The sequence below is a fragment of the Zosterops lateralis genome, assembly GCF_965231275.1.
Source record: "Zosterops lateralis genome assembly, chromosome: 4".
Classification (NCBI taxonomy): domain Eukaryota; kingdom Metazoa; phylum Chordata; class Aves; order Passeriformes; family Zosteropidae; genus Zosterops; species Zosterops lateralis.
In genome coordinates this window covers 65738667-66027024 of record NC_139765.1, presented here as the reverse complement: position 1 = coordinate 66027024, position 288358 = coordinate 65738667, and the positions used below count along the sequence as shown (strand labels likewise).

Sequence of the window (288358 nt, the reverse complement as noted above, 5' to 3'; positions counted from 1 at the left end):
AAGCAGCTTTTAGAAAGCTGACTATAAGCATGATGGATCCTTTTTTACGTGACACAGGCTGTTCTGGGGACAACTAGTACTTAGACACCACACTGATTGGCACTGTCAAATGAAAATATGGGGAACAAGTCCAGCATGCCTAAAACCCTTGCCTTCTGGTTGTCAGCTGTGACATTTTAAAGTGCCAGCATTGTAAGTGCACTAGGGAGGGCCGTGGGAACCCTGAAATTTCTGGCTGCAGCATCGGTTGAGTGATCCATCGATAATTTGCCATTATTAAGGTTCATTTAACTTTCCATCTCAGATCTGCCCAGGCCCGCACAGCACTCAGAGGTCCTTGGTTCAGCTGAGCAGCAGGATCACAGGGTGAGCCCACAGCTCTGTGAGGGCTGACCACAAGCATTGAGGGCTCTGTGCCCACTCGTGGTGGCTACATGAGAGGGGAGTGTGGCAGTCTGAGGGGCCAGATGTGCCTACAGCCCTGAGGGATCCCAGACAGGGACGGAAGGAAGGGGACCCACCATGATCCACAAAACCAGGCAGTGACCTCATCGTGTTTATAGTGGAAAGCAAATGAGAAAGGAGAAAAACAAGGCAGCAGCCTTTTTATGAATACAGTTTTTAGTGTTGCACATGGAGAGGAACTCCATGTGGAGGTGGTGAGGGACTCTCTGCTGGCATTTTGTGGAAAGGTTTGGTGGTGTCTCAGTGTCTCTCTCTGCATCTCTTAGAACACAAATAAAAATGTTGATTCTCCTTCTTCTTCTCCTCTAAAGAATCTCTATAAGATCAGCCTTCAGTGAAGCACTGTGTACATGAGAATGGCCAGGGATGGCCAGGGCTGGTGGAGTTCAGAAAATAGTGGGCAGCAGAGAGAAAATGCCTGATTTCAGAGCCTTTGGAGAAGTAAGCCAAAAACTAGATGGAACCATACCAGAGCAAATCTGCCCATTGTCACCACCTGCAACTAATTTAAATTCTGAAGGCCTGCTGGGAACTCAAGGCAACCCATCAGATATAGATAACTATTATAGCATCAGATATAGATAGCTATACTTGACCAAGGCACAGAAAATATGTGCCATTTGTTGTACATGCTTTTCACTTTGTTAAGCTAAAGGGAGCCTCCAGAGAGGCATCGGTCTGAATCTGTGGACTGCAAAGCAGCCTGGACCAGAGATCTCACAGAGGTCCCTACAAATGCAGCTGGATTTCCTTATGACTGGACCAGAGCCTGAAGATATCTATAAGCTGATGGTTAAATATGTACACAGGAGACAGATACCTGAGTTTTGTTCTCATTCAAGGTAAAATGTCCTGAGCACCCTGATTACTGCACTATTGCACTCACCTACAAGAGGATAAAATCTTTCCCCCTTCCTTAAGTTTCTGAATTTTCTTTTTGTGTCTGGCACTTAATGAAGTACTTGCTTTCAGCATCTCCAAATTTATTACTATTTCTTGAATGAACAAAGTCCAATTTACAAACTGCATTAGTTCCCCAAACCCACATACTGAGTGAGTAAATTATTTTTATTATGAGAGAGAGCAGAGCTGCTGTGCTTTCAAACAAATTCTGGTGACACAGTCAATTCTCCTCGAAGCCACCTAATGCACTGGTTTGTGGATAATCTGTGGATCAGACAAATGTTTTCTACAGTTACTCAGAATTTAGGTTGTGAGAGTACAGTAGTTGCTGCTTTACTTTTTTCTTGTTGCTATTTTATTGATGCAAGATCCTTTTTCTTTTCAGTTGTCTATTGTTATATTTAGATAGTCAATGCTCCTGAACTTTCACTCAGAGAGTACTTGGCATATTGGGCTCTTATTTCCAATATACAGATATTTCCTAATACAATGAGATCCTCAGCACAGCTGACAAATGCTATTTTCATATTAGTAGTAATCAAAAAAGTCTAATTATGATGAAAATAAAACAACCAAGACTTTCCCAAATGAAAAGACAGTAAGTTTGCTTCTGTGCATAGATGCTTTCCCAGCTGCAGATGGAAGACTGGAATCACTGTCAAAGCTCAGTGGCAGCATTGCTCTGTGTATGCAGTTTGCTGTGCAGGAGAATCACAGAATTATTTAGGTTGGAACAGACCTCTAAGGTCATCAGGTCCAACCATTAACCCAGAACTGCCAAGTCCACCTCTAAACCATGTCCCCAAGTGCCGTAACTACACATCTTTTAAATAACTCCAGGGATGATGACTCAACCACTGCCCTGGGCTGCCTGTTCCAGTGTTTGACAACCCCTTCAGTGAAGAATTTTTTCCTAATATCCAATCAAAACCTCTATAAGTACTTTATGACTGTGGTAGTGGCTACTATAGGAAAAAAAAATCTAGCTGAGAGATGGGTAATATGATCGATGTGAGCTGTTTTTCTTACTCACACATTCTCCATACTCTGAGAAAGAACAGTACAATATTAGGAGCTCTGCTTGGACTGGTACTGGGCTGCATTTTTTGTTTATGGTCTGCTTTCTGAGATTTACAGCATGCTCTGGGCCGGAGCTTGGCAAGCTATAAACACCAGAGTTAAGGCAGGGAATGAATTTTTATTTCTGAGTCACCAGGACAGGGTGGGTGACCACAAAGCCCTGTGTCCACCCAGCCATAACGCTGAGTCAGGAGTCAGCTCGTGGCACAGGCTTTACACACCCCCAGAGTGCTGAGTCTCAGCAAAAAGCTGAAGGAAGGGGACCCAAGAGAAACCACAGGAGGAGGCTCCCCCAGCCACCACAAACCCTCTGTGTGACACAAACGAGGAGGGCAGAAATCACCGGCAGGATTAGAGATGCATTACTTTACTTCAAGCACTTACTGTGGGGGAAATGCATGCCAGGGGAGTAATAAGCACAAACACACAGAACGTGCTCCAGTTTGCTTTGTAAAATTAATCTCTGAGCACAAACATACCAGAGTTATTACAAATTGTAGACCCTGTAGTGTGCAGGGCTTTTCCAGCCTGTTTACAGTCTTCCTTTTTTTTTGGCAAGTGCAGAGAGATGTGAAAATCCAGAGTTTAAATCATGAAATGAGCCACACAAAGGCAGAGACTGGCTGGTGTAGCTTTCAGCTTCATGGAGAGCAGTCTGTGAGCATGACAGCAGTGGTTTAATGGGTATTGAACAAATACTGCTTCTTTCCTCTTTCCTCCTTCCCAGTTCATGATTTGCTGCCAGTCTTCTGATATACCTTTACTTGTTGTCTCTGAATAATAAATAAATTAATAAGTAAATATCCTGCTCTTAACCTGGCTGTGTTCCTTCCTCTCATGCATAATCCATCCACTCAAGTAGAGGCATGAGAAGATGAGTGGGTGAAGCATGGGCAGACACAAGCAGTGCCAGGAAAAGGGGAGCAGGTACTGAAGTCATGGGGTTAGCAGAGGAAAACTGTAATAGAAGAGCAGTCTAGATGGCCGAGTCTTTCAGTCACTCCAAAGGCTGTTCATTGCATTGGTAAGAGGTACTGGGACTCCTGGTAAGAGGCCAGTGTGCCTTTGTGTTAACTGCTGCACAAACTTACAGTGAAAACTGGTTCATGCCCCGATCAGGTCAGAGCTGCAGACTATAATCAGTCCTGCCTTTTTGGATGCTGCAATGGTAGTTTAGGATACCACTGCCTCTTTCTGTTTTTTATGAACTCTTTCATCAAGCTGGCTATCCTTCCCACATCAGTAAATGCCACACAAACATCACTTACACTGCTTATTACAACCCTCAAAGCCACTCGGCCCATTTTGTTCCCACCTGATCTTTTACCACATCTCAGTTAGAGAACGATGAACACTGGGTCATGGGCAGTCACAGGCAGCTCAAGGTATTTGCTAGACAGCTTCAGTGTATTTGCTAGATCTACCAAAGGATACCTGAATATGTCTCAAAATCAGAACAAAATTGCAGGACCTTTTTGGCCTAGATGAAAAATATAGTCTAAACACTGGGCTAGAGAGACGTTCATATCCACACCATAAATCCAAGAGATCATAAAAATTTTTAGCCATGTTTTTAGAAGTGATGTTTTACACTTGGAAATCATGAAGACAGTGCAAAATTGGTGTTATAGTACATCATTACCTTCATTCCTGTGAATGTGTGGTGTTCATCTAATGTAGGTGTGGATCATGAAGAGAAGAAACTTCAGGAAACAGGTCCCACTCGCTGACCATGATACTTAATTTTGATGTCTGACTGTAGGTTTTGGACACTTCCCTCTCACCACTAGTGACCTAGTACACATTGACCAAAGAGCCCTGCATTTCTCCATAAAGTGCACACCTTTTCTGTCACCTGGTGAGCTCTATTGGCATCACTAAGCAATTAGGATTGGTCAACTGAAAGCGGATGTCATCTGTGGTGCCTGTTCACTTACTGTCCCTTCAAGAGATTTCCAGGTGTCCCTTACAGGCCCATGTCTTTTCTGGTCCTGTCTTGAACAACATCTAGATCCTCATGTGATAAAACACACACAGACTTAGGCAGCTGGATCACATCCCAAGTATCTGTTTAATTCTAAAAGGGGTCAGAGAATGAGTCAAGCAAATCAGTGGGGTGAAACGGCCCCATGTAAAACTCCAGTGAATTCTAGGGATTGCACATAAATGCTCATGGGCAATCTGTTGTAGGTGTGGAGACCACAAACAGCACACAGATCGTGCCTTTAGGAGTTCACAACCCAGCACTGTCATGTATAAATCCAATAAATGCTTCTGCCTGTATGTTGCAAGAGCAGGAGGAACTGTGAGTAGAGAGCCAGACCTGCTTGTGGTTAACAGAATTCTTACAGTAACTCTGGGAAGCTTACATTGGAGCATACATTGATGCCTAGCTGAATGTTTCCAAATAAGAGCCAAGAGGAGCTGCCTCTTTGCTGCCAACACCAGGATCAAGTCCACATTAATTTTTATGTATTTTGTGTGTACATTGGCTCGAGGCCACAGTTATACCTGAGGTGTAGATAAAAATCACTGGCTACATCTGTTCTGGAGGTGCAAAAGCCCTCAGAGTTAGCTGAATACTCTGCTAACATGATGTGGAATTAAGGGTGACCCTGTATGACACATGCAGGCAGAGTGTATTATAAGATGTGATGTACAGTGCAAACATGTGGTAAAGGTGGAACCTGTGTCAATAATTTTTTTTTCCCTAGAAAAAGTTGGGAGATAACAGCTACATAAGCAATTCTATGGGAAAGATCACAGAGCAAAGAAAATGAAGTCAGTCATTTCTGTACATACTTGGAACCACAAGTCTCCTTTCACCTGAAAGTTTTGCACACATCTGCAGCTTTATTTTCACATGTGTTTAGGGGAGTCTGATTTTCTTGTAAAATATGTGGTTGAATTCTTAGCTTTAATGAGACTTCTGGGTTCAGTTTTCTGCCCAGTCTCCAGGGATTCACAGCAATACCTGTTACTTTGCTAGTGCATCTTACACAGATGACACTTAAAATCTTACCTGGGGAGTCTGTGACACTGTTCATAAAGAAGATAAAAATTTTTGCATTGAAAAAGGAACATCTGTTCATAGCTTGGTTAAGATATTTGGAAGAGAAATGGGAGTCCTTTAGCTAGTCCATAGCTTAGTCCATAGCTATAAATCCTGTCTGCATGATTTATTTGTACACCTTGAGTAATTAGGTATAAAAAAAATCCATGGAAAAACCTTGAACTAATGATTCAACTTTCACCCTTCAAGTTTTTAGAAGGTTTTGGGTAACTCCAGCCCAAATCTTTTGCTCAGCCTTTCTGGACAGGCCAGATGTCCAGAAACATATTCTGGATGCAAGAAAAGGCTATAGGCTGCCATCCTTCCTTAGTCTATCTATGTGCCATATAATCAGTTTGTGTATGCAGTAGGTCTTATTTCTCTCAAGCAAACTGGGTTTGCTGCATACTTTGCATGGCTACTGGAAATGGTTAATGGTTAATTTATCTGTCATTTTCAAAAGTACACTTACAACACCAAAGATCTCTCCCAGATGTTTTATTTCTCACCAGCAGTTCTGGGACTCTCTAGTACTGTCCTACCAAGGCTGGAGCATGATCATATGTGGGCCAATTTCCCTCTGCGACTTGGTCCTTTTATCTCCCAAAATGTAAAGGAGGAAGAATATGTTTGCCATGTAACTACCCAGTGAGGAAGAAATCAGCCACCAGTATCTGTAAGCCACTCAGAAACAGCTTTCTAAACAGCTATGACAGATGTTTTGCTTTTGCTAACATGGACCAGCACACCTTTATTCTGGGCCACCAAACCTTTCCAAATCTCAACCAGAGATCAACATAGCCCAGGCTGAAGTCTTTAAAAATGTGACCTGGAGACATGGCCCAGCTCATTTTTATGATAAATACATAGTATGGACAAAGACACAGAGTTATGAAACTAAAAAAAATTGAACTGCTCTCATTTACACACATGTTCAACTAAAACATAATTTAAAATACATTGTTTTCCAAGGTCTCTGTGCTTTCTTGAAGAGTAGGCATGTCATCTAGTAATTTAATGAGCCAAGCTCTTTACATGCATGCAAACAATTTATGAAGAAGCTGTGAGATTATATCAGAGCCTGTCCATAGCTAATATTAAGCTGAATTAATAAACACCCTCAGGCAGCATTTATTTGAATATTAGGTTTGTGTTAAGACCATTTAAGAACTTATTACTTGGAAACTAAATCCTTAATGCTGCTAAACTGCAAGTCTTTTGCAACCTTTTTCTGTACAGAAGCACAAAGAAAAATATTGGATTTGTGTTTCCTCTGCATATTGTAGCAAAACCCAACCCGATGTTACTATAGCAATAATAAAAAGATTTTATTCCAGAACCCACATGATTGCATCTCTTTAACATCCCAGAAGAGAATCATAGTTGAAATGCAAGGCAGTTTGAGTAACTCAGTCCTGTTGTTCCAGCTCATTTCAGTATTTTAATACAATGGTCTCTAAAACAGTGGGGAAAATACGTGTTTCACAGTGCACCTGCTGGGACGATGTGTGACTCACTGGCTGAGCAGGCTCTGGAAGTCAGCTATCATACTGCTGCAATACTAACAGCAGATCCTATTACTGTCATCCCCCATCAAGAACATGAGTAATGTGGAAAGAGACACACAAAGAGAATAAATACACACTTTTCTTCACTTACAGTAAAAGTTACCATTTTGAGCAGCAGCAGCCAGAGTATCTCCAAACTAATTCATCCCTTTTGTGAGGCACCCTCTGTAACACCAATAACTGGAATTTATTTACCTTATAAAAATTACCTCAGTGCTATAGAAGCATCATTCATGCTGCTACGCTTAAGGTTATGACAGTGTTTCCAGTAAAAACTTCACTTTTCAAACATACAGGATTCAGCTGTGCAAATCTAGGAGTTGAAATGAAAGTACACACACGGAACAGCCGCTACAGTGGGACCTCATATGGAGAAATGTACACAGAACTTGTGTGGGGCTGGTAGCCTTTACATGGCAGAAATTATCAACATGGGCAAAAAGGCAGAGGGAGAGATATTACTTCCACCCTACTGGCTCTGCCCAACGTGGGAGGCACACGGAGGGAATGGGAGCCAACGCTCTCCTCCTTTCCTCAGATCCCAAAAGCCTTTCAAGGTATATCCCACCGTCTTACCTGCCAGCCTGGAAGCATTCTAGTTCACGTGTAAATGGGAGCAAGCAGGGGAGAGTATTTTTGCCTGTGGGTTTCCCAAGCCCCATCACACTGCCCTGGGAGCAGGGGGCACCCTGGCAGAGGGACTGCTCAATTTACAGAGCAGAAGATTAAGGCAAACCAAAACTGATGACATTTTATTTTAAAATACTCCCTCGGAAAGACTGCTCTCCTTTTTCCATCAGCAGCTGACTTGTGGGATGTTTTGCCACAGAAACTGTACTGTGCAGCCCCATGACTCCTCTAACTCCATCTTCATTAGTGTTTTAATTCACATCAGAGGTGTGAATTTGAAGCTAGACAACTATTGTCCCTAAATATAATGCTTTTGGTTTGCTTAGAGAAGCAGCCCCAAGGCACACAAACTGTTTCTTTTCACTAAGCCACAACTGTTTTCCTAAAGCAGAAGATAAGGCCTGGGAATGCTCTGTTACCAAAGGGTTTCCCGGCAGATTACAACTACTTTGAAGTTTTATCCCACAGATCTCCCCCATCCAGGGCTGGATTTCAGGTAAGGACTGTTGTTATAGATGGGTACTGCAACGGTTGGCTCTCAAAATGAAGTCATGAATATTATGTATATGTTAAGAGAAGTTTTATTGATGTTTATAGTTTGTTATTGTGATTTGTTGTTTAGGCGTCCTCTGTTCTCACCACAGTCCTGTCTCCCCCTGTATGATTGCCAAGGGACAGCCTTGGCACTCAGGACACATGGCAGGAGAGCTATACCTGTGCCCCTGCCATGGGGCAGGCGGGAATAGGGAAGGCTTGTTACTAGGGGGCGTGGCCTGGCAGCACCTGACCTCCAATCAAGTTGCAAGACAGCAGTCTCCACCAATAGATACTGAAGAAGAGTTGATTAGCAGACAGTGGGAGGGGCCAGGGTTGGCTGATGAGCGCCAGGGGTATAAAAGGTGGAGCAGCCATTTTGTAGATGAGCCCTCAGGTCACCAACTCACAATACACTGTCATTTTTCCTTATTCAGTCCTTTGTTGTCTTTTGTTGAGGCTTTTAATAAACTTTTGAAAATTTTAAAAGAGAGTGTCATTTCTCATAGTGTTGATACTTGAAGGTTACATCTTCAATTTCCTGGAGGACTTTGTTTTGCTGGATTTCTTTTTTTCTTCTTTTTTCCTCTTTTTTTTTTTTTTTTCTGCTAAAGAAAAAATGCCATCATTCCATGAAAATCTAAACTTTTCATCTGACAAAAGACAGAAAGACACAGAAGAGATACATTTTGATTGACAGTGCTGAAAAACATCATGTTGAATTTTACTAAATACGTGTCAAACACTAGCTTTTTAAATTTTCTTCTCTTGAAAGGAGCTGTTTCTGTTTGCTTTAGCAGACAATCAATGCTTTAGCTGCCTGGGAGGAAAAAAAATTGTACTTTTTCTATACTTTCTATACCGTTTCCCTAAACCAGGGAAAAATCTCTTCTGCCATGGCTTAGGTTACCATAGCAGGAGTATTATCTTTTGATATTTCTTAGCATATGTTCATGTTAAATTCAACACATACTGATATAGTTTCTCTTAGAGTCAGTAGCTGGTGAAAGGATAAACCTACCGGAGAGCTCTGCAGGTGTCCAAAGAGGCAAATATGGTTCCCTTAGGGAACTGAGCAGCAGTTTGAGAATTGCTGTGCCTGCTGATATAAATATGGAAACCATCAGAGCGTTAGGGATACATCAAAGGTCTGACAAAACTTTATTTGACTAAAGAGAAGTATAATCAAACCCTGACAATCTGCACTTATGTGGTTGTTGTTGGCCATTTAATGACATGTTAACTAAGCACAGCTGACTAAAACGTCACTAATTGGTCTAACATATATAGCCTGCTTCTCATACAGTATAATATAACATCTAAGGGTCCATGTGTTTCATATCTATCTTCAGAAGCTGTGTGTGAAGTTTGCAGCACTGTAAAGCCCTTAAGTTAAGTGAAGGTGTCGCATAAGTGAATAAAGTATGATACAGTCCTGTTATGTGAAATTTTCAAATAGAATTTACTTTTTACTCATTATGCATGCTCAAAATCAATTTTAAAAGTTTCAGGTTTGACCTCTGTGATGTACACTGCCACAATTTGGCCATACAGGCTAGCTAGCTCTGCAAGGGATTACAAGCAGCAGATAAAGTCTTTTGAAATTGGGAAAATGAGACAATTACAGTCTCCAGCCAACAGAGACAAAAATTACTAAAAGGATTGTGCTACCTAATACAAGATACACGTGAGATTGCTCAAGCCTTTTCAAGACCAGGGTGGGTTGCAGCCCTGGGGCTCAGGGAAGATTTCAGCCAAATGCAGATCCTTCCCTCCATAAATGGGAGACTCCAGACTGCACTATGTGTTGAGCCAAATAACAGCATTTTACAGGTAAGAAAATGAAGCCCAAAGTAATTCCCTGTTCTTCTGGTGCTGAATCTGACACACAGGAAAGACAGGAGGGCAATGCTCTCATCTCCAGTCAGGTCTTTTTGTTTAAGCCCCCTAAGATATTGGAAATTACTTTCTTAATGAAACCACCACTGAGGTGAAAATCAACACGATTGTAGTAGCTGCTGTGAGCTTGCATACATCTTCGTATCTGCTGCCTTAGAATAAATAAATTTGATAATTAATAGTAATATCCTATAGGACAGCAATGCCAAAACTGATTAAACATAACAAACCCAGTAAGCCTCTGACATCCTTCTCAGCATTTTGCCAAATGGGTCAAATAATAGCCATTGTCTCCAATGAAAGCAGTAGCTTTTAATTTTTAAGGTTTTTTGTTTGTTTTTTTCATGAGGATGAAAAGCAATGGGGACACCAAAAAGACAGAGTTTCTTGTGGTGCTTGTCCTTGCCACATATTTGCTAGAACAAACCTTCACACTTGGCTCCCTTCCTGTAAGGCTGGGTGGAGCATGTGGGAGTGAAGGTGTGTTTGACATTTAGTGTTGCCAAGAAGGGCCCGTGGAGTAGCCTTTCACTAACTGGGGGAGAAAATGTGTTTTTTGGAGTTAGCTCACCCACTGTTACCATATGTAGAAGGGAAATGATGGGGTGCTGACTAACACCGTGGGGAAGCTTGGAAAATCCTCTGAAAACTGAAATAGGAGACTATCTTCGGCATTTCCTTCACCTCTGTCTTTTAGGTGCTTTCTCTTCCCATCTGCTCAGCCTACAATTGCTTCTGTGTTCTTTCTGCCTTCTACATTGCTTATTTTGGGCTTCTGCTGGAAACTGCCTTAAAACTAGAAAGGTGTTTGTTTTAAACTAGACAAAACATTGGAAATATATGACTCTAGAGTGACAGGAAAAGACATAACTATTTCAATTCAGAGTTTTCCTATTTCTAGCTTCCATTCTTTTCCATAAGTTAAAAGTGCATTTAGAAACATTTAGAGACATTTTTAAAGTGTACAGTTTTATCCCTTTCTTCTCATAGAAACCAAAGAGAAATCACACCTGACATTAATGGACAAATATAGAAACACTATTATCTTATGCAAGGACGTTTTAAATTTCCACTTTTTGGCACAGAGAGAGAAAGAAAATAGAAATGACCACAAACACATTATTGTTACTATGATTATAGTTGTAAGTTATAAATTATAATTGCCAGGCATACTTCTTCATTTCTATACTTCTGGTTGTCTTTTAGATAACCTACCAGTGTGTTACCAGGACAACCTCTGAGGGAACAGATCTTGTGCAAAAACAATGAAATGGAGAGATTACGCCTCAGAGAAAGGGAGGAATGACAAAAGACAGAAGCCTTTCATAAAAAATCACAATAAAATGGATATTAGCATCCCCTTGGCCAGTTCTATGTCCTTTAACCTTATTTTTCCCCAACATGCTTTCTTCTGCCTCCTCCCATGGCTACTTTGTAACAGCAGATAAATAATTCCTTTCTTCTTCAGGGTAAAAATGTCATTTATACTGTGTAGAGGAAACTGCTCCTCCTCACAGCTGAAATTTCAGTGACATTTTTAATCTGTAAAGCATTGGTACCTCATGTTTACATTGATGATGTGCCATGGGCAATTTTGTAACTTATTTACTGTTCTTCTGAGCTAAATGTATGAGGCTTTTAGATGTGTAATGAACAACATACAAGATGCCAGTTTGTTTCAAAGAACTGCATTTATCCTAATTACATGCTGAAGTACAAAGAGTTTAGCAGTGCTCCCCACACTGCTTGGCAGGATGTCTGTGAGGACCCCAACATTCATCTTCTACAAAAGCAACATCTGTTTCCCCGTTCTGAGACATTTTCACTTAGGTTGGATGGAGAGGATTTGTTCATTTTAGAAAGAGAACGATGCCAAAGCCCCCAGAGCTGGGTCCAGAGGCAGATTCAGCAGGTCTGTGTTAGCTCAGCCTTGCTGATCTCAGCCCTGCTGAGCATCAGAGCTGCTTGGATAGGATGGTAAAGTACCAGTGCTGCTGTGCCAGGCTGGTGTACACAGTGCCATACCATGGGTGTAGGTGAATACATTTTCTTGGGAGGATGTCCAGCATGCAACCCTTAATTCTTGCCAGATTTTACCAGTTTGGTCCGACCATAAACACCTTGGAATCATTGTTTAAAAGCCCAATGAGATCTCATGACTTGTCTTTTGCTCTACTGTTTTGAACACACTGATGGGATATATTATTAATTAGCTGATCACATGGAAATAAATACTTGTTTTATGCTCCTGGATGTTCAGGAAAATTATCTTAACTGTTTGTCTAAAATTTGATTTCTCATTTGTTTGCACAGCTTCTAGCACAACAATGTAATCACAACATTGATTGTAAAAGTAAATCTAACAGAAGACAAAAGCTGTGAATACTTGGAAATACAGGGACATATTAAATAATATACCATTTTATAGGTGAAAGTACTCACTTTAGAAAGGTGAATTCTTTTCTCCTTTGTTTTTCACTTTCTGGAAAGCTGCTTTGTCCATAAGCACACTGTGTCTTTCTCAAACATCTGGCAAATGTCTTTTAGGGATGGCCTAAAATTGTAGAACAGAGAAAATACAAATAGCATAATTATGGCTTTATTTTGGTCAGCTCATGAAATTGAAGGATTAGCTGAACAGGCCAGCTGTTAGTCAGGGAGGTGGCTCAAGGTCAGAAGGTTATTCTCTTGACTCCAAAGAAGATTCCTGTACTAGAGAGAAGAAAGCCTCAGACAGTAGCAAATTGATGTTTTAGCTTAATCTCTTAAGAAAAGAGAGTTTATGAGATCACTCATGTATACCTACACATTTTGTTTTGTCCCTTTCCTCACAATACCTTTTGAATCCATTTGTCAAAATCAGTGTATTTTGACAGAGATCTGAAGGTCTCAAAGATATTTTGTCCCTTCATGTGTTGAAGCAGCTGACTACAGGGGGAGACAGTATTTGTTTTCCACTGAGTGAAAGACTTGATTGGAGGCTTAGATTCACCAGATAGGGTGAAACATAATGAAGATGCCCATTAAAGGGAGATTTTCTGTCAAAGCTCACCCTAGAGACCCCAGCTGTAAAAGATCCATCAATAAGAGAACAGGTTTATTTAGTTATAAATTTTACTGTAGAGGAGATGCAGTAGTACAGATAAGAAGTTTATGTGAAATATGCAGTAGTGTGTACACAGAGATGGGTGTAGTTTACTGTGATCTGGCTCATCCTGTCCTTTGAGCTGCCAGAGGCAGCCCCAGAGCAAAAGTGTGCTAACCATGTTAATGAAGAGATTTGTTTGAGCTGATGTCTGCCTTCCAGCAAGGTCTTTATTATCTCAAACACAGAATGATATCCTTATGTTTGATCTACATGGGAAGAGAAGGTGAATGCTCAGAAAACATTTCTAACAGACACTGTGATCAGAGCTCTCTCCATTTCAGTTCAGTGGGGTGCTTTAACCACAGCTTGCTTAGTGGCTTACATTGAGCAGAGGTTTTATCCTGCAGTAGGGAAAGGCTGATGCTTAAATCAAGAATGATGTGAAAATGGGCATTTGGGGTTTTTTCCTCAGTTGAAAATTCTGGTGTCCAACAGGGGGAGAGTTTTAACTGAAAAACTGCTTGCTGTGCTTTTTTACTTCTCTCTCTTCTGAAGTGTCCCCATAATTAATTAATTAATTAATTAATTAACTTAAGCAAAGTTTATTACTTTGCTTTCTCACCTTTCCCTTCCCCTCCTTTCTCCAATGCTCAGATCTTCTGGAACTAACTTTCCTGAGAGGCAACTGCAGTCAACAACTAACTTAGCTCATTTCTTCTTTTCTGTTTCTTCTGGAGACATTCCCATTTACCATCACATTCTGCTTCTTGAGTCTGAAGTGGCCTCGTGGGACATTCTCACCAGGCAAGCCCTGCACATCTGTTCCATTCTGCTTTTGCAGGGGTGGGTCTGCTCCAGGACCTGCAGGGACACAAGGACAAGGCAAGACTCAGAGTAACCCCAGAACTGCATGACCTCACATACTGTGGTGATGTGTGCTGGGAGCAGGGAGTGAGATCAGGAGGAGGCAGGAAACTCCCTTTCCCTCCGGGAATCGAGTTGAAGGAGCAGCAGGAGCCACCAGATTTGGCTCGAAACCAGAACTGAGAGTCCTTGATCACTTCCTGCCTCACCAGCAGCCAAAGTTTTACTCTGATCAATTTTCTCAATACGAACATGTTTTTACCTGTCTCACCAAGGCAGCTTTGATCTATAGTACACATAAATTGTATAATAGCATAAAACAGTCTTAAAAATAATTTAACTAGAGCTGTCAAATTCAAAAACTTTGATCTTTGAACAAGGCACTCAAAGTCAGATGCCAGAAGTTAAGCATCTAAAATAAATATGTGGCTAGCTCATTAGAAGTGCAGAGGACCCTTCACTGCTGTTGAAATCTGAAAATTTAACACAAAACCCAACCAAAACCAGTGCTTGTCACTCTGCCAGAAAAAGAAAAAAAAAAACCAAAAAAAAACCAACCAAACAACCAATAATTCACCACCTATTATAAACAAATAATCAGCCTTAAAAATATATTTACATTTATCACTGCAATCAAAAATAAGGAAGGCCATTAAAGTTGTAAAATAGCAAACTCAAGAAATAGTATATAGGTTCACAGAAGAATGGCATTCATTTACACCTGCTGATCTTGTTACCTGTGATTGTGAAGGGGATAACAGATTTTAAACTTTGCCTTACTTACCAGGCATGCAGAAAAGTCCAGGTGTTAATGGAAGAAAATGTGGAAGTTTGTGAATTCTTTCATCTGCTCTCCAGAGCCTTGAGGCAGTTTTTACTTTAAAAACCCCTCCCTAAATCCCCCTTTAGCCCAGGAAAGGGGATTGCTTGAGACTGTCCCTGAGGGGGTATTTCTATCTGAATGACAGATTCCTGGACAATGTGGTGCAGGAATATCCACACTCCCTCTATCCAAGAGAATAAAAAGGTAGGAGAGATGAGAGAATACAGCAGGACCTTTTTCATGGGATTATCTCAAAGTTTGCAATCAAAACTATCTTCTTTTCTTTTGAGGGTTTAAAGTGAGGGTTTTGCTGTTGCTCCTTTTCATTATGCATGGGATTAAGAAGATTTTCTGTCAGTGTCAAAAAAGAATAGATTTGCAGAGACTCTGAAACCCAACAAATCTGAAGGTGCCACACATAAAGAGAGGCAGAGTTTCCTAAGTCCAGGTTGATATGCTTGGATCAGGATTCTTCAACTGAATTGAATAGCATTCCTGCAAGACAAATGTCTGTCCCTGTGTTTTCAAGGGCACACAGAGAAAAATAAAAATTCTTAACATGGCTCTCAAAGGATTGAAAGAACAGAAATAGAAGTAGGAAATCATGTCCTCTGTGTGGAGGTGAGACATCTCACCCCATTTCAGATATCTAAGGGCTTGGCATCAACTTTTAAGCCAGCCATGCCAGTACTGTGTAGATTATGAAGAGGCAGGCACCTACAAAGGACAATTCATCTTCTCCAAGGACAGATGTATATGAAGGATGAAGAGGAAGTCTGTCTTTCATCAGAGACTACCGGAGGAGCCCAGATGATGAGCTAAGGCCAGATGCCTAACCTTTAGACAGCTGATGATAAAGGAGATGAATCTGTGACTTTATCAGAAGATGAGAGGTGATTGTACTGCTGTGTGACCTGACAAACAAACTGGTTTCTCAAGAATATGTGCTATCGTTTGTTTTTAAAAAAGCTGTATTCTCTCCTGATAAGAAAAACACATCAATATTTGATAGTTAATTCACTGGACAGCCTTTGCAGGAGTTTCTCCATTAGTTTTGGACAATTGCTTTTCTCATGGCAGAACTGAAACATGTCTAGCCAAAATTCTTTACAAAGGACAAGAGAAGAGAAGATCATGAAAAGAGAAAATCTTTCTATTAAAGTACATTACATTCAATAACTGCTACTTTAAGGATGAAGATGTTAAGCTGCTGCTCTGATATGTCAGCTTTTTAAAATATAGCAGGAATGGTAAGAAAAGAATTATAGGATATGCTAAGTTGGAAGGGACCCATCAGCATCATTGAATCCAACTCCTGGCCCTGCATGGGACATCCCAGGAATCCCACAGTGTGCCTGAGAGAGTTGTCCAAATGCTTCTTGGACTCTGTCAGGCTCAGTGCTGTGACCACTTCCCTGGGGAGCCTGTTCCAGTGCTCAAACACCCTCTGGGTGAAGAACCTTTACCTGATATCCAATCTAAACCTCCCATGACTCAGCTTCAGGCCATTCCCTTGGGTCCTGTCACTGGTCATGAGAGTGAAGAGAATGAGGTTTGCCAGCACTTCATGCAGTCGTGGGAATGGATAATTGGGATCGAGGCTCTTGCTGACCTCAGAATAACAATACTGATGGCAGAAAACAACATACCAAGCACTAGGGGGCTTTCTTCCATAACCTTTGTACTGTTTCAAAGCTAGACCTAAGAATTGTAGAATTATCGAATCAATGACTTGGGTTGGAAGAGACCATAAAAATCATCTAATCCAACCCCCCTGCTTGTGGGCAGGGACACATTTCACTCGGCCACGTTGCTCAAAGCCCCACAGCCAGGGATGGGGAAACAACAGCTTTTTTGGACAACCTGTTCCAGTGCCTCATCACTCTCACAATAAGGAATTTCTTTCCAGTATTTAATCTAAACATACACTGTTCCAGTTTGGAGCCATTCCCCCTTGTTCTGTCACTACAGACTCTTGTAAATAGTTTCTCCCCATCTTTCTTGCAGGCTGCCTTCAGGTACTGGAAGGCTGCAATAGGGTCACCTTCTCTTTTTCAGGCAGAACAATCCCAATTGTTCTAGCTTTTCCTCAAAAGAGATGTGGTCCATCCCTCAACTCATTTTGGTGTCTCCCTCTGGGTTTGCTTCCAACAGGTCAATGGTGTTCCTGTGCTGGCCATTCCAGTACCAAATGCTTAAGAAGAACGACACAGGCACCTTGAACTACCTAAAACCCCATTTTCTTGCTCATAGAGTCTAAAGATTCTCATAAGCAGGCCATTCACACCCTAAACCACCCAAACTTCCCTCCTCAGTGCTTTTTCCCTATACAGAACATCATCTTGCAGCCCTGCAAAACTCAGCTGAAAGGCTGATATCTCAAAGAGGATTTAACACACAGAGGCAAAACTCATTCCATCACTCAGGACAGATGCACTAGCCCTGATAACCATAACACCTCCTGTTGGCTTCTTACATTAACAGAGACCCTCTGAGTCGTGAGCCATTCACACGAGGTATCCAGGATGTGTTTGCAACAACTTACCAGCCACAGGGCTCCCTGATAATGACAGTACTGCTGGATAACGTTAAAATAAAGGAGCAAATGGACTGGGTACTGTTCTTCGCATTATTCTCATTAAATCATTCTTGACACCCTTCAGCTTAGCACATATTAGGATTGTGGAACCTACAGGACTTTTCTTCTCAGAATTATTCTCTTCCTATCAGCTTTTTCAAATTTGTCTTTCATGTTCAAAGCTAACTAGTTTGCTGGATAGGCAAAATTGCAGCCATGCTCAGTTTCTCAAGCTGGCACGGCAGACCCTGTTCTCAGGAGAAGGTCCTGAGCTTTGGACCAGCAAGAAGCAGAAGATTAAGGTACTTGCAGCCTTTAGGCTTCTCTGGATACAGCCCTATGCTCCTATGCTCTATCAGGTAGTTGTAAATGACCTGCCTGTCACACAACAGTTTTTAATGTACTTCTTTCTCCCCAAATTTTCTATTGGAAAACTGATTTCTGCTGTACTAAGACACTTCTGATTTCCATTCCAGGGGATCAGGAAGCACTTTTGCATTTAACTTGCAGACAATGAAGCCTTTCACTGGGTCTACCTCTTTCTCTATAAATCTTGTCAGCAAAGGAGAGGAACTCACTTGTCAGTATCTAAGCCATCTACAGCTACTTATGGGTAAATCCGGACAGGTGTGGTGCAGTTTTGGGTTTCCTCCTGTAAGCCTGCAGCCATATTATTCTTTGGAGGAGACAGACAGAAAATTTATAGCTATGCAATTATTGAATAAGCTGCAATGACTCCTGGGGAAGCCTGTATGTAAAGGAATCCCTGCAGAAAGAGATCATTTCATCTTGTTTTTATGCGAATCTTCTGCATTGATAATCAAAGCAATTATATCTACAGAAACATCCTGGCTATTAATTTACTTGGGAGTGTTTTCACTTTCCTGCCTTCAGTGGAGAACATCAAAACTGTATTAAATCTGTTGATTCTCATTTATCTGCTTGACAAAGTACAGTTTCTACAGAATATTTCCCATCAAACTTAATTAGCCCCCTTGTAAATAAATGAAACAGCTACAATCAGTTGTCATAATTAACATATTTAACTCTATTCTTTCTCCACCTGGGGCAGCAAAAGCTGTTCAGTTCAAAGGACCAGGGCTGTGACTTCATGACACAATAAATCTATTTATAACACTTTAATACACGATCAAAAATTTTGCAATCATATGCAGTAAAGCACTGTCATAATCTGTGTTTCAGGTTTACTCATTGTGCTGGTCACTTTGCTAATTTAAGCATGTTCCAAAAAGTGTGACTGGCTAACTTAGTTCCAGGAGTTCAGCTTTTAGCTCTGCTCCTGCTGCTGGCATCCAAATGGAATTAACTGGTATATGACTGTATGTGCCTACCTGACCTCATTCATCCTGAAAATCCTCGTGTCACCTATCTGGACTGGACCAGAGGAGTCAGTCAGAGCCAGGACATCACTGCGGCAGCTCCCTGCACAGAGGGACAGTGAATCTCATCAGACTTTTAATGAACCCTTTTGGCCTTTTCTTTTAGATGCAGAATTCACAAAGGGAAAATGTTTGTTGGCTTGAGGTTTTTTCTCATGAATGTGTATTTCAGGAAATGTCTCTCAGAAATTTTTCTTTTAGCATTCTGTAACTGAGGAAAAAAAAGGCTTTTATAGAATAAATAACTTCTGGACTAGAATTTCATCTAGTAAAACAGATGGTGAAAAATTAGTATTGTAATCACATTACACACTTCTGATATTTTCAGAACATTTCCACTTTCGCAATTTGCATTTGTTTACTGGTATTAAAAGCTGGAGATTTGCTCTTTTCATCCTGATCTGTGAAAGGGGCTCCTTGATTTGTTTGTTTATCTTTCTTGAAAAGTCTAAATCTTACAGTTTGAGAAAAACAGCTTCTCCCTCAGCATAACACTCCCTATCCCTTGAAAAGCCTGTCAAACATCTTTCTGTAGATCTGATTTATTGAAGCCATGCCAAAGGTGGACGGCACAACTCTGTGCTTACTTGACCAATTCCGAGGGGGTGTTTATGGGTAGACCCTGTGGCCTAGAGGATGTTATCTCTTTCCCACCCCCTGCCAGGATGGAATCTGACACTTCTCACTTCGTTGATGTTTTCTTCTCCCTTGCCCCTGGCTGTGGCTAAGTGATTGTTTATGACAGATACTTTAAATCATTATCACCTCCTGGGCCTTTGAGCACAGCTACATAATCTGCTGTTGCATCAAGGAAACTCTTCTTTCAGTACAAAACAAGGCCAAATGTTTATCTGGTGAGATGACAGTCAAAGTGTCTCCTCTAATATTTAAAAACAAACAGCAGTGTCACTGCTCTGTCGCAATGAGCATCTGTTGGCTGAAGCTGAGCAGGATTCCTGACACTCTGCAGTGTGTGACAAAGGACACTGAATGTTTGTTTTTAAAACATTAATAAATACCCAGAAAACTTGGGAGATGGTAGAATATATGAATAAACCCCAAAGCATGGTTTGTTTATGTCACTGCCTTAGCACTTAGAAGCCTGGTTTGCAGTGTGGCGGTGCTGTCACCCCAAGGAGAGATGCTGTATCCAGCAGTGACTGCAGCAGGCAGCTGGGCAGGGCAGAAGGACGTGCTGGGAGCACCGGGAAGGCCATGACCTCTCTGCCCGACTCGGGAAACCAAAGCTTGTTGTTGCTCCCCAGGGGAAGAGAGGAGTACGAGGGCTGTGGTTAGTGATTATCAGCCAACCATATCCTGGGCTGCTTTGAACGATATTATTCTCTCCCTCTGCTCTGTTCTTGTGAGATCTCACCTGGAACACCGTGTCCCCAGTGCAAGGATTGCTGGTGTGAGTCCAAAGAAGACCACAAAGATGCTCTGGGGACTGGAGCAGCTCTCCTGGGAAGACAGGCTGAGAGAGTTGAGGTTGCTCAGCCTGGAGAAGGGAAGGAAGTTACAGCATTTTGCAGTGCCTAAAGGGGCTACAAGAGAGCTGGAGAAGGACTTTTTACTGGGGCATGTAGTTATAGGACAAGAGGTAATGACTTTAAACTGAAAGAGGGTAGGTTTAGATAAGATATAATGCAGAAAATCATCACTGTAGGGGTGTTAAGACACTGGCACAGGTTGCCCAAAGTGACTGCCTCACCTCTGGAAGTGTTCAAAGCCAGGCTGGATGGGGCTTTGAGCACCCTGGTCTAGTGGAAGGTGTTCCTGCCTATGGCAGAGGGGTTGGAAAGACATGGTCTGTTAGATCCCTTTCCAACCCAAATGATTCTGTGAGTGATTTTATTAAAACAGCCTCTCCCTGAACCCCACTGACTAGAGTTACGACCCTCCCAGTAACTGGGAAAAAGTGCTCTTTCAGCGTGGCTTCCACAAACATACCCTGGCTCTTGCCTCCTTGATTGTGCCTCTCATCCTCTTAGTCCTTCTCCTCCTCAAGGCAGCAATATTCAGCTTTTTAAGGGGTTAAAAGACCTTCAGGAGGCTCAGTCAACTGCCACAGGAAACCTCACAGCCCACTAAGGGTTTCTAGTAGTTTTCAAGTAGTTTGTTGGCAGAGGGGAGTTCAAAGGAAGCAATGGAAGGATCCCAGTCAGTCGGCTGGTAATAACTACAGAGCTCCTCTTACACACTGAGGCCAGGGGTATTTTCTGGGAAGCTTCTATCTGAAAAGTACTTTGAAAACAAAAGTCTCACCTATTGAAAGGGCTCAAGTGGGTGTTGAATATTTTCAGAATGGAAATTGGCCCAAATTTCCAAGTCTTAGGAATCTTAGATCACTTGTTACTAAGTGAATGAGAAAAACACTGTCAAATATTACTATACAAAACCCGAAAATGAGAGTTTGCTTTAGAATCCACATGGAATTTTGTATTGGAATTGGAGTTTAATGATTTACTTGATAAGGAGCTGGTGTTGGAGCAGGAGTTGATGTATAGGCTTAAATTCTGGTTGAAATGAAGTTCCTCAGGGCTTTGGCACTGTCCAGAGCTTTTTGGAGCCCGTTTTTAAGGAAGTGGATGGAGAAAGAGGGGAAGAATAGGGGACAGTGATTAGGAAAGAAATAAGCAGGTTTCATGGATATTCCCATTCTTCAAAGGGAAGCTTGCTGTCCAAAAACATTAACATCAACAGAAATGTACATTTTTGGTTAACCATACAACACAGCTGTTACCTTACTTCACTGTTCAATATATTGCAGGTTTAGTGCATGAAATCACTCTGACATCCAAACTAATCCTAAACACGGTAGCAGGAATAAACACAACTAAATAAAGAAGTCCTGGATGTGCCTTTGAAAGATTCCTACTGTTGCACTGCATTTAAAATGTCCACAGTTGTCAGCACAGTCAAGGCTGACTCTCAGCATGGGTGCCTAGGAAATATTTTAAACAGCTAAAGGAGCTGCAGTTACAGTTCAAGCCAGAGACACAGTAGTTGTTTTGTCCTTTCTATTATATTACTCCTTCCACAGTAATTGCCTGACAAAGGCAGCAGTGGGGAACAGCATAGGAGCATTTTTGTTGACTTTGCCCCTGTGAGCATGAATTAAAGGAAAATCTCTCTGTGCATAGGAGCAGTTAAAAGGTAGCATTGTTTTCTAGCTTGGGATATCAAGGACCAGACATGGATATAATGACCTAATGAGATTTACATTTTCAACATTGAAAGAGAGCTTGAGTCTGGCCCTTTCCTTATTCTTTTGGCTTTGCATTTAATAAGCATATTGAATATGTTACCTTTGTACTCATGTCTTTCAGTCAAAGTATTCCTGCTGTTGTAGTTACATCTCCAAAACTCAACCCAGCAAGTTAAGCCTGAAAGGACATTTAATCACCCAGACCCAAAACTTTGTAAATTGGACCTGAACAATCACATTTTCTCTCTTTCAGCTGACTGATTTATTTCTGGATAGATTTCATTCTCCTTGCTGTGCCTAAAATTCCTAAGCATTGCTCTACATATTTATTTCTCATGCTTTATAAATAAACTATTCTTTGCCTTGTTGGAATCTCTGACACAGCCTCACATCAACCTTCTTCTTGCCCTATTTTTACCTCTATTTTTTTCTTTCTGTCTAATCTAATCATTATTTACCCAGCTTTGCCTTCTCCTTCCACTGCCTCAAAATCTTATATAGTCCATTCCGTTTTGTCTTGCTTTGCTTACCTCTCCCTTTAATGACCTCAGGATATGAATGACTCCCTTAAAGTGGATAATTCAGACTTTTTTACCTCAGCAATTTTAGATTGGATAGTCAGTATGGAGTTATTTGTCTAATATCACCCTTTTGAAGTTCTAATGCCAGTTTGAACTTCAATGTGACTAAGGGGATAGGAGTACTAATCCCTCCTGGTATCTCTTCTGCTCACTTTTCTCCACTGTTGTTGGAAGCTTCACTTCATCATGTTCACATTCTTGAAGTAATTTGAGTTTGTTTTCTCCTTGTCTCCCATGCTTTCGGTCTTCCAGTAATTTTTATCATCTTCTCGTCCAATATTGTCAAAATTCTCTCTCTTCCAACTTCTATTATGGCTTATGTTAATAAGCCACACACCTGTGCTATTTCTTGCTTCAGTTAATGTGGGCTTTAGCTTTTCAGATTTTTTATGAAGGTGTAGATACTGTGTTTGCCCATACCTTGCTAACAATATCTTCTGGGGATCCAAACATTTTTTTCACAGTAAGTGTGTCAGTCACTGTCAGGTTCTTGTCCAATTTATTTTTTAATTCCAGTGTCTGAAAAAAAAATGCTTAAAGAATGACAAAAAAGTTTTAAAGAATGACCCAATAGTAATTTTTAAGGGTTTTCTTATCCCTATGTTTTCCCTCTGGGTATTAAAAGTATATGAAAGAGGCTGATTCCACACTGAGGAGAGGTGATGTTACAACATGTTCTTTGATGTATAAGCTAGTGTTATGTGGGACTTGAAACATCCTGAGTCAAATATTAAATTCTTGAAACAGAGCAAGAGATTTAGAACATTATTTTTTACCACCAACTCCAGTTGGAGAATTTTCTTCCTTAAACACTTAATTCCTTAATATTGATACTCCTGTGAAAACTAGTCTACTCTTCAAAATGCAGTGCTCAAATGGCAAGAAATTAAGGTATCTGGAAATCCAAACCATTAGATTACAGAGTTATTTCTTTTCCTCAGTTCAATACTCCTCAGTATGACAGAAAGAATTTTCTCTGTAAACTATATTTCAGATTACCCTGACCATTGAATTATAGGGAGCCATGTGCTGTAGGGATGTCAAAATTAATTAACTAAAACAGGATTATGATTTTAATAACAGGTTTTTTTTCTAAACTTGGACATATTTTTAAGTGACCAGAACACAATGTTTGTTGTGATTGATTTGCAAAACTCACACAGTTAATTTCATCTAATGTGACTGAGAAACAACCTGATTTTGGTGGCACTTTTTTTTGTAGCAACATAGCCTGATCTGTGTAAATCTAAAAGAACCAGGGGAAGAATATTGAGGCTTTTTTATCCTGCTGTTGGAGATCTAGAAGAGATTGTTTATACATTTACTTTGGTTTATTTCCCCTCTTAAGTAGCATTATTTAATAAAAGGAAAAGAGAGTGTGGAGAACAAATAGAGGAAAAAAAGAAACACACATTTGTAGATTACAAACACGAAGATATTATGAATATAAATTCTGCTTCCAGCATGACAAAAACTATGCACAAACCCTGCAACCCTTTAATTACAGGAATGTGTCCTCATTGGAACTTGGACTCTAATATGGCCAATAGTTGAGAGTTTTAATTGCATTAAGGAGGGAGTTCTGCTGTACTCAAATTCTTTTTTCAAATATTAATTGTTGTGAGTAGAAGGAAAGGGTTATCCTTTCAATTCTACCTTCTAGCTTGTTGAGTATTTCTTTTCATACTGACTGTAGTCACAGCAACTTGTTAGAAGACTTTAATACACAGTTCAATTGAAAGGAACATCAGTGAGGCATCTCTGGGGAACACCGTTCATACTGTCTTAGATCATAACCCAAAATGAGCTGTTGATCTCACCAGTTCCCATTTGTTTGCAGTATAAAACCACTACATGGTTTGGCACAAAAAGAATTCCCTGTCCAGAGAAAGCTGTGGCTTTTGAAGGGTGTAGCAGGTTTAGTATATAGTTGAACCCAAGGAAGACACGAATGGCAGTGTTGTTTAATCACTGAACTAATTTGCACATGGAAGAAATATGTTATTTGTGTTTTCTACCACCAGATACCTTCCTGTCTTGATTATTTTTTCCTTCTCTTTAAATTCTGTGATCCTTTCTAATGAAGGGTTTCTTGTTTCCTACCTGTATTGTGGAAACATTCCAGTCAGAGTATCTATGAGTTCATTGTCTAGATGTTTGCATCATTTAGTAATAAACACAGCTGACACTGTTTTAGCTGATCAAGTCAAATTAAGCCTTCATTTCTCAGCAAACAAACCTGACCTGAAAGACAATAACACCTTGGTCTATTGCATGGCCTCTCATTATTTTCTGAAATTAATGTTAAGTGAATAGGATGTTGAAAAAGGTTGTTTTGGCTTTTGTGCACATGAAACTTGATTCTGCCCTGAACTGTTGCATGCTAATTAACTCTTCACTATTGGAAGTCAACATAGAATTACATCTTCTGTGTCAGTGGTCAAATTTTGAGGAGGAAGTATTCAATTAGCATTGTCAAATGAAAATGTAGACATTTGCTATAGAGAAGGAACCTTTTGTTGATTTAGAGTCAAGCGGTGTCAAAGGCACAGCAGGAAATTGCCATTAGCCAATCTGGACTTTCTCAACATGCAGCTCTACATCCCATAATCATCAGCTTCTGAAGGAGAGCAATTTAGGTACTCAGTCAATCACATCTGTAACTTTGGCCAACCCATCTGTGGCATGTATCCACAGATGGGATGAAGATTGCTTACACATTCCAGCTCCTGGACCTACTGCTTGACTCTTTTCTTTATCAGATGTGCCAAACACCATTGGGAGACAGTTGTTATTTTGGAGACAAGAGATTACTGGCTTATCTTTAAAGTTAAACCAGCTGTTTCATTTTATACAGCCTATATTGCAAATATTCAAGGTTACATTTGGTAATTGATATTTATTGCCATGTTCAGGAGATGGAATTGTTGAAAATTTGGATTAATATTCAAATGGAAGACAGAGTCATATGGAATGTTTTTAAGCAAATTTAGAAAGATGTGCTGAGTATGAGTCCACAATTCATTTCCAAAAACAGCCAGTATTGGAGCCATGTGTCTTGTTTATCCCATTTTTCCACCCCACAACTGATGCTCTGAGCTGTGGTTGCACGCAACGATTGTGAAGTTGTAAGCTCTGACTGACATTGTGCAGCAGCTGTACCATGGGGGAGGAATGGACTCCCAAATGTCCTGCTCACTCAGCTGTATGGAAATTTAGCTCACAGATGTCTGCTTCATAGAAAAACCTTACAGAACTTAATGGAATGAAAATTTTAGATGATTGTGATGAGGGTAGACTGTGCCCTTGTTTATTAGAAATTGCAGTTATTTTAGTATTAACTAAAAAATTACTAGGCTCAATATTGAAAGGTGGAATAAAGATTCATCTGGTTTCTCTCGGAGATTCAGGTTAGTTGCAAACTTGAAGATTAGAATTAAGGAAATGAATTAGTTAAACACAGACAGGCTGATATAAAGTATCTTCCTATTTTTACTTTTTCTTTCATTTTCCTTTGTGTGTATGTGAAATGATTCAGCTCAGATATCATTTCTATAACTTTTAAATTGAATTGAATGATTGGTGAAAATAGTACAAGTAGTAAATACTTTGTTTAAAAATGTACCTTATCTGGAGGGGGAACTTTGCTGAAAATGAGTAGATAAGTATGGGTAGCAATAAATATCATGAGGTAAATGTTAGCTTCGAACAGCAACCTTTGTGTATTTATTGCCTTAAAAAGGCACATCAAGAGATAAAGCTAAATATTCCTTTAAGCTGTAGATAAAGAGTACCATAAAAGATTGAGTATGCTCCTTGCAATCAAATGCCTTAGAGGGGTTCAGCAAGGCTGCCAAATAAATTCCCTGATCTTAACCTGACATGCTATTTTTTTCACATGAATTTGCCTTTACATTGGTTTGAATAACTGCTGAATCCAAAGCCAGGCTAATTTTGGCAAGAAATTCCAGAAATGCTGAAACGACTAATATATAGGGTGATAGAATCATAACTCAGCTGACAGATGGAACCAATTCTGTTATGCTGGTCTGTACTTGTCCATTACAAAATCATCCCTGGCTCAAGAAAGTAATTCCAATCATGGAGTACTTTTCAATTGGCACATAACACAAGACCATGTGTTCTTACCTTGAATAGGCATGAAAATTGAGTTTAAAGGTTTGGAAGTTTCTGTTGAGTTATAAGTTAGGTTCAGCCTACTCCTGGTGATGCAGTTGCAAATCCATGATGACAGAATAACTGATGGTATGTCACACCACTGATGAGATAATGTCATTACTGATCTACATTTTAATAACACAGCAAACACTATGATTGCTTCTCTACTGGTGACCTAATCTCCCACTTCTGAAAGAGTAATAAATATTTTGCCTTAGAGGATAAAGCACACACAAAAGTAAACCATTTTAAAGGAAGTTGAAGCCACAATCTCCAAGTTTTATGTTACGCAACCTTTTGTCATGGTATGAACAGTCATCAGTTTTCCTAATTGGTAGAAATATAGCTATGTTTGCAGTACAGCAGAAAACTGGTTATTTGATTCTTGTAACTTTAAAATAAGATTTTACTAGATATTAAGTGGGTGTAACCTCCTTTGCACATGAGATCAGAATACTAATAAAGATGTATTAGTACACTTACAAAGACCCAAAATCAAAAAGTCTGTTCTGTGGGAAAATCCAATACTTCAGGAGATATCTTATTCTAAATCTGAACAAAAACCAGAAAGTCAGAAGTTTCTCCTGAAAAAACAAAATTCCTAAAAATTTGACCAAAGATTCCAGTACTGGAGGTTGAGCTGCTACCCTGACTCAGGAAGACCCTGATAGTGCTGAAGGATGTAACCATTCTGGGGAAGAAAGATTTCCCTGAACCTGGATAAGAAGTCCAGAAGACTAAGACAGCCAGAGGGCTCTCCCACAATCATAGACCTGTGATAGACCTGGAAGGTTTTCCATCTGTCTGCACAGCAAGATAGTTGCAGAATATAAGGTCCTATGAACTCAAGAAATGCCTGAGCAAGTAGTCTTAGGACCAGGAAAATATTCTACTGGTAAATTATCAGGCAAGTGGGATACACCTGTGATCAGGTTTTAAGTCATCTATCCTTCTGATCCAAGTCCCCTTTTGACCAAAGGAAAAAATATAGAGAGATGGATAGATTCATGTTACATAAAAAAAGATTAATAGAAATCGGTATAATCTTCTGGAAAGAAAAAATGTCTGCAGGAATCCAAATGGAAAAGTTCTACTGCAAGTTTTCTTTTGCAGACCTTTCTCTTCTTTTGTTCCTTGATTTTTCCTAGCTGAGAACAAACCTTTAGAACTGAAGTTATGAACTTTTAATTTTTCTCTCTGCTGATGAAAATAAATAAAATTTGTTGACTTTCGTATCACATGGAATGTACAAAAGCAGGCAGGACAAAAATAATTCAAAGGCTTCTTACTTGCTCAGGTGCTATTAAGTGGGGCTCGAGAATTAGAATGTGGTAGTGCTTTTCATGCTGATTTTTACAATGTGTTTGTGTAAAGGATGATAAATGTTTTTCTGGCTATTTGCAGTACTGAGTTGGAGATCTCTACATCTGATAAAGTTCACCTCTCCATCCTGTGAATTAGTAGTACCATAAATCTATTTTTTTTCCAATTTATAAAATTTAGAATTTTATATTTATGTGCATTTAATTCCTGGGTTTTTTTTCATCAGGGACGAGTAAGTATCCAGAGAGTACAATTATCACTACAACTGGCTGAATACTTTATCTATATTGGTTTTGCATCAGGAAACTGAATTAACTATTGGCTCTTTCTGATCCAGTCTGGATTTTCTTCTCCTCCTGGAGAAAAGCAAACTTTTTTTTTCTGAAAACCCCTGTACAACCAAAAATATTTTCCAGGTCACTTTAGAGCTTTGTCCAATTATTAAAAAGACTATGAAGAAAAGGCAATACATATAGGATAAGGAGCCAAAGTTAGAAGACCAGAGGAAAAGCTTTGGTAGAGATGGTAACAGATCTGTCATTCTTGGCTCTGCTGGGTGATTTCATTACTGAGAAATTAACACCCTCCTGAAGTTTAGCCTGAAAATACATGTCAAAAAGAAAACCTAAATATACTGTGGCCTCACTGTAACTTTTGGCATTATGAATTCTGTTATTGAATTACTTTTTTTAAAATAATTTATTTTATTTTTTATTAGGTCTTCAGAATTTGAGACCATGTGGCATTCCACTCAAACCAATGGAAAATATGTCACCAGCTGGCTCTTTGTCTTTGTTATGCCCCAGTTAAAAATGCCTTTCCCTTCACTGACACAATGCCATGAGGCATGAAATGAGTTTCCTTCCCCAGATTCTTGGTGCAGCCCACAAGAATGTAATTAGATCTTGGTCATGTAAGCTCAAAGATGCAAAATTCTGTGTTCAGAGGTTCATTGTTTTTAAGAGAGGTACAAGTCATGAAGTGTGTCCTTCAGCACTTTAAAATTGTCTGGAAAATGGTTAAGAATACCAGTCAAACCTCCTAGTTGTTCAAATGTCTGTATTTGTCCCCTTATTACCCTGTTTGTATGATTCTCCTTATAGGCTTGTTAAAATTTATTAAGGTGAAGACTGCTTCCAAAAGCTGCCTGAATCTGATCACTCCAAAATTGCTTAAGAAGAATTAGCAGTCAGGAATAACACGTGTAATTTTTTTGCTGGCATTATGCAAGATGAGTGCAAGTTATTTTTTGGGGTGAGTCAGGAAAGGTTGAGTGACAGGGTGGGAACAAAAAAAAAAAACCTTTCATGAAGCTTCCCTGTAAGGTTAAAATACAGAATATTCGTTGTACTAGGCTATTAGCAAAGTTCATAGTATATTTTTACTGATCCCTTAGCAAAAGCTTATTACCATCACTCTTTAATAGAGATTCCAGTGATGAATGAAAAAGTTAATGATGGAAAAAAAAGATACAATTCTTCTGCTTTTATGTGATATGTGAACTTAGTGTTTTGTCACATTGGTTGTTGGAGATGATGGTTTAGATGATAGAAGTTATAGTTCTGATTCATATTTTCAGAAGCAATTAAAGGTGAGATTTGGTGCATCGAAAACACTTCAGCCTAGATTCACAAAAGGCTGGATGTGACCTTATCATGAAGAATAATTTCAATAGGATTCAGTTTCATAACCTGTGTTACCCTCTTTTCCCTCCAAGGCTGAGTCCTCCCACCCTCTCATCAAGTCAGTGGATTTGCAGGTGCAGTAAAATTCTTAAGAGTGGGACCATGTTCAGTTTTATTTCAAATTAAGGAGTGGCAATTGTGAACCTGAAAAATAATCTCTCCATACCAATAAGATTCCATGACATTTCACATTTCCATAATAAACCTGAAGACACCAGCAGGTTGTCCTGCTGCTTTTTCTCATCGTCTCTGGTAGCAGCTTTATGGAGCACAACACAATTTTAAATTCTGACTCAGCTTGTGCTTCACTGATGAAGGAAGCAGGAAGAAAGAGAAAGGACTTGGCTTCACATTTGGAGCAAATGTGAATTTTCTTGTGGACTTCAGTGTCCAACCTGTAAGGGATTTTCTCCAGTAAATCCTCGGGACAGTTGCCTACAGAAACCCTGATCTGACTCAAGAGCTTTTCTGACACCACTGGTACGCACTGGCAGAATGTGATTCATTTTACTGAAACCTGCTTTCTCCAAATGTGCATTTGACACCAGGACTTGCTGCATTCAGCCTTTGCTAAAGACATTAAAATTGTTAAATTCTGTTCCCTCTGGGAAGGGCCCAGCTGCAGGTGGGGGTGGGTGAGGGTTGGTTGAGAGTCAGTTGAATGTCGGTTGAGTGGCGGTTGGTAGCGAGGCAGTGATTGGTTGGGGAGATGTGAGGGCCATGTGAACAGAGAGCTGATTGGATAAAGGGACACATGAGCAACCCCACCGCAGCTGCAGCCGCCAATGAGTGCTTTTCTTGTTTAGGTTTCAGTTAAATTCTGTTAAGTTCTGTTGAGTTTAAAGACCTTTCTTTGCTACAGTAAAACCATCTTCTTCAGATGTGTGAAGAGGTCTGTGTGTCTTTGCTCGCCTTTGCTATGCTTGCTCCATTCAGTCTGCAGCAGTTCCACAGGAAAGATGTTGTTAAATTGATCACACATCTTTACAATGTTTCCACTTTAACATTTTTATCACTGTGTTCAAATGAATTTGTCATCTTCCTAAGGAGTGCAATGTCCATGACAAAGGGGACAAGACTTTAATGCAAAAAATGAGAGTCCTTGAACTGCAGTGGCATAAACATCTCTGGTGCAAAACCAGTGTCAGGTGGCCTGGGCCTGACACAGTAGTTCCAATACTAACAGGCTTAGGAGACACACAGAGCAGGGTGAGGTACTCCCAAAGAAGGAGAACTGACAGTACAAAGGAGAGTTAATACCAATCAGGTGGCCTTGCTCAGTTACTTCAGTGCTGCCTCCTGTTTCCAAGCCTAAAAGAACACCTCAGCAACAGAAAAACATCCAGATCACTTGCCTATGCTTGCTCTTAACTGAACATTACTCTCTGTTTCCATCCTAGTGTTACCGCATACTCCTCAGCAGTTAAAATCAGCACCTGAGTTACACAATAGTGTTTCAGTGGCAACACTGAAGAGCTGTATGTTCCAGCCTTCCACTCCCTCAGCCTGCCCTTCACACACACAGCACGCTTGCACTTGCAGCAAAACTCACAGCCAGACCCACAGTTTAACCACCTACAATAATTCTGGCCCTGGCAAATCTAGGCCTGGATGGATCGTGCAGCAAGAAGCATGGAGGCCACGCTTCTCCCCAACTCCAAGCATTGCTGCAGAGGACACACAAGCTGTGTGGTCGGACTTAATGTCACACAGAGATCAAGTCCTCCTTGTAGAAGGGGCTGATGAGCCCTGGGGGCGGGGCAAGGGAAAGGGGAGGTCTCTGCACCGAGGGGCAGAGGGGAGGGGGACAGAGTGGGTGTGTGTGTTTGGGAGGAGGGGAGCAGGGAGGGCGTTCTCCTCCTCCCACAAGCAGGGCCAAAGGGGCTGTGGCGGGGACAGTTCCTGCCAGCAAAGGAGGCAAAAGGCAGGGACCCCAGTGAACACAGTTCCCTCTCAGTGGAACAGCAAGTTCTGCTGTGGGCAGCGATCCTCCTTTGCGAGGTTCTCACTTACTCTCCCCACAGGGAACAGCTTGTTCCTGTCCCCACAGGGAGCTGCTTATTCCTGTCCCATAGCTTTCTTCTCTGACATGGACCACAGCAGCTTTCTTTCCCATGCTCTGAATGAGGAAGGGGCACCTTTATAATGACAGTGAGAGGATAGATTAATTAATATTTTAGCTGTTTTGACCAATGTGACTTCTGGTTGAATTCATGAGGCAGAATTATTAGCCCTGCTTAAAAGTCCTACACAAATGACTGCTGGACACAATCACCATTTGAGCAACTTCATCATTTTCCAGATAGCTGCACTGGATGAACATTCCTTAAGAAATGCTGGGTTAAATAAAAGGAAGGACACATTTCAGGCAATCTGAGAAACTTTTCTCCTTTTATTATTTTTTCACACATATATATGTCGATATTACTGAAGGGCAGCTATACAAGGGTAGCTCAATTGTCTAAGCTAATGATAATTGGAAAATAATTTTACAGCAAAAATCCTAAAGGACCTTTTGAGACAATGATAATGAACACAATTTCTACTATGAACACTTGGACTACCTATTTGACTTTAATAAAGTGAGTTAAAACAATTACCTACACTTTCATCTACTGAGATGAACTACATCTTTACAAAACCATTAAAAGTACAGGTTAATGAATAAGAACAATAAATCCCTAACAGGCTAGGTTTTCAGTTTTTGAGGTGAGCCAAACAACCCCCGTCAGGTTCAGTCTTCCATGAGGATGTGTAGGTGGAGCCAGTTTCTCCCTTGTAGACACAGGCAACATGGCAACAGCACTGCTGTAACGGGAAGCTGAAGGGCAAGGCAACTAACTCTCTGATGCATCTGCACAAGGAATCCACACATCCCTGTGCTGCAGCATCTTCCTTCCTTCTTTGCTCAGGAGCAGGAAAGCAGCTTCAGGCTTGCCAGTGACCAAAGCACCAATGACGCAGTGTTGGCGTGGCTGCCATAGGCTGTGAGTCCCCCCAGCACAGCTCTGTGCAGGGAACTCCCTCCTCTCACTGCCCAGAGAGCAGCACTCAGAGGCGAAAGTGCAGCTGACCATAGGCCTGCATGGCCTCTCTGTGGGCAGCTGCATCTCGGGCCAGGTGCTCAAAGAGGTTGGGGGGCTCAACCATTGGCATTTCCGGGGGCAAGCTGATCTCTGCAGGAAGCCTGTCGTTGCCCAGCACAAAGTGCTCCAGGCACTTCAGCTGCAGGCAGCGGCCCAGGTAGGCCAGGATGCCCCACAGCCGCTGTGCAAATTCCTCCCTGCGCCAGTGGGACAGCGGTACCCTGGTCAGCACGTGCATGACCACAGTTTTCCGGACAGAGCTGGAAAAGCCCGTGCCCCTCAGGATGCAGGTGAAGACCTGCAGGCATTTCAGGTGCAGGCTCTCACAGGGCACCTGCCTGGCCACGTGCTGGAAGAATTTGGCCTCAGCCACAGCGTAGGACTCAGGCCACACTGTGCTTGCCATGGTGTTGGCCCTGGCGGACGGGCCACTCCCAAAGCTGCTGGAGCCACCTCTCTGGGCCTCTGAGGGCTGGCTGATCACAAAGATGTTGGAGTCCCCTTGACGCACCCCAAGAAGCAGCTCCACCCTCAGGCTCTCCTTGCCATCGCTCAGCCGGAATTGGCAGGACCGGCGGCAGGGCTGAAACACCAAGTGCCATGAGGATGACTGAGGCACCTGCAGCCACAAGGATCTCACACACTTAGAGGACCAGTGGGAGGTTTTCTCCACGTCCAGGTAGGAGCCAGCGCACAGTGTCTTCAGGAGGCTGCGCTGATGCTTCCGTCTCAGCTCCTTCCACGAGTGGTGCAGGAAACACAGCGGCTCCTGGTCCGGCTGCTCGCTCTGGCACGTGCACACCAGCTCCACACGCACCCTGAAGCTCCTGGCTGCCATCTGCCCTGCGCCGTTGGGCTCCAGGCGGAAGGCGTGCCCTGGCGGGGGACTCAGCGGCACCAGCAGGCGGTACACCCCGTCCCACTTGCGGGGACTCCAACCCTCGAAGGCGCTGCCCACCCCGATGGCTTCTTGAGGCACTGGGTAGAAGCTGTAGCTGAGGCTGTCTGCAAAGACGCGCCTCAAGCTCTCCATGAGCTCAGCTGTCACTGAGCAACCTCTCTCCAGCTCCTCCACAGGCCACTGGACACGATCCTCTGAAAGGATGCCTGGCCTACTCCCAACATCTGGCCTGTCTCTGCCTTCAATTCTGCCAGTGCCCCTTCCTTCCTTGCCACCATCACTGCCTTCTTTTTCACTGGCAGCCACGTTACCTTCTTTGTGTTCTTTTCTAGCCTCAGTCTTCTTTCCCTCCACATTTATACCACCCTGTTCTTCACTCTCCTTTCTATCACTGTCATCTTCTTTGATCATTTTCTTCTTTTCTTCCACACTTGCAGCAAAACCACTAGAGTCTAATTCACTCTCACGACCACTGCTCTCTTCCTGCCCAGTCCAACCACTGCTTATCGGCTCACTGGCATGACTGCTTTTCTGCGCCTTCCCATCAGCACCACCTTCAATGGCACCGTAGCCGTCTTCCTCATTTGCAGCCACACGACTGCCCTGTCTGCCATTTCCAGTGCTGCTGTCCTCTGCCTCCATAGTCACAGCCATGCTTGCTCCACCTTCCTCTGAACCATTGCTCTCTTCTTCCTGTTCTTTTCCTCTCTCATCTCCCAAGGTCTTGCAGGAGCTCAGGTCCTTGCTGCTGGTGCTGGCTTCACGGCTCCTCCTCGTGTGGCTAAACCACAGTCCCAAGAGGAGCAGGACTCCAGCAAGCAGCCAGAAGGGCCAGCAGTGCTGCAGAGCGCCAAAGAGCGAGGCTCCCCAGGCCTGGTCCTGCTGCTCCGGGGGCCCCTGCTCCAGCTCCTGCAGCAGCCGAGCCGTCTGGCGCTCCAGCAGCTCCTGACGCACCCGCACGTGCCGGTGCCTGGCCTCATCCAGCCCGTCGCCAGCTGGCCGCGGGTACTGGATCAGGCTTTGCACGAGCCCAAAGAGCACAGACAAGAACTCCATGGTCTGCAGGAGGACACACGGAAGGGCTTCAGTGGGGCCGGAATGGAGACAGACGGTGGGGGGCAGGAAGGAGAGGGCCCCCGGCCGCTGGCGGGCGGCAAGGCCCGCACCGCTGCCCCCGCAAGCGCCGGGGCCTGAGCAAGGCGCTCCCGCCAGGGGCCGGGCCCTGGGTGCGGGGGCAGAACACGGGCCCTGGCTGCCGGCGCTCCTGCCCCAGCCCTCCTCCGGCCCCGTCCCCTCACCGCGTGTGCACTCACCGCTTGCCCGAGCTCGACTGGGGCAGCAACACCCGCTGGGGCCTTTCCCAGCTGCCCCCATTGTGAGGCGGCCCCCGCGCTGTCACAGGAGCCAGAGCGCATCACGGGCCGGCCCCGCCCGCCCTGCCCGGCCCAGCTCGGGGAACCCATCGTGGCCCCCTGGGCAGCCAGAGCCCCAAGGGACACCGAGTGCACACCCATCCCTGGGCCACCGGGCAACCCCAGAGCTTCCCTTGACAAAGCAGGCACATGCACCCTCCCGCACAAGCCTTGTCAAATCTGATCCCTGGATGTTCTCCAGATACCGGTGTACACTTTTATTTATTTATCGAGGTGGAACTTTTTTATTATTAATACTGATATCTATTACTGTGGTGCATCTCCCCTTTCCTGCTCCATTCCAGTCTGCAGTGTGATCTGTGAAATACTTGTTAGGCCTTGTTCTTGAAACACCACCTCTGATCAGCTTTTTCTTTCTTTTTTGGGGTGATCTCAAGCACAGCCATTCGTGGCAGTTACTTTCGGGGTCATCATGTGATATCTGCTAATATTTCGTGATTTAGTGAGAAATAAAGAAATCCACACTGTGTGAATGATGCACAGGCAATTGTGACATCATCCAGTCTTAAGGCCTGCCCTTCTTTTACCCCAGCATTTTCCTGCCTCACAGATCTTCTGTGAAAACAAAGATATCAGGGTTTCTCTCCTCATTTAGGAACACTTCCAAGGATCTGTTTATTGACTGATAAAAGATCACACCTGACCAACTTATGGTTTGCACAGCAGCTTAAAATGCTCAGGTCCATACAAACTACTTCTTACAGTAGATGCGGCTGATCCGTTGCATGCCTGAAGAATGGGCAAGCTACTGTAATCAAGAAACGCAAATTTTCAAATGGAAAAAGAAAAGTCCTTGAAACAAAGAACTTCTGAAGCTTAGCTCATTCCACTGTAATATCCTGTCCCCTAACAACACATAAAGATGTTCTCCTCCTGGCCCTTGCTGCAGCTTTCTACTCTGTAGCATTTTGAGAGAAACTGTTTTTTTGCATGGGATGTAGACATGTCTGCATTTAGATGCCATCCTTGGTACAAACGCCCTCCCTTGCTTTTTTTCTGATTGAAGATCCTAGCTACTGGATATGATGGAGTTGTTCACTGGGAAGAATTTCTCTGATGCTGATCACAGCACATGAGGTTTTTGCTCCCTTGGTCTTCTTGGAGTTTTTTGGGATGATCTCTTTATCAGCTAAGTGTTATAAATGCAATGGCAAATATCGGGTTAATAAATGACAATTTATTAACAACAGAATATTGAACACCAGAAAAATGAGAAAACCACAAAAATAGGAAAATGTCAGTGCCGTGCTGGGTGGATAGGGGTCCACACCGATGTACAAGACGCCCAAATCCACGCCGGTGCAGCTTTCAGTCCACCGTTTTATAGGATTTTTCTGCCCTTAGGCAGTCCAGGTGTCCAGGGTGGGCTGAATAGTCCGAATTTCTTTTCAATGGCCTTCCCGGATCTTGTCAAGTCCCGTTGTTTCATTCCGGGAAAGCTCTTTTCTTATGTCAATTTCACGGGTCAGTCTTATGCTGATTTCAATTTGCTTGTTGCACCAGAGAGTTGATGAGATCGGCATCGTCGTCAAGAAGGAATTTCTCCTTGCATTGGCGAGGAAGTGATTCTTATCAAGGTTGGCCAGTGTCTTTGTGTAGTCTGATGATTCTCGTCCTGTCTTTGCAACTGAGATTGGCAGGCTGGGGGGGGAACGATTAGTCTCCTACTGGATTTCACATTTTTTATTAACATTATTCTCATTACACATCGGATTATTATTTCATACGCAAAATTTTACCCTAAATTTATCACATAAGGGCCGACGGAGCACAGAATGTCTGAGTAACTGCTTTTCTCCACCATGACACGAGAGCTGGCTGCACTCCAAAACCAGTTTTCTGAACCCTCCTATATAATAACAATCAATGCCTTAAAAATCAGCTGTCTAGATGAGGTTGCTATAGAACAGCTTCATGTCCCAAGTGGTACCTAGCAGGAAGGGAAGCAGAGGAAGACAGGATCACAACAGCCAGTTTTCAGTCATTCACAGGCATCACCAGGAAGAAATAGGCCATGAATTTCACAGGCTACTGTGTTTCAGCAACCCATATCACCCTGCTCCTTTTCAATCTCTTCTGATACAAGTTTCCAGTCCCATCACAGTGCTCACTTGAGGCACATGAGTAACTAAGATGAAGAATAGGAGGGAAATTTTTTTCTGATCTACAGTCACTTGAGCATGCAGCAAACAAAAGAAAACCTCCTCCCTACTCTAAGGGAGATGGTTTATAGACTCCTTTACAGCTAAAGCTATTCTGAAAGCCCATATTACTAGATCCAGAATGATAAAGTCTGTGAATTTGCTGAACCTGGGAAAAAGGCAGCTTTCAATGAACTCTGCTACTTCTACTCTCTCTCCTTAGAACTCCAGGCTGAGATGCCTAGGACCAACTAATGAAAAAAGTAATTTAATTTGTGCCCTGGTCAACCATTTCTCAGCCTCTTGTCCTTCCCAATGCACCAGCCAGTCAAAGGCAGAAAAAGCAAGAGACACATGCTAGGCTTCCAGTGGAAATACTGGCAAAATCCTGTTGGATTGCATTATTTGAAGGACTGGAGGTCAACTCACTGACTGTGAAGTGAAATCACTTTTACTGCTTCACTTCGCCTACCACGTCAGCTCAGCTGACAGCCCATGACCTGCAATCAGAAAGGCATGAGTCTTATGAAAGAAACAGACATGGGGAGCAAAGTGTGGAGATTGGTCCATGAGAAACAGGCAACCAAACACTCTGGCAAGGACTTGAGTCTAGAACTGTGTACCTACAAAACCACCTCAGAGGTTTGGGACTTGTGCTGATTTGCACAAAGGAACCCGCTCCACCCTGCAGCAGTGAGCTTCTTTCCAGCCTGGATGGTGACGTGTCCTGCATTTTGCAAGCGTGTCGAGGTGTTCAGAATGGAACATGCTGATCATATTTAGCACCTTAAGGCACGCAGCTCTTCCCTTCTCAAAGTATGTTTTGTGAAATTATAGACAGTGCTATCCCTCTCTTTGCAAGCCAATTACTCACATTATATTGCACTTGCCTTCAAAACACTGCCACTCCTACGTTTCAGACTTTGCTTCCCTCAGAAGGATGCACAGATGGTTAGAGTAGTTGCAAGCACCGGCATGTGCAATTTTCAACAAACTGCATCTTCAGAAAGGCTTCTGACAACGGGCCATTCTCTGGACATAAACATGGCATGCTGACAGATGACTTTGCTACATCTTACAGCCAAGATCTCTGTGGCCCGAGACGCAGCTCTTTAGATAAAATGAAAAAAATATTCAGGGAATGTATTCTTACCAAGTGAAAATGAGTTAAATCTATTGTTCCCTCTCATTTTGTTTAAGAGCAGAGTTGCATATACCTGAAAAACAGGTTTGTAAAGGAAAGGTTTCCAGACACTACTTTGTAAGAATGATAACAGGCACCTCTGTGTTGAAGGCACAGATTACAGCCTTATTAAGGATGGTTTTCTTTCATTTTAGTCGCATGAAATTTAAAACCAGCTCCTTACTTGCTTTCTTTGTTCAGATTCATTGTCATTTTTTCCTTCTAGGAAAATGTAAATCATTGTTTAACATTTATGTTTCTCAGGAATTTGCAGTTACTTTGTAATCATTGTTACTCTCAAATTAGATTCCTTAACCATTGAAAAGATGAAGAACAGCATAGCCTTGTCTGAAGAGAGTGTTGTCATAAATCAAAAAGCATGGATTGTTTTTACTGTCCACATATATTAGTATTTTGGCAAATGATTTTTTTTGTGATTTGACAATTACCTATACATTTTATTGGTCAGCATATTAATATTTTTTCTTTAGTTCTGCCAAGAAACCCACTCACTCTAATTCTTAATCACAACATCTTTCATCTTTATTTATGTCTTGTAAGTTATAAGCAGAAAACAAATTATCAATGAAAAATCTTATCTTACTATTTTCTCTTTTCCCCTTTCTTCCTTCCTCAGAACAACAGAAACAGTTTATTTAGTTCAGTAGGCCCGGAAACAAAAATAAAAATTGTCTTAACAATTCTGATAGCCATCAGTTGTTCAGCAGACATTACAAGACTGCCTTATCTCCTATTACTCAGGAAAGCACAAGTTGCACTTTCAGGGCTTTCCTGAAATGCAGTGAATTTCTGTTTTAGGTGTACATGCATCTTTTGCTTCTAGAGAAGCAAGAAGATGGTCAAAAATGTTCCATGGATACCACTATGCAGCTTCCTGACCAACAGGTTTTGAAGCCTTGATCCTGAAATCTTACTTCATTGAGGGTAAATACAAACAGCTACAGAGCTGCAATGAAGCCACTGAAGGTCTCCTTGAGTCTGTGCAGTCAGAGATGATGGTAATGGGAGAGCTAAAATAAAATGCTTGTAAATCCACAGTATAAAATCAGCATATGAAAGGAAAAGACCTGAATGATTTAAGAGTCTGTAGGAACAAAACCTGATGGGAACTTTGTTTCATCACTCTCAAAACCTATAGTAAAATTTTAAAAATTGTTCTCATGGGGTAATATGAAGGTGAAGGTTTAGATGTGTGAAAAGAAAGGAGGAGGTGTTAGGGATGGTATGAGTTTGCTGGATTAAGCGATTTGGCTCCTAGGAAGCTGTGTTGAGTGATGAGGAAGGGAGAATGAAAAATGGGGAATTCCATTCTAGCCAATAAAACATTAGGGAGAAGCATTACATGAACAGCTCGTTCTCTTGCAGCTTGATTCCTCCCTGCTGAATGTAAGGGCAATAAATATTTCAGGGTTTTCAAGAGAGAATGCACTGAAAATTTTTGTTCCAGGAACTGTTCCCTTCTTTTATCCGTGATGTTGTGTGCTGCACATAAACAGTTGCCAGGAAGGGTAAAGTGATAAGAAAAGGTTTCATTTACCAATGAAAAAATTATACAGTTAAGGCTTAAAGAAATTAAAGTCTGAGACATTATTTTGAACTAACGTCAGCATGTTTCCTTCTTCACAGTCAGAGAAGATCCACCTTGTTGCTGTGCTCACATATTTCAGCTTTTGGGATAGAAACCTGCTCTTTTAGAAAGGATCTAAAACAGTCTCTACTAAACCTGAATATGGTAGGGCTTTGATCTGCTATTTCTGAACAGCCTGTTCTTATGAGGAAAAGTTCTTCTCTGAAAGGAGATCTAGGGAACTTCCAGGCCATACTGGAGATGGGAATGAAACAAGGCTGAAGTACAGTAGGGAAAAATAATGTATTTGCTGTATTCTTTATGCTCAAATCTTTCTGAACAAATATCTGTGAATCTAGAAGCAGCCAAATCAACTATTTGGTCTTGACTTCTTCCTTCCTCCTTACTTGGATAAAATGTACAACAATGAGCACGAGGGAGGCCAGGAAATGGCAGATGTAGTAGTGAGTTGCTGTCATGCTTCCTATCCCTTTCAAAAGTGTGGCATAATAGTATCTGAAGGCCTCATTGTTGAGATCTTCAACGTGGCTATCTTGCCCTTATGACATTCAATGTTATGGAGGATGGGTATACACATTGTCACAACGTCCCTTTCTCAGATTCTTCCTGCAGAGGAGTGTGTCTCAGCCAGCCTGAACATTTTTATCTGCATTTCCACCCATGAAACACAAAGACAATGGAGCAAATGCAGCCTTTATCTGTCTGTCTTTGTGAGATTTGACCTGGGATTCATAAGAGATGATCCTCACTTTCCAGTCTGCCCATCTTCCTGAAGGCTTCCTGCTCAGATTTGATTGATCACTGAATGCATTTTCCAGATATGCTTTTTTGCTTTTATTTCCCCTCTCCCGTTTCCTTCCTCATTTCTGAAATGAAGCAATGAGGGGGAAGAAATGAACTGTAAAAGAAGCACAAAAGCAGAGATTTGCTGAATGACTACAGCAAACTCAAGGATCCTTCAGGTAAGAATGGAGTAATTGGACAACAAAATATCATATGATTTCAGGACATGATATGACAAGCATTCATATGACCTTGAATTATACATGTTCAAATATTCTGTCTTCAGCCACTGTTCTTCTGGGATCTCTCTACATCATTCAGCTCACAATGAAAGATGTTTTGTTCCTTTAGGCACACAAGGGTTTCTCAGATATCCTTCAGGCTGTGTTTAGAAGGAGGGGAGGACACATGTTTGCAGCCTGTCCTGGCAAGTGTGGCAGGTCTGTGACTGCCCTCATGGCTGCTCAATTTCTTCCTCTCATGTGGTTTTTATACCTCTCCATCCAGTTCAGCTTTCTTCAGCTCACCAGTCTTCCTGAGCACATGCCCCATTGGCTCCTTGACTTCCAGTGCATTCCAGTAAATGGCTTTTAGTTTTAGAGTTGCTCAAGGTGAGCATTTATCTTCTTGCAAAAGTTTTAGGGTACCACAGTACTTCTCTGAAAATACAGACAAGGGAGGGGATTGGGAATGAGGCCTAAAGAATACAAGACCAATGTGGTGCCTGAGATATTTCCTGTATGTTGTATATTTCTTAACCAAGAGACATAGAATCTTTTCCTCTTTCTGAATCCTCTGTTTAGGCTGAAGGAAATCTGTGTGCAACACAGGATTGCACACAGTATGAGAGTCTCAAAACTCTGTGACTAATGAAGATGCAGAGGATGGGAATTCCTTTCTAATCACAACTTGAAAATCCACAGCAGCTTTAAAAAAAATAAATTCTTTGAGCTAGGCTGATTAGGCCTGCTCTGTTGTTCAGAAATGTCTGAGAAGCAGACTGTGTCTAGAATATTTTAAAATGTGTTAGTCTTTTAAACTGTATGTAGTATCCAAAATGTGTTTTGTGTATGTGTAATTACAAATAATACCAAATATGAGATGCATCATGTGAGTGTCTCTATACTGGATTAGTCACATGGGGCATTAATTTTCTTATTGTTTCTTTTTTGCTAAAGAAGATTTTATTTTACATACCTTTATAGAACCTGTATTAGATATAATATTTATTCTTTTAAAAATTAGATTTACAGAAATCTCCTGACATACATCCATCATGTCACATAAATCAATTTTGAATACACATCTTAAGACAAGTTTTGTCCAGATGTAGCTAATGGGGAGTAATGACAATTCTTCTGTGTCTTCAGGAAGGAAAAGACCCCACCATTTATTCAAAACTATGGAAATTTATTCTTTTTTCTGAGCAGCATATGTCATTCGTAAACTTAAAATATGCATTTAGAAGTGCCTACCTCAGGGCTGTGTTGCTGAGTCCCTCTCCTATCCCTGAACATTGAAAGTGAGCTGGAGTCCTTTTAAGGTTTATACAGAGACAAACTACAGCTGTAAAGACTTTAAATCAGTGAAGTTTGCAGCCTCTTGAGCAAGCTGAGTCTCTTGTTTCAGTGGAAGAGGAAAGAAGGTTGAATGTTGTCTTGATTAGAAGAACATAAATAAGGAAGATCTGTGGAAAGTCACTAGTGACTGTTGTCTCCTTTCCTGTGACTTAAATACCGTAAAAAGAGGTTTATTTTTATCTGATAAAATACAGACTGTTACAGTCCTGCAGCAAAGGAGAGAAAACATCCTGGGAGCAGCACTTCTGCACCAACAGCCATGTATTGTTTGAACCTTTGGCACAGGGAGGCTCCTCTCCCACCCAGGGAAGGTGGAAAAAGCATAACCTAGAATTTTTCATGCACACAGAAAACAAGAAGGTCTCTCCTTCCTTTGGGTATCTTTTCCAAGCCTTCTGTTGCATCACCTTTTCCTATTGCAGAATCCTCATAGTGGAGTTGTGTGCAGTATGGAATTCAGTCTGCCTCATGTGCCAGCCATTGTACTAGCCTTTTTTTTAACTTATTTGTTTCATACTCATCTTTCTGTGGCTTTGACTCTGACATAAATATTTTTCGGCTTTTGGATTTCTTTTCACTGTAAGTGATTGTTTTTAATCAGTATAAGCTCCTGGGAAGTTATTGGTCCAGAAACCAAAATGTACTTTTCCCTATGTATGATAGCAGAAGAGGAACTTAGGAATCTGTTCCCACTTCTCAGCTTGGAGTCATTTCCTTTGCTCTCTGTACTAATGCTTCTCAGACTGAGGCCAAGAAAGCTGTGTAGATTTTTTATCTGCACTGTTGACCCCCGTAAGATAAGTGAATATAGACAAAAATGTTCTATGTTTTATCCTAGTGAACAAGGAATAGAGAGGAAACTGTTGACTATTTTCAGAGTAGCTACACTTTAAAATCACAGAATTGTAGAATGGTTGGGGCTGGAAGAGACGTTACAGATCACCTAGTTTCAATCCTCCTGCCACACACAGGGACACTTTCCACTAGATCAGGTTGCTCAAAACCCCATCCAACCTGCCCTTGAACATGTCAGGAATAGGGCTTCTTTCTGGGCAACCTATGCCAGTGCCAAACCACGCTCACAGAAAATACTTCCTTCCTTATATCTATCTAAGTCTACCCTCTTTCAGTTTAAAGCCATCCCACCTTGTTCTATGGAAAAAGTCCCTCTCCAGCTTTCTTGTTAACCCCTTTATGCTCTGGAAGGCCACTATAGGAACACTTTGAAGCCTTATTTTCTCTAGAGTAAACAATCCCCTCAGCCACTTGTCATAGGAGAGGTGTTCCACAAATCATCTTTGTGGCCTCTGGACTCCAATAGAGGTTTTGTCCTTCCAGTGCAGAACCCCATCATCATCATGTTGGTTCACTGCTGAGCAAGAGAATGTAGCCTCTATATGCCATCCATTATCTTTTAAACCAAACGTTTCCAAGTCCCAGGTGCCACCTCCATGCTCCATACCCACACTGTGGTTAGACTGTGCTGCCCCAGGTGTGGCTGTCCCATCACTGATCTGCTGGTAGCAGCATTTTGTTATTACTCTGTTCACAGTACCAACCACAGACATTTACAGACAGAGATACAAATACTGGATTCTCATTTTCACCCCAGAGTCTTCTAGTGGAAGGTGGGAGGAGGGTATGTTGTGGGGAGTCGTTGCTTGTGGGAAAAAGGTGATAGTATGGGAATGGAGAACCAGAGGTCATACACGTGCTGCTGAGGCCTGTCACAGGGCCAGTACTCTGGGCTTTTCTGAAAGGAACTTGTGGACAGTACTGCGGTGGTCAGCTGCCAAGGGTGTGGCTCCGGCCAGCCCTGCCGCCACCACAACCCGGGGGCCTTTTAGCCAGAGGACCGAGCCAACCTAGCAAGCGTTGCGGAAAGAGCGGTGAACAGAAAGGCGGGACTCTCAGATCAGCGAACCAAGGGGTGCGTGGTTCCCAAGGCTGCGTCCCAGAGAGACAACAGCTTGGGGGGGCCACGGCTTTTTATTGACTCAGAATAGGGGTGGGATCAAGGGTGGTCTCTCGAGGAACGAATCAACAACTTGGAACAAACTTGAATAGTGGGGTGATCAAAACTTTTAACCAATGGGGAAGGGGTGGTTATGTAACAGGGGGTGGAGGGATTATATAACTCGGAGATTGACAGTTAACAGAAATGGGGTAAACAACTATTCTGGGATGGAGGTTGGCATGACAACTGGGGAAAGGCGGGAAAACCTGAGGGAAGGGGAGGCCATCTTTGACAATAGGAATAAATGTGATTGCAAAAGATAATTTCATAACTGAGATAAAAACATCAAAGTCCAGTCGAAACCGCTTCGCCACACCACCACACAGTACTAGCACAGCAAATTAAATCTGGGATCCTTTCCCTAAAACTTTTCATCCCTCAGATGCATCCTCTTCCAACACATTCTTCATTACCTCTGTAATATTCCAAGAGAGATAGGATTCATATTGATCACAGCTGTCTCTTTCTCCAAGCTTCCAGAAGACACACGTTCATCTCCAAAACAACACATCTGCCATGACATTATCATGGGAATTTTCAGGGTATTTATACTGATCTGGCTGAGGATGATAAGCCCTTTGCAGTGTTGTCTTCCTGCATGAAGGCCCTAAGTTTCTAGTGATGTTTTTGCAGCTTGGATACTCAATAGCCACTGTGATGGCAGATCTTGAGAATCTCAGAGATCTGATCTAAAAGGCAGATCTGAGTTTTGTCAAATGCATGAGTATCCCCACTGCACTGACTGAACTGTTTAGGCATTTGCAGAAATATCCCTATGACAAGACTGCACCTCCTGTGTTGTCTAAAGCATTTCAGTGCACATGGGTAAATAGCTGTTTGAACTCATCTTTACTCATATCTCTTGCTGCAGTTACCTCCATAGGTCATTTAATCTTTTAATTTACAAAAGGAAAGTATTTTAATGTTTCAAACACTGGTTTGTGGTGCTTTCTCTCCATCTCTCTGAGATGCGTGGTCATTTTGCTGTAGATAATGTGAATGGTGCACTACAGTAAATGTTAATTTGTCAAACTGTGTAACTCCACCTGACCTAGATCACAGAATCTTTCCCCCTGCATGTGCAAGTGCTCCTCATGCTAATGAGGAAAGCATGCTCCTTGGAGAGGAAATACACACATCATGCTTCACATCTTAAAATACTCAAGATGTTTTTTTGACATGCCAGAGATAAGTAGCACGAGGCACAAATACATCCAATACTTGATGAGGTACCATACTACTTGATGAGATACCATAATATACACAAATCCATTATCACTCAGCTGTCTTCCACTACACATGCTGAGACTATCAATAATCACACTTGGTTTGGATTTCTGGGTAATATCCTGAGTTGAATTCAGATACAAGTATAACTGGCACAGAAATTTTTTTTTCCTTCATTACAGGAAAAGCAGAGCTAATTCAAAAATATGCTTGATTCATTGAGAATTTTGAAGTGTGTATCTGCAATTACTTGCTGCAACTGGATTTTTTTTTAAGTTTTACACCCTTTTTCTTCTCTATTTTTCCAGCTTTGACTTAGGAAAGTACAGAGTAAGAAGATAATAATTCGGCTTTCTTGTATTTATGAGAAAACTAAAAAAAAAAAAGCCCAACCTAGCAGAAATTGAATATTAGTTTGTTTTGTTTTTTTTAAGACGTCTGGCCTTGGTCAACTGCCTTTGAAAAACAAACCAACAGAAGCTTGATTAGACTCAAAGGTCATGCTGGATCAAGAATAATAGTTAAAGAATAAATGTAACCAGCCAAAAATATTATAAGCATTTTAATGAAGTCATAGAATTCAAAAGAAAATAAATTATTGACTGGCAGACTGAGCACTTGGAAACTTGCAGCTGGCAAAGAAAAGAAGCAAACATGCTCTTTGCAGTATTTTAAATTCATAGATTACTCCAGTAGTTTAGAAATAGGGCCTGTAATAGGACCTGTAATCTTTAGCCAGTGCCTAAGCTGGTTATGTTTTCCACATTGCCAATGAATTAGAAAGCAAACACCTCAACAGCATTGCAAATTCCTGTGGGATTTTCACTCATGTTATTATTTTTGCAAGGTCTGACTCCTGATCTACCTGTGTGTAGAAAACTCTTATTCATGCCAACGAACACAGATGTAAGAAGAGTGCTGTATTTTACCTAATTTCTGTATTGAGTAAAAAAGAACAAATTTTGGTTGTAAGTGATATGAAATAATCACTATAAGAAATCATCTCCATCTGGACGTATATACTACATTCAAAGAACTACTCATAATTACCTGGAAATGAACATTATTTGCAAGAAAAATGGATAATACTGCAAAACTCTTGCATGGGCGGAGAGCAAAAATAATAAACCAACCTAAGTACTAAACTGCTCTGGGTTGTAGGCATGACCAGAGAGAGTAAAAGTATGAAATAACACAGTCTATCCCAGGTCCCTGTTTTGATGTGTCAACAAGACTCAGAATCAGATCATTACATGCCCCCTTGCACAAGAGTATTGCAATCCTGTTTTATTATGTGAGCCTCTCTTTCCCTCAGTATGGCTGCATCCAGCAGAGCACAGGATGAGCAGTATTCCATGAGTGAGACTGATGAGATTCCTTTCCATTTGTTACCCTTCAGTAGAACACTATGCCTCATTTACTCCACACTATCTGAAGTTTCCACAGAGGAATCTTGTTTGTTGTGGCCTCTTTGATTCTTACTGCAACAGTATTTGTGCACATCTTCAACAAGAGCAAACTCCTACTTAGTTCCCAGTTTGGGGCAAAAAAGTGTTATACACATTTGGCAGAGAAAAAAGAGATTATGCCACTTTCTTTGTATGATATAAAAAGCAAACTCCAAGGGCTCAAAAAATACTCAGCTCTCTCAGATTGCACTCTAGTGCCCTAACTCAATTAACCTTTTCTGTTCTTGGTGGTTTAAACCCAAATTCCTTGTGGTCTCTGCAATGAATGTAAGAGTACCAAGACTAGCAAACATCATTGCAGGACAGTGCTAAGTTTGGCACTCCCTACTCAGCAAGGAGCTGCCTGAGGAACTCAGTGGGTTTGTATAGCAAAAGCCCAACAGCAGGGCTAAGAATCACTTTGAGGTTTAATGGCTCTTTCACAGTGTCACTGGGACAGACTCTGAGCAGTTATGTTGAATTGTGCAGCTGTAGAGGAAAGAAGAAATTCTACTTTGTAGCTCTATTTTCTGGGCAAATATTGAACAGCAGTTTGGAGAAAGGACAGCAGTGAAATGATAGAATTGATTCTATGATTCAACACTAAGACAGTGACAAAATAGGTGAAAGTGACTTGTGGTGCCAGATACTGCCTTTCACAGCCAAAGGACTCTGCTTCCATTAATAAGTCCTACATAAAAAGAAGATGTTTGGAAAAAAGGGTTTTACCACTTCTGGTATTTGCTGATTCCTAGCACTGGGATGGAGCAGCTGCCCCAGCCTTTTCCCCTAATGCTGCACCATCCTTGCAGTGCTCTAATTGCTCCATTTCCACTACAACTTTCATTCACAGGGAAGAATGGGGAGGCTTTTTCTTCTTGCAAGTAATGCAAATTTTCTATAGGGAAATACATTAACTTTCCTGTAGTGTTGTTAGAAGAGAAAAGAGAGAAGGGAGAGAAAGGAGAGAAGGGAGAACTCTGCAATGTCTGACATCCTCCAGTATTGCTATCTTTTGGTCTTGACAGGCTTGAGAAGTGGGCTGATGTGAAGTATGTGAAGTTTGCACTTGTTTGCCAATAAGTCTCTGACCTGCCTATTACATTTGAAGTGTCTGCCATGCAAATCCTTCAGTCATGATGTGCTTGAGATTCAGTGGCAAGCCTTCCTAATAATGCAAAATGTCATCCCTTATTTTTGAAGACTGGATTTTCTACGGAAAAAAAAAATCATTTTGGACTAACTTGGACTGAGAAGAAACAAGCTATTCCAGATGGAAAAATTAAAACAGAGAGGTAAATGGAACTGAAAGAGATCTCAGAGAAATCTTTGTGTAGCTTTAGAGGTAGGGATTGCATTAAACTCTGACTCTAACAAGTATGCATTTCATTGCAGCTTCAACTCCAGCTGGGAGCCCAGCTGTGCATGTTGTAAAGCAGTACAGGGTGAAAGGATAGTTATATGGTAAAAACAAAGCATCAGGATAGACTAGGCACTGAAATAAGCTTTTTTGTCTGTTTCTCTCTCCCTTTGAATAACTACTTGGAAAATTGCTGTAGTACTTGCACACATCTTGGAGGTGCTGGATAGATAAACCAATTTAATGGAGGGCTATTTTAGGTGGAGTACAAGGTGCTGAAACATTGTTTGAGGCACTGAAAAGAGTATTCCCTGTCTGCCTTTAGCATAATTCTCAATCATTTAGCTAAAAATGTTTCAGATGGTGACAAGTTTTAGTATAATCAATATAATCAAAAGTGTTTAAATGTACTGTTTTGACCATGGATAGGCTTTTGGGTTTGGTTTTTTACGGTTATTAATTTATTAGGTTGGTTTTGTAAGTATCCAAATTTAAAAAAATCTAAATATAACTTATTAACTTAAATATAACTTATTAACCCAGAGAAGATTATCTTTCTCCAAACAGCAATTCTGAATCTCTAAATTAGATTTTCCTTTGAAATTTGTTTTCAAAAGAGTATTTGCTGATGATTCAGTGAGTAGAGGATAATTAAATATTGGGTGCAGCTCACCAGGTTTCAGTGCCTGATAGGTAAATCTTCACCTGAACTAGTCATTTAGGCTCAGTGGGGAGAAATACTTCCGAGTATAAAATACACATTTCTCACAAAAGACTCACATTTGTCCAGGCAGCCATAAACAGAATTTATAGAGTGGCTATTAAGTAAATCTTTCCATTGAAGTAGTCTCAAGTTATATTCCTAATATTTAAATGCCTTTTTATTCCCTGTCCTCTACCTGTCCTGATATGAAACAGATGTCCTGATTATCCTTAGCATTTAAATGATAAAACCTTGATTTTCCCCAAGCTTGAAATAAAGATTATTATCCCCAAAACATAAGTATATAATTTGGTCTGTCTCTTACTCTGAAGTGACAAAACTTTTGTTGAACTAACTTCTCAGTTAAATTACATTAAGAATTTAATTTTTAGGTAGAAATGCCAAATCCAAAAAGGCCAGAACTAGGGGAAATCTGCCCAATTCAGAAGAGGAACATGAGGCTTGGCTCTTTTCATGCCAGATGCAAAGCTTATCCTCCACACTGTTGGCAGTTCTACTCTAGACCTCTCTTTTTCCTCTATCTTCCACACTCCTTGTCTCCCTTCCTTCACCTCTGGAGAAGCTTTGCCAGGTCTGATTTCCCTTCCTTCACCATCAGAAGAGAAATACTGCTTACAATTTAAAATCTGTGAAAAAACAGAAGTATTTTTTTCAGGTCAATCTGCTTATAAGTATTCTTAGCAGCAGCAAAGCAATATAATAGTTTTGTTTAAGTGGCCAGAAGCCTCTGTTTAAGAAGGGGAAAATATGCATTGCGGCAAGCATTAAATGAAAAAACCTCAAACCCCCAGAAATACTCAGGAAATGGAAATTAAGCTAGTCTTTCAAAACAACTTTAAAAAAAAGTTTCATTTCATTTTCTGGCTTCATTTAGTTTTCTGTTTCTATGTGTTCCAGTTGTTGGGGTTTTTTTTAAGAGATGTATTATTGAATTCTTTTTGCTGTAGATACTGCTTTGTGGTAAACAGAATTTGATCCCTCTTTTTCCAATACTTTTGTCAGGCTCAAGAAAAATATTGTAATGCTTTCTGATTTTTGTTTAAGAAGTTCAGTCACATCTTCCAATTTCCCTTCTTTCAAAACATCAAATAATGAAAAAATTCTCCTCTGAATGTTGTTTCCACTTTAATTTTTACTCCTTTTAAATAGTACTTTCTCTCCTCTATTAAAAGAGTAGCACTATCTTGGCTTATGGACTGCAAGACTGTCACAGGAAAAATGACTCCTACACAGATGATTTTGCTGACCAAGGACTACAAAAGTGTTTTTTATGACACTCTAGTTGATAACAGAAAAAGGACTTGAGTGCAGTCCTGTTGTGACTATCCTAAAGTGGAAAAGCACATCTTTATTTATTATGTGCATGTTCAGAGCTGCTTACTGGCCAGCTCACTCACCCATTCCACATTCAGGGGTACAGCTTTGTACCTTTGAGGTTTGTAGGGTCTGAACCTCAAGCAGAAGTGTGACAAATGGTGTTGAAGAAAGGAGGACTCTCACGTGGGCAGCAACCAGGGTTTATTCCACCCAGAGAGCCCACTTGAAAGTGAGGTTTTGACCCTCGGGTTTCAGCTTAAGGGGGCGTAGACAGAGCGGGGAAGAATGTAGAACCAATCCAGGGAAGGGGGGGCGTGACCCAGAACAGAGACAATTAGCAGAACAACCTATGAATAAAAGGGGGATGGGGAACTTGAGAACTTGACAAATCACCCTGAAGCCTCACTAGAACCTTCCAGGCTTTAGGGTGGGATGGCAGGGTGATTGACAGCACCCACCACCAGGGAAAAACCAAAGGGGTTTGTCCCTATACCATGGGAGTATAGGGACAAACCATTACAAATAACAAAAACATACAGAATTTTGGGAAATCCAAAATGCACACTGCAACAATTTATCATGAAGGTTTTCTCCGTGTGCTTGGCCATTCTTCATCTTCAGTCTTGCTGCTCATCGGCTGTTCCATGACCTTCTTATCACCTTTTCTCCTTCAGATTTCTTGACCTTCAGAAGAAAGGTATTTCCAGAGCCTGTGTTAGAGTTAGGTAGATCAGTTGCTTGCTTGCTCCAGGTCACCTTTACAGGCACCTGAACACTAATGGTAGTACAGAGAGCAAAACTTAGAATCATAATCCTAGAGTCATTAGGGTTGGAAAAGACCTCTGTGATTGAGTACAACCCTTAACCCAGCACCACCCTGCTCACCACTAAACAGTGTCCCCAAGTGCCACAACCCTGTGATTTTTTTGAACATTTTCAGGGATGGCACTTCCACCACTGCCCTGGGCAGCCTATTCCAACACCTGACCACCCTCTCAGTGAAGAGTTTTTTCCTAATGTGTAATCTAAACCTTCCTGCCTACCAGGCTCTCAAAACAGAGGAAATTTTCAGAGAAATGACCTCTGCTCTGTTCCTTGCACTAGAGCCTGTGATAGATATGTTGTGTCATTGTCTGTACAACACACAGCAGCTAGTTCAGGATGTTTCTGCTTTTTCTTATTCTTTTCTGGATGTTGATTATGCGCCCAGTCTTGTATAATGCTTAAGAACATATTGTTCTCTTGCAGAAGGTCATTGCATACATATTGGATATACAATGGAATTCTAGACCTCAAAAGAGCTCTTTCAAAGCGATTTTCTTTCACTTGCTAGTAAAAAAGGTCAAAAAAACGCTGCATTTTTCACGCTGAAGTAAATCAAAAGCAGAGTTGGATGCTCAGGAATTTGTTCTGCCAGAGATGATGTTATGCTTAGAGCACAGGGGTCATTAAACATACCAGTATTCTCTTACAATAATAAGGCACGAAGGCTTCACCATTAGTGCCACATACTAAGGGTGAGGCATACTTGAATCAGAATACTCCCATGATTTTTTAGGCCCATCTAATACATCCAGGAACCTCAAGTTTCATGATCAATTTTTCAATTTCTAACTGTTGTCAACTACATTTTAAAAATTAGTTAAATGCCTCCTGTGTGAAACATTTTTTGTCAATAAGGGAGAGTGGAGATGGGGAAGGGCCTGGAGAGGAAACCATACAAGGAGAAGCTGAGGTCACTTGGCCTGTTCAGCCTGGAGGAGACTGAGGGGAGACCTCATGATGGTCTGTAACTTCCTCATGAGGGGAAGCAGAGAGGCAGGCACTGATCTCTTTTCTCTGGTGACCACTGACAGGACCTGAGGGAAGGGACAGAAGTTGTGTCATGGGAGGTTTAGGCTGGATATCAGGAAAAGTTTCTTCACCCGGAGGGTGACTGTGCACTGGACCAGGCTCCCCAGGGCAGTGATCACAGCACCAAACCTGTCTGAGTTCAAGAAGTGTTTGGACAATGCTCTCAGACAGAGGGTGTGATTGGTGTGCAGTGCCAGGAGTTGGACTTGATGATCCTTTTGGGTCCCTTCTAACTCAGGATATTCTATGATTTTATGGCTCCTCAGGAATGTCTGTTTTCTCCATCACCTTTCGAGTGACTTTGAGGTGGCCTTCATGTCCTGACACTGGTTTGATGAAATCTTTTCTCACTATCCAACTGCGCTTTTACAATCAGCCTACATTTTCCAATTGCAATTGTACTTCCATTTCAGCATTTGAATCCAGCTCCAAGGCTTCCCTGACAAATCCCAGAGTGGTTTAGCATCTGTACAAATGACATATTGCAGACACAGTATGCTGAAATATGTCGTAAAAACTCAGGTTTTATGTGGTAGTCTAAGATATTTGACTGAAAGCACAAACTGTGCTATCCAAGAGCAGATGTTAATTAATAAGTCTTGTATCATATGTGTTCTTTGCTATTTATTATGCTGTTTCAGAAGTGTATTTCCAGACTAGCTCAGTTATCTCCAAGACAGTTTGAGTCTTCTATTGTCTCATCAGTCTAAGAAGACAGTCAAATTCTTACCTTTTGGAGAAGATATTTTGTCTGAGCAGTTCCATGTGTGCTAAAGCATATCCATCTGGCATCCGTGAAGGGAACTCAGTGTGATAAATATTACTACAAATTAGCATAGTTTGAGACCTTGGCTCCAAAAGGATTTAATTAACTGTATTTACTGAATGGTCTTGGGATGTGTTTTAAGACTACTCCCTGCAGAGAGATGAAGGTAAACACAGACTTTGACACTGCATGCTTTTGTTTGTGTGTGTGGATGTCTCCTCTGAAACTTTCTCTCGTCCAAAATACAGGTTTTGTTTTCTTGTTCCAAATGGAATATCCAACAACTTAGTCATTGGCAGTAAAACTTTTGGGTGCCTGAACTCTTCAAAATAAAATGTCAATAGCTGGGGTTTTTTGTAACATATGACTCAGGGTAAAAGCTCTATTGCCAAGGTTTATCAGTCGTTAAACTTTCACTCAGTGCAGATACAATCTCTGTGCCTGGGAGTTGAAACAAGAAAAAACACGTATTCTGAGGCATAAACAAAGATCTCATCTGATTATAGTGCTGACCTATTTTTGGTTAAAATACCTTCCAGAACAGCTGTGGCTCACTAGGCACATTCTTATGGACAGGTATTTCATTGCAGATTGATGGAAGTTCTCCTTTTGGCAGTAGCAAGTATTAGGTGTAGGATGTAGAGAAGCAGCCAGTTTTGTGAGGAAGCGTAAAAGCAGCAGCAGCAGATTAGGAAGGGCAACTGGAACCACTTCTAGATGGCTAGACAGAGGGAAATTAATTCAGACACTTTGGAAAGTAAGTTAAATTACAACTCAAGTCTGTGCAAAAATTAAGAGACTGATTAAAAAAACATTAGGAAAAGTTAAAAAATAAATTAAAAAGTGATTTAGCAACTGCTCAGTTTTGTTTTGTGTTAGGTGAAATAAAACTCCAGATGGACCAACATCAAGATATGTAAATATGGTGAGGCTACTTTAGATTCATATCTTGTAACTGGTGTGGTAGACTAGTAGACTGATCCACCTACAAAGTATCACACATTCATAGTAATGATTTCTGGAAGACAGAAAGAATATTACCTCACAGAATGAGAGTAGGTCAGGTCCTCAGCTGATGAAAATTGCCATAGTTACTTTGATTTCAGTGGAATTATGCCAGTTAATTCTGGGCTAAATCTTCAACTAAAGATTTTACTCGTAAAAGTTTCAAATGTTTCATTTAATACCTTCTGTGCTAGAGAAATTCTCTCTTCCATGTTTCCTCTGTACTGATTTTTTTTTCTATAAATTACTCAGCCTATTTTTTTTTAGCAATTCAGGCCTCTTTCTGAATTTATTAAATTAGAACAAATATTTTCCAGGAAGACATAATAGGAATGTATCACTTGGATTCATTTGCAAGGCAGAGAAATCCTAGTCAAAGTGATGTTCCAGTTATTCGTTTTTGGAATCTACAGTTACATTGGTATTTGTCTTTTATTTGTTGGAATCTGGAATTGAGTTTCAACATAATTTTGGGGTTTTATAAGTCTCTTGCCTCAGTATATGTGAGATTTGGTGTCAGTGTAGTATTCTTATATGTGTATATATATATGGTCAGTTTTCTTTTAGGTTTATGTAAACAAAAGAAGTTATAGATAATTTTAATACATAACATGTTTGTAAGATATAATACATCATAAGATTAGGAATGATAGGGCAAACCCCAAAATATTGCCCTAGGTGTTAAGAAACATGCAGTTCCTAATTCTGAGATTTCCTGTATTATCTTTGAAAACTGCTCTCTCTCTCTGTTAGTTCCCCTTTACTTGTGGTTTAACCTCAGCTGCAGCCAAATCCCACACAGCCACTCACTTCCTCCCCCACCAGCAGGATCAGAGAGAGAATTGGAAGGGTATAAAAGCCAGAAAACTCATGCGTTGAGACACAGACACTTTAATAAAGGACACAAAAGCTTCACATGCAAGCAAAATAAGGAATTAAGCCCCCTCTCCCCATGGTCAGGCAGGTGTTCAGCCATCTCCAGGGAGAGCAGGGCCCATCATGAATAATGGTGAGCTGGGAAGACAAATCACCCCAAATATGTCCCTCCATTCTTCCTTCTTCCCCTCACCTTATATGCTGCTCACAACATCATATGGTCTGGAAAATTCCTTTGGTCAGTTGGTGTCACCTGTCCCAGCTGTGTCCCCCAGCCTCCCATGCATCCCCAGCCCCCTTGCCAGTGTGGCTGTAGGAAAACCAGGAAAGGCTTTGGCTCTGTGTAAGTCCTGCTCAACAATAACAAAAACATCTCTGTATCATCAACCCTGTGTCCAAGACAAATCTGAAACACAGCCCTGTACCAGCCACAGTGAAGAAAATTAACTCAACCCCAGCCAAAACCTGCACATACTTCTGTTCAATGAGACATAGTCTCTTTCCTTATCAATAGGTGGTGAGGATAAAACTGCTGGTACCTCATGTGCTGCCTTGACATGGTCGGGTGGAATCAGATTCATCCCACCCAGCCTTGTCTTTGGTGCTGTAATCTTTTGTCTACCTTCATAGACAAAGGAAGAAAGACTGCCTCCAGAAGATGCTTGTTCTTATCCATCTTATATTCCTCTCTTTTTACAACGTGAATCCATCCCTGAGATGTCCATTTTGTTTTCTTCAGGTTGGAAGGAGCTCAGATTTCTAATCTTGAAATTGCTGAAATTAGAGGACTTAATCACACATTGTTAATTGATTATTAATTACATATACAGCCAAATAAACTGTCTTAAGAAGATTGAATTTTATAAATTGTGATATACCTAAACCTACTCTATAATCTATAAATCTATAATCACTGATATTTTTTTGCAGGCTGGGATTTTCCCAACAATTCATAGCAGAAGTATCTGAAGGAGGAATGTGAGGGGGGAACAGATGATTGCAATATAATCAGGTCAATCTTTAGGGAATATTTTGCAAAAGATCAGTCATCAACTATCTCTTTATTGTAACTTCCCAGATATTGGACAAGCCATGTGTTAATGCTTCTGAATTTCAAAAGGGGGAAAAAATTCGTCACTGGAAGCAAATCTATGTATGTGTTGATAGGCATCAAGCAGATATAAAATTAAATTTAGCCTGGTTTATGCTGATTATAGAACCATTACAAATCTATGTGAAGGCTTAAAATATGTGTCAACCTTAAGATCTATAAAATTGCCTGTTCCGTGGGCAACCCATTAAAGTGATCTCTTATGCCTAGAGGGGTTTATGGGTTTTTTTTAGCTTTTTCAATGCTTTGGTTTTTGGGCAGGCCATAAACTCAAGACCTGTGCCTGGAAGGCTGAGGTTCTCTGACCTGTGATTGCTCTGTTTATGCCAAGCAGATTGCAGGAACAACATACAAATAATAACATACAAATAATTAGACTTCTGTCAGTAGGACATATTTGCTTCACCTCAACTTCCTTTACTATTTCTGGAGCTTGTAATTAATATATAATTATTTATATATTATTTATATATAAGCCAAGACTACCTTTAACAAACACCATAACTAAACTGAATTTCCTGCTTCACACTGAAAATCAGACTCCTCTTTGAGGCTCTGTTTTTGTCACCTATGTTTTCTCCCACAGTTTTCCCCTGCCTTTAGAGAGGATATATTTGGTGGGCAGTTCTTCACGCAAGGCAATGATCACTGACCATGTCCTAAAACTGGGGAACAAGTTATGTTAATAAATTTGAAAATTTGAGTATAAAATACACTTTATGAATACTATAATGAATAATTTAAATTTATTTTCTTTATACCATATGCCACAATCCTTAGTGAATTGTTAGGTTTTATTAACTTTCCATGAAATCTCTTAGGTGTTTTCACAGGCCAAATTCAGAATATTCTGAAAAAAATATGTTAAATTAAATACACTGCAATATGTTACATTATAACCTCTCTCTACACACACAAACTACATTAACAGAGCTGTGTAATGCCCTTTTGACTGAAACTGACAGCAACTCCAGACAAGAAACCTGTGCATTAACTTTACTCTTTCATACAATTTCTTCTACTTGGTTCTAACTCATTACTGACTAATCAGCTCTCTGGCAGGGTCTAGTGTATAAAAAGCACCAAAGTAACTTAAAGCCACTTTTGTTCTCCCATCACTTATGTGAGGAGGTACGAAACACACAATTCAACTCATTGTGCTTTATACCACTTCATAACCAGCCCTCATCTAGTTTTCCTCTCACTAATGGCAGTAAAAGGGTTCTGACTAACTTGGGAAAAGTATGGCCTCAAATAATTATGGTTTCCTGAACACAGCTTCGATGGTAGATACACTCAACCTTTGTATTTCCTGGGATATTGGCCTAACCAACCAACAAAAAAAAAAGGGCACAAAAACTTCATTCACAGCTCTTTTTTTAGTAGCAGAAAGGGATATTATGTAACTCTGGAAATTCGATAAAGATGCAGCTTCAGAGATGGGCGAGTTAATGGAAGCATTCTGGTTTCCTCAAAAGAACTATGTCTCTTTGCAACAATCATGGCTGAAGAGTTCCCCAGGGCTTGGAGTCCTCTTCTGTACTGCTGAAAGGATAATATTTAGAACAGAGACAACCAGCTATTCATCCCCTGCCCTGATTTATGCTGTACACTTTGGATAACACTCATGCAGTAGTGGAAATTGTCAAAGTTTTGCCTATCTTTTAAGCCCTGGGCAAGGAAGGAAGGGGAATAAGAAGCTTGAATGAAGCACTGAATATAATACATTCTGCTGCCGTGCATAGTAGTTATAGACACATTAATATGCTTCTCTGGAAATACTTTTGACCTCTAGGTGTTCAGAGCCTCAGTTTAGTCCTGCTTTTGCCATGAATAAGAGCTTTTTGTCTACAGAATCTGTTCTCTGAGGCACCACAGAGAGTGACTACTACAGCTTATTTACAGTGTGACATGAGGCTTAAAGAAATGCCCAGAAATACACAGCTGGAAGAGGAGGGAATTTCAGAAGACAAGGAAGAGTGGATGTGTCACAGGTGAATAAGGAAATACTCAGCTTAGAAGAAAGCCATGAGGTTAGGACATACCAAGACACAGAACTGGTAATGGTGACAAGGAGGGAATTTTTGTTTGATGTTATAGTTCTTGCTGGGATAAGAATGGTGACTGGTAGGTGAGGTAACTTATTCACATAATGTTTAATAGTTTTGGCATAACTCAAAGAAAATATAGTCCTCTTCTGTAGGCTTTTAGTAATTTATTAGGTTCTGGGCCACCCAGTTTCACCACCAGATAAGTTCCCTAAGAGTAGCAGCAGGGGGTACTGGAAGGATTATTCTTTAGGCAGCAATAGCACAAATTTTTTTCCAGATAGGTCAGTGATTCTCAAACTAATTTTCCTTTGCTTCTCAATGGGGGGGCCTTGGGATAGGACACAGTAATAATTATTTGGCTCTATGGCTAACAGGAACTATAGACCCAGTTTTCTGCTTCTGCGTGTGGGGTCCATCTGTGCCCCTAATCAAAATTACTTCTAGGACAGATAGAAACTTCTTGACTCTCATCTGTCACTGCTTCTTGTGGGAGTCTGCCTGGCAATATGCCTGGTCTTCTTTTCCATTCTCTTTGTCTCTAGTTTGAGAACTCTGATCCTAAGACAGGTTTTGCTTATTTAAATATATTTTTAATAAAAAATTTAAAGTTTAAATTTAAATTAATTGGTGTCCTGAAGCTTTCAACTTCCTTGAGGACTTTGAGGTTGATCTGGTGAATCATTTTGGCCTTTTTGCTTTCCTAGTTTATTTCCTAGTTTGCTTTCCTTTTTTTATTTCCCTCCTCTCCTTTTTTCTTTTAAATTCTCATCTTGATTATATCACAGCTTGAGTGGGTGAACAAGGAAAGGAATAATCCCTTTTTATTCTCTTATTTCCCTGTGTTGCCTCTACTACTCTTGTTTTAACACTAAGAGAAAGCATAGCAATGTTGTCATACTTTTTCACTGGCACAGATTCAGTGTTCTGAAAAGTAACCTCATGCTCTGAATGGCATCTCTATTTGCTAGGAAATCACTTATTTACTCATGGATGGCTACACCCCTTGCTGAAACTGTCAGGTGTTCTAAACACACATGGAACTCTTTTGGGATATGGAGGTTTTGGCTTAGCTGGCATCTTAACTAAGAGGCAGTACACAGCATCAAAGTGGAAAAGATCTTCTTGAATTAAACAGAAATGTTTACAAAAAAGTTTAAAACAAGAGCTTAAAGAAAAAGGGGAGATATTTACCAAAGATAATTTCTTCCTTACACTGTCCTTAAAAAGAATTCTCAGTAAGTTAAACCAGGCACTCATAGGGAGCCCGGCCTATGACTGTTTTGAACTCAGAAAAATTATTTTCTTAAATTAATCCTCCACTTAATCAAGTGTTGCTTGCTCTACATAGTTAACAGTGTGGTGGCTTAGTGCCATCCTAGTCAGACTCAGTACAGAGAGCAATTGAACAAGTCCATCACCAAATAATAACATTTTAAGCATTTCTAGTAAGTGATCAAATATTGTCAAGAAGTATAAGCAACTGAAAAATGCATCAGGATAAATATAGTAAAAAGTTTAGGGAAATAAATATGACTCTGTGTTTATGGGATCTGCAAGTGCTTTCAAGAACTTCCCTGACATCCTTCCTGACAAAAGTAATGCTCTTATAGACATTGGCTTGCCTCCTGCAGTGCCTGGCCAGAAAGCCTTCACATACAGAGAAGGGTGAAAAGCAGGAATTCTGCAGAAGAGGAAAGTTCTCTGGGATTAATTACCTGACTGGCTGCAATAAATGGTATGGGCCAAGCAAGCTTATTCAGAGTGAAGATGGTTTTCTGTTGTCTTTGCCCTGGCAGAGATTGGAATTAGCTGAAACAGAAGATAACATTTGAATGCTCATGTTCATATTCTGAAATTAAGATAACATCACCTGGCTTCTTAAATTATTTCTTGGTTCCAGGTGATTTTTGTTTTTAAGGTAGAATTATCATCTTATGAAAAGGATATTCAATTAAAATTTATATGCTGAACAAACACATTCCCTGAAATTAAGTATTAGCAAGTGCAGTACAACTGAAGACCTGATATAATTAAATAGTAATGATAACCAAAAAGCATATTGGTATTTTTAGATCTTTTTAAACTCTTAAAACTGTGGAAAACCAGTGAATCTTTCATCCATTTAATGTGAGCAGATGAAGAAAAAATGCTCTACTAGGCAAATTCATACCTTTATCTGCAAAATCTCATATCTTTAACATAAAATTTATATGCTGACCTGTCAAGAAGAAACCACTGGAAGATACTGGAGATGAATAAACTTCATTGTGAATGCTGTAATGCTGAGACACATTCATATACTTTGCTATAAAAATGCTCTTTTTGGATGATAATTTTGACCAGTTATAAAAATCAGCAAGCCTCAACTCCACCTTCTGTATCTAACACTGCACAATTGTAGTGTCAGTCATTACACACAATACTGAGATTCTGACATTTTCAATGTGACTGAAAGTGCTTATATGACTAAATTAAGCTCATTAAAATACTGCCAATGTGAAATCTTCATGGACAGAAGGAGGAAATGTCTAATACAGATGCACTTAACCCAGTTTAACCTTCATTTTGCTTGTGAGAATAAATCTTTGCGTTTTATCACTGTAAAGAATAAATTTCTGTGTGTGTCATTGCTTTGAATAGGTTGGGTAAAAAAAACCCCACTCAAACCAATCCAGCACTCCCAACACTGACCACACTTTAATCACACTCACAAGCAAGGGCAAGAGAGGCCCTTAAATTTTCAGAGCACGTCCCAGTGGAAACATTAAAGATCTTGCTAGTGAAAATGGGCTATCTAATACCACAATAAACATAAATCTGCCTGGAAAGGTCATGATTATCCTGGAAGTCTAACAAATTGAGATGCTTGGTTTGGTTAGGAGAAAGCTTTCAGGTTCTGCAAGTGTTATCTGCCCAACATTCATTTCATCTCATGCAACACTTCTAGATTTATGTTAAACTGAGGTTTAACAACAAGCCCTTCTGTTGTTTATTTTGTTTTTAGCTAAACAAAATGTCTTAGAGTTCCTGTGGCTGAGGGTGGATGAATGAAAATGCAAGCTTTGGTGGGATATGTAATTAGTAGATCATGTTTGGTCAAAAAGAAGGAAATAAAAATAATAGTTAAACTGTTACGGTCCTTCAGTTTTATATTGCTGCTATCAGGTGTAGAAAAATGACAATGGACCATGCTAAATATGTGCTTTAAATTTGGGCAGTGTCTAATATAATGTATTACTTCAAATACATGTTTTGAGTGAATCTTATCTGCAAGAAGACATTTGCAAAAGTCTTAGGTTCATATAAATATGCATCTCAGATCTTATAATTTCACTTGTGCAAAAAACAAATAAATCATTGTTTGAGGGTAGAATATGGGAAATTTTTATCCAAACCATTCATTTCTTCCTATTAGAGTAGACAATAAAGTTCTGAAATAATCTTCCACATGTCAGATGAAAACGGACTTGTAGGAAAGAAATGTTTTCTTCTTTGATGAAATAAAAGAAGACTGTGTTTATTAGATGTTATTTGGGGATCTAAAACAATGGATCTTCTGAAGAAATTCAGGAAATACTGTTCTGGTTGTAAAACCACCAAATTCCTAGTATTTGTTGGATCATTGGATCATTCTGAGACTTTTTGTTCAAACTCTGGATCTTACACTGGATTGACACCACCAGTTACATTCATTTGTATTATCAATATTAGTGTGTTCTTAGTAACTTCTAATGCTTTGATCTCTTCTGGATACAGCTTAATATCATAGTTTCCTTTGTGTTGCCTTTATATGCATGAAGGATTCAAATTATTCATGCAGAGTGCAAGTAAGTGTATGCTGTATTATATAGTGTATGCTAACTGACAAAATCTCAACATCAAAACCTGTGGCTGGTCACCTGAGACTCTCTTTGCACACAGCAGAGCTAGTTAGCAGAGATATATTTCATCACATCTTAAAATACATGTCAAAAATAGGTCAAGTGTATCACACCCTGGAAGTCCTTATTTCTGTCCATTGACATTTGCAAACTCAGCTCTTGATGTCTTCGGCAGAAATCCGAGCACAAGTGTTTATACTTCCATTGTCAGATATGATTAGGAACTTTCAAATAGCACTGAAGTGAGCAGAGAAACATTCCTGAGGCCTCTACTCCAAATCTGCCCAGCTATTGAAGAGATGTATTTATTCCACAGTGAGAATTTAAAAAAATAAAATCAGTTTGGAGTTATGAAGTTTTATTTTCTCTGACTTTGGGATTCCAGTGGCACACGCAGGGGGCACAGATTTACTGTACTGATTGCAAAATTCATGAGAAGGCAAAGAAGCCTGGCATGACAGCTGATGAGCTCCAAATTCAAATTTTGTCAGTAGTACAGGCTGGACTCAGCAATGAAAGAAGTATTACATGATAACAAGTATTCTGCATGACATGAAAAGTCAAGAAGAAAAGAAGAAAAAGAAAAGAAAAGAAAAGAAAAGAAAAGAAAAGAAAAGAAAAGAAAAGAAAAGAAAAGAAAAGAAAAGAAAAGAAAAGAAAAGAAAAAAGAAAGAGTAGGGCTCAAAAAGGATGGAACTCCTTAAAGTACTAAAAAAACCTCCTGATATTTAGAGCAGTTAGGCTGAAGACAAAGAGTTTTGATCAGAAGGGTAAAGAAACTAATTGTTGCAGGAGAGAGCACAACAGGATGACAGAAGATAAATCACAAGCAAAGAAAGACCAAGTAGTTCTTTCTCTGTCTTTTGGGGCTGCTGATAATTGACAGTTCTTGGATTCAAACCAAAAGTCTTGCTATATTTGATATAAAGATAACCCCAATACCTTGGAGAGAGTTTCATGTGTATCTTATCTCACTTCATGAAAACGGTATGTATTTTTAACTGATAACAAGTTCATTTCTGTATGTAGAGTAGGAAAGAAAGGTGTGGAAAAATGACTGATGTCCAAATCCGATAAGAAAATAAGGTAGTGTTTAGTTTAGAAGGTGTGTCTGACAGCAAGCTTTAATTTATAAGCCCAAAAGCCTTGGAAAATCTGGGGTGGGGGAAATAAACCTCAACAAAAATAGAACAGCCATCATTCAGAGATATAATTTACCTGCATTAAGGAGGCAATACCTATCGTGCCTTGTTTTGAGCAAAGTCTCTGGATGTGTGGAGATTAGATCCAGCAGCAATTAAACCATTGCCTCTGGAACATTGCACATTTTCAGTGTGCAGCACAGGGTGAGGAAAAAAATTGGATTTCTTCAACTACATGAGAAGAAAAGGAAAAGGAAAAGGAAAAGGAAAAGGAAAAGGAAAAGGAAAAGGAAAAGGAAAAGGAAAAGGAAAAGGAAAAGGAAAAGGAAAAGGAAAAGGAAAAGGAAAAGGAAAGGAAAGGAAAGGAAAGGAAAGGAAAGGAAAGGAAAGGAAAGGAAAGGAAAGGAAAGGAAGAAAGGAAGAAAGGAAGAAAGGAAGAAAGAAAGAAAGAAAGAAAGAAAGAAAGAAAGAAAGAAAGAGAAAGAAAGACATGTATGTTGTTTATCCAATATTCAAAATCATGGTCTCAGTATGTGGAATACAAAACTCAATTATCATCATTTAACTCATTACTGTCGGTCACGGTTTTCTGGAAATAATGGATATTTTTACTCCACCGTCAGTTGTGAGGTTATAAATTATTTGTGAGATTTTTAAACTGATTTGCATTGCCTCACACCTGAAACAGGATGAGCGCAAATATGGAAACATATGACCTCAAATATGAATGTGCACTAACTTTGCTAAACCTAATTCAATTGTGTACTCAAGTCCCTGAGCCACTGGATCTACAGTCAGTCACTTAGGAGCATGCCGTACTTCTTTCATGTCTATAGAAAAAATAACCTTGATTTCAGCCAGAAAAAAATTTGTAAACTGTTTAGGTCAACTTTCCCATTCCAAATCAACATGGTTTTTGAAGATGACAGCAAAGGAAATCTGCATTCATAAAGGCAGACAGGCCAGTTTCTGAGGAGTTATATTTTGCCTCAGAAAAGGATTTAATCAGGTCAAAATCACAGAATTACAAAGTATCACATGGATCAGAACTTTGCAGTGTTCATTTCTGGTTTTTTTTTTTTTTTTTTTTTTTTTTTTTTTTTTTTTTTTTTTTTTTTTGTTTGGTTTTGGTATTTTTTTCTCCTTATTTACAAAATGTGATGTACAGGGAAACAGGTCTTGAAGTTTCATTAAAACTAATTCTGGTGCACCTCTCTTCAAGAAAGACTCTCCCTGAAGACAACAAAACCATAAAAGATCATAAAAACTGATTAAATGCAGACTGTTCTGGAAAACTGAGGTTCAGGGTCACTGGACTCCTCACTGTAATCCTAAAAGTTTAGTCCCAGCTAAAGCTCTGGGACTTCATTGAATCAGGAATTACAGTCTACCAGATGAATCACCCTTCGAGGGGAGACCATGGAAGTTGTGGCTTAACTGTTTTTCTACAGGGAAGGAGAGCTTAGGGAAAAATCCACTTAACCCTTTCTTGAAGTTAGCAAAATGGTCATTGAACTGGAAATGTTTCAAAACAATCTGAGTTCAATAAACCACTCCTGAATTAATGCTGTTAATTAAATTTTCCAACAAGTTTTAAAGAAAAACAATAATATTTCAGTTTCTAGGTCTTTCAAATTATAGTAACTGAAAGGAAAATGCATTTATAAATTTCTTTCCAATGTAAATTAACCAGGTTTAGTGTACACACAAGGGTCCATTTAGAAAGAGAAATGAGAAGGAGTTTTGATTGTTCAACAGCCAACAGACTTATCTGCTCCCAGCAGAGTCTCCTTGGTGTTGAAACACTGCTCTTGTGTCTAAATGGAAAGCAAAAAGTGATCTGTTTAAAGAAAATTCTGGTGTTGCTGTTGGGTTCTCATGAAAGGTGTGATTTTTTTAAGGAAACATGCTAACTTCCTATATGCAATTACCAGCATGCAATGTTTTTTCCTTTAAATCTACAGTTCAACAGGAGCCTGCTTGGCTGCCTATAGAAGAATCATTAAAAGATGCAATCTGTTCCAGTTACAGTAACCTGCAGTGAATATTTCATAATTGAGAACTGTGGAGGCGTTGAATCCGTACCTGAAACATTAATATCCTTAAAGCACATAAACAACTTCAGTGTCAGGCTCTCTTCCCACAAAGTTTCATTATGCTATTAAAATTCACACCTGAGGCTGCAGGGTAGGGTTGTTAACAGCTGACTTGGAATCAAGTGTACACCAGATAGGGTTTATTTTATTAAACTGATTTGTCAGAAATAGTTTCATTTTGTATTTGTTCCACAGAGCTTGATGTATGAAATGAATATCTTTAACACAGTAAATCAAACTTGATAATTTGTGTTTTAAACATAGATCACAAATAATTGATGGTATGGCTGTATTTTTCATGATGCAATGACATTTTGCATAGTTACCAGCCACTAATGAGGTTTTAAGAAGCTGCATTTTTAAAAGTCAGACGATGTGTGCTCATGGAATATATCTGGCAGCCTCAGAGAAATCCTGTCACACTAAACAAGTTATTTTTCTGTGAGTTATCTGATAAGTGGCCTGTATCCGTGCAGAGCTCTAATGTAAATCTTTAAAAAATGTAAGAAAGCCTCAATATGATCACAATATGGTCCTGGGTGTTTTGTAAAGCCAACAACTCTTCCAGCCAACTTAATATTCCAGCCCTGGGAGGGACTCCTCCCTGTGTTTTGGGAGCTCTACAAGTTGTTTCTGAAATTCCAATATAATTACTAGCTTTATACCAGAAATCCCATGGAAGAGGCCTGATTGGAATGTATGCATTTTCAGAAACTGTATGATTTTTTTAAATGCTTCTTTTTGTAGCTCTGTTTAATGGAACTGACTCCAACCTCAGCTTTACAAGAACAGAAATAGTTTCCAACATGTCAAAATATGGTCACTTGCTCAGCTTCAGAAAGACTATATTCATGTTCCTTTCCATGCTGCTTCTCATGTCACATCCACAGGGCTGCTTCTCATGTCACATCCCTTTAACATTCCTTGAGATTGTTCCCTGGGCTGCTTACAAATAAGCAAGCTAACATCAAGATAAGACCTTTGACTACTATTAAGGATCACCAGATAGACCTGCGTTATTTAATCTTCTTAAAAGCTCTTGGCTGCCTCTGCATAACAGTTTCACCTCCACATTTATTTTTCAGCCTTTGATAATATAGGTTCAAGGTCCAGTAGGCCTCCTCTCTTCATACAATGTAGATACTGTGTCATTTTATAAAAACAGACTTGCCATGGCATTTAGATCAAGATTAACAGACCTACAAGAAAGACATTTTCATGTGCTGTATTTAATATCCTTTCTTATTTATTAACAATATAGCCCACATCATCAATAGGATTTGAGGCTGTACAATTCACTTTTAAAGAGACAAATTTAGCTCAGTATCTCAGATTTAGGTATCTAAAGCCATTTGGGATGCTTGAGAGTATCATGTATAGACAGAACTGACAGATCTGACATGCTACCAATGATCTTCTGAAGCAATACTTCGGGTCATTTCAAATTACACTGCAAGGCTAAATTGCATCCTTAGTCTGAATCCATATTTTTCATGTAGAAGGTGATATAGATTATGTAAATTTATTCTGTCATTAAGAAGGACAGCCAAAGTATTTGTGGCGAAAAAAAAAAAAAATAAAAAATAAAAAAAAAAAAATTAATTTTTCTGAGTACTGAGCTACCTGAAGCCCATTAAAAATATCAAATGTATATCCAAAATTCTTTTTTTCTGTAGAGACCTTCTTGGGGTTGTACATTTGTTCATTTGGTCTTCCCCAGTCTGGCAAATTCTGTTTCTAAACCCATGCAATTCCTGTGTTTAATGCCTGATGCCAAGACCAAAGGAAAAACCCTTCTCAGAACTATTTCCCTCTAAAGAACACAGTCTATGGTGCACATAAAAGGTACCAGCTGGACAAAGTACTTGTATCTTTCCTTCCAGAAGAGAACACATTCTGAAAGTCCAGTAAAGAAGACTTATTCTGATCTAGCTGGTGGTTGAACTGCTTCTGATCTAGTAATTGCTCTTTTAAAATACACTTTCTACAGGACTGTAGCCTAAATTTAGCATAGTGAATGTTTTTGTTCAAAGGCCATGCTAGTCAACAATTTCCAGTGCTGGAAAATATTATAAAAATTACTGGGAACAGCAGGCTGTCTGTTTTTTCCAAAAGCATTAGAAATTACCAGCTCTGAAATGAGACACAGGCTCCCGGCTAGCCTGGAAATGGAATAAGAACCACCTATTTCTCCAATACAGTTCTCAAATTAATTCTGGCTTCTGGTTGGAAACATAATTCATTTTCCTTTCATTTTTCTGTTCTTGAAAGTTTTGGTTTTTTTTTTAATTAAAACTGGGAGGTGATATGACAAGAGAATGCCAACTTTGTGCTGCTCGTTTCTTGAGAAAAAGAAAACCAGTTCCCTGATGGAGACCTCATGGAAAACTTCTATAAGTCTGATGGGCTGAGGGAGAGAGGGAGATGGGAGAACAGGAAGAGAAAAAGGGAGATTAGTGAAAGAGGAAGCTGAAAACAGAAAGCTGGAAAGGGGAAACTGAAAAAAATTTTGGGTTGCTGCTTCCAGGATTTTGTCCTGAAAAGGGGGACTTGCTCATTTTTTGGGAGGAGTAAGTTTGGGAAAGCAAATAGAGGCAGAAATGATTTCTGGCCTAACCTTTCACAGCAGCTTAGCTGAGTTGTAGACAATTTTACAGTGAAGATGAGACAAGTTTGGAGACAGGTTTGAGCATGGAACAGGGGTGAACTCCAAAAGCCCCAGGTTTTTAAAGAAAAACAAGAGGTTGTGTAAGGCTTCAAAGAGCATCTGAATTAGAGACCTTGGCTATGCTATTATGATTTGTAGATTTACAGCTGTTTTGCCTTCACTGGGTGATACTAATTGGAGTGCCTTTGCTTTGAGTTGATAATCAGTGTTTTTCAGATGAAGGTGAGACTATTTCAGTGAAAGATTATCACATTAATTTCTGTACAAATAGCAACTGTTATCTATCTCAGAGGGTTTAAGTTAATATTTGAATAATTGCAGACAAACATATTTAATGAATAGGAAACTTCGACGTATTCTGAAAAAGCTTCTTCAAAGAAAACCAGCCCCAAACTCAAAAAAAACAGCAGAAAAAAAATCACTAAAATCCTGTAAGGGAAGCATTTCATTTGAGTTTATTCCATCGTTGATTAGTTTAAAGGAAAATATTTTATTATAGAAACATGATTTAAGAATAAATCTCTGTTCCAGTCAGCTCTGGAGTAGTTACTTAATTTCCATTGGCACCTGTGGGACCTAAGCACATGATTCATATTAGACAGATGCTTAAGTGCTTCCCTGAATAAGACTGTGGCACAATGACCCAGCCCCAAAAGTGTATTAATGTATTATGTGCTGTCTCTATAATATGCCAGTAAACCAGAAATAAAATGGCTGCTTGTGCCAAAAACATCTCATGATGTGTGGCTTACAGAATGGTACATTGTAGGTTTACTACTGTAACTCATTTTTATCACTGCAGCTCAGCTGATTTCCTGACGGAAAACGTAAACAGGACAGAAGAATCGGCACTCCATGACTCCTCTGTACCTAAAGAGATTTATTCTCAAATAAGCTTAGGAACATTCCTTCTGCATTCTGATAGACAGCAAACAGATTGAAGAAAGGCCATGCTGTTCCAGGGGCTCTCAAACAGTAAGAAATTTAAGGATTCCTAAGACATAGATTGTAACTTTGTCAGAACTCAGCAGAAAATCCTCAAATGTAACTGAAAAGCAGAAACACAGTGGAAGAATAAATTCATTTAGCAACTCCTCAGTTCACTAGTTTAGAAATACTCTCCCATATGACAGCTAGGATGAGACACATTTTAAGGTTTTTTTCTTATTTTTATCAATTTATTTTGTAGGTGCTCCCAGTTTTGTAAATAAGTATCTTACTCTTTTGCATAGCTGGAATTCATCTTCCTAATAGGTCCAGAATTCAAAGTGATTAGATAAATCTGGGTGAGTACATAGCACATGTTCAAGCAAAAAACCCCACATAAATGAGTACTGCAAGTAAGTTCATTGCAGGGTCTATATTTTGAGAGGAATTAGGGAATGGAAAGCAATGGTGTGCTCTTGCTAAATTCCAGCCCTTGGATCAAGGTCTGAAGGAAACAGGAATGTCCATGAGGTCTAATGTTAAATCTAATTTAAGGTTGTTTATTATAATGTGGGATTGAAGATGCTTTACATAAAGAAAAAGGCAAATCACACCCTTTGTCTCAGTGTATTTACTTGCAAATGCAGATCTGCCCAGCAAGGTAGGGTCCCAGACACATTACCTGTGTCTGAAAGTAGGACCAAATGTGGGAAGTTTGCTCCTTTCTTACTTCATTTGGTCTTGCTTTGTCTTTCTTCATAAGCCAGACTAAATATCAAGTGTATAAAAAACACTTGGAAGTGGAAAAAAAGACTCAAAATACCACAATGCATTTCTGGACTAGGCTGCTTCTCCCAAAGCAGAACTCTTTTGGAATATGGTGTTGGCACTCCAAGCCTGTATTCAGGCAGGGACTGTGAGCTGGATGATAAGGCACTTCCTCCAACCCAGACGTTTTCTCTTCCAATCTGTCAGATGTTATTTGTCTATTTCCCTGCATCATTGAGCCTTAATCACTGAGGACAATGCTCATATAATCATCAGTGGAGAAAGGTTAAGGGTCTTAATGTGCCCCGAGCACTATGAAAGACTCAGAGAAGAGGTTCAGTGACTGAACAATATTATCTTAAAGGCTAAAGATGCTTTTGTTCTCCTTAATATATACAACTAGATGTGCTTTTACTGTAATGAGCAGAAGTGACTATAAAGGTCACTGATAATATTCTGTATTTATAGAACCATTTAGAAATATTTCTATCTCTTCCCATCATTGTGGAGGAGTTTTACAATCCCTTCCTTTCATCAGGTTGGCCAATGACACAATTTCTTCTACAAAGCTTTTGGAACATGGGTTGAACTTGGAACAATAGTCAGGAATTTGAATGTACATGTTTAGGCTGTTACATATTCTTCAGAATAATTAAAACCTTTATTTACTCAAGGACTTTAGTGAGACTTTCACAGTTCCCTATATAGAAATTAACTGATTTAGATAAAAGATCTCTGAGATTGAGCATCTTCAAGAATTTACTGTCTTCTGCCCAATTATCAAAGGAACCATCACCTACCTAGCTGATATTTCAGGTTCTAGGTTGTGCAACATTGACCTCTCACACTGTCTTTGTGTCCCTGTTTTAATACAATGAAAATCAGATGGCCCACTACTGTTTGAACAGACATTTTAAAGGGTCACGGAACCTTTTTCTCTGAAGTGCCAATTTCAGTACAACAACACACACCCTAAATTAAATAGTTCCAATTAAAGGATCAGTGCAGCCAACTTGGCTTCAAATTGACATAAGTTGGCCTAGCACACTGCGGAAATCCTCAGGAGGATGGTGTTAAGATGCCAGAAATACTCTACCATTGACATCGAAAGTACTTGCAGTAAGCAGTCATACATTTCTCTTTCACCATAGGCACATCTGAGGTACAGAAGGGCTCAAGTCTGAGTCATTTGGTTGTGGAGGCCTGTGAAGCTTTTGTATACATTGTGTATAAAAGGGATATTTCAGGCTCTGGGATGTCCATTTGGCACTTCTTCAAGAATGTGAAAAGCAGGCTTAAATGAAAAGATCAATGTTCTGAAATAGTTGATTTTTCCAAATAATAAGAGACAAAAAACTTCATTGAAAGCAAAACTTTTTCCAATAAAATAATTCTAAAAGAAACAAAATCTTTTTTTCCTTTTTTTTTTTTTTCTTTTTTTTTTTTTTTTTTTTCTTTTTTATTCTTTTCTTTTTCCCAGACGATGTGATCAAGTACATTTGTCATGGATAATTTGTAAAGTGCATACTTTTAACACTGTGTTGGTCACAAGATTTGTACATTGCAAAGGCCCAGTAAGACCTCAGAAAAAGCTTGGAAAACAGATCCTTGCTCATTGTAACTAGAGCATGGAACAGACTGATATCTGAGCAGTGAGCTAACAAATGACCCATTGCAGAGGTTATTTAAATGTTTGGAATAAAAATGGTAATGCCTCTTTAGGTACTTCCAATGGTAACTCAGGAGTTCGAATTCTTTGTTGTAACAACAAAATGCTACACAATTTAATGAGAAGAGCTTGAACTATTAAACCCTACAAAGGTCACATTAATTGAAATCTATGTGTAAGCCATTTAACTGGAACTTGGTTTTCCTTTATCTGGAAGTTGATTTTTCCTCTTCTGTGGTTAGTCTATCATTATCTAAATATTTACACAATAGCATTGATATAGTTCCTCATTTTTCAAGGAATGTATAACCTAATTTTTGCATATTGTGATGGCTGTCACAGTTTTGTATTTTTGTTTACCTTTAGCTTAGTACTTTTAAATTTTAAGCACTGGTAACATAGTCACTATCAGTAGAACATTGCCTCATATACAATCCTAAGGATATGGACCTGCACCACAAATTCACCCCAAATAAAGTAAAATCAGTAGTTCAATATTCTGTGCTTTATTTATTTAATTTTTTTAATACCGGTTTTAGGGAGTAGCAAATGTGAAGGGCTTTCTTTAGAGCTGAGAGACCCTGAATTCCAGCCTGGAGAAGTTTTACCTTGTTCACCTCACATACAAAGTGGGATTTTATAGGTCCTATAGTCCAGACTCCCTCAGTGCAGTGACAGGTCTAGAAGATGACTGAAGTCACTCATTACAGTATCATCCACTGAGTACAGTCTGTCACATATAAAGGGATTTTAGGCTGACTCTTCCTAATATAGGTGTCAGACTACAGCTAGTAGTGTGTATGTTTATAGGGCTGCTCATAAACATTCCTGTAAACTGAATAATGCTAGAAGTGTCTTTAAAACATAAAGGAAGACAATTTTTAATGATGGTTCTCGGAGTGTGGAGGCTCTGGAAAACTTCAATTAATTTACTTTGTTATGAAATATTTTCTATTCACAGAGAAATGTGTAGGGTTAATGAATACTGACACCTGAAAGTCCTGGAGATCTAAGTGTTGGAAACATCATCTTACTGTACATCCCTAGAGTCAACCAATGCCCCTTATCAGTCATGGGATAAGCAGTCTCACTGTCTAGGACTTGTTTTCCTTAAATTAAGATTGTTTCATATAGTCCTCAGAAATCTAGCACAGCAAGCCAAGCTAATAGCTTTATGCTTCATTTGCCTGAAACAATTATTCTGGTCTTTTCACTTGGAGAATTTTTTTTCACTCAATGATGATGACTAGAGTTTGGCTGACTTTTTTCTGTCTGGTCACTCTAAAGTTTTGTTATCTTGTACATGGATAAAACTCCATACAAACCAATCTAAGGTAAACAAAACAAAATGAAACTTCAGAAAAATGGAAACAAACAAATGGGAATTGGATAAGCATGCATGGGAGGTACAGCATCTGCAGGCTTGCTATGCTGAACATTTCAGATAAAGAGCTGAGAACTTCAGCCAATTTCTTTTCCTCTCATCTGTAGTTTCATGTTCATTTTTGTATCATGGACATAAATGCATCTGCTGCAAGAACATATAGAAAATTATTTCTATAAAACTGAAATTGTTGTGGTAAACAACACTTTTACTTCATGCAAGTAGAAAAACTCAGAGCAGTTTTACAATACCGTAACTAGAAAAAGTTATTTAGCAGAAAACTACTTTGTAACTAGAATATATAAGGGAATAAGTGATGGAGCTTCAGCAATGCAAAGAATATTCATAGCAAACATCTGGCTGTACAGTAGGCTTATAGCTAATATTAGAGTAATTTAAACTTAAGTCACATTCTGTCTTGTAATTAGATAAAGTGATTTCAGACCACTCTGGCTTGTAGCCATTAAGACAACTAAATCCTGAGTTCATGTTTTTAGATCTCTCTTTCCACTGGTGATGACCTTTTCAGGGAAACTATTAAACCAGTGTTCTTCATCACATTAGAGACAAGAAGCACAATATTTGCTTTCATTCCTTTCCAGGTCTTGTTCTTCTCTTAGGCTTAATTCATGGCCCTGGGTATGAGGCCCACCACCTATCAATGATCACAATGTTTGCCATTTTTTATGGGCAATCTGTCAGCTGTCATCTGCCACATTTTACCATCATTAATTTTTAATAAGAATATTGAATGATTATCTTGATATTATCCTTTTACTTTAGCATCTCAAAAATCATTGTATTACTTATATTGAGCTGAAAAACTAGAGAAGAAAATATATACCAGAACAAGAAGTAATTATTTTGAAAGGGACTAATTGATAGATTTTCTGAATAAAAATCACAAAGGTTTCCTTACTGTTACTTCCATGACCTAAACCAGGATAGTGTTGTGCCATACAACCTCAAATTAACCTCAGTATTTTTCTTTGAATTTAAAAAATTGGGAATAAAGAAAAACTGTTAACAACTAGGCAGTTAGTAATTTGAAGGGCTCGAGTCTAAATCTAGACCCTTAAATATAGGAGACTATGATGTAAATATCTTCAGGTGAAAGACAGACCTTGTTCTCTCTCTCGTAGAAGTCAGAGGAGACCTAGCACAGGATTTAGCATTTGGTGACATTTCAGGTTTCTTTGGCCGCTGCTTGGCCTTGCCCTGCCAATTGAGAAGGATGTGGTTCTCCTGTAAATCTTTTGTTGTATCTCCCAGTTCTGTGAAAGTCTCAATTCCCTACAGCATTTCAAGTGGTGTCAGATGCCTACATTTACATAAATTAACTGAATACAGAAAAAACTAGAGATCACAGCTGGCCAAAAGCCAGGTTGTCTAATCTAATCTAATCTAATCTAATCTAATCTAATCTAATCTAATCTAATCCCATTTGAAATATTTCATAGAATTTCAGCCAGGCTTCAGTTGTCACTGTCATACATCTCCCCACTCTTCAGTATCATCAGATAAGCAGCACGTCCTGTGTGGCACGAGATGCAAATACATAATGCAAATGAGTCATGCCATAGATGTCTGCTCTCAGAGGAGCTGAAAGGCTTTTCCACATGCTGTCAATGGAATTATATCAAAATCTCTGTTGATAATTATGAGGTCTTAGACACCTACTGAAAACATAAAAGTCTGCATATATATTCCTAAATTTAGACACATTTTATACAAAAAAAATCTGCACTACATTAAATTTTATTTATGCCAGTCTTTTGATAGTTCTAAATAGCCCTGCAGGGGGACAGGCTTTCCACCTATCCCTATTCAAGTACACAGATCCAGGAGAACAGCTGGGAGTGCATCCATGTAAGTCAGCAGAGGACAGCAGTAGCTGGTAGCACTCCACACTAACACCCTCAGGACCAGCTGACCCGTGGTTTTGGCTTTGTGCTCCACAGTCTAAAAACATCCCTGCAGGTGCTCAGTCCAAAAGTGCTGTATTTTGCTGCCTAAATGCTTGGTTAGACAGCAGTTCCAAATGGAATGCCGTCCAGGCCATGATGGGAGGCTGGTCTTAGTCTGATGGAAGTAATAGCAGGTGTGGAGAGATCCCTTTGGAAACAAAATGGGCCAGCACAATTTTTGTGTCAATGAAATATGTGTTCTTAGTTGCATGAAACCTTTTCTGTTCATATGCATTTATGCAATTGAAGAGAAAAGCTAACATTATATAAAAGAACAGAATGCGACTTTTGGAAAGCAAAGTGTGTATTTGGGAGACAATTGTTCACATCAAGGCCCAGTTGGATTTTTTTAAAATACCAAGACAACTCAGTAAAACCAATGAACACTCTTGTTGTAACTGCACAAGATTTATCCCTTGCTGTCTCAATTTTACAGCTGCATGGAGTGCTTATACGGGTCAGGATCCTGTCCTTTTTTTTTCACCCCATTCCCCAAAATCTCAGCTTTCAATCACCAAGGTCACAGAATCCTTAGGGGGCAAAAATACAGAAATTGGCCAAGAATTTGCTCTTGCTCCTCTGTTTTTTTTTTTATATTTAGGAATGACAAGCTTTTCTTTGAGCAGCATGAGCACAGTGTGTTTACTTTCTGACACTGAGGGGATTTTGGAAATGCTTGATGTGATTTGAGTTTACTCTGTGCCTCTTTCTCTCTGCCTTGAAATGCTGCTTGATATTTCCAATACCTCTGGTGTTTGAAAACTGAATGGTAATAAAAACAAACAAAAAGCCAAAAAACCCCCACCACAAGCCAACAGTAGAGCATATTCAGAGAGCAGGAAAACAAAGCATTGAGGAATTCTCTGTTGAAATCTAATGGTGAAGATGGGAACTGCATTAACGACTCCAAGGAGAAACCTTGAATCTTGTTCAATTTGGATTTTTCTTGGGAATGTTTGGGAAAGTTTCTGTTTAAGTTAGCTTGTTGTAACCTGGAAGAAATTACAGATGTAATAATATTCATCTGTGAAAATCTCAACAAACTAATTATGTTTAGGCATGCCTGGGCTAAGGTGTTACCCTAATTTAAGGCAACATTTTGTGGCTTAGCAGTGCAATAGTCACAAACCATAAGGAAACATAGAAGAGACTATTAAGTCTCCTCCTAGCAGGAAGAACTGTGTGTGGTCCTTCCTCCTACATGTACTCCCAGTAAAATGCAAAAATCACTGGAAAATAAAGACAATTAATGGAGCAAGAGAATTCAGCACAATGAATGGCAGCTCACATTTCTGGATCAGCTGGAACTTAGATGTGTCCTTACTAAATTTCATGACTTGTCAAAGCCTTGGAAATTGTAAATTGTGAATGGAGCATTAACACAGAGTGTCTGGGAAGCAGCCAGTTGCCCATGCAGTTGCTTCCCAAGAAATTAAAGAAGACTTAAAATGTTTTCGGAAGTACTTTGGGCAAAGAATAACTTCTGATTGTATATAATGCTATTTTTTATTGCTGTGCATTTCTAAGTCCACATTCAAAAAATGGTGTATTTGTCTCCTTGATTGCAGAAGCACCTGGACAGTTCACTATAATTTTACCAAGATACTCATTGGGAGATAAAATTTGTTTTTATTAGTGATCCTAGAAACCTAACCTGGCCTATAAAACTGTCTAGCTGAAGGATTACACATATATAACTTTATTTACTCTTTTCAACTCTACCTGGCAAACATTTCACAACTGCTCACTGTGTTTCAGTGGAAAGCAATCATTGTTCTGCCAATGGCTTAGAAGACGGTCTCCATCCTCAGCTGTAAATTTACCAATCTTCAGTGAGCAGCAGTGATTAATCCCAGATGAGTGTGTGATTCTCCAAAGCTGTGGTCATAGCGTTGCAGATCTGGGATGGAAAACCAGGGGTCACATTTCTGTTTGGAGTGGCACATTCACATCTCCGGTTGTCTTGTGCTTTGCATACCTTCAAATCAACAACTGAATGAAGGAATACCTAACCTGGAAGGAATAAAGTAAAACCAAACAATATCCCCACAAAATGCTCTTGTGAAACGAGGAAGATTAGAAACATGCCAGTATGGCCTTTCTATCTGTCATATCTTGCTGACTATTTTGCATTCCTAAGATATTGCAGCAATTTCTAAGTATGAAACTTCCTTTTCAGTGGCGTGTGTGGTGGGAAGTTATAAATTAGACCTATAGACAAATACAAATCTGAGTCAGAATGTTAGTGTGGATTATTCACAGCAAAAGAAGGAGCTGTCTTTACCAGAGCTGTCAGTGACTCTGCTATCCCACCCAAAATACACGATAATGATCTGTAGGAAAGAAATCTGTGCTGGCAACCAGCAGAAGTAGCATTAATAAGTCTTTTTTTATTTTCATATTCAAAAAAAAATCTTTCAACACAAGCATGGTTTAGTGGGTATCTGGGGACCTAACTGAAATATGGCCATTTCACTGACATTGTGATAAAAACATGTACATCTGAGCATGATCTTTTTCCAACTTGTAGAAGGAAAGTGGCTTAAGAAGCAAAATTTGGCTTTAAGGAGTTAAACTTCTGATCACATACTTTGTTCCCACTCTGTGTGACACTTTAAGCTGCCTTTTCAGTTTTCCTCTCATTTGAAAAGTCTCCTGCAATTGAGGAGATGGTGCTCTGGTGATTAAACACAGATTTTAGTGGCTTGCTTTATTAACAATGTCTCTGTTTCTGCCAAATGTTGTTGTTGCTTCAGGATTCCTTGGTGTGTACCAAGAGCTGGCACTTCTTCCTGCATTTGTTCTGGCACTTTTCAGTCCCCACAGTGCAGCAGCACAGGCACTAGAGGAGTAATCCAGCAAAACGCCCCAGGGACAGAAATGCCAACCAACCAAAGCCTGACTTGAGTAATGCAGCCAGCACACTTGAACTGTCCTGGAAAATAGGAACTGGAGTAATGGAATTGAGTTTTACAAAAGATACTATTAAAGAAAAGAAAAAAGAAAAAAAATAAATTAAAAAAGGGAAAAAAAAAGGTTTTAATTATCTCACTTTTAAAGCCAATGTGAGGCTGAGCAGGGAGCAGTGCATAGCTGCTCCCAGGGCAGGGCAGGAATCAAACTGGTCCACATTTTCCCTGAGAGCATGAAAATGATTGATGCCTTTTTTCTTACAGGCATTGACTGCTTAGTTCTGGCTAGTAGAGATGAGAGCTGCCTGCCATCCGTTCCCAGCCACATGGAGATGAGGGAGGCAGATTTTGACCCGTCATCATAAAGCCTGAACATCTTCCAGAAATGAAACTGTCCCCATGAGGGACACTGACCCGTGTCCTCCTGCAGAACAGCAGGAGTGGTCTGTGCCCATCAAATGTGAGGCAGGAGCATATGGAGGCTTGGGGATACAAACTCAAGTGTAAAGCTGGAAATACAACAGCTTCATGACCAAGAACTCAAATTTGCACAGAACACTGCAGAGCATCTGTGTGGGAAGGCACATGGAGCACCAGGGTGTGATTTGAAGCCATAGTTTTCCATGTGGAGCCTGAAGTCTGTGCTGTGATCTGCAGTGTAATGGGAAATCTCCAACCTGCAAGGCACCTCAACCCAGAGATGTCCCTGTCACAGGACACAGACACCCCAGGGTACTGAAAGCAGCTTTGTTAAACCAGCTGGCCTCATTCTCTTGGAGAGACCAAACATGTTCCAGCTCTGCTTCCAGCCTAATCCTGGACTTGAAGAGAAGTTGCAATGAGGTCAATTTACCCTACCTGCAATATGGGAATTATGGTTCTTGTATAAAGTGCCCTGAATCTGCAGCTAACTGTGAACTATTGATTTCTTTACTCCCTGCTCAAAAGAGCTCTTGCTTCCATTTAAGAAAAAAACGTTTTTTCTCAGAACAATATTTTTTTTGCTCTATCCCAAATCAAAAATTTAAAATATTATTTTATTAATTTTCATTTATTCAAATATGTGAGTCATCTTATTAAATCTTTTACAATGCTTTTCCAAAAGCTTTTAAAAGAGATATAATTTATCTGAAGAGTCACTTTTTAACACAGGATTTCTATAAAAAGTAATTTATTTCTTTAGATAGGGACAGGTAATATTTTCTTTCTGACATCCCATTGACATTTTGACACTCTTCTGCTTCCCTCTGTTCTTGGATAACAGAAAACACCACTTAAGAAATTACAGGGGATTTATTTACAGTGAGACATTCATCAGTGAGGTGGCAATAGGCACTCTGGTACTCACTGCAATCATATGAGCTTAAATAAATTCCCAAACAGCTGTGATGCCTACTCTCTCCAGCTGTGCTGCCCATGACTATTTTAAAGATCATTAACAATACTCATGTAACAGCAGACTGTTACAATCTCCATGCAATGTAAGAGTTCCCTGACTAAACTAGCAATTTTCCATTACAATTCAAAATTGTTATTAATGGCAGGGATTTGCATACTTTAAAATATCATTTTATGCTTAATTTGATTTCTAATGGCTCCAAATATGCAGTGCTTCGGTAATGACCCTTTGGACTGTGTTCTGCTTTCTTTCTGAATTAATCCTGACAGCTTTCTTACTGTAAGAAATCATTGATTTCATAGTAGTATTGCATAGATTTCAATCACAGTCTTGGATCTGCATTTAGTTGTCATGACTGCAGCTGAGCACTCTTCAAATGTTTAAGCCCTTCTGCTACCTCAACACCTTTTTAGAAAAGCCACCTCCTAGTGCCCACCAGGAATTAACCATCAAAGCAAAGGCAGTTACCATGGTCTGGGGAATCACTGAAGCATCAATCAGGAAGTCTTTTTTCTCCTTTATTTGCTTGTTACCTAGGAAGAAACCCCACTGTTTTTATGTTATTGATTCTTCCTTGATTGTTATCTCGATAAGTAGATTAAACATTAGCACTCTGTAGGGTCAGGCCACTCCTGCTGCTCATAATTTCCAGTTGTGTTACAAAGATACTGTCAGTTTGCCTCAAACTCACAAACACATGTGTTTCACTTTAAAACTGAAATCATCTCACACAGATGCAAATCGCCTTGTTGCCTCCCCAGGGACTGTGTGAATTGGCATCCCCCACCATAACCTCTCCAGCTTGTGTGTTCCCTTAGAGAAGCCACTTAAATTCCACCTTACACCTGCAATATTGTTCCCTTTAGAAAGAACTACTTTCAGTCCACGGGGATATGTCAGAATATAGATGGTAGAAGCCAAAGGAGTCTTCGAAAAAAGACTTATTATATTTGGATTTGAATAATAAAGGCTTCTCTGCAAGACTGCAGACTACCAAAAGTCCACTTATACCAAAATCTCTTTAGCATGCAAATAATCATTTAGACAGGAACTCAGCCACCTAAAGAAACTCCTTTCCACTTCATCATCATTCTGGGAATCAAGCCCTGAGAGTTTTCCAGCAGTCTACTGGTATAAGACTGGTAAGAGGAAAATCAGACTCAGAATTTTCAATTTTTCCAGCTATTAAGTGCCTTTCAGTTAATTTCCTTTTTTTGCTATTAATAACGAAAAATGTCACTTCCTCGACCTTTTTCATTCCCCCTTTTTCCATTTGGTTAATGAAAATAGAAGGGTAAGACTCATGGCAGCATTACAGCAATGAAACCGTATTATCACTGCCTTCAGTTTCCCCTTCCTGAGCACCATGCTTCCCTACTGAGTCTGTATATAGATATTTTTTCTGAACATGGAACTTTTTTTTCCCCCCTATTTTTAAACAAAGCAATAGCAGGCCTTTGCTTTCTAAATTACTCACTGGATAGATCGCATATTCATCAGAGCTCTTTAGCAGTTTAACTGATTGCCAGTAAAATTAAGGAAGGATGATTCAAGATTGGGTCATACCTAAACTTACTACAGTTTAGTTTACTTTCAGCATATTATTTTAAAGACTTTTTTAAAGTGCATTTTTACATCATACCTTTGCTGTTGATGATATGCTTTGGGAGCAGCACAGGTGTTTGACTTCTGCTTCATCGACACCCAAGAACCATTTGCCACCTTCTCAGGCCAATTATCTCATGCACTTTCCATTTCAAAACCTACCAATTGAATTCATTTGCAAGGAAATAATCCTACATTAAAGGAGGTCCCATGAGTTACTCTGTATAAAGCAATGAAAAATCACAGTCCTTAAATTATGCTGTTGGCATTTCAGCTCTTTAGTTTCAGACTCCCAAGAGCTGTTTCCACCTTTTTGAGGTGGAAATAGTAATTTCTATTAAGATGTGACAGCCTCTTCCCATAGACAGTGTATCTCAGGGAATCTTTGAGAAATCTGTGCCAAACCTCTTATTTGGTTCAGTTGGTATTGGGAGACTCTCTGATGGTCAGTTCTCATGGTTGCTTGGAATCCTCTGTGATAGTTTTTTTTCCCTTCTTATTGCAAGTCCATCCTGATGGATTTTGCAGTGTATACTACCCACAATTCTTGTGCCACTTTAAAATTCTCTGCTGCCATGTGAACAGAATAAACTGTAGCAATGGTATGCAGACAAATGTGGCCCTTTGTTTATTGCAATCACATAAATCTGTGTGTATTGATACTGGTGCAAAGGTCTCTGATGATCCTGAAAGAGAGAATTTGGGCAGGATATCAATCTCTTATGATCCCAAAATAATGCCATGAGATCTTTAACTTCCACTTGAACAAGCACTAAAGGCAGAGAGGTGGAAACTTGGATTAACTTCTTAGCCAAGTGACACCTCTCGCAATGTTTTTGACCCTTACTTTAAAGCTGTCACCGGTTGCCTTGATTTATGGAAACACTATCCTTTTAAATCCTCCTCCCTCTTATCTCTGCAGGCAGTTTCCTGATTTGCTTTTCTTTCTCTTAGATCATCCATATTATTTCTTGACAGGGGCTGTGTGGACAGCCACACTTTCGATGGTACTCAGAAAGAAAAATGATTCTCTGTTTTCCAGCTGAACAGAAAATATTACAGATGGTTTTAGTAGTTTCACTCAGAAGACTTCAAGACTTTTTGTTTCAGGTTACAGAAAGAAAAACAATAATTTTTAAAAATGCAGAAAAAGATCACTGCAAAGTCGTTTTCATCTTACTCTAATTTCACAAGCTAAGTTTCCCAGGAAAATCTGAAGTGTACTATAGTAACAGGATACCTTTTCCATCATTCCAAAGAGCTTTCGTCAGTAATAAAGAACCTGTTGGGCTAACACAGATTCACCAACAAAAATAAAAGCTGGCCCCAGCCCCAGAGATTATGTCTATACGCTAGTAGTGTACAAAACCAGGGAACAGGTCAGAGCATGAGCACACCAATATCTCTGTTATTTAACAGTTTTCATCATCCCTGCTTTGCCTTGTGCCATTTAGTGTTATCCAGACAATACCTGAGTGCAGTTCAAGAGGCTGCACATGCCTGTTCCCCATGGGCAGTTTGGGTATTTCCATCCTGGTGTTCTTTGGAGAGAAGCAGGACTCAGTGTGAGAAGTCAGGCCATGCCATATCATCGAGGTCAGGGGCAGAGAATGGTCCTTGTCCATTTTTACAACTCAGACACAGCCAGAGAGTCTGCAGCTGAAGCACGAGGAAAGTGGCAACAGAGGAAGACAGTGGAGAATCAGCCCAGGGGAAGGAAATTTTGTGAGGCATCAGCTGGAGAAACATTGTCTCTACTGGCAAAACCTCAACTGTATTTAAAAGGAGCTTTTCTACAATCTGTTGGCAAAGATGAAAGAAATAATGAAGCCTGGCTCAAATGCTAAAAATAGATAATAGGGTAGGATTGTTAAGTTTTGCTTTTTAGGCAGAAATACACATTAGTTTTAAAAATTATAAAGAAACTGCCATTGGCCAAACTGTTATTATCCCCTGCCCATAGTGATGGCTTTCACAATTTCCTTTGGAGAGAGGACACTCAAGCTAATTCTGCTGTCATCCAAAAAAAAAAGAAAAGAGTGATGAGGTGGGACACAAATGAAGCAGAGCACATTTCTCCTACTCCAGTGGTGGCTGATCTGCCTTGTGGAAGCCTGACCTTTCCCAGACACTCATTCAAACACACCCCATAAAATGTTCAATACTCTCTATTATGTTCATTTTGCTGCCATGGGTTAGGAAAATCTAAAAAAAAAAAAAAAAAAAAAAAAAATCCTGAAAGGTAGTTTTGCAAAGAAGACTACTGTTAAATGGGTTACCATATAACAGCCTTACAGTTGAGACTGACATCTCCTTTGGTATGTGAGGAACTGTAGAAATAGACTTATAAGAGTTTTAAAATATGGACAAGCAAGTCATACTTGATGTCCTTCTGGAAAGTCTTCCACAAAAGCCTTTCCACAAAGGCTTCCATAAAACCAGAAAAAAAAAGAATACAAAATAGTAAGTCAAATATGTCACTTGAATTTGGACCAGTGGTCTCAACAGAGTAATAACTTGAATGAGAAAACCATTAAGAAGGGGGATCAGATCTCCTCAATGTGAAACTAAATGTGAAATAAATCTACCTTCAGCAAAGTCACTTTCCTTGTGATATTAGTATTGTTCTTCTGGAAAGAGATTGAAACTGTCCCACCTTAATTATTTTACATGCAAAACAAACTGGGGACTTGTGACCCAAAATTCATTCAGTTTTTCATCTTTTTCTTTCTCTCTTTTTTTTTTTTTTTTTTTTTTTTTTTTTTATTTCAACATGGACCTAGAGTAAATTTCCTTTCCTTTTTCTTTCTTTTTTTTTTAAGTTACTTTAGTGAAGAAGTGAACTGTGACATGGATGCCAGAACTGTCTGCAGCACCATCTCCTGCTGCTCCAAACCAGCAATAGGGGTAAGATCACAAACAAACAGCACAGTCCCAGTAGGCTCCAAATATCCTGAACTTCCACTCATTAAAGCTGGGCCTTAAAACAATACAATATGGCTTCCCCTAGAGATATTTCTTTTTCTGAGAAAAAAGAATAATACACTGAATCTTTAAATGCTTTTTGCCGTGTCTTGAGACTTTTGTAATGAAGCAGGAAAGTGCAGCATGATTTCATTATGTCTTGTCTATCTATATACATTGTGAATATTGACGTTTTTGTCAATTAAAATGTAAAAAATAACTTGAAGATTCCACATAGCTTTAATACATGATCAGCACAGTTACTCACACTGTGGATATTTTAAGAACATGCCCAGATTACAGATATCAGGAGATAATTTTACTCAATAAAACTATTGCGGCTTTCTTATATGACTTAAAATGTGCAAAGTTGAAGTTCTCTTTTTCCCACAAAGCTATGGGAGAAAAGCATTTTGTTTTCCACATGAAACCCAAGTTCTTAAGCTCTGTTCACACAGCTGGGCATGCAGAATCAGCAAAGCTCTTAAAAATTCCCCAGGGAATTAATGTGACTTAATGGCAGTGTAACAATGGGACAGGGCTTGTCACAGTCTTCCCAGTGATTTCCAAATAAAATAAAATGTAAAAAATAAATAAAATTAAAAAATAACCATTCAGTCTTCTCTGACAGAGATAGTTGCAATGGTATTAACCAGCAAATTTGTTCAGACCAAGTCTGTGACCCTCACTGTGTTTATTGCAATGAGACCAGTTCCACAGTCATTGCAAGTGTAGTATGTGAAAATTCTTCATTGTTTCTGCGCTAGTTTGTTCTGCTACAGTAGCTGAGGCAATTTAAAGGCCAAGTCGTGGGAATTACTGCAGCATATATGTTAAATGTGAACATTATGTTAATATCACAACCCAGTCTAATTTAGCAGCTCTTTAAAGGATAGTACATGATGGTCCCTTGTCTTCTTTGAACTGAAGATCTGTCTTTTCTTACTGTGGGGACGATTTTAAACTGATCACTGAGAGACATTTTGGCTGAGCATTTTACATAATTTTATAGTTCTTATAATCTTGATTCTTTTTTAATAGAGAAAAAACTGGCTGGCCTTCTCATGTGAATCATTCTGGTGTTGGGAAAGGGAAAACAGCCTGTAAATGTTACATAAAAACAGGAGGGGAATTGAGTTACAGATGCATCCCAAAGCATCCAAACCAGTAAAACATACCACATATTATTCTTGAACAGTGCAGCCTCTTCAGAGGTACTGGATTGCTTCTCCAAAGTCCTGTTTAATACATGATTGGCAAGAAAATGACACCTCCTGTCCTGAGGTTGATGTGACTGGCGTCAGTGGAGGGGTGTCCCTTCATCCCACCGAGCCTGAGCACTGATAGGTCATCCTGTGCCTGTTATCTCTTTCCTGCTGTCAAAGCATCAGCTGTATCTCTGCACACTTTGGGTTTCTGCTGCCTGTCACTCCAATCCTGAGTGACACAACCCAGGGTATCCTCTGTGCCCCCCTTGTGTGTTGATGGACACAGCTAGTCTTTGTCTTCTCCTTCTTCCAGACTTTCCTGCGGTTGTCTCAAGTGTGAGGCCCACAAAAGGCTTGACAGCAATTACTAAACTGACATAGATTTTGAGGAGGCTGTGAAAAAGGTAGATCTGTAAAACTGTTTATTTTAGCTACACAAGTGAATAAAAAAAGAGAGAGGGAGAAAAATAAGGTTGGGTTTGATGAATGTGCAAGAGGTAAATCTGTTCAGGTCTGGAAAGGTTAAAAATTGAAAACCTGTTCCTTTGTCCAGCAACCCAACATAAAAGAGATTCCTGAAAAAAGCAGGTCCTGAAAACAGCCTCATGCCATTCTGACTCAATATCCTCTCAGTATAAGCTATCAAACCCTGTGCAGGATTCAAGGCTTTTAGGACTGTACAGGATTTTAGGGTGAGGCTCAATGCATCACTCTCCTGAGGACATTTGAATCTACCTCATCCCACCTAGAAGAATGCCATAAGTGCAGCATTATGGTTCAGCTCTTTCACTTTTCATAGATTAGGATTCAAAAAATTGGAGCATAACTACCACTTCCCAAGTGAACACCTCAAAAAAAAAGTGTGTGGGATAACCAGTGCTGATATTTTTATATGGAAAGATGTATATTTAAATCAAAGTTCTCAAAGGAGAGACTGGAGGAACCTCCACCATTTCTGACATAAGATTGCCATACTCACTTGAAATCATACTTTGTTTTATTGAACTGAGATTGAGAGTGATGAGAGGATTGATGTGGAAGGAGAAAGACTTAAATTACTTTTTTTTTGTTTGAAGCAAAATTTGATCCTGTGTTTTCCAAATTCTGCGTGAATTCTATTATTACTAAGTAAAAGTGAAGACATTGTTTCTGTTTCTCTTTAAGGCAGAGTAAATCTTATTCTTAGATTTAATCTAACCTAACCTAATGCAAGCTTCTCAATTTTCTCAGATGCACCACACAGTTCGGGGTCTTATTACTGTGTTCACACATCAGTATTTTTCCATTTGTTTATTCTGAAAATTCTCTTCAGCTTCTAATTCTTATTGTAGTTATTGATGCATGGGCTTCCTGATACAGTGAGACAATAATTCTTGATGGAAGGCACACAAGGATTTTTTGGGGTTGCAAGAAGGGAGAAATCTGAAGAAGTCCAATCAGAGAGTAACAAAGTGTATATTGGGTAGAATATATTTTTTTACTGCCTGGTGACATCACAGTCATACTGTGTTCTGCACTGCATCTGCTGTGATATACCTTATTTGAAGAAATACAACTCCCATGGCACCTATTTCCTAAAGCCAAAATTGAATATACATGTAGAATCCACTTAGAGAGAAGCTGAACAAAAAAACTGACCTACAATAAGTAGGTGCTCCTAGATTAAATACTTGAACTGCTTATTTTGGAGATCACTTCTCAAAGTAACATAGATGCAGGTCTGCAGGTCATATTTTCCAAAGAGTAACAGTCTTGACCTCTGTTGGCTGGGTCATAAAATTGTTGTGGGAGGCTATTGTGCAGCACTTTCTTTAGGTGAGTGTGTTTCAGTGTAGTTCACTGGACTCTGAGATAAAACCTTTCCTTTGGCAGTTCATAAAGGTTTGGGCTCTTCAGAAAGTCTGTGCAAGCCCCTTCATGCCAAAAAACCCCCAACAACCTGGGGAAAGGCATTGGCCATCGATTAAGAATCTCTTTTCCAACCAATTATTTTATGAGGGATAGAAAGGAAGGCTGGAGGCAGAGAGAGAGGGAAGTTTACTTTGGAGGAAGGGAGGCAACAGTGCTAAATGATGACTTATGAATAATAATTTCTTTTGTTGTCATGACATTTTATTGGATTTGGCACCAAATGGCTGTGTTGTTATAGGAATTTATGTTCATGCCTCATTCAGATGGAAAAAAAGAAATTAACAGTTTGTTTCTAAAATAAAAAGAACATGCAGGAGCATCTGTAAGGGAAATGACCTCTTTCATTTAGTCCAGCTTTAATAATGTATAAAAGTAAGAACCAACGGTCCAGCTGGTTTAGTCAAATTCTGTTTGGTTGCTCTTGGGCTTTATAGTTAGTCGAGCAGAGGAAGAAATCTGCTAGCCATGTTCAAAACTGAAAAAACATGGGTAAGATTTTAAAAGGTTGGAGTGCTTCCAGAGACTGTCACTCAAGTTTTTGGTTCTGGCTCTCAAATTAATTACAACAATTATCCATCCCTATCAGAATTTATCTAAGCAATCCCTGAGACTTGAACACTGGGTAGGCTGTGTTAGGTTAGATACACAGACATGAAGAGCTCATCAAGTGAAATCAGTGTCTGTGGAGCCTGGGGTGAGAAAACAAGACATCCCACCTCTGTCTAAACTGCATGTTGTGTTTGCCTCTTTCCTGTCTCATCTCAGAGGTGGACCCATCCAGTGCCTCCACATATTTCCTCTGAAGCTCCTATGTTGCTTTCAGGGCTGAGTGACAGCAACACTTCCACTAAAGGGAGTTGGAGTTGGGGTTTGCTGAACCAAAGCTCAGTGTCTGTGGGTGTTCTCCCAGTTAGACACTGGTGTGCCCATGGCAGCTGACTTCTCGTGATGTCCACTGAGTGATGTTGTTCTTGGATGGCTGAAATGGAGAATGCTTTTACAGCTCTTTGCTTCGCTTGACTGAGGATGGAATGGTTCCAGTTGTGTAAACAGCTCCTGGTGCTCTTCCAGTTTTTCTCTTCACTAACCCCATGGAGATGTGTTTGCTAAAGCAGGGCTTAGTAGAAGAAGGAGCTCTGCTGGATTCCTCCTCACAAACCTGCCAGCACATCTCAGGCCTGACCTACAGCATCTCTGTCAGTACAGCCTGTGACCTCTCCTTGAACAAAAAGAACCAGTTTTACCATTTAAGTCATGGTTTTGTCTAATAGCAAATTAAGAGGGATAACTTAACCCATGTGACTCTTGCTAGGACTTGGGCCTCCAGAGACAATCAGTGAATATCCCAACCAAGCACACAATTTTCTATCCTTATATGAATCCCATGAGATAACAGTTGCACAAAAAGGAGTATTATCTAATTAACACATGCAGTTGGAATTTGATCTTCCGTTTTCCTTTGGAATATCCCAGCTGAAACTGCACTCACATCACTGCAGGATTTATGAGGATTACACAAAGTGCTTTTTCCCATACACGTGGTGAGTATGAGTTTCATCCATCAATGCAAGCTTGCATAAGCCCTGTGAATTAAGGGTTAGACATGACTTTGAAATCCTATCTCAAGTGGCAGAAAAAATGGAAAGTGCACAGAATATAACATATAATGTGTGGATATGAATTTTTTTTCCCATGGATAGTTGTAATCGGTAGTTTGTGAACGTTAAATTCAGGCTGGAAGGTATAACAACTTGCATAACACAGTTTTCCTTTGTTTGCTAGATAACTAAACAGCATGGGATGATGCTTGACTTCTGGTCTGATATAAATTCCTGAAGTTACATTTGTTCCTGGAGTTACGTTGTTGATATCTGCTGAAGATATGACACACTGTTAAAAATGGATTTAACAAAAAAAATGAAAGTATTCACTGCTGACTCGCAAGAATTACTCTCTTTTTCCAGAGGTACTGGCGTTGTACAGAGTTGAATCTGAACAATCCAACCAGACAAAATGTCCATCAACCTTTCCTACCCAGGGACTATTATCTGAAATACATAAACCCCCCCCTCTCCCCCCCCCCCCCCAAAAAAAAAAAAAAAAAAAGAAAAAAAGAGAGAAACAGTACAAAAATTGAGTGGTTTTTGTGCTTTCATGGCCTTTTAGCTTTGCCAAGGTCTCTTTCAGACCTTTGAAAGAAGTGGAAAATACTCAAAGTATTACAGTAGAGACCATCTTTCCTTTTTCTTTCTTTCTCAGCATTAACTTTCTTCTCAAGCCCTTCAATATCCTTAAACCTTCTTCCTCCAGGAAGTAGCATTAGGAACAGAGAAAGTCCAGACAGAAAAGAAGTGTATTCCTGGGGCCACAGAGACAGGATAGGCAGTAGAAGAATAACAAATAGAAGACTGTTCATGAAGAGCTGATCTTTGGCATCTTCTGGCACGTCCATAGAGGTGGAAATCATGCCAATTCTTGGGTTCTTTCCAGTACAGTGCAAAAGAAAGGCCAGCAACATCCTCACTATCTTTAGAAGAGCTATCCTAGTGCAGAGAAAGCTGCTAAAATCAAGATCACAAGAGAAGGAGGTTTTCAGTCCAATTTGTGTAATTTTAATGGAGACATAATTTGAAGGAGTGGTGGGCACTGACCTGGAAAATCAGTTTCTAACTGAGATATCTAAGAGGTAGAACTAAAAAAACTCAGTTAGTTTTAGCAGTTGAGCCTACAAAATGCAAATTCAATTGCTCAGAGAATTCCTAATGGTTAAAAAATATATCATTTTGTAGGCTAGATACTGATCAGGATGCTTTACTTAAATAATTTCTGAAAAGCAAGACCTATAAAACATAATATATTTGCTGGTAAAGAGATATTAATTGCATTTGTACCTCATTCTGTCCAGCTGGATTAAGTTCTTGCTGAGCACATCAGACAGTTTTTATTTGCTTCTTGTCATGCTAAGTAAGAAGGCATTTAATGCTAGAAAATAGCTTTAAAACTATATAAATCTTTGCAGCCACAAAAGGACCCACTCAGACTGAAAATCTCTGCTTTTTAAAACAAACTCACTTTGTTAACATATTTTCAATCCAAATATCCAAAGTAATGTTTAACCCTTGTTGTCTTTTCTTCTCTCTTACATGATACCCTTGTTTACTTACTGCAGTACACTTGATTTAGATACAGCTCTTCACTTTTTGCTCAATACACTGTACTTTAAACATGGTAGAGTCTCATTAAAGCAAATAAATGTAAACTTCAGGTCACTCTCCTAGTAAACTTTACATGGTAAGAGAACCGATGCATGTCTTTCACTAGGGAGTGATGTATAATAATAAAAATCCTGGGAAAGTTAAATGGACAAGCCTGGATCAGATATTCCCTCAAAAATGTCATCATTCCATTAACCTGAGAAGCTCAACAGGACACTTAGCATGCCAAAAATTTAATCTTTTAAAAGTAAGAGCACAGCCTAGATTTAGCCAAGTCCAGGCTTTAGAATTTAGCAACATACTACATGGCTTATAACAAGATATCTGACAGATATGGATTTTTATCTGTTCATATTTGCCATTTACAGATGTAGACTTGATACTTTATTTTCATAATTAAGTTTTCATAATGAAAATGTTTCTGGATCATATGAGTCACCTAGTTCAAATATCCTGTTAAAGAAATGTAACTCCTCAATTTCGAAAATGTAAAATATTTTGTGTCTAAAAAGCTCATTAGTGAAAGAAATTTTTTAGGCTATCCGCAAATTGAATTACTGACTATATTTTGAAGGAAAAAAAATCATTAATTGTGGTGGAAAAGGATTGATTTAGCAATTCACTCATAGATACTAAATGAAAAAAACAAGAGTGTGCTGCACCTGGAAACCACGTGTGTCAGAAAAGGATGCTCATTCCAACACTGGCCTCTGGCTCGGGCCTCTCTGTTTAGCTCTGTTCATCCTTCAGGTGTAACAGGTATAAGCTTCACTATTAACTCTAAATTCAGACATTACCAGGATTCATATAATCTGTGGGCAAATTCTATTACCAAATGAGTTGGTTGCTCCACTCTTAGAAAAGATTGGATTATCCGAGTCCTTGCATGCAGTGATTTCCCATTCTCTGTGTTAGCAGAGGTCCATGACAGCAGATTTCAGGTTGGTTATCAGCCATCAGCCAATTTTTCTCTCTGAAGTCACAAATTATTTTTTTCTGGCTGATATTATCTGGGACATAGCTTTTAAGTAGGAGCCATGATAATATGACCACGTTCATTTTTGAATGTGAATTTAAGAGACTATTTGAAAGAACTTCACTAAAACAAATAAAGAAAAAATATCATAAGCACCTGTATGCAGACTGAAAATTAATTACTCTGCCAGCTTTTTGCTGGATTGGCCTAAATATTCCTGTATCACCAATTGCTTTTAATATGAATATTTGGATTTCATTGACATTGCAATGTCATCTGCAGTCTTCATTTAATGTGTGCTTTGCTCAGTCAAGGCCTAGAAACAAAGAAGAATTCTTTAAAAATGAACAGGAATGAATTCCAAGGATGAGAAGATATCCCTCAGGAGTTTCAAAGGAACATATATTGAGTAATATTATCAGGAATTCAATAGATAACATTAATTGTTACCATTCCCAAACACTTGAAAAATCAATCATTGGCTTACATGAGACTCAAAATCTATAGTATTTCCAAGCACGATTTTCAGATATCTTCTATTCACTTTTTATTGCTGAAGTTGCTATGGTTTGAATTTCCTAGCTTTTCTCTGCCACAGCCTGTGAGCTGATGTTTTATCTCTGTTTAATGGAAACTGATCTTATGTGAATATACAGCTTGGAGCTGAATTTTCAGAAACCTGTCAACTATTTCTTAAATTCCAAGAATTAAAATTAAATTTCTGAGTCTTAAAATAATATGATGAGACAAGGAGTTACAGAGGCAGGTAAGAAACCACCCTATGGCATTTTGCTTCTGTGATTTGGAGACCCCTTGAGAAGTTCCCTTCCCAAAAGACCCAAATATGTTGCTGTAAAACCTAAGACCTGTTCCATGAAAGTCTTTCTCCAAAGAGGGAGCCATACCAGTTTGTCAGGGCCCATGAACTCATCCCGTGGCATCTTTTCATCACATCTGTGCACTTCTTCATTGTGTGGCACAGTGTAGCTGACAGACAGCTCCACTTGCTGTAAAAGAAAAAATAAACCCTAGAATGTGTGAGGGACCAGAGCACAGTACTGTAAGACTGATGCTTAAAAAGCTCATTATCTATGAAATTCATTGAATTTCCTTCATTAGATTGTAAGAATTGTGAATCTAAATAAATTGTGTATTGTCTTCCTTACAACAGTCTTTTTGTATTTATATTCTCAACAATTTCCAGGGAATTGGTATTAGACTTTCCTATAAACTGGGAGACAGGACACAGAGATAGATTACCTTGGGCAAGTCTTCAAAAGAGTTGAACCTGGGCCACCACCAGACCACACACTTGTTCCTAACCCAAACAGGTGGAATTCACTCTTTGCTTCCCTTTCACAAAAATAGATCTCCTTATGATTACATTTGGAGTTTCAATTGCACTGTTACTTCCTCCCAAAGAAGACAGTAGGTTGTAGAAGATTAATCTGCCTTTTACTTCAATCAGGCAAGTAGCTTGACATTTTATCTAACCTGCTGTGATTTCTGAGTGGAGGAAAAACACAAAAGGTTTTTGATTAAAACCAAAATACTTACCTTTTTTGAAACACCCTACTTGGTGTTTGCTTTCCACATGCAAAACCTGTTTTTCTTTCATCCCTCCAAAACATTTTGATGAAATGGATCCTCAAGCCTTACTATTCAAAAATTGGGGTTTTAAAAACAAATTTTGGATTACATGAGTTTTTATAGCACATTTATATATTTATTTCTCAGATTAGTGTATTTAAGGGGCTTTGAGGAGCTGAGGGGACTTACTGCTTTTTCTAAACCACATGGGGTTCTTTTGGCATTAGAGAGGAAGCTGTTCTATGCCAGATAACTGAGGCTTATGAAACAAAGCTACTTGATTTAAAAGTTCATGCACAGGTTACAGAAACACCGGTGGTTGTGAGCAGGTTTTCTTCCCCTCACCTCCTTTAGACCCTTAAACACCTCTTTTCCCACCAACAGCTAACTCCAGCTAAGGGGCTTAAACATGCCTGAAGAAAGCAAAATGTCTGTGCTTCTGCTCCTCCAGCAAACCTGGACACAGGTCCTGTGGCAAGCCCCCATTTACTGCCTAATTCTTTTTACAGGCAGCAGGTATTAAACGAGCTTCTTGCAGCAGCTGTTCTGGGAAACCCTGGCATGGCTGTAATCCCCTGGCTGAAATGCTCCCGGGTATTTACTGACTCTGCTCAGCTGAAGAGCCTCCAAGGCACTGGAGCCAGACTAACTCCAGGCTCCTGGTGTCAGTAGCCAAACGTAGAAACAAATCAAAATATATGTCCAGGATCTGAATTTCAGGATAAGTAGGAAAAGTGCCCAGATCAAAAAACCTCCACAGTGGGGTACCCAGGAAGGTTCTGTCTAGCTATTGAGTCCTTTTCAAAACATGATTTTCTTTAAGTTTAATTCAACTTTTGAAATGTAGAATATGATTTCAAACTGGAGTTAGAAACATATTTGCTTATGACTCAAATAGATAAATTGATGGGTTTTTTCCCCTCCAGTTTCTTGTTTAAGTTGAAACTATTTTTCCAATTTTTTTCCTAATTTGGTAACTCTGAAGTTTGGGAATTTTAAAATTTTATTTATTTTAAAGAAATTTTAGAAATAAAGTATTTACTCATCATCTTTAATCATCATCCAGCACTGGAAAATCTCTTTAGAAGGAAATATAATGAAAAATGTTCTCAAAGAAAACACTCAAAAGGAACCAGAAAACAACCTACTGCAAGATGTACAGGAATATGGAAAAAAAAATAGACTTCATTAGACAGATCAATTCCTCATACAAGCCTAATCTAATAATCAGGCTGACTAAGGGCTTTGTGTCCTTTAGTGAAAAGAAGGATGTAAGAAATGCTGGAGTCCTGGTTCACTGCCATCTCTCAGACACTTAAGTTTTATATTACAGGCTCTGCTGTATTTTTTTTTTATTATTATTATTATTTTTAATACTAGGCTGCTTTAACTTCCTTATCCAGGGACTAGAGTTTTATGGATTGAGCAGACACTGTACCAGCAGCTGAAGTTAAAATTATTCACTTCTTAGAGTATAGAAAAAACAGGTCATTTGGAATGGAAAGCTTTTATAGTCCTTATAACTAAAATGGGGAAGGTGGTTCTCAACATTTTCCATCCACAGGATAACTAAGATACTTGAATTTGTCTGTCTGGCTAGGGAATGAACTAGAAGGATTTCTAATAGGAGCAGAGAGATGGTTGAGCTTTCAGGCAATACTGGAATGTACTGCTACTACATTAATTTACTCAATTTTATGGAGTCAGATCATAACAGAGCATGATGCTGTGTATAGAAAACACACAGACACACAATAAGCTTATGAAGTAGCTTGTACAGAAAATCTCCCAGTGAAAGCTATTCAAACACTAACATTATTTTTTTCAGCCTCCCCTGCTTATCTTTCAGCACAATGTGGTATCTTTGAAGAAATGTTAATGGTCAGGCTTTCTGTGCTATGGGAAATACTCTCACCTGGTCATGGCTCTGCAGAGGCAGCAAGGCTAAACCACAGGACTTAGACACAAGTCTGACTTATAGCCCTGCCATAGACAGTCACAATACAGAACAAACCATATTTGTCTCTGTCCATGTCAGGGGGCTTGGAGCTAGATGATCTTTAAGAAAAACCTTCCAATCCAAACCTTTCTAAAATTCTATTATTCTATAACTAGTACTTACAAGTATTCAGATTACTTCCATATTATGGTGCTGCCTGGCATTTCTCCCCATTTTAATCCCTCTTTCTACTGTCTGAGTATCAGAACGCAGGCACTGCACCAGATGAAGTCTAGGCCATGACCTTGCACTCAGGCTTTTTTTTCCTCATTCTCTATGGATCCCATATGTCTCCACCCAGCTCTGCAACACCAGCAGCTCACAGTCATGCTGTGAGTTTCTACTCTGCAGTTTGCTTCTCTTCCTTGATGCTTTCAAACCCTCAGCATCCAACCCCTCCAGTAGAAAGTTTTATTACTGCCTAAATGAGACTTCTTGCTTTTCATGGCATAGAATTTTCTTCCATTTCTATCTCTCTAACAAAAGGCTTTCCTGGTCTTTCTTTATGGCCTTCCCATCTTTCACTACAGTGACAATGACTTCAGATGCTGTGTTGTCATGTTTTATTAGCTCACTTCTGGGTTTCTGTGCCAAAGGCATAATGAAAACATTACATTAAGTTAGTCCAGGTTTGATCCTCGAGAAATCCCACTGCAATGTCCATGTGATCCAAGGTTTATCATTTAGGTACAGCTTGTCATCTTCCATCTAAACAATTCTTTAGCCAAGTTCTAGTTCTTGTATTAGTTGTCTCCAGCCCAAGAAATTTCCTGTGACCCAGTCCCAAATACTTCACTGAAGTCCAGATATTTACTGCATTTTTCCTCATGAGAAATTGAAGTGTTTTATCAAAGGGAGATTGAGTATCTTTAACAGAAACATCTGGGGCGATCTGTGGTTTTGTCATATTTTCATTTGACTTTCTTTTTCCTTAATTGATTTTGTTTTGAATTTATTACTCCTTTTCTTCAAAATTTTCTTCAAGCCTTAAGCGATGCCATTAAGAGTATAACGGCCTTTTCTTCTCTCTCTCTCTCTCTCTTTTTTTTTTTTTTTTTTTTTTTTTTTTTTTTTTTTTTTTTTTTTGTAACAGCAGAGAATAACAGGATTCCCAGACTAGTTTGTCCTAAGAAGGAATCAAATAACAAATCTTTATGTGAAAGCCTGGTGGAAAACAAACTCTGTTTGTGACTCAGAGTCCATTAGCCTTGGTGTATATCTGTTATAGGGCACTCCTAAATTTCCAATCTACATCTGGTAGAAGTAAGACTAAAATGACATTATGCATTGACAAAAACCAAAAGATTACAGTTAGTGAATTTGAAGATGAAGGATTCTCGTCCTATGAAACTGGAAATTGTGTAGTTAGCTATATGACAGAAGAGGTCTTTAGATCACTTTCAACAGTGATGCTGGCATAAATTAGCTGTGGGCTTTGGTGAAAATGCAAGATCAGCATAGATATTCTCTTTTACAATACACTGTATAAAGCCCACTTTTACTTTTGTTTACACAGATGGACCTCTGATGATTTGACCACTTTGACCATCTGATGATTTGACTATAGAATTACTTCTGACCATCACCTCTGATGGATGCTCTAACCATGACAGGCTACATTCTTCTAATCAGATACTTTACTCTCCTTACAAATACATTACTGAAAATGATACATGTTCACAAGTATTCAGTATCAAAGTAGAGCCATTTCTTTTTCCTCAAAATATCCTAAATTATTTTCTTAGAAAATTTCTGACTAAAGTCTTTGAGCCCACTCAAAACCTTGAGGAAAGATATAGATAAAACAACAGACCAGGGAGGCACCATCCAAGCCATCACAATAGTAACTTTGATTTATTCAGTCTGCTTTTCTCCTGATGATGGTTCATCTCCTAATCTGCTCTAGGGAGCAGAGGACATGTCTTCTTGCACTGAGAAATCAGGAGCTGCAGCAAACTCCTGTCCATTTTAAATCCTGTTAAGTTTGGATCGCAGAACCAGGTTAGACAAGTATCATCCTTCATTTCTGATTCTAAACGTTACTGTTCATATGGAATAAGATTTGTTATAGAAGTCCATTTTAGTAAAAGACAGAAAGGATTTAAGGATATCGCCCACCTTCACTGCCCTTGAAATGTGTGTGATGCCAGGTATGAGGTCACCTGGGTGGAATACATAGATACTTGGTTTCACCGGAGCCATATATAGGAATTAAAAACTGAACAAAACCAGTGCTGCAGTGAAAATGAAATAATTATATTAATCTGCTTTAGGGCAACTGGTGCTAGATTAGAGCTAATCAATTAGCCACGCTGAATATATAATAGCCACCATAATAGGACATCACACAGAGGCAGCAGATGGATTTTTGAAGAGTAACAAAGAGACTTAGACACCAGATACATTGACTTTCATTATCTCTTCACACTTTTTATAACCACAGAGCAACTCCCTTGGCTGGCATACACTCAATTGGGTCAGTTGAGCTGAGTGGAACTAAAGAGATTTACAAGAGCTTACAGTCAATTCCTTACACCTCTTTTTCCCCCTCGTTCTGCTTGCACAACTTAGCTTTACTCCCAATTTCCCTCTTTTTCAGGCAGCCTCTATAACTTCGAAGAGGAAATTCTATGCAGAAGTAATTTACTAAAAATAAATCATTCCATTATAAAGGTTTTCTTGGTTGAACATTTCCTACCTCCCTTGCACCTACACTTGGAGATCTATGAATTTCTTCACATCTGACTATGTTGGGGAAGGGGCATTATTATTTTTGCATTTTCTCTTCACATCAAAATATATAATTTTTAAAACATTTTTTCTGAACGCTTGCACATATGAGTAGTTCCTCTGACTCTGTTATTATGTGGAAGCAAAAAATGCTGCAGAGAACCAGTCCTCTGTGAATAGTCAAAAATGCTTAAAAGTACATTATAGCCCCTTGACATTAGACTCAAAGTTCTGAATGAGCCAGCTTGAAATCCAGTGTGAGCTCCCAAATTTCTGCATCTAACTTTGATAATTTTAGCTGACATTCCTATAATGACAGCTTGACATTCAAATACTTTTTACAGCCCACAAAGTTGTTTTTTCATGCTTTTTATCAAATCAAGCAAAGACAAAGTAAAAGGATTTAAAATTATTGATCTATTTAATATTTCCCAGAAGTCCTTTGCTATTTCTTTCTATTTCAATCCATCACTAGAAATAGTGAGAAAAGTTAAAAAAATTGAAGCTGATGAAACTCTTCACGGTAATGTACATATCAGTTTTTATGAAGCTGTCAAAAAAGTACTGACATGCAAAATTTCAGTATTAATATAACAGCCTAAATAATTTTGTTATTTTTATTTTAACTCAAACACATTCTGGATTTACATACTACCAAAAGAAAGGGAATCTCTAATATGCATTATAAGCAACAATACATAGTTGAATACCTTTTTAAAAGAAGAAGGCATCTCATCCTCCAGCGTTTGAGGCTAGTAACAAAACTGTTGGACAGTGAAGGATTAATTCTGATGAGGACTGAATTCTTTGAACATTAAAGCTGCCACTGGTTTGTACAAAGTGGTTTGTTTTAATCATTCTTAGCAAGTATGTCTGGATTGCTAAACATGACTTTAATTTATGATGGTATTAACACAGCAGTTTGTTGCATTGTCACTTTTGGGAAGCATGAAATGAGACATGAGAGTTACCGGATTTGCTTGTAGGCACATGGAAAAGTTTCATCACAAAAATCATTCTTTTGGGACTGAACAATTCATACTTGGATTTTTTAAATAAAACAGGACAGAAACTAAATATTTCAGTAAAATTCTGCTTTGTATTGGAGCTTCTGTTGGAAGAAGAGCCTAGAGAGGATGAATTTGAATTTAAGTTTTATGTTTGTCGTTTGTGTTGCTACAGAAAATCCCAAGTGTGCACTGGCAGCCCACTGACAAACCCACATCCTCATAGCAATCATTCTGTTTGTGAAGTACTCTGACTTATTTCTCCACCTGTGTGAATGGACTGGATAAATCAGGGAATTGCTCTTACTAAATCATGAGTGTTGTGTGAAACTACAAATCTGTCTCCAGCATTTCCTGCAGCAGAGGGATGCACACCACAGATGGGTCTGGCCTCATGTTCCTGTTGCACAACTCCCTGTGGGGATGATGACAATGTCCTCACACTCACACTGCTGGTGTGCAAGGTGGGTGTAGAACTGCTCCATGACCATCTGGGCAGCCTTTCTCACCTCCTTTGGGTGCATCTCATGCCATCAGTGGAAAGGGAGCAAAGCTGAGGAAAGGCTGAGGGAGCTGGGCTTGTTCAGCCTGGAGAAGAGATGACTGAGACACAACCTCATCAATGTCTGTACCTGAAGGGATGAAGAGGAGGGAGTCAGGCTCTCCTTAGTGGGTCCAAACAAAAGGACAAGAAGCAACAGGCAGAAACTGGAATGCAGAAAGTTCCACCTGAACATGACAAAGAACTTATTTACTATGCTATCACTTTTCTGTGATAGAGACATTCTAATGTAAACCTGATTTTTATGATTTTTTTTTCCCATTTATTTAATTCCTGTAGGATTTTGACATCCATCACAGCATGCCACAGTCTACACCACAGTTTAACTCAGCACTATGTGAGCAGATGTTTTTCTGGGACCTGACCTGGTAATATTTTTGATACTTAATTGTTTCTTGTATCACAGGAAAAAACAAACAGCCATTCCCAACGTGATGTGATCAGGAGTAGCAGATATAAACTGTATGAAGTGCAGACATGATAAAGAACCTAAAGGACAACCACTACCACAAAAGTAACTAACAAAGAAGATAGGCTACCTCAATGCTTTCCTTTATGTCAGCAACCTCTCCCAGAAATAGTTTGTTCAAACTATTTGGGGTCCTATGACTTTATTCATGACCTCCACTTCCAGTTGCTCTGTGAGTACTTTTACTTGTCAGGAGAAGTCTGTTCTTTAGCATCATCACTCTGAAATTGCATCACAGTAGCCAAAAGAGCTGGAATCTTGGATCTTCTTTAGGCTGAGAAGGAAAGTTCTGTAAAACACGTGGAATGATTTTGAAGTGTGTGACAGAGAAAAGACAGGTGGATGTTTTGGCAGTACCACCTGGATGGTGTCAGGGAGAGGGCTTGGGTATTCCACTCACAAAACCCCATTCCAGCTGGGTCAGCATATCAGGCAGAGCACTCCTTTCCATGGGTGTACACTCAGAATTGTTTCCAGATTGTCCAGCCTGGCAAAGTGATGCTGAGTAGCATTCAGTCACAGCAAACATCTTCCTGCCATTTTCATTCCTGAGAGTTTGGCATGCCTGGCAACAGCGCTGCTGTTCCTCAGGTGAGTATGTCACACGGGTTTCCTGTGACAAATCTGCACACATGCTGCAATATGTACACAGCAGCATTGGCTTTCTTTGGAAAGGTTCAATATGCATCTGTGAATAGGATCAAATTTTCTTCACACGTTTTCCAATCTGTTTATTAATACACTGCTCAGGCTACTTTGGCAACAGTAGTGTTCTTGCTAGCAAAACACCCTGTCATTGTGAAACTTATAGAGATGCCAGTTTGCCATGAGAATGGTTACAAAATGTTTTAGTTTGGCATTCTAGCCAAGAGCTAAACTATTATATAAGCTGCTTGTTTCCCATTCCATGTTCTTGTTGAGTGCTGTGAACTTCAGTATTCTTTCCACTACAAATAAAACTCTCTCCTTCTGTAGCAGACAATTCAGTGGCAATTCTCCATGACAAATAAAGGATGTGGCCACTTATTGATCCTTATGTGCATTTAAACTGTTGGGATGCTTATCCAATTTCCTTACTTCATGTCCTACACTTCAGGATGTAGGATAATTGGGTAGTTATGTTTATAAACTGGCAAACTTTGGATAAAATGTAGGCAAAACTAATTACTTTGTATTTTAGAATGAGATTCAGGTCATGGAGTAAACCCAAATTTGCACATTTATAGATATATCCCTACTCATGAAACTGTGTGTTGAGGCTGCCATTGTAGTGGCATCACACGCAGATGTGTCTTAGAGCACCTCAGATAACACTAAATTTCTACATTTAAGCTACTGCTTTGAGTCCAGAATACTTAAAAAAAAAAAAATCCCAGAAGAGAAGCCTATATTTAATTTTAGAAGACAAATAAGCATGAAACTTGTCAGTTTAAATGAGAAAGATTAATATGGTTAGCAGGAAGCATGAAAAAGCCCCAATTATAGCTTGTTTACAGGATAGCAACACAGTTTAAAAGAACATTTTAGGAAATAAGCATTGTTTCCCATTATTTTCATACTTCCTTTAGCATCTGAAAATGCAGGTGTGCCAACACAGTGGTGCACTGGGACATAGCAACTCTTGGAGCATTTTAAGAACATTAAATTAAAACCACTGGGTTGAATAAGTAAAAACATGCCCTCCAATCTGTTTTGATAGTTTATTTTATAGCACTGCCAGACAACACTATATATGGATGTCAAACTTTTTGAGTGAAAAAAGTTAGCAAAGGTGTGTTTGGACTATTTCATAGAATAGTCCAGTTCCCTTTGCACACCAAGGTATGCTCTCTGTTGATGTGTGACACTGGAAGGGCAGTGGGTTTAGACACATATAATCCTCTCCATGAAGACTTTCAGGCTGTAGTAATCATCCTCACTGAATTAGATAACCCTCCCATGCTGCAGCATGACTTCTGCATTTCACAGCTTTATCTGCATTCCCCCTTTATCTGATAGAAACAGACATTTTTTACATAACAAAGCTGTTAATTAGTTCTTGAAAAGATTGATAGGGACTTATTTTGTAATAATTAGAGCTAATGCCATTGCTCCTGAGGCTAAGGCTGTGCTGGAACAGAGATTGACAAGCTTTGTAGTTAAACAGGGATTCAAAGGCACTCTATAAACAAACCTGTTTTATGAAGGCTTAATAGACTTATGCATGCAAAAACTGTGTGTACAAAGTGTGTTTTGCAAGAACACATTACGTGAAGAAAAAACAAATTTTTAGATGATGTAATGGAATATAATATAGTAGAGTAATTGTATTTCTTACAGGCATCTGAATTTGTAGACTAAATTATCTCTTTAGACTTTTGCATATCCAGTGCTTGAAATAAAACAATTTAGCTTTCCTGAGGAACTCCTAAAATAAACACTTTTCTAAGGTAAAACTCTGCCTTCAAGCCCCTGGGTAAAACTCTCATTTGCTTCACATTTGCTGTCATTTAGGTTATTTGGATGACAAGCACATAACAGGAGGTATCAATAGGTAAGTCAGAAAGAGGAGTAACTTCAAAACATAAAAATAATCTTTTAGACCCTTCCAATTACTTTTGTCAAGAATAAATGCGAGGCAGGTTTTTATTTAGCACTTCTCTGAACCATTGCCTCTTCACTGGAAAAAACCAGGAATTTCAGAATCACAGAATGGTTTGTTTGGAAGTGACCTTAAAGATCATCTCATCCCAACCCCCCTGCCATGGGCAGGTACACTTTTAACTAGACCAGGTTGATCCTGGCCTTGAACACTTCCAGGATGGTGCATCCACAACTTCTCTGGGCATCCTGTCACCACCCTCTCAGGAGATAATTACTTCTTAATATCTAGTCTATATCTACCCTCTTTGATCTTAAAGCCATTTCCCTTTATCCTGTCACCACAGACCTGCACTAAGGTCTTCCTCAAGCCTCTTCTGGACAGCCTCAGCCTTTCTTCCCAGGAGAGGTGCTCCATCCCTCTCACCATTTTCATGGCTCTCCTCCGGACAATTCCAGCAAGACCATGTATTTCGTGTTCTGAGAGCCCCAGAGCTGGATGCAGCACTCCAGGTGGGGCATCACAAGAGCATCATAATTGTGAATTAAATACAGAGAAATCATGACTTCAGTATACACTTGCTAGATTAAATTTATATGACTTAAAAATAGATACGGAGAGTAAAAACCGCTGTCTGAGCTTTAATCTGATAAAAATGTGTTCTCAAAATTCTACACCAGAAGAATATATAATTAGGAATCTGGCCCAAGCTTTACTGACTTAAGAGAAATAAGCATCACTGAAAGGTTTTACTGACAAGACAATTTAATGCATTTCTCTACTATGAAGGAAATATATTTTTTTAATATTTAAAAGTATCTCTGTCTTAAATCCATTTGCAAAGTGCACATTCTGCACATTCTAGATCCATTTGTAAACCTACCCCATCTGAAAAAAAAAGTCTAGTTTTTTAAGTTTCTTTTCCATGATCTCTGCTTACTTGCTCACAGTCTCTGATGTATTGTCTGCTTGAAAATGGCTGCAAGAATGCTTTATATCTGTAAGGTGTAATAAATACCATAAACCCAAAATTTTTCTTTTGGTGATACATACCTGCTGCTCATACATTTACTTAAAAACTGCAGAAAACCTCCAAAATATAAGTAGTGTGAGAAAAGGAGAACAGGGAGTGACTGCTGGCAAGTTTTCATGATACATGAGCCTCATGGTACATGGGCATCAAATATTATGCAAGATGAGTGCTCCAGCAACCAAAAGAAGGTATCTATTAACATCTAACTAAACAATGGAACTCGTGAAATGTTGTGGACAATCAGATCAAAAGGCACAACCAACCAATGTATTAAAGGAAAGAACTGTGGGAAGTTTTCTCATAAGAAGACACCTCCTCAAACTTGAGGATGCCAGTTTAGCTTCCAATGAAGTCTTTGGCAGGGTTTGTTCAGGTGTGTTCCAGCATAAAAATGCCACTTGCTTGCCTTTATTTTGCTGTGATCAGCACTGTCGGAGACCAGATACTGATACAGATGGACCCTTGGGCTCTTTCAAGACTGTTTGATATGAGATCCTGTAAAGTTGGGGGGTTTTTTTATTATTTATTTGGACATAGTGTTCAATGTCTTAAATCAGAAGGTGCCTTCCTGTTCAGATAAGGTATGAAAGATGGAACTTAGAGCAGGGAAAAATGCAAAAGCAGACTTCAAATCCTGACTCCCTGGGAGTTTATAGGGTAGTTTAAAGCAGCCTGTGAATTAAGCAGAACAAAGCCTGGGTGTGGGCTCTTTGGGCAGACGTGTCCTTGGGAGCCAGACTGGACAGATGGCCACTGCATTGATGCCAGTGGAGGAAGCTGCTCATTTAGAAAAGTTCCCTCCTCTCCTTCCCAAACTTGCTAGCATGTGTCAAAGGGAGTAGGCCTTCTGAATTCCCATTTTTGCATCTCTGGAACAACTGGCTTGCTCTGACCACTGAACTATAATAGCCTATGGGTCCAGTGCTCCAGGACCAGCCACCTCATCTGGTGTTTGAGTCTCGATGCTATAACTGTGCTTTCAGCTTTGAAGGCAAGAACAAAAAGAAAGTGTCTAGAGAGTGTGGAGCTATGAAGTAACCACATGTAACATTTCTGAAGCTAAGCACATTTGTAAAGCTACAAGATCTCTTGCTAAAAACAGATTGCATTCTTGTACAAGCAGTATTCCCTTCTCCCTAAACTTGAGTTACAGCTGCCCCAGTCTTGACCTAATCCAGCTGTATAGAAAGTTTCTGTGTGATGAATATGACTTAACTTCAGATGTTAATAATTTCTCCTCTATTTTTTTCCAAGTCTTATTTCTAATCAAATATATGAACCATTCAAGCTTCAAAACTTTATACCAAAATTCTAAGAGCAGGTCATTTTATCATTAAATGAAAGCACATACTCAGCTGGAAAAACTGTGCCAGGAAAGTGCCTATGCTACTTGAAACAGGAAGAGTTTGCTTTAAATTAGCATTCACAACTACAAAGAAATGCCATGGATCTGCATTAGGGATCCCAAGCCATCTTTTAGGTGCCACTGACTTTCATCAAAATGCCACCAAACCCTGTAGGTAATTTAAGTGCCTAGATTAACAGATTAAGGTGTCAGTGACAAAACAACAGCATCACACTGCTTTTTGTCTTATTAATGGGCAGAAAATAACTCCTACAGGCTGAGCCCAAGTGGCTGCATCAGGTTTTTGCTCTGAAATGCCCTTCAGAGCAAATAATTTTTCTCAGCAGGGAATAAAAAGATGGACATTAGTCTCCCACATGTTATCCTTTGTGATTATTCCACATAACTGCCCATGTGACATCTAAACTGAGAAACTCCAGAGAAGGTTCCTGAACCGAATGTAAATCTTAGCCTGTCCTAACTCCACGTGAGAGTGGGATTCAAGCACCCCCCAGACATCTCCCAAATCTTGTTTACTGGGGAAAGATAACTGAGGCCCAGGCTGACTGTCATCTATGGTGAACTGGCCAGGGGTCTTTGCTTTGAAACACTGCAGTGTCTTCTGTGGTGCAGAGCTGCAGGTCAGCTTAGGAGCAGTCCAAGAATTTGCAATTCTGTGTCAGGAAATGTCTACTTTGAGGATTTCCAGGGGCAAGGTGCTGAACTCATGCCTTCACCCTCCAGTGTGAGTTCATCCTCTTGCTTTGCCCACCTCACCTGCATGGTCTGACCCACGAGAGCTGCTTACAGCTTGTCTAACTCCATAAGAGAACAATAAGTGCAATACTGGTGCCTTCCCACACACTCCATATTTTCTAGGTTGCAAATTCCCTTCTTCTGAGATTAAAACTGATTTTGCATGAAATTGCACTATTCATTTGAGCAGCAAGTGGAATGTAATTTTCTGTACAACCTGTTCGTGTTTTTGTTATAATTATCTATAAGGTTAATTAAATCATGGGGAGATGAATGTTTGAAACTTTTCTAAAAGAAAAACTGTTATCTTTCTAAATCAAACTGAAAGATTTCTTTTCAAAACTTCCTGCCAATTGGAAACATGGAGAAAGTTTTTCTAAAATTATTTTTAGCAAAAGCTAGGGTCTTTTTAATGATTTTTTTTTTTTATTATTATTATTATTATTTTTTTTTTTTTTTTTTTTTTTTTTTTTTTTTTGCAAGAGAGAGAAAGTTCCCTGAAATTCTGAAACTACACTGAAAAATTAGAAGGGGCAAAACTAGCAGCCAGCTCTCTCCTTTCCCTCACACTTTCCAGATGCCAGAGCTATTCCCACTGCCCTCAAACCTCTCCCAAACACAGAAATTCTCCAATCCTAAACCTGTTACTTCATCCAGAGACAACTCAGCTCCTGCTGTTACCAAGTGCAAACCTGATAAGAAAAGAACTGAGCAACACCACAAACATTGCTAGATCTGAAAAGGAAAAAGAATTACTTACCTATTCAACAAACAGAACAAGCAAAATCAATCCAAGAAATCACTTTGCAAAACATTGCACAGGGCAATTCATTCTCCTTGACAAGAGAAAATGAAGATGATTTACATATGAGAGCTATTCATCATGTATAGAAATGGTTATAAAAAATGTTGTCAGCACTTTTTCATCTGAAAAAGGCTGTTTTAGCAAAGTGATATATTTAAATACAATGTTACACTGCTTCCAGCAGGAGATTCTTGGATCTAAAGAAACGAACATTTCACTTCTCAATGCATTAAAGAATGTCCTCTGTAAGCTGCAATGATTTTTCATCTTGCATGTTAGTTTTGGCTTAGCATTTCACAGAATTTTGTAACTAGCACATATGTAATCACATAAACGTAATAATAAAAATGCAAAGAATCTGGAAACTGAATTCAGGGCTGCTCAAAGTTCTCTTCAGGTCCAGCAACACCCTTTAACATATTTAGTGCACATTTACCCTCATAAATATACCTATATACAGGTATATATAAAGCTAATCTTGTAATGGCAGCCAAGGCTTCTACCATGGATTTTTCACCTTTCAGTTATTGCTTGAACCTTCACCTTAAAAAATTGAATTCATTTCTATCAGGTTTAAGTCCTAAAAACAAACTTCCTGAAGAAGTTTATTCCACAGGGCATCAACTCCTGTAATTATAGTGATTTAAACTATATCTTTTATGGTTTTGTATATACAAAACTTCCTGCCTGATTTGCTCAGTTTCCCAAAGGTTGAAGAGCTTGCCTTGTCTCTTAGCCCATGATTTTCCTATGGTTTATTTTAATTTAGTCAATATACTCAACAACTCATGCCCTAGAGTAAAATCCTTTCGCAGATTCCTTTTCATATGGAGGAATTACATGTTTTTTTATGTGCATACATTTAAGATATTCAAAAATCATCTTACAGGCTTACACTGAGAAATAGTAGTCTTTTCTTTTTCCCTTTCAAGGTAAAATATAAACTTATCTTTTATTAGCAGTGAGCCAAGAACTTGTCCTGTTCTCATTGTGCTCACACATAATGAATATTTAAGGTTTTCAATAATAATCTTAATGAACAAGTCAGGGAATTAGTTGGCTGCATAAATGACTAGGATCAGGTCACTTTAAGGGTAAGACAATCTTAAAATTAGTGAGGCACTAGGGAGAGCTATTTATAATATTTCAAAATGTATATGTTGAGATATTCAAGAAACCTTTTTAACTCCATCTTTTGCTATAAAGAAAAGATCCCCCACTGGCTGAAAAATGACAAACCATCCATATGTAATTTAATTTGTTTTGTATAATTTTACACATTATTTTATTTGGAATGAAAGACACGAGTTTGCAAGGCTTCTCAGCAAGTCTCTACTTGAATTTCTGCATTTTGGTAGTGCACAGCAGGATAAATGTATGCAGTGTTTCTTTCACCCTTTAAGTAATGGAGACAGACAGTGGAATGGAAACATATATATATATATATATATATATATATATATATATTTATGAAAAGTGCTTGGTGCAATTCCTTTGGTCAGGCAGGTCAGCAGCTGATAACATCTGGCTGTGATGACCATAAGGTGCATGGTGTGTTGTGTCTCTCTTTCTCCCTTACAGTTGCTGACTCCACTCAGGATTATCAATTAGGACACTGGTTTAAATGTCATAAAATATTTTAGAAAACTTTTGTATGTTACATAGAATTTTATTTTCATCAATTATGTCTTTTTATGTGACAATGTACAGGAGAAATACTGAGTTTTACACACATGTGAGTGTTTGATTGCAGAAAAATGAAATGACAAAAGGCAAAACTGAGGTGATGGTGTAGGTTTGTCTGACAAACAGAAGGAAAGCTAAGATAGGATCAAACTGGTATGGAACAAAAAAACATTATGCCTGTGAACACTTCAGAAATGCTTTTATAGGAAGAAGTAGTATGTTGTAAACACTGCTGATATTTCACAATTGATTGTCTCTGCTCAAAGCTTCATGAGGGTCTGTGTAGAATTCCAATTCAATAATGAGAATGAAAAGCCAAAGGCAAAAAAAAAACATCCTGGGGAAATTAATGTTTGTCAAGGTAAAAATGCTTTTGAAGTTCATGTTTTAATTTACTCTGAAAACACACCCCAAATGAACCCCAGCCAAAACCCCTCTCACTGTAAAATGTTGACACTTTTAAAGGATTTTACTGCCTTCACTTGACATGTCAAGTGGGGTCTGCCCACACCAAGCACAAATTAGCCGTTCTGTATTGAAACCAAGTTTCTGAAGTTATGGCTGCTCTACATAGAAGACCAACATGTTTAATATACTTCAGCTCTAACCCACTCCTCCAAGGGAAAATGAGTAATTTATAATTTTATTTTAATAAACTATTTCACCACTTGTTCTTTTTTGAGAAAACAGACTGTATTACTTGGCGTAAGTGGAAGGATATTGTGCAATTCACAACAGAGTTCATATTTTCAGCCCATTGCAGAGTTTCAGCACAGCTTCACCGAGGTCAGTGCTGCTGCATCAGCCAAGGATCTGCTATCAAACTGAGCTGCAAATTTAGTGTGTAGCACATAGAGGCAGGAAAAAAAAAGCCCTATTCATAAAGAAAAAGCAGGAACAAAGGCTTGAGTCCTTAGTCAAAAAACCTCCTGTAATCAAAAAATTTTACAGTTATTGTTAATTTCAATGGCTCACAATTCACACTTCACTAAGCCACACCAGTATTTGTTTTGGAGTATTTTGGTACACCAGATATAGAAAACAGCACAGTTTAAAAGTCATGGACAGGGCAAAGTGACATAATGAAACACAGACATAGAGAAATCAACAGAGCTACCTGGGATACCAAAAATACAACAAAAAATCCTCCCTGAGAAGTCTATTGTTTATGTCAGCAGAAAGACTTGAGATGAAAAAAGAGCGACAAATATTTGCTTTTATTTTTAATGAAAAAGTATATTTGCTTTAATCAAATATGAGAATCTAAAGCACCCACTTAAAATCCCTTTCTGGTTCCAGAAATGAAAAAAGAGCACAACCATTCAAAGCAAAAACAAATCTTTTCTTTTCCTCATCCTTGCTCCAGCAAACGCCACATTTTTTTAAGTATCAGAGGAAGGTGTAAAGATTCCTCTAAAGGACACATTCAAAATAACATCTCCTAGAAGGGAAGAGCTGCCTAGAAAAATATTTCCCCTCTTTTGAATGGTGCTGTCCCTTGAAAAATGGTAGAACTGAACTTTAAGTCTGCTTTTGCACATTATCTTTCAATATATTTATATAATGTTTTAATATACATGTATGTATACCTCTCATATATATCATGTTCTGAAAAATGTTAGTGTCATTGTGGGGTATCAGTTCAGAAAAATACAGGAGGTTTTTGTACGACAGTTTCCTTCACAAATTGGTGAGTTTATGTCCGCCAGAAGATTATCTGTTCTTTGGAGAACATATGTGCTGTGACAGTTGTAAATTCTATCACATTTTTCTTCTTGAGTGTTCATGGACAGGATGCTGCACTTTAAAGGAATTCTGTGAGACTAAAAATTTGAGGTCAGTGGGTCTAGATGACTGTAACTGAGTAGATATTCTATATTTAAGTGGCTGATCCTGAGAAAAGAATCTGCTGTTTCTCCAAACCTGAAGATGTGACTACTCAAAACTTGAGGAGTCATTCCCCAAAGTTGAGATTAGCAGTTGAAGAACCCATCCTGTGACTCATGGGATCTGAGAATCACAAGTCTTAAACCTCCCTTGTTTTGCAGGGGAGTAGTGAAATTTGGCTGGCTCTGGGAATTTTCCCTGGTGGTTTCTATCTTTCTTTAATTGCTTTGCAGACTTCTAACTTGCCTGTGTTCCCCTTTGGACTGCATAGGAATAAAAGTGACATTCTGGGGCTGCGGCATTTCCTGCTTAAAAAAAATAAAATCTTGAGGCCCTTTGGTGAGTGACTGCCACGTAGAGGCTTCGACACAGACAAAGAGGGGCTCATGGTGACTGCAGGCAGAAATTCCCACCTTCATCCCTGTCCAGCTGCTCCGTCCCACAGCTGGGCTCTTCAGCAAGTCCTTCTAAATTTGGCTGAGGTGTTTGTGCATCCCCAGCTCACCTCTTCACAGTTTGCTCTCCCACACATCCTCCTTCCTCACCTTCACTGCTATTTGTCACTTCTCCCATTGCAGCCTCTGCTGTAGCACAGATCTTTCAGAAATGGAGTTAAGAAAAAACAAACTCCATGACTCCATGCTCTAGACTGAAAAACTACAGAGTGCTAAAGTCTGTATCTCTGTAATTGTTCTGGTTTTCTGGTGGTTTTTCCTGTGGATTAGGATGAAAATTTGGATCTCCTGATTGTCTCCAGATGAAAGTAAAACACAAAATTCTGTTCCCAGAGGGATCTTCCTTTGTTATTTTTGTGCATCTTTGGTTTTGCACTGAAATATTATTATAATAACTCTTGCTACTTTTTTTTTGTGTATGTGTTTGTGTGTAGGGTTTGCAGAACCTCTCATTGTTCTATCCCAGAAATAAGTCTGACGTGCATGAGCTGCTTCTTTTGATGCACAGGACTCAGTTCTGATGGCCACATATGAAAGGAGCAGAACTAATGGGCATTGTCCATTACAAAAATACCATTTTGATTCATGGGTTGTATTTTGCCTTGTCAGTGGTGTGGTATCTCAAAACGAGGCTTAGATATTCTTCAGTGAATTCCAAGCCAACTGTTTTGGAATATGAAGAATGTATTTCTGCTTAGGCATCCAAAGATATGCCATAAAGCCATGAGCACAAGAACCCATTTCTGCCACAGGAACCACAAAAACCGGGAGTCAGTTGCTTCAGATGACTCCAAAAACCACCCAGATCCCTGCCAAGTCTGTTTGCCTTTATAGTTTAATTCTAGAGTCAATAAACACAAAGAAAAGGCCATCAAATGAACAGTATGCATGTAATTTGCAATTAGAGCATGCAACTGGTATATCGTAAAAATATGGATACAGTTTTGTCTGAGCTGAATGGAAAGTACCACAAGTTTTGACAACTTGCACCTGCAATATAAATTTGCTGGATTTTCAGAAAAGTAAAATACTGCATTACATGTACACAAAGTACATATTCCTCAGCTATGGTCCTCTTTTGAAACCGAGATCCTGAACAATGTTGCCAAAAGAAACAGCTTTTGTGCTTTCAGACAGCCAACATCTTATAAAACCAGGCAGATGAATGATGTTATGTGTAAGGGATGAATAAAAATATCAAAGACTGAAGTTCCAAACAGGCTTTACAGGCCAAGAAAACTGTATTAAAATTCATTCCATAGAAAAATAAAAGCAAATAACATTGGGACCAACCTGGGCATTTAGTTCTGCTCCAGAAGCTTATGAATATTCCCGAGGCAGATTGATCCCTTTTTTTGCTGTGAAACTTCCTAAGCTTTTACACACATCACTACTCTGGGTTTGTTCACTGATAATAAAAGTCAAACCTATAGTTTATGCAAGTTTTTTGGTAAGTGGGGTATCCTTATTGCTCTTTGTTGATAGTATTCAGGGTCATGCTCTTGTATTCTGGTTTCTGAATTTGGGATGAACTTTATGCCATCAATGTCAGAAGACCAGATTTCATTCTACTGAAACCAGAAGAAAGATTTCAAAAAGTCAGACTGTCAGCCTTCACAATTTAAATTACAGAATTGCATCAAAAATCCCCCCCACTTATGCTTGAGATAGCACCTAATATGAGACAGCATGGATGTAATTCCTCAGTGATCTCCAAAGTTATATATCAGTGTACAATTTAAATTAAAAAAAAAAAAATCCCTAATTTATGTTAAGGAAAGAATTAAACCCAACATTAATTAACAAAGGCACACACTGCTTTTAAACTTTCTCATGCCAGTAAAATACGCAGGTGAAAATTTCCTCTCTGTTCTTCAAAGCAATTGCCAGTTCAATCTGCTTTCAGTTATTTATATGTAAAACATGAATATTGGTACCATAACTAAAAACTTCAGAAAGAATTGGATCTATTTATCAGATGGTATTACACAAATGCACAGAAAAATCCATTCTTTTCCAGATTTTAATCAAAAACTAGCAACTGACCATCAAAGATGGGAAGAAGAATGGCACTATACAGACAAACATCCCCTGTGGGTTAGTTATGGCTGAGAGTCACCTCACCTGACTTGACATATCTGCAGATTAAAGTTCAGACAATGAACCAGTCACCATGCTCTGCCTTTGAGGGGCTTCTCCAAGGGAGAAGTCATCTGACCTTTCTAGAGCAGGATCACGTATTCTTTGGAGGTGCCTGTTTCCCTTCTTGGACTAATTGGGAGTCTCAGGTGACTGGATCATAATTAATGTCTTACTTTTGGCTTGTACTTGCATGGTTGATCTTTCTGCATGACCAAGATGTATCCCAAAGAGAGGAACAGAAGAGGTCACAAGCTGAAAAATAGGAAGAGAGGAAACAAAAGTGTACTTTCACCAGTATTTTTTAAATGCCTTATTTAATGAGAATATTCCTCCTTTATCTTATTTTTGGTCTTCTCTAGAAGAGGGCTGCTGTAATACAGCGGGATTCTGGCAGCAATCCTTAGTGTTACAAGATACATCTTGGAAGAATCTAGGAAGCTGGATCAGCCTCTGTCCCTTGGTCACATAAGTTACAGCTCAGTTATATATTTGAATTTTTATGGCCTTGCAGATGCTTCTATAGTGACCAGTCACTTCATTTGTCTCCCTCATTCTAATTTATTTGTGTTGTATTATTTTATATTGAAATACATTTTTAATCATGGTTTTGTTTTTTTATTATTTCTCAACCAAAAGCTTCACAAATAGAACAGTGTGATTCTTTGATCCCTTATGACATCCAAATATAGAATAGATGTAAGTACCCCCATGTAATTACTCCCAGGTAAACTCTAAAGTTATCAGGTATTTTTAGCCTGTTTAGACATAACCCAGAAACCCCCAACATACATCTGGATCTGCTCTGCTTTTCAGTTCTGCCGACAATACATTTATGTCTGGTAAATAGTTCTTCTGGGTCTCATGTATTCAGAGACCTTCACGTGCCAAAATAATTTGCTGTTGTACCTTTGCCTTCCAAAAATCGGGATGATGAAATGTACTGCTACAATGGGACTTGCTCTAACACTACCTAAAAATCAGCTATCTTGATAATGATCACGGTTGTTAGCTATGGGAATGATTCCTCCAGAGATTTATCTTCTTTCTAGTTATCTTGTTTCTAGTTGGCTATTCCTCTTCCCCCCAGTTACACAGCTCAGGACTGGTACTTTTTCTTATGTATCTGTTCTAGCTCAGCCTGAGGTTGAAGGTTGAACTCGGGGATCATCCATTGAAATTCCTGAGTCAAGTCAGAGATAAATGATCAAATCAAAATTTTGGCTTTAAAATACTTCTCTACATAAATGAAGTCTTCTCATCTAACTGACATTAATGTGTAGCTGCCAAGTAGCTGAGACTGAAACAATTAATAAATAATAATATATTATGGAATTTTGTCTAGTGATATAAATCAAATAATATATAAATTATTAGCTTAACTCACTTTTTTCTGCTTCCCATATAATTATTTAACTAGGAAAAAATTAGTCTGATAATATTTTTTTGTGCTGAACAAAACTGTTGAAAAGTACCCAGTTTGTAGAAATTGCAGTCTTCCTTTTAATACAAAGCTCTGGTTTATTTAAGTTTGTCAGAGACCTGAAAGCACCTGGAGCTTTGCATTGACTTGGTAGATGCAGCATCTTTTCCCATGTAAATACCCTTGGTGTAAATGCCTGTTTTCAAAAGCATTTTGTGAGCACAGCAACTGTAGTGCTGCTTTTTTTCTACAGCCTCAGGTTCTGTTCTCATTGCAATCAATGTCCCAAGCCTTTGTTTTCTGAAAGAAGAAAATTTGAAAGAGAAAATGTTAAAATCCAGTAAACTAAAGCAATCTATATTCCACATTGAAGTTCCATGTCTGCAGTTTGCTAAGACAGAAGTTATCTCTCCAAACCAAAGTATCAAATGCTGGCTCTTGAATGCACTGGGATCCTTCCCATTTCGAGTCAAGTTACAATCTTCTCAGCTGATAGAGCCACTGAATATATCAGCATTTTATATAGATGCACATGGTTTCAATGATGCTAAAGTTTTTAGATTTTTTGTAGTTGTTATTTTTTTTATTTTTTAAGCCCTAAAGACTGAATGGCAGCCAGGCATAGCCACATCTAGGAATGTTGCTGATGTAAACTGAATAAAATTCAGTATAAAGCTGAATAAATGATTTATACTGAAAGTAGAAATATACAAAATCAATTAACAATCTGTTAGTTTAGTTTGAATAAAATAACTTTCCGTCAGACTCTGACGGTAATTTTGTTCAACAAGGAACACCAACATGTGGCAGCTCTGTTTCCAGGTTGTAATGCTGAGATGAATAGCACCTTTCATAACAGAGTCCTCAATAACCTCTGGACTTGATCCTGAAAACACTTTGTATGTAATTATGTTGGCTTCAGCTGTACTACTTCAGGGTGGGTTTCACTCATTTAACATTAGACATTTAGAAGCAGACATGGAGGCTCCCTCTGCAGTCAAGGGAGAGATATGGAAAACACCAAGGAACAAGTTGTGTTCCTAGTCTGAAATATTTTTAATTATATTTTTTTATGATGGAGTACCTCATCAGAGAGGGAGACTGGCACTGATCTCTGCTGACTGCACAAGGAGCAGCTACAATCCAAAACCTCGTTTTTATGCAATAATCTTATTTGAAAATTTGAGTGCATTTGTTTTTGTTGAGCAAAGTCTGGGGTCCTTACAGCAGTCACTTGAGCTACTTTTGGAGAGACCAAATCAGTGCAACATTCATCACTTTGGTGCAAAGCACGGATTGGTAATGACTGATGTCTCTTGTGACAGGAATGTGGTACTCTACAGGCCATAGATGCTGCAGGACAATCAGACCTGGATGCAGTTTTGATGCAAATGGGAATAGTGTGCAAGTAGAAAATATTTCATCAAATGGACCAGACCTATGGTTGATGGGATGATGGGCTCATCTCCTATAAAGCTACATCTGGCCATGTGGGAAGAATGAGTTGTGCTTCTGTAAAAAGTTCTGTTGAATTGTAAACAAATTAAAAATAAAACAGAAAAAAATACTACTGGTGTTTTCCCACCAGCTCCCCACAAAATACTTTTCTAATTCATAATGTAGTTTGGTGTGGATGGTTGAGATACTCAAAATACGATGACGCAGGGATTTTGCTAAGCTTCTGGGATTTGGCTTCCATGCACTGGGATTCAGATGCCTTACTAACGTCTTTTGGCTAGGCTACATCTCTTGTACACAAAACCCCAAACTTAAACCTTTAAAGTTCTCTTCTAGCGCTCTCAAAATCCACAACTTCTATAAATATATGCCTGCCTACATTAGAAGGGGTGATCTTCAAGTTAAGAGCGCCTTTCCTTCAAACTTGTTGCAGATATTTCATGAAAAGATTTAAACAGAATACCAACAAAGAACAGAGAAAGCATGTAAACAAACCTGCTATACCAACTTACTGTTTTCATCCTTCTGACAGTGCTGAAAATTCTCATCTTTCAGACAAATTTCATATTGACTTGGCCAGTAGCACACTGTCTTAAGCTCCTGACAACAATCTGTTCTCACTGAGGAGGCTATAACAAATTTAATGTGTAAGAGTTTAAGAGAGGAGATCTTATAATACAATCAAAATAGTTATTTATTGAGGACAGTGAACATGAGCCCACATAATGTATGCTGTAAATCACTAAGGCATGTGGTTCCATTTAACACTATTTTGCTTGAAAAGCGATCACTTAGAGGTAAGGTTTGCCTTAAGTTGGGTAGGAAACAAAAATATGCAAGAATAAGTAATAAATAGGGTGTGTTTTGGACAAAGCTATCTTTTAGAGCCATTTGGGGGAAAGAACATTTCTATCTATAGAACCATTGCTTGGATATTTGTCTTCTGTTAACCACAAGTGCATATTTTCACTGGAAAAATGTGACTTTCAGGCATTCACAAAGATTTGTTCATGCTAAGGATAAACAGAACTAGATATCCTGTGTTCTGAGATAAGAAAATACACGGTACCATTTCATGTAATAGCATTCATGTTTTATTAAAATGAGGTGGTTTTTATTCCTATTTCTACAGCCACCACTGAGGGGAAGTGGAGTTCTCTGGACAGAACTCAGAGCTGATTTTATTCTTATCCTCCCCTGCTTGGTGCTGAAGCCCATAAATCAATACAGCAGCCATTGCCATTTAGGGAGACCAGGATAATGCCTTAAAGTAATTAGTTCAACAGCTGTTTTCATCAGAAATAGACATATAGAAGTTTAATTTATACAAAGGAGGAAAATGGGCTTCAGTTAATTTTTCATGGAAATTAACTTCTACTCTGACTCATAAAATACATAGAACTGTGGGCTCTCAGAAGCTGATTTTCTTTCTTATCCTGGACATAAGTGAAAATGCAACAAGCTTTTTTCTTGACATACCATTTATTTTAAAGACACTGAATTAATATCCCAGACATGATCTGTAGACAAAATTTTTATTCTTCTCACCATATTTGGGCCAGATCCGACATGTACTATACGCCCATCAAGGTCCTGGCCAGGACAGAGTTAATTTCTGCAGCAGTTAGGAGGGACATGGCCAGGACCCTGAGATTATTGATACCATCTCACAGCCATGCTGAGAGATAAGGTGGGGTGTTTTCCAGTTTTGTTTTTTTTCCAGAGATATAAAATCAGCATGCATCACTGTGCAGGTGTTGCATTATCATTGCCAACACTGGAGCAAAGCAGATTCTCCTCTTCCCAAAGTGGTGGGACAGGGAGAGAGTAGAGTCCTTTGTCTTTCTTTGGAGACCCCCAAGGGTCAGCCTAACTGCATCAGCACAGGGAAATGGACAAACTCTGGCTATTCCCATGCAGAAAGAGTGCAGAAAAAATCCTTTATCTCCCGATGGACTGCGAGGTGGAGATTCAATTACTAGTACTATTCTTTTTCTTATTCATCCTCTTTAAAACACCTGCCTTCTAGTAACTCTCTGGTATGTGTGTCTGCATGTGTGTATATATATATATATATACATATATATATATATATATATATATATACACACAGAGTCTTCTCTATACAGCCCTTTAATTGCCATTACTGGAAGTGGAAATACAACTTATGTCTTCAGAGAATATTGATCCAGATTCTTGGACAGCATTTGATCTGAATTTGACTTTATTGCAAGCGTGGAACTCAGTCTGCCAATGTGCCTGCACAGTAACTGTAGGAATTTAGTGACCCAAGCCTCCCCAGGGAAGCAAATTTGGTGGCTGAGTCACAGACACAGGCACTCGAGGCTGACTGGATGAGGTGATTTCTGTGCCCAGCTGGTTGCTCCCTCTTCATCCTTACAAAGGCTTCCCCACTTCTGGATCCTTCACTGCTCATCTGGCTTTCCAGTAGATGAAGGTAAATCAGTTCTAGTCTTTAGTAGCTTTATTTATCATGTTTAACATTTTCTTGTTTTGCTGGAAGCAAATGCAGGGATTCATGCCTGGGAACAAGCAGTGTAAATCCACACCTTATTTCTTCGGCTTGTAAAGAGTGGGAGGTTCCTTTGAAAATTTTTAGAGTTGGACATGAGTTAAGGGACCTTCTCATGAAGGACCTCAGAGTCACCAAATGCATAGTGGTGCAACTTGAAATTATTCACTAGGCACAACTTAGTCCAACATTTGGAAAACAATCCCTCTCCTTATGAGATTTAAGCAACACCATTGCATTGCATCATGCTGCAGGCATTCCTGTCACTGCTTAAAGGAATAAAAGTGCTCAGTATAAAGATAAACACTTACAGTGTGGCAGCAGGCTGCTGTCTCATGTTTCTCCCATAGTCTTTACTTAAGGACCATCTATTTTACCATGACAATTAATTTCACATGAAAATAGTTTTGCCTGAAACATGCCAGTTTGGCATTACAGTGTCTGGACATTGTTCAGATTAATGATCAAGCACAAAATTAAGCAAATGGCAAGTAACAAAAAATAGCTGACATCTCTTCTTCATTTTTGTTATTTATGAAAGATCTGCTTGGTCATTTGATTCATGCTTGTGTTATTGCCTGATGAGAAAACAAAAATGCAGGTATCTGATGTTCAACTTCTGCTATTTCATGAGTCACTCAACTTTACAAGAAATTTGGACAGTTGCTCTGGGCACTGGGTGTGGAATTTGGTCTTAGGGAAGCCCCAAATTAACTACTAAAGGGAAAAAAAAAAAAAAAAAAAAAAAAAAAAAAAAAAAAAAAAAAAAAAAGAGAGAGAGAGAGAAAACCCTTAGTTTTGAAATTTGTGTCTAAAAGGACCTGTTGAATGTTTCTTCCATCCAATAGTCAGTGTCCTTTCTGCACAAAAAATAATGGCATCATCCTCACCATCATTATAAATCATCGCATCTTCAAAACACGGGACGGAACCTTTCTCTTCCTATGGAAACTTTAGACCATTTCTGTAAATTTGGCAGAAATTCCTGTTTCAGGGGGCATTTCCAACACCCTGTTAAGAGCAAACACGGTCCTGACCAAAAAGGTCACTCAAAGAGGTGGCACTAACACGGATGCTGAGAAAGGTAAAATTCCTACTCAGTCTCCCAGTAAAGCTGTACTTATCTGCTCTGGGAATTTCTGAGCAGTGGCTTAAAATACAATGCCAAGGAATGCATCGAGTGATCATTTACAATGATGCTGTGCAGATGGCGAATGCCTGCTCAGCCTGTGTCCATGGCATGACCTCGTGTAACCTTGTCTGAGCGCCTTCCCAGCGAGGCACACAAAAGCCAGTTCGTTCCCTGCTGTCTGCACAGAAATGTCACTTTGTCAGCTTTCCTTTAGCCAGCAGCCACAAGAGGGCGGATTTTTTCCTGCTTTCCTCTGCTTCATTCAGAGCTTCAATTTCACAAATTCGGTTTTATAACTCTTGAAAGATAAATCTTCTGCTATTTATTCCAACCCCATCCCCTAGGCTGCTAAAAGAAAACTGTTTCCAAAACATTTGTTTCCCCCTTCTACATTTCTCAGTCTGTAGACTTATTCCACAAATGAGAAAATGAGACATTCATGATGATTTCTTTTTCACAGGAGCCTGAAACATCTCCAGAACATGAAGCAAATAGAACTTTGCAGCACCTTTTCTTTTTATCAGGATTCATGTTCTCAGAGTACCTCAAACTGCTATTCCATAGTTCTAATAAATGCTTGAAAAAAACCCCAAAAGTCCCACAAGGATTTTTCCTCCACCAACCTGCTCCTCATTTTCTGTTTGCTGAGCTTCTTCAGCTGCAGAAAGGGGGTTATCAGCAGAGTGCCTGTGATCTTCAGGGAGTGGGAACAAGGTAAAGTGCAAGAATTATTCCGCAGAAATTCAAAACACAAACTGGGCTTAAATATGCATAACAGTGATCCCAATTATAGTTGTATTAAGCAGTGCCATGTGGGCATTAAAGCAATGGAAAGTTTTATCAGTGATAATGATAGAAATGTGGAAATTCATTATAAAATCTCTTTTTTTTTTTTTAAGGCCTTAAACAGCAGAAGTCAACAGTGAACCTATGTTCAAATTCCTCCGTTTGTCTTTTGGGAATATAAAACACATGTAGATAAGTACAGTCTGTATTTGCGTGTGTAGAATTTATAAAAAACAATGTCAGTTTGGTACTGTAGTAACAAACTGTTTAAAAAAAACGTAGGCAAAAGGTGTAAAGTTGACTTTTGGTGAACCTAAAAAACTCCTCTTATTTATCTCCTGCCCTCTATATCCAGACCACCCATCTGACTTCTGTGTGAATGGTGGGTGAGGATGAAGTTCTGCTGAGGTGAGTTACACGGTGGAAACTCCAATATATTTTTCTGGATTTCTTTGGTTCTGCTGTTATTTCACGGGAGCAACAGTCGGGATCTGTTCCACGGCTGAGCTGCCAGCTGAAGGCTTTCAATCTGAGCCCTTCACTGAGGGAAACACGGCTCTTGAAAGGAGCCCAGTGTGTCTGGTCTGGAAGTGTCTGATGCTGCCTGTGCCATGTGTGCAGTGGCTCTCAGCCTGTGGGCAGGAAGGCTCTTCCTCGGGCAGCCGCAGGAGGAAATGTCTTGGAGAGAATGGTTTGCTGTGGGAGTGGGCTGGTCCAGCAGAGAAATTCTCCCTTAGGAAGTGGTCTGCAGCCTGCGAAAGCCGGGGAACCACCAGTGTGGCACATTCCAGGGGCAAAACAAATAAATGCCAAGGCAGATAGATGTGTCCCTGCCAGCTACAGTTCTGCACACAGACAAACTCTTATATGTGCACCAGCCCTGAGCTCCGGGCCACTTATCAGTGACTGTGGCCAGCTGGCTTTTTACTCGGTCAGTCCCCAGGCCAGTGTCCTGCAGAGGGAACGTGCCATGGGAACACCGTGAGCGGACACGAGGCTGCGGGTGAGGAGCAGCACCGCGCACGGCGGTCCCAGGGATAGGTGGGGATGCTCCTGTGCATCCGGGCAGGTGTGTGAGATCCGGCACTGCCGGACAGGGCTGTGGGGCAGGGGAGGCTCACGGGCACAGTGTCCCGGCTGGGCACACCGCTCTCAGGTCAGGGCGGGTGTTGCCGTGCCCAGGCGGGCACTGCTCGGTCCGGCGGGCCGGGTGTGGGTGCAGAGCGGGGGAGGGTGTTGCCTGCAGCGCTGACAGACACACGGACACACAGGCGCACTCTCAGGCGGCAGCCCATTTGCTGGAGGGGTGTGCATGTGCGTGCGAGGGAGTGGAAAGGGGTGGCGGGATGGATGGAGGGAGGGCGGCCGAGGGAAAGTCTGACACTCGGCGCACAAGGAGCGAGACCCTCCGCTGCCGCTGCCGCCGCCGCCGGGGAGGAGCCCCGCGCCCGGAACGCCCCCGACACCCCGCGCCGGGCCGGGCCCGCTGCGCTCCGGCCGCTCTCGGCCCCGGCAGGTACCGCCGGCTCCCCGGCCGCTGGGGAGCTTTCTGCCGCCGCGGAGAAGGGCTGGAGGGCGGTGTGGGGAGGTGCCTGGGTCCCCTCTGCCCGTCCCCTCTGCCTGTCCTCTGCCCGTCCCCTCTGCCCGTCCCGGAGCCTCCTCTCGGCGCTCCCCGGCAGGAGCGGAGCGGTGCCGGCACCTGGCGGCCCCCGGGCCACCTGCCTCGCTCTCAGCGGGGAGATGGGGCTGCCTCAGGGAACGGCTGGGCTCTGCCGGGGCTGGGCTCGGGGCTGGAGGGGGAGAAGGAGTTAGTTTTGGGGCGTGGAGGCTGCGAGATGGGAGAGGAGTTGGTGCGCTCAGCCCGGCGCCCCCGAGCCTGCTCCTGCTCCTGCTCCTGCTCCGCAGAGGGGGCTCCGGGCTCTGGGAGGGCAGCAGGGCACGATCAGCCCGTGCTGCTCGGCAGAACTGTTGCTTGCCGGAGCGGCGGCGGAATTCCTTCCTTTGAGCAATAAGTCTTTTTGCACAGCCCTGAGCATCGCTCCGTGGCCGGGAGCGCAGAGCACCTGGTGCCCGCGGGGCTCCTCAATGGTCCTGCTCGTCCTCCTGATCTCCTGCTCGCAGGGACCACCTCCACTTCACTTTCTGGAGGAACTCCCAGGGTGGGAAAGCTCCCTGTTTTTGCGGCGAATATTGCAAAATGAAAGTTGTTGGTTGTGGAGGGGAGACATTCCTGAGCGCGTGAGGTAATGGGTGAGTGCGCTGCAGGAGCACAAAGCGGCCACCTATGTCTGCTCAGAAAGAGATTCGCTTTGGTTTGGATTGGGGCAGCTTGTCCAAGAGTAATAGAGATGGATGGGACCCGAAGCTGAGAAAGCAGCAGTTCACACCGTGTCTATGTCTCTTACAGTGATGCAGGCAAGAACTTGAATAATTGTAGCAAGTCACTTTCTCTCTTACTTGCAGATCTGGGGGATGAGAAGAGAGACTTGATTTCGCTGTTTACCATTTAGAGGTGGTTAATGCTAATGGTACAACACTTTTATACTGTTTTTCAAGTCCTCGTTAGTATAATTGATGTGGTTTTTCATCTTTGCCTTTTAATTAGTTTATTTAGGTTATTGTGGGCTTGATCCAGAAAAGCACATCATCTCCTGCAAAGTGTAAGGGCCAAGGTCTTCTGTGAAAGTTGGGTGTTTAAATAGTTTTCTAAAGAGGAATTGGGGTGTTTTAATCCATAATTGTAAACCTACTGTCAAACAGAGATATCCAAATTCTGCAGGTGCCACACCTCTTTTTCGTAAAATTTCCAAGACAAGTCCTGCTCTGAGATGTCTCATAAATTGAAGCATTTTCGCCTTGATCAGGCTGAGCAGCTTGGCTTCACTTTTAGTTGAACTTTATTTTGGCTTAGACATCCAGACTAGCCTGAGATCCAGGAACTAAATTTGCTTTCCCTCTTCTTCTGCCTGGATGGGTCCAGCAGGGATTCTCAGGGTGTGGGCAGGAGAACAGGCTCCCTTTAGGTGCAGTGCTGGAGCACTGAGAGTTGTGCTCTAGACCAGGCAGAAGTGTTGTGAATGCTCCAGTCAGTGTGTGGGCTCTGCCCATTGGGTGCTTTAGCCAGAAATGGAAATAGCAGCTTCATCAGTCTCTGCTGTGTCTGAAAATACAAGAATGACTTCTATTACAAAAGCTGGTAGGTGCTTTCAGGACAATAATCCCAAGAAGGGAGAAGTGCCTTTCAGTAGTACTGAGTGAGGTGACTAATATGAGAAAGATTTAATTTGGAGTTGTATTCCTGCCCTCAGCTTTGTCTTGGTGAGTAGCTGTGGTCAGATCCCCAGAAGACTGATGCCTCTTTTTGACCCCACTCCTAGGTACTGGCTCTGCCTGCTTCTTTCTGAGCTGCAGGTTGTGCCATCAACCAACCTTCCAAAACATTGTAATTGCTCTGCTCTTACTCTGCCTCCCAATTTTTTTTTTTTTTTTTTTTTTTTTTTTTTTTTTTTTTTTTTTTTTTTTGTGCTTTTCTGAGAGGTGATGTTTTCACTGTAGATACCACAGTGTTCATTATGCAAATTGTGCTGAAGCCTGGACATTCTACTGGGATTTGGCAATTGAATTACATGAAAAAAGGCCCTGGGGGAGGGGGCAAAGTTTTAATTAAGCTAGAGTGTTGAATGGAAATAGATGTTGTTCATTGGGAAAGAGCCCTTTAAAGTGTTTGAGGATACTGCACCTTTATTACTCAGAGATTAGGTAATGATAATTAAACAGCCAACCATGTAAACAGCAAGGTATTGAAAAGCAAAGGCAAAGGATGAAACACTCCCAACAGCACCTGTCCTTATTTTGATCCTAGCAGAGGGGTTGTATATGTTCAGCCTCTCTTACATGTCACAAAACAAGCAGAGGAGTGAATGTCCCACACAGTCAGGATCTTTACAGCTTAATGGGCAGAAAGCCATAATCATTGGAGTCACCCTGTGAGCCTGCTGTTAGCTCAGGGTGGCCAAAATAATGATGTCTTTCTGGATTCTTTTTCTAATCCCTGTTTTGCTTTTCCACTCGTTCTTTTTGCTGTTAAAAGTCCATCAGCTGTAATCTCAGATGTCACTTTACTGTGTGTCCCTGTGGTGTAGACACGCCTGTAGTCACCTGTGGATCCAGAGAGGCTGATTCATCAGCCGGGAATCAGCTGAATTCCCAGCACATGCCAGGATTTCTTTGGCTAAAACCCCTGGTGCTGGAATTGGCCACTGAGCCACCTCTGTGCTCTTTGAGGTTTCCTCCACGAGGGAATCCTCTGGGGCTGGTTAAGGAGGCTTTCCCACCACGCTCCCTTGGCAGGGCAGCCTGTGGGATTGCCGGGCTTGTCTTTGGCCCTTTGTCTTTTTAACTAACCCCTGCAAAGAGCCAAAGGTGTGTGTGCTGAATGCCATGAAATCAGACAGACGCAGGGAACGTGCCCTGTGTTTGTTTTCCTTGCTTTCTGGATTTTCTCCAGCTGCAAACAAGCAACAGAGGAGCTCACAGTGAAGCCGTGTGCATGAGACGTGAAGTGTAGTGGCTGTATTTATGTGTGAAGGAAATTTTGCTCCATGGGTGTGCTATTTTTAACTTTTTTTATAGTGCTGCACCTCTGTCGCACTTCTCAGCACAGTTTCCCCCTGCCCCAACATTTCTGTCTGGGTTTTATATATTTTATAAACTTAGCAATGGCAGTGAGTCATTATTTAAATAATCCCTGTACAAATCTTTAGCCCCTTTTATCTTCTCCTTTCTATCCTTGTGTATTTAGGAAGGCCCCTCTCTGGTATTGTTGGTTTTCTTCCATGTTTTTTTCACATGCTGCAAGAACATGCACGTGTTATCTGACAGTGGGTGATAGAAAAAAAGCAAAAAAGGCAAAAAGAAAAAAAAAGCACAGTCCTTCTATTCTGCTCTCTCCAGCTTAAATGGATCCAACGTCACATGGAGGGGATCCAGGATGAGTCAGGAAGCAGAGCTGTGGTCCAAAATTCCACTTTGCATAACAGCTGGGAGGCAGCATTTAGCATCATGTGGATTTATTTTCTTTTAACGGGAACTGCAAAATAATTTATGGAAGTCACATAACCTAATGGGCAGAATAGATAACAGTAAACCCAGAAGAACCTGGATTCCCATCTGGGTTGAATTGTTCACTCAATTCACTCTCAGTGTGATGGGTGTGGTAGTTTAAGCCTGGGACATTACACTGGCCTTAACTAAGTCATTGCATTTCCCCACAACGTAGCTGGAAAATGTGATTAATGTTCAGAGCTCTGTTGGTACCTGAGAGTTCCCCCTGATAGTTGGGAACAGACTCAGCACAGGACATTAAAGACATTAATTTTCCAACTTAATTTTCAGGGCAAATCCTAAATGGCTCAGAACATGTATGGCTAAAGACAAATTCATGCTTTAGAGCTTATATGTGCATGGAGACATGTAACTGGTGAGGGCTTTCTGCACTGCATGAATTTCACACTGTGTGTATTACTCAGCTTTCAGTAACACTTATCCTTTTCTGTAGTTCCTTGCATATTTTTCTTCCTGTGCTGCTATAAACAGAAGAGTTGTGTTAGCTTTTTCTTATAATGTGGTCAGTTTAAAAGCAAAATAAATAACCATAATTAAACTGTTTCCAATTTAGTTGGTCAGAGAATCAGGGGACTTGCAGGAAGCAGATGTCATGCAGCAGAAGGGAGGCTAAAACCTCTGTAACATCTAAACATACTCCAATGACGTGCTGGGTTGTTGTTGCTTTCTTTTTTTATTTTTTTTCTCCAAGGGAATGGACAGAAGAGAAGTTACCCATTTTCCTGGAACATCCTCTTCCAAAATTCCTGAAGACAGTGTAGTACCAAGTCTGATCTCATCTTGTGTCAGCACAACTGACGACTAAATGCACTGAGAACAGAAAACCCAGGATTAACTAAAATTATACAAAACTGTGGCTGTCATAAAATAAAAGACTTGGGCCTGTTCTCAGTCTGTCTGTACTTAGTGACTTCAAGAGACTTAAGCACATGTTTAAAGATAGGCTCCTGTGTAAAATGCTCTCTTGAAAGAGTTGCTTTCCTCAAGTCTAAGCCTAGAGTGAGATTGAGCCTTTTAAAAGTTAAATGCAGCCTCGAGGGCTGGTGTGGTCAAATAGTCCAACTTAATCTTGGCTAGAATTTAAGATTTTGAACAGCTAGATCTAATGGTATGTGCCTACCTAGCTTGTTATATTCCCCTGGAATTTATCAATGACACACTCCATATAATTGTGGTTATTTTTTGTCTGTCTAAAAATCCTTTTTTGGTTTTGCAAGGGGGAGACTGCATAGAGGGAGTATGTAAAAAATTCTTTCTTAACCAAAAGCAAAAAGTTGATTTTTTCCCCTTCCACAATGAAGAATTAAAACAATGTCTGTTGCTCTCATGCTTAATGTCAGAATCTCTGCTAAAAAATAGTAAGAAGAAATATGATGAATTTTTCATATGGAACTTATTCCCTGTAATTTTATAATGCATATGTGTGAGGTTTCATGAAGGCTTATACTAAAAGGCTTTAGAATAGTTTAATAAAGGAAAAGTGCTCATAACATCTTTGGGTATTCAGAGAGCTCCACTCTGAGAGATGGAAATAAAATAAAGGGCAATGACAGGTAGTAATAGGCTCTTGCAAGTGCAGTTCATTTTCTCCAAGATTTACAGTAAGACCCAGTCTAACTGTAAAGTTCTCTGCACTGTCATAATCTGTGGCTTTGCAAAATGTAGCATTCTCATATCCATTATCTTATCTTGTGAAAAAGGGTCCCACCTGCACATAAATTACCTTTAAATAAATCCTTTACTTAATTTCATGTGGTATTTCCTTTTATTAAGCAGGTGCTTGAAAACCTTTATGAAAAACATAAATAAATCTTCAAAGCTGCTATTATATTATGTCCTACTAATAGAGCAATTGTATGTTATATCTCTCTGTAGTTCCATTTTTGTTTGATAGAAATCAGAGAAGACACAGGAACAAATTTGTCACTTGTGTTCTTATATAGTCATTAGTTAGAAGCAGTGAGCCTTTTCTCATTCAGAGAAGCTTTTATGATTTATTAGCTATGTACAAGTAGTGTTCGGAGGGGCCCATCAGACATCATAGAATCATAAAATGGTTGGGTTGGAAGGGACCTTGAAGATCATCAATTTCCAAGCCCCTGCCATGGGACTCATTTGGCATCCTCAGCAATGAGCTCTCAAAGCAGACAGACATGAGCAGGGTCAGTCCTTTACTTCTGATACTTAAAATAAAAACTAAATTGTAGAAGAAATCTGTAGCACATATTTCAGTGGCTCAGTGCTGAGGTGAGCTGGAAGGGGAGTTTCCCGGGTGTGGGTCAGAGCAGTGGTGTTGCTGGTGTTCAGGAGTGTGGCTTTCTCAGCCATCCCTGTTCCACATTTCTGTGAATGCACCATTGTCAGGCCCAACAGAAAGAGCCTGGCTTTGCACAAGTGCTGCACCATCTTCCAGGGATAAGACTTCTTTTACTGAATCTGCCCCAATTAACATTTTGGTATCAGTGCTGATATTTCCTACTTGGTACTGAGCTACACCATTGAATTAATCATTCAATTAATCAAGAAGACCATTCCTGTCTATTCCCAAAGGAGCACACTGACCCTGGAGCTGCTGATAAAAGGTGTTGGGAGAGGTGGATCTTCTCCTTTCAGTCTATGGGAGAGCTGGGCACACTTGGAGCCCATCCCAGCCCTGCAGGTGAGGTGGGCAGAGCACCACAGGCACGGAGCAGTCACAGCTCTGTTGTGTGTGCACCCTGTGGGCAGGGGTGGATACATGTAAAGCCTGCAAACAGAAAAAGGCAGTTCTATCCTGGTCTTTAAGGCTGAACTTGGCTGCCTGAAGGGTCAGTTAATATCATAAATCTCTTGCTATTAATCTGATTTTTTTCCTAAAACTGCTTTAATAGGCAAGGATGCTTTACATAACTACAGTCTGAATCATTGTGGTCAGTTGATCTGATGCCTTATACAATCTGTAATCTTGTCAGAAGTGAGGTTTTCTCAGACCTCATGAAATCCAAGGTGTTTATTTTAAAAGACTCAATTTATTATTTTGCAAATTGAACTCAAAGCTTTAAGGAAAAGCTGACTTGATGTAATTTTTGGAATGTCACCTCCACATAACTTAGGAAAAAGTAAAAGAATTGATGCATCTAAGGAAGTTACTAACATTGTTCAGTCCAGGGGTCTTTTAAGTGCTCTTTCTAGAAAAGCCAGGTGCATTTAGCTGTGCTCCTCTGTGCTGTCTGTCTTTTTAAGATGAATGTCCTGGGTAATACCGTTTGCAGTGAACAGGTTTGTTTTGGAGTTACAATTTGTGTTTAGAGTCCTCTAGTGACATCTACAAAAAAGCAGATATATTTCATCTCATAAAGCTGCCTCAACTTGAAAAAAACAGTAAAATGGATTTATGGCAAAAAATACTTTCCCCAGTATAATATCCCAACCTGTGCAACTTTCAGTGAAGTTAAAGGAGTTTTCACATGGAAAGATTTTCTGTCCTTAGATAAAGTAATTGTAAACTGCTTAGGCTGATTTATTAAAGTCACATAATAAAATTTATTTGAAGGGGGAAATGGGCTGATTTTCTTAAGGTATCTGTCTACAAATTCACATATCTGTGATTTGGTTTTTAGGTGTGGTTTTTTTTTTTTTTTTTTTTTTTTTTTTTTTCCCCTAAAGAGTTTTACACTTCCAAGTACAGATAAATTGCTGTGCTGTCCTCAGGAGACTGAAGCTCCTGTGTCCTTTGCTTCCTGTGACTTTGCTACAGCTCATTACTCTCCTAAATGGCAACACGAGCACCATTATGAAACTCGTAACACAGACAGTTATCTCCTCAATGGTACTTAAAATCAAATCTTCCCTGCCTGGTGAAAGATGAGTTACTGTGCTTTGACTCCTTAAGTGAGGGAATGATGGAAGGATTGGTTTTCTTCTCTGTTTGTTGCTGTTGTACACTGATGTGTAAGGATGAAGAATGAATACTGAGGCACAATACACACCACTGAAAGCTCCAGTGCCAATTTCTCTGGCTTTTCACAGCCTGACAAAAAAGCAGAAGGTTTGTACAGCAAACAGTGCAGGAAGTTTGTCTCAATCCCAAACATCTGCTTTCAAAGCAAGAGAAAAAAAGAAAAAAGCAGAATGCAATTATTGTCTTCCTTTTAAAAGCCAAGGTGTGATTCTGTGTGGTTTATCTTTTTTTTTTTTTTCCACTGTGCCGGGTCTGTGCGAGTGCCAGCATGTCCTGTGGCATATGGTCTTTCCTAACAGGAATTGACCATCCTCACCTTTGAGCAGTAGCAGTTCTCCAGGTGGTTTCAAGTCACAGGACAATCTGCTCCTGCTCCCAAACTCCCCTCTGAAATTTCATCTCCTTCCTACAGTTAAACTCTCTCTTGTGCTTTTGTAAAAGCTTCAGGCATAGTTTCCCTGTATCCTGTCAATTCCCAGAAATGGTCCTGACATGATGAAAATCTCTCCCTCCCCAGGGGTGCTCTGCTGTAGTAATCTGACATGTGGGGTGTTAAACTGTTAAAAGGAGAGAATTCAGACAGGTTTCGGGTCCTGTGCCAGGTTTTCACGACAATGGTAGAAATTCCTTTGTGATAACATTGATATCACAGGCACAGCTGCTCTGCAGTTGGTCAGTGATGAAATATAGATAGTCATTTTCTTAGTGAAGACAGGCTTAATTTCTATTTTTATCCTTGGTTACCACCATTATTTATGGGTAATAAAATCTGTTCTAGTAAATGGTGTTTAAAAAAAAAAATTACTTTCCATCCTTTCTGTGCTTTCCTTCCTTCCTTTCCCTACAAACAAGGTAAATGCCACAGAAGTGATGTGAGAAAAGCATTTTGGAACGTGTGTGTGGATTTGTCATGTTTTATTTTCCATCCAGGAATTCAACATGACACAATGGAAAGTGGGATTTGACATCTTCGAGATAAAGTATTAGACAATCTGTGAAGTGCTGCACTCATCTTTATAAGAGAAATAGTGTGTAAGGCCAGAATAACTGGGACACAGTGGCTTTGATAAGAAGCAGCATTGTTATCTTCAGTGCAAGCATCAGCAGAGATTACAGTGGTCTGTTGTGGTGGCCCTGGGGAAATCTCACAAGGCCTTGCAGTAGGCAGTGAACAATTTGTTTTCATTCTTTTCTCAGCAAAATACTGGTTGGATGCTTGGAAAGCATGACCTTGTTTAAATTGTGCTGATTCTCTTCATTCTGGTTTGAGCCACATGGGAGAAGAGATGTGAACACAAGCAGTTAGAAAGGTTGAAAAGGTGCTGATGGAGGATGGGGAAATTAGTGATTGACAGTGAGCAAAAAGTTTGTTCTGAAGAGACACCAAGACTCTGTGGGCCTTGTGCTCAGGATTCAGGATCCTCAGTCAGTGTCTCCAGTATTCTCTCACAGAAGATCAGTAGCTTTTTTCCAGCTTGTTTTACTAGATCTCACTGATGGGTCTGAGCTGCTATTATATTATATTATATTATATTATATTATATTATATTATATTATATTAATTGTCCCAGACTTAGCCTGTGTGCGCCACTGCTCAGAAGGAAAACCCAGCTATGCTGTGAGGGCTGCAGCAATTGCTCAGAGCTCTTTTTGGACATCTCAAGTTGAAGATGTGACCTCAGTCCCATGGGTGTCTTTTCTTGTGTAGCAGTCATTTCCACCTCCTGCTTTTCTGTTAGGCTGGGAGAAAGTCCCAAAATAGGCATTTGAGCTTTTGGCAGTGTTTGCTGCCTCAGCACTTACTCTTCATTCCCCTACAGAGATGTGGTGCTGTGTGGGATTCTCTGGTGTGTGTAAAACTCTGGAGTAATTTGTTCCTCTGGTGATTTGCAAGACAGGTTGGAAACCCTGACACAGAACAAATATGTTTCATTGTTCTGAAGCTGGGTGATTGGGCAGAACTTTCTTATATTGCTGTAGGAGATTTACCTTTTTCTGTTTCATAAGATGGACAAGGCAGTTCAATGGAAAGGATGTTGCAGAATCTTGTTTCCTTGATATCCCCCAGAAACTCAATCTAATTTGGACAATAAGACGTAGTTCACAAACAAGCTACTGAATTCAATATAAAGGTAACTGTGTAAGGTTTTGAGGGTCTAGTTAATACAAGAGATGATCAAATATGCCTCTCGTAATCAGAAGTTGGATAACCCTTTCATAATTATTTCAATATCTTACTTGAAAGATGCATGGTACTTTACCTGTGTGTTTCCCACAAGCTGTCCATACTCTGCTCATGGGTTCTGAAAACAGAACATGGTTAGACTCTGATAATTCAAGGTTGATACAGGATTGTTTTGATTAGTTAGGGATCAAGGCAGCAGTCCTAGAAGGGGAGAACTGCATTTGTTTAGTATCAAAAACAGTTTTTTTATCTTGTCATTTGCTTGAATAATCTGGGGCTGACACCTCCTTCTCTCCAGAAACTGGATTTTCTGTTTCGCTTTAATGAGATAATTGCCAAAAAGAAGATCTTACCAGATGAAAAGAATAGAGTCTGTTTTATAAACTGACCCATATTACAACCCAGGTGCAAGTTCCAGGCAAGTCACAGGACATGCTCAGCATTCAGCAGTTCTCCCCAAGGTTGTTCTAAGCAGCTCGTATCACCCAGTGCTGAAGCCTGCTCTGGACTGATAAAGTTTGGGAGTCAGCTACTGTTCAACTGGAATAACTGTGCGGAGTGGTATCTTCCTCACACTGGCTCTGCAGGGCCTGTCACAGGGTGTCTGCCCTAATTGCTCAAATTGTCTCCCTGTTGCTCAAATTAAGTATGTTGCTTCCAAATTAAGTTGCTCCCTTCTAATACACTCTTCTGTGTGATGTGATTGCAGAGCAGCCACTGTGCTGCTAATTCACATCTTACTGTGTCTGGACTCTCGTGTTGACATGCCCCAAGTATTTAAATTTAAGGTCTTGGTCAATTACTTCTCTAAGTGCAAGAGACATGGGGTCAATGCACTGTGCTGCGATGCTGGGTGCTCAGAAGCTGCATACCAGAGTTCAGCTCTGAAGTAAATGTAGTGTTCTCACTGATTTTAGTGTAAGATCCAACTCTGTGCTGGTATTCCTGTGTTTAGTTGTATCACAGTAACACCTAAAAATCCTGGAATTTTGGCCCCACTATGCTCTTACTGCTGAGTTAAGATCTAAGGATAGCTTAGGGAAGACCTATAAAAGTGAGAAGGGAGGCTTGGAGTCAGGTTTGATTTATGAGGATGAATGAAAGGCTTTGAGTGTGCACAGCTTGTTAGTTTGACAGAGAAGAAGACATGACTGTAAATACTTCAAAAGTTTTATTCAAAAAACAGCAGAGGATTTGCTTGATGTTAAGGACATTCCAAAGGTTAGGACAGCAGCTCAGGAGACCTGGAGGTTAATTCCATGACATATGTCCTTAAGGCAAGTCAGTTCTGCTTAGATCCTGGCAAATTCCTAAGGGCACCCAACTGCCACTGCTTTGTCTACATCACTGAGTATTTCTCAGCTGATTGAAAAACACCTAATTTAGACAATTAACTTTCTAAATACCTCTGCAAGTCTAAAACTTGGCCTCTATCTACCTGCCTCAGCTGTGTGTGTGTGTAAATGAGTGAAAATGACCATTTATCACAGAAAGAGTGTGAGGATTACAGGTTTGGAAAGCAGGGATGTTCAGATGTTGTAATGATGCAAGTACAGTGGGTGGAAAAGCTAATTAAGATGAGATTTATTTCACTTATCTGAAGTATGAGATGGTCCTCTAATCTTCCTCTGGTTTCTGTGCAGGATGAGGTGCTCCCAGGGGCAGTGCAGTATCTGAGCCAGGGGATGAATTAACTTGGCCATGCCTGTCTCCAACCTCTCTGACATGGAGCCAGGATAATGCCTGAATTTTAGATGGCTGAAATTAGGCAAGATGAATGTTATCTTAAGAATATAAGGATCAAATAAAATCAACTCAGCTTGATTTTAAAGGGGGAAAAATCTTTATTGGATGTGTTTGCTGAAATGTTCTTTTAAAACAATTACAGAAACCACCTCAAAGAACTTGTGTTCTCTTCTTTTTATTTCTTGTAAAACATTCAGGAAGTCTTTTATTAATATCTAACTACACAATAGAGCTCCCATTTTTTGTCTTTCATTGAATCAGTCCTTACACAGACTAGCAATATCCCAAGAAATGCTACTGTGCTATATATTACTAAAAATGTTGTATCATGTACAGCCTACATGTCCCATGTTACCTAACACTGCACTTGAAAATCCAGACCTTAGTAACTAAATGGGAGCTAAGCTCTTTTGGCAACTTACTCCTGATGGCTCTTGCTTTCATACAACAGCCTGAGTAGTTGGAAATACTGTGTTAGCTCGAGGTGGTTGCTGTCTCTGAAAAGAACTGATCCTCAGAGGAAATGCAGTTATGGGCATTGTGAATTTAAAGAAAAAAAATGTGGGAAAATTAAAGTTGCTAAGAGAAGAGTTACAAAAATTTTGAGAGCTTCTAAAGGGGCTGCTAGAGGTCCATGTGTAAAGCAGCTGTAGGATGCCTGGGATCTGAGGGAAAGTTAGGCAATGCTGATTCATGAGGAAGACCAGGATGACCTGTCTGAGGTCTCTGTTGAGCCATGCAGTGGCACAAGTTCTCACTTCAAAGAAAGAGGAGCTTAATTAGTTTATCCTGTTGTTGGTGTGGCTCAGTGTCACAGTCCTTCCCTCCTTATACTGTCAAATTCATTACCCTGCAGTGACTTTGTGAGTAGTTCACTCTTTTTGATTTGCACTTTTGAAAGGAGATGGCTGCTTCCAGGCTTTGTCCCTCTCGTTTTATAGCTCCCACCTCCAGCCTCTCCAGAGCTCACCTTCACACAGCTGGAATCTGACTTCCCTCACAACTGCTTGTTGCTTCCCTACTTGCCTGGCTCTGCAGGGAATGGGAGGGTCCCTTCACTGTTCAGCCCTTCTTTCTGGCTCATCTAGTGATGAAGAGACAGGGATGTGTGAGCAATCAGTCGCTTCAGGGACAGGGACCTGGTGTCAGAGAGCCTCTGGATTTCCACTGTGATACTGGACTAGATGTGTATCCTTGGGAACGTCTACAATGTGCTCAATTCGGAAGTGTTTTCAGGAATTTATGTTTATTGTTTTTACTTGACCTTGCAGACCCGACACTATTGCTTTGGAAATCAGAGCTGAACAGTCCTAAGAACTTAGAGGGACATTTAGGATTTGCACAGAGCACCCAAACACAGTGGAGATTTTATCTGTAAAGCAGTCCTGACTCTGATCAAGAGGTAGAATAACTAATTTAAGAAATCTATTTGAGTCACAAGGCTATGAGCTTAAAAGCCCATCTTCAACCAAAGTGAGACTTGGTGAGGGTGGGAGGTGCACCCCTTGCTGGTTCCCTGGACAGCCTGTGTTCCAATTAAGGCTTGTGCTCCTGGACACCATAAAGACTCATGGCTGTTCCTGCTGCAGGCAATGTGTAAGGGAATAAAGACAGATTATGTGAACTGCACTGAGATCAGCTGCCTTCTGGGCTCCCTTGACACCCCAAAGTCATAATCCTCCCATGGGTCACTCTAAACCTGTTATTTCACATCACCCACTCTGTGCCCTAAATCGGTGGGCAGCAAAAGATGTTTCAAGTGCCCAGAGCTTCAGACATGCAGAGAACCACTCTGTGTATGAGTGTTTGTCCATAAGTCACTGCAGGTTGCAAAAACACATGATACCAAGGACAGGGATAAAACAGACGACAATGGTTGGAGCTGCACATTGCCTGTACATTGCCCAGTAGCTGTTGTGCTCTGCCTGTCACTCTTACTAACAACTGTCTCACTTTTTCCTCCAACTGTTTCCTCCATCTGGTCTCATTCAGTATGTATTTAGACTACAGGCTGTAGGGAGGAGAGGCCCTTGCATCCTACTTGATAGTATGTGCAGCACTTTGGGGTCCTGCCCTGGCCTCCAGGCACTGTCCCAGTGTAAATAATGCATAAAAATAGATCAGCTGTGTAACATCGTTCAAGAAAAACCATACAGAGACCTAACAGTGTTTTAGCATTGAATTGCTCTACTGTCTACCATAGGGTTCCTGCACTAAGTTGCTGTAATTTTCTGAATTAAATGACACATCATACAAAGCCTTGTATGCATGGGCAGTGTGCAGGGAGCTGTAATTGCTCGAATCAGGAAGTGGGCCAAAGATGATGTACAAGTGTGTGGAAGAAGGCATCTTTTGTGATGTTCAGGATTTTATCATTTTTATTTTGAAGGCTTTCCAAGATTTAATAGCAAAAGAGCAGTCAAAAAATTGGAAGTGAAGCAAAGCAATCAGACCAAATTTCAGTTGCAGCAGTAACTGCGATAGTCCAGGCATTTGCAGAAGTTTTTTCCCTTGTGAAACAGCACCAACTGCTCATGTCGCACCAGGTAGGATTACATTAAGCAAAACAGCTTAACAAATGATGCAGGCAGCTTTTGAGGCGTGCAAGTGCAATGCACAACAAAAGTAGGGTATTATTGCCTTCACTGCTAAAGTTCATCTGCATACAGAGCCTCACGAGACTATTTGCTATGTAGAAAAAACATGAGTGGAAACTGATGAAAGAAATTAGGAAGTATGTTAGAGACCTCAGAAATGAGGTAGGAATATTTTCATTCATCTTGGAATCATGAAGGTGGCAGTGGTTTGCTCTTGCACAGTTAGAGGTAATTAACAGTTCCTTGCAATCAGTTTGATGGGTTTGCACAGTGGAGGTTGGAAGGGGAAATGGACAAGTCCATGGCCACTGAGGAAATGTTTCTCGTGAAAGCAGAGCATTGGATCTGTAGCACCAGTTCTCAGATGCTTTTCAAGAGAAATTGAGTGAATTTTCAAACCGTTGATCCATCTAAATTTGAAATATCGTTTTGTATAAGTCTTTTTCTATTTAAAGCATCCCTGGAGGTGCAAGTGCCAAGAACTGTATGAGTGACACTCCTTTTTGTATCAGACAAACTGGTGGCTCTCAGTTTCAGTTTCTTTGTACTAAACAAAGTCCTTCTGTTCTGCAGAAGTCTTTATAAATACATGTAGGGAGGCTGAGTCTTTGGTTTCTACAGATCCAAATAAACCCATGAAAACGTTTCTGCCATTGCTTTCTGGAAGAGTTAGGCAAATAGCAAGCAGCAGGAGAAGAGGTAAGCAGTTGTGTAGTCTCCTGTCATATCATTCCCACTCACACATTGGGAAAAGAATTCCCAGCTTGTGACTGGCCTCAAAATTAGAAGAGAAACATTCCCAAGGCTTCTGGAATAGTAAAAAGAAAAGAAGCTGCTCAGCTCTCAAAAATTGTTAAAAAACCCTCAACAGCTGGTTGGCAGAAGGGCTGTTCTTTGACATAGAATACTTCTTGAAATTCTTTCTTCCAAGATCCATGCTGATTATTTTTTTTGTTTTAGTTTTTCTTTCATATGAATTAATTTTAAAAAAATAGGCATCTCATATGAATATGACAAGACATGCTGGCAATAATTTTTTTAGTTTCTTAACTGATCAGTTCTTAATCCCTCCTTCTGAGCTTGTGGAAGAGAACAAGAGACTCATGACATACCTTTCTGTGTCTGTAACCTTGCCATCTGAAAAGGTTATTTCCCATTTCTACTCTCATTTCATCATAAACCTTCTGTCCTCAGTCCTGCAGATCCATTTCCAGCAGGCACAGCAGCACTGAATGTCAGGTGTTTATAATAAATAAGCCAGTGCTGACTGCAGCTGAGATGGGCTCCATGGATGGGTCCTCTGGCAAAGGGAAGAGGTGGTGACATGTGGCATGAGGACTGTGACAAGCACTGGAGATCGGTAATGTCCCCCTGTCACAGTCCTGTCTGCATGGCTTTTATCCCCTCTCTTTTGAGGTTGCTGTCTCATGGGGGGTGAACTAAGCACATCTGTGAAGAAGTCAGTGAACTTCTGCTCTAAAACCAGCAGCACCTCCTAGGAGGACACTTGTGTGCACTCTAGCGGATATCAGCTCCCTGCTGTTTCTTTCCAGTTTTGTCAAAGCTATTCTGAAAATGGCTTCAGTGATCACGAAAAAGCAGCTGATATTTTAGTCTAACATTACCTTAAAAAAAAAAAAGAAAAGAAAAAAAGTGTTAAATTTCCAAAGAGTTCACCTGTAACTTATCTGTCCACATGCTAACAAAACCTAGAACCCCCTTCCTTTTCTGATTTCTACCTGATGGCTGTGTTAGCCACATTCTGATGTGTATTCACGCTGTTGAAATATTTTGCAAGGTTTTGCCACGTCTTGTATTTTCCACAGGAATTACACAATGAAAGGCAGTATTTTTTAAGTGCCAAAACTTGATGGGATGTTTTTCTGGCTCTGTCACTGGCTGATGGCTTTAGTGGCACATTTCCCTTGTGAGCGCAGGGACTCTGAAGCTGATCACGGGGGAGACAGATGAGTCTCATCTGTATTTGTAAGTTAACCAAGGCCAGAGGACTGTGTTGGCCTGCACTGGCCTGTGATATTTGTTAGAGTGTTCACTGGGCTGGTTTTTGCTCTTGTCAAGGAGCATATTTCCAAACTGCCTGATTGTAACTGGGGGGATGCAAGGGCTCCCAGGAGACAATACGGATGAGACCACTTGGCTTTGAAGGGGATGAATGCTTAGTTGTATAGGCAGAAGCTGTGCCAGGCTGCTTTGTCTCACAGTCTGCAAATAGTGTCTGGCACATTTTATTTATTGCTCCAAAAGACTTGGGGTCTGGAAGCTCAAGTCTAAGCAGCTCTAGGGCTGACTGTACTATATTTCTGTGATTACACAGACTTTTCTTCCACCCATCTTCTGTTTGTTTTATCTTCCTAGATGTAAGCTCATCAGGGAAGGTATTGATACTTACTCTTTATTTGTAGAGTATTTAGTACCATGTGGTCCTGACCTGCCTGGATTTCAGTTCAAATAAAGGCAGTTGAATCTGCTCTTGCCTGTTTGCTTTCAGCTTGGAAAGTTTTCCCTGGCTATAATGTACTCTTCAGGAAGGAACAAAGGGTAGCCTCTTAAGAACTGTAAAACCTGCCTCACTTTACTCCTGGCTATTTAATTTTGTAGGCTTATGTCAGACCCATAAGGTTAAAAATGTTTCTTTTCTTGTCTTGGCTTGAACAGCAAATGGAATGTTTCAAAGGAAAAAAAAAAAAAAGAGTCCATATGAGACAGGCCAAAGTGATGCAGCCTTGCCTGTTTTTCTTGATCTCAAACACTGTATTAGCTGGAGCACAAAATGGTCTGGCCACCTCAGTTTCCATCCCACTTTTGGATGGAAAGTTGCTCACAAAACAAGAGCAGAAACAATCGTTTACTTCTGAAAGGGAGGATTTTTGTCCATTTTCTTTGCAGTGTAACGTTTTCTTGGTTAGACTTTTCTTCATCTCTTCCTTCTCCATGAACACCCCCAAAGCAGCAGAATAAATAATTCTGGCTTACAATGGACAAGTCTCTGAGATGATAATGAGAAGTGGTGAATAAACTTTCCCTGTCTTACATGGGGCAGACTTGAACTCTGCTGAAGGGGCCACATGCAGCAAGGTCAGGAGTGTGATGAAGTATAAGTTTGGAAGGGGAATCTGCTGGAAAGATAGAATAACCCACTGAGTGATAAGTGCTGACAGACTGGCACCCTGGTGTTTGAAGTGCTTTTCCTTGCGGGACAAGTATGTCTCTGATCCTGTTGTGTTATGGCCAGGCTCAGTCTGTTTTGAAAGCCTACACTTTCTTCACATGGAGACTCAGAAAGGTTCAGGCTGAATGTGTTTAACAGAACCCTGAATTTTGGGCCATGGTTAAACCCAAATCTTATAAATTCAATCTGGCTTTCCTTAAAGGTATTTATAACAATAATCATAAGCATATGCCAGTACATTTACATTATTTTTATATGTTTACAATAATGTTTTTCTAATACTTCACCATTAAGTAACTGTGTTTAGTGCACTACTTCACAGAGAATAAAAGTATTAAGTTATGATTTCAAAGGAATGATAAAACAATAACACTGGGGAAGTTCAGTCATCTTAACAAATTGGGAGCATTATTCAATCTGTCCAGGCAGGCTCTTGCAGGGTTCCTGTTCTTCTCTTTTTCTTTCCTGTGGGTTTAGCTTGAGAATGCTCCCAGTATGGCCACACAGGGAGACAAACTGAAATATGTGAGTGAGACCCAGGGTGGGAGGCAGAAGATTAAGTGAAATGTCCTGGGACCTTCCAGGAGAAAGCTGCTCTGCTCTTTACCCAAACCACAGTGACAGAAGTAATATCACAAGTTAGTTGGATGGTTTGACTAATATGAGCTTTAAAAAAAACAGTAGTGATGTGTTTTCAGTTCCCTGAATCAGTTTATTTCAGTTACATTTGCAAATGTATGTATATAAAAAGAACAGAATTTGAAATTTTGTAAATGAAAAATGATTGGGAGAAAGAAAAAGTGAGATTTTTTTTTTTTTTTTTTTTTTATCTCCAGTCTCTAATTTAAGACTGAGGCATGTTCCCCATCCAGTTTCCTGTTTATGCAGGACAGCAATATTCTGCCACTTTTTCAGAAGACTTCTGGTACCTGATACAGCAATTCTTTTGTCTGGTCTGATTCTTTGATAACCACTGCTCACAACACTTTGATGCTGTGGAAGACAAGAGTAGGAAGGGGTGGAACCCTCAGTAGTATACAGGACTAATCAAGCTCTTTTAACTAATTGAACACAGAGAGTGTATCTATATAGATAATTGAATAAAAGTGTTATTATTTTCAACAGTAATTATAAATCAGTAGACATGTAGGTCTATCAGGTTTCACTGATTTGTGGCCATTCCCTCCGCTGGAAACAATGAGATATGATTTACAAGTGCTTTCATTTTCAGCATCCCAAAAGATCACTGTCTGCACTTCCATCCCTTCACACTCTGTAATGTATATGCAGCAGGCTGCACTTCTGGATCATGCAATCATGCAAATGAGAAATCCTGTGTTCCTCAGGACTCCTGAGTCATTCCTGCAGGGAGTGGACACTGATTGAGAAAGACACCAAGGAAGAAGAAGCAGCATTTTCTTGTTATTATTAAATGATCTGAGTTAAACATTGCCTTTATTTTTTCTCTGCTTTGCAGTTTTACTGTAAGAGGTAGGGTCATGTTGTTTTCCATCACATTCATTCCAGCTGTAATTTTTGCAGCTTTTCAGTTCTTGGCCATATAACCTTCTCAATTCATTTGTGATGAAATCCCTGTTGTGCAAACTGACATTTTTGTTCATTTCCTCTCAAGTGAGAATGCCACTACAGGACGGACATGTACACCTAACATCACTGACATACTTTTCTGACTTAGTGGCAGGAGGATAAGAACCCATTACACAAATATTGGAGAGATTCTTCACCTCCCACAGCAGAGTACCATACTCAGATATGTCTGGGGTGTTTGTGATTGTTCAGCAAAAGGCATTGTGTAGTAATGCAGTAACTGAATATAGATTTGGAACTGGAGAAACAATAGAATTTTTTTCTAGTAATGTTTTTGTTGACTTTGGAAGCATTTATTTGGTCTGGGTATAGTGAAATACATAAACAAGTGTCAGCGTAGACCTACATTTTCCTGCTGTGTAGAATCTGAACCTTAAATAGAGTAATGAGAAGGCACTGCACAGCTCAGGTTGGCAGTTTCACTTTCCAGTTGTTACTGTTCCTCTCTGTTGGTTGTGTGTAGCTTCAAGTCATCAGGCTGTCACCTATTTTTCAGGTACCTGAATTGAATGGAAGTGAGTCTGAGCCTTCGTGTTATTATCAAATATTTTTACACTAAAGTAATTAAAGACAGACTCTACTTTGATTCAAATTATCTGAATGATTGTTCTGTCAAAAGAACTTACAGCTGGAACTCAGACAAGAAATTGAGTGTTTGTGTACTAGTGACCACAAATGTCACCAGTATTAAAGGGTCATGATGATCGTGATCCTTTTCTACCTAATTTGGTGCAACTTCAGTGAAATCAGTGAACAAGCACCAACACACACATTATTGATTCCTCTCTGCATTACTCTGATACAGCTCCATAGTGGAGACTTTGTTATGAATATTTACTGTAAATCACTTCTACTTTCATTAAAAATGTGAAGATATTCACAAAGTTAATTGCTGGGAAAAGAAGAAGGAAAATGAGAATGAGTAATTAGATAATTGCTGTTTGCAAAACTGTAAGCTTTTCTAAAGTATTGAACACTGTTATTGAGGCAAAATGATTTCATTTTATATTTAGAAATTGCATGATCTCAAGAGGCTTGACAACCTTCAAAGATATTGAACATAGGCACTATTATTACCATGGATAATAGTATTCATACCAGTTTATATATATGTGATCTAAATAGGCATCTCTTGGAGAAGATAAATTAGTCTTCATTTTTAATGTCATGTGTGGGTCTTCAGAATTTATTTATCTAAATTAGATTCAGTACAAAGCTTTTATGCTTACTTCTGTAAATCATTTGCTCAGGAGAATCAGTTTACCTGGTGGACACCTCTCGTGTGATGCCGCAGCTCTGTACCTTTGCAGAGATCCAGCTCATATTTGTGAAAACAGAGTGAGGCTGTCAGTGTGCAGTTGTTTAAAATAACCTTCCCACTTCACCAATGTGGTGGGTAAGATCACAGTTTACAGATCAACACAGGATTTTAGAAGGAATTCATAGGGATTCCTGTGGGGCTTGACCTTGGTGACAGTGTTATTGACATAACTAATTTTCTTCTCTGTTGCACAACGGAAATGTAAAATGCACCTTATTAAATAGTCTCTAATGAGCCTAAATAGTTGTTGTTGAGTTGTACAACAGTTACTACTGCTTTCAAACTTTTTTAAAATTGAAATATCATTAACAAAATTCCTATTAGGGTATTTTTTTGTGCAAAGAAATGAGACAACTGTCATAATAGGCAATTAAGAAATATTTCTAACAGGAGATTATGGAATAAATTCTGTACTTTTGCTTGATGAGGAGTGTGAAAAGGGAAAAAGTAATATGGGGATAATTCTGTTTTTCATTCAGATACTTCTGCTTTCACAATTGATACAAAATTATAAAAAGCTCTATAGAGACTGGAAACTACAATGTGGTTTTGCAGTGTGACTCTTTATACTTCATATTTTCTCAGTATTACACAGCACAAATTTACGCACTGTTTAAACAACAAATAGATTGCTAGTTAGTGACACTGCTTTTGTTTCTCTATTCTTGTGATTCTGAAAAATCACTAACTGTATTATGAACATTATTTTGCAACAAACTTTTCAGGTCTCTAATTGATCACTATTTTGCTGACTTCTTCCTTTTACACCAAAAAAGAACCATGGACTTGCATTATAAAAAGAAAAAAAAATTGCATATCAGATTATATTGGCTTAGTGTATTGAATGTATTCCCAGAGATATGTCTGAGAATCTGTCTTGTACAGTGATAGTTTATAATTAAACTTCTCGTTCCCTGGAGGGCCTTAGTTTTGGCTTCCAAAGAGTGAAAATGCAACGTGATAGATGTGTCACTTTTTTTTTACTTCAGATGAATGGAACAAATGTCCAGATTTGCCTGAGTTACTGCCCACATGTAATCTTTAAAAATTAAAAAAAAAAAAAACCTCCAAAACAAACCAAAAAAATGTAGCAGTTTGTTTATTTGAAGGAATTCTGCCAGTATTTGGAAGCAACATAAATGCAAGAACAAATGGTTATTTAATTATTTTAAAGCACTACTATTGTATTTATTGGCCTGTTGTTTATGCTAAATTCAGCTGTTTTCACGATGTTTAGTCTTCTTAATACAAAACATAAACACACAATTAATATCCTGAGGATTTTTAAAATAGATGTTGCCTTGTCAGAGGTCTTTCAGAACTGACTTTGTTGTGACAGTTTTGTCAGACTGTCTTTTGTTTTGGGTCTTGTTCCTTAGTCAGTTAACACAGGGTAATCACCTCAGCTATTTCCAACTCTATTAAACCTGTTTTACCAAGCACAAAGTCTTCCTCCGCTCCCCTCCTTTTGCAGGTGTTTCTCACAAGGATGCTCTGCAAAGTCCAGCCCAGCAGGGCTGAACAGGGCTGTCAGGTGGGTAAATCAAGATCCACAGCTTGTCTGATGGGGTCACTTGTTGTTGTTGTTGATGTGTTAGCTCACAGTACCTCAGTCAAGCCTGAGTTCCCAGCCTTGGCTGTGGCTGATGGCACGTCTCTGTCAGAAAGGCAGCACTGACTTTTGGTCCCCCTCAGAAAGCTCTGCTTTTATTTTGAATGCTCTAATTAGTGGAATTAGTGCAAAAGCATTTTACAGGCAACATCCTGCCTGGAACCATATGTGCTGGACAATGCTGAGCCAGGAGATACACTCTGGGTCGGGGTTAGTCTGACACACAGGAAAGAAGAGAAGGGTTGTTGCAGAGTTTCGAAATTTTCTGTTCTCCAACTTGGAGATGAGGCTGGGCCAGATCCCAGTGAATGTACCCTTCAGTTCATTACTTGCTTCTAGAATAGGGTCTTTGAGAGTTCAGTTGATTTTTTGGTTGTTCTTTTGCTTTTTGGTTTTTTTTCCTCTCTCTTTGGGTATACTAGGGAGTCATACCTAGCTACCTAGCTTTCTAAATTCAACTTCACTTTAGAATAAGGTGCTTAACATGAGCACAGAGGTTTTGGGTCTTCTGTGACTGAGTTTGATAGTGTCCTTGGATAAGGCAGTCTGCCAGCTGCAGGTATAGCTATTCCCATTCAAATTTGGCTGTTTAGGTACTGAATAATTCCAATTTAATCCAAGTGTTCCTCCAGGTTTGAGGAAGACCCATCCCAGTCTCCATAGTCTTGCACCAGCCCAGCTGGACACAGCCGAACACAGATGCAGTGATGGTTTGGGGCATCTCTTGCAGGAAACCAGGGCTGGCCTCGTTTCCTTAGGAGCCATCATCCTTCCTTGGTGTCCCCTACCCTTCATGTCCCTGTTCTCAGCCCCAGCCATCCCCCAGGCCAGGGCTCAGCCTGGCAGAGGCTCATGGCAGCTTCCAGAGCAGCATCACCCCATCCCTGTCCTTGCTGCCTTCCTGCCCTGTTGGGGGTGCTCGTGACAGATGACAGCATTGTTTCCTGGCCTGCTTTCTGGGATTTCTGGCCGTGCCTCCTGCCCCAGAGTTTGGCACTTGCCCTTGCACAGCGTGCTGAACTCTCCGTGACCAGCCCCAGGGGTTTCTCAGCTGCGGTGTCCTCTGGCAGGGCACAGGAATCTGCCTCCAATTAGCTCGGGAGGGAGCACAGCTCCAGACACATGTGCTTGGTTCAGCAAATGCTGTTTGTTTGCTGGGTGATGATGTTTTTCTAAGCTTATGCTTTATTCATAGCGTGAGTGACATTTCTGTAAGAGGTGGTGATGTGTCTGTGTGTCTTAGTTCTTTTTTGGTTTTGGAAATACACTTCAAACAGCTGTAGCAGTGCACATTAGATAACCCACGTATGAGTAAAATTACAGTGATAACCAGGGGTTTATGAATTAAATTGAATCAATATAGACACTAGGTTTTGAAAACAATAGGGCTTTACTGTGATGAAAGGAGTAATTTCAATGCAGGAATGGAATAGATCTTGTTTTTAAGTTTAATTATATGTTACAGTTTTGTGATTTTCGTTGTTGGATTACTCAGGGGATTAAAATGCGCACCTTTTAAAATGAAAGGTAGAAATACAGGCTTTTAAACATTGCATTTCAAGATCATTAGGTGCATTATTACCTCAGCTACGAGACAATTTCATATTTGCTCTGATCCTCTTTGATCTCTGACAGATAGGAAACAGCCTTCAGTAGTCTCTCTTCATAATGTTTCTTTTTCAGTATTCCCATGTCTTGGACTAAATTGCTTCTATTGAAGATCTGCAATGGCCCAAATTACCATATTTGAGCTCTGAATTTTTTGTATCTCTCTTCCTGTTTTTTCTTTTGGCCTGTTTTCAGATTAATAATGTGAGACTAGATAAGCTTCAGGGGAGAAAAACAAGTCTATTTCATCATGTTAACCCAATAATACTATTAGGCAGCATCAAACAAAAAAAGCTGTGTGTTTCTCCAGAGCCCTGAGACAAATACCTTTTCTGAAACCTGGAGATTTATATTCCTGTGGGAACGTAAGTGATATCAAGGACAGCAGATTTTAAGCGCAGCTGTAGTTATCATTACCAGAGATAAGTATTTGGAGGAATTTTGGTATTTCAGCCATGGTTTATTATCAAGGGTCTCTTGTGTGAAATACGCCAAGCAGAACATAGATGACCATTGATTGCTACTTTTGGCTTCATTAAAAAGGAAAAAACAACTCCCTCCCACAAAACAAAAAACAAAAAACAAAACAAAACAAAAACCAAACAAAAGACCAAACCCAAGCTTTTAAAATGCCTTATGTTTTTAATATTTAAGAAACAAGTAACCTGGAAACTCATACTCAGGTGCTGTGAATCACAAAATTTCTTGTGGAGCAAAGCACAACTGTCTCTACTGTGTATGTCTGTATCTGAGTGTGCATGGGTTCTTTTTCTGTGAATTGTGCATCTTTTGCATCTTTAGTTTATTACGAATAGAAGAACGTTAAAACCACTTTAACCTTCCTTTTACAATGACAGCCAGAATTTTTGATCAAATACATGTAAAGAAATGCAGAAGTGTGAGCATTTCTGAGATTCCAGAGTTTCCATATTACCAAGAAGTAAAGGTTATAACCTCTGTATTTTAACTTTCCTTATCCAGTAATATGGAATAGAAAATAAGATTTTTATATAGGGTCTAAAAGCTTAGAAAATTAATAGTTTGAAGCCTTCAGCTTTCACAAATTTCACGGAGAAGTGAAGAGTCATGACACTAAAGGGGGTGTTCAATGGCTGTATGTGATTGACCAAAGCACTTTCATGAGATTTTCTTTTGCGTCCTCTTTTTCTTCTAAATAATTTAAGCTGTGATTTTGCCAAATACCATTCTCAGAACTTTGCACCCTACTCTCTGACAAGAGGCAGCAGTATAAAAGTGGTGGGAAGAGAGGCTTTAGCAACATATTTTCTCCTTTTGCCATTCTCCCAAGGCAAAACTTGGAGTCTCTCTGAAGCCATTTGCCAGCATTTACTATTAATCTCCAGCCTATGTCTACATATTAAATTCTTTTTGAATTGTATTCCGTGGTTCATGTAAATAAGTCTGCTGCCCAGCCATTATTCATGTAAGACCCAATACAACCAAATTGTATTGTGATTTTCCTATTGCAAAATCTTGTCTTTTTTTTTTAAATTTACTAATATTTTATTTTTCTGGAGGCAGAGTGGATGCAGACAATGTACCTGCCAAAGTCAGAAAGACTGCAGACAGAGGTTCCAGTTTTTAAGTTTCCAGGGCTTTGTGTATTCAGAGTCAGGCATTCTAACTTTGAACATGCGGCTATCTTATAGTTGTTTAATCTTGCAAAGACAAAACTTGTATTGGCGAGGAAGAAAATATAGAAATGCACTTTATAAGGCCATGAAAGAATGTCACTGCATTACAGCAGCTTAACAAGTTATCATACACCAGCTGAAGCATTGTAATTGTCTGTCTATGCACTTGAGCTTGCCCAGAGTGAGGTAAACATCCTTATGCTCCAGGGATTACTCATTAAATGAAGCATTATGTTTTAGTACCGAGAAATCTCTGCTGTCCTTCCATTATTTTCTATTTAAATGACAAATTTCTTCTGCATAAGAGTAGTTTTAATTATGTGATTTGCTGTGTGTGTATGTTGGATGTTTTTCAATTGCTCATGCAGACTGTAGACAAACACATACATGTGTGCACACACAACATTTCCCCTGCTATAATTTGGTATTTCTGGCACTTTGGAATAGTTGAGTCAAAGCCAAACTGTAGCTACCTCTGGAAAATCTTAGAAGTAGGTGTAATTGAAAAAGACAGTGTAACTTTTCTCCTTTAAAAACTAATGAAAATGGGCTTTTTTCAGAAAGTGTAATGCTTTTCATCATTGTTTCAGTGTTAGTTTTTGATAACGTCATGAAACTTTTGAATGTGTGTATTTTTTGAGACAATTCTGAAACTCATTAGGCAGTAACAGAAATGCCTTTACATTATCATGATCTACTGCAGATACGAACTTAATTTGAAATTTAACTTTTGATAGCTATAGTAAAAAGAATGAAATTATTCTGAATTCTAAGTAAGTAAATATAACTAATTTGATCCTCCAGAATTACAGTTTATAAAGCTGAATTGAAAAGTTTGTTGTTATTCTAAAATGAAAGGAATTTTTTAATAGGGCTTAGAGTTGTAGTTCTGTGAGACGTAACCCTTTTGGATTTTTCCTACCCCCTCATGATTCACTCTGTTGCTAAAGAAGTTGTGTCCTGACAGGCCTTTAAATAAATGTCTATGCCCATATGAGGCACAAGTATGGAGTACATAAAGTGCAATTGTTTTAAGTATTTATATTTGTCTACTGATGCCCTAGAATCTCACAAACTTAAAGGAGGAATCCCTTTCACGAGCTGTAAATTTCAAGTTCTGACCTATTGACTTCATGAGAGGGAAAGTTCTCCAGTGGGAGTAAGATGTTCATCATGTCTTAACATAAAGTCCAGGAGTCAGGGAAACTCCTGGCTGGAATAAACAAGCAGCTCATCCAGTCTGCCATTCTGGCACCAAGAGTGGGTAATACCAGATGTTTCAACGGAAGGCATAAATCTTCACAATTTTACTGTTCTGTATGGTGTTTCTTACATCACTCACACCTTAAAGTGTGAAGATTAATAGAGCTAATAACTCCATTTCCTCAAAGTCAATTTGTAGCATAAATCTTAAAGCACATTTCTTAAATTACTCAGTAATTTTGAAAGGAGAAGGTTTTAAAGATACATTAACAACTGATGCAAAAGTAAAACCCTTCAGCCCCAAGCCACCTTTATTAGAGTAAAAGTTACGGATATGAGAAAAACTGGCCATTTCAGTAAACTAAAAGTGAATTTTACTGCAGTGTGAGAGAGGCAAAGGGCTTTGTCAAGGAGGGATGTGACAGATCTCCCCAACTCCTGGGTGCTGGAATGCCTTTTCCATCCTACCTGCCTGCAGGTATTCACCAGTTCATGTGTAGGAACCCTTCTGCTTCCAGTGTTCAGCCACTGCTGGCTGTGAAACCGGAAGGGTTTGTCTTTCACTGATCCCAGCTCTGCCTTTACCCCACCCATGTATTTGCTAACCTTGGCAAATACTTATTTTGTTGAATTGAACTTACTTTGTTCAAAGCTGGTCCTGGATTCTCACCAAAGATTTAGTTGTGAAATATTATATCTCATCTTGTGCAGTGACCATAGAGAGATATTTTTCTTTGGCAGCAAACACTCATTAGAACTGATGACTACCATCACCTTCTTAACTTTCTCTTGACCAATTTTCACTTAATTCCCCACTCAGTCCATGAGACAATTATACAAAATAAAATAATGAGATAGCATGTATAATGCAGTGAATATTGAAACAGTTGGATGATCATTGCAACTAAATCAGAATTTCCTTTTTTTTTTATTGCCCAGTGGGATCTACTTTATGGCTAATATTAAGAAGGGGCTGGTGTATGAGGGGAAATTAATGCATTATCACATTGCATTGCTGGTATTGGAAGTGGTTCTTCACACGTTGGGTAGCAGACATATAAACTTGTTTGCCAGATGGTGTTGCAGATGCAAGAATTCTACAAGGGCTCAGAGGGATGCTGGACAAGTACTTGAAAGTGATATCTACTCAGGGGTTGCAAAATAGACAGGCCACAATAGGCTCAGGAAATCTCCTGAGCTGAAAATAGATGGAGAGGAGGGGGAGCACTAAGGGTGGGGAAATATAATATAAATGTTCTATAATTATTCTTCATACTGTTGAGAAGAGACTTCTAGACTGGATGAGCCTTCAGTCTTGCCATTACAAACATTTTTATATTCTTATTTAAGTAATGAGTTGTTGTATGAGAGGATTTTTCTGGAACAGGAAATAAATGTTGAAGGTGGAGAAAACCCAGAACTGCTTAAATTTAGAAAATTAGTGATATGTTTTGTGATCCGCATTGCTAAGGCAAAAAAAAAAAATTGAGAGACAAGTTTAATGCTGAAAGAAGATAAAATGTCCTTAATTTGTCAGTTAATGACTGCATAGGTTTGCAGTCTTGCCTTTCTAGCTTTTATATTTCACCTGACATTACCATGAGGAATAGATATTGTTTTTTTAGTGATTTCTACTGGTAGTTCTCCAAGTACATATAGAAGGCATTTTCTATGGCTGCATATCTCCTACCTCCTACATGCTTCTTTCTGAATCTCTTGCAGAACTTAAGTTCCATAACTGGCACAACAGTACAATATATCAACATACACATAACTTGCACAACAGCACAGTATATCAATATATCAATATACTATTGATAAAGAAAAAAACCCAGCTGTACCACTATGTCTGCTAAAGATATTCTTTTTCAGAAAGAGGATCCTTATGTGGAACAATTAAAAGAGGCACAGTCAAGTTATAGTGCATGAGTCAGTTTAGTGACTCATGATACTGAAATTTATTATCCACGTAAGGCACTTATTTTAATCTTGTTTTTTCATTTGTCTTATCCTTTGTTGGGGTTGGCCTTGCATGCTGGATTCTTATCTTTTTAATGTTTTGTGTTTTTTAATGTTTACACAAGCACTTCTGAGAAACAAAAGTGTGGCTGAGGTGCCTCTAAAGAAACAGAGATGCCAGGGCTTGAGTGGGGTTTTGAATTCACTCACTCTGCATTTCCTGACTACCAGAGCTGGGTTATAACTTGTAAAAGTCCCTAGAAACAGCTGAATTTCTTATCATCATAAAATTTAACCTTGCATCTGGCAAAATTTTTGTTGCCAAAAAAGTTTAGGAAAAAAATTACAGTTATTGTTGTTATTGTTGTTCTTAATATTATTAGGATTAATGATGATGGTGAAAATTATAACTGTCCTTACTCCCATAATTGCTCTGCTTGATATCAAGAAGACCAAAACTCTGCTGCAGTGTTTTTCTTCGCATATTTTAATATTTTGACAGATTATAACCAGCGACAGATTTTTATCAGCTGTCTGAAGTTACTGCTTGCTGATCATTAGCTTGACTACAACCCATGAGCTTACAGATACTCTAAAACCATTCGAGAATAAATTCTGTGAGAAGGTATTTTTCCAGAAAGTCCATCTTCAAGAAAAACTGCTTTTTGCATCCTCCCAGTTTATTAGTAGTGTGAGACAATATCAATTTAACAATCAAATTCTTGGTACAAATTCTTAGTCATCTTTGTTCTTTTGAGGTGATTTTTTTTTTTTTTTTTTTTTTTTTTTGCCTTAATGGCATTTCTGTCACCATCTGGCTTAGTCAATTACAGATCTCCAGAACAGCAAAACTCACAGTTTTCATGTATGTCTCTGTGTTGTTCTTGGGGTGCGGAGAAATGTGACTATTCTGTGTTTCCTAGAAAGGGAGTTGTGAGACCTCAGCCTGCATTACCCATTACACAGAAAGAATCTGTAATGAGCTCTTTCTGTGCCTCGGGAGGAGCACAAAGCAGCTGGACTGGGACTAAGGGTCTAGACAGCTGAGCTCGGTGGGGATGGAGGATGGTCAGCACTACAGAGAAAATGTTTGATAGCTTGTCAATTCATGACCCTGAGGTCTGAGAGGCTTCCATTCCCTCAGACAAATGCTGATCCCCATTAATATGAATGGTTGAACTTCATTTGACATCAGTCAGTCCAGGGTCTGAGTGCAAGTACATTATTCCCCCTGCCATTAATGCGAGTCACATACCCCAGCAGAGCAGACAAGGGAAACAGAATTTTCAGTAGTCATTGTTGTTTTGCTTTGCACTACTGTGTGAAGGTGGTCAATAGGTTTATTCCTCATGCTTGATTATCTTTAAGATATTTGTTGAATTCTACAAAGCTCATCTGCAAACTTGTGCTTGCTTCTTAAAACTGGTATGTGGTGTCATGTAGCCCATTTGACTGGGTAGAAAGAAGCATGTCATGTTTAAGATAGTGACACTGATAATTAGCTGTTAGTATCTAATTCCACTCTTTTTTTTTTCACTTCAATTCCTCCTAGAATGCCTACTGAGTACATTTAGCATCAGCTTCCCCAGCTGAAATAGTAGGGACGCATATCCTTTGCATTGACTCAATGATGTTTGTACTAGTTGCTGTATATTTTGAGTGTATGAAAGGTATTATATAAGTTTTGAAAACTGTCTTAGTAATGTTTTATTCTTCTCTAGGCACGGGAATTTTGATTTTATATTGTGATTTAAATAGACTATAACTAAAAATCAAGGCTTAAGTTGCTTAATTGGTTGTCACATACCTCATTTTAGGGGTGGTTACCATTTAGTTTGCTGAAGGACCCAAAGACTCACATTCCTTTTAAACAGCCAAACTCTAGTTTTTCTGATGATTTATTCATAGCAGTTTGGTTTTTGCCATTCCTTGTGAGGAAATTGCCCTTCATAGGATCTGTCTATGTAAGGTTGTTGTATAATGCATGCTCATTTGCTTAGTTATATTTGTAAGCTCCAGCTGTGCCCATCACTTGCTAAATCTGTCATTGAAGGATTTTGTTTTAAATTCTGCCTGGCTTTGTTTTCAGATGTCTCTGAATTCCTTCCTGTGTTGAGTCACAGCTGTGAAAAGAGAAATCTCCTTCTTTAATTCAAGGGGTCAGTGGTTTAAAAGCACTAAAGCCTGGTGGGGAATGGCTTAAGGAAGGTAGTTAATCATGGTGATCCCAAAGCTTCATAAACTTACACAAGGCTCATCTGACAGGAAGAGTCCTGGATATCTTCAAGCCCTGGTTTCTTTGAGGAGTAGCTGTTTTGCCAGGGAGTGGAATCCTCTATGGAACAAGCACCTGTGGTGGGTCTTTGCCACCTGCTTGTGGCTATGGAAACACAACTTAATCTTCTCCACCAGATCTCTTTTTCTAGCTAAGCAAGTGTGGAGCCAAAATCCTTTCTAGTAGGGTTGGGTTTTTTTCCCCCAACATTGAGAAATATTTAATGTGGTTACTACAATGGCTTCCACTTCTTGTTGCCACTGGGAGATAACAGACTGGCAGGAAGGAGTTGCTGATCTGGATAGAGAAGAGAGGTCAGCCTGGAACATGCAGAGGGTCTTGTGTGCTGAAGTCTTTGGTGTGGTTTCGGTGTCAGCAGTTCATCCAGAGGCATTTCTCACCCAGCTTCTTCCAACTCCAGTGGGGGAGTCCTGGAATAAATGCTCTCCTTGTCTCATCAGTGCAGTCAAAAGCCTTGTTTCACATACCTTGTTAATAATTTTGACAGTCTATGCTTAGTTTTCTTAGTTCTATGCTTAGTTTTCATGGAATGGGAAAACCAGGACCATGTGGGTGAACTGTACCTGAAAGCTGTGAGATACTGAATTAAGTTATGCAGCTAATGCAGTGCCTGCACCTGTGCTGTGTGTACTCCACTGGATACAGGGGTTTGTTATCTTCCCGCTGCTCTTGGACAGTTTCATAAAAGAAAAGTGATCCTATTTTCAGTCAGATTTTAATAGTAAAATAGTTAATTTGTAAGCAGATTGAGTAGACATTGCCCTTATCAGAAGAGTCTTTAGGAAGATAAGATCACTAGAGAGTAGAAGAAGTCATTGGATGGCTGTCAGACATCTAAATTTAAGTGGAAGGGTGTTGGATGTTGAGCAAGACCTTCAGTGTGTGATTCAGTTCAGTTATTCATTTGTCCATTAACTGCTAAAGGAAGTGTTAGGAAAATTAGGGTTGAAGGAGACATGAGGAAGTCATATGGTTTTGTTTGTAATTTCAAAGGATGGATAACTTCAGCTTTGGATCAGATTGCTTAGTTATGTCCAGTCAAGCTTCAAATGTCTGCAAAGATGGAGAATCCACGACTTCTCTGAGCTCCTCTTCTAATGTTGACGATCCTTGTACAATCCTTGTAGGGAATTGAACTTCAGCACTTCCTCAAGACTGAGATTGCCTCATCATTTTAGGGGCCAAATGACTACTGGGGAAAAGGAAATCAGAAGTGGTGTTTTACATCTTACCTTTTTAATATTAATCTTCTTTATGGAAACTTAACTGGTTAAGCATCTAAAAATCTTTCCTTTTTTTTTTTAGTGAAATACTGATTCATCCTTGCACACTGTGTCCTCATTTTGTCCTCACGAGACAAAGGAAAGTTACTGTGGTTTTAAACTAAAGTGGAAGTATTTCTGTGCTGAATGGAGGAGGTGATGCCTGAATTCTTGGTTTCTTTTTCAGTATGGCTGTTTCAGATTTCAGGAACTGTCATGATAGCACCCTTCACAAAGCAGCTTAAAAATAGACCAGCGAAACAACTATTGCACCAATTATAAATTGATTTCTACTGTGACACAAACACAGAGTTCTTTGAGGGTCTGATAGCAGCATGTTGTAACCCTCGGAAGTGGTAAAATTGATGCTCAGAGGACACAGGACTGTTAAAGCTTTGATAACCTGCTGTCTGAACTCACACAGGCAGCGTGTTATTCCTTACTCAGCTCTGTTAAGTTCCTTATAGAAAATGAAACTGTGATTGCTTGTAAGTTTCTGCAGTTTGCAGAAGCACTTAAATCACGAATAAAACACTGGAAGAAGTGATATGTGAGTCGTGGATCTCTCTGCAGGAGTTGCAAGTCTGTTGTCCCTGTGGAGAAGGTTGGCAGTGTGACTAGGGGGATGTGGGTTCTGACTGTTAGTGTGACCTTATCCAAGGCATGTCGTGCTCTGTGGTAGCATTAAAAGAAATCCAATTAACTCATAATGACAAGGATAGAGGGTAGAGAATAGAGGCATTAAAGCTTTTAAACTGCTTGGATACTGTGATGATGAATACCTGAGGGAAACCCATCAAGAGGAATAGGTCTGCATTGAGTCAGTGACTTGTGTAAACTCACAAGTGGGATTTATAATAGAGGCTCTGCTGATTCCCTGTCACGCATACTACAAATTTAAATGAAATCAAATGTTTAAAGAACCAGGAAGAAAGCAAATGTGTTCAGCCTAACAATAAAATAACTGGGTTAATGGGCCAACAGAGATCACTGCTCTGCAGTGTACATGTTCATATATGTATCACTTTACAGTTTGGCTGCACAAAATGGTGATTCCAAATTAGTTGGACAATGGATTAAAAAAAAAAACCCTTCTCCAATAGACTTCAAGCATATAGTCATGAATTATTAAATCAATTTGTTGGAAGTGTAAATTAAAATCCTTCCGGCATGTCTTTCCCTATAGTGTAGTTTATACATTAAATCCTGCAGACTGTGCTGTACAGAGTTCACTGACAGTGCATCAAATAATGAGATTGATGAAAGGAATTTTCATATGTTGATGAAAGGAATTTTAGGAAAATATGCCATTGGATATACAGCAAACATATTTGATCAAAGCCCAGCTGCCATATGAAGTACACATTTTTTAACCATTGCTAAACCATATTAGCCTGAATTCTTTTGAAAACTATGATTTGACTTTTAAACAGATGACAATAAACTAAATAATACTGGCAGTTAAGGAAACATCCTATCAGAGTTTGTAGAATAGAAATAATAATAAAAAAATTAATTATATTAAGATGCCAACTACAACACACAGTTGCCTCTACTTAACATTTGTAACATTCTATATTTATCCGAGAGTCTCATAGACTTTGGATACAGCTGGAGAATATGTGAGTGCCTGTAAGCATTTGAACAAAATTACAAACTATTTAGCAATACATTAATGCTTACATGACATAATCTAGCAACAAATTTTAGCACAATAAAGCATTGGCTGTGAAATGAAATTAACATTTTAAATATTTATGTAAATGTAAATCTTTGTTCCTTTATTTCTTTCTGCTTTGGGGAGGGTTTGTTTTGGTTGAGTTTTTGATTTAGTAGGGTCTGCTGGGTTGTGATTGTGTGCATGATCTGCAGGTTGTGCCTGCACACAGAGTTGGCTGGCTGGCGGTGCCTCAGATGTGTGCATGGCTGAAATGTGTAATATGTTGCTGTATAATGTGCAATTAGTGGAGCCATACAGCATTGGGAGCTGACTGAGGTCTGGATTGCTTGGATCAAGGACACAAGAGCCCCACCTACTTGGATCTATAGCTGTATCCATGCAGACACTCGCTGGCTTTACCCTTTCAGAATAGACACTGATCCACCTTGCTGTTGTATTGTGCAGAGAAAAGTCTGGATTTAATATATCACAGATTTCACCAGAGTGCTGCACTACATCCCCATCAAGCTGGGTTTTTCACAGACATGCAAAAGTCATGGCAGGGCAAGTTCAAGTAATTAATCTATGGAATGCCCCATTGCCACTTGTTACTGGTAACACCCAAAAATATCAGCCAGTTCAGACTCCTGGTCCCTGCTTAGAGGACTGATGCTTCATTCCTGCAAATGTTGGAAGGTCTCCTATGAAAGGAAATAACAGAGAACGGTTTTTCCATAGCAAAACACTGGCAAGAATTCCTGGAGGTGAAAAAAAGACTGTAATCCTTCCTTTGTGTTGGCCAATGTAGGTTTATGTTTCTTCCAGCAGAAGAATGGTGGTTGCAGGGTCAGTGGTTTAGGTGGCTTGACTGTGCTGCCTGGGGTTAATTCAGGCTGCAGCAGGACACATGGAGTCTGCTAGAGTTTAAATGCTCAGGCAGGTCTCCCCAAAATGAGCATTTATTTTCTCTGTTGGCCATCATGACATTTTTCTGGCTTTCCAGTATTTTCTCAAGAGCAGGCCAAGGCTGTTCCACAGGCAAAGCTTCCTGCAAGTGTTGTCTCCCTGTCTCCTTTGCTCAGAGCTGAGCCAAACCACCCCAAGTGCTGCAGGTGGTGACAGACATTTCAGAGGAAAATTCTCTGTCTCTCTTTGAAACCCTTCAGACGTCACAGTACTTGGCAGAAAGTGGTTTCCATCTAGTCTACCTTTTCATTAATGTCTCTAGGAATTTTCATGCTTACTGCCTTTTTCTTTTCTTGGATACCAAAGTTACAAAACTCATCTTAGAATCACTTTTCATAGAGTTAGTGGTTTTCTTGGTCTGCTGGGGAAACATGCTGTGCTTAAAATAATGTAACACTGAGGTTTGGCTTAGGGCTCCTTTTGATTCTTATGTGTTGCTAAATCGTGCCTTACACTGCTTTCTTCTTTGGCTTGTGTTTGGGTTTTGTTTTGGTTTTTTGTTGTTTTTTTTTTTTTTTTTTTTTTTTTTTGGTGATCAGACTTGTAGGGCATTCTCATGTCCTTCTAAAGAAAGAGGCTAAGGAAAGCTGTTATTATGGACGTAATACCTGAAGTCATCGTTCCTTCCCCAAAAGAAGACAAGAAGAAACAAGAGGAAAAAGAATCCATAAGAGACACATATGCATCTAACTTTAGAGTGAAAGGCATGTTGATATTTCTGTTCAAAGATCCCAGCTGCACATCTGACGGGTGGGACATTTTATTTATGTGCTTACCTCCTCTTGGCAATATCATTATCAGATGACAAGCTGCTTTCTATCCCATCCTTTTTCTTGAACAATCGATACTGTTTTTGAGAAACAGTATAGAATTTAAAAAGCAAGAAGTCTTTCTTTTTTTTTTTTTTTTGGTTGACTTTGTTGGTTTTTTGTTTTGTTTTGTTGGGTTTTTTGGGTTTGTTTTTTTTTGCTTGTTTTTTTGAGGAGACACAATATACAAATAATTAGGGTTAGAGAATAGCATTTGTTTTATCATCAGCCTTGGATTTATGTGCTACATGTCCAAAAGATACAATGGCACAGATAAAATTTCTCAGAATCACCGTTTGTAATGATACATGAAGTCTGTGCAAGGCTGTCTATCTGTCACTTCCTGAAAAGATTACTTCAGTGTCTGTGTGAAATCTTTAGGTGTTATCCTGACCTCACTGATATTGACCTGAAAAATATCCTGATATCTTTGGAGGATAAAGTGCTCATTTCCTATGTGTATAATTTTAGGAGCCCAGCAGTAAATTTCATGGTTAGATAAGCTCTTGAGAGCAATGTGACACAGACCATCCTGTAAAGATTCTACCATTTCTACCAGTGTTTATCCCCAAACAGACTACATGCCTGTTAGAAGTGCTTCCACCAGGAGATTCCATTCAGAAAGATGCTGAAAAGTAGGAAAAAGTAAACAAAATATGAGAGTTTCTTCCTTCTTCTTCTCTCATGTTTCAGTTCTTTAGTCAACATTTTTACTTGAGCTTGAGTTCAACTCAATAAAAAAATCCAGTGTAATCCTCAAACGTATTTTCTCTTTCTATTGGAGAGCTTTATTTATTATTAGATGGCTCTCTGCAATAAAACCAGATTTTTTGCTGACTCTTTGTTCCTTCAGTTGCATCTTCATTGTCTCTCAGACCCTTAATTTTTCTTTGCTCTATTTGGTTCTTCTCAAGTGGGAATCACAGCAGTGATTTTTCTTGCCAAGTTATTGGTGTTGAATGGATAGTGCGTAAATCCTGTGAGGAGCTCAGTAAAAGTTAAAGCCTTTAAAGTTTTGTAAAACTCACTGTAAGCTGGGTTATGCTTCTTATGAGTCTTTGCTAATTGTTTGGGTATTTAACAATAGCGAAGACTGCTCTATGGCAAAACCTCATCTAAACCAGGTACACTAAACCCAGTGATTTAAGCAAAACAAATGAAAAAAAAATCACTTACTGTAGGCTCACATAATGTTTTTTTCATTGTGCCATTTTCTTCTTATTCATTTATTTCTCCTGGTTGGGAAGTGAGGTAATGCTGATCTGGGGTTTGTGTAAAAAGCAGTATTTTTCTGAATCCTGAAAGAGAACATTTTCTGGACTATAAACAGCACAAAACCTGCTTAATAAGTAGGAGAACAGTGATGAATAATACTGTTTACCAGTTCTTGGATGGAGTTAGCTTTAACTGAGATTTCACAATGAAGAGAAAAGCATCTTCTGCCAAATAATAAACAGACCATCTATCTAAGGAGTACAAGAACATAGTTTCATTGTGATAAATGTCATCTTTGTTATTTCAGAACTAAGTTAAGAATGCTAAGTGAGTCTAAAGACGTAATTTTATTTTTAGTCTATTTGATTTTCTACATTACTAATCTGAGTCATGTATACTTAGAGTTTTCCCTCTTATTAGCAAAGACAAGTTGATATCCAGTTCATGATTACAGTACAGTTTTGAACCACACAGTAGACAACCACAGTAATTTTTTTCTACAATAATTTCAAAGTGAGACATCTACATACTGTGTTGGACACATATCTGTATACTTGTAACATGGTTTAAATTTGTGTGCATATAGATAAAGTACATATACTTTAATATAGGGATGGTAAAGAGATACTGTGCCTTTCAGTAAATTTGAATCATAGGTGTGGTAATTTTTGTTTCTTCTTGTAGCTGGTTAGTTTTAAATGTTTTAAAGCAGTATGTTTGTCTGACACGCCACTCATGCTGTTTTGTAGATGTCTGGAAGGGACATCTTTTGCTCTCTCTGACTCCATAGACCAAAATAAAATAAAACGCCAAGATCTCAAACAAGGTTAGATGAGAAGAAAGAAAAACTCTTGCGTCAATGATAGAAAATTACATATTGAAGCTACATGGCCTAGACAACTTACTCATTAGATTTATAATGAATTTATAAGCTTATAGTGACTAGGTTGCTCGAGATTTTCAGTTGTCACAATTTGCGACGTTGCTATTAGATTCACTAAAACCGTAACACTTTATCGGAATGTAAAATTCTGAATTTTAAAATGGTTGTGGAAAACTGGTTCTGGAGACTGATTTTAAATTATCTTCCAATTTCATAAAGGTTTTTTTAACAGAATTAACTGAGAGCTTCATGAATACAGTTTAAAAAGTGTGTGTTTGCAGATAGGTCACAGTCATTTCTGCTCTGGACTTCATGACGCCAGGAGAAGTCAGAAACTACACAGTATTTGTGAATGCAAGATTCTGCATTTAGATAGGTTTGAGTTGAATGATCTGAAAAAGCTTCCATAAGCACAGAGCTCCTCACTGTCTGTGTGTTTGGGAAGGCCGAAGAGCTCTGTTTATTGCCACAAAGGGCCTGGAATAAATTATGTTTAGTAAATTGGCTCCAGGTTTTCTTGTTTCAGACAGTAGCTCTGGAGCAATCTGTTTTACAGGCTCCACTAAATGTGACCCATTGCGGGGAGGTGACACCTCGTTTCAGGGACGTGACATCACACATGTGCCAGGCAGTCCAGCCCCTCTCTCCATCAGGATGGCAGGGCACCAGCAGTTCCACTTTCTGTCTTCTGGCATTTAACCCACAGCTTGTTCCGAATTTATGGGCCCCTCTGGGAGGTCCGAGCAGGATGGAGCCAGGCTGCTCAGCCCCTTCTCAACCTTGTGCCTCCCGCCCCTACGTGGGGCAAATAAAAGCTCCTTTATTCCACTGGAAATGCCCCTGTTTCAGCGAGGTGTATGTATGGCTTCCTTCCCTGGTCGGTCCTGCAGGTGATAATTAACACAGTGCAGTGCTATTTCCTAGCTGAAGCCAAGGTGGGAAAGCAGCTTTAGCCTCAGTATTTTTCTTTTCAGACTCTTTTTCCTCATTTATTTTGGATCTGTTCATGGTGAGGAAGTTTTAGAATGTGTTGGTCCATAGCTGAAGTATCAAAGAACTAAACAAACCAGTAATTTTTCCTTCTCTGACCAAATTCTTCTTAGTTTTGAGGGGAGGAAAGAATGGGGGAGTCAAATTTTCTTTTAGGTTTTATGTTTTATTTCTGCTCATGGAACTCTTTGCTTCTGGTCTGTGTGACTGTGGGTCTTTTCAGCACAGGACACTGATTGACATTACATGTGTTACAGAGAGGAAGGATATTCCCTAAAGATTAATGGCAAGTTAGTTGGCCTGAAGTTCATTAACCTGAGCTAGACTGTTGGAAGGACTCTGTGTGGAAGCTGGAATTGTATTAGAGGATCATCATAAACTAAAAATATATGTGACAATCTGGCCAGATTGCAATGAATCTAAAGACAGGACAGGGTTGGCTTGAGCTCACAGAGCAGCTGCCTCCAGTGTAAACTAACCGCCTTGTGAAAGCAAATGGTTTTTCACAGACATTATTCAAATAAAAGGGAAAAGGAAAAAAAAAAAAACCCAACCCAAAAAGAAAAAAAAAGGAAGGTTCCCATTAGTAAAAAAAGTCTAAATGAAAAAGTGAGGTTGTGAGCTGTGGCCAAAGCCCCAAGTTTGGTGCTGATTCTCAATCAATTCAGCAAATGACAGTGCATTGACACAACTGGTTTTTTAGTCAAATTTAGTCTTGATTCTTCACAGTAATTTGCCTCAAGAAAATGAGCCCCAAATCCTTTGTTGAATTCCCTGTTGGCTGTGGCCCAGACCTTCAGGCCATGACTTCTCAACATACTCGCAGTGGGACAGGCTCCCTCTTAATTGCTTTTTTTGAAGTATGGTTTGTCACTATCATCCTGCTGAAGATGAACAGGGCTGGTGTCTCATCTTCATATACTCTTCCCCCTCCTCCCCTCCCCTTTTTCCCCCCTTCTTCCCCCTAAGTAAATTTTTTAAAGGCAATTTAACCCTGGGATAGTCTAATCCACATCAGTCCACCTTTAAATAGATGTGTTGGCATGGAAGAAGTGAGGGTTTTCTCTTAGGATCTCATACTGTATCAAAGGGAAGGGAAAGATGAAACAGGCATTTCTTATTTGTGTGTTTTCCCTCTGTGACATCTCATGAACATGTACTCACACTTGGCCAAAGAGTAGTGCATTCAGACACTGAATTTGAGTGTTGAAGAGGGGAGTGAGAAGAAAGAAGCTCAGTGTTCTGCAGTAGGAGCAATGCTTTGGGCATTGTACAAATTGTTTCCTTCTTTTGCCATTGTGCTCTTCTTGCACACTTTGTTTTCTTTTACTCTTGACAGAAGGTCTGGAGGCTCAGAAAGCCCAAGTTTCATGTGAGAGAGATTTCCTCTATCAGAGAGAACTGTTTCCATCCTTTAATGCAGGAAAGGATGAATTGCCTGCATCAGGAGGTGCAGAATTGGTTCTGGGTGCTGCTGTCGCTCACAGAGTTGCCTGACCCAGTGCTGCAAGAGCTTGAATGCCAGACCAGGGGCCACAGGCTGTGCTGCATCTCTCATGGGCTTGTAAGGAACCTCTTCTTTGATGTCTGCAAGTGCTGGCTGATGTGGGCACTAGGATTGCTCTTTTAATCAGGCAGTTTCAGTACCTTTCAGAAAAGAATTTTCATGGCAAGTCATGAGCCATTAATCTCTCGACAAACCATAACATTTCCTTACTCCTTGGTTTTACTGCATTACTCAAACACTGATATTTGTCATTTCACCAGCCATCTCCCTTGACCTCTAGCATCATGCACTTGCAAGGAGGAAGGATCTGGTCTTACAAATATTTTCATACTCTGATCTCTGTGATTTATTAACCATCAAGCTTTGCCTTCAGAGCTCAAGATGCCATTCCAAATAATTTTGTGTGCAAAAATGGAGTTATTGGACAAAAGGGATCCTTAATAGCTGGATACAAAGGACACCAGGATTGCTGTTGCTGTTTTCTTTTCAACTACTGTGCTGTGTGACCTTGAGGAAATATATTCGCTGCAGCTTTATGGTTCTGTTTTTGCATAGGGAAAATAAGGACAGTGATAATTGCTTTCATTTGTAAAACACTTCAAGATTTATGGAATATGAATGACACTTATTAAGTGAAAAGTGCTGCAAAGCTGGCTTAGTTGCACACTGTGCTAACAAAATCTCATATCAGCCTATTGACCCCAGCCTAAAACACTCATTAAAGTTTATAGGACATTTTGGTGGATGAATTGAGGCAGTTATTTCTGCTGGAAATATCATACTGAAAGCGTTTTTAAATCCATCATCCGCATTGACTTTTTTTTCTTAATAAAACTAAACACAACTGCTTGTTCTATCCAATTTTCTTAGTTTATTTATGAAAGTTTTGATGGGTATGTAGTCATCATTAACTCTGCTTGTACCCCCATGGCATCTGAGACATTACTGTCCGTTCTAGTCATAGCATAAACACACAATAGCTGTTGTACTGAGATAAAAAGAGTTATAAAACATTAAGATGTCCAGTGGACTCATATGAACTAACAAGTTGCGTGGTCACTTTTGAGTGGCAAATGTTCTTTTTGTGGATACTGCATTAATTTAATTTGTGCTTAAACTTTAGCTGTGCTCGACACTGGTGTTTGAAAAGTTTGCATATTTTTCCAATGTCAAAATGTGCAAATTTAGTATTAAAGAAACAAAACATTTTTACTTGTACTAGAGGAAAACATATTTTGTAGTCAAGAAATTAAATGAGCTGCTCTTTAAAGATAGGTCTGGCATGCTTACAGAATTATTACTTATGCAGTAATGCAGGTCTACAGATGTTTTCCTTTTTTTCTTCCAGATAAAACTTGGGTTGTTTGAAAAGTGAGGAGATATTTCACCATAGTGCAAAAGAAGACACAGAAGAAGAGAGCAGAATGAGAGCTTTGCAAATGCCACGTGCCTGCAGCCTGCTGTCTTTAGTGATGCTGTTCCTTCCAGTCACTGGAATGTCAAAACAAAATATCCCAAGACTGAAGCTTTCCTATAAAGGTAAACTTTTCAGTATTTTTTCTGATTCTGCCACTTTTGTTTTGATGTGACGTTGCCAGCAGTTCATTTGTATTACTTACCCAGAAAGCAAAACACTCTCCCAGAAAAACAAAATAGAAGCCTTAAGGATGGAATAATTCTGCCTAGGGATGGTATTAAATTCTGGGGTTTTTTTTGTTGTGTAGGGGCACATGTTCCTGAAATATAACTGTCTTTTTAAACTATTATTTCTATTTTCTCTAAGAGGATGTTCACAGAGTACATAAATTAGAGGGTGTGGTGCTTGAAACACTCTGAGGCCCATTGGGGACATTTTCATGTGGCTGCTGGGGATGATGTGAGACATGGAGGGTATTAACACCTTACTAGAACGTCAGAGAAAGTCAAGAGAGCTGCCTCAAGTGTTTCAAGGTGACTGACATTTATTTTTGTAATTATTTTTCTATCACTAAGTTGGTATGTTAAACTCTTCACGTGTTTTTCTTTCTTCTTGCCTCTTTGGATCAAAAAAAGAGTGTTTCTCTGTGGAATTCCTTAGTCTTGTGTGTAATTTTTGTTGAGAATGGTACTGTCTGAGGGGTTGCAAGACAGATATATTTATGTATTAATGGACAATTTTTTAAAGAAGGTGTATTTCATGTTGCTTTGAATGTACAGTACACCTCCACAGGCATAGACATGTGTCACCAATGCTGTCTTCTTTAGCTAAAACAAATGTTCTCCAGTTAGTTATGTTTCAGCTATGTCAGCACCCTGCCCTTATGGGAGCTATTTCTGCTCTGTTTTTCAAACTTATGTCTTCCTATACATTGCAGAATTGCACTCAGGATGGTGTGATGAGACAGGCTGTAAAGCTTTCATCAGGGCTTATGATATGTTTATCATGAGTTTAACACCCAGAGGAATTTATTGAGTAAGCAGAATGACATGCTATTTATTTACAAGCTTCTCTTTTGCTAGATTTGCATGCCACTGGGCATGCTATTCCACTGTGTATAGATGTGTTTGGATGTGTTTGTGCGAGAGAGATGGAGGAAGCAAGATCAAGGGATCTTGACAACATTTTTATAAATTCAGGAAACAGTTGCACTCACTGAAGCCAATGAATACAGAAACTGAAAGACCTGACATGAGTTATGAAAGTTAGCAGTAAAACCCTCCTAACATACAGCAGCCTTCTCACAGCTAGGCTTTTTGAGATAATTCCCAAAAGCAGCATATACCATATAGCAGTGGCATTTATTGTGGATTTGACACTCACAATTAGTGAATTCCTCTCAACTTCAAAAGCAGATAGCCTTTGGCAAAATACTGATGGATGCATTTGGCAGGTAAAGAGGGGGAGAAAGAAAAATTATTGAGGTCAACACGGGGAAAAAAGAAATGGCAGAAATCTTAGTTTAAAATAGTGGCAGAGACCTGCTGGGAGCAGTTGGGAAAATGCCTGAGCTCGTTTAAAAAGACAATGAGCAGATGATTGATATTTAGGCCCTGACCCAAACTTTTATTAGCAACTTTATAAACCTTTCAGTTTGGCTTGAGGGATACCGTTTCCTGTCCAAACTTATCCACCTATATCCCTGTTGGGTGGGAAATCAGCAAGAGATACAGATGCAAAATAGCACATAAATCTTAATTTGGAGAGCTGTGATGGAACTGAAAAGCCAGAAAAAAGAGAATTCTGAGAATTTATTGTGCCTTGTCTAACTTTTTTTGGGGGTTGAAGATGTGTATTTTTCCACATGGGACAAGAAAAAAATTACTGCTGTTTTTTCACACTTATGTATTATGAACTATTCCAGTATGGCTTATCATAATTAAACCATATTTTTTTGATGATAACAGGATGTCAGATGTATTGAATATTTAATAAAGTTGTCAGAATTAAGTTTACTTTCCTTCCCCCAAGTGTTTCAGACAAAATAACTCCAAGGTTTCTGCGAGTAAGATGTAAGAGAAATGAACTCTCTTGCCAGGTCTCATAAAATTGTTAGTCATGTCACTGACAAGTCCTGGCATCTCTGTTCTTTGGAATTAAGACTTGAAATATCATGAGGAGAAGAATAGAGGGTTCTTTCCCTTCTTTATGGGAAACAGACGAAAACTGGGCATATCAGGCAGTTTTAAAAACCTGGTCACACACATGTCTTTGAAGGGAAGGTTTAATTCCTTTCAAGGTAGAATGTGTTTATTAAGTAGGTCCCTCTTCCCAGAAGAGCTGAACATTTGCTGGGGCAAGAGAGCTGAAAGTAAGCAGGATTTGCTCTGCAGTTACTCAGTCTCTCAGGTGCATCAGTGGGTGGAGGATGGGGGAAGAGGGAGAGGGTGGGCTAGTTAAAGATGTGTCTATAACTGCAGGAGTGCTTCAATAAACCACAGCATGTCACAGCTCCTTTGTGGTCAGACAGCAATGAAAATTTTAAACCTTCTCTTAAAGGCATTTATAGATTTTTGTCTTCTCTGGGTTTTCATCTTAAGGAGTGGGAATCTGTTCTGGAAATGTTAAGATATTCCAGTGAGTGATGTGGGGATCAATGCAATATCATACGATGGATTTCCTTTATTGTTTGCCCCACTCTAAAAATGTGTTCTAAAAAATTGTGCATGTATAAAACTAAAACTATACACAATTCAATTGAAATACATTGTAATACTGAATGAAAGTAATGTGTCAATATAATACACTGTGGTCTTTAACCACATATCTCATCCTTTATTCCCATACCCATACTTTCCCTGATCCATTAGTTGCAAAATTCTCTTCTTCACTTAGACTTAACTTCTAGGCACTGTTTTATGTCATTACTATCCCAGAAATTTTCACTGCTCTTGTGATGTTTTTAGGGAGCTCTCACTGCACAGACCTTACTTAATCTGTATATCTTAGATACTTCTACAAGTTTCAGGTGCTTTTATTTTTATGTTATAGCTTTAATATATGGAGGAGGTAATAAAATGTCTTCTAATAGAAGATTGCCATCTTTAGAAAACCAGGGGATGATTTTTGAGCAATATTCTGTATTTTAATACTCTTCGTATAGCACTGCTTTCAGTCCAAGAGAAACTGTGTATTTATCACTCATTTTCATGCAGCTGGAGATAACCTGTGATCTTCATCCAAGCTACAGAATTCCTCAAGCACAGAAGTGGTGTTCAGCTTCCCTAGACAGCACATCTTCATTGTCTTCTGCCTCATGTAACATCCTCATTCCAACCTCTAGAGCAGATGCAGAAGGTTTTCGTATACCAGTCTCATTCACTACTGTCATTTTTGGGACAGCATCAATTTTGTTACTAAAGAATGGAAGGGCCTGTGTCCTAATTCATACATGTTTCATTCATACAGTGTAGACAGTCTTATTTCTGTCTTTCTTCTGAATAATCTTTTTTAATTCATCGAGAGGTACTTCCATACATATTTTATGAGTGTTTCTCTAGGTTCTACTTTATAGGGAAAAGTAGAGAATAGCCAAACCAGAAGGTTGTTTGCCTTCTAAGAGAAAGAAAAAAATATTAAACTTTTTTCAATTTGTGGCTGTCCTAAAATTTCCCTGCAGAAATGTAGATTCCTAATTGCAGATTTAACCCTATTGATTTGATTTACTTTGCTGCTTTTCATGGACATCTTAGTAAGTGTTCAGTGAATGCATTTATTTTACAGAAATGTGCGCCCTGGTTTATTGGCTGAGGGGGATGCCCCAGCCCAGATTGTCACCAGTGACATCCACAAACATATATCATTCTCATGTAGGAATGTGACTATGTCTCAAAACAGGCCATGTGGTCTTGGTTGGAGAACCAGGAATCCTGCATTGACACAGTACATAGGAAAAAGCCCAACTGAAGGCAACCTTTGGCTTTTAAAACAGGATTTACTTAGCACTGTTAAAAAAACCCTGTGGCAGTAATTTAAATCTAATAAACAAAAGCATTATTCTCAGCTGATTTGTTTTGCTTCACTTTGAATGAACTAAGATGCAGTCTCCCACTGAAGTCATGGCAGGAGTTTGCCCACAGAAGTAAATTGAAGTAAGATCAAATTCACACTCCTCACTTTTTTCTTCTTACATAAGTAAACTAAAGACAGGCAGCTCTTTTTCCTCTGCAGAAGGATGACAGTGCTAAATCATCAGCTCCACATGGAAATTCGCCATGTTTAAGGATTGTTTAGTTTCATGCAGTGTTTTGCACACAGGATTTTCTTCCCCCTAAGAGTGATCCATTCTTTAAACATGGCAAAAAAGTAAACAGAGAACATTTTGGTGCCAGGAATTCTTTTGAAAATTAGACTGGATGAGTAAAATTGCTTAGTGTTCAAAAATGGTCCTTTGAACATGCTACTTTACAATGTCAGACCTTCTGCTCTCTACATTGTCTTTGCTTTAAACCTGTTTTGTTTTATAACTGATGAGATGCTTAACTTGCATCAGAGCAGTTAGTTTGTTAAGTTTCAGTACAGCTGGCTTATTTCCATGTAATGCATCATTTAATTATACATATAAAACATAGTTAAAATTGTCCTTGAGCCTCATTTAAACTGTCTGTGACACTGCAATAATCCCAGTACCCTGATGGGGTGTTGCACAGCTATGACTGGTTGGAATGTGGTAAACTGGTGGTGTGTAAGAGAGCCTAGAAATGAGTTTGTGTTTTGCAGCTGTGCTTGCTCTGCTGGAAGAGGAAGTAAAACCAGAAAAAAACCTGCTCTTGTGGTAGTATCTGTCAGCTCTAGTATCAGCTCAAAATCTGAATGCTTATGAAAATCAAAGAAAATGTCCTGAGTGAGGAAGTGGTCCCCTTGTTGTTACTAATTAATTTTTGATGGTTTTGATGGTTTGTTATTTCTCAGAAAAATCTGTCTCGGATTCCTTTGTGCAAAAACATGAAGTGTTTATGTGAGAGTGAAGATCCTAGTACTGGATGATTGTATAGTTATGCAAAAGACGTTGCCTGTTTTGTCTCAAAAATGCTTTCTGGAGGCAGTGATCATTGAGACTTAAAATACACCCTAGCTTGAAGATGAATGGGCACTGCTGTCAATGTGAGGAAAGTCTCTTATATATGCAGTAAACTAAATATAAATTTGAAGGCATTTAGTAATGGGAAAACCATCAAATTCCTTACAGAGTTTTTTTTTTTCCTTTTTAAGCTAGTGAACTTGAAGGTCAGATCCAACTATATGTTGCATTTTCTGTCATATAATTATCATATATATAATGTCCTGGAGAGCAGCCTCCAACCACTGACATCAACAGTTTACATAGCAGTTGAACTAAGAATAACCTTGGAGAACTGACCCATATCAACCTTTTACCAGTGTAAACTGTAGCTCACAAAAATTTTTTTTTTCATGGTCACAGAAGGGCCTCAATTGGATAAACAGAAAAATTGCGTTCAAAAAATACAAAACTATTCTTCTGAATGTTCACTTCATTAAATCTTGGAAGATGAGAGGAAGCAAAACTGAAAGAGTGATACCTGGCAAGGAATTCTTGCTCCCTTGTAAAAAGAAGGATAGACAACAAACAACTTCCCGAGAAGAATGCGGGGAAGATACGTAAGTGGCAAGAGCTCATAAGGGGCTTCAAAACCCTTCCTTTGACTACTTTTATTAATGACATCTGTTAAGCAAATCCAATTCAGAGCAGTTTCAGAAATCCCAACATTCTCCTTCTGTGCACAAATGGGAGGGCATGATCTACCTGACATCAGTGTCTGTCTAGAAGTGGACATCTGTGGTCACCATGCAGGTACTTGAGTCACATCTTGTTTCCCTTTCCTCCCTCCCCTGAAGTTCCATTCATAGATGAGTTCCCCAAAGAACGACTGAATATAATCTTTCCTGTACTCAAAGTCCGTTAGAAATAAATAAACAAAGAGATATCAGAAAGACACAGAACTTCCTTTATCAGTCAGAGAGATTGGCTAACTCTGTTTAAGGGAGACAGTTCTGAAGACGCTAGGAGTGATAGAGGTAGATCTTTGCAAAAATTAAAAAAAAAGATATTCCACTTTCTGAAAAAAATCCTGGATATACCAGAGATTTGCGGTGTTGAAGCGTAGTGTGAGAGCTAAGAGGTTATTGGAGACACTGAAATTTAGTAATTAACTTAACTGCCCTTTTTAGAATGATATTAAATGTTCGTGTTCATCATCCAAGCAACCTGCATTTCTTTCAGAAATATTTCTCAATAATCTATAAAAAGAATGTCCCCCTCCAGTATTTCATCAAAGCTTAGACCAAGAATATCCATGGGTCATGTCACCCGAATTTAGAGTTGACAAGGCTTGTGCGGGAGGGTGCATGTGCCTGCTCTGTCAAGGGAAGCTCTGGGGTTGCCCGGTGGCCCAGGGATGGGTGTGCACTCGGTGTCCCTTGGGGCTCTGGGCCGGCCCATGATGCGCTCTGGCTCCTGTGACAGCGCGGGGGCCGCCTCACAATGGGGGCAGCTGGGAAAGGCCCCAGCGGGTGCCGCTGCCCCAGTCGAGCTCGGGCAAGTGGTGAGTGCACACGCGGTGAGGGGACAGGGCCGGAGGAGGGCTGGGGCAGGAGCGCCGGCAGCCGGGGCCCGTGTTCTGCCCCCGCACCCAGGGCCCGGCCCCTGGCGGGAGTGCCTTGCTCAGGCCCCGGCGCTTGCGGGGGCAGCGGTGCGGGCCTTGCCGCCCGCCAGCGGCCGGGGGCCCTCTCCTTCCTGCCCCCCACCGTCTGTCTCCATTCCGGCCCCACTGAAGCCCTTCTGTGTGTCCTCCTGCAGACCATGGAGTTCTTGTCCGTGCTCTTCGGGCTCGTGCAAAGCCTGATCCAGTACCCGTGGCCAGCTGGCGACGGGCTGGATGAGGCCAGGCACCGGCGCGTGCGGGTGCGTCAGGAGCTGCTGGAGCGCCAGACGGCTCGGCTGCTGCAGGAGCTGGAGCAGGGGCCCCCGGAGCAGCAGGACCAGGCCTGGGGAGCCTCGCTCTTTGGCGCTCTGCAGCACTGCTGGCCCTTCTGGCTGCTTGCTGGAGTCCTGCTCCTCTTGGGACTGTGGTTTAGCCACACGAGGAGGAGCCGTGAAGCCAGCACCAGCAGCAAGGACCTGAGCTCCTGCAAGACCTTAGGAGATGAGAGAGGAAAAGAACAGGAGGAAGAGAGGGTTGGTTCAGAGGAAGGTGGAGCTAGCATTGCTGTGACTGTGGAGGCAGAGAACAGCAGCACTGGAAATGGCAGACAGGGCAGTCGTGTGGCTGCAAATGAGGAAGACGGCTACGGTGCCATTGAAGGTGATGCTGATGGGAAGGCGCAGGAAAGCAGTGATGGCAATGAGCAGATAAGCAGTGGTTGGACTGGGCAGGAAGAGAGCGGTGGTCGTGAGAGTGTGGTAGACCCTTGCGGTTTTGCTGCAAGTGAGGAAGAAAAGAAGGAAATGATCCAAGAAGGTGACAATGTTAGAAAGAAGGATGAAGAACAGTCTGGTGTAAATGTGGATGGAAACAAGCCTGAGGCTAGAAAAGAAGACAAAGAAGGTAACGTGGCTGCCAGTGAAAAAGAAGGCAGTGATGGTGGCAAGGAAGGAAGGGGCAGTGATGGAATTGAAGGCAGAGACAGGCCACATGTTGGATTCAGGCGAGGCATCCTTTCAGAGGATCGTGTCCCGTGGCCTGTGGAGGAGCTGGAGAGAAGATTGCTCAGTGACAGCTGAGCTGACAGAGAACTTGAGGCGCGTCTTTGCGGACAGCCTCAGCCACAGCTTTTACCCCGTGCCTCAAGAAGCCATCGGGGTGGGCAGCGCCTTCGAGAGTTGGAGTCCTCGCGAGTGGGACGGGGTGTACCGCCTGCTGGTGCCGCTGAGTCCCCCGCCAGGGCACGCCTTCCTCCTGGAGCCCAACGGCGCAGGGCAGATGGCAGCCAGGAGCTTCAGGGTGCGTGTGGAGCTGGTGTGCACGTGCCAGAGCGAGCAGCCGGACCAGGAGCCGCTGTGTTTCCTGCACCGCTCACGGAAGGAGCTACGGCAGAAGCGTCAGCGCAGCCTCCTGAAGACACTGTGCGCTGGCTCCTACCTGGACGTGGAGAAAACCTCCCACTGGTTCTCCAAGTGTGTGAGAACCTCATGGCTGCAGGTGCCTCAGTCGGCCTCATGGCACTTGGTGTTTCAGCCCTGCCGCCGGTCCTGCCAATTCCGGCTGAGCGATGGCAAGGAGAGCCTGAGGGTGGAGCTGCTCCTTGGGGTGCGCCAAGGCGACTCCAACATCTTTGTGGTCAGCCAGCCCTCAGAGGCCCAGAGAGGTGGCTCCAGCACCTTTGGGAGTGGCCAGCCTGCCAGGGCCAACACCATGGCAAGCACGGCGTGGCCTGAGTCCTACGCCGTGGCCGAGGCCAAATTCTTCCAGCACGTGGCCAGGCAGGTGCCCTGTGAGAGCTTGCACCTGAAATGCCTGCAGGTCTTCACCTGCATCCTGAGGGGCACGGGCTTTTCCAGCTCTGTCTGGAAAACTGTGGTCATGCACGTGCTGACCAGGGTACTGCTGTCCCACTGGTGCAGGGAGGAATTTGCACGGCGGCTGTGGGGCATCCTGGCCTACCTGGGCTGCTGCCTGCAGCTGAAGTGCCTGGAGCACTTTGTGCTGGGAAACCAGAGGCTTCCTGCAGAGATCAGCTTGCCCCCGGAAATGCCAATGGTTGAGCCCCCCAACCTCTTTGAGCACCTGGCCCGAGATGCAGCTGCCCACAGAGAGGCCATGCAGGCCTATGGTCAGCTGCGCTTTCGCCTCTGGGTGCTGCTCTCCGGGCAGTGAGAGGAGGGAGTTCCCTGCAGAGAGCTGTGCTGGGGGGACTCACAGCCTATGACAGCCAGGCCAACACCACATCATTGTTGCCTTTGTCACTGGCAAGCCTGAAGCTGCTTTCCTGCTCCTGCCAAGGAAGGAGGGAAGGAGGGAAGGAGGGAAGGAAGGAAGATGCTGTGGCACGTGGATACATGGATTCCTTGTGCAGATGCATCAGAGAGCTGCCTTGCCTCCCAGTAATATTGCCTCCCAGTTAAAAAAATGTTTTTGCCTGAGTGGATGTGACAGCTATTGGCTCCACCTGCACATCCTCACAGAACACAGTGAATCTCGTAGAGGTTGCATGGAACACCTGGACGACAGAAACCTCACCTGTTAGGGACTTAATGTAGTTATTTAGTTAGGTGTAGCTTTAATAGTTCTGTAAGGCTGTAGTTGATAGTAGATAGAGTTTACTATACGAGAATAGGTAGTCGAGGTTTTCATAGTTGGACTAGTTTACTGGTTTTCCTTGCAGAGGCCTTTTAGTGCTCTCAATTTGTTGGGGATGTGTCGTCCCTGAGTTTCTTGGTTTCAAATGTTTGAGTCTTTGCAGCAGCTTCTCACGCTGCTTCATGCAAACAATATTGTATTATTAGAATTTATCTGTATGTTTTGCATTCTTGTTCTCTGAGAGAGAACTTGACTGATGGTCATATTGACCAATGGAGTCAGGAGGTTGTAACCTCCTTGGGCCAATCTTGGCCCTCTGTACAAAATGTATATAAGCCTATTGAAGTCAGATAATAAAGAGCTTTTCCATGATTCACCAAGCTGCTGCCTGCTGTTTCTGTCAAGGTCCACTCCCACGTCACAATGTGTTGCCCCTCTAAAGGCTGGGGTAACAGGGATGAGTTAAGTTTAACGAGCCAGTTGTGGGTTGTTGTTCAGGGGGGTTGTTTGGGCTGAGGTTGTGTTCACAGTTTGGGTTTTCACTTGGTGGTGAGGGACCACCGGGGCGGAGCTGAGAGGGGACAGCAGGAGGCAGCTTGGGCGGGAGGAGGGACGTCCTGGAGAACTGGTCTGGGGCGGCGCAGCAGCCGATCGCTGGCTGGAGTTGCAAAAGGATTGGACAGAGATGCACCATGGGGTTGGACCAAGCAGGACCCCCAGACGCGAGGCAGTGAGAATAGAGATGATTTGGATCCAGCTGGAGGCTGTAAAAGGACTCCCCCAGGGAGGGGTGGGGTTCTCCGGTGGTGCTCAAGGCCAAAGGAGTGCCCAGCACGTGTGCTGTCTCTGTTATGTTTTTTTTAAATGCAAGTCTTCTTTGTCGCTGGGAACCTTGGGTTTATCCCAGGTCCCTGTTTCCAGTTGTTGTTTTCGTCAATAAAAAAGCACGTAACCTAGTCAAGGAGACCAGCTTCTTTTTTTTTCAGTGTATAACTGTTTTGCAAAGTTACCCTTAGTTTAGGGAATTGAACTACCCTACTGGAGTTGCTTGTTTGGTTTTCAGTAATATTTGGCTATCTATGTTTGAAATACGAATAGAAGGAGACAAGTTTCTCAAATTGCCTGAAATGTGTCATTCTTTGTATTTAACCCTCTGTATCTTGGGGAATGTCTTTTCTATGCCCCTTCTAGAAATAATGATTTTTTGCAAATTGAGAAATTGGATATTTTAACTCTTCTGTCTCTTGAACATTCCCATAGAAATGATTGAAGCTTGAAGTCGAAATGCCCTTAAATACCTAAAATTTTTCTGCAGAATACTCCTGAGGTTTTTTGGAATCTTTGGAAAAGTGTTCTTTGCGCAGTTACTTTTATATGCTCTTGAGGTATAATTCAGTCCTAGAAATTGAACAGTGAAGTCCCTGAGTGCAATATCTTTGTTTTAATACTTAGTTGTTTTTTTGACTTTTCATAACCAAGATTTTGACACAAAATTGTTACTAGAAAAAGTAATGTTTTCTCTATTTCCGGTTGTCTGTATCCCTTTGGGGAGGCCTTGCTGTGCTATGACTATTACCTCTTCCACCAGGCCTAATAGACCTAATAGCAATGAGAACCACTCAGCATGTACAGCTTTGTTCATCACGAGATGCTGCTAAACAAAATAAATTTTACTTCTTGCAATACATAGTAGAAATTAGTAGTCGTTTCGAAGCATTTATTCTCTTCGTCTTTGTATCAATACATCCGGAGTTAACTTGTCAATTTAAACTCACAATACCTTAGGAATTGGATAAATTGTTGTAGTCATGCCATGAATACTTTTCTTTATCTCAGAAGTTTTGTTGAGAATTTCTACAATGCCCACGTAAATCTTCATGTGTATTTTCCAACGTGAGAAAGGACTTGCTCCTACCTAAAGGAAAGTGATGAGATCTTTGTTCTTTGCTGTATATGAAAATTATACAGCTTTTAGTTTCAGAGTCCTTCAAAGGTGTCATTAGGTGTAACTGTTTTGAAAGAGGTTGAGCTGTTCCCTTTCTGCTAATTAGGTGTGACTTGTCATTAAATAAAGTCTGTAACTGGTCACAGAGGGAATTCTGAGTCTCAACCAAGGTGATTCCACATTGCTGTGTTCTTACACCGTGCTGGAGTTGAGGAATGGTAGCCTGGTCACCACACACGTGACTTGATGCTAAGAAGTCTAAATATGTTTTTTTAATGCAAATATGTATTATCAGAACAGAATGACATTTTTACTTTTGAAGGCTTTTTGCTGTGGCTCTGCTGCTGGGGATTTTTTAAGTAAGCAATGATCATGCTGTAGTAAGCCAAGTCCACTGAGATGCTGTGCTAAACGAATAAAACCTAGTCACTATTCCAGCTTCTACCACTCAGCAGTGAAATATTAACCCAGGAGGGGAGTTCACTGCATGCTTATTTAATCACCAGGCTGGGAAAAAGCTGTTTAATTTTGAGGAAAACAGCATATACAGACTATAACACTGAGTGCTGAACATGTACTCAGGAAAGACCATCCCTGTAACTAACTTTGTTACTGTGCCTTGTGAGAATCCTGGTTCTGTGTTAGCCAGCTTACAGGGATGCAGTGATTCAAATTGACAGCTTGCTCTAAGCTTGAAAATCATTGGGAAATGTGCTTTTCACAGTAAATTTTTCCAGTGTAATATCCTTGGTGATAGTAAATATGTCTCTCTGTGAAGGGAAATTTCAATGCATAAGATTGGATTGTGTTGTTTTATGGAGTGAGAAGAATGATTAATTTGGCTGCAATTTAATCAGCCCTCTGTTAATGTTTATTGTGAAATTTTATTAGGTCATGTTACAGTTATAATCCTACCAAGTAGTCATGCTCAGAGTCCTATTTCCAAGCTGTTTTCAATAGTAAATAACTGACCAAACCTGATTCTTCACCACTTTGCAGCTTGTGTTGTCATCTGCGTCAGTAAGAAGGGAGTGTGCAGTGTTGTCATTTCAATCTGGAATATTCTACAGATGTTTTCCTTATGATGTGGTGAAATAAATTATTTTACAAGGTATCAGACAGGGCTCATTCCCACTTGGGCATTCCAGTCATGAGGCAGCATCTTCCCTCACTATTGTAGCTCTTCTAGGTGGGGTTTTTTACTGAAATATTCTAGAACTGTTGAATAACAGATGACCAATGTCCATTTGGAATGGTCTCTTCAGAGATAATTTCTTTCAAATGAGAAGGAAATGGGAAGTAGACAGCAGTCTCAGTCATCATCCTTCATGTATGTGGAGAATCAAATCCACATTTTTTTGCAACTGACACTCTTGTAAAGGCCCATAGTTTTCATGGCTCTAAGTAGGGAAAGTGCTTTGGAGTATTTGCATAAGCATATCATTTATCCTTCCTTAGATCAAATTCCTGTGGCCGCAGATGGGAAGGAATTTTTTTCTCTCATACTCTATATGTTAGTTATCTGTGTCCTGCAGATGAGGACTATTGTTTTTATAGTACCATGTTACCCATAAGCTGCTCCTAAATGATCTTGCTGGCAATTAATAAACAGATCTTTTAAAGTGTTACTCGTTTGGAAAACAAACCCTGACATCTTTGTCTTCACAAAAAGTATGTGAGAAAGGACAGTGCTGGTGTACAGCAATGTAGTGCCCAGCATTGGATGTAGTTTTTCAATGTGAAGCAGGAATTTTTTTTCCAAAGTTCTGCCAAATAAATCTCACCTAGGGGAATAGGAGTGGCAATGCATGACAATTTGTTTTCAGATTGTACCTTAACAACACCCTGCACTGAACCAGACAAATGCACACAAGTTTAAATAGAAGTGACTGAGCCAAAAAATAATTGTCATAATTATATTCCAGTTAGATTAATAATGATAAAATATTTTTCCTCCCAGAGTGCTATTTATTAACCAGCAACAGAACCTAATCTTTTCTTGCCATGGTTTTTGAGAGTATTTGGAGAAAAATGTTTGGGTGGGATTTTTTCCCTTTATTTCATTCAATACTTTTTCTCCAAAACACTGGCCCTAATTTTTATCATGATCAGGATGTGCAAATAACTTTTGCAGTAAGTCTCTAGCAGGAATGCTACATTGTCCATCCAGTGCCAGGAAGGTGGAAATACCCTTAATTTTATATTCAGTTAAATATAGGATTTGCCTTTCTGTCTGATGGTTTCCAAATAGTTCAGCTTGGAGAGTTGGCTTGTGGAAGAGCTGATTCACATGTTTATTTTCTTTTCCCCAAAGTAATGACTACCCAACAAGACTTAACTATCCTTGTGCTCTTTTCTATATGTTGTTTGTGTCCTCATCCAGAATTACATCCACAGAGTATTTATTAGGCAGAATGTTACAGAATTTTTATTTACAGCCCTTTAGCTTTTTTGCAGCATTATAGATTCTTTCATTAGTTTCCCAGAGCATCATTTTTTCCCCTTAATTACCTTTTAAAAGAGATTTGAAGCTACTGTTAATTCACAGTAAAACTCTAGTGTCAAATTTTGGATTTTAATAGGGATCTTAGAGGTGTTGCTACTGGATGTTCCCCTTACTATACCATCCTTATTGAGTTGGAATAAATTATCTTTGAAGATCCCTTGATTGGCTGGAGAAAGAGGCCCATGTAAACCATGTGAAATTCAAAAAGACTGAGTGTAAGATTCCACACCTGGGTCAGGGCAGTCTTTCATATCAACACAGACTGGATGATGAATAGATTCTGCGAAGAATAGGTTGAGTGCAGCCCTGCAGACAAGGACTTGGGGATACTGATGAATGAAAGAATGGATCAATGTGCCAGCAATGTGTGCTGTACCCTGAGCTGTACCACAAGAAGTGTGTTCAGCAGGTAGAGGGAGGGGTTCTGCCTCTACAGTCTGCTCTGGTGGGACGCCACCTGCAGTCCTACATTCAGTTCTGGGGCACCAGTTCAAGAAAGACATGGACCTTGAAAGGAATCATGAGAAGAGCCCTGATTATGGTCAGAGGGTTGTAACACCTTCCACACGAGGACAGGCTGAGAAGTTTGGAGTTGTTCCACCAGGAGAAAAGAAGGCTCTGAGGGAGACCTTATTGCAGCTTTTCAATATATAAAGGGGGCTTGTAAAAAAGAGGAGCAAGAGCTTTTTACCCAAGCCTTCAGTGACAGGACAAGGGGCAGTAGTTTTAAACTGGAAGAGAGTAGAAAGAAACTGGATATAAGAAAGGCATTTTCTGTTATGAGAGTGGTGAGAAACTGGCTTAGAGAAGCTGTGGATACCTCATCCCTGGACATATTCAAGGCTGTGTTAGGTGGGGCTTTGACCAAGCTGATCCTCCTCATACTGAGGGAGTTGAACTGGGTGATTTTCAAATGCCTCTACCCACTATTTTCCTGATCCTAATTATTCTTGGCTGGCATTGACCTTCTTTGCTGCTTTATATTTGGAACACCAAATATGGTGAGGTATTGATCCTTAAGCATGTATATCCATGAGTATGATAATATAAACATAATTCATTTTTTTAGAATGAAGGAAAGATATAGCACGCGTTTTGCAAAGATCTGTCTTCTGTGGTTTCTAATTTATGTTGAATTTCTGATTATTTTATGCCATACAGATAATATATTAAAAAAATTATATAGAAAAATATTTTATGAAAGAAATATTACCCAATTTGGATGTAAAGACAACCCCAGAGAACCCCAAAGTTAACAGGACTGTGTTATGACTCTGGAAAGACATGCTCCAAGACTGCACTTATCTCACTGGTATACTCCATGCATATATTTATAAAAGACACTGATGAGTCATATATAAACATTTTGATTATAAAGATTTCCTTCGTTTTCCCACAGACTTGCTGCTTTCCAACAGCTGCATCCCATTCCTGGGCTCAGCAGAGGGGCTTGATTTTCGAACCCTGCTGCTAGATGAGGAGAGGGGCCGACTGCTAGTCGGGGCAAAGGACCACATCTTCCAGCTCAACTTGGTTGATGTAAACAAAAATGTGAAAAAGGTCAGTGCACGTTCCGCAGATTTTATCTCCTAAGTTAAATTTTGTTAGATTCTTCTGTTTATATTGTGTTTTTATTTTTTTTTATTTCTTCACTGGGTAACTGCAGATTTTGTTGTGCAATGCAATTTGCCAAGATTTGATAATCTCACCTCCGATAGTTATACATATTGCCTTTAATCAATTTAATTTCTCATGATATAATCTCCTGTGTGACTAATGACCTGCAAGAGATCAGCTGTGTGGAAGTGCATGAAAATAGCATCAAAATGTCAGAAAACAGGAAAAATGTAGCTCAGAGTGTTCACTCCTCAGCTCCTCTAGTCATGGTTACCCTCCTCATTGAAAAGCATTTGGAAGGAAACGACTGAAGACAGTTCTTTCACTGCTTCCTGGCATCACTGGGATTGCTTTACTGTAATACTGAACAGAGCAGAGGCAATTTGGATGGTTTAAATTATAGTAAAATGTAAGTGGCAATTTTAGCATTTTTGTTAATATCTAGAATTACTAGTGATAGGAAAAGCTTCCACTGGGATCTGCTGTAGTCCCTTGCCTGTACCCAGTGACAATGTGTTAACTTGAGATAATAAGATGACAATTTAGCCTTCAATATTTCTAGCAGACATGATGAACTGGAGCTTTTGTAAGCACAGTTGACTGCTATGAGTGAAAACCAGATGCTTGCACAGGAACAAATGAAAACTGGTTTCCTGCTTCTTCCAGATATGAAGAAAATTAGAATTCTCAGCTGTGTTTGGTATTTTCTTTAGGCACCAGAAGGGGGTTTTAAATTACTGTGTTCTGCTGCCAGCTCTGAAGAGGTAACTGACCCTGAATTAATGTGATTGCAGGCAGGGGCTGAACAGGTGGAACAAGAGACTGTTTTGCCCACATGTGTGAGACCAACACTTGCTATCATTATGTATAGAAGAGATACAGTACCAGGTGGAATATCTTGTTCCTCATCTTGACTTCGGCAATGCTGCACATGCAGCACAGGTTTTGTAAAGCTCAGATTCTGAGTATTTCAGGAAATTTCTTCCTGGGATGCTTTATCAAGCACTTACCTTGGCTTCTGTCATCTCAGTAATTGACTCAAAATCCACCACCCCCTCAGGACATTGCATTAATTACAGCACTGCTAATTATAATTGCAAATATTCAGACTACAAATTGATTTTTGGTGTAAGCTTTCTGTAGAAAACAAGATTTGTTTGTGTGGAAAGCAGACTTCTGTTTCTGTGGGATGCTGCTTGCCTCCTGAGAGATGCTGAGTGCTGTCACCTCCCATTATGTTCAGTGGGGCTTTATGAGCCCAGACCCTGCTGGGGGTGGTGGCCCCCTGGGTGAGCCACCCCTCAGTCCAAGCTGGTGATGTTTTCCCTTTGGCCAAACCACCACTGATCATTATGGACCTTGTGCTTTCCAAGAGGAGCAAAACACAGACGCAGCCAGGAGAGCTAATCTGCAATCAGACAGTAGTATAGATGTTACAGAAAAAAAGACTCATTTTGTATTGGAAGGAAAATTTGCTTTTCCTAAGATGAATAGAGAATGTATTGCTTACATATCTGTGGGAAAGGAGGGAATAAAATTCCTAACCACTTGCATATCTAGACTAAATATGTGTGCAGGTTCAAATACTTCTACTTCTTTTGGTAGTAAACTAATAGTTTAACTATTCAGATAATATTTAACTTTTCAGAAAAAAATACACATGATGCAAAATATATTTAACTGGGAAGAACTGACTGAGAAGCCTTGCAGGGGATCCTGGTGTGACGATTTCCATGGCCTCCATGGGCATAAAACAACTTTATAAATGTATCTCCTTGTGTAAATGCCCAGGTAACACAAGGCAATGTCACACCAGGGTTTCTCTTTAATCCCACTGTGCTTGGCTGGTTGAATCTTGTCAGGGGAGGGAAGGGATGAGGCGAAGGAAGTTGCCTGAGGAGCTGTGTATAAATCTCAGCCACTGAGGAGGATGCTGAAGGATACTCTACAGTAGCAGTGAAGTGTCACAAAGTAGCATTTGCCGGTGCTGTGTTTAGACTGACCCTAGTTTGGGTTGGCACCGGGCCAGGCGGCTCCCTTCCAGGCTTTCCCAGTGTGAGGAAACCACACATGTTGGGACTACAAGGGTCTGAAGTGTGTCCTTTGTACTCCTCTGGAGTACGAGTCGTCTGGAAAAAACAATCTGCTTACACACAGCCTCTAAAATGAGTAGAAATTGATTAGAATATTAAGTTTCTGCCTATAAATGGTGTGTTTAGTAATGACTTTGAGGAGGGAGTGTTAAAAGCAAGCTGAGGGGGTGAGAGAGGTGGAACAACTCTGAGACTAGAATGCAAGATTGTGCATAGTTTAGGGTTTCCTTTCTTTAAAACAAATCTGAACGTGAACTTTAGAATGCTCTTTGCTGGGTAGATTCATCTTATTTTAATAAAGCTCTCAATTTCAGATATTTGTTTTGTTAGGAGCTACTGATACGTCCAAAAGCCAAGTCAGAATCCCCAATAATTTGTTCTCATATGTGGATATAATTACTTGGCAAGATTGTTTTTTAGCTCTATATTAAGACATTTCTGGAATAGTATTCAAAGAAGCATCCAAAGCATTGTATCCTGCTCCCTTCTCTAATGTATACATATATATAATTTAATAACTTCCTTTTTAAAGCCTATTTATTTACCTAAATTAGTTAATTTGACTTACATATATTAAGTTATGGCTTTATTTCCTGGTGTATTTTTCCTTATAAAATAAATCAATAGTTCTGCTGGAGTCCCAGTTTCTTAAATCATTGTAGTTTTTATTCAATTTATTGTGTAATAGGTTGAAAACTTCCTTAGCTGGCAGCTTGAAAAAAATCTGTCCGGTTTCCAGTGCTTGCAAACCTCATTATAAAACAACAGTAAGTACCACAGTGTAATAGGCAAGTCTTCCAGAATGACAGGCAAATGCAGAAAGCTAAAGTGATTATAGTCAATAAATATATAAAGTTTAGCAAAGGATAATCATCTTTCTGTAGCAGGGATATATTTTCTCTGAAGTTTTCCTGTACAGAAGCCATTAGCTCCCGTTGCTGGAGTGGCATTATCGAGTGCCACAGCCTTTTTCTGAAAGATCCTCACATGCCTGACAAATTCTTCTGCAAGCTATTTGCAAACTGGAAGAATTGTAATTTCTTCCTATGAGTAAAAGAAAGACGGTCAGCTAAAGAAAGCAGTTCTACTAAAGGCCTCTGTGCTGTTACCAGCAGAAGTGCCATGTAAAACAAAAGGATGTTTAATAGCATGAGAGGCTGGAAAGATGGAGAAGGAATTCTGTAGGAACACCAGGCTCTGGGATCCTGCTGGAAACAGCACTTTAGCACATCAGATTTTTTTTTGTGAGTGTGCTTAAAGCCTTTTCTATTTTACTCCTTAAGCTAAATAAATACGGAGCACAACATGTTGTCAGCTGGGTAAACAGTGGGTAAATATCTGCAGAAGAGCAGTGGTGCCCCTTTCTGTGGCTGTGCCTGCAGTGCACACGGGGTTACGTGTCAGCCCCATTATCACGGTGTGATCCACAGCCTGACCCGCCCAGCTCCGCAGGAATAGGAATGCTATCAAGGCCTGACAAGCTTTTGAAAAGCTGCCAACCTGCAGGAGCTGTCAGTGCTAGAAGACACGGCCCCATGTGGGCCAAATAGATAAACATGTCAGATCCCCAATAGCAGCTTTTGAAACAAGTTGTTTTCATCTGTCCCAGTGTGCACTGGCTCTGGGTCACAAATTATCATTGCTTGGAGCATCCTTGGTTTGTAGTTGCTACTATTTTTCTGGCATGTGCAGCTGTCTTGTGACATCCTTGAATGCCCTCTTGTATGGACTATTATCTGCATTTTACAGGGAAAATATACATATGCATAAATATATATTTATCTGCTGGGGAAGTGCTTGTGAAATAGCTGCACATAGTTTTTTTTTTCTCTAACTCAATGCTTGCCAACAGTTCAAGTGGGCTTGTATTTGCAGTGTGACCCACCCATCTCTGCAGGAAGGGGAACATATATGCAAATGCATATGCATATTTATGTAAAATAGTACCCTCGAGATACAGGAGCAGAATTTCACATTCATTGCTCTGAGAAACTTTCTGTCAGTCTATATAAGTGTGGTCTCAATTAGAAATGAGCCCAGTGGGAGTTTAGCCAGTACTGAAAGGAAGCTTTGGTTCTTCCCATCAGGGCTGAGCCTCAGGAATACACAGAGTCTGAGGTGTTTATTGCAGGCTTGAAACATAGTAATACCGAGATTGCTCCTTCTTAAAAAATATATACTGCTTATTCTGTTGCTCAAAGGAAGTTAGCTTCCTGCCTGTCAGCAAAACTGCAGACAGTCTGAGAGTGAAGCTTTCTTGACCTGTCAGAAAAAAAGGTTTGCCAGGAAACATAATTGAAGGCCAAAGAGTCATGTGGAAACCACTGGAGATACTTAAAATTACAAAAGTGGGACATCAGGAATGAGATAATCTAGGATAAAGCCAGTGAAACTTCAGGTTAGGGGCTTCCAGAGGCAGAAGTGATATCTTTGTGCTTGCCAGCCGTTGGAGGGGTCTTACTGCTGAGCTATTTACTCTATAAAGTTGTTTGACTTAAATTTAGGTTTAAATTTAGGCACCTGTGTAGACAAAGTGAAAGCTTTTGAAAAGTGTTTACAGACACAAAACAACAGGTGGAGCAAGACGTGAAGAAAGCAGTATGAGTCCAGAATGACAGCAGTCCTAGGTGGAAGAGAGTGTCTCTGTTATTTCCTTTTGCATTGTTGCCATGAATTATGTTTCCATAAACATCCGCTGTCATTTTTGTATTTTGCCCATGTGTTTAGCTATGAAGAATGGCCAGTATCCTGCTCTCTGAAAACATTTGCTTATATTGGTCATTGGCTTTTTCAAAGGTAGGATTTGTTTTTAGTCTGAAGTGATAAACATGTCAGGAGCAATGCCATTTACCCTAAAAATCCTGGTGTATGGTTTCCTTTTGGGAGAAACAGACAGTAGTCAGAAGTCTGCTGTGGTTACACTGTGGAAAATGAAGTATAGAAGCACTGAAGCCTTTCAAGATTTAATCCAGTGTAAATGAAATCAACATCTGGTCTATTTTCTTTAAGCTTTTGCGTGTGCTCATAACATACACATGAAAATGCACTTTTCAGAAAACCCTTGAGGCTGGAAGTATTGGCTGCTACTTAAGTTGTGCTGGAAATCACAGTTTAAGAGGAGAACTGGGGCATGTGGAGATGTCACTTTGTCCCAGACAGATGAAATATTGAAGCCCATTTGGTTCTAATATGAAGATTCACTCTAACAGCCACATCCCAAATTTAAGCTACTAAAATCTTATGAATGTGTCTTCCAAATACACAACTTCTATTTTCTCTGAGCTCCAGTGTGACAGCACCATGGAAATAAAGAATGCCATACACTAACACTATCTTTCCTGCTGTGTTTTAAATCACTTTGAAACAAGCCTCATATTCTCTCTTTCCCCCTTCCTGTTACATCAGATTGTATCTATCAGAGATTCAATTTTATGTTATTATGAAATAATTGGAGATGGAAATTCTGGTCAGTTTATTTCCTAGATGTGTGTTCCAGGTTTGGGAAATAGTACCACAGGCAAAGGTCTGCAGCAGATGTAAACAAGATTAAGGATAAATTCTTGGCTTTTAAGGATCTCTTAAGTATTCTAAACCTTGATGAAACTGCTATAAAGAAAGCCAGATGAAAAAATTCTAAGGACAGCCTGGTTAGTTTTCAAATACAGGGAGAAATTTAGATGAGGAACTTCGATGTATCAAACTCCTTTGTTTGCTGATGACTTCAAAATACTGAATTCCACAGTACAGCAATCACAGTGGGAATCAGTTACAAGACCTGCTTGGGGTAACTTTCCTGTTAGGATTTGTATGTGAGAACAATCTATCTAGTTCCTCAAGCTGTAGACTTCCATACTGCCCACATCAATGCAGCAGATGTGAGATATTTAGAGAACAACTGGTATACGAATATGATGTGCTAAAACCAGATCATTTTCCCATTAATTAGTGCAGTTGGTTAGAACATGGTGCTAATAATGTCAAGGTCACTGGCTCAGTCCCTGTTCAGGCCTTTCATTTAAGAGTTGAACTCAATGATCCTTGTGGGTCCCTTCCAACTCAGAAGATTCTGTGATTCTGTGATAATTGTAACACTCTTTGTTTTCCACGAAATAATACAGAGAATGCATTAAATTCTTTCCAGTGTTTTCTGGGAAATTCAGTAAATTTTTAGTGTTTGCAGTAATTTTCAGTGAAGTGACCTGGGGTCAGTATACAGCAGTGACAAATGTTCTAGTTCTCAGGATGCAATCCATGAACACCCACTCTTATTGCATTGGGGCATGACATTTGTGATATTGTCTTATGCAGCAGGGTGACATTCTTATTGGATCATCATTGTATGTTTTCTCAGTGCTCCTTGATCTTACTGTTTTTCTTCGCTTTTGATTTTTGAGCTATGAATTACAAAGTTCTTCAGAAAATCAAGAAAAAAAATTAAAAAAAGAAAGACACGTTATTGTCATTTTACTGGTGGGAAAATTGAGACCTGACTGTCACATAGAGTAAGGCAATAACAAAACTAGGATTAGACTGTCTCCTGGTTTCCTTCAGTCTGTTTGGCTCATGTTGCTCTCTTTACTGTACTCATTTTATGGTCCCATTGAACTAAGCCATGAATCTTTTTTTTTTTTTTTTTTTTTTTTTTTTTTTTTTTTTTTTTTTTTCACACATGAGGGTAGTTTTTCATGGAGAAGAGTTTCTCAGGGGGAGTATATTGCATGTGCCAACATGACAAAGGGTTTACAACTCAATCTGGCTTTGTTCTTTGGAAACTGCAGTTGGGACTGTCATATGGGGAATTTACCCATACCAGTGAGCCTAAGCTTCTGAGTTATAGTGTACATGATTCACAAAGCCTTAATAAGACATTTTGATGCCTAGAAAGCTGGTATTTTATTGCATACCTTCCCTCAAGCATCAATATGATGAATACCTAGTACATAGAATGGAACAAGGGAAGAAAGCTGGCCTCATTGCATCATGCAGCTGTTTAGAATCTGTATTTTCATCTAAATGCTTTTGTCACCTCTTATTCCTTTAAAACAGGAAGGGAGGCAATCCCTTTCTTCACAGGCCCCAGAATCAGTGCGTGAGTGTTTTGAGACGTGCCATTCAGCTGGTGTCCTTCCCTCCTGGTAGGGACACACCCTGCTGGTGCTCCCTGCAGCACTGACAGAGCACTTTGGGCTGTCTGGTACCAGAGGCTGCACTGATAGAGAAGTGTGGAGCACGTGCACAGCATCAGGCACGGGAGAGGCTCCAGTGAATGCCCCAGGGCTGCTCAAAGCTGACAGCCTCAATGGGACACTCAAGTGCTTGTTGCTGGCATGAGCATGGCTCTCTTGAGGACCTGAAACTGGAAGGAGTCACGTTGGTCAGTTGGTGTCACTCCCCGCTCTCAGCACCACCTACCTCATGGAGCAGTTATTCCTTTAATAATCCAGTCCAAAGCTGCTGTAAGTGGCCCTTTGGGATACTTCATGCAACTTCTTTAGGAATATTGTTGCTGTGGAACAGATCCTTGTTACTCTGATGACTCAGCTTTAATTTTTGTTAAAATCGAAAATCTATGATCTGTATTTATTTATGAGCAGCTTATACCCGTTTCCTCTGGCTGTACAAAATTCTGGTCTTCAGAGCCCTTTGATTCTTCCTGCATAATTTAACCCCATTTGTATTAGTGATGCTTCCCAGCTTTCTGTCACCTGCATGGGCTGCAGCAGAGTTCTGGGATTTTACCAAGGCTGCTGAAGGGTACATGAAAAAGGATGAGCTCCGTTTCTTGAGGAACTTTATGTAAGGAACTTCATTCTTGAGTAACTTTCTACCTCAAGTTCTTTGCTTATCAGACCATTTTTTTGCTTGTAGTAATGACCTGTTTTTTGCAGCTGAGCTAAATCAGTTTCCATGGGACAATTTAGTGAATACTTAAATGGAGCCATGAGGAAGAGCAGCTCTCACACCTTAACATGATTCCGCTGGGTTAATAAAGTACAATATTAGAGAGGACTAATGTCTGTTTACCAAGTTATAGTGTCTTCTCTGCCACCCTCCATTTTCATTGGAAACTTGTGTTATTTCTTCCCTAACTAAAAACTTGTTTTGAAACCTTATAAACAGATATAGTAAGACCACTGGGTTTTTTAATTGTTTAGGTAGCTTACAATCTTCCTCTTCTGTATTGTGACAGTGTATAGCATTTTCCCCTCATTTTATGAAGCCCTGCACCATTCTAGATTTAGAAGCCTAATTAGAAGTGATTCTTTAAAAAGCTGTACTTTCACACAACAGTTTTTTTGTAATTAGACTTCACTATTTTATTTTTTGAGCATCCCATCTCCTAAGGATTTATAGTCTGAAGTGTTAGCTTAGGAACAAAATCTGATAGAGAAGGTCAGAAACTGAAAAATGAGTAAAATTACCAGCATTACTAATTCATTACAGATGGCAGCTGAAATCAAACTCTTAGAGATGGATCCAGTTATTATTTATATATATATATATATGTATATATATACCATCCACGTACCAATTAATATATATAAAACGCATTTTTAAAAATTTTTGCTTTCTATTACATTCCTTTCTTATAGTAAAAATGCATAGAGGACAGGAAAATGTTACTTTTAGAAATCTACTTCTCCTGATCTGGAAAAGTCCTTTGTGGTTTTAAATATTTGGTTTTAATCAGAAATCAATTTCCAGCTACCCTTTAAAGTGATACCTTATCTATCCTACGTTTATGTACTGCTTAATTTCGTACTCCTGGGAGGTTTTCTTTCTCTCTGATAGAAAAGAGCTTATTAACTTTCATTTATTAGGAGAATTTAATTTCTTTCCTGTTGCTAAATTTAAGAAAATATTTGAAGAATGATTCAAAAGGAGTGGTAAGGTTGTTTTCTTTTTTTTTTTTTTTTAATTGGGCAATAGAAGATAAAATCTGGAAATGATGACAGTAGCCGACCTTTGGAATTTTGATACGGTTATTTTAAAAGGAAAATAAACTGAAGATTAAGAAAAGAAAAGAATCCTATTTAAGTATATAGTTCACATATTCCAACTAGTTGCATTCTTGCCTTAAATTTAGTAACTCCACTAAGCTATTCTAAGATTTCTCCAGACATTTCAGATGCAGATGCAACTATAAAATATATTAAATATATAATTTTTACTGTTTGTTACACAAAATTATTATAATTTAAGTCAGTGTGGTTGCCACCTTTAATATATACTGCCTGGCTATCTATTTTTTTCTTCCTCTTCCTATAGGTTTTTACTTATTGAGGAATTTGGGAAAAAATAATTTGTTAATAAGCCATTACCACTGTGAACAAAGCATGTAAATAGAAAAAAAAATTGAAAAAAATTACCAATTTCAAAGCTTCAAACCATTTAAAAGCTCAAAACCATTTAAATCTAAAAGAAACTACAGGAGCACGCAGTCTTACTTTTTTGGTATATTTTAAAACTAAGTAACTAATCAGAATAAAATATAATAGTAAAACTTAATTTCACCCCCTACAGAAAAGTCAATACAAATGTGTAACATTCCTTGTGTCAGTGTTTGAGGGAACCAGACCTGTGGTACTGTTACACAGCATGTCCTGTAATAAAAAATGAAGTTAATGCTTTCTTGCTCAGCACATTGACTCATTATTTATGATGCAATTTTCTTGATCTATTACAATTTATAACTGACAGTTTCTGGGAACCTCTCATTTCTCATATGGAAAGCAAATAAGTATCACTTTTACTCCCCCATATATAATTGCAAATTGATTTTCAAGTTGGATCACTTAGCTTCACTTTTCATTGTCTAATGTGGCCTTATATAATGCTAAATACTGAAGCTGTTGAGTAACTAGAGAGTAAAACAATTGATTTTTTAATATAATTGTCTGTGGTCAATTATCATAGAAGTGGGGGTGTGTGTATTTCAGCCTTGTTGGACAAACACTAATTCCCATGAAGGAATCTGTAGAAGAATTGAGGGTAAGTCAAGTCCATTAACACTTCTGATGCCTTGAAGCAGATGTCTCTGTTTTTAACTCCTCCAGTTCTTCTGCGTAGTTGGCAAAAGAGAGATGGGAATTTTCAAAAGCCTACAAAGAGGCATCTTGTCTGCCTAACTGGATAACTGAACTTTGGCTAAAAATCTCCCAAGCCCCTTGAAGACCCATAGGCTTCCCTGTAGATGATTCAGAGATCTTGGGCAAAATTTGGCATAAAGTTTCTGTAGGAGAGAACTGACAGCTCAGACAAATCTCCTTGGCCAGCTGTGTTTGGAAATTCATGATCTTACATTCCTGTCTGTTCCTTCTCATCAGTTTTTCTTCACTGCTTTTTATCAACTTTTCTTCTTAAACTTAAACCTGTGTTGCTGTTGAGACTCATCCCACTTTGCCCAGGCAGGGACCAGACTGGACCTACCTACAGCTCCTCATGATATTCCCAGTACTTTGCTCTGTGTTTCCTGGCACTGTGCACTGTGCCACCCACACACCCTGACAGGGCTGATTTCAGTTTCCATTTTCACACCTGGGTGCTATGACCACATCATTCTGAGAAAATGCTCTGGGAAAGCAAATTTGTGCTCCAGTGCTGTTACACACTGTCTTATCTCTGACTCCATGTAAATATTGTTGTAGAGGGTTAAATTTTAAGTGACTTAAACTACATTATCTCTACCAAGAGGTTTTTATCAGAAAGGTAACTAAATTCACTTGAGTGGAAATTAATTTCCTTGCCAAAATCTAATACATCCATTTTCACTTGGAAGGAAAGAGGAAGAAGTAAAACCAAAAGTGTTTCCAGATAGAAAGAAACAGTGACTGTAGGTTTTGGGAAGTGATAAAGGCAGTTGACACAGGACACTGGCTTTTTCCTTTCCTTACCTGTGTGGGACTGAGCCTGTGTATGTCAAGCCACATCCTACAAGGTGCCAGCAGCTGGGTGAAAGGGAATATGACAGCAGTCAACTCCTCTTGTGTGCCACTGAGTTGTGCATCCTTCCTTGATGATGTTCTTATTTCTAAAGCATATCATATTAATTCTTCATTCTGATATGTGTGCTATTTAAGATTTTTTAAAGTGTGATTGGAGACTACTCTAAAGCACTTGTAACTACTAATGATCTGCTGACTGGTGCCTGGAACTTGAAGCAATGTACTAATCAAGATTTGCTTAAAAATTAGTGTGATTTGTGGATTTTTTTATTATTAGTTATGAGAAATAACAATAGTTTTGTCATATCATATCAAAATTAGAAGTACAAATATCCATTTTTATCAGAGTGGTTGTAGAAGAATTTGTATTTAGCTTCTATTTTAAATTTAATAGTATCTAACATGTACTCAATCACATCCAGTTTTGACTGCTTAATTTAAATCAGTGACATAGAACTTGAACTGTTGCTCATTGATATTTCTTCACTGACATAATTTGGATTACAGTAACTGATAGTATTTTGTCATCTGGATTCATCTATGTCAAAACCTATTTTATAGAATTATTCAGGGCAGATTAAAAAAGAAAGAGAAACAGTATCAATATTTAATGTCAGTTATCTATGGTCCAAAATTCTACTCTAAACTTCTGTTTAATTTTCTCAATAAACTCAGTTTATGTTGATGGGTGACATTTTTAAACCATGCACTGTTGATTTCTGTCAAATATACTTTTTGGTCTACAAATTTCCCTTGAGCTATCCTTAGTTTTTTGAACCTAATTCTTTTCATTCGAAAATTGGCAGAAAGAGCTAAGTATTTTTTTTATAACAGTCATGCCAAGTCCACTGGCCCAAATTCTTCACAAATGTAATTTGCCTGGCTTTGCAATCAGTTTAGTTTCCAGATGATTTGGCTCATCATAACTTTGAGGGAAACACATAATGGTGACAAGGTGCCCTGGGCAGATTAACTGAATGCTTTTTTTAAAAGTACATGTAGCCAATGAAGAAATAAACAAAGATCAGGGGGTTGATTTAAAACCTCTTAACTTTTTGTAATGGAATCTTATATTTGAAGTCATGTTCATTTCAATTTACAGGCAAGGTCCATCAACGTGCATAAATCTATTTTAAGTGTTTATTCATGGGATAATTAATCTACAGTCACAGGACAGTTCATAATCTTCATAATCTTTGCCTTATTTTAACTGTGTTACAGATTTACTGGCCTGCAGCAAAAGAAAAGGTAGAATTATGCAAATTAGCTGGGAAAGATGCCCATGTAAGTATGATGTATATCTTTTTATTATTGCTGAGAATTATGAATGTCTGTGCATTTGTTACTAAATACACAAAAGGCATTAGTAAGCTCTTGTTACATTTCTTCTGAACTAATGGCCTAAGTTTTTTTCTTAATTATAAAAATTTACATTTCTGTTGTTTTTAAAATACTAATACTTAAAAAAACCCCAATATTGCGGGTAGCAATCATGCTAGATTGTTCTTTTATGTAATAAATGCAGCTGAGAGATGATTGGACTTTCCTCAGAAGTGTGTATCAGTCAAAACATCCATGATATCCTCTTTTTTCGTATTAAAATCCTTCTTTTTTCTTGGGAATGTCCTGAATGTAACTTCATTATAATTCATTAAAGAAACAGTAGTAGAACAGTGTCCAAATCAACTTAACTTGCAGACAGCTTCAGTTAGGGTTAAATGAAAATCTCAGACTCAATGGCTTTTCCCTGAGACCACAAATTTTCTTTAGGAAGTATATTTAAGGTACATACGTGTATACAATACAACTTTTATATGTTTTGCATACCACAGATTACATCATGTGTCTAGACCCCACTATAAATATAAACATTTCCTGGCTGTAAAATAAATTTCTTCCTTTTCTCTCAAAAAAAAATCTCCTAATTTCTATCCAACATGTTGATTATAAAGGTAGATTGCAGCTCAAAACTCTCTCAGCTCTCTGCCTGAAGAATTTCAACTTCTTATTCTAACTTGTTGCTACCATTATCTTTACAGCAGTCAAAACCTAAACAACACCTTTTCTGAGCACTGGGAATATTCTTATACTGATGTATATGGAAGATTTGTACTATTCTAGTTCTATATTCAGAGAAGGAAAGGATCCTGGGAGGGAAATATTTGTTTTGGACTCTCAGTTAGGTGTAAGGTGATGTCTTGAAACATATAATCAGGTCTTGTGTATTCCTTCTGAAGTACTTTTTTTTGTGTTTCTGTATTAATTAAAGCTAGAGCAAGCCTTTTCCTCCAGCCCATGGATCATCCTTGGAGCATGTAGCAGCTGCCTGTGCTTATAAGCAAGGATCAAGCCCAGCTAGACAATGGGCCAGGGCAGCCCACTGCGCTCAGTAATGACCAAATAAAAGTCACCAGTAAGATGGGGTTGGTGCAGTGACAAAGCATACCCATTGAAACCTTTCAGCCCACCATAGTTACTTTAATTGTGTAATCTTTGGTGTTAAAGCATGTGCAGCACCCTGAGGTGGGAGGCAAAGGCAGGAGGACTGGTAGCCAGACAAACCCAGTGGCTCTGTGACCTCTGTCCAGTTGTTGGCAGGTGTTGTTTGCTACAACACAGGCAGAACAGATACACTCCAAACTGTGCTGTAAGCACACAGCTTCTTGTGGCTGTAAGCATTAGAGCAGAATTAGGTTTACAAGTCTGATTGATGAACTGCCTCGTCGATAGCCACTGTCAAGTGTAGTTGTCACAGCTCTGAACTACTTTATAAACAGTCTCTGCTACAGTAGTTTTGAGTTTAAGCACACCAGTGCTGTGGCTTTAACCTAGTAGAATGTTTAACGTGAAAAAGAAGAATAAACATGAAAAGTAACCCTTATCTTTCTTTTCCCAACAGACTGAATGTGCCAATTTTATCCGTGTTCTTCAGCCCTACAACCGGACACATGTTTATGTCTGTGGCACAGGAGCGTTTCACCCTCTCTGTGGATACATTGAACTTGGAACTCACAAAGAGGTAATTTAACTTTCTCACTAGTCTGACATGTCAAGGAATAGCCCTCATCTTGTTTAGCATTCATCATAGATTGGAAAATACTATGTGAGTGTGTAAAAAATGACCTGACAGCAGCTTGCATAAATAACGGGGTAAATGGTGGATTCTGCGGGTCAGACGGGAACTCTGGTTCTCACATTTGGTATGTGCATATCACTTTTGAACAAAGCACTTTCCTCAGGCTTAATACACAAAGTTCTTTGGAATGACACTTCCATGTGATTAACTAAGTGAAGAGAACATCTAACCCAGATGTCTTCCTTTCTAGTAAGTCATTTCTGCACATGCTTTCCTTACACACATGCCTTCAGAGTTCAAGATGAAACTTGTAGTTCTTTCCTTTAATGTACATGTACCCTTGGTCCACAGAGGGATTCCTATGCCTTGTGCATGAGAAGAATAAACACTTTGAAAAGGATTTCTGAGCCTGAGTGCAGGGACAGTGTCTCAGGACTTTGCAATGTGTTGCAGTCTGGTCACTAAGGAGGTGTTGGGTGTCCTCCATCACTAGTGGCATATTGCTGAGCTGAAGTTAGCAGCTGATTGGTCTTCATTTGCTGGTGACAAAGAAATCTCTATTCTAAGTGGTAAATGTTTGAGACCTAACCCCCACAACAGAAGAATTTTGGTGTTGTGTCAAGCAGCCACTTAGTACACAAGTCTCTTTTTAACTCCTATATGTATCACACCTTTGCTATATTTATCCCACTGGCACTGTTCTCAGACAGTGTTGAGATGTGACCTGTCTGGCTGCTTGCCTGTGGTGCAGGCTTCCTGTGCTGCTGTAGAAATAGCCTTCTCTTTTCTTCAAGGCTGGGTAAAATTCTAGGATGTAAGAAATGACATCTAAAGTTACTAAATAGAATAACCTAAAACAGAATAAGAATCATAGAATGGTTTGGGTGAAAAAGGCGCTTGAAAATCACACAGTTCCAACCCCCCAGCTGTGGGCAGGGATGCCTTCCACTAGACCAGGTTGCTCAAAGCCCCACCTGGCCTGGCCTTGCACACTTCCAGGGATGGAGCATCCACAGTTTCTTTGGGTAACCTGTGCTAGTGCCTCACCACCCTCACAGGGAATAATTTCTTTCCAATATCTAATCTAAACCTACCCTATTTCATTTAAAGTTATTCCATCTTGTTCTATCACTGATACATGGAATCAAGGAAGATCCTTGTGAAGGAAAAAGGGGATTAATGCTTGCTCAGACTGAGATCCATCATTATGTACCCCACAGTCTGTAGGCTGGATGACCAACCCAGAGGGCTGCCTGTGCAACAGAAAACTGAAACTGTGAGAAATCTACACAGTGGTGTTCTTTGCCTAATAAACCATTAATGCTCCTGGCGTTGTCTGGTATATGGTGTATAATTTGGCTTACAACTAAATAATTCTGTAGACTTCTTTGCTTTGCTACTTTAAATATTCCAGTTGAAGGAACTGAAATTTTAGATCCCTTGTATCATGCTGATTTCTTAGCTGAATGATCAAATACACAGCTGAATGGAACAGAACAGCTCTCAGCAAGAGAATAAGTAAGGCTTTGGTTTACCTCTGGGTCATTAGCAAGATTCCTTATTCAGTCTACCATTGCCCTACTTAATTTCATCTACTTCATTTGTGAAGGTTGTTTTCACCAGACCTTATGAAATTATGGATTTGGTCTGACTGTTCAGTCCGGCAGCCAGTCTAGACAAGGGGTCTGTCTCAGTTAGACATGACCAATTACCTTGTGAGAGGAAATGGAAGAAGAATCCTGGTATTGTATTTCCTAATCCCCTCACTGTCCCCCAGTCCTGCCTCTCCCACATTCCTCCTGGTTGCTCAGCTGCAGTGGTAGGTTGGACAGTGTTCAGCTTTTCTCCAGCCTCTTCTGGCAGGGCAGCTCTTCTACAGCCTCCTACTGAGTTATCAGCCTTGACTGGCACCAGGCATATTTTCCCTTTCCTTCTTGGAGGCCCAAACATCCTTCAGCCACCATCCTTCCACCACCTCTCCAGATAAATGTGACAAGGCAGGAGGGTGCTGAGGATAGGCCCAGTGATATGAGTTTGACAGGCAGTTGAAAATGTCTCCTTGTAGGAACTGAAACCAGGAAATCCATTCTCTTAGAATTTTTTATTTTTTCCCTCCCTCATCTTTTTCTAATTTTTCTTTTTTAAATTTAAATCTCTGGGTTATAATAACAGATAATGAGTGTCTGGTAATTAGCAACTTCTCCCAGAGTATGTAGGATGCTTGGGAGAGCCAAGCCCTGAGATAGCCTCGTGGAGGCTGTGGAGCTGGGCAGTGCTCTGCTGACCTTTGAGGGTTGCTGGTGGATCTGCACAGAGCTCTCCTGGCCAGTGCCAGTGCTGTGAAAACAGAGGGGAAAACAGTGTGGATCAGGTGACTCAAAACCACAGCAGACACTGCTTTTGAAGCAGTACAAATCCCCAACGGGATCACACAATTAAAGGGGATTAAAGTCCTCGTCTTGTTATTGCTCTAGTCGCTGCCAAAACTCCTCTTGGCTGGTGAAGAAGAGGCTTGGCCGGGTTGGTGCTGTTAGCCACAGCTCTCCAAGGGATGCTCTTTCCTTTGAAAGCTTTGCCCGAAGTGAAAGCAGGAGGTTAATTCTGTGTGAATGCCTGGTAGTGTCCATTAGTTTGTCTGGGGGAAGTCTGAAATATTTGATGCTGCTCTATAACTCCCTTGGTCCCCTGAGTACTGCTAGGCTTGCAGACAGCCTCTTCACATGTGAGGAGGCAAGGGTTCTGTGAGCAGCTCAGGGTTGCACATCCTAGAACAAAGGACAATGGGACAGCAGCATTGTCAGAAAAAAGACAAGCCTTGTTTTTAGTTTAGTTTTGTCCTTGCTGTGCTCACTTCAGTAGCCTGAGAATTTAGTTTGCCTGATAGTCCACAGGTTTGGGAAGGTAACGAGTTTTTTGCTGATTAAATTCCATTTCGTACGAGCTAGGATTGCTGGAGGAAATTGAATTTATGTTCCCAGATTGGAATTGATTTTTCTTTTCTCTTAAGGAGCTTAATTATTCAATATCCTGGGCTTTTGTCTTCTGAGCCTAGAGAGTTTAGGAGGCATCTCAATAACATAGAAAGCTTTGGTCATTTATAATCTGATGTGCATTAAGGATGAATTGAATTAATGTGTTGTGAAATCTAATCCTATGTGGCCATCTTTGGACATGCTTGTCATTTGTACTCTTCTGGCCTCTTGCAAGGCAGAGATATGGAATAATTGAAATAATTAAAATCACTTCACCCATTCACCCATTTTTAGTAGTTTAAACCATGGAGATGTTTTGATTTTTTTTTAAACTAGCTTCTAAATTTTTGTCTCTATAATACATTGATTAGATTTCTAAGTACTAGTGGGATTTTAAATATCACTGTAGTTAGGAAAGCATGTTAAAGAAAAATACGTAAAAGCACTTCTGTAGACAATCTCCCCTCTCTTAATGGCAGCACAATTCTGAAGATGAAGTCTCCATACCTGCAGAGAGTTCACTTTACTCCTCTGAGCTATCAATTTGCCTTCAGCAGGAGTCACTATGGATTTCAGGTTAACTGTACTTTCAGGAAACCATTGAAAGGGGCAAGCAAAAGCATTCTTGTTGGCAATTCAAAGCCATAATGGATGCCTACAAGAATCAAGTTGTTGATTGCCCACTGAAAACATTGCCAATAATTTTTAAATAACTTATTTTCTTTATCTTCCTTTATGCCCTTGTTCTGTGGCCCAGGAATTAATCATACTGTATTTGGAAACTACAAGGAAGAAACTATTCTGATATCTCTTGTATCTTTAGCCTTGTTAAAAATAATAAGAGAGAGCATATGCTACTTTCATTTTAAAGGGTCTGAACTGTGTCTGTTGTGAACATTATTCAGCAGTCCCTGGAGAAATTTCAGAGTCTGCCAGAATCCTTTCAGGGTCTCCTGTTGCAACACAGTCTATCAGCACTTTCCCAAATAGAGGCCAGTGCCTTTTAAGTACAATCCAGCTTTTAATTGGAGTAGAAATGAACAATGCCTCTCTTTTTTTCTGAAAATAATTGTATTTTTTTTAAAGATTTGTGCTTCACTATAGAGTGACCAGGATACAGTAAAACACTGAGTGAAAAAATCCAGATAGAAAACAGACACAGAGTGTAAAAAGCAATGCTGAGATGACAGCAGCATGAGCTAACACACCTTCACTTTGTACATTAGCAGGACAGGCTAAAGTGAGTTTTTCTCTGTATCCACACCAGGATAATGAGTTTGTGTTCATTCTCAGGAGATGGCATTCCGTTTGGACACCCAGAACCTGGAGTCTGGCAGGTTGAAATGCCCGTTCGATCCCCAGCAGCCGTTTGCTTCAGTGATGGCAGGTAAGGAGCCACCAGAGCCAGGGGCTGCCCTTGGGCCTGTGAGGGCTCTGTCACTGCTGCAGCTCCTCTGGCACTGCTCCTGTTCCCAGTGCTAGTTTGTGCTCCCAGAGCTGGGGAAGCCTTCAGGCTGCAGACACCAGAGAGCTGGAAGGGCAGCAGTGCAAACAGCGGCATAAGAGTGGCTGTGAAGCCTCTGTCAGCCGGGCAGGAAGGCGGTTTCACCCTCACTCAGTCATTGCTCCTTTAAGAGGACAACAGAAAAACCCACATGGACAGAGAGTGTTTGAAGCCCTTGTGGGCCTCTTTCTGCAATTATCAATATGTTCTGCCCTTTGAAGTCTGCTGACATGCGCTATTTCCATAAATACGTTTCTGAGGTTTCTATTTACTCGAGTAGCCACTTCTGAAGGCGGGAGCCGAGGAACAAGATAGTGCACTCTGCCTGCTGCGTGCATCTCAGCGCTGTGTGGTCTGACATTTGGGGCTGAGGAATGTCAGCTTGACCTCCGGATTTCAAATCACTATAAGAGCTACTTTTGTCATGGTTTGGTTCATAGCTTTGGACAATTTTCATTTAACTTGTCCGTCGAGCATATGAATACAAGATAAGAGTGAAGCACCATGACGTTTTCATTTGCAGCCAAAGAGCAGTGGTGACAATGCTTTGAAGTGTCGGTCACTCTGTGTTATAAAAAGAATATGACTAATGTTCAGTCTTTATTCTCAGATAATAAGATAGATGATTTGTGATTCTGACCCTACAGATGGGGCAGGACTTCCTTTATTAAAAACAATAGATTAAAGCCTGTGCTTATTCTTCTCAGAGACCCCTAGTACTCTTTAATGACCATGAAGTCTATTTTTAAAATGGGGTTCCAGAAACTTTAACTTTTTTCTTTTACTTTTTTTTTTTTTTAATGCAAGCAGTAGAACTCTGTGATTTATTAGAGCATTGCCTAATTTCAGTAGCACTCTCATGCTTTGACTGTTCTATTAAATCTTGTGAAATGAAGAAGCTGCTGCTGTCTTTCAGCTGCCTAAAAGCTACATGAACTTTGCTACATAACAATTTTTGAGCTAGATAAAATTAATGGTCAGGGTATTCTAGTATCCCTTTTTTGACTGTGGCTGGTGTCAAGTGCTTCACAATAGTGTACAAGGAACATTGTAAAGAGTTACTGGCCTGACCAGGGAATGTGGTTTTGCTCTGTCTTTGGATGCCTACCTTATTCCCAAGTGAACTAGGAGAGCAGTATAGTTCATGCATAAGATGCTGCCCTGGAGCTCAGGTGAGATCATTTCCCATCTCTGTCACTAATGAGCAGAGTAACCTTGGCATGTCACTTCTCTCTATCTATTTTTATTTATGTGCCAAATGGCAATAAAGATTACTAATAACCTTCAAAAACTTTATTAATTCACTTTTTATTCAGTTATACATTTATGAGCTAAGCAAAATCTGACTATATTTTCACTCATATATGTAAGTTAATGCAACAGAGTAATTTTCATTCTTTGTAGAAATAAGTCATCTGAGTACAACGTGACTTACCACTTCAAGTAAATCCCGTATATCAATTTGAAAAACTAGGTTTTTTGACTGAAAAATCACCTGCCCATCATCCATCCTCTATTACAAATTACCACTCACCAAAACTGTTCGGGATGTAACAGAAACTTGGAATGAGAGATACCAAATGCCAAGAGAAGTGTTGAAAATGCCTTGTCAGCAGAGCCCAGAGCAAGGACGGAGAATTTCTGTTGGTCCTTCAGATGTATCGATCACTGAGTGCCTGTCAGTTAGCAAACACCAATTACCCTGCCCATTCCTCATTATGACAAATACCTTTCAGAATGCACTATTGTTTCTTTACAAAGGCAACATGCTGTCTGAAAGATGTGCTTTCCACAACTGTCATGGAAATAATGCAGAAGTAACAATAAGAATGAGGTAAAAAGAAAGATGATAGATCTTTTCTGGACAAATAAAGTGCTTGTGGATCATGGGTTGTGGGTTGGTTTGTTGATTTTTTTTTCCCCTTGATCTTATTTTTTTAAGTGCATTTACATCTTTCGCAAATGAAAGCACAAACATCAGTGTTGAATGGTATTTATTCTGCATTCACTCTCAACAAAGGCTTCTCTCTGAAAGATCTTGTGAAATGTTTCAACCCAGGAATACCAGAAAACATGGATAAGGAACTTTTAGAAGGGGATTTTTATGTATCATACACCTTTTTATAAGATTATAATTTATGAACATGAACTTTTTTTGTTTTTATGGATTTTAGGGATTTATTTCTGCAAGTTATTAAACGAACATAAAAGAGCAACCCCTCTTCCAACCAATAAAGCTTGTTATTTACAGAAAAAAAAAGAGAGTATTTAAAATGCACTATATGGTTTAAAAAAAAAAAAAAAGGTTCACAGTAATACTGTTTCTTTGCTTCTTTTTGAAAAATACTGAGATCTGAAGGGAAACAGAAAATATTGTGAATTCCTTAGCATTTTCATTGCCCACAAAATGGGCAGAAGAGCAGATAGTGACTGCAATTGCAGTAAGCTCACAGCATGATGTAGTGTCCTTGTGAGGCAAATTTTGGCTGCCTTATTCAAGCAAGATGTGTCATTTATTTTACTGAAACCTCTCTGTGTTAAAATGATGATGATTTGTGTCTGTAGTCATATTCCTGCCATTAACACAAATTCCCTGAATTTGTGCCTGAATTCCTCTTTGTGAATTAAGTGTTGGATGGAGGTTCTTGCTGTGGGAATGGGCCACACTGCAGCATTCCAGTGGGGAAGCATCCATCCTGTTTTCCTAGCTCAGGAGCAGCAAAACCATGGCAGTCCTGAGACACAGGAGGTGGCAGGAATGGACAGGTGCCATGCCCTCACCATGGCTCCCTGTGCATGGGACAGGGTGTTCACATTAAATTGTCCTTTATACCTTTAAGAGCCAAGTACCCATTAAAGCCTGGGAAATTTACTTTTCTGAGTGCCTGAAAGATCTGAAAATTAGGCTTTGACTAATTACTTCTACTACTTCTAGTAACTGAAATGTTACTTCTCAGACATGTAATTGCAACTATCATTCTCATTTAAATGTAAGTAAATTCACAGAACCGAAAAACCTATTAAAATATGACCCAATAATATTTTTAAGCATTAGTTTATAGACCAATTAAACGCAGGTGTTGTTCACCCAACAAAATGTAAATAGTCTTAAATTTTTTTGTGCCACAGCTGTAGGAACCCTATTTCTTTTTCATTTGCAGATGAGTATCTTTATGCTGGAACAGCTTCTGATTTCCTTGGCAAAGACACTGCTCTGACACGGTCTCTGGGCCCTTCTCACGACCACCATTACATCAGAACTGACATTTCTGAACACTACTGGCTTACTGGTAAGATCCCAAACATATGCTGCTGTCATTTGCATTGTCCCTGCTTCTCTGCAGTTAATAGCTCCTTCCTTACATAAATATATGTCCAGCAACTATAAATATAGATATTGTATCATGGAGCCTTTGGATTACGTAGGCTTTTTTAGAAAAGCTCAGTGGAACAGAAGTGCACTTGAGAAAAGTCACAGAGGTGAAAATGCTAATTAAGGGAAGAGTGGGAGCATAAGACCTAATCATAGTTTCTGTCTTTGATCTATATATCTGTGTATAATCCTACAACTGAAATAATATCATGACTTACATGCTATATCCAGGTTTTTTTTGGGATAATTTTTTTAACTGTTTTTTCCAATCACTTGTTAGAAGCTTTTCTGTATAGCTTCTTGAAACAACAGACTAGAAATCCCTCATTTTTTGGTAGGAGGTCTTTTTTTTTTCCTTTTCTTTTTTTTTAGGGGGAAAAATACCCTTTGTTGCTGTGAGGATCATTTTAAAACCACTAAGGGCACACTAAAATAGCTTCCCAAGCAAAACACTGCTTTTTCTTGCCCATTAAAAAACATTGTGAGCTAGTAAACCCTCTAAAAAACTGACTGCATTTGCACCCAGCCAGTCTCAAACCACACACAGAGTAACATGGAAAACTTCAGTCACAAGCTAACCCTGCTCAATTAAAGCATCCTCCTTTTAGCTGTCAACTCTCTTTAAAGATGTGGCAACACTGGCCCTGGCTCAGGATGCCAGTGTAACTATTATGGGTGCAGTGTAAAACCAGGGCCTGCTGACCACAGGGTTAAGTTGTCTTCCCAGCAGACAACTTCTAAAAAGAATAATTTTGCCTCTTAACTCTTTGAGACCTCAACAAGAGGAAATATCCTTTTTTCCCCCTTAATTTTTCCCTACCCCTTCTCTGCCTTCTTCTGTATTGTTGCCTTAAATTTCTATCTAGATGTAACTCCATAACCCCAAGATTTCTGCTGTGAGATAAGGAGAGAAAGAAAAAGCCACTTTAAAGTCACCTTTGAAGTTTACCTTTCCAAATAGGAGATAGAGGAGTCTCGCATCTGATTCTGCTGACCTATCCCACTTTCATTTCCTGTGCTGAAAATCTTTCTTGTCCCACCTCTCCTAGCTCATCTCTCTTGTTTCCACACACCCCTTGTGCAGTGCAGAGCAGAAATGGACTGTAATATGGACCAGGATGGGTCCTTCCAGCAGTCAGTTCTCTAATTCTAATTAGCCATGCAACTGCATATCCAGTTTTATCACTGATAGCCTGCAGATGCTCAGCGTGGAAAGGTGGCTGGGTAGCTGCTTTCCTAAGGGATGCAATAATAAGCTAAAAACACAGATTTACTGTGGTTTGGCCCTGAGGAGCATCTGGTGTTATCATTAGAACAGATCCACACTGATGAGCATTACAGGGTTCAGTTCCCAGTCCAAAAGAACTTGTACCTCAAAAATACAGTTCCAAGCATTCCTTTCTATTGTTATTGTTTCTTCGTAAGCAGTTTGAGGCAAGGGAACAGTCCAAGAAAACAGAATAAACTGTAGGTTTGAGAAGTATTTAGATGTTTTAGTGGTGGGGGGGGTGTCTATGTAAGTATAGTGCCTTTCTTCTCTCATTTAGATTGATTCCTGATTTATTCTATTTTTATTTAAAACGTCTGTATTTGTGAAACTTTTTTAAGGAGAAGAGTATATTAATATGTCTGGGTCTGAAAAACAGCTTTAGTGTGCTAGACCCTGAGGTGAAAATTACCCCACACTATATAAACACTGAAGACCCTATATATTCTGCAGGTTTACCTTGTTTCCAGCCATATAAAAACCTACAGCCACAATTCTGTCTAAGACTTCACAAACACAATCCAGTCAGTGTTATACTAAGAGGCATAGACATAAACTAGGTGCTTTTAATATTTTGAAACAGTCCTTTTAAGGTTGGAGAAAATTTTAAGTGCAACTTGAAGTGACGGCATCATTTCTGCAATAAGCCATAGGGTGGCCAATATATTTCCAGTTTATTGTGTAATGTTACCAATTACATACTTTTGTGCTTGCAGCCGATATTGATATAAAGAAAATATTTACTTGATTTCTGGTTTAAAACTCCCATCTCATCTAAAACCCCTCTTCCCTAAATCTACTGCCCATTTACCAAGCATGTGTTAGACCTCCAGGAAAAGTTGTACATACTTCAATAATTGTACAATCAGAAATAAATTATTACCATGCATGACTCATGTTTTACTTAGGATAAGCATAAAATGTACAGCTTGTTTTCTTCCAGAGGGCCAAGGAAGTTTTGCTATAATGCACCCTAATATTTTTTAAAGTTTAGTCTTATTCTGTTTCTGGAACCAAAATTATCCTTCCTTGAGGAAAGGGAGGTAAAGACAAAGCATGAGGGAAGAATGCGTGGGATACCTTCCAATTCCTCATAGGGCATCTCTATCTTGACTAATTAAGACATGTCCTAATCTCAGTGACTGAACAGCAGCTCCACAGAGGGGGAAAGGAGGAAGGCGGCTAATCTTTCCCATGACTCAGGCTCACAGTGCTCATCCTCCCGCAAGGGTGGCACTGGAGGAGAGGGGAGCAGGGCTGGGCAATCAGGCGTTCCCACAGCTGCTCACCGGAGCTGCCTCACCCAGGGATGAGACATGTGGGACTGGTGGCCCCTTTTTGGATGGCAAAGCCACCCACTGGAACTGGAGTCTGCCCCGTGGGCAGAGCAGAGCAGAGCACCCCGCCAGCCCTACACAGAGGCATCCTCTGAACAGCTGCACATTCCTCCCTCCTTCTCAGGAAGAGAAAGCCATAGCTGGAACGAGGGCTTCCTTGAATTGCATTCATCTCCTTTTTTTTTTTTCCTTTTCACTTTTTTCATAGCAATTTAGTAGTCTTTTCCAGGGCAAAGTCTTGGAGGCAATGAGTTCTTTATATCCTGCGAACTTTGGATGGGATTCAGCTCCCTTAGCTCTAAGAGGCAAATCTAGCATCCTGTCTGAGCTCAGTCCTTTCCCTTGCCTCTGTAATTTACTGAGAGAGGTGACACTTCCAGAGGGTGACTCACCCCGCCTATTGTAGGAATCTGTCTTGAAATAGGATTATTCATTGTCACTTTGTCCCTCCCTGAGAGAGGACCTGGCTGAGAATGGGTGAGAAGCTTGACTTGTAGGTGGTTATGGTAAATGAGGTAAGCAATGTCCTTTGTATTCTGTCATGCCATGTATTTCTGGCAGCCCAACCACACAGATGTGCTGCTTCCCACTATTTCGGGTTGCTTTTTCATTTCTTTGTCTTCTGGGACAGCCACTCCTTTGTGGTTCTCTTTTTCTGAGCCCAAGTTCTCCTTAGGTTGCGCTGCCAAAAATCAGTGCTGGTTTCGGAAGGGAGTGGTGGGCCAGTAGGTAACCAGCAGCCAAGCAGTGAAGAACCAGCTGTATCAGCTTTTCCATGTGAAAAAGGAACATGAAAAAAAGCACATGCAACACATGTACCATCTATTGCCAGAGCTCATGATGCCTTTAGTCCCCGGGCTGGTTACATACAACCTAGCCATGGAGTTAATATGTGGGGAAATCTTCTGCTGAAGCAAGTAGTGGGGAGGATAGCTCTGTCCATTGGAAAACAAACTGTAGTTTAAAATCATCATCATTGGTTTTTTGTCCCATGCAAGGAATCCAAAAGCTCGATTCATGGTTAGTTTAAATGCACTTTTATATGTTGGATAGATGAGTTAGAAAAGATGAGACAAAGTTCTCAACTGCAGAACATTTTGTGCTTTTGAGATCATAATTCCTTCTATTTAATTATTTTTATTTCATCTTCGTATCTTTTGCAATGCATTTCTGTTTGGATTTAACTTTCAACTTCAGTGTTTTCAATTGTGATTTAAAATTGTTAAATATTTGTGTTCCTTTAATTCATTAGAAATTCTTCTAAATCTGTTCCAGGAATTGGTATTGAGACATTTATTTTTGAATTTGGCTTGCCAAGGAGAACAATGAAGTTTAATCTTCAACCCCCCATACATTCAGTGTTTTGTTCTGTGAATGGGGATTAAGAAAAAAAATGATGTGACTTTCAAAAGCATGGTATAGAAGAATTTCACAGGTTTCCTCTTAAATGGCTATTTTGCTAAGCACATATTTAAGAAACCCTGGAAGCATATTTATGTATTTATTCATGCTTAGAGATCTAATCTTCAAAGTAGCCTTACAGGCTCTGAGGGGTAATTGAATATTTTCCTCAAGCTCATTTTAAAATCCCAGCTTGAATTTATAGATCTTGATGCCTGCATCATTTCAGGTTTTTTTGCTGACACCATTCTCTTGTGTCAGAAAAGTTTAAAATGGAAGCAGCACTGTGGCTATTTTCACCCATAAATTTATTCTTCTGTCACAAAGGTGCACACTGAGCATTTAAACACATGCCATTTTGTCTCAGGCCCTTTGTCTGAGACTGCAAACTTTTGAATCAAGAACTCTCTTTTTCTTCTCTGTGTACTGTAGAGTTCATGGTGAAAATTCCTCAAGGCTAATATAAAGTAACAATCATTATGAAAAGGACAAAGGCATGAAGATATATTGAAAGCTGATAATAGTATTCCCCCATATAAACAGTGTGCTCTGTTTACTCTGCATTCTTACACCACTCTCCTTATTGCTTTCTACTGCAGCCTACCTGATACTGGGGGACAAAGACTGTGTATTTTATTGCTGAAAGAATGTATTTTAGAGTCAAGGGTCTCTTTGCACTATATTTGTATAGCCACTTCTGTTTAAAGAAAAACATCATTGATCCAAGTGCCCTCAGAAGAGCTCATCTATTGTAGCACACTGGGAATGTCTTAAAAATCTCTGCCCCAAGTAGCTGGTTCACTCCTGCAAGGCAGGGTTGTTGCTTGATTTGCTGCAGTCATGGACCCTTTAATTGCTTCGATTTCTGATTTTAGTGCAAAATTTAAAGGAAAACAAACAAACAAACAAAAAAAACCCAACATGGAAAACGAAAGCCTTCGACTAGTGAGCAGGTAGAGCAGGTTTGGAGATCATGGATGAAGGAGCTTGGAGCAGTGAAGAAGATCTTGGCCTAGTAAGGTGCAGGCAGACACCCACACTTGCCTTGGGGGACACTAGGAATAACGAAAGGACCCAGCATGCCACGACAAGACTTTTTTTTGCAAAAAGCTGATTTAAATAACCCAAACAAACCATTATATTGATATAGCCAATCTGTTTTCAAGCACAAGGAACTGAGTTCTTAAGACTGACCAAGCAGTTTTGGAGTTGGCTGTGCTAACTGGGGAATCCCAGCATGGCACTCTGTTGGATGTGGGCAGATATAGTCAGTAAAATTACTGTATCACAGATACATGGGATACATTCCTTTGCAAGCTATCTCTAGTTAACAGTAGTATATTTCTGTATTCATAACTGCTGCAATGACTAATTAAATTAATTTAAATTCTACCAGATGATTTCAGAAAATCTACTTAGCTTCATTTTGGTGGCAAGAGCAGTCAGGTAGATTTGTGTAGGCAATACTTGGTACTGAGAGTTGCCCTGTTTGAAAACAGAGAATGATAACCAGTGCTGCATATTTTTGCAAGTGGTAGTAAGATCTATACACAAAAACATCAGCCTGAGAATAAATACTTCCATGGTGGTTTTCACTTGGAGTTAGTAAGAAACTTGCTGCTACATATCTATATAATATTTTTTATTTCACTGGAAGATGTAACATAAATACAGAGATTTAACAGCAAGTACTAAGGCTTTTCTTCAGAGTTTTAACTCTTTTATTTTTTTTCCTAATTTCTAGGAGCAAAATTCATTGGAACTTTTCCTATCCCAGATACCTATAACCCAGATGATGATAAAATCTACTTCTTCTTTCGAGAAATATCACAAGATAGTGGCACATCTGACAAGACAATCCTTTCCAGAGTTGGGAGAGTTTGTAAGGTGAGGACTCTATCTTTTTCATAAAAACTAAGCAAGTTTGGTTTATTTCTATGAAAATGTGTTTCCCCCTTTGTTACCCAATGAGCCATTGTAGTATTTTTTCTGAATATAGATTACTAATGCCATCTGAAATTTACTTGTCAGAAAATAGACTTGATATTGACAGTACACCTCTTTTAAAAAGCTAATATTTTTATAAATTGTAATCCTGTGTCCAAACAGTAAAGTATTGACCTTCAGTGCAACAATGCTGTGCTTTGTTTCATGAGCTTCCAGTGAGGATGGATGAGTCGAAGTGCACACAGTGGGAAGGTATTTGTGGTTTTGTGGAAAGTGTCCACTGCTCATGGACATACAAACCCATTCCTTCAGCTTGGCTCTGTACACCATTCCTGGGCATTACTGAGAGCTGGGGTCAATCATTTGTTTCTGCACTTTCCTGATAACCCCCTGGGGTGAGGGGAGGCTAAGAAAGTATACAGTTTCTGAGCTACACCCACATCTGCCTGGAGGTTTCCTCCCTTGGGAAGAAGAGCAATCCTTGACCCATTGACAGGAGGAACCAGACCCCAGGTCTCCTGCAATGTAAAAAGTTCATTTGGCTGGTGCCTGGCCTCCTTTAAATGATTACTCCTTCACTTTGTTCTTCTTGGGCTCTCCCCTTATGAAAAATGGTATATACAGACTCGGGCTTTCATGAGTTGCACTCTTCTTGGAGAAGCTTCTCTGTCAAGGGCAGAAGGCTCCTCAAAAGATGAGAAGAAAAAAGACATTCCTGTACATGAAGACAGCAGTCAGTGTAGTTTGCTGTGTAGTAGCCTGATGGTTTTACTAAGGTCTCTACCCACAGTAACAGAAGGGTCTGTAGACTTCTATGTCAAACACACACTCTATCCACTCCCTTGTGCCCTAGGACTTTCTGTTCCTCTATTCTGTAGTAACAGAAGCAATCAGTAGAAGTGCTCCCATCCTGTCCTTGGGTCCTCAGGGATCACTGGTAAAAGTCAGGAGAATGGAATCTGAAAGCTGCCTTCATTTGTATAACATAGTAAACATAAGCTTTGAGCAAATGTTTATCTCGTGATAAATTAGGTATCAGCAACATCACAGCAGTCACACAAGTAGGTGCATTTCTATGATTTTGTTCAGAAGCTTTAAGTGACTTGCAGTTTCTGAGCAGTGTGACTTTGCTGGCACCTTCTCGAGAAACTTGAAAATCAGTAAAAAAAAGTATTTGTGATTTGCAGTAAGATGTGTGTGGGAGAAAAGCACTCATTCAGCTGTGGACATACACTGAAAAACAGAGTGAACAAGTGTATGGACGTGTAAATCTACAGCTGCTCTGCACTCCAGCAAACTCCCAGCTCCAACTGAGATTTCAGTGGCCACAGCCATTTCACACTTCTGTCCTTGACCTAAAGTGTTAGGAAAACAAAACATTCATTCATAAATCAGATCTCTAGTAGGTTTTAAGCCAGACGAAGGAATGGATAATCTTTAGTTGGGTATTTCACAGCGGAGTGATTAATGGCAGAGTGGAAATGCAAACATTTATGATTTGTTGCTAGACATGGCATTTGCTGATTATGAGAAAGCACTTAATGCATTAGGAGAAATTGATAGACAACATTTTCAAGCCAAGGCACATGAGAGAGTATAGTAAACTAAGATATATTGGCTAGAGAAAACCAGCATCCTTTACCTAGAGAAAAAGGGAGATAAGCTATCGTAATAAAAGCAAATGTATTGTAAGGAAATCCTAATGACTGTCTATAATCATACCTCAAACGAGAATGAATTTGTAGAGTAATCATGTTGACGGGAAAAATGTCATGAATTTTATTTTTAGTAGTCAAACCAAAACAATGAAAACTGATAAGCAAGGTGATTATTATTAATAGTTCTATACTGTCTTTTTTATTTACTGAGCACTTCTCACTGGTTGCAGAATTCTCTTGATAATCCAGACTCCTGCTTTTTATGATATTTGTCTTAATTACCAACAAATTCAAAAACATATATTGCTAATTATTGTAATTAAAATAGAATTATAATGGGTATTTAATATAAATTAAATATGCAAATAGACTTGTGAACATACTTGTATGTTCATAGACTGAGATATTTTGGATCTGTAGGGTGGTATGAAACATCTGCTGTGCTTAATTGTTTCTGACATGGGAACAATGCCTTTGCAACAATTGATAACAGTTTCTTCTGTCTCATTAATGTGATCTGTACTGCACAAAGTTAAGCCTTTGCCTTCTTTCTCTCTTAAGCAGAGAATAACAGTAAATGGGAGGAGCTCGGCAACTTCTGAAAGAGTTTGCTTGGTGTAAACACAGTTTTTTTCTACTAGAAATCAATTGCTCTCTACCTCACCATGCCTTAGGGCTCCTGTCCATTAATGCCAGAAACACATGCTGAACTTAGAACAGGCTTTGTTTTTAATAAGAAGCTCAGTCAATGCAGCCTATTCTTTGGCTAATTTTCAAGGGTTCAACAATGTGGTCTCTCAGTTATCCCCTCCATTAGGGAAAATCTTCTCTGGAAAGCATTCCCCTTTCCCAGCTACTTTCAGACCCAGAGGACTGCAGTGCTCTTGCTGGCAGCTCTTTGCCCAGAGTCCCAACAGCTGTCACTTGTCCTGTTCACCAGACCGCCCTCACCCAGTGCCCTGCAGCCAGTGCTGCAGCTCAGCACAGCCCTCACCCCGGGTTTGCATCATCTGTTCTGTGTCACTGAGGTGTCACTGGCACTGTGGAGGAAGTGCTTTCAACAGTCACTTTCAGAACCAGTTGTGTCATTTATCATGGCAAATGGCATTTCCTGTTTTTGGTTTGAGTGAGGCAGAAAAAGTGTCATTGCCCCATCTGCAATACCTGATACTGCTTATGATGCGTTCATGCTTACGTAAATTGCAATGTTTGGGGTTATTGGTTTTCTTTTCATGTAAGGCCATAACCAAAAAGAAAAATTACTATTGAAGATTAGCCAGCAAAATTTATTTCTTTTTTTAAATTCATGCAGTTACACTTGTGTATATTAAATGATCACATAAACCTTAGCATTTTAAGAACGCAGATCAACTTATTTTTATTTCTAGAAACACAGGTACGAGCTTTTAGAGCTACACTGCCTTCAAGCCCACAGTGCTGAACCACTTTGCATCAGATGAAGACAGTACAGTCATTACACATTGAGGTAGATTTTGAAAAAAAATACAATTGCAGAATCCATACACTGTGTCCTATGCAGTCCAGTAACAAGTCAGCTACATTTCTGTACATATTCACCACTAAGTGATGGCAGAATTGTGATTCTATTTATCAACAACCTCATATATGTACAGGTATAGCCTTAGAAAAGACTCAGTTTTCCCTCCTACTTTCTCCACTCAAATGAAGGGAGAAATAAAAATCTAACATAAGAGAGTCACAGAAAAAGTTTTGAAGAGGGAGGAAAGATTTTGGAGCTTTTGTTTGTTTGTTATCTGTATAGAAACACATCTTTTCATAGTTACAACCTCATCCTATTGGAATGAAGTGGAAATTAGCCAAAAGCAGTAGTCTGCTGCAGTGTAAAAATCCTGTTTATTATTACAGTGGTTTGCATTTGCTGTGTTATAAGCTTCTCTTTAATGGTTTTGGTGATGTATTGCAAAAGTTAAAGCATGCAGTCTTAGAGGCTGGTTTCTGAGACCTCAACTGCCAAGAAATCAGACTTCAGCCCCTGATGATTTCCCATATTTCCCAAAGTGTTTGGTATCCAGAAACAGCCTTAGTTCTAGTGGGAACAAGTGAGCTCTTTGTCTTTTTTTTTCTCTTTCTTTTTTTTTTTTTTTTTCCCCAATACTGTTCCACCTCTATATATACCAAGCTGTACCTGGGGAAAAGTGTACTGCAATTAGGCACAGCCCTCTTGGTTAAACTGTACTTCCTAAGCACACTGGAATGTAATCATTTTAAGAGCTCTTGAGTCGAGAGCCCTGGACACACCCGGCATTCCACCTTTGGGTAATGTAATTTATTTCCAAAGCCGTGACCATCAGCAGAGTTCAAGGCTGTGACCTTGCCTCCCGTCTGGTGCTTAAAGCAATTTGTATTCCCAGAATGGCAGGAGGGAGCAGCTCCTCTGCAGCTCCAAGTCCAGAGTCTCCAGTGGGCTTTGCCACAGGGCTGCTTGTGTGTAGACGTTAAGAAATGTTTTTCTTGTCCTGGATATAGTCTAGCCATGCCTTTACTGTGACTAGGGATAGCTGGCCCGTTGTCATTATTGGTATTTCTGTGTTGTGTAGATAATTGATCTGTCTCCAAAGCCCTCGGAGCTGTCCTGGCAGGGTCCTGCTTTCCCGTCCAGGCGCGCTGGCCGGGTCCCGGAAGCCGAAGAACCGTGTTCACATGTTCTCAGCAGGGCTAATTAGCCTGGGCTCAGAGCCATGCTCGTGCAGCTCTCCTGCTTCCAGTTCTGGAGGCAACTCATTCCAGACGAGATTTAACTTCCTGTGTGTTACATGCTTACATACCTCCTTTGTCACCAGAATATTGCCCAGCCACAACTCCAGCAATGGGATTTTTTTTATTATTATTATTTCTCAATAATAATGATTAAGAGCCCTCTGAAAGTTGTCCGTAGAACAACCTTGGCCCTCATTTGCCCACTGAGTGTCTTTGCAGCTGTGAGTCTTTTGGCAACCAACTCCTCTTGGACTTCCAAATTTGATATTTGCACATTATGTGCCATTTGAAAGTTTTCAAATTATGTAGAAAAGCAGATGCTCATCATGATGATTTCATTTTTAAGGGCTGATGTGTTGGAGACAGGCCAGTTCCATAGAGTATTTGCTTCTAACTGTGATGGATTAAGAGATATAACATCAGGCTTTGTCAAGTTTTTTGGTCCAGCTTTCCTTATTGGCAAGGAAGGATTCCTGTATATAGGAAGTTTTGTAAATTTCTGTCCCTCATGGGTGTGTTTCAATAACTGGTGTTTTGAGGGGGGAAATCATGATTTACAGATGAGGCAAAAAAAAAATGTAGGATATGCTTATATATAAAGAGGCGTGACTGAATTTTACTGAGCCTCAGGGAAAGTGAGAAAGAAGTTGCAGTGTCAAGATAGATCTTTAAAAACTGGATTAGGGAAATGCAGCTGCACAACCTCTGAAGCAAACTTGGGAAGCCATTCTAGTTGCCAAAGAGACTCATTGCATAAGACACTGTCAGCACACCTTGGCTCAGAAGTGGAAGCCTCTAGACTTAATTGGAGTGAAGTTCCTATGGCTAAATCCAAAGTCCCTAACTTGTGGGTGCTCTGGCTCAGGTCTTCAAATACTGTAAAAGTAGTAAATAATGACTTTCTGATTTTGAAATTTCCTCACAAGAGTGAATTATCTTCATGTCTTTTTTTTCCCCTGTCAGTACATTTACTATAACAATGTACCATGGTTTGCTATTGTTGATTGAGTACAGTGCTGCAAATGCAGATGTTTCAGAATTCCAGATTCTAAGGAACTCTCTAAGGTGATAACCTCCCTTTGTTCTTTGGTCTCATGCCTTTCCCAGCTCTCAACTGTGGTTGTCAATGCTGTGATCACAATATCTCATGCAAATGACTTCAGGCACTTGTATATATCCAAGTGAGGAAACTAATTATCACGAATTCCCTTAATTCAGTAAAGGCAAATAACCAGTTTTTGGAGGAAGACTCCCTCCATCTTCAACCCAAATCACTCTCTGAAGGACATATTTTCCACTGACTATAAAGGGAACTCTGCCCTACTGAGTCCCTGGAATCTGAAATTCAAGACATTCTGATTTAAGAATGTGAAATTCTGAATGGCAAATTGAAGCTTATTTGTTCATAAAGATAAACCAGTTTATCCCAGTGCTGGGTCTTATACTCCTCCAGTTTCACAGTGCTGTCAATCTGCTCAAATAATACAAATTCTGATCTCCTGTTTGACATTAATTGCATGATCCATCTAATTGCTTGACTTGCCTGTCACTTCATTATCAAAAATGCTGCCTTTCATGATCTGAAAGTTTTGTTCTCTTTTTATATCCTTCTTACATATGTATATAATATAATTTATATTATGTATATATGAAAATTTAGATGAGAGGCAGGTAAAAGCAAGTCAAACATGCTGAAATAAACCATGGACAGTTTATACACAAATTTTTAAGTAGATTGTCCTGAGAATCCCATAGCACCTTTTATTTCTTCAGCCATAAGACTTGTCTAACTTCAGATTCCCACTGGAGTTAGAATGAACAGCCTCATAGTGGATATAGTAGAGTACATTTATTTTGTGGCAGCCTTTGTGCAGTTTACAGGAATATTCTTAATACTAGCACACCTGCTGGAGATAATCTGAGCAGGATTGCTGCATGGCCTTAAGGTAAAATGGTGCTTAATTTTTATTTTTTTTGTCCTAAACCATCCTTACTGTTACCTGAGCCTGTTAGTTTCTGGATTTGGGGCATTTTTTCGTGGTATGTTTAGTAACAGAATTTTTCTTTGCTGTTTAGTTAGATTTTCCAGTCTGGATCCCATCCAAAGATAATTTGGTGGAAACTTCTGGGTGTGATGTTTAAATACTTTCCAAAATAAAAATCAACGTTTTCCATGGTAAACCAAACAGTTGTGCATGCTCAGTGTGAGTACTTTCTGAATGAACTAAAACAAGCCTGGTTGAGGAGAAGGAACTAAAGAGTCACTACCTCATTGTAAGATCGGAACTGCAGACACAGAGGAGAAGTAACTTGCCCAAGTTTACTTGATATATCCGTACGAAAACAGTCAAAGTTTTTAAGTCTCATGTGCCTTCTTTCTCTTGCTGATATTGCAAGTGTGCTTTTATTCTCTCTCAAGTCACACTTCAAGTGCAGCTTGATGTTTTCACTCGTAGCCTAATGAAATCAGAGGAGGAATCTTCATCTACTTTTCTACGGTTTCGATAAGAAATTTTGCATCTGAATTCCTGAAGGAGCAAATTGAACTTTCCTGTGTTAGGTTGGCACCTAACAGAGTTGAATGAGGATAGAATATGTAAAGGAAAGCAAAATAATTATAGAAAGAACTGTGAACCTGAAGACAGAAGCTGAAAGGAGACTGTTGTTTCTCCATTTATAAAGTCAGCTACAAGGTTGGAGGTTTTTTCCTCCATCATATAAGGCTTTGCCTCAGGGGATGCCGTTTGTGGTAGCTTTGTCACACAGCTAAGCTTCAATAAGAGAAAGGCTCCAGGGCCTTTTGCAGTTTCAGCACTTTTCCTCTCTGTTCTCCAACATTTCCCTTTATTCAGGCCAGGAATTCTCTTTGGATAGTCCTTTTGCACATCTTGCCACTGGCTGTAATTAATAACCTGCTTCGAGAAATTCCACTCATTGTCTTTTTTCTTTTTTCTTCCCTTTTTTTTTTTTAATTCCTTTTAAAGGCTGTTCAGGATAATTACTGTCTTTAAAGTTTTATGAATCACAGTGTTTGACATCTTTGATGTAGACTGATTTTTCAGATAACTGCACTTTTTGTTCTAATGTTCAATTTGTCACTGTTACTCACAAGCAAATAAGAGATTTAAATCCCCAAAGATGCAGATGTTCTTTAGTTTCAGTACCATCTGTTTTCCTGCCTACTGGATTCCAAGACTAACATTTGTTCATTGTAATGAAGCTACATTTATATAGTATATAAGAAACAACCGAATAGAAAATAGATACGAGAGAAAGTCTTTAATCTTTAAGTTGATTTTTAAATCACTTGATCATAGAGCAATATAATCTCTGATGACTTTTGTTTTCATGTGAACTCGTCTTTAGCTAGATGGTTTGAAAAACCTGTTGTTTTGCTTAATTGCGCATAAATTGCAGATCAGAAAACTGAAATTTTCATAGAAGACTCCCAAGAGAGGTGCATGATGTGACCTTAAATTACTTCACAAAATTTACACTGCCATTTAAACAGCAGTCTTCCTGAATGTCAGAAAGCCATGCAATTACCTATGCTCATGGGAGTGGGACATCTGATGTTTGAATTCTCAGTGTAATTTGGTAGAAACCTGATTTCTCACTCCAACAAATTGGGTTTTTTTGCAACCAGCTTGTTGAAAAGGGATGAAATTTTTGAATTTGTGTAAATTAGAATCTGCCTGATTTATTGGCAGTCGTATTGGATTACTTCCCCATTTATCTAAGTAATTTCTAGTTATAATTTTTTGTGATATTTTGGGGTAATATTTCCTCAACAGGTGACAGATTGAACTGCCCCCCTTCTGGCTGGCAATTATCTACATTTCTAACTCAGGCAAGAACAAGTAACCAAGATTTTACAGGCACTTCTTTCTGTTAAAAAGAAGGTATTTCAGGCAGAAGTGTTGGTATTTGTTACAGCTTGTGAGATTACAAAGCAGTAAGTGCTAATTAAAGCTTTATTTATATTCAAAATGAAATATGCATTCCTAAGTGCCTTCATCTGTCCGGTAACAAAGTTTATAGTAAACACAGCTAATCCAGTGTGCTTAGAAGTGATATTTTGGGAGATAAGATTTCAGATACTCAAGGCTGGTTGGCTGTTAAAAGATTAGCCATATTTTTGGAATGAAAGGCTTGTTCATGCTGCCTTCCCCTTCTCTCAGCACTTAAATTTATCTTGTCTCCTTGTCCAATCTCCCTGAAATATTTAGAGTTCTTTGTATTCAGACCATATCTCTTGTCAAAAATCATTTCAGTACATCCAGTTAATTACTTAAACAGGCTTGAGGCAAACCTTTGCTTGGTATAAATCAGCTGAATGGGCTTTTTAGGAGTCCACGACTTTGTGTTTAATCTTTACTTCTGTCCACCTGAGCACTGACTGGACTTTGCTTTGGTGATTCTCACTCTTCCATGCATTTCTTCTAATCCACTGACTACCCAGCCTGTACATCCTACTTTATTTATGTCCTGCTCTACAGCCAGTTCACAGCATTTGAGCACATCAGTGATTCATTCCAGACTGCTGCTATTAAATAATCTGTTTGGCAAAAGAGACTGTCTTCTTTCTGTAGCAGCCCAGTCTCAAAAATATCTTGGGCCAGTATTTCCTTTGTGCAGCCTCTCAGAGACCAATAATCAGGAATGATGAGGGTCCAAGGAATCTCCACCAGAGTGGACAGATAAGACACAAAATGAATGAATACACATCAGTGTGGTCTGAAGGAAAGGAGAACACCTGCATGTTCTCCAGCACCTGAAGCCTCAACATGAGTCAAAGACTAACTTAATATGCACCAAAAATAGTATGAGGAAGGAAGGGGTGCCCTTTCTTAAAAAAAAAATAGACATTTACAGAGCTTAGTAAGATAAATACTGCTTGAGACTCGAGGAGCAAAGACATACCTTTACTATTTATAGTTTCTGATCCTCCTTGGTCTGAGCTGAACTAATTCTGTATGTTGATAAAATTATCATGGCCTTTGTCAGTTCCTCAACTTTTTCAGTCAATCTCAATGAATCCTGGGCACGTTGTAGGAAAGGAAAGACACTGTATTAATCAGATATGACATATGGAATTGAAGAATACTATATGACTACTAATCAAAAAAATCCCCCAAAAGCCCCAAAACCACAAACAAAAATATCTTCCAGGAAAATGTGCTTTTTATTTCACTCAGCCATGACAGTAGGAAAAAGCATGTTGAAGGATATGTCAGCATATTATATGTGCAACTGTCTAAATCAGTGAAAGGTCTTTTCAGTCTCTCTGCACCATAAATTTGTCACTCCCTGGCTTCAGAAGGACTTGGTAGCTCTTGGAATGCTGACTGGTCACTGAATCCCTTTTGCTCCATTTTAAACTGTACAGTGTTACTTTGGTAGCTTTTGGATATGTAAAGCACACCTAGTGAATGTCTGTTCTAAGGTCTCTTGAATTCAAATAACATGGTTAACATCACATCCTGGCTTGAGAGCAAGCAAATATGGATGCATCCTAAATCCATATATTTAATACTTTAATGCACATAGCATTTGCTAAGATTGCTTTCTTTGAGCACAATGTTTAGTTCACACTGCTCTCTAGCAACTCAGTGGAACTACTGATAGGTTTAAAATAAGCATTTGTGGAAATGCTGTGTTGGATCACAAATTAAGGTTGGCAAAACACAACTACATATCTTTTCATGTCGTGCAGAAGCTGAATGCTGCAGTGACAGGAGTAGGAACTAGACAAGGGTCCTTCTTCTGTTCCAGCCCCATCACTTGCTGCACATTTTCTTCCTGTTTTCTGATTTTAGTCAGGTGGTTAGAGACATCTCATCTCCTGTGATGCTGCACTGCATCCACCAGAAATCAAAGTGGAAGCCCTGCAGTGTGAGATTTGCTTAACTAATCTGAATTGCCAGAGGAAGGAAAAGCTTAACACTCCTTGCTTTTTAGGACTCTTTGCATCTTTGTAGTTGTTTGGTTTCAGCTGCACCACAAAGTCTGTTAGCTCTGCCTTTGAACAGAACACACACATGCAGAGGTTTTTTTTGCTGTTGGCTTCAGGCTGCTAATTTTGACACCTTTGTAATAAATCTGTTGGGTAGATGCAAAGCTTCAGGCTTGGCAGAACTTCAGGAAATCAAGAAAGGAGGCAGCAATTCTTGTAAGAGCGGGAGTTCCAAAGGCCGTATATTAACAGGAATCATTTCCAACTGAGCTAATCTATTTGAAAGTAGCAGGTACATGAAAAGAGAAAGCAGTTAGAGTGCATTACCAGAGAAGTGTTACTCCTTGTGAAGTGATTTCCGCACTTACAGCCATCTCTCTGAATGCCTGTAGTATGTATGATACAGCCCTGAAGGGCCAAATACAATCTGTGGTGGTGACATGTAATTCCTGCCACCCAGTGTTTCCTGCTGTGGCTGGTTCTGTGCCTTCAGATTGCCAAGTGAATTAACAAAAAAGGGATTTCTTTTCATGAATCTGAAGGGGCTGAATATTTATGGCTAAATTTGTGGTCCTTAAACTTACAGCACAGATCCCCTAAACTTCAGAGATTATAACTGAGAGAGGCAGGCACCTTCCTGGGATCATTCAGAACCTACAGCTGGGAGACTACTGCTGGTGATAATACTTCTTTTAAATGTTTCAATTCTTGGTTCCTGCTGGTATATCACTGCCCTTACCATTTTTAGGATGAAGAGTTCTGGGGCCCAAATAGCTTTGCAGAACCTAAATAGTTTTGCTGTTTGGAACCAGCAGGCTCCTTCATATAGTCTGTGGAAGAAGTACATGAGCAAACTCCTAGTTTGGCTTCTTAAAATTTAAATCTTCTGAAATCCATTACCCATACACCTCTGCTGATCTAAGTCAGTAGAAGGTCACTTACCCTTCCAGAAAGGTAATGCCAATTTCAAGTGACCCTTTATAGATTTTTTTATTTCTCCAGTGACTAAAGGAAATTTGGGCAAGCATGCTTACATTTTGGAAACCCACAGTAAAATAAATGAAAAAAATCCCTGTTGTGGGAGGATAGACTGATATTTCTATAACAATGATGATTAGAATAATATGACTGATTTTGCCTGGAATGCATTTTTCTCTTCACTGTGTACACAAAGAAAACAGTGCAGTATTTACATTGTAAGCTGCTGATGAATATAGTTCTCCTTTTTTTTGCAAAATCTAGCCAAAATATTCTGTTCTATTGCTTGGTTTGTTAAGAATTTTGAAGAACAACTGATTGTAAAAATTAGCCTCATAGGGAGCAAGAAATCATGTGATACAGACATTCCAGTTAAAAAGCTGGTGAAGGAACTTTGCAATCAGTTTTGGGTATCAGGAAATTTGAATTGCCCACTCTGAGCTGATAAATAACTACAGAAACTACTTAGAAAAAGGCTGTCCTACAGTCTTTTAGGAAAAAAAAATAAAAAAAGAGATTTTTATGTTGTGGTTAGAGCCAACTGTGGAATCAGACAGAAGATGCACAGAAGATACCGTGCTGTCATGTGTTAAAGCCCTTATTTTTTAATATTCAACAATTTAATTTTATTTTTGTTAGAATGATATGGGAGGCCAAAGAAGCCTAATAAACAAGTGGACAACTTTTCTGAAAGCCAGGCTTGTGTGTTCCATACCTGGTCCTGAAGGAGCAGACACTCATTTTGATGAGCTCCGTAAGTTGATTTATCTTTAATGGTCTATTTTGATGTCAGTAGTACCTGCTTTTGTTGGATTTCTTCCCCCTCTGGTTTATAGAAGCACTGTGTCTTGTTTTGATTTTACTCCTCTTCCAAACAGGGCTAGTAATACCTCTGACTTTGATCTGAAGTCCCTGATTATAACTAATAATAATCTGATCAGAATTACAGTGTTTTTCCCTTTCCCTCCAAAAGCCGGAAAGTAAAAATCTGATTTGGTATAAAACCCAGACTATCTGCAAATGAACACATTTCAGAATATTACTACAAATTCATATGGCAGAAATTAAAATTCCAATAAAAATAAAACCTTGTTACATTTTTACAAGTTCCCAAATTACAAATAGTGAATGTAGAAATAATCAATGAATGTTTAATCCTCAAATATATTTTTCTCATTGCAGAAGATATATTCTTACTTTCTACAAGAGATGAGAGGAACCCACTTGTGTATGGAGTCTTCACTACAACAAGGTACGTGTTGGGATCATGTTTGACTCTGGAAACAAATGATGAAGATCTTACTCAGGACATATATAAATTTATATAAACTCAGTTCTTCTAGACTAGATCCTGATTTCTGAGAGCAGTTAGGAACTACTGGAATAAGGTGTCCACTGAGGAAAGTATTTTTCAGAACTGGAAATAATAAGTTATGGCCCTAAACCTTTGTGTGACTAACTTTTGAGAGTGATTTTAAAAAGTAATGTAAATGTAACAGTCAAAGGCAAACTGGATTATTTCAACCTCATCCAGCTGAATTTGTAAATTTCTATCATATTTATTGAGGAACCAGTAGTTGCTATTTTAGGCAAATTATTGTTGTGAAGCCTCATTTCTGTAAGCTACACTTTGAAGTCTGCTATTTCTTAGTATCAAAATTACTCTCTAAACTGATAGTTCAGTGATTTTATAGTCCAAAGTTAATGAAGGTTAACCCAATTTTATCTCAGAGGGATGTACTAATTAATTAATGACCTTTCAGATCAATAGTGAGGTGCTCTCTACAGAATTGTCAGAAAGAAAATAAATAATTCTTTCTTTTGTCTCCAGAACCTTTGATTTAAGTATAAATAATGACTAGCCAAATGCTGACCAGTATGAGTACAATGAAGAATTGCAAAGACACTCCTTAATTCAGAAGCAGTTACCACAATAGCTCTCTAGAATATATAACCACAGAAAATACTTGAAATGGAAGTAAATATTGCACAATAAATGAAATGGTTTGTGAAGCAGCTGAAGTACCATGCTACTCAGCAACCTGGTTTGATGTTCTTTGGAAAACTGAAATGTTTTACGTTTTTTTAGACAAATACATTAAAACAAGGGAAAATGTGTAAAAATTAAATAAATGTTTATTTTTATATCTTGGTTTTCTTTGTCTTCCCAATGAAACTTGTAATTCTCAGGGACCTTACCTATATCACTAATATATGGACTTCCATATGTGAACATTACGTAAATTAATGTCCTTCACTTGGATAAAATTCTAGTCGAAAGAGCTATTGAATGATAGCTGGAGACTGTCAGCCACTAGGAAAAAATGACACTCTATCAAGTAGCCCCAAAGGCCAAACCGGGTTCTAACCAAGCAAAGCTTAGATCTGTAACAATGGCGACATTAAATACCTGAGCTCACCAGACCCATACATGTCGATGTTTAGCAACGTATCAGCCGCCAGGTGCAGGATTGATCCCAGCCCCATCAGGCTCTGTAATTCCTTAACTCCCTGGCAGTGCAGTGGTGTTACCCATGGATGCATCTTCCCTTGCAGCTCGGTGTTCAAGGGCTCTGCAGTGTGTGTGTACAGCATGGCCGAGATCAGGGCCGTGTTCAACGGCCCCTACGCACACAAGGAGAGCGCGGATCACCGCTGGGTGCAGTACGAGGGGCGCATCCCCTACCCCCGGCCTGGCACTGTAAGTCTCTCCTTAATTACACACCTCTCTTTTTACTCAAAAGCAGGCATGCTTCACACCCTTCCCACCCAGCTGGTAATTTATATTTTCCGCTCAGGATGTTTCAAATTATCCTCTGAACTCTTCCCTTTCTGTTGACTACCTATCCTGTAGGTATATAAATATACATTTTTCCATGTCTCTGAGATAATACTATGTCCAGACTGTTTCCTGATTGTCTCACATATTGTGGTCTCCCACTGTACAGCTATATTTCTCTCTGTTGGAATCACCTCTAAGGCATCAATGCTTCATAAAAAGCCAAAGGCATTTCTTTATAATGTGTTAAGTTATTGTGAGGTTTTTATCTGTATTTCTGTTGTCTTCATGTCTGTGAAAATCATTGAGATGTTGTCATTGATTCTGTTGTGTGTATTTCTGCATGTGTTTTGTTTTGAAGTAAAATAAGGAGGTAATTGCTGGATGTTTTATTTTATGTGATAAAAACTAAGTAACAGGAAGAAAAGAGAAATTTGGTATCTGGAAATACTTTTAACCCCAGTCTCTTAGACTCCAGCTGTAAAAGGTCAAAATGAGGAGGAAAACTTCAAAAAACACATTTAAGTTTTCCCACTTCCGTGACCGTATTAAATTTGGAAAAGCACAGACCGACATTACAGATGAGGACAAAATGGTATTTTCAGAAAACACATCAACTTTAAAAACATCACCACAACTTTAAACAACTCTTTGTACATAAATTGTAAAAGAGCAACAATTTTATCTGGAGTAGCTCTTCATTCTCTTGGTCAGGTATTCAGTGAACAGGTATTAGGCAGCCAGCCATGAGCTGTCAGTGTTGGCCTAGAAGCCATCTGGCCATTTTTTGCACCATTTCTCTTTTCTCTGACCTCAGCACTGGTGTAACCTTCGCCTCAAGCCATATTATCTAGTTAATTTAGTTCATCTTTACACGCGTTTCCTTGTGTCTCTGTGGTCTTTTCTCCATTCTTCCACTGGACTGAACCGTGTGGTCCAGGCTGGTGCTGTTTGTTCCACATGGTGGTCCCAGGGCTGGGCAGGTCAGGCCCCAAGTGCTGATCCCCTTCTCTCAGCTGGGGATGAGCCTCAGAGCAGCTCTCTCCCCAAAGACCAGGACAGCTCAGAGACTGTTTTGGCCTGCCCAGGATCTACCCTGATGGAGCAAATCTTAACTTATTTGGCAATTTAGGCATTGCCAGCTTATGCATCTCTCCGTCATGCAAAATACTTAGTGCCCCGAAAAAGAAGATTAAATTTAATTTTTTTTTGTGTGTGCAACTTCCCCAGCTGGTTAAGAAGATCAGATGAATTTAATTTTAGCTACACAAATGGTGCCAGCAAGAACAATAGCTGGTCCCATGGCATCTAAAGAGATTAAAATAACTCTCTTGAAAAACTCAGAGTGCCCCATAAGGATGAACACTTTGCCCAGATAGACGGGTCATAAGCTCATTGCATTTTTGAGTGTATTAGCCATCACGTGGTTGAGCTGGGATTCACAAGGGAGGAAACATGCCATGCTGAAGCATGTCAGTGCTGGTCTTTATCACTGATTTGAATATCCATGGTTGCAAGTTTTGTAAAAGTTGGAAAGTTTAAAGATAAATATTTTTTGTATGCCAGCCCTTAGTTCTCCAACTGCTTCCTTTAAGCACCTGATAACAACTGTGAGAAAATAGTATCTTAGAAGTCCTCCAAACCTTCATAGTCAGTGGATTTCTGAAGGAGTTTATCTGACCAAGAACTGAGGAGGGAAGTGAATTTACTGAGGAAAGCTGTCAGAAGAAAGATATCTGTCATATTTGCTATATAGCAAATTAGATAAACATATTGCTGCATAGCTTTTTATCTGTTCTCTTAGTGAGCTGGACTGCAAAATACTTCAGGCACTGTAGCTGGATGTAGTGTATCCAAATAAGTAGATTAATGCCATGCTCTTGGCTTGTGATGGGCTATGCCAAACTTGGATATGAATGGATTTAGGGTGGGATCTGGAAAAGCAGTACTGTGCTAAAAGGCAAAGAAAAGGAGCAGCATGAACCCTGAAGAGCACTGCAATGTGAATGCTGAAATGCTCTTCCTCACAGATTAATTTCATCATTTTTTGCCAGCTGTGAGGTGGTTCAGGAATGCTCAGAACAAAGCCAAAGAGGGATAATCTACCCTTTTTTAAAGTTACTAGAAGATTTTTGAAATTTAAGCACCTCGTAAGTGTTGCCTACAGTTGGCACAGCTAACACTGCTCTGATTCTATATTTCCTATACTTTAAGTTACTGGCAAAGTCTAAAAATGGCTATTCTAGGAAATGCATGGTTTTTTGGTGGTTGGCTTTGAGAAATGCATTGACTTCCTTTCAGCATTTATACAGAAGCAGGAGACTGCATACCCTAATTTAACTTTCTGCTTTACTGCCTTTATCTCCTAAGTAAATAAGGCTGCTCACTATAGAGACTGTGACTACTTTGATTTCGAAATTTTGACAAAATGCTTCCTGTGGCAATTTGTGTGTGAGATAAACTCCCAACACGACCATGATATCATGCCTCTGCAATGCTGAGTGGGGAGCAGCAGCAACAGCCCCTCTCTGCTCATTTCCCCGAGCTGTGGCAGGCTCTGTCTGCCCTCTGCCATCATCAAAACATCCCTGGACATGGTGACAGGGGACCTCTGGCACACTCCATGCCACTGACACTTCAGAACATTCAGCTCTTTGACTTCTCTCCACGGTACTAAAGTGCAAGTGGAAATAATGGGAATTAAACAGAGGCAAGGTTTCAAATCTATTTCCATTTGGAAGCTGAAAATAAAAAGAGACAGAAAAAAAAGCATGAAGCAGGGAGCCCCAACACAAAGGGTGAGTTGAAAACCAAGAGAGCTTTTGCTCTGTCTGCTTTAGTTGTTTAAAAAATTGGACTTGAATGTCTGCAGTTGTGCCCAGATAACAAATCCAGTTTTCTTCCAGTCTCTTAGGGTTTCACTCAGGAAATTATCCATTAATAAAGAAACCATGGAGGACTTCCTTTAAAGTGTGTTCTGCATTCTGAAGCAGAGTTTTCATAATGCCCTCCCAGAAATCACAGACTGCACTTGAACAAGATTTTTAGTGAATTAGAAGGAAGAAAACTTTCATGGTTTATTTATTGAGCTGTAACAATTTCAGTATCACAGCAACTCAGAGTGGCTATTTGGAAATTCTGATGGGGTGCACTAGAGTCATACTCATTTCATTGATGGCAAGTAAATGTCATTAAGGTCAGATTTTTAGAGGAATGTCAATGTTTAAAGATGCAGGTTAGCTCTCAGTCTGATCTACTGCAGAACGCAGGACTGTTAAACGGTAGCCAAGGCAGCAGCAAATATTTTTGATGGGTCTAGATATCTTACTGATCTGATTTGTCAAAAGATCAAAACAAACATCTGAATGAGCAAAGTAAGAATCTGGCAGTCTGAGTCACTTAGCTACAAGAAGAAGCTGCCCAGCACATTACTCTTGTCCATTTGAAGAGTTTAATGTCTCACCTATTTCTACCACATATCTGAATACGGTCCTGGGCTCTTGAATTCTTTGTGTTTTCTTTTTATTAAATGAGTTCCCTTACGATCCTTCAGATTCTCCTGTAATCATGGAATCTTAGAATCATAGAATCAACTGAGTTGGAAGAAACTCATCTGGATCATGGAGGGCAACTCCTGACCCTGTGCAGGACACACAAGTGTCACACCATGTACATGAGAACATTGTCCAAATGCTTCTTGAGCTCTGTCAGGCTGGTGCTGTGGCCAATTCTCTGGGCAATCTGTTCCAGTGCCCAACCACCCTCTGTGTGAAGAACCTTTTCCTGATATCCAACCTAAACCTCCCCTGACTCAGCTTCATCTTTTCCTCTTGCTTTCTCTCCCTTTCTCCAGTGAAATCCCCTTTCCTTTATCTCTTTTGGTGTTCCAATGTTCAGGCTGACCAAGATGTGGTGTTGATCCCATTGGGACTTGGCTGTGCCACAGAGAAATATTGCCTGCCACAAAGCCTCCCTTGTCCTCCCTTCTGGTTAGTTTTGCTGCTTTAATAAGCTTGTTCATAAAACATTTAAGGTTGCACAGGTTTCCCTTGTTATTTTTAGACTTATCTTCCCCTTTCACCTATCTTTTATGGGACAGACTGCATTCTTTGCTTCTCCAATTCCTCTCTCCTTTGATCTCCCTACTGTAAAATGGGGCAGCTTAATTAAGTGAAATGTTTCACTTTGTGGTTTTGTTTTCCTCAGAAAGCCTCCTACACCTCCTGTTACTTACCAACCTGTTTTCTACAACATGAATCTCCTTCCAGCTTGTAACAGCCTCTTGCAGTGCTGCAAACCTTGTCACCTTTCCTCATGGCAGAGGTCGGCAGAGAATTGCAAAGTGCCACCTGCAAAGTCAAGTTCACTCATCCAGCTGGTCTCAGCTCAGTTAGCCTCAGATTAATGCTCAATTTTCTCAGCTTTTTCTATCAACAGCACAGGTGTGTTAAATGGAAAAGCAATACAAAGTGCTCAAGAAAAACACAAGAACAGATCTTGCACAAGCAGTGGGATGCAACCATTTAAAAATAATAGGGGACTTAATTTTTTTTTTTTGTTTTTTTTTTTTTTTTTTTTTGTTTGCTTGTGCTTTTTGTTTTGGGGGAAGAGTGAGTTTGATTCCATTTTAAAATTACCACTGTTTTTCTCCTACAAGCCTGATTTGTTTGCCCCACCCCAGCCCTCTTCCAGGCTCACTGAATAGCTTCAAGGTTACTATGAAAGTCTCTCTACTGAGTGTTCAGTCCTTCTGACACAACTCACTCATCTTGTAGACAGCATTAAGGGGTTTGTAGACATTATAGACAAATACAGAATGGATTGTGCAGCTCTGATCTGTCTACAGAAAAGAAGCCACATGGTATTTACGCCTCTAAGGAACTCAGGTTTCACCTTCAGTGCGTTGGCTGTGTCAGAGGTCCCCATTTAACACAGAAGTGAGAGGATGAAGGTGGTTCTTCTATTTTATCTGCTTTTTACTTGATGAATCAGTAATAAGACAACTTATTTAAAGCCTGGAAGACTTCACACTTACTAGTTTTGGCTAAGATGAGAGGTAATTAATCTATGAAAAGTAAAACACCTTCAACAGGAAGGAACAAGGAGTTTGCAGGACAAGGGACACCTCCTCAAGGAGGGGAACCCAGACTAAGACATCTAATTCCCTGAAGTGGGAGAGGTTTAAGAAATATTTCACTCTTTTATGTTTCATACTGGATACTTCGAGTACTCAGAAGAGTGACTTGCTGGTGTAGTTCTCAGTTGTCTTTGTGAAATCCATAAAAATTCCCAGCCTGGACATTATAAAAGCAAGCAGATGCCTACTTCACTCAATATGAACAATCTGCCCTACCCTGTGGGTGCTTGAGTCTCAGTGTTAAGTGGGTATCAGGATACATATGACAAGACACTTTTAAAATGAGATTTTCAACACACTTGTAATAGAATCTCTTTTGAAGTTTCCAGGGAACAACATTCTCTTTAGTTTGTCAGTAGACATCAGCACTGCTGAACTACAGATGCATCATTAATGAAAAGGATATGTCTTTACGTACCTTATAGCTAGATTCCCAAATAATTGCCACAATTTTAATAGGTGTTAGATCCAGCAGCTCTTACTGGATGGTGTGAAGCACTATCCAGTTTGGCAAATTGGAGGTTTATTTAGGAGACCAACTTCTGGCAGCAGCTTTTGAGAAACTTGGCCACATTTCCCACATAATGTTAACACAGTCACACTGTATGTCTCAGCATTGTGCGAGATCCACACATCCAGCACTCTGCTAAGCTGCAAATTTAATAAGACAAGTAAAAAAAGGAGAAAAGCTTACATATGTGTGGTGGTGTTAATTTAGTGTGTATTTGCTTTCATTTGAGAAAGATTAGCCTTAATTCACCATCACCACATTTGGATACAAATAACAGGTGAGGGAATAGAAGGCATCGTTGTAGATCACCTGGGATCAGGACTTAGTCCAGAGTGATTATTGTCAAACTGAGCTCACACAGAAGACATTTTAATAAATTTGAGTAACTATTGGTTCTTCAAAAGTTTTGTGCCACAGAGTTTATACAGCAGTTGAATAGAGATGCCCTTAGCACTTCCAGCTCTGTTTCTGTTGGGTTTGGGGGGTTTTGTTTGTTTGTTTTGGGTGATTGCATTATTTTGTTTTGTCCTTCATTTCTTGACACATATACTTTTATCAAGTTATCATTCATGGCAGCAAAGGCCTAAGCAATCTGAAGAATAGATTATATGTTAACAAGCCTCATGCAAAATTCTTATCTAGTGGTACTAATTTGACTGATTTAATGTAATTAATTTTGTTTGATATCAGCCAGCTAGAAGAAAAACATCAAATCTATTAGTTTAGAATTCTCTATCAGAAAGACAGGAAGCCTTTCTGTGTATTCACATGCAGTCAAGATGAGAATCTAGTTCAGGTGAGATGAATCCTACCCTATAGCAAAAGCTGAAGGTGCTGAGAGAGCACAGTGATCGTGCTATGAGAACTTTTATGAAGCCAGGTTCTCTTGTAGTCCACATAAAACAACTCTGCCAACCTATTCCTGTGACATTTGATACAAAAGCCAATATCTTATTGTCCCCAGTGGGAGATGTCACATATCTGAGAGAGCATCTGGTGCTGATGATGTGAATAAATGAGCTGTGAACTGGGCAGAGAACACCGGTACCGCTATCATGAGACCTGCAACAGGATGTGAACTCACATTTTCAGACATGAAAGGTTATTTCATTCACCCACTTGACCATCCTACATCCTACTGATTGCTAGGAAAGGAAGCACAATCCTACAGGAATTGTTCTGCAATGGTGGGTGGACACAACTTTAAAAACCTGCCTGAGAACTTTGCCAAAGGGTGGCCAAAATGACTTTCTCATTCCCCTGTTCCATCCGTCATGCCACAGTGAGTGATGCCTCTGGAAATAACTCCCTTGGCCAAGCATAACAGTCACACCTGCCCAGCTGTTCTTGGTGGTCATGCTGTCTTAGGATAGGGTCCAAAGCCCACTGAAATAATTGGAAAAGGCCCTGGTGACTGAAGCAGATCTCTGGATCAAACCCTTAGTCCCTATTTCTACTAAATTAACTATGCAAGCTGGCAGAAGATACCCCTGTATTGTGCACAAAAGGCTTGGACCTTAGGGATTGATTACTGTAGCAGCTCTCTAGTTCCATATTGTCAGAAATTTTATCCCAGTGGTTTTTAATAAGTGATGTCACTGCTCTCATCCTCCTCTGATGATGGCTTTTTGGCAAAAATCTGGGAGATCTTTAAGACTGAAGGGGCTACTCCCTCCCATCTTTCACTTAGAAATGGGCTTTTGGAATTGAGTTGTTAATATGTGAGCAGTCAGCACATTTCCAGTAGATGCAGATGGTCGCTCGGAGTAATGAGTGAGAATATGAACCACAGAAAAGGGACATAAGGGGAAAATCAACGGGTTTCCCCTCACAGTGGACCACAGGTTGATCGTCCCCACAGAAAAGGGAAAAAAATCAACCTGTGGTCCACCATGAGGGGGAAGAGAGTTACTACATGATTGGGAAATTGAAGAAGTGCATTTGTTTCTCATCCTTTATAGAATAAATTAATGCAAGACTCTGATTCAAAGACAATCAGAAAGTTATCACATGTTTATTTATCACAAAAAACCTTTGTTCAACACCTCTAAAGGTAAACATTTTTAATCCCAACGTCTATTTTTTGTCCCAAAGTCATATTTCTTTGTGAAATTATTCTACTGATATTGTTATCTTCAAAAACCAAGCTGAATACAGACCACCTCAAGGATGTAATCTTGCAGAGACTTTGTGAAAGCACAGCAGAAATCCAGAATGTGGGGGATGATACCCAGCAAGCCAGAGGGTGAAGTTTTTACAGTACTCATGACACAAACCTCCTAGGGATAGCTCCCTGCAGTATGTATTTCCAGTGGAACTGTTATTTTCAACAGGACTTTCCTTTTCTTCTTTCTTACTTTTATTCACCTGTATTTCAAGGAATGTCTTTTGAGTGGTTATCACAGGACAATACAATATTTTTTTTTTCTTCTTGTTGTCTGTTCTTTCACAGCCATAAATGGAATTGTACAATGAAACAAAAATGACTGTGTGATGGAATTTATCTTAATTCAGACTGGCACAGGTTTACTGTCCAGAGCTATTAGGTGATCCAGGGGCTTAAGATGTTTTTCAATAAACTATTTCAGATCTGTTATGATATGGGGATGCAGAGGCTTAACTCTCACAGATGGAAACAACACAAAGCAAGTGAACACTTGCACAAAGTTTGTTAGCTCTCTAGATAGCCATGAAATTCAGTTGAAGCAAGGAATAGAAATAGGCTACACACTCTTAAATCACTGGAGCTGCAGGTCTGTTACCTAAAACCAGAGGTGATGTTGAAGGCAGACCCTGGTGACTCCTTTGTTTAATGTTAAGATGGGCTTTGCCATACTTTAGGCATGCTCCAAGTGGCACCTTCCCCGTGGCAGTGCTGTGGCAATGTTTGAGGTCTAAGGTAGACCAGGAATTGATCCAAACAGACATGTCAGATGTGACCATAGATGTGGATATATAGCATCAGCTGGTCTGTGCTTTTCTGGCCTGTTTTGTTTCTGAATATACGGGTAGTATCAGATACTTTTGTGAAGCTTTTCCCTCAGTCAGAAAGTTGTGTTTAGTTGCTATTCTACCTTACATAGTGGAAGAAATCCTAACCACAGGCCCTTCACTGGCACCACAGATTCAACACATGTCAAACGGGATAGCTGGGAATGTGAACTAAAGTCTTATCTGTCAAAAATTGCAATGAAGGAGGACTGTAGAGCAACTTCACTATAAATCTTAACTTTCTTTTGGTAGCCTACAGAGGTATTACTGGATCCCATTTCTTTCTTCACAGGCTGTGTTAGAGCTCCACCTGGCAGTAAACACAGGGATTACTTTGCTAAAAACTATTAAAAACAAGGCAATGAATAATACATATATGAAAAGTTGTCACCAACTGGACTAATGTGTCCAGTTCATCTTATCCAGAATTTTATTTCCCTAGTAACACATCTAGATGCCTCCAAATTCAAAAGAGAAGTTTTCTCAGGCTTGGATTTGAGACTAATTGTAAAAGAAGGGACAGAAAAGAGATGCAAACAGCTGTGGGAAGGAAAGCAGAGATAGGTGATGAGAGATTTATGTGTCACCAAAATGAACCACCCTGCACATTTATACTTGGGCTTACCCCAAAAGGCACAGAGGGGAAAAATCTGATGGAGGTTGAAGAGGCAGGTTTGTGGGTGGTCTTCAGGAAAGATGTGTTGGAACCAATTTTGTGTAAACTAACGAAACACGTGGAGTAACCAGTTTGTCAGTGGAAGTCTAATAGAGGTGGGATTGAACCCCAGTCTGGGGAAGTGTCTGAAGAACCAGAAGTGGATGAGACTGTTTTGTTAAAAGCTAGAGAAAAGGATACTGCAGCAGCTGAAAAGAGTGTCAGCTCAGTGAATGAGTCAATTTTGAGAGATAATGAGCCACAAGGATTGTCTGGCATCTGGAGAATACACCTTTTTTCTTAGAAAAAAATATGGGTGATGTGTCGCAAGTACAGTTCACTGAAAATTAATTTATTTCAGGCCATATGCAGGGAAAAGTTATGGCCTCTGATTTCAGGCCAAAGGCAGAAACTCAGGTAGAAATTCAGGTTTGAAAAGAGGAACGGAAACACTAAAAGCAGAAAACCCTGAGATGCTGCACTCAAAGTACATGCGCTCCTCCCGCAGCAGCCACGGGAGGGCAGCCCAGGCTTGCTGATGGCAGCCCCTGCTCTGGTACCTGCTCTGCAAATTTAACCGATTTAACTGTGCTGCCAGCTGTGCCCTGAAGTGAATCCTACAGAGCATGACAGGTCTCCTTTCCTCTGGTCTCACTTTCCTTGTCTGTGTAAAATACCAAATGTGATAATTCGGCTGTGAGTGTGGCAGGGAACAAGGAGGCAGAATTCACCGCACCCACAGTGAGCCCGTAATGAGAATTCATCTGGTTTTAAAGCAGTTCTCTCAAAAAATGAGGTCGTGGTGAGCAAGTCTTGCTGTGGGACGAGAAGAATCACTGAAAAATACGATTATTTTTTCAGATTATATCCTTTTCTGACCCAGAGATGGGACAACTGAGAGGTGTTTTAAAAACTTATATTCCATTTTCAGCCTCGTGAAGGGTGAGACAATACAGATGTTACAGTTCACAATCAGAAGCCAACTATTTCCTAATTGCAATATATTATAAGTGTTTCTTGGCCTATCAGCTTTTGCTACACAATGCCATTGATGCCTTAAAGCCAATCATCTAAAAATCACCCTTGTGAGTCTTACTACAATGCACCTTTTACAGTTCTATTTCTCCAAAGTATCCAGTCTTATTTGTAACCCATCATTTGAAACTCGTTTCTAGTTTCATTTCTCTCTCAACAATGTCTGTCTTATTCCATGGCATTTCTAAGTCAGCATTTTCTGTTTTGGTGTTTGCCTACAGACACATACTCTGTGAGCCTTCTGTCACACTTTGAGAATTCCTCAACAAATCCATTTCCCACAGTTACCGTCTTTACAAACGTTATTGCGGAAAACTCGATTTCTACTTGTACTCCTTCCCTAAAATTCCCCTCACCTTCTTGTTCTCTCTCATTCAGTGCCCAAGCAAGACCTACGATCCTCTCATAAAGTCCACCAGGGACTTCCCTGATGAAGTGATCAGTTTCATCAGGCGGCACCCGCTGATGTACAAGTCGGTGTACCCAGTGACGGGAGCGCCGGTGTTCACGCGCATCAACGTGGACTATCGGCTCACCCAGATTGTGGTGGACCACGTCATGGCAGAGGACGGCCAGTATGATGTCATTTTCCTAGGAACAGGTATGAGGGAGATCTTCCAGTGTCGTTCTGCACAAACTCCATCCTTTCAGAGCACCTTTAGTCCAGTAGAGCCTGAAAAAAGCTGAATAAAACTCTAGATTAACAATTTTTTCTTGTGCATACAGCTTCAGGAAGCATGTAGGTGCTCCTGGTTCTGGTCCAGGTCTCCATGCAAGTGCTTAAATTAAATTAATTTGTCAGTTCAAGATATTACAGCTGTTGGTATTTTAATGCCTCCTGCTGCCTAGGTGATAAACCATTTAGGGGTCAGAGTACCTGAACTTTCTTACCCTCCAAGTACTACTTACTGCCTGTCTTCACATTACATTGTAGTCTCACTTCCTGCTGAAAGCACATCGATAAAACTATTAAGAGAAAAGAAATTACCTTGATAGCTTAAAGGAGTATTTCTTATTATTGCTAGTGACATGATGCTTCAGCATTTTATCTCAGGCAATGCTGAACAGTTAAGGATTTCAAATTGAGCCTCAGGCAACAATTCCACTCAACTAATTTTAAAGATATAAATTAGCAACCAATAATAGCTGTAGTGATAGCTCCAAATGTGACAACCAGGATTGAACAGAGAGAGGTTAAGCTATTCTGTCAGGGAAAAAAAACCCCTGTTTTGCTGTTTTTTCTAGGGCTAATTATGTATCTATTTACATTTTTATAATAGATAAATGCCTTGAGGAAAAGGCCTATTTTTCCCATAGTAATTAAATTTTGAATCACTGCATGAATCACCCTACAGCAAGATATGCTAAGGAATATGAATATACCTATTCATAACATTTCTGAAGTAATAATCTACCACATTACTTCACTGGGGTTTTTTGTTCTTATCCCATAATTCAACATTTTCTCACTCTCATTCTGTATAGGTCTTATAAAGCACTTTTCACTGGTAGATCTAAGTGCTTTAGTAAGGAGGTCACTGCCATTATCCCCATCTCAGACAAGGTGAAACTGAGGTGCATAGAGGTGGCAAGGTTTATCCAAGTGCAGTGGATGAGCTACTGCCATGAGCTACAGTCTGAATCCTGCCCCAGTGCTATTGGATTGCCCAGCATTTTATCTGGCCTAAGAGCAAGTTTTGTCGTATAGCACAATTTGATATGTGTAGATATTCTGAAGTAATTTGAGGAAAGGAGTGAATTGTCAGAGAGCATCATCCCTTGTAACATGTGGATTGTCTCAGCCTTAAAACGTTTTCTGTGTTACACCACACAGGAGTCTAGAGATAGTCTCTCTCTCAGAATTTTTATGTCTTTCAATAGAATTGGTTTCACAACCCTTGTCTTCCGAAACAAGACAATGTTACAGACCCTCTGAGATCCCCAGTCAGTACAGTGGTGTCAGAGAAAAAAAGCACAGTTTCATTAAAAAAGACCATTAAAGTGCTGTTTTCTCCCCTGCTGGCTGAGAAGGCTGGGGATGAGCTTTAGGCATCATGATGAAAAATGCTTGTTGCTTTCTGAGAGCAACATGAATATGGTCAACAGAGTAAAAGGAACTCATTCCCAAACTGTGTGATGCCCAGGATTTGGGAGTGCTCAGTACAAACAGCTAAATTTCAAATTGCTTTTTCTCACTCTTACCAGAAAAAGAGTTCACTTGTAAAAATGTACAAAATACTCTTTTAGTGGCTGTAGAGGCTGCTTTCAGATATTTGTTGTCCTCCATTTTAAAGCTTTTCATAGAAATAAAATTATATTGAGAGAACAGCAGTTGAATACTCTGAGGTTAACTGTTCCTGCCTGGCACTAGGACCAACACTTCAAGTGTAAGTAGTCAGGTTTAGAGATGTCAAGGCCAGCAATAGTATGCAGTCACTAGATGGCACTCCACAATATGCAGATAGTTATTTTTCTGCAATGCCTTCCTTAAAAGTAAGTTTTCTCTTCTGTTAGTGCATGGTTTTGTTCTATTTTATCTTCTAAACTCATTGTAAGGAAAGAAATTGACTCAAAGATAAAATTTAAATTATATAGAGAGACTGAGTAAGGATATAACAAATAACCCAGGAGATTGAGAAGCAGATCAGTTGCTTATTATATGTTTGACTGTACACCATGAACTGGTATATGTGCAGGCTTTGGCAATTATGTCAAAAAACTCTGAAAAAAATCTGTAATTCATAAGGCAAACTGTAATAATTTGGCTTTGATTGGTAATATGAACTTCAGTAGTTTGGGAAAAGAAGAATGAAAATCTCATTCTTTCCCTTATAGTGTATTATTTTTCATTATTTCAATGCTGTGTGTAGAGTTTAGGACTAAGCTGCACTGTGTCATTCCCACATCCCAGCACCCAACTTTTTTCCCTTGAGCAATTTCTGAGTTCTTTTTAAGGCCATTCAAGGTTCACTAATGTGTAATGGTCGGACATGAAATGAGCAGCTATTTTTTTCACCAAGCAACAATTCAGATTAAAATTGATGAATAGATTCAACTTAAAAAACATCTCTAGATGACTCCAAAGAAGTAATTATGCTGAATAAAGGGTTTTTTTAAAAAAAAATCCTTAAAAAAATAAAATTAGAAGTGTGTTGCTTAACTCCTTGCATTAAAATGAAGCTTACTTCTGATTAAGGAGCTATAGTGGAAGCAAATGAATTCTGTAAAAAAGAGGAAATAATTTTCTGCCAATATAGTCCCTAGAGCTGGTTCTCTTTGGGGTCAGATGGGCCCCAGTTCTGGCTCAGGAAAATGTGCAGAAACTCGTAGCTGGCAGTATGGACATGCTTGTGTGTGTTTGTGTGTTTGTGTAGCAGGAGAGTTGGACCATGCCAGGAGCAGCCTTGTGGCTGTGTTGGCTCAGCCATTCAGTGAAACCATAAATGCACTGTATAGAGAGAGCTCTGCAGGCAGCAGTGGATGCAGTGGTGATAGATGAGCTTGGAAAGCAACTTCCCTCATGGATTAACTTCATCTACAGTGCAGGGAATGGAGTGGCCCATCGATATTGAAACATACTCGTGGGTTTTATTTACATGAGGCACATTTGTTTCAGATGTAGGCACAGTCCTGAAGGTTGTGAGTATCACAAAAGAGAAGTGGACCAAGGAGGAGGTGGTCCTGGAAGAGCTGCAGATATTCAAGGTAAGCATTAATAGCCACAACATCAATTATATATTATTTAGGGGACTTTGTGGCCCAAAGTGGCTTTGTCTGCTCATTGTTTGTTTACGGTAACTCGTTCAAGTTTCCAGAGGGACGGTACGTAAATTTTTAAATGCCTTGGTATTCTTTGGGCAAGTCAATTGAAAAATGTCCAAAACCAAACAGACCGTGATTCTTCAAACCCATAGAAAGTCACATTTAGCCTGCTTTGTTCTAGTTTAAAATCTTACCATGAGCCCGTATGTTTTATAATTTATACATATTAAAATAGTAGTAGTTGTATTTTTAATGTAAAATTTTCTATGGCCCAATTGGCATTGGCAGTATTCTAGGTAGAATCATATTTTTTAAAGGACAAACACACAGAATTCCATGGGTGCAGAGAAATCTTTTAAAATAGCAACATTGGGAGTTGAAAATGTAAGAAAAATAAAAAGTAAGTTAGTTTTGATTTTCAGTGCGCTTTAATTTATTGGGGAAGGCTGACTCAGTATTTTTGACCATTTTGATTTGGTTATTTTGTAACTGGAACCCTGCTAACACCAATGACTTTTTCATAAATACATCTTGTAAAAAGCCCAAGATTCTTTTTGTTACACAGCCACAATTTCTGATTAACTTCAGTGCTGGTAAAGGAGCTGACGTCAACATACTTTTACATCAGAAAAATGTAAACCTTTGTCTTCCCCACTGATTTTCTTTACCATTTATTAATTTCTTCTTAGTTCTTTGCATTCTCACTTTGCTTTCTTCTCATGCTGCACAGCTCTTCTTCAGTTTTCACTTTGCCTTTCCATCCAAGTTCATCTGCATGCATGGTATTTTGATTACTTTCTCACACATCCTCTCTCCTATGTGCTGTACAGCCCAAGTTGTCCATACTGAAGAAATTAATTTGGGACTTTTCCAGGTGTAGGCACAGGATCATTAACAATGATTTCAAAGAGTTCATTTCTTCATGAACTTTTGATATGTCATGTGTATGATGAAACTTTGATTTAAAGGATCTCTATGTCTTCTACCCACTGTCTTGGACACCAATTATAAATATCACTCAGAAAATACTAAGATTGCTCGGTGACCTGCCAAATAATGAGCAGTTCCAGTATGTGCACCAATTTGCTGCATTCTTAAAACATAACGTCAAGGGAAAATGTGCCATATCATATTTAAAACAAAAAAAGAGGTCATTTTTTTCTACTCAGCAGACATTCCTTCATATTTTTATGGGTAACATTTATAACTGCTACCTCTTTGTTTTTGAATCCAGAAATTTGAAGAGGGTAATGGTTGAAAAAACTTGCTTTATTTCCTCAAACTGCATTAATATTAAACAATAGGCTTAGATTAATCTTCTGTTGGGCGATAGATAATACCCTGAGCTCTGTGCTGTTCTTAAATCAGTCACAGGCAAAAATTTCACTGTCTCTCATAGCCATGAAATACCGCCTGGTGCATGGATCTGCCTATGTATCCCTTAAATGGCAACTAAGCCTTTCAAATAGTGCTTAATACAAACTAAAGTTGATGTGAAGGCTCATTGCCCAGGATGGGGTAGATAACAAACTCTGGGAATTAAAGCTAATTCCCTCCTTCCAGCTGGGGAAATTTATGGAAGTTCTTTTTGGAAGCATGAATTTCTTGATTGTCTGTTTTGTTGTTGGGGTTGGTGTTTGGTTTTTGTTTGTTTGTTTGTTTGTTTGTTTGTTTTGTTTGTGTTTTTTTTGTTTGTTTGGGTTTTTTGTTTTTGTTTTTTTGTTTGTTTGTTTTTTTGAGAGGGAGGGTGTGGTTTGTTTTTTTTAATATTTGTTTAAGCCATGCAAATGAAACTGTAACTTTATTTGGTTTGGTTTTTTTTTAATACTTGTTTAAGCCATGCAAATGAAACTGTAACTTTATTTGCTTATTGTATGTTAGGTTTTGCTCTCTTTTTCACCAAGATAGGGGAATTTGTAAACTAATACACCTTGCTGTTTTATTTTTCAGCATCCTTCAGTTATCTCAACCATGGAGATTTCTCAGAAACAGGTAATCATAATCTTGTTTAACTACTGGAGGAAATGGGGTGCACTGAACACCTATTTTCAGGTGACGCCTGTTGCATAGTGGCCAAGCTTTCCATGGGTGGCTCTTAAAATGTAACTGGAAGGAAGGAGATATGTTTGAAATTGTTTGCCTGCCTAATTCCTATTTGCTTACAACAGTAATTTATGTACCCAAGCTGGTAATTATTCAGGGAAACAAACCTTTTAGTCATATGGTAGTGGGATTTGCAAGTGAAGCCAATGCACATTCTTTTTCCAGCCTCCAGAAATACTTGTCTCTTTACAATCTAGTAATAAATTATTATTACTATTTTTGTTTTTATTTTTATTAGTAGTCAGGAGAGATCAGGGCCTCGCTGTGCTATACTTTGTATGCACACAAGCAGTCCCCTTCCTCTAAAACTGCAGCCTGAGTCTGGGTGGTCCAACCCTGGCAGCGCAGGGGCCGGTCCCAGTGCGGTATCTCCTGATGGGAAACGGTTTTATGGCAGCCCCAAGCTCTGTGATGGCTCAGTGCATGTTCAGGAGGCAGCGTGACACCAGAGCCACCCCTCGCTGACCCGCAGAAGTGGCCAGAGCAGCTCTGGCACAGCATAGCTCACTTGCACAGGAGGAGGTATTTTGCCTTTCAGGCACGCACAGTACAGCTGGGTCCCATCTCCCATGAAAAAAGGTGGCAGGCCAGATGGAAGTGTTGCATGAGCCAGCTCCAGCTTGGACCACCCTTGGCTCCACAGGCAATCCGCTTGCACGTTGGGGAGAGGGGAGTAACATTATCCCCGTCCTACCTCAGGATCAGAACCAGAACATGAAGTTTATTCACACAAGGTCACCCCTAGTTCCCAGATTGTTAACATCACGACTATCCAGCCCCTCGTTTTTAAACGTGTTATTAAGCCATTCTTTCCGTGGTTTGCTTCTGATCTTTTACTACAGCACACATCTAAAGGTGTGAGGGTGTTGAGTGCTGGTGTCTTTCCAGGACTGCAGTCCCTTTTCTCTTTGCTGTGTTGCTGTGGTGGATGGGCACTGGCCAGTTCACATTGAGCCCTGAGAAGCATTTTACACTAAAGGAGGAATTATTCCCTTGTTTTACAAAATTTGGGATAAGATTAAAATCTTCAGTGTGGCACTGAAGAAGGGAACTTTTTACAGTGGCTACTTGGAGAACACTCCTAATTAATTTGCTTTGCCTGATTTGCAGCAACAGTTGTACATCGGTTCCAGGGATGGATTGGTTCAGCTCTCTCTGCACAGATGTCACACGTATGGGAAGGCTTGTGCAGACTGCTGCCTTGCCAGAGACCCATACTGTGCTTGGGATGGAAACTCTTGTTCCAGATATGCCCCCACTTCTAAAAGGTAAGAAAAAAATCACACTGTGCTGTAAAACATCTTGCTGCTTGCAAGAATTTTAGATGTTCCAATTCATAACTTGTTGCCTTTTTACTTAGCATATCATTTGCCTTAAAATGTGATCATACCCTGGCCATGTTTCACATTTCTGCTCAAGGAGCTGTGAAGACAACATAGCTTTGTTTAAGTGTGTGTGACAGTAACTTGGCTACTGCAGCTAACATCATAAATCCATCACTTTTTAATGCTGAATACTTTAAGGCACAAGATGTTCAGATGGAGGTCCAGGTTGTGGCTATCTCTGCCCAAGAGGCAAGAGCCTCTCTTAAACTTCTGACTTTTTCATAGTAGTCAGAAATCAGAGTTAAACATAGCATCCCAGAGTGGTCAATAATAAAATATATTTAATTCCCTGACCTAACCCAAGAATTGTATTTGTGGTCTAGCCATGAGAGGGAGACAGAGATTTAAGTACCATGATTGACCACATTGGCAGCAGTCTTTCCATAGTGAAAGAAGCTTCATCTGAATTTTGTGTACCCACCAGCTAGGACAGCACCTTGGATCTGGATGGAGGGAGAGCACACTGCAGGGTCTAGCAGTGCGGTGCCTAAGCTGCTGGATGTGTGTCCCGAAGTTTTTGGCTGATTTTGCTGGAACCAGAGTCCTTCACAAGCTCTTCATTCCACTTCGGACAAAGTCCTCCTGACAGTAATTCTTGCAGTGGAGTTGCAGTTTGAGCTCAGGCTCTGGGAATGACACTCTACCTTAAGGGTCACAGGGCTGGGTCCTGAGCCATTGAAGTTAATGACTCATAAGTTATCATGTCATGGTGTCAAGAAACTTTATGTGTTCTCCCTCATTGCCAAAGCAAACTAAATTCAGAGAAGCATCAATGAAAGGAGAAAAGCAAGTGTTCAGGCTCACTGCAAAGTTAGTGACACGTGAGGCTTGCTGAAGTCTGGGGTGGACTGGGACACGGAGATCGATGGTCCGTGCTTTTTAACAGATGTGCAGTTCGGAGGGAAGGCCAAAAGTCTGTGTCTCCAAAACAAAGAATGGGTGACTGGCCCTGGGAATCCTGCAGTAGATCAGTTAGTTGAATGTTTTCCTTCTGTGCTGAAGTCTGTGCTTCCAGCATGTCTACAGCTTTTGCTCAATGGACACATTGGCCTTGGCAACCTGCTTGCCTTCCGAGGCGTTGCTCTGCACACAGGAGGTCCCAATGCTGCTGCTTGTGAGGAAAGAACCAGTTCTTTCCTGGGTCTCCATTTCTTCTACTGAAAAGTTGAAAAAGTTTCCATTTCACATAGCTCTTGTGAAATAAATGCAGTCATACACAGAGAAAGAGTTTACTTTCTTTTTAGTGCTATTACACTGAAATAACAGTAATCATGATGAGTTCATGTAACACACCCAGAGATTGGTGAGCAAGTTAGTAGATCATCTCAGACCATTGCCTTATGTTTTTTCAGTCCACAAAGATGAAAGATAACCAGATTTGTCAATTGTTTGTCAGCAAACTAAAATACATGCTCTTCTCTCTTCATTTTAGTAATTGGTTTATTAGTCAGTATTACCTTGGGCTAATACTGAGCTTTATTTTGAATATCACCTGTTGAACTTCAGATCTTTTTCATGATCTACAACATGAAATGTTTTTTGGATATTTGCAACACAGTCCACCCCACCAGGAGATCTGTGCTCCTAAAGCAAGTTTGGACAGCCTTTCTATCACTATATTACGTGCTCTTTATTTTAGGCAGATATTTTTCTCTCACTTTTTTTCTTTCCCCTCCCAGTGGTTTTCCCAAATCACGAGCTCTTCTCTTGATGTCAGTTGTACAAATCTCTCTAGGCCACATGCTGCTTTGAGGGTGAGACTGGTTTTAGTTAAGACTGTAATTGTCAGCAGTAGGATGGGAGCAATGCAAGTCCACATCTGCTGAGCTCCTCTGTATTTTGTTGTTGCATTCCAGCAATTATGTCTGAAGTGTTACAAGTTTGCATGCTCTTCCCATAGGCGCGCCAGAAGACAAGATGTCAAGTATGGAGACCCAGTTGCACAGTGCTGGGATGTGGAAGACAGTGAGTATTTTTCACCTTTTCTGCTCTTTCGTTGCTTAGGCAGCAGATTTTGCTGTGAGGGTCTTTGTCTCCAAAAACTTGCTGGGCTCAACAGAACAGTTGCCTTTGCCACACCTCATATCCATTACCCCTCTTAGAGTTAAATTTTCAGCTGGTAAGGGGCAGCTGGCATGGGATGTCACCCTTGCATCCCTTATGGGCAACCCTCCCCAGCACTCACACCTGGCAGGGAGATATGCCACTGACACCAAAACATCACACATGGCCCTTAAAGTAGCTAATGGGATGTGCATGGTGTTCCATCCAGAAACAGGGCAGCAAATCCCACAGGGAAGCTTGCAGGGCTGGGCGGGGAACTTGCCATCTCTCCTCTGCCACTTGACACAGGCCCCAAGGCTGAGCTGCAGCTGTCAAACCAGCCCCTTCCCCTTCCCACAATACTCCTGTTATTGACAAGAACCTACCCCCTTCTCCCTGCCCACATCCCCCTCCCTTTCCCACACCCTCTTTTCAGATGCCAAAGGGTCTGGCTGCTCCTCTGGCATCTGCAGCCCTCCTCTCTCAGCAAGCAATGTCAGTATGAAACCCTGCGGTTACACAGCAATCTCTGTGGCAGCATAAAGTAAATGAATAGCATTCAAACCCAAGCGTGGCTTTGTCTGGGGTTCTTCTAGCTGCTTATTAAAGTGAACAATCCAGACAAAACAGTATTGATTGTATCACCACGTCGAGCCCTGGCTTTGGGACAAGCCATCTCTTCCCATTGATCTCCGGTTATTCCGTGCCGCTGCGGTGCTGGGTGCCTGCTGCAGACCGCAGTGGGAGGCAGTGCAGAAATCAGAGCTGCTTGCCACGGGATCAAAGCCTCAAGTCTGTTGCACAGTCTAGAGGGCTCTGACTGTACATGTGTGCTTGCAGACATAGTTAAAAAGTCAGGGTAAGATCTCATTTCCATCAAAGTCAACGACAGAACTCCTGTTCATCCCAAGGGCAAAAATTTCCTTGCTTGCTGCTTGCCATGACTCTCCAAACACTGATACCTGACACTGTGCAAAGCTCAAGGTTATAGAAACCCTAGCAGAAAGGCTGACAGTGTCACATTTTCCTGGAAGGATAAAGAGATACTGGAAGAGTTAGCTTTATTAGACAAATCTACAGTCTCGTAGCACAGAAATTGGTATTAATTCTTTGCCCTGACACAGTGCCACCAATAGCAGTTTTATCCCCCTGGGAGTGACTCCTGTGTGCTGTAAACCCATGAAACTGACCTTTGTCACTCCAGGCTCTTGGCTTATTTAGATCATTTGTGATAATTAGTATGGTCCCTAAACTTATGTAAATTCAGTGCTCCACTGTGTGAGGTTCTCTCCCAGAGACTTTGTTTGCTGAATGAAGTCATTTGGCTCTACTGAAATCTTAGTGGCACAGGGAGAACAATAATAATGCAGAGAGCTTGAATCTCTATAGATCTCATACAGGTATTTGTTGTATTGAAAGCATAATCCAAATTTTGATGTGGAGCTAACTTTTGATTCAGGAGGCACCACTGCTTCCACCTTCCTTTCTGTTATTCACAGGGCATAAGTAGCAGCTTCAGTCTCTTGCTAAAGTAGATGAGAGACAGATAAGAAAGACTAGAAAGAAAAATGAAGATGCAGAGATTAGAAATTATTTGCTCAGATTTACAGAAGACCAAGAAAGGATTTCAGATCTCCTCATGGCTCCTTCAAATGTTTGTTCTGAAACATACTGCAGAGCATTTCAAATTACACTGAAGGGAGGCAAACTTGTTTACTTTAGCCCTGTGACTCCTTTGGGTGAACAAACCAGGCCATACAATCTAACTTCAACAGGTTTAGCTCAGGTTTAGTAGTTGCATTACTTAAAGGAAAAATACATGTCAGATTTTAAATTCCTCATAGGTGAAAGCCTGAACTTTAAAATGGAGCAAGCTCATGATACAGGTTTTATTGACCTCCTTAAAAACCAGTTGCACTGAAGGAAGGTTAGCAGCCACCTCTAAATCCTCATAGTTATAGTTTAAGCTAAAAGTTAAGTTTCCTTTTGCGTTTTTATAATTCACTCACTCTTCTAGCATCTGTTCTGAATCAGGCTGTTTTCCCATTGCTTTAAAAAGCAGGTCAGGGTTAATCTCCTGTACCATGTTTGCTTTCCAGGCATTAGTCATGAAACTGCTGATGAAAAGGTGATTTTTGGCATTGAATTTAATTCAACTTTTCTGGAATGTACTCCTAAGTCCCAGCAAGCCTCTATTAGGTGGTATGTGCAACGCTCTGGAGAAGAACATCGAGAAGAGGTAAGTTATAATCACCAAGGCAGGTTTCCTCCATAGAGAATTCAGTTGAGCATTGAGAGGCAGGAATTACTGGGAATAGTCCATGTTTTACTTTTCCCTGCCTCACCTTAGGTATCACATAGCATTCTGCTATCACCATTTGGGGCATGCAGTGGGGAAGAGAGAAGCCATTTGCACTGTACCATAAGCAGATTTTAGTATTTATTTTGATTTACTTGCTTATCCTATTAAAAAAAATAAAAAGGAGATACTATAGATCAGTGATAAAAAACCAAAGCTGTTTTGTCTGATAATTAATGCATCTGCTTTGGTAGGTAAAAGTATGATCAAAACACTGTGTTTCAATAAAATCTCAGCTCTGTTTAGTGTCTGATTGCTTTCCCTTGCCATGTTAAGCAGTGTAGCTAAGAATTGCATGTATGATTTGCTGCTTCTCTCCATCTCTCCCCAGAGGAGGAATGGTCTGTGTGGTAAAAAGGCTTTTTATTTGCTTTTTTCTTGTTAGTGGAGTCTGAGAATTTTGCTTTAATGGCAGTCTGCACTGATGCAGAGAATTCAGGTTAAGGATTGCTCCATGCATCTGGTGTAGAAAGCAGTGAGATTTGTGATGGCTCATAATTCCTTTGAGATGCAGCTTTGGGGTCCTCACTGATGGAGAAGCTCTGGAGAAGCCTCCAGGTCACTGCAACCCCCTTGCACAATTTCCTGATGATTTCTCTCTGAGCTAGTGACAAAGGGGCTCCCCAACATGACTAAAAGGTCAATGTACTGGGACTGCTTTGGACTGGGTTTGTGAGTGAGTTTCAAACCTCAGGAGTTTTCATAGCCTTTCTTTTGCATGAGTGATTTTGTGTCTGAGGCCAAGTCCTGCTGTGATGGCAACCATGGCAACAGGGAAGAAGAAGAGAAATTAACTGCTCTTTCAAAGGATCTGGTCCCAGGTGCTAGATATGCTTTTCTGTTAAGTATTCATCCAAGACAAAAATTAGTTTAAATGACAGGAACTATCAAACATACAACTGGTCTTTCACTCTCAGTGATAATTCATCCTGTGAGACTTCCTGAGTGCAGGGAGTGTGCTGGTCCTTTCCAAAGGCTGGGGAGATGCAGGCCAGGGCAGGTGTCCATGAGAGAATCACCTCTGGGTGAGATGACTCATGATAGTCACCCCAGAGTTGCAACCCCAATTATGTCTTGGCCCAGAAAGCCGAAGTTAGGGGATACTTCTGATTTTCTACCAGATAAGACAAAAACCAACAAGTCTGTATGTTGACTGTAACACTCCAGTACTTTTCATTTATTCCCTTTCTCCTACACATGCTTTGGATTGATAAAACTTTTTTCCTCTGCTGGGGAAAAAAAAAATCTTAATTAATTTTTAGACAGGTGAAATACTGTCTTAATTTTTAGACAGGTGAAATACTACCTGTAACCCCCATTATAGCCCATATGTGGGAAAAAAAGCCTTCTGATCAGATAGCCAAGCACCCTCTCAGGCACAGGAGGTTGAAGTGCACACCCAGATAAGAGTGTATAGGCATTTAAAGACCTACAGTTTTTAATTTTTACTGAAATGGAGTTACCTTTGCTCTCCTATACAGGAGTTTCTCACTTTCCATAAGGGAGCTGTTTGTAAATGCACTCACATGTTTGATGAGGGAAACAAGTAAAGTACTTTCCTAATTCTTACTGTGTGTTTAAGACTAATTTTAAAGTAAATTTAAGCAGATAGTTAATAGGTTTCTGACTTGGGGGGAGAGGGGAGAGGGGGTGTTTGTTCTTGTTTTTCTTTTCTTGTGTGTGATTTTCTTTTTCTTTTCTCAATGAAAAGTTATGTCAAGTGTTGAGAAGACTCAATAATTTTAAAAATAATGTATTACAACTATACTGTTAACTACAAACTTTGCATAAATGAGCCAGTTCCCTATGAAGAATGTAATATCTCTATATCATAGGAGATTACACTTTCAAGACTTAAAAGCATGTTTTGAAGGTCTGCTTTTGAGTCTATCTGTGTCAATTTAAGGAAAAAAGATATTATCAGTTGATTTTCTCATAAATCACAGGTTCAGCTAGGCCTCTGAAGGTCATGGAACCAAGCTCAAGCTATCTTTCTTATTTGATTGTAGAACAAACTGCAGGTCAAACCAAATTTTGAGCAAATTTACAGCACACTAAACTGTATAGCACAGCCTAAATTAAGGCTATACTCTTTCTTGACACACTTTGTATTTCCAAAAGGGTTTTTTGTGGCAGTTTCCAGGCCCCTCCTACTTTTTTTGAGACAAATGCCACTTGCCTAGCCTGGTGATGTCCAGTACAGCAGGAGTGCCCAGCATGCCAAGGATGTGCACGTTGGGAGGGAGTTAGGGAATGTGTGCACATGTGTGGAGACATGAGAAGCCCCAGCAAGCACACAAAATTTGTCTTTGCACATTAACAGCAATGTTTACTGGGCTTGCTCTGTGTAAACAGTCTGACATCTGTTTGCATGAGAAAAGTAAATCTTTCCTAAAAGGCTGGATTAACCTCTGAGGCAAATTTAGTAGAAAATTTGAAGGAGAAATGTGCACAGACTTTCTACAATATGAATGTTAAAAGTAGGCAAATGTTGTGCCTAAAGCCACAGCAGTGCCTCTGTGATCTAGTTTTGGTAAAAAACATCTCTTGGGATGATTTGAGGGTTTTTTTGGTTGGGATTTTGGACGGATTTTTTCTGGTTTGGGTTTTTTTTCAGTCTGAAGATAAAAGCATATAGAAATGTATATGCACACATTGATGCTTAGAAGATAAGGTCACTTAAAGACAGTGTATAGATATACATTTTGTTTGAAGTTTGCCACAATTTCTAGTATTCTGGTGCAGCTTAATTTCAAGATCCTAAGAAATTGAACTCCTGAGCAAACTCAGTTTGCATTTATTATATTAGTAGATACCATTCTTAAAAGAAACAAAAAAAAGTTTTTTGTTTAATTTTTAAGATAACTATATTCATCTAGGAATTACATGTTTTCAGATGCATAAAGTTAAATTCCTAATTCCATTTATGGATCCCTGAAATGATCAGGTCTGTAGAGATGCTGAACAATCATTCCTCCTATTTGATGGAATAAGGGGTGAAATGGTTAAAGTGCTAATCCCTTGGTAATTTGTAGACCCAGAAATTGATGTTACCAGGACTTCTAACTTGACTTACCAGTGAAAATGAGTTCATCAGTGTGAAAGTTTGATTGGACACCTTCCTAGAAAATCCAAAGATCAGAGTAATTGACTTTCTTTTCAAAGTACTTCAGTTTGACGAAAATACCATATGTGATAGAAACAGTGAAGTCATATTTAATGTATAGCTTGATCTTTGCTCAACCAGTGCATTACTATAACTTTTCCCATTACAATTATATTTTCTGCTCTCTCTGTCTCCCTTCCTGCAGCAGATTTCTCAAATAACACTGTGCATTCTTTTAGTGCATGTCTTAGCAGGGTAACTTATTGTGATGACGATACCATGCTTTGCAAATGACTCCACGCACCTGGAACTTAGGTTACGGACTTTTAGTTCCAGGGCTGGAACTATAATGTCTCAGCAAGTCTTTAAACTTGGCTTTACAAAGAGATGGCTTTGCACTGTCCCAGACATGCACTGCAGCTTCCTGAGGGAAGGGAAAGGGCAAAATCCAGACTAGATGGGAAGCATTTGGCCCAGCAGGATGTCCCTGACATTTCACCCTTAAGGTCATGGTTCAGAATGTGACTTCCAGGCAGAGCAACCTGTGGGGAGGGACAGGATCTCCTGTGGTACAGAAGCTGTCACCAGGTCATTTTGCTGCCAGTGGGAGTACATTTCCCTGTAGTTTAGGGCTGGTTTAAGGTCAGGAGTCAAATATCTAGTGCTTTTGTGGTTAGTGTTGCTCACGCAATTGATCATGTTTGTTCCTGTGCGTGCAGCGTTAGTCACTGGGATGACGGAGAGTGTTTCAGTGCCTGAAGTTCATAAAAAACTCTGGGGACGTCATCTGTTCATGCTGCCTTAAACTGCTGAAGCTCTTTGGAGCTTTAAGCAGATACCAGTTATTTCTCAAAAAAAGTCCTGTGGTTTTTTATGTATGTAATAAGTGTCAGGACTGCAAAAAGCAAATATGTGGGTCCCTACAAAGGCATTTAGTGCTTCGTGCCTCTGAAAAGCATCAGCCCCTCTGCTTTAGGCTGCACTTCACCCTGACTCTCCTGTGGCTCCTGATCTGCCAAGCTGCCACCTCAGCAGCAGGGGACAGAGCAAACCATATGGTCTAAAGTGACAGAATAGGTGCAGATCATTTCTAACTTTCTTCTTTCTGCTCTGCTTATATCTGGTGGTGAAAATAAATCCATCAAAATGTGTGGGAACATTCCAATTTCTCCTGCAGCACTTCTCTCCCTTTCCATATTCCTGCTCTACAGCCCAGAATGTGTTTTCCTGATTGACCAAACGTAAGGACCACCTGATATTTTGGTAATCAATACCAAGATATAAGAGCTGGACTCACTTTTGGACAGGACTTTTTTCAAGATACAACATTGTGACCTGGCTCCCCCATCAGAGCAGGGAGATGTTGTTTCATTCCATATTTTAGGCTTTTTTTTCAGTTTATCCAAGACATAAGTTTCCATATCTCTTTGCATCTGGAGGTTTTTGCATCATGATGGCAACTTCCTCATCTAGCAGAATCTTAAGAAAAAGGGCCACAGATTCAGTGCCAGCCCTGAAATCTAAGAGTTGGGTGATGGCTGAGTAAGGCAGAGGACACACAGCAAGGACTGAATTTCCAGTAGTACCTTCTGTCAGGGGAGTGTAATTCAGTGTTTGAGTCCTTAGGTCAATGAGAAAGAAGGTCAAGATTGTAGGGAAAAAGAAAAAAAGAGAGATTAATTCTGCAGCCTAAGGACTACTTATAGTTCACATGCCTTCATTCTTTTATTTTATTATATAACTCATTGCCCTTTTTTTTCCTAATTCCTTCAGTGTCTTAAGTAAAACTAATATTTTTGACAATTTCATGGGGAAAGAAGAGAAGTAACTCTGAACTGAGTGATTTTTCTGATTTGATTTGGATATATTAGAGGAGTGATAAGAATGGAGGAGTTTAAAGGGGTTTAAAGTTTAGTCTCAGAGTAAGAAGTAAAACTTCACCTTGAAACTAATGGGAATCATGCATTTCCATAATGACATTGTACCAGCAATGCAACACGTTCTTCATTTTTCCTGAGGCTGTTGGTAAATAAAAAAAGATGTTAAAAAAAAATTAACTATACAGCTGTGTTGTAGCTAAATTATTATTTTCCCATACAAGAGAAACAATCATGTGTAACAATAATGTCAGAAAGACCCTAGAGTGATCTTTATTTCCAGTCAAATGATGAGAATGAAAAAGAGAACAATAGAAAAACAGAGATGAATGTGAATTCTCTGCAAATGTTCTTAATTTTCTTTTCTCCCCCTCTCAATTTGTTCAGGGGTTGCAGCTAACCCATGATTAGTCCAGCCTTACCTCTAACATTTTTTCACATGTTGATTAATGAGGAAAGGCAGGCTTTGAAGCCACTTTCTTCTCCCAGACAGGTGCAGTGTTTTAACTGTGAAAGAGTTGACATGTGAATTATTTGTAAAGAGGGAGCTATCTAAACACGTCATTAGCAAAGGACAAAAAGCATTGACCTAACCTGGTCACAGCACTTTCAAATCCTGTTCTCCAGCTTACTGATTGTTTAAAGATTTGCCATCATTATTGGCAAATTTTTGTTTCTCCATTTTTAAATTCAGGTTGTGAAAGTCAAGTAATAGATTTGCCATGGGGATCTTTTCCCTTTGTCATACATTGCCAGTATCTATGGCATGTGCCATAATTCAGGTAATGTAATTTTTAGGAAGTTTATATGCTTCTCATGAGAGATGAAAGTAAAATTTGTTGATACAATCTCATCAGAAATCTGCTCCCACTTCACTAAGAAAAGAAAGCTATTGGTAATCAATTGCTTCATTTTTTGTGATTTTTTGTTTCCTATGGAACAAAACTATGTCTCTCATGTTAAAGTTTTATTGTATGCTCAAATTTAAGGACATGTCAGCAAGCTTTTATAAATTTAAGCTTGTGTACTGGTGAATTGTTAAATCCTATTTAGAAATATTTCAGAAGAGTTACTGATTTTGACATCGTGGGGGGTGAAACAGTGAATCCACAGTTGAACAAAACAAAATTTCTTTTATCTAAGTAGCCTTTTCACTTTCCTCAGAATTTAATAAAATACATTTTACGTCTATAGGTCAGGAACCAAAGACCACACTGAACATTCAAGTGAAAGGTTAAAGATCTACTACCAAGTAATGAAATGCCAGGTGTTTATGAAACTCCAGAGCCCTGTGGGGAGGAAAGCAGAGAGGAAAGACAGGAGGAGTTCTGAACCTATGGGTAAAACAACATAAACAGGATACCAAAAAGAGAAGTGGCGGGGGGGAAGCAGTAATGAAGTGTTGCTCAATATGTGTGAAATCGGAGCTATAATTTTATCCTGCCAGAGGATAAGAAAGGAATGAACAATGAAGGCACAGAGGAGGAGGTGACAGTCACCCTAAATCAATGTCCAAGGTTAACACAGGACACTGTGTAGGAGCACTGCTTCATTAAAAATAGGAGTCACGATGGGCTGGGATTAAGAGACATAACCAATTTAAACTTTTACCTTTCTCTGCAGTGTCCCAAGTTGGGGGGGGAACAGCTCCATCAGTTAACACATTTATGACTAAAAAGTGATGGCTGTTACACAACTGGCAAATAGTTCTGAGTAGCGGGGTGCTGGACTTGGGGGTCCAGCGATCTTTTCAAGTCTAGTTCTGCCATTATTCTGCCTTTCTTTTACTGAAAAGAGGCAAAGCCCTAGGGAGGGCAGTTTGGACTGGCACCCGGCCAGCCAAAGGAGCCAGCTGGAGCCCTTCCAAGTGTGGGAGGTGCACAGCTGTCAAGACGCTCGAGACTACAATACTGGCAGAGCCACCGGCAGGCAGATGCTACTGCTGCGATTGCATCAAGCCCCAAGCTCAAAGACATTGGTCCTGTTTTCACTCAGACAATGTGGGAACTTGGTCTTTGCACAGTGCATTATGAAACCCAAATGTCTGGAAGTTAGCTGCTGCTTCTTCCCATGCTTTTCCCTCAGTTTCACAAACTTGGATCTTCATGTTGACGTGAAGCACTAGGCAGAAGAAAGGGATTTCCTTGTCATGTTGCAAAAGCCAGGCCTCCACTCACTTTTACCTGGCCCCTGCTCCTGGTACTCTCTGTGGAGCACAGCACCACAAGGAAACACCTGCCCTAGACATATTTCTGCCTACAGCTCCTTACTTGTGGATTCTTTTGTAAATTTTATGCTCCTGTTTTTACTTTAAAAATAAAAAAAGTGAAGTGTCACTAGCTGATCCAGTTGAGGACTCATGCACTGTGTTGTGGGTTCTGCAAAACAGGAGCAGCCTTTTCTAGTTTGTCTCCCTGTTATCTTCTGTGCATGTGCTTGTGGCTTTACCCTAATATCTCTGGTTTAAACTCAGTGTGGTAAATCAGAAGTAGCTTGTGCTCATGTAGCACCTGTTGTCAGGACAATCGATTTTCCAGGAATTTCCTGAAATTTGTATCATTTCACCCTCTGGGTACAGAGTAGACATGCTTCTATACAGTTTACAAACAATGAAACTAAAGCTCCCAACACCAACAACTGGGGGCAGGAGCCAAAAAGTACTTCGCCAGAGAAACAGGCAACCAGAGCTACAATCTGACCTGCTTTTGTAGCAGGTGATTTCTTGTGTCTGCTGCCCTCATACCAGTGACAGTACACAGGCCTGTATCCATCCATCCATATGACTTGCCTATATACCTATCTAATCCATATATTATTGAAGACTGTTACAGCTGAAGCAGTGGGAAACAAAAGTCTCTGTCTCTGGTTGTGTTATATTTATGTGTATTGTTTTTTCTGGTGATCTCAATATGGTCTCTCAAACTTTTTTAATGATTTCAAAGTCATTGTCATAGAAACTTAGGAAAGGGTAAAGCTAAAAGCCCTGGAAGGTCATCTCATCCATCTCTTTGCTCCAGGAGACTCTATTATGATAAAGTACTAGTGAGTTAGCATCATAACAGATGGAGAATCATATGTATGTATAAATTTTTTCCCATGGAGTAGCAGAGGGAATCGTGTGCAGATTTTTTACATAAAGAAACAGTATGTAGCTTACCCACTGTGAATAAATCTAATTTAGTCATCTTTATGCCTCCCTGATCTTCATCCTCTGAAGTTTGCTGGAGGGTCAGATGTGCACTCTGGGAAATTTTGCACATTCTGTGTTTGTTCTTTCTGCCCCCAGACCCCCCCTCCCTTCTCAAATCCACTACCCAGCCTTGAGCTGAAGTTTTCTCCCTTGGCAGTGATACCACTAGCAGAGTCAAGGCTGCCTCCAGCAGCAATCCAGGTCTGTGGGTGCCAGCTGTGCTGCAGCCTCTGTGTGGCAGCAGAACACAGCACGCCTGGGAGGGAACAGCTTGGGACAAACCAGCATCATTTTCAAAGGAAATGCTGGTGTTAGATGTCAGGAGTTAGGGCTCTGCTTTCTACTTCCACCTCTGCTACTAATCTTTATATGGTTTTTGGGAAATCACTTACCTCTATGTTTCCCAGATGCAAAAATACTTAGGTGCCCACTGCCCCATTCTGTTTTTTGATTTGGTTTTAGTTTGAGTTTGGTTTTTTTTTTTGTTTTTTTTGGGGGGGGGTTTTGTGTTTTTGTTTTTGGTTTTTTTTTTATTATTATTTTTTTTTGTTTGTTTGTTTTTGTTTGGTTGGTTGGTTGGTTTTTTTGTTTGGTTGGTTGGTTGGTTTTTGTTTTGTTTTGTTTTGTTTTGTTTTTTTGAGGGGGGGATGCTGTTTTTTGGTTTAGGTTATTTTAGAAATAATTTTCAGATTAGCAGATATGTAACTTACCTGACAGTGTTACTAGTCTAAGGTACACCTTACTTTTAACATGTGAAACTGTATTTTTTTTAATACTTCTATTCATAAATGAAATTACACTTCCATGCTGTCAGACTTTAGCTCCCACTTGCAATCGTATTATTTTGTTTGGGGTTTTAGGTTCTTTTTATTCTTGTTTTTCTCTAAGTTATTCTCCACAGATCTTAGCAATAAAAGTACTGTACTTTGTTGTATCCATCCAGCTTTATTGCCTGCTTTTAATCACATCTCAGTGAGTCAAAGCCAGGATCAACTTCCTTTCGTAAAACTTGGTTGAAGGAGATCAGAAACACTGCATTTCACCATAAAAATCAGTAGTAGTATTCATATTCATTGTAACAGGGCCTCAGCACTGCAGATACACACAAGCACTCTGGTATTTTGGGTATATTACAGATACCTCAAAAAGAGCAGTTAAAAAAATGAATGGAACTTGGGTATATTACAGATACCTCAAAAGGAGCAGTTAAAAAAATGAATGGGATTTGTGGCAGTAAATAGCTCTCCTTCCTTGGAGAATGCAGCCTCACTCGCTGCACTGTGGTGAGTGTTGCTGTCTGTCCTGTCAGCTGTGCAGCATGTGTCTTTTGCTACTGCACACTGAGTGTCCGTGATCCAGATGTTGCAGTCAGGAGCAGGACTAGGGCCTTGAAGGAACTGCTGGTGTCTGTCCCAGCTGCCCCGTGGGGATGGGACACACCATGTGCCAGCCAGGCCTTGTCTCCACCTCAGCACTGACACAGCACTGACACACATCTCCTTGTGACAATGAGCCTCACCTCCTGTGTTCTTTTCTTGTCCAACCCCACAGCTGAAGGCCGACGAGAGGATCATTAAAACAGAGCACGGGCTGCTGATCCGCAGTTTGCAGAGGAGGGACGCAGGAGCCTATTTCTGCAAAGCCCAGGAGCACACCTTCGTCCACACCATCGCCAAGCTGAACTTAAACGTCATTGAGAATGGGCAGATGGAAAGCACGCAGAAAACTGAGGACGAGGAGGGCCGGGTGAGGGATCTGCTGACGGAGTCCCGGCTGAGGTACAAGGACTACATCCAGCTGGTCAGCAGCCCCAGCTTTAGCCTGGATGAGTACTGTGAACAGATGTGGCACCGCGAGAAGCGGCGGCAGCGGAACAAAGGCGGTGCCAAATGGAAGCATGTGCAGGAGATGAAAAAAAAGCGAAACCGAAGGCACCACGAGCCAGCCAGGCCACCATCGACGTAGTTTGTAAATGCTATTTAAAGAAAGGACATTTTCCATAGAGAAAAAAAAAATTAAAATACTGTGTTCTGGTTTTGTGCATCTTGCCTATGAATTAGTACTGCTTCTTCTTGAAATCAGAAAACTTACCATCATTGTTAATCTGTGTGAGAATGTACAGTGGGATTCAATGCCAAATGAGATATTCCTTATTGGAGTGCCACAAACCAGGCGATAATTTCAAATGCATTCATTAAAAAAGAAAAAGTGTACACTTTTAGCTAATTTCTGGGTAGCCTTAGACTGTGTGAGCTGTGTTCTTTACTTCCTGCATAATTTTCACATAGGATTTAGTGTTTGTGTTCCTGTATTAACATTTGCTGCCACATTCCACCCCAGAGGTGGCTACATTTCAGGGGAAGGCAGATGTACTTCCAGTTCTTTGGCATCTTTCTGAGTAAGAAGCATGGTAGAAATGTGTGACAGATCTGCAAAAATACCCACTAATTTACCCACTGGGCCTGTATACAGGCACATGGGTGGGTTTCGCTAGCACAGAGAGGCACAGCAAAAAATCAAATTAAGTTTTGGCTTAGGGACAGCATTCATTCTCCCCATAAAAAAGAGAAAGCATAATCATAGTTTAAGAGAGGGGAATTATCGAGCGTTACTCGTTAGTGTTTGAGTAGCCACCAGTTTGCAGTCCATCTGCTGAAATGAAATGTTGACTCTAATTGAAATTGCCACTGAGATGCTTGGGAGTAAATTTCCTAAGTGGTCGTGGGAGGTATGTGCACAAATCCTATTAACAAATAATGGGACTCCTGCCTGCACCTCTCCTATGTCTCTAAAGGTTTGACTCGGACTGTTTCTCTGGCCCTTTGTTTGCTTTGTTTTATGCAGAGGAAAAGAAAAAAGACAACAACAAGGCTAAAATGAAAGACGATGAGGGAAATATGTAGTTGGCTGAGACCAGTGCTTTTGACACAGAGCTGACATTCCTCAGATGTGTGTATTCTTTGGGATTTTTTCTCAAAGGTTTTATGTATTTTTAAGTTGAAAATTTGCATTGTTGGAATTAATACTGTTATTATAATTAAATAAGAGATGTCCACATGTAAATAAAACTTGTAAGTTAGAAATTTGCTGTATACCATAATTTCATTTGTAAAGTGTTCCTTGGTTTATATTTTGGGTTTAATAATGTAAATTTTTACAAGTAAGCAAGAAATACTGGCCTCATCATGTCTGTTTTACATCAATATTATTCAACTGATTTTATTCCTGATGTGCAGCAACAAACACAAGCTCAAAATCAGGCCCACTGTCTTCTCTCATGAGTCACAGCCCCCCTCTCCTCTCTTCCATCTAACCTTCTCCGTTTTGACTTTCACGCCTTTTTGAGTGTGAAATGACAAATTAGCCACTTCCTCACATGGAAGACAGCTTTGATGGATACCAAAATGACAGACTTTACTTGTTTCTCATGCATTCTACACATCTCGAGAGCAAAGTCTGTGGGAAACCCGTGCAATTGATGTGCACCTCGTTAAGGGACCAAAACTGTTGGCTCTGAAGCCCTCGCCCATGCTGGTGTTTGTGTGCGCATTCAGTCACAGATCTAAAATTGTGAAGGTCCAATCTGCATCGTTGTTCATTTCCTCTGTGTTGAAAGTCGGATATGGCAAAGTGTTTGTCAGATTTCAGAGAGGAATCTCAGCTTACCCACATTTCTTGTAAAACCCGAAAGCTGCGTTTGCATGTGTTGTACAAAAGCCAGCGATACCATATGTCATTAATTTTAGATGCTTTTTTAATAGGAGATGTATGAGTTAATTAGGAGATATTAGATAGCATGCGTACAATGCTTTGATAGTGTAAAGCACTGAGTGCTAAATATTATAAAATACATCTGTGGGGAGGAGGGAGTTTCTCAGCACAGGACCTTTAATCAGCACAAAGACTGATGCTGAAGATACTAACCAGTCATACAGAACTTTGAGAACATGCAGAGAACTTTTTGGCATTTTTGCTGCAAAATAATGTAGACCAGGCATTTCACAAGAGGCTCATCAATTTGGGTACCTTGATTTTAAGGCCAATTAAGACTACTTAGGGAAGGTATGGGGGGTATTAAACTACTAAATATAAAGTGCAGGGATACTTAATATTCTTGGCTGGAAGATTGTGCTGTCGCCATGCAGAACCTGCCTAGTTATTCCTTATTAGATTTTTATCAGTCCTCAAAGTCCCATTTGTCCTGCTTGGGCATTAAGGAAAGGAGTGGAACCACACCAAGGCTATGGAATGGCAGGTGGCCTGCATTCCCAGGCAGTGGCAGAGGATCCACTCTTCTCACCAGTACTGACATGGTACTTCAATTGACAACTCTCATCACATTTGCCTACTTCGTAAAAAAAGCAAAGCTGGGTCTTTTTTCTTACTTTTTCTCCTCCATGACAACTAAATAATCTGACTTATGTTTGGGTATGATTGAGGGTTTGTATTCTACAAGTGAGCCCCCCCTCGACTGACTTTAGTAGAATTCTGGGATAAGGGTCTCAGTACTGGGAACATTAGATTTATATGGTTGAATTAAAATGTTATTGCTCTTAAAAACTGCTTTCATTTCTTTTATTTCAAATGTTCTTGCAATGAGATTCTTCCTAAAGAAATTACCTCATCAGCCTAGGGTACAGTAGTAGCATAAAACCCCAAGTGAGATATAAGACCTCTTCCATCATGGGAAATAAATTCAATATCCTCCAGACCAGTGTGTTGCATTGGGTTCATGCCACCCCAGGGAACATATTTAATAATCCCACATAGATAAAAGTCTGTGGCTTGATACACTGGGTAAAATAAATGCTGTACCTGGCTGGGGTAGCACACCTCATATGGTGCAGGTAATACACATACAAGGAAGCCAGAGGACTTGGAGACCAAGGAATGAGAGGGATAGGAGAGACTGAGAATCACTGCTGGAGGTAAGGCAGGGTTTTGATAGGCAATGCAAACCCAGGAACAGAAGGAGCTGTGGGTCTTTTCCACAATCTGCAGTCCCAGAGGGAGGTTCAGAAGATGAGCTAGACAGGAAACTGTAGCGGAGTATCCTCCACTTTTCAAAAAGGTTTCATCTTTTCTGTAATTTAGAGACTCAACTTGAAGTCTGGTTAAATTTCAATTCAATGATTTGGGGGTCAGCTGGGCTGCTATGAGCTGTACTACGAGCCACAACAGGCCTATAGTTAAAATGAAACTGAGCCCTGCCTCTTTCAAGAGCACCATAAAAATTTAAATTGAATAAATTTTTGGTACAGAGTGGGGAAAAAAATTGCCTCCACATTAATAGCTGTAGCTTTTTAACAGATCCCTTAGTGCATTGATCCAAATGTCATGAGGTTCAACAAGGCCAAGTGTGCCAGGCCACAAAAAAAACCCTTCAGTGCTACAGGCTGGAGTAGAGGAGTTGGAAAGTGGCCCAGTAGGAAAGGACCTGGGGGTGCTGGTCCTTGTGGCTGCACATGAAGCCAGCATGTCCCCAGGTGGCCAAGGACACCAATGGCACCTGGCCTGGATCAGGAATAGTGTGACCAGCAGGAGCAGAGTGGTCATTCTTCCCCTGTACTCAGCACTGGTGATGCCACACCTCGAGTGCTGTGTCTCCTTCTGGCCCCTCCAGTTTGAAAAAGAGATACTGGAGTGTGTGTCCAGCAAAGAGCAAGGCTTGTGAAATGACTAGAGAACATCTTTGTTCACTGGGGAATGACTGAGGGAGCTGGGAGTGTTTAGTCTTGAGGAGACTCAAGTGGGACCTCATCACTCTCCACAGCTCCTGGAAGGAGGGTATGGTGAGGTGTGGGTCAGCCTTTTCTGCCGTGCCTGCAGTGAGAGGATGAGAGGAAATGGCCTTAGGCTGAGACAGGGGTGATTCAAATTATATATTAGAAAAAAAACGTTTTTTCTGCCTGGGTGGTCAGGCACTGGAATGAGTCAGGCATTCCCAGAGAGGTGGTGCAGTCACCATCCCTGGAGGTGTTTAAGAGGCACCTGGATCTGGCCCTGGGTGTGTGGTTTAGTGGTTCAAGGGTTACAGGGGCAGTGCTGGGCTGACAGCTGGACTAAATGGTCCACAAGGTCTCTTCCAATTTTATAGTTCTATGATTCTAATCTTTGCTTCTATATGATATATTTATTTGAATATGCATTCAACAGGGATTCCAGTTATTGGTACATTATCTTTTTCTTCAACAAAACCTTCCTATTGACCGTACTTCAGCAACAGGTCAGTGCTCAACTGAACCAAAGTGGCTTCAAGCAGATTCTTAGAATAACCAACACAATGTGGGCTGTAGTTGTAAAAATGCTGAAAACTGATATAAGCTTTAAAGCCCAACAGGGCTCTAAACTTTGCAGCGATCTTGCAGTCAGTTAAAATAAAACAGAAAATAGGATTAGCAGAAAAAGGAATGAAGTATTAACACTTACTCTGATAAACTGGTTTTGTTACTGGAAACCATTCCAACAACAGGTGTGAATGTGTGTTCATGCCATAAGCAAATGCTTTCCCCTCTAAGCAGTTAAGCAGTTTGAATTATCTAAGAACCTGAGTACTTTCCAGTTCACATGTAGATTATGTCCCCAGTTCTTATGTCATTCATAATGAAGTAATAAGGCTAAATGCAACAGATATCCCCTGGTTCATGTGCTTTTGGGATCAGAAGATCTCAAATGATATGAACCTTTTATTCAAACCATTATGGATATTGATCTTCATTTAACATTTCAGATAATGAATAATTATTTGTTATCATTACTCATTGATCATGTAATCAGCCTGTGTCACGTAATAATGTCTCAATATTTAATAACAGCAAATGGAAATTTAGTTTGCTGACATTTTTTCATACAAGCATATGAGTACAGAACTGCATATACAAATGTCTTGTTTTCTATTTATTTTGTAGCAGAGGTTAATTTGCAGGAAGCAAATGTGCTTTCAAGAGTCAAGGTTCATCTCAGCATCTATGACAACAGAGATTAAAATCTTTCTGGAACTGAACTGGAGCCCAAGTACTCTATAATCTATTTATAGTCTGGTAGTCAAATCCCAAATCTATGTGTTGCTCTGCGGAGTATATTGGCCTGGTTCTTTTTGCACACAGTTATAGATGAGACATGGAGGTCTAAGGAATAACATCTACGTGAATGGAAAATTAAGCCCACATGTCTCTCTAATATATTCTGTTACATTTTATAAACTTTAAATGGTCTCTCTTGTAATATTTTACCATAGTGTTGCTAATATTACCCTGAACTAGGCTGCTGTCATTAGCTGAAGTGTGACATTCTTTGTAGTTGTAATCCAGATTGCAAGGTTAGTAAAGTTCATTACAGTAGAAAAAAATGAAGTCATGCACAAAGAGTTTAATTATTAACTCTACAAAACAGATTTATAAGATTTCATTTCCATATATCAAAATAGTGGTTATACTAAAATGTGTGAGAAACACCAGTATTTGTTTTCCTTTTCTGTGCAGGTAAGGACACATAACAAATTGTAATCTTGAGGGTCTCACTTGCCAATATGTGTCTGCAACAGCTGGTATGACAGCTGTGGCAAGACTCATTTTTTACTTGCTTCATCTTCTCTTTTCCCAGTAAGCCCATTGTCTCCTGCCTTTCAGACTCTGGTCTAGCAGATAACCTCATTTTTACATGGAGGACGACATCAGAATCAGGTGTTTTGTGACATATAAACACCCCTACAGTGTTCACAGTCTTCCTTCAGGTAAAGACTTTCCTTAGCATTAACTTCAGCATTCGGTTGCAGATGCAAACCAGACACTGTGAGGTAAATTGGAGACCAGATGGAGTTTTTGTTCACAAAGAAAATTTTGGGGACTGTTACTGAGAGGTCTCCTTTCTGGTTTTGCTCATGTGGTTGCTGTGTAAAATTTAAAATTAAAGTATTTTGTGCTTGAAAACATAAGATTTTCCACATGATGTAAAAAAAACCCAAAAAACAAACAGAAGAACATTTCCAGGTGATTGGTTGTTTATTTTAATATGGACTGCTGGTCCAATGTCAATGCATTAGTTCAGATAGAACAAGCCAAGAAAATAACGTCTCCAAACAGATGGTTGTGATATCTGTAAGGACCCCAGATACATCTCAGCTTTGGTGGTATTTCATATTCTTCTCCCTTCTCTCTGTGGTACAGAAGTGCTTTGGCTGGATTTTTGGAAATTTTGGTGGGGGGCTGGAGTGGTTTTTGTCAGTTTGATTTCTTTGGGAGGGCCTCTTTTGGTGGTCTGGGTTTTTTAGACTTTTTGGGAGTTTTGGTTGGTTGGGTTTTGTTTGCTTTGTTTTTGTGTGTCTGTGTTTGGTTTGCTTTTTGTGTTCTACTCTTTTGTTCCTTAATGTTATTTCTCCTACTAAAAAGGACCACACCCAAGGCCAGATGCTTTCTGGTGGTGTAATATATGACAAAACAGTAAGAGGAACAGAAGGCTTAGCAGGTATTTTGGTATGGAATCAGCAGAGTCTATTTCCAAAACATAATTTACAATGGTGAGAGTTCAGAGGCCATAGTGCACTTCCCTGGCCTAAGTTGAAACTGCAGTTACTGCAGTTAGACTTACAGAAGGTATATTTTTTAATCTATGGGGGGTTTTTTCTTAAAATATTTTTTAAAATCTGCACTTTCAAACCTCTCTCTGCACAAAAAAAAAAAAAAAAAAAAAAAAAAAAAATTCCAAGCCAAACAAACTAAAAAAAAAATCCCCAGAAGCCCTAAGAGAAATCAATATCAAAGGTTTTTCATATCCTCCTTCAGAGACTTAATGTAACTTTCTTCCAGGACGCATTTTGTAGAAATTATTGTAATAATCACATATTAATACTGCCTGTGAACCTGTCTTGGCTGTAAAAGCTGAATGCAATGCATATGAGTAGATGAAAGTACAAATGAACAAAATTTAAAAAAATACTATTTCCAAATATTTACATTATTTTTTGTTTCTGATGATGGTGCATCTCCATCCATCTTCCCCAGGTGACTGTCTCAGAATGTCGCTTGGCTGGGAAGAAAGGAAGAGATTGCAAGAGCATATTATGTCCAAATTATATATTCCAAAATGAAAAGTCACATTAAATGGGCTGGCTGTAAAGATTATGGTTAACATCTCACTTTTGACCAAGAAAGACTGTGTTTTCTCTTAAAGTGAAATTTATCACCCTGCCCAGCACAGGAATTGTATGCTGCTGGGTTTCTTTTATAATTTTAAGGCATGAGTGGTTCTCAGGTTGATTTTGAGAGTTAGGGTGGTTTTCAGTCTGTAATTCAACTATTTATATAGCAATAAGACTGAAGTATCTATTTGTACATGTTGTAGCTCTTTGAATCAATATTATTACAGAAGTACAGCTTAAATAATCTACATTTTTGCCAGGCCTGCTGGCTTATTACATATTTCAGTTTTATATGCAAAGGTAACTGTAACATTTATATTGCATTAGTACTATAATAAAGAGAAAAACCTGAGGTTTTGCCTCTTTTTTTAAACCCATATTAAACCACAGCATAAAGCATAAGAGTTTGGAGAAACAAAGTCCACAGCATTCTAGGAAATAGCAAGGGTGTTAAGGCAAGGTTCAGTAACCTAAGTGTCTTTCCTGGAAGTCTTACCTGAACGAGGACTGACTGGGATTCGGCACTCCACTGGGAATGTGCTTAAGGCCAACAGAGTGAGTTTACAGACAGCTTAGGGAAGCTATGGGCTGCACAGTGGTTGATGCAGAGCAACACACAATAGGTAGCTCTATGCTTATTAATTTCAATTCAGTAATAGCTTTTTAATGCATGCATTGCTTGATGATTAGCAACAACCATTTTCCTTGAAGTCTACACTGACATTGTGCTTTAAAAATACCCTCAAGCCAAATTGATCACCGTCCATCTTGGGCTGTCTCTGGAGCACCTTTGGCTCTGGAGTGTGATTGTCTCCCTCCAAGTGTTTTCAGGATGGGGATAACTGGGTGGGAGGAAGTTTTGGTCATTTTTCTAGTCAGGCATTGCTGCATCTGTCCACAGTTACGGGGAGAAAGTAATTTTTTGAGGAAAAAAAAAAAGTATCTCTAGGCAGGAAAATAAATAGGCTGACTGGTTCACCTCCTGTTCTAGCCTTCAGCACAGCACCCTGTGTTTGAGGGGATTGATGGAAGGTTAAAGAGGCTAATTTGTTAACAGACGGTCAGCATGTTATTTCCAAGGACAGCCGCATCGCTGCTCTCAGGGATGCCTGTTTCCCAGTCCCATGCTGTGTCCATTAGACCACTGTGCTCCTGACCCTTTGCTGGGAAAGGTCTCAGGGTACTGCTGGCGTGAAAGCTGATGCCAAATCCCAACTGCGGCGGTAGCATTCTGCTCACCTAAATTCCACCTGCAGTTGCAATTGGATATGGCATTCTTCATTTCCGAGCCTGAACTCTTGTTTCTGTGTTACCATGCGCTGCTAAACAGCTGCTGTGCTCCTCCTCTCCCTCCTCTGTGCCCCTCCACTCCCTCCCCGCAGGTGGCTGCAGTTGATAATGTCTCATGTAGGATCAATCTTGGTCCCATTGAAGTTAGTGGGAATTGTGCCAGCATGTCCCAGATCTGGCTACACATCCAGCTGGTAAAGCACTTGCAGCTCCTGCAGGAGAAGAGGTGCTCTGCACAGCCTGGCTGATTAGCCACGTTCATTAGCAGAGGCGGGTGTCAGAGAGAGAGAAAGAACGAGAGAAATCCTTCAGCTTCCTTCTGACACCACAGGCTCGGCAAGAGCTTGAATGCAGCCCTGCATTGTGCGCGGTCAAGGAAACAAAAGCTAATTAAGCTGAAATCTGTCATTTTCTCTGTAAGAGTTTAGCAGGGTCAGACTTCAAGACAATTAGTGATGAGTCTCGGGAAGATGCACACAGGCTCTTCTGTAGCTGCTCAGAAACATTTCCAGTGCTGATTGGCTTCCTGAGCTCCCCCTGCTTCACTTCTTTTCCACGTGTGATGCCTCTTTTCAGGCCCTCGGAATCCAGGAGGGCTGTTAGCTGAGGAAATCTGTGCTTAAAGTAAGAGCTGTGAGGTAAAATCCGGCCCTTCATGATTCAAATGGCAGGAAGTGTTCTGGGACGTGCTCACACACAAAGTCCATGTGTACTGTGAAAGCAAGCTAACAGGCTGTTCATAATCATTTATATTTCTGCAGTGTAAAACATAGTTCAGGGGATACTTAGGGGTTCATATATTTTGCACCACTGCGTCCACATAGTTACTGTGCAGAGTAACAAGGGATAGTGTTGCAGAATTGAGAGAATCTGCAGTTCCCAAGCACATTTCTGCAGGAATGCTTATCAAATACTGAACAAAAATACACACCAGCTTAGACAGGACAATTTATGAATTGCTAATATACTGTATCTCCCTCCCTGGTTTTGCTTTAAATTCTTTATAACAATTTGTAACTGAACATATAAACGGAAAAAGTTAGCAAGCAGTTTTAAGAGTTGCTAGATGAAACTGAAGTGTTGTTAGGACAGGAAATGACAAATCTTGACTCTTTAGCCAAAGTTTGATTCTTTCCCTTGCAATAAAAGTGTTAATGGCTATCCTTCTTAACATCTTCCAGTGTTGCAATTACATTTCATTACAATTACATCTTCCAGTGTTAGGTGCACTTCCACATGAAGAAAAGAGCAAGCTGCTTTTCTCTGCTTTTCTCGTGGTTAGGTGGGATTCTTAACTTTCTCCCAAGAAAATTTGGCTGGTTTTTTATTCCTTCATGAAGAAAACAACTATAAACACTCCGTGTTTGGACTTTATCTACTAACACATACTAGACTTGCTTGTCTCTGTGGATGGATCAATGTCAAGAATTTCAAGTTGAGCACAGGTGTTGGCATGGGCAGCACTGAAACTGTTGTTTTAACTTTGGAAGTTGACAGCTTGGGCACATAGGAGGCTTTTAAAAACACTCACATGAGAGTCATTGTAATTAAGGTTTATTAGTTAAAGAAGCAAAATCTTTTGTTATTAAATCAAAGTAATATACATTTTGGGTGATGCTGCCATACAGGGAAGATGGGTAGCAGAATGAAATTGTTGCTGTCCTTCAAGAAAAAGCCCTCAGATGTCAACAGCTAAGGTAAACTGCTCCATTTCCCAAAGCACAGCGGTGAATTGAAGACTTTAGAAGAAAAGTTTTCCAGATTAGTAATAGGAAAGTTGAGGGAAATACTCCTTTAATGAAGAAAAGACTAGAAATTCTGTGTTTCTTAATCTGATGCAAGTCAGATATTTGCTGCCAGGTCAGCAAATCGTAATCATATTCTCATGGAATGTACTTTTAGTAAAGTATGTTGCATGGAACTGGCTGTGCTGATTTCAGTTGGGGCATATTGCACCTTTCACTTCATATTATTGTTTTTGTAAAAAATAGTAGAACAACAGGAACAGGCAACAATCAGTCTCCATCTGCATATTGTTTTCTTTGTATCTTTCCACCTGGTAAGTATTTTTACTTCTTGTTATATTTTTCTCTTACTTGTTTCTGAGGAGATGTCATAGTCTCACTTGGGGTATATTTCAGTGGGCATTCCTTATTACAGGACTTAAAACAGGTTGAAGGGGGTAACAATGTTTTCACTTAATAATATCTAAACTCCATTTTGTAGATGTGCCTTTATCTCAGGAATTCATAATTCACTTGTTGCATATTTCATCTTCCCTCTTTTTCCATGTCACTAAAATGGCCTGTGAAGGTCCTCTTTGTCAAATGAAAACACTCTGGAATGTGAGTGGTAGGAAGCACATACTTTTTTATGCACCAATGCAACTCCATTCTGTTCTTGTTTAAAGAATTTTTTCATCATGAGTGTTCTTGTCCTTTTTCTCCACACACAACACTAAAACTTATGGGTTTTATTTTCTAGCTTTTGTTGTTTGTGATATATGTTCTGCTTTTGTTTAGACTGGAAGGAGACCTTTTTTATTCATAACAGAATGTAGGATTACATTCACGTATAGAAGTTATTTGAAAGAGGAAAACAATACTAAGAAACTGAGGAAATTTCAGACATAACATGAGAAGCACATTGTTTTGGGCAATGTGCAACCAGTTGGTTAAATGAAGCGACAGGATCTCAAAGACAAGGAAAGTATGTGTGGAAGGCAGCTGCATGTCTCATACTATGTTACATTGGGCATACACCATGGTTTTTCAAAGATTAATCTTTTCATTGGCATAATACATTTAATCACAAATCTGAACTTTGGCTGAGGCACAAATACAAATAATTACAATAACAGGAGCAGTTTTAGGAACATAGTCACAGCAATATATGTGTTAGGAAAGTTGAGAAGGTTTAAGATTTAGTGTCCTTGGACAGTGATTTGATATATGATACTTGCAGGAGAGAGAAATCAAAATTGTGGACCCTTGATCATAGCTTTTGGGGAACAATAAGAGATAATCTGTGATGTACTTTTAATGACAAATCCTAAAATAGATTAGGACAAGGTAAATCTTAAACCAGCTGAATGACCAAGACTGTGTTGCAATGAGTGTCATAAGCATTAGTGTTTCAAGGGTGGCAGAATGGATAAAAAAATTTAGCACTGGAATGAAAATTATAGATTCTTTTTTTCTTTTCTCTTGATAAAGAACTAATGGAAATTATAATGCATTTTTTGGTTCATATTATATGGGGGAAAATACATCTGTGAATGTGCCAAGTGTCTGTTCAAAATAAGAAATAAGATATACAGATGTTGAGTATTTGGCCTGTGTCTTTGTAGATATTGTTGCAGAAGCCCATTATTTAAAAGGAAAAAATAAAAAATCTTTCAAAGCCTTTTCTGAGATGCTGTTTTACAGGCCATACACAAGGATCTTATTTTATTACAAAAGATATTCTATCAAAGGCTATTGGCAAAAGCCATCATTATCTGGCTGTGTCATTTGTAGCTTTACTTCCTATTGAAATATGGGATCCATCTGCTCACTGATCACAGGATAACAGCCGTCATTCCCACTTGCTTATCATAAATGATATATCTGAAAGTACCAGAAATGTGATGGAGTACAATCCCAACCCCTGGTCAGTTTCTTAAATCATTCACAGTTAGCTTAATTTAGGCCAGGCTGATATGCCTCCAGCATATTGACTGAATTCCAGCCTCAATAAATTCAGTTTGATCCACTTGAAATTTCCAAGACATGCCTAAAATTCCCATCCTCCTTTATTTTTTTTTGGTAATAGCCTATTTGCATTGGTGCTCCATTCTGGTGCTGTGTTGGTACATGTGAATCTGGCCCGTGTTTTAGCTGTAAAGACTACTTTGTTTAGTCTTAAAATGAGTGTGTCACAGAGTTTGAAGAATCATAGCTATGAAATCTGGCACACTAAGCACTGAATCCATCACTAAATAGCTACATGGAAGTTGGTCACAGACTAAAAGGACTTGAATCTCACTAAAAGTGTAAGTTATTTCTTGTTGCTATGTTGATCTGTTATCAAATTCCAAGATGCCTGTACATAACATTTTCTAAATAAGAAAACTTTATTAAGAGTTTGGCTTGAGAATGTGGAGTCAGCACCAAAAATCTAATCTTTTAAACTCTGATTAGTAGGAGTGATATAGTACACAGCCAGAATTCAAACTGCAAGCAGGAAAGTTTCCCAATCCCTGGTGTGATTCACAGGTTATCTGAAACTTCATCCTATAAATGGATCTCATTCAACAGCCATTAAGTCTCTATCCTTCTCCCCAACCACTTGTCCAACCTTATAAATATCCTAATCTCCCAGAATTTAAACTGGTGTTTTGGAGCTTTGCAGAATCTTTTGGATTTACCTGTCACCAGCTTTGCTTCTGTTAACTGCTATCAATATAGATTTATTTGCTCTGCTTGGCCAAAATGGTTATTCAAATTTTTTTTCACTCCAAAACCTTCTCCTGATGAACCCACCCCTGAGGTGGTAGTGAACATTATTTATGCATGAGTAACACAGAAATCTGCTGCGAATGGCCAAGTGCTGCTGCCTGTGGTTCCCTGTTAACTGCACATGACCAGTGATCTCTCAAGCTCCCTACCAAAATTGCCTAAACCACGTGTTGAGGACAAATGACTAAAGAAATGTCCTTTTATTATTCAAAATTCTTTTCAAATTAATTGTTTGAAGTGATTTAAGAGAGCATGCAAGATACAGTATACCTGGAGCCCCTATCTAAAAGAACATTCTTCTTCCACCTTAAGGCAGTATGTGTCAGCAAAGTACAGAATTATTTCTGCTACTGAGAGATTGCTGCTTGGTGCATTCATTTAACACATAATGCAGCACATGGGCATGATCATAAATCCATTTTACTTGAAAATGGAAAAAAAGCCCCAGAGCTGCACATCTATTCCATGTGACTTGACCAAAGACACTCTTGGACTGCAGAACTTCAGAATCCCATTTTGCTGTCTGACCTGCACTAATAGGACTCTATTAAGTCAGTTGTCTTCTTGAAATCTTTTGACCTCTCCATGATTAGTTACGAGATGATGTAAGTGGCTTTGAAAAAATGGGTTATAAGTCACAATCTGACATTATTCCTCACTAAGAAGCTTCTGCATCAGAAAATAGTTCAAATGAGGCAGTTTGTCTCCTGTAGCAGCATTGGAAAAGGTTTGGGCAAATTTCTGCTGAACTTAATCCTGGAGTTGGCATTGTTACTTCACAAACTGTAGATACATCCAATTTTTAGTTTGAAAGCTTCAAATCGAACCATGTAGCCAGAAATTTTTTTTAAAAAAATATTTCGTGCCAATTACTTACAAATATTTGCTAACAATTTAAATTTGTGACTCATCCTATAGAAGAATTTTTAAATGTAGTGTGTTTCATTATTCCGTTGTTTTAAATGTCAAGAAGTATAAAAATAAAACATCTTCTGTCTTGCCTGGGATGAGCTGGGGAAGAAAATGACAAAAACTGAGCTTTCATTTGCTGATCAAAATGTAGCTTTCTCTGAAGCACTTTTTCATGTGTTTGTTTATTTTTTCCTAAAAGCAGTGATTTAGTATTGAACACAGAATATTTCTATTTGCTTTGGAGTGCAAGAATAAGAATCCAGTGGAATGATTTGTTGATTTGCATTAAGACATTGCCACAAACTGTGAATTCAGTGCTTCCAGGGAGTCTGACTTCAAAGAAAAGATTTTCAGAACCATGGCATTAAGAAATTGCTAGCATGATCATGGGGATTTGACAGAAATACTTTCCTTTTTCTTACTTCCAGCTAGAAAAACATGGCTAAGCATCATTCCAACTCTTTGTGGAAACAGATGGTTTGTGATAGGGAAAGACTATTTCAGACTGAAATATGCTCACTTTTTTCCTTATCATTCTTATCATTTTTGCCAACTGTCCTTCATTATAGTAATTTGTGTGCATATTTTCTATGGAGTCTTCTTTCAAAAACATAACCCAGACCTTTAACATTTTCTATGCTTCTGTGCTGAATCAAATCTAACCTGGGTCAGCAAAGGAAAGGTGCTTGTATTTTCTGTGTGTGCATTTTGCCACCCTGTTCATATAATTTTAAAAATCCAGTTAAATCCATACAGGCTGGTTTCATTTGTGCATTTAACCTCTGCAAAGGTAAGACCAATAAAGATTATATCCAACTGTCACTGTGTTAGATCAAAATCTCAGGCTAAACATATGGTACAGAAAGGTTTGGGTATATAACCCTGGTATCTGGATTTGTGGCGTAGAATTTCTGCTCTTACTTGGTAAAAGATGTGACTGTCAACAGTGCAATTTTCTCAGCTTATGTAGCTGTGAGTCTGGAGGGGTGGTATATCAGTAAATATTATAAATAGAAGACCAGGCTTTAGTGTGTACTCTTTCCAAATGTCCACCAGTAACAGCGAATAATTTAGTAATTGCACATGTCTTTATCCAATACAGAGCAATTTCACTAATCCCTACTATCCTTGCAGGATAAATGGTTGTTGACAGAAGAAGCCTTTTTGTTGTTTGTTTTCTGTAGGATAGTATGGAACTGTAAAGTGCATTTCTAATGAGTTCTTTTTACTAAACCCCTCAATTGCTAGAGAACAATATCAGGATGAGTGGCTTATCAATTTAGTATGGCAATTCCTACAAGGATAAGAATCTTCCTTGAGTGAGTTATACAAAAAATTTTAAAAATAAATCTTCAAATGATACTTTTGAATTTATTTAAACATCCTCCTTTCTTCTGTCTTCTTTACCAAAATCCAGCACTTTGGCTATAATGACAATGAAATAGAAAAAACTAAGAAACAGATCAGGTAAAAACATGGAAGCAGAAGAAAATCAAAAATATTTTTTGCTTAAGGTTTTTTTTTTTTTTTTCCTATGCAGGATTTTACCCTGGATTTCTGCTCTCTAGTAAGTTTCTTGAGTGGGGAGGAATTGGGGGAGAAAGAAAGTACTACAACTCAGTAAGGTACTCAGAAACACAGTATTTCAGAGGAATAAATGGAAAATTCTGGTTCCAAAAGGAGTAAAATTCAAAATTCATTATATTTATCTGTCATTATAAATAGCAAAATCTTTCCATTACTGATATATGTATGGCTTTCCAGGCTGATTTTTATAACAAGAGAAAGCTGTTTAGTTGAGGATAGTTAATCTCACTCACAGATTTTTTTATAGATCACAGGCAGAGCTTTTTTTCATAATTCATGTTATTAATGTAGATTCCATCTTCCACTGTGAACTTATACTAAGCTGAGTAACTATTTAGATAACCCTCAAAGGCAATATTTTCCTGCAGACGTTTGACTATTGTGGAATGAATCATTAAAGCAATTTACTTTAGCAAAAAGAAAAAAAAATAAAGACTATTTCTGAAAGAGAAGAAGTTTTCATTCCCATGCTGTTTCAGAATTTATTTGCCTATTATGATTCCATAATAACTTAACGGGTCCCATTCCATTCCTGATTCATCCAATAACTTCTTTGAAAGTTGGAAAGCTAATTGCAAAAGTGATTATTTATTATATCTGAGTGCTTTATTCAGGGGGCCCATTAAAAGCATAAACACTGGGGACAGAGAAAGGTTACAACTGTTTTAATGAAAAGAAACATATGAAAGTTTTATACAAATATCACTCCTATACTTGTCCACATTTTAAATAAAAACTTCTAAGGGAAATAATGTTTTCCTTCAGAGTACCCAGAATGTTCTATTCTAACCAAGCCTGATTATTTTACTCCCAATATAGCTATTCCACTTTACTTGAAAGTGTTATTTTTAAGATTTTCTTGTGGTATTCCTAAAATCAAATGTTTTCTTAAAGCCATGATGTTCAGTGAAGTAATGAGCATTTTAGCTTGTACTTTAAAAAAAGAGAGAAGGGCCTCAAAACACACTACTTCATCTTCAAGTGATTTTTGTTTGGTTTGTGGTTTGGCCTTCTGTTTTTAAAGAATCATGGCACTGTTAAATCAATGTGGTTACTGTCTGGGATCAGAATATTTTACATTTGCACTGTTATCAATCTGCTTTTAGATGAATATGGCACCTCTGAAGGCCAGCAGGACAAATGACATTCTACACCATCTGCTGTTCCCTTGGACAGACTGGATCATCCAGAAGTATTTTATTTATCATCAGAGCCATGATTCATTTGTGAAATGATGAACTGTTAAAAATGATGTGTTTTACTTTCAAATGTTTCATTTTTTTCATGGTGTTTAAAAACCCAAACCAAAACAACCCTTAGGTTCTCATGCCAATTGCTCACAGATAGGCAACACTTTTGATTAGTTTTTTGTTGTCAAAATATGATATTTTGTTAAGACAAAAAAGCCTTGCTATTCAGTTTCAAATTATTTCAGTTTTAGTTTCACAAAATATGATTTTGTATGGAAAGAGGATTTTTTTTGGAGAAAATAAAGTAGAGGTCTGTTAAACCCTCCTTTCTTTCTGCATATTGGTCTTATGGGTTAATGCACAATGACACTGAGGAGGGATGAGACCTCAGTTTAATCCATCTGCAAGTGACAGATTTTGTATGTGTGCAGAGCCAAAAAGACGGTTTGGAAATCTGAATATTTCATATCCTATGCCCTATGTGCACATTAAATTCAGACTAACATTTGAAATCATCCTTTGGGACAAGGTCATAAAGATTTAATTTCCAAAGTGTTGTTTTCATACAACTTGGAGTTTTGCAGCTTCTGTGAAGCATTGTTTTCCTTTCTAATGTAGAATAAACTGTCGTGAACAGTACCATGAGAGGTCATTTCAATCTCCCATATAGACCTAGTCCTGAATATTTTCTACCCTCGCTGGAACCAATTGTATTTTGGGGTATTCAGTGACTCTAATGTATTTTTATAGTGAATTAATATTTCCCTAATAGATACAAACATGCCAGTGCAGTTTACTACATTTTTCTTCAGTTTAAATAGCACTCTAATTTTTATATCACTTGCTGTTCTAACCCATGGCATTTTTCTCTTCTTTCTTTTGTTTCCCAGCCTTTGGACAATACAGAACCTGAGACATTGTATGAACCAGTCATTATTTTATTTTGCAATGCCAGGTTTCTGTTGTGCCAATAGATGGGAGTGGAGGGCATGTGTAGACAGTGAGGGAATAGAAACTTCTGTGGATGGGCTGGGGAGGACAAGGATGTTGCCTGAGGACAAAGACAAGGACATCCTTGAAATTGTGAGGCAACCCATCCTTTCAGCACATCTAAGTGTTTTATGTTACATCCCTCAGGCTACATCTGAGAAATAGTCAAGACTATGGCATGTAATGCCAGTATGATCAGAACAAGAATCCACATCTGGAATGTAGATGGCCTCCTGCAGAGTTAGGTAGCCCAGACATCTGTATCAGGATACATCCCAGAGCAAAAACATACCCTTACATAGGGAACAGTGCAATGTCTTGACCTTGAAAACATTCATTATGGTTGGAGAGGGATTTTTTTAGACAGCGTGTTCTTACCAACCCTAATTTTTAGTTGATGGGTAGGCCAGGGGATAGATTGTGTTTGATGTGGGGAAGAGGAAACCATGGCAAAACTCTCCCCTGAGCTCCTCCTGGGAGAGCAGAAATGAATTGCATGTGAGTGATGTTAGTTACTCAATGAATAATTGGAAGGGCTTCAGATACAGCAGCGATGAGAGCACTGTAAGAACCCATGGAGAGTGTAATCATGAAGGTAACAAAAGATGGGGGGGGTGTTCAGCTTCAGAGCAACATGCCAACAATATGATATAAGATGTTAAACTGGCTAAAATATCAACAGATCAAACTGAGCAAGGCTTAGACATAATGTCATCCTTCAAACTGCAGATTTGGGACTGAATTTACACTTAACAGTTTGAGACTCTTCCCACTGAAGTCTGTGGCAAGCTGCCAGCTGACCTCAGTGGGAACAGACTTAGGCCAGAAGCTACTGTGCAAGTAGAATTCACAAAGTGCTGAATCGATGCATTAGAAATAAAATTCACAGTTTCCGTGCCAGAGGAAAGAGAGAAGAGCAGGGAGAAACCCACAAATATCTAAACCAAAAGATAAAGATCAAAATACAATCCAGGATGGAGAGGCACCAGGTAGTTGCAGAACATAAAGTAATAAAAGATGGACTAGAGAAAGAGACTGAAACCAGCACCAACATCTACTTGTAAGAGAAGGTTCTGGTTCTCCAGCCAGTCAAGTGGGACAGCAAAGGTGTTCTGGCTGCTGGCAGTGGAAATGAGATGCTGGAGCAGCCCTGCAGAGAAGAGGTTCAATGGAATATAAAACAAATTGTACTTATTTCTGTTAGTGTGGGCATGATTGAGAATTAAAAATATCCTGATTTGGTGGGGAACTCTTTACTCTTGCGGACACTGAGGTTAGGCATAAAAATCAGATTCAAATTCTGAATAAAAGATCTGCCTAACTGAAAGGAAGGATAGAGCAATGCAGGTTTGAAACTATAATACTGAAGAAAACACTAATATAAAAAAGAAAGCATAATTCCCTTTTTTTAAGGAAGAAAAAAGTGCTAATGTAAATTAGAGCTCCTTCACTGATGTCAGCTAATGCTGACCTGCACTTGGGGGAAGTCAGTAATGATAGAAACAACCTCATAGCTCTGACCAAACAACAATTGACATGTAATGTGATTTGATTGAACAGTTAAATTAAAATGTCACATTACCGACAACCTATGCCTCTCTGAATGAATGCATTAGGAAATTGTCACAATGGATCTGCCTTGGAACATGGCACAACAAATGGAAATCACCAGAAATGGAAATCACCAAGGACACTGCCATTGTTGTCACTAATTCCAGGCATTAACTTCTCGACTTTGATGTGTGTTTGAGCTCTTCAGCCTATTAGCTTCCATTTCCTTCAAGTGCCCAAGCATTCCTAACAGCAGCTTTTCATGGAAATCTCCCTGGAATGTGTGATCACTGGAGCACGGATCACCCATCACTGGAGCATGTAATGGGGATGCCAGAGCTAGTGGTGATCCACACTGTCCCTGCTGGGACTCCAGGATGCCACAAGGTTATCAGCTCTGGCAGCACAACCATGACAGCTTTATTCACTCCATTATGGGGGCCAAAGTCTTTGGTCTGGATCTCCTCTTTCATCAGAAGTGGGATAGCATAGAATTTTGCCTACATAGAAACCACATGTTCTTACTGAGCTATTTTTATTAGCAACCAAAATTACTAGCTGTTTGTGTTGTTACTTTTGAACTTTGTTTTAGAAGAAAGTTTGTCAGCATTTTTGGTACAGAAGATTGAAAAAATATGGTGAATTCAATATAAAAGCAATTAGTTCATAGAGAATGCTTAATTTCTAAGGTATACACTTACATAAGGTAAGACATTCATGTTAACCTGAGACATACACAAACCTCACTTTTGTGAGGTTAACATATACATCTGAGATCAAATGTCTCAGTGACTTGAAAAATAAAAGTTTTTCTTTGAAACCAATGCTTTTATGTTTTTCATGCTTAATTTTCAATACTATTTTTTTGATACTTAGGACAGCACAAATCTGTCATATGCATTCATTAGAAAAATATTTCATTTTTTTTCTACCTGAATCTAGGTGTGACAAGCAATAGCAGAAACCTCATCAACAGAGTTTGTTCTTTGGAGGTGAACTAAATCTTACAGGCTTCAAATTTGTCTGTGACTGGCTTCAATGGACTGGGTTTTTTTTGCCATTTATCAGTTTTTGTGGAGAAAAAAGCATAGTTGGGTTTTCTACATTTTGGATGAGCTACTGTCAGTTGAAACTGTGGGACATTTCTATAGTTATTGGAATATCAAATCTGTCTTTATAAATCTGAATACAGAAACATGATGGACATCTATAAGAACAGCAGATAACAAGAGGAAGGATCAGAGGCTTAACCAATTGCTCCCTGATTTCAAACTGAGAACCAGCAGAAATAATCATTTTGGCATCAGACAGGAAAAGTCAAAGGTCAGGATTTAATGCCATCACAGAAGGATTCTTCAAATAAGCCAAGCAGGTGCTTACTAAAGCATGATTATTTGTTGTTTTTAGGGATTCAGAGAAAAGCATGATGAGAATGGGAATGCAAGGTCTCTGTGTAAAAACAGGGAGAACTCTCTTATCTGGAAAATCTTTCCCACAATAAGTTTTTACTTGAAAAATTCCATAGCAAGTAGGTGAATAGGCTTCTCCTCTTTCCTACTTTTTTTATCCTCAGTTAATAAGATTTGCATTTAAAGCATTTTCCTTTTTACAATGAGATGCAAACCAGTGTCCTACTTCTCTGAAAGGTGGATATGTTGTTGAACAGGAACACAAAAATTGCTCAAGCTCCAGCTTTTCAGATCAGAAACAATGTCTTAGTTTTTTTCCAGCACAGAATACCAAATGTGACTCCAATTTCCAAGGATGTTCTGCTGCAGAACACCAGCAAAACTTGGCAGCACTGGTATGCCCCAACACAAGCAGGTGCCTATTTGTGCAGTCCTGCTTCTTATCAGTCAACACATCAGTGACAAGTTGAATGGAATCTTGGATGAAGTTCCTGGATGTACAGATCTGTGCTTTGGATGCTGGTTTCCACAGGACCTCAGAATCTCAGTTGTTAAGTTGACAATATGAACAAATAGTCACCTTTTGTAAGTCCTCTAAGTATCCACATTCTATTGATAGTTGAAATGTGAGCTTGCTACATCTGCTTAATTCAAAAAACCTATCAATTCAAAAAATGTGCTATCACACATTCCTCAACAGCTCCCAACATATTTATCTGTCAGAACTACTGGGAGAAATAGAACAGAAGGGAGGAAATAAACAGTTCATGCAGTACAATTCACCTGTGTCTGATATCAGTCCTCCTTCTGGCTTTTGAATAAAAATAAAGCAGCCCTACAGATATGCCGTTGTTTGAGGGTTAGGGGTAATGAGAAAGCAGGTCTAGCTCAGGTTAAAAAGGGTTGGAGTATTAAGCATCAAATCTGATACTGAAACACTGTTGTTCAGTGATGAAACTTTGCATATGAATTATTTATGCAGTTACCTCTCATTCCACAGGGTGTTTAGGAGGGAGGGGTGGGATTGGCGTAACCTCAGACTGCTTCTGCAGGACAGGATAAACTTTTGAGGTCAGAGTAAAAAGCTTTGCTCAAGCTGTTGATTGTATCTTCAGAGTTCACTTGATTCCCTTCCCTGGCCTTACAACACAAATTAAATTAAGGTGTATATGTATCTGCAAACTGTATAATGAGCTGGAGGTTTCAGAGGTTGAATGTTTTGCCAAGTCTTGGGGAATGCCTCAAGTTCATTGCTCCTTCAAGCTCTAATGCCATCAGAGGCATAAAACAAATTCCCTGTACACGTAACAGGAGCAAAATACATGCTCAGGATAGCTCAGCATGGAGTGAATTGAAAGCCAAGAAATTAAGAAGGGAGAAAACGAGACTATAGAGACAGCAACTGGAAAGATAAATAGAGAGTGAGACTGCTACAGGTAATATTGACCATGCCATCAACCTTGTCCTCAAACTTCATACAAATTGTAATTAGGGGTATGTACTTTTAGGTCCTCGAGAAGATCTTCTTTCTGATTTCTTAGATGCTCATGTGATATCCATGAGGAGCCTATCCTTGAGTATATACAAGTTCTCCATTTCTATCTTTTTAAAAAACGTTTCCCTTATTTTTGCTTCATCTTCCCCCCCCCCCCGACACCAAACACCTCACAGAATATTTAGCACATGCTGCACATCAAGGGATGAATCTCCAGAAGGACTGGAACACCTGCTGCTTCTGTTGACACTTGCTGGAGGGTTTAAATGTTCTGTTAATAAAGTTCCTAATGATTTCTAAAATTATCAAAGAAAGTAACAACTTCCCATTTGAAGTGAGCAAGGAAGTTTCCTGATCCCTTTCTAGGGCTCCCTGTGTTATCTATTTAAGATATCCAAGCTGGAGCTGCTGGATTCCATTGCATGAAATGAGTCACTGGGGTGAGGTATATAATAGCGGAGGAACTGTTTTAACAGAATAGATCAAAAATCCATCTTATCCAGCATCTTGTCTCAATTCAGAATACTTCAGAAGAAGGTGTTAAACCCACTTAGTGCATGTGATATTATACAACAGGGGATATTTCTTCCTTATCCCATCTGGTGATCAATTTATACCCTGAGGCTTATGGATTGAATTCAGATTGGAACTATTCAATACTCTCATTTTCAAGATCCAGAAAGAGTATATTTCTAAATGCTGCTACATCTGACTGCCAGACACAGCAAGTCTGCAGTTTCAAGCAAATATCCTGTAGCATTTTGTTAAAAAAAAAAAAATCAAAATCAAAATACAAGCAGGCAAACAATAAAAAACAAAACATACCATCAAAAATCCAGCCTCAAAGCAGAACTAATATCATGGAGGAAAATAGCCTAATCATATTTTAATCTAAATTTTTACTAGTTTCTTCAATTATATTTGAAAAAACAACAACAACAACAACAACAACAAAAACAACAACAACAACAACAACAAAACCCCACACCCCACCAGTGCAACTACACTAAAATATGCTTTTGTTTGAGTAATTCCAGGATTAACTTCCAATCACTTCAAGTTTAAGCTCTGAATCATTCTTTTAACTAATGTTGTGACACTGTGAAATTACATGTTTCCACTACTTCAATGAAGAATAAAGGTTAAATGTCAATGAAGTTGTTCTACTTCTTGGGTGGAATCAGGACATTAAATGCTTTTTTTTTTTTTTTTTTCTCCTCATGGTTCTAGGGCCAGAAATTCAGCAGTCTGTTGTAGTTGAGGGTGCACCCTGCTCTAAGGTCTTCCTTCCTTCCTTCTGTTCTTTGTTGGTAAGAGTTTCAAAGGAGTAAAAGGATTATTGTGATCTAGTTCCATTCAATTCAGTTCCTGTTCTCAAGTCTCAAAATCACTTTTGAAAAGACTGGTCATTAGTTTATCCAGAAGGATGTGTTCCCAAAGTGCACTTCACTCTTCATTTTTACAAGTTACAGCAAATGCTTAGTGGGCTCTAAAACAGTGTCCCAACCCTAAGGAAATTCTGACATTTTGACATTTGTTTTCCCTCTGAATTGTTACATCAATATATCAAACAGTTTGAAACTTTATGTCAAACAAACTGCTGAAATATTTCTGTCCTGACCTTATTAAAATCTTCTAAGGTAGATTGTATTTTAAAGGTTATTTAGCCAGATAAGGCAAGCATTCAGACGTGATCCTGAAAAAAAGAAATATTGTTGATAAAATTGTTGTGTTCTTTTGAAATTTTCAAGCTCATGTAATCAATGTTTTTGCTAGAACTGTTCCATTGAACTGTCCCTTCAGGAAAATAAAAATTCCTACCTCTTCTGTATCTGATCACTGTAGTGTTGGACTGTCAAACTATGAAGAAAAAGAGTAAATTTATATTGCTGTTGTCATGGATGTTCTTGCTAAAATACAGATCACTTGAAACTTGACTAATCAATCATAAATCTGAATAGTCACTTCAAGTAATGTAGGCAGGACTTGGTTATTCTTGCTTAACTGTTTCATTAAGTAGCAATGTTGCTGATATCCAGTGTGGATCACAACTAAATGTATTCTGCATTTATCCCAATTGTTGAAATGTTAGTCTAAATTCCACTGAAAAAGAAATTATGCCAAAACATAAAGACTTTCAGCTAGTTGCAGAAGTTGTTTCTCATTATTTTCTTCAGGTGACATCGGAAAATTTTCTTGCTATTAAGATTTCTATCCTGTGTGGGGTAGTTCATTTGCCTCATCCCATTACAACCTTCCTGGCATCACTAGAAATTAGGAAAGTATGAAAAGATGAGATTTGTTCTCAAGCCCTACAGGTAGGTTTTAATCAACATGGAAAAAGAATGACACAAATGGAAGGACTTTGCCCTCCAGAACTAAGCACCATGAAGATGGATGTTAAAGGAGACAGAATATTCAGGAGCAATCAGCACAGGACTAACATAACTTCTGCTAAAAGTAAAACAAGCAGGTTTGACCATAATCTCTTGTGTCCTGTCCAAATAGCAAAGTGTCAAAACTGAAAAACATGGTCTCCGTGTCTCCATATTCCCCTGACCCAAAGTTTATCTTTATGTTCTAGCAGTGATTTAGAACAAGCCTTCTAAAATTGCAGTGCAATTTCTTGCAGGGGAATAAGTTACAGATGATGTGTTACACACCAGGGCATTCCCACGTGGGGTTAAGTGATACCCTCCAATCCACCCACTCATGCCATGTGCAGTTGGTGCTATCTTGAAAATGCAGAATGATTGCCAGCAGGCATTCCTGATCATTCAAGTCTGGGCAAAATTGCACATCAGAGAGAGGGCACATGCTTTGATTTATGTCTGAGATATTCTTATACTCCATTACTCACACCCTTAATAGCAAAACACTGCCTGAGCACATGTGTTGGAGGACGGAACTCGTTTACTGCACAGTCCAAAGGGGAAGCGTCAGGTTTTCTGGGCTGATATTTGGTACTTGAACAATGTAAAATCTTGTGTCAAAGCCAAGGAGCTGGAATGACTGTCAACTGGTGTCATTTTTGCTCCAGCTTTCAGGTTCTTTCTGTAATTAGATATATTTTGTGCAGGATGCACTTGATACTTCAAACAGGTTACCTCTTTTAAATTAAATACAACGCAGGAGAGAAGGCAGAGAGCCTAGGTATTTTGGCCAGCCTTGAAATCAAATGTTTAGCTAAAAGTCTTCCTATTTTTTTTTTTTCTTTTTTTTCTTTTTTTTTCTTTTTTTTCATTTGAGAAGGCTGAAAGTCAAATAGCTGATACATTCCTGGGGACTGCTGAGTCAGTTGGAATGTTACTGAATTATGTTTCTGAGTCTAGTGAGTTAGGAGATGTGGATTAATGGCACCCTAGGATCTTCAAAGACCGATTTCCATCTAATAGTTTATAGCTGTATTTGCTGATTCAGCTTAAAGAAAGTTTCCTGGTTTGAGTCCCAGAGTAAGATATTTAAATATGCATTTTAAATTAATTCAATTAAGAGTCTATTGCTTCCCTGTGACTTTGAAGTTGTGAGGTGAGACCTTTAAATTATAAAGCAAAAGGGAGATGAGACCTAAACCCTTTGCTGCCCCAGTGTCTAAAGTTGTCCTTTAAGTTTGTACCAGTCTAAAGTTGAGTGCTCAAACCTGCAACTTAAATATTTTTAATAATATTCTGCCTGTCGTATACCTTTATATGATATATCTGTACTCTTCCATAGAGTACATTTAAAAAAAGATAAAAGTAAGCTCAATCATTTCTGGAGAAGATATTTGATGCTTTGCATGAGTTATTGACTTGTATAAAATTTGTAAAACACTGCTGTATTCATTTGCTTTCTGAAACTTCCCTGGACACAGCAAAGCTGTAGGTATATATAGCTTCTAACTGAAGTGGCAGTGGAACAGAGGCAGAGAAAAACTGAGACTAAATTTACCATAAATCCAATTGTGAATCAAAGACAAAAGCAGAGCTAATAAAGTGTTGGAGACAAAATCCATGAAATAAGGAGAGTTTACACCACTTCAAAATCTGACCCTTAATCTACTTCACTAAATAGTGCACAGTTTGCTGCCTTTGGTCTCACATTACAATCACATTTTTCTTCCTATCTAATTTGCCACTGTGATTAATTCTTAGTGCTTCTGTTATTGATGTTAACTATTTATTAAGCATAAATAGATCTTAAGTGAACTCCAGGAAGGGACTGCTGAAACTCATTTTTAGTGTAATGAAGTGGTATTTTCTTGTTGCTTGCTTGCTTTCCTGATTTATTTCACTTTTTCAAATAGTTTGAATGTATTTTTCTATCTGTCTGTCTGTCTATCTATCTATCTATCTATCTATCTTTCTATCTAATCTGAATGAGGGTTCATTACATGATGCTTAATTTTTTCATTTCTGAAATAAATAAGAAGGAAAAAAGAGGAAAGAAAAAAGAGGGAGGAAAAGGAAAAGAAAGCATCATATTACAGTGGTCATTCAGGCTTCCTACTAGATTACTTAGAAGTAAATATTCAAACTAAGCCTTCTTTATGCTTTAAATACCTATGAAAAATATTATAACTGCCACAATAGTCATAAAATTCTTTTGTCAGTACAGGGGAAGTGTGGGGAAAGACAATGGGAAAGGTGAGAGAGAACTGCAGAGAAAGACTGAGACACAGTTCTTACTTTTTAATAAGCCTCACAAATCACTTAATATCCTTTAAACAATGGTCACACCTTGGACTCCCGTTGAGCCCCCTCCCCACTGATATTGCCAGTGTGACACCTCTTATCCCTTTATTAACCCCACATTTTATGATCTGTTACTCAAGGACACACAATTGCCTCACAGGCCATAACCACACCACCTGCCCAGGCATCTGAAAACTAAAGTATCTGAGTGCAGAACAGGACCTGTGCTGCCTGCAGTGGGGATTCCCAGCACCCTGGGGCAGCCAGCAGAGCAGGAATAGCCTCAGCTACTCAAGTGGTGTACACTTGTGGTTGGCTGGCACAGGGCTTGGGGGAAGAGTGAGCACCCCCAGGTTCAAACAGTTGCAAATTATCTAAAGGGAATAAGGGTGTGAATTGGTTATGTGATCGTGTAATGGAAGAGCCTCTCACAATACAAATGTGCAAGCCACAGGGTCAGGGTTGTGAATACTAAGCCCAAATCTCTGTTTCATGGAGCTGTACTGTAGCTTTTGGCTCAGTAAAAATAAACTGTGAAAGTTCAAATGAGTCCTCTTATTTAAAGCTCAGGAGAGATAGCTTTGATATCCTGAATATTCTAGCCACCAACCAGTTCTGTAAAGAAATATGTTCTAATTTTGAATGCCTCTGTTCCACCTCTCCTTTCTCAGATACTGCAAAAACTCCAGCTATTGATGAGATGTTGAAAGAATATTCTTGCTGGAAGACAAGTTATAGAAAATAGCTTCATGGCAGCCACCATACATTGGAAAGAACCTATCTGCTGTCCTTTTTTAATTTTTTTTTTTTACATTTATTTATTATTATTATTATTTATTTTATTTTTATTTTATTTTATCAATATAAATGTCCTCTAAAATAGCATCATGGTTCTCTTATACAGGATAATTTTAATTAATGTTGTGAATGTGAGGCATACTTCTGTCCTTCATATTCCTTTTTTTAGACACAAGCATTGATGAAATGCCAGAGAACAGGGGCAGAATAGTTGAACAAACTCCACCACTGGTGTCTGTGTTGTGCAAAAATGCAAGCCCTCTGCCCCAGCCATGGTTTATGATGATGTAACTGGTGAGACAAACCTGTATTAATGTTTGAAGCAGGAGAAAGCTGGACTCTGATCTCCCCAACTCTGCATGTCCCTGAGAAGTCAGTGTCTGAGAGAAAGGATTGGTGCTTCCTGCTGGCAGTGCAGCCTGGCCCAGGAACAGCAGCCTGAAGACAGAGGAGTGACCTTGTATCACCCTTCATCTGGAATGAGAGGCAGCCTGGCACCGACCTTGCAATCTGAGAGCTTGTTTGCTCCATGCAACTGTTCCAGCAATTCTGCTCACAAGCTGCTCTGTTTCCTGCTCTCAGCATGGGTCCTTCCTTACCTGTCCCTATTCTGCTCAAAATGCCCAGTGACAATCTGTATAATGCAGAAATTTCAAAGTGATTATTTCTTGTGGATGAAACCAGAATGATTTTTAATAGAATCATGGTTTAGTTGATGTTATATCCTGGTTTAGAAGTTACAAACATGTGAAGAAGACAAAGGTTTTCCAGCAGTAATGTTTTGAATGGTTTTCAGTGGAAATACTACTGCCCTGTAACCAACAAAGGAGTTCATTTAGTTTCTGTCTTTTTGAGAATCCCTTACCTGCCTTCAATTACTAAAACACTCTGAAGGAAATCCTGGTCTTTCCTAAAGCTGTTAGCAGTCCTCCCCTGGACTCCTCCAGGGCCAGGATTCCACCCTCTTCCTCACATTCTTACTTTGGCCTCCAAGCTTTGTAGCTGAGAAATTCATAACTGAATTGCTCATCTCAGCCCAGAGGGCATGGCTGTTGACCTCACTTTTACACAGCTGGAGTGGAATACAAAGACATTTCAGGAAATTTCATCTGCCAGGAGGTACTTTCTGCCACACTATCTATCACCTTAACAACTGCAGGGGAGTGAGTACATAATGTGCTTGACATTAGCACCTGTTTTTATAACACTCCAGTTAAATACCAGAGGGCAAGACTACTGGATTTTATTCAAAATACTGCTTTGCCCTCAAACCAGATTGTTTCCCAGAAAATGCTGGAGAAGGAAATGAACTCCCAAAGAGAGTCAGCCTCTTTAATCTGCTGGTGTGATTGCTTGTGAAAAACTACTGATTGCACATTGAAGTTGAAATTAGTCGTGTTTAAATGTCACTGATTGGAATACCTGATGCTGCAAACCTAGATGAAGGAAAGATTGACAAAATATTCTAATCAGGAAAGCAGAGCATTACATTAACTTAATATTCTAATGTGCTTTATGAATTATACAAAGGATAATTAATTCCACTCTAAACCAAATCAGTAGTGACACAATGGATTTTTTAGTTCTTACTTTAGTGTCTACTTAAAAGTCTGTGTGGCAATGGTAAAATCCCTCTTCAGTTCTTCATGTTAAGATATCCAAACCAGCTAATTACTTAAGTGAAAAACAAACATTTGCACGAAGCAGTGCAGGCAGCATCCTCATCTCAAAGCAGTCAATCAAGGACTGACTCCTGGACCTGTAACCAGAAAGAAGAGTTATGATCATGTGGTTCTGTTGTTCACTTTACTTACAAATTGCCCTGCAAAGCCCACCATGTCCAACCCAAGCCCATGTCTTTCTTGTCACATCTTATATTTAATGTTCTGGTATCTTTACCACAATCCTTGGGAAATTTTTCCAGTGGCAAATAACTTTAGTGTTTGTACTGTATCCTAATGTCTGGTCTTTGTATTACGGCATTCATGTACTTGCCTTATAAATAGAATACCTTAATTTAAAGCTCTGATTGCATTGATAATTATGGATCACAGTAACACATAGGTTTTCCAGTTATTAAGTTGGATAGGCTTTGCATTCCTAATGCTGTTTCAGTTTCAAATTGCAATGAAAGAACCTTCACCACTCCATAACTGTTCTGTAAGCAAAAGTTTGATACATCTATGCTAGTGAGATTATGTGCCATGTCCTTCCCACTATTAAATAACAGAAATACAGCAAAGTCACCTTACTGCCCATATTTTAATTTCTTTTTTAAATGTTAGTCTTAAATTATCTTTTGTATATGTGACATTTCTGCATGACTGAGCAGAAAAAGATTGGATAGAAATCTAATTTATTCCTTGCTAAAACCTGTGGCGTGAGTGATAGGGCACTAACCCTAGGATTTTTATGAATAGTTAAAGTGCACCTTGTCCCCACTGACAAATGTCTCTGAATTCACAGCTGTTGATGGTTGTGTACTTGTCTACATCTGTCATATGTGATTTTTTTAGTTTTTCCCTTTCTATTTTTTATTTTTTTAGATTTTCCTTTTCTATTTTTTTTTCAAGTCAAATGCAACACTAGGAAGATACCATACCTGTATGGGTGAAGAGAAACATGTAATTTCAGTGTCACAGATGAATAAAACTGATATAAGATGACCCTCTTCTTTGTCTGGCCAGGTTCACCCAGTCTTGTGATTAAAATATCACAGAGAATTAAACTGTCAAGGAGTTCAGCAGAAAGGGTATGATTTGTTGCCTCTTCATTACTTCACATAATTCTTAGGATGACTATTGGCTTAAATACAGGTGTTTGTGGTTATCAATCACCTTAGAAAATAAACCTCCAGGCCAGTTTTCACTGGTTTGTTGATGGGGTGAGCACATCTGCCTGCAGCCACCAGTTAGCAAGCACATGTAATTCAGAAGAAACAGTTGCTATTGTCTATGTTGGAGCACTAAAATTACAAGTATTTGCACTGTTGGAAATGTTTATAGGCAGAGAAGAGAGGGTCAGCAAATTATTTCCCAGAGAAAACAGTTTAACCACATTTTTAATATTTCTGAGTTTTTTCTAAGGTATATAGTTCTTTATTTTGTGTCTCAGAGACCTGTAATCCACCCCAGAAAGTTTAACAATACCTTAGAAATGGCACAGTATTGAAGAGAGTAGCAAGCTGGTACCTGAAACAAGGAAACTTGATTTCTGCTTCTGAAGCAGGAACACCTATAAATCAGAGAGCAGGGAACAAAGTTCAGGTCTCCACTTTGCCCAATGACTGTCCAATCAATCTTGTTCACTGGACCATGAGTCTTTTTCTAAGGAGTGGAACAAAGTCAGTATTTTCACCTGAAACACAGTTTCATAGTTCTTATCTGGGTGAGTGAGAGGTATGGATTTGAAATTAATAATTTTTGAGAGAAGATGAGCTGTGAACACAGGTTTTCTGATTCCCTCCTGAATTTTCTGGATGGAAAGATAATGTATAGAAGAGACTACATCGTGCTTTAAGAAATTGACAACTTGGGTGTCCACCCCCAGGAGACAAATCCAAACTGAACTCTGACATGAACACAGAATATGAGTTTCCTTAGGAGGCTCTGGTGGTCTCATTCTAAATATCTGTTTTGGCTGGCGATCTCAGGTGGCTTTTGCACTTACCTTGAGGAGCACAGTACACAGAACTCACATATCTAACTAAAGTCTTGCCACAGACTGCACCATGGTCACATACTTAGAACTTAAGTATTGTACCAATAAATGCAGTGATCTGAAGTTAAGAATTATAACAGCATATGTAGAATCAGATTTTAACTTAATTTCCCAATTTTAACATTGATTTCTGAAATTAGTAATCTAGAGCTCTTTAGATTGAGTCCAATGGAGACAGAAAGGCAGCTCCAGGGGACAATGACCAAATCCTAGGATAGCTGTGCTATATCAGAGTCACTTCCTTAAGGAAATTCTTCCTGTTTAAACTAGGCTTCTTCCTGTTTATGTCTTTTTGGTTGTTTTCATTATTATCATTCTTATTTTTTAAGATTACCACTGGAAGGAAAAATCTATTTCTGTTGACTAGAGCAGCATAAGTGAGCAGTTTAGATTAAATACCTAATTTTTGGTAGGTGGGACCAGTTAACTGAATCCTTCACAACTTGCTTTCCCATTTGTAAAATTAACACTGTTCTTTGCCTCATCAGGAGGTGTAAATCTGAATAAATAGAAGATCAAGAAATGTTCAAAAATTGAGGTTGTGTATGATCTATGGACACAGAAGTCAGCAGGAATTTTGCTACTGACTCATTTGTGCAAGGATTTAGCATGAAAAATCTAACTTTTATTGAGAGGAAGCTTTTATTTTTTTTTTTTTTTTTTTTTTTTTTTTTTTTTTTTTTTGTGTTCTAGTATACATGCAACAGGTAAAAAGGTCAGTATTTGATGGCTTTCAGAAAAGCAGGCTTTCTTATTATGAACTGCTCACTAAAGACAATAATAGAACTCTGAATAAAAAGAAGGCTTAAGTAACCCCTTGACCATATCGCCTGTATTATGTTTATAACTTTTCTAAGTATGATCACTTTTGCAGATGCTGGGTGTGTGGTTCTCACATGGGGACTCTAGCTCTTTAGAGATGTATGGATGTATATAGCATATTGTTTCCCTGAATGTCAGCTACTGCGCCACTAGGTGCACACAACTGGAGAAAAAAAATGTTTCACCATTGTACAGAAGTGTGATAAATTCACAGAAGAGTTTTGGTCTTGATAATCTCAAAACAATAACAGCCTTAAAACCATTCTTGTATTTCCTTAAGCAGTAAACATGCAGAGCAGACATGGTTGTGTTCTGCCTAATATCAGATGCTGGAGCAGGTCCCAGTCCCTACACTGTGCTGTGTGCTCAGATCCATCCCAGCTCCACACCAGTGGGAAAACACCCATTTTTCTCCCCTGCCTTGTGCCTAGGCAGAGGAATGGGCCAGCAAAGCCCTTGTTGCATGCCAAAAAGTTGGTTGGCCAATGGCATATAGACCCAGACTTTTGCATCAGAGGTTGTTTTCTTTGTAATAAAAATCAAGTTTTTGCAGACAAATTGGGTAGTGTTGACTGATGGCAACTGATGACTTCTCAAGGAAGTTTCCTTTCAGCCTTTCTCCTAAGTTTCTGGAGAACCTGAAAACAAATATGTATTTTAAAAAAACAGGGCATATGAAAATATCTCCTTATGTAGATTTATTTATGCATTCAGTGTGTACAACCAGACTCTGCTGAGCTGTAGGAATGTCCTATCCAGAAGCTTTTTCTATGGCTAAGGTAGTGTTTGTTCTCTTGCACTTGAAGGATGATATCTTACCAAGAATATGTGTCTTTCACACAAAGCCTTGCAAGTTATCTAGAGGTAGTCTAAATATTAGTTTTGCATTTTAGCAGGCAATTTAAATTATCTGGTGGAATAATATAATAAGACTACCCTACAAGATGATCAAAAAAGCAAAATGTTTCTTTTATATTGAAACATTTTCCAAAAGACTTTGTGAGATAATAAGATGCCACTTTCACAAAGAGGAAAAGAAAATAAATGTTTATATTTTTCCAAATATAGAGAAATTACTTGTCTCCCTACAAAACTCAGCAGAACTCAAGGAATTCAAAAGGCAAACTCCTCTCCTTCTGGAGTTCCAGAAAAAGTATAATTCCCACCTGACTACAGTTTGTCAGGTCTGACCTCCAAGCTTTTGAATGTTGTGTGTTTTGAAGCCCTCACCATCCACAAGGGAAAGCCTGGCAAGAGGAGAAGTGTGGGTTGCTAAGGGAGTTCTATGGCAAAAAAAAGACCACATGCTATCTGGGAGTGAGAGGGTAACCCCCAAATCACACACTGGAGTGGAGCCAAGTTTCAGCTACTTATGGGTCAGTAGAGCAGAATAACACTGGCAGCTTTAGAGAAATCTCTGGTACTTGAGTGGCTGTGAAGTGGAAATAGCACTAATTTAAGGATTGAAAAGCTTTTATCTTTAACCTCTTGTTTACCATTGCAGTGAGTCCAAATCTTATCCAAACTGAAAGATGACCTTGATGTAAAACATATGCAGTTATTGGAGGATGATGGTCAGTATCACCACGATAGGAACCCCTATACATTACTCAGTGAAGTATTAAACCTGGCTGAGCTGTTCAAGCTGAGCCCATTTGCCTGGAGTACCCAGAAGTTCTTTGGTCAGCAATAAATTAAGTAAATATTTCTGTAATTGCTTATGCCTGTCATGTGAAAGCCTCTAATCCCCTGCACCCTTCTTTTGCAGAACATTCCCCCTTTTCCAGACATACTGAATGTCTGCAATGCAGAACTGGAGAACATTCCCAGAGTTATGTGTGAGCCTTAGATACGTCTCCACTCTGCTTTTTACAGTGCAGGAATATTTTCTGAAGTGCCTATGGCTTGTGATGTTTTGTAAACTGAAAAATTCTTTTTTAATGTGGTAAGGCTAGCCTAGTTGAATTTTTATGCTGACATCTGTCAGTGACATGAGTCTAGACTGTCTGGTAGCCATCCATTATGCATACATGTTGGTAATAATAAAAAATGATCTGTGTGTTTGGCCCAGGAATGAATGCACATATGGAGTCTGTGGGCTTAAACCTCGGTCTTATGTATTGTGAAAAGAAAGAAAAATTCAAATATTCATGAAGATTCTCTAAGCTTTCCAATGTTGCTGTGGGAGAGCATAATTTTTGTTAAAATAAAAATACCAAACAGAAATATTGGATGTGAAAAAGTATTTTAAATGGTATTTTATTCCATTCATGTCATATTCCTAGAGAGTTGTTTATACTAAGACAGCTCCCTTCTTTCTGTAACCCCATAATGATTTTGGACTTTCAACTAGCTTTAAATAGTAGCCACTATTCTCTTCTAGTAATTGAAAAGAAATGGAGCCACGATAACATAGATCAGGGTAAAAGAATTGTGCAATAACTCAACAAAGAGGAGTAGGATCCTCTCTTTACTTAGAGGAAAACTGATTTAAAAGCTGTCTGGTTCACATCAAAATGTCATCCACAAAACTGATTCATTCCACTTTCTAAATTAAACAGAACTAAGGGGTTTGGGATTTTTTTCCTTTTTTTTTTTTTTCTCCTTCTTCTTTTTACAATGTCCAAGCTACTCACATAGAATGTTTTACAATGGTGATCAAATCTGATGCCCAGAAAAAGCTGTGGGAATTGAGGCCCATGAAATCTTGTTTCAACTGCTTTTATATTTGCTGTCGGAGATGGATATCATTCTCAAAAGGAGAAGGGCGTTACTTTGGCTCCCAGTGTATTGCTGATCCCTCCCTTGTGTGTTTGCCTCAGGAGAAGCAGGAATAATTGCACAGCTTAGCTCTCAACCAGTGATCAGTAAAACCATTTATTGGTCACCCTTCTACAGGCAGTAACAGCACAGTTTGGGAGCCTGTTAAAGTAGGACTTTCCCAAACTGGAAAAAAAGGGGCAGTTATCTGCCCCAAGACCCTTATTATTGTGCTTTTTAATAATTAAATAGGTTGTTGGAGCTTTCAATCACTATCCTCCAGCACTTTGCTTCGACTCCAGATGGTGAAAGTAAAGATAAAAATTCAACAGTTTCAAGGAAGGAATGAGGCATTTGGGTGGTAACAGATCTATCTGCTCTGGACAGCTCAGGTGTTCACCAGCAACTTGCAGCCAGTGCTTGAAATTAAGAGAGTAAATACCTAAAAGCAGGAGATGCAAGAGCTCTTTACATTATTTAGGGCTTGTGACACATGCTGAGTACTTTTTTTTTCTCTAAAATTAGGCCACTGAAATCATGAGGTCTATTACTGGAGCATAGTATTACTTCTTGTGAAGAGGAGTCTGAGTCATATGGTTGAATTTTTGATTGCTTACAATAAAAAAGAAATTATTCAAGTTCCCTGATCATTTTATTTCAAAGCCCTATATTCCATAAAGAGGATTAGCAATGTTTCTTACATTCGATTAAATATTTTAGTGCATTTATTTTTTTTTACAGGGATGTTCCTCCTCTACAGTGACTGCACATAATTTTTGCTTAGTTTTCTTTTTTTGAGTTGACATTGGATATCTTTTCTAATTCTCATTAAAAAGCTGTAGAACTGTTCTAAAAGTTATTTTTTAAAATGATACCATAGAAATATAGTGCAAATAGCTGTGATTGCACAACCTGAGTCTATCACACGTATTCTGCTGGCAGAAACTCCCAAGGAAGGTTGTGTTGTAGAAATGCAATAGTTAAGCCACCTAGGAGGATGTGGGCTTTTCTAGCAAACTCACTGAGAACTGTGTCTTGGAACCTGGGAATGTTTACATTTAAAGAAAGCTCTGTGGTCACTGTCAACAAAAACTTAGAGCAGCAGTCACTGTGTGAACCAGCACAAAGGAAGCAGCCAGATAACCCTGAAACACATTGCCTCGCCCAGATGGGTGGTCTTGTAGGTTGTCACTTGGTTTGCCCTGTCTGTTTACATCATTTGGTTATTTTTTTCCATTAGAGAAGACCTGCAGATGGGGGGCTGATTGGTGTGTTTTCTTAGTTTGGTGCACATTCATCATGTTCTAAATATTGATTCTGCAGCTAGGATCCTGTGTCACTGAAATGTTAGTTAGAGAATCAATAAAGGATATTTTTGTTACTAGGCTGAGAGGATTTGGATTGTCTTCGACAGGCCTTTAGGTTTCACTGCCATGGTCATCACTGTATGAGACAAATTTTCATGTGAAGGACCTAGTTTTTAAGATACTGGCATACTCAGAGTGAATGCATAGAGCTGAGGGAGAAACACTTTTTTTGCCCCTCAGTCTGAAATCTCTTTCATCTGTTTCATGCTACTGCAGATTTCATGGAGGCTTTGGGGAACAAAGGGACTACAGCTCACATCCTACAACAGACAGCAACCTAGGACAACACACACACACATTCGTTCATCTAATATTACATTTAGGAAAGATTGTTTCCAGCTTGGACCCCCAAATGTTTCCATTGGGAGACAGCAGATACTCCATTTGTGTAGCATGAGAATTTGGTGTATTTGCAACCACTGTCTAAGGAGATAAAATACAA

The 288358-nt window shown here is 39.6% G+C and overlaps 3 protein-coding genes across 5 annotated transcripts; 2 read left to right on the top strand and 1 right to left on the bottom strand.

Annotated features, from left to right (window-relative positions):
- Positions 1–32911: 32911 nt before the first annotated feature.
- LOC310909067 (uncharacterized protein) lies at positions 32912–35221 on the bottom strand (the record flags this gene model as incomplete). Its single annotated transcript, XM_083860630.1, has 1 exon — positions 32912–35221. One exon carries the CDS (start codon positions 35219–35221, stop codon positions 32912–32914), a length of 2310 nt encoding a protein of 769 aa, XP_083716756.1.
- Positions 35222–120397: 85176 nt separating this feature from the next.
- Positions 120398–254253, top strand: SEMA3D (semaphorin 3D). Of its 3 annotated transcripts, none has more exons than XM_083860276.1 (18): positions 120398–120441; positions 162085–162275; positions 177321–177481; positions 189798–189860; positions 191476–191595; positions 195918–196011; positions 199290–199418; positions 205251–205393; positions 217424–217538; positions 217967–218036; positions 219341–219485; positions 230271–230493; positions 233509–233597; positions 235605–235646; positions 236868–237025; positions 239043–239107; positions 241285–241424; positions 251269–254253. In XM_083860276.1, exons 2-18 carry the CDS (start codon positions 162161–162163, stop codon positions 251680–251682), a joined length of 2286 nt encoding a protein of 761 aa, XP_083716402.1. In that variant the 5' UTR covers positions 120398–120441; positions 162085–162160; the 3' UTR covers positions 251683–254253. The 3 variants fall into 3 exon arrangements, with proteins under 3 accessions (XP_083716402.1, XP_083716403.1, XP_083716401.1); XM_083860277.1 differs by lacking the exon at positions 120398–120441 and adding an exon at positions 120706–120916 and having other exon boundaries at positions 236874–237025; XM_083860275.1 differs by lacking the exon at positions 120398–120441 and adding an exon at positions 120706–120916.
- LOC310908748 (uncharacterized protein) lies at positions 168716–171047 on the top strand (the record flags this gene model as incomplete). The annotated part of the gene is given in 2 exon segments (XM_083860112.1): positions 168716–169933; positions 169935–171047. Coding segments are annotated over 2 exon segments (2331 nt in total).
- Positions 254254–288358: the final 34105 nt, after the last annotated feature.

Excerpts from the sequence above, each read along its gene's own strand:
- SEMA3D (XM_083860276.1), top strand. The coding sequence starts at position 162,161 with ATGAGAGCTTTGCAAATGCCACGTGCCTGCAGCCTGCTGTCTTTAGTG. Across the intron at positions 217,539-217,966 it reads CACTCATTTTGATGAGCTCC|AAGATATATTCTTACTTTCT; the intron begins GTAAGTTGATTT and ends TTCTCATTGCAG. Across the intron at positions 218,037-219,340 it reads GGAGTCTTCACTACAACAAG|CTCGGTGTTCAAGGGCTCTG; the intron begins GTACGTGTTGGG and ends CTTCCCTTGCAG.